Source organism: Doryrhamphus excisus, linkage group LG12, assembly GCF_037039965.1.
Source record: "Doryrhamphus excisus strain RoL-2023G ecotype Guam linkage group LG12, RoL_Dexc_Guam_v1.1, whole genome shotgun sequence".
Taxonomy (NCBI): Eukaryota; Metazoa; Chordata; class Actinopteri; order Syngnathiformes; family Syngnathidae; genus Doryrhamphus; species Doryrhamphus excisus.
Genome location: NC_136368.1, coordinates 6655486 through 6904809, shown reverse-complemented (window position 1 = coordinate 6904809; position 249324 = coordinate 6655486). Strand labels below are relative to the sequence as shown.

At 40.7% G+C, this 249324-nt stretch overlaps 14 protein-coding genes and 1 long non-coding RNA gene across 25 annotated transcripts; 4 read left to right on the top strand and 11 right to left on the bottom strand.

Moving 5' to 3' along the window:
* Nucleotides 1-14243: 14243 nt before the first annotated feature.
* gtf2e1 (general transcription factor IIE, polypeptide 1, alpha) lies at nt 14244-22283 on the bottom strand. The gene is made up of 6 exons (XM_058081471.2): nt 22090-22283; nt 21045-21340; nt 19866-20023; nt 18156-18351; nt 17833-18071; nt 14244-15293 (listed from the first exon to the last, which is right to left on the bottom strand). Exons 2-6 carry the CDS (start codon nt 21329-21331, stop codon nt 14827-14829), a joined length of 1347 nt encoding a protein of 448 aa, XP_057937454.2. The 5' UTR covers nt 21332-21340; nt 22090-22283; the 3' UTR covers nt 14244-14826.
* A 74-nt stretch (nt 22284-22357) lies between these two features.
* rabl3 (RAB, member of RAS oncogene family-like 3) lies at nt 22358-25328 on the top strand. Its single transcript, XM_058081473.2, has 8 exons — nt 22358-22491; nt 22780-22871; nt 22955-23084; nt 23161-23275; nt 23341-23491; nt 23836-23907; nt 24295-24333; nt 24455-25328. The coding sequence occupies exons 1-8, from the start codon at nt 22446-22448 to the stop codon at nt 24509-24511; spliced, it is 702 nt and encodes a 233-aa protein (XP_057937456.1). The 5' UTR covers nt 22358-22445; the 3' UTR covers nt 24512-25328.
* On the bottom strand, nt 25114-25814 carry LOC131135935 (mast cell protease 1-like). Its single transcript, XM_058082357.2, is given in 6 exon segments — nt 25114-25278; nt 25367-25394; nt 25396-25506; nt 25508-25608; nt 25715-25740; nt 25743-25814. Coding segments are annotated over 6 exon segments (501 nt in total). The 5' UTR covers nt 25813-25814.
* Nucleotides 25815-26025: 211 nt separating this feature from the next.
* On the bottom strand, nt 26026-34701 carry LOC131135497 (UDP-glucuronosyltransferase-like). Its single transcript, XM_058081470.2, has 5 exons — nt 33803-34701; nt 30039-30170; nt 28496-28583; nt 28171-28390; nt 26026-26800 (listed from the first exon to the last, which is right to left on the bottom strand). Exons 1-5 carry the CDS (start codon nt 34658-34660, stop codon nt 26518-26520), a joined length of 1581 nt encoding a protein of 526 aa, XP_057937453.2. The 5' UTR covers nt 34661-34701; the 3' UTR covers nt 26026-26517.
* A 2890-nt stretch (nt 34702-37591) lies between these two features.
* Nucleotides 37592-44998, bottom strand: LOC131135496 (UDP-glucuronosyltransferase-like). 2 transcript variants are annotated; one of them, XM_058081468.2, is made up of 5 exons: nt 44011-44982; nt 40602-40733; nt 39505-39592; nt 39180-39399; nt 37592-38062 (listed from the first exon to the last, which is right to left on the bottom strand). In XM_058081468.2, the coding sequence occupies exons 1-5, from the start codon at nt 44866-44868 to the stop codon at nt 37780-37782; spliced, it is 1581 nt and encodes a 526-aa protein (XP_057937451.2). In that variant the 5' UTR covers nt 44869-44982; the 3' UTR covers nt 37592-37779. The 2 variants fall into 2 exon arrangements, with proteins under 2 accessions (XP_057937451.2, XP_078651306.1); XM_078795180.1 differs by lacking the exon at nt 37592-38062 and adding an exon at nt 38070-38459 and having other exon boundaries at nt 44011-44998.
* Nucleotides 44999-48966: 3968 nt separating this feature from the next.
* On the bottom strand, nt 48967-67277 carry LOC144901579 (uncharacterized). Its single transcript, XR_013629636.1, has 4 exons — nt 67117-67277; nt 66617-66758; nt 59956-60029; nt 48967-49268 (listed from the first exon to the last, which is right to left on the bottom strand). It is a non-coding gene; the product is annotated as an uncharacterized LOC144901579 (long non-coding RNA).
* A 968-nt stretch (nt 67278-68245) lies between these two features.
* On the top strand, nt 68246-72459 carry serp2 (stress-associated endoplasmic reticulum protein family member 2). Its single transcript, XM_058082291.2, has 3 exons — nt 68246-68432; nt 71101-71173; nt 72041-72459. The coding sequence occupies exons 1-3, from the start codon at nt 68349-68351 to the stop codon at nt 72079-72081; spliced, it is 198 nt and encodes a 65-aa protein (XP_057938274.1). The 5' UTR covers nt 68246-68348; the 3' UTR covers nt 72082-72459.
* Nucleotides 72460-74789: 2330 nt separating this feature from the next.
* LOC131136014 (TSC22 domain family protein 1-like) lies at nt 74790-103881 on the bottom strand. Of its 3 annotated transcripts, none has more exons than XM_058082471.2 (3): nt 100534-103881; nt 77313-77364; nt 74790-76292 (listed from the first exon to the last, which is right to left on the bottom strand). In XM_058082471.2, the coding sequence occupies exons 1-3, from the start codon at nt 103137-103139 to the stop codon at nt 76029-76031; spliced, it is 2922 nt and encodes a 973-aa protein (XP_057938454.2). In that variant the 5' UTR covers nt 103140-103881; the 3' UTR covers nt 74790-76028. The 3 variants fall into 3 exon arrangements, with proteins under 3 accessions (XP_057938454.2, XP_057938456.1, XP_057938455.1); XM_058082473.2 differs by lacking the exon at nt 100534-103881 and adding an exon at nt 81321-81666; XM_058082472.2 differs by lacking the exon at nt 100534-103881 and adding an exon at nt 77523-78126.
* A 9691-nt stretch (nt 103882-113572) lies between these two features.
* LOC131135888 (general transcription factor IIF subunit 2-like) lies at nt 113573-140252 on the top strand. The gene is made up of 8 exons (XM_058082297.2): nt 113573-113784; nt 113996-114069; nt 114185-114203; nt 114700-114844; nt 135594-135675; nt 139054-139153; nt 139217-139360; nt 140007-140252. Exons 1-8 carry the CDS (start codon nt 113719-113721, stop codon nt 140139-140141), a joined length of 765 nt encoding a protein of 254 aa, XP_057938280.2. The 5' UTR covers nt 113573-113718; the 3' UTR covers nt 140142-140252.
* kctd4 (potassium channel tetramerization domain containing 4) lies at nt 125374-127476 on the bottom strand. The gene has a single exon (XM_058082295.2). It carries the CDS (start codon nt 127267-127269, stop codon nt 126493-126495), a length of 777 nt encoding a protein of 258 aa, XP_057938278.1. The 5' UTR covers nt 127270-127476; the 3' UTR covers nt 125374-126492.
* Nucleotides 140253-141701: 1449 nt separating the features above from the next.
* Nucleotides 141702-146475, bottom strand: tpt1 (tumor protein, translationally-controlled 1). Its single transcript, XM_058082301.2, has 6 exons — nt 146319-146475; nt 145730-145797; nt 143725-143912; nt 143321-143426; nt 142075-142191; nt 141702-141998 (listed from the first exon to the last, which is right to left on the bottom strand). The coding sequence occupies exons 1-6, from the start codon at nt 146344-146346 to the stop codon at nt 141996-141998; spliced, it is 510 nt and encodes a 169-aa protein (XP_057938284.2). The 5' UTR covers nt 146347-146475; the 3' UTR covers nt 141702-141995.
* A 978-nt stretch (nt 146476-147453) lies between these two features.
* Nucleotides 147454-174396, bottom strand: ranbp2 (RAN binding protein 2). 2 transcript variants are annotated; one of them, XM_078795295.1, is made up of 30 exons: nt 174159-174396; nt 173388-173455; nt 172362-172473; nt 170229-170381; nt 169736-169966; nt 168244-168386; nt 165744-165939; nt 165465-165605; nt 164527-164683; nt 164080-164261; nt 163755-163951; nt 163435-163558; nt 163184-163345; nt 162072-162209; nt 161699-161830; nt 161336-161554; nt 161171-161254; nt 160727-160868; nt 160535-160629; nt 156197-160448; nt 155602-155688; nt 154614-154787; nt 152460-152540; nt 152182-152357; nt 151839-152088; nt 150382-150471; nt 149982-150136; nt 148717-148990; nt 148293-148648; nt 147454-148217 (listed from the first exon to the last, which is right to left on the bottom strand). In XM_078795295.1, exons 1-30 carry the CDS (start codon nt 174228-174230, stop codon nt 147912-147914), a joined length of 8949 nt encoding a protein of 2982 aa, XP_078651421.1. In that variant the 5' UTR covers nt 174231-174396; the 3' UTR covers nt 147454-147911. The 2 variants fall into 2 exon arrangements, with proteins under 2 accessions (XP_078651421.1, XP_057937711.2); XM_058081728.2 differs by lacking the exon at nt 155602-155688 and having other exon boundaries at nt 174159-174389.
* A 340-nt stretch (nt 174397-174736) lies between these two features.
* On the bottom strand, nt 174737-198438 carry LOC131136091 (LIM and senescent cell antigen-like-containing domain protein 1). 6 transcript variants are annotated; one of them, XM_058082598.2, is made up of 11 exons: nt 184199-184726; nt 182434-182593; nt 181165-181231; nt 180970-181090; nt 180738-180887; nt 180480-180630; nt 179625-179717; nt 178143-178191; nt 177949-178024; nt 177620-177754; nt 174737-176414 (listed from the first exon to the last, which is right to left on the bottom strand). In XM_058082598.2, exons 1-11 carry the CDS (start codon nt 184396-184398, stop codon nt 176300-176302), a joined length of 1317 nt encoding a protein of 438 aa, XP_057938581.2. In that variant the 5' UTR covers nt 184399-184726; the 3' UTR covers nt 174737-176299. The 6 variants fall into 6 exon arrangements, with proteins under 6 accessions (XP_057938581.2, XP_057938575.2, XP_057938579.1 ...); XM_058082596.2 differs by lacking the exon at nt 184199-184726 and adding an exon at nt 198273-198438 and having other exon boundaries at nt 176285-176414; nt 177568-177754; XM_058082597.2 differs by lacking the exon at nt 184199-184726 and adding an exon at nt 195677-195790 and having other exon boundaries at nt 176285-176414; nt 177568-177754.
* A 1232-nt stretch (nt 198439-199670) lies between these two features.
* Nucleotides 199671-230370, bottom strand: gcc2 (GRIP and coiled-coil domain containing 2). 2 transcript variants are annotated; one of them, XM_058082492.2, is made up of 24 exons: nt 230058-230369; nt 229620-229682; nt 229452-229536; nt 229303-229373; nt 229140-229244; nt 228019-228511; nt 223760-225594; nt 220809-220869; nt 219919-220019; nt 219708-219806; nt 218257-218376; nt 216548-216712; nt 214995-215099; nt 214460-214622; nt 209422-209522; nt 209259-209336; nt 209040-209177; nt 206910-207031; nt 206543-206719; nt 206264-206472; nt 203425-203640; nt 201973-202112; nt 200296-200497; nt 199671-200167 (listed from the first exon to the last, which is right to left on the bottom strand). In XM_058082492.2, exons 1-24 carry the CDS (start codon nt 230061-230063, stop codon nt 200094-200096), a joined length of 4929 nt encoding a protein of 1642 aa, XP_057938475.2. In that variant the 5' UTR covers nt 230064-230369; the 3' UTR covers nt 199671-200093. The 2 variants fall into 2 exon arrangements, with proteins under 2 accessions (XP_057938475.2, XP_057938476.2); XM_058082493.2 differs by lacking the exon at nt 229140-229244 and having other exon boundaries at nt 230058-230370.
* tmem223 (transmembrane protein 223) lies at nt 200971-201894 on the top strand. The gene has a single exon (XM_058082494.2). The coding sequence runs from the start codon at nt 201092-201094 to the stop codon at nt 201818-201820; it is 729 nt and encodes a 242-aa protein (XP_057938477.2). The 5' UTR covers nt 200971-201091; the 3' UTR covers nt 201821-201894.
* Nucleotides 230371-249324: the final 18954 nt, after the last annotated feature.

Sequence of the window (249324 nt, the reverse complement as noted above, 5' to 3'; positions counted from 1 at the left end):
GTAATAAGACCTGTTTACTTGTAGGCATACAGGGACTGCAGATAAGCCCGGATGTCTGTATTATGGTAATGGTTTTATTTCATTTGAACATGCATCAGATTACAATTGAATGCATCACATAATCAGTTCCCAGTTCCACATGTCCAAAAGGAGTAGGAAGAAGCAAAGCTTATTAAATCCTACCCCTCCATCTGGTACTTTTACAATCAGTAACTGTTACATTTGTTCACTTCCTGCTTTCCATAATGCAGTTTAAGGTTTTTTTTGTTTGTTTTTTTTGTTTTTTAATAATGTACCTCGTACTGAAGTACAAGGTGATATGACCATCCAATGACATAATGTGTACCATAGTAAGTGTCAATATAGTGATATATATAGCACATCATGACTGGTTCAAGACTCTTCATCCTTGTATTTAGCAAACATCAACTGCTTGTATTGTTTCTTGAATTGGCTCATCGTTGTGCATTGTTTGATTTCCTTACTCAATCCATTCCATAGTTTGATTCCACATACTGAAATGCTATGGCTTTTTAACATAGTCCTAGCATATATAAGTGTTTCAAATTGAGTTCTTCCCTGAGATCATATTTCTCCTCTCTTGTAGAGAAGTATTGGATGACATTTTTAGGTAATTGGTTATTTTTAGCCTTATGCATTATTTTAGCTGTTTGGAAATTAACTATATCAGCAAGTTTAAGTATTTGTGATTTTAGAAATAAGGAGTTAGTATGTTCTCTGTAGGCGGCATTATGAATTATCCTTACTGACCTTTTTTGCAGTACATTTAGGGCCAACATTAGGTATTGTTGTCAGGAATAAACAATCTGGTTATCATTCTATAATTTGGTTCTTTAAAATTCCCTTATCCTCTATTCGAAACCCACTTAGAGTCCTCAGGGGGAGGATTTCTACAATTATCATCATATTTGCATCACTCCATGTCATGTATCATGCATCATATTTGCACAACACCATAGCATATTTACATACCACGCATCATCATGTTCTCACCACTCCATATTATGTTTATATTATGTCGTGTATCAGATATCACCATATTTGCACCAAGTTATTAATGAAATGAAAATATGGGCACAAATCTATTTTTATGCGGCAAGGATCAAATCACCGCTGAAAGATATAATCAGCAATTTGGTTTGACACTAAAACATGTGAGGCAAACCTTTTCTGTTTGGCGTCCAACTGCAGATGTGGGATGAGAAATGCAAACAGCTGCATAAATTCACTTTTTAAGCTACAATTTTTTTTTCTTTCCCTTTATTTGGGCAAATATATGAAACATTACAGTGCAATATAACTTTCCATTATTTACATTTGTATTCAACTATCTGATCACAAGCCCAAAAGGAGTAGGCTGAAGCAAAAGCTTATAAATGCCTACCCCTTTTTGCAAGATATAATCATGTTCATGTTCACTGTCTTGTTTTCCCCTGTTATTATTATCATTGTAATATTATTATTATCATTATTATTATTATTGTTATAATCTTTATCATTATTACATCATTATAATCATCATTAATATTACCATTTTCATCATTATAGTTAACAATTTTTTTATTTTTAATTTTACAGACTTCATTACTTCTTGTAGAGTGCTGTATCATTTCATCTGTTATTTTCTGAAATCTGCAGTCTTTGTGTGTCAATTTATTAGCCCACTTTTTAATGACATTTACTTATTTTCTGGATTGCATGCGTCTAATCTTGTGCATTAAAAAACAAGAACTTGAGACTGTGTCTGAACAGGTCTCACTTAAAGCATGACCTGCCAAGATGAATGCAGGTGCGGCATAACTCATTGTGCATCTTAATACGCTCATCTGGATGACCGGGCACATGCTTGTCATTTAGCGGTGAGGACTGAAAGCGCCATTAACCCACCACAGTTATTGCTTTTGGTCCTGTGTTGTCCATAATACAGCAGAAAAGTACCACGCTCATTCTTGAAAGACCACAAATACAAAGATACTTAGTAGTGACAGTACACATAATTAGAGGTTATCACATTGTTTGTCTGGTATCAGGCCAGGTATCATGCCCCCAAGTGCCAGTATCAGCCCGAGACCGAAGGTCGATTTTTTTTTTTTTTTATATTTTTGATAAAACAATGTAGCGACCCTGACGTGTTCATGTTGACATGTTGTGCTCTTGAGTGTCTGACTGTTCCGGGTGACTGTGAAAGCACCAGGGGTGGGGGCGTGTCGTGTTGAGGAAGCACTGTTGCGTTGCGTTGTTGCTGGCGGTGGTTGCAACGGCGTGGTTACGGCCGACAGTAGCCAGTATTGTTGTGTAATAAAAGCTTGTTAGCGATCACAGTCGTGTCCTTTCCATAGCGTCGGCAACGACGTTACAATAAACATAGACACGTATTTGTCTAACTCAGGCGGGGGAATACTTTCTACCAGTCTTCGTTCGTTCTTGCAGTTGCAGTCGCCTTTGGTTTTCCGACTTGTATTTGCATTTTTAGTTTTTTCGATCATTTCAAGAGTGTCCTCCTCATTAATGGTGATAAAACATTCCATTTCTAATATTCTGTTTGCTATTTTCCCTAGTTGTCTTTCGCCGGGAGTGTCAACCGCTGACATGTTGACAGAGCACAGACGGCAGCAAAAGAAACGCTTGTGCGCTGTTCTCTGATTGGTTGTTTCACGGGCACGATATCAGAGCAGCGCGCTCTGAGTGGACAGCTACGGGGGCTGATACTGGACATGGTTAAACTCTATATTTTATCAGTATCACTGCCCTGGGCTTTGACACAGTATCATTTCGGCCTTTTCCCGTATCATTCATGGGCGGTTTCTAGGGTACAGTGCCAATTAATACTGTAGTATGTGATAATAATAAATATCAACAATGGAGCAAAGTGTACTGATTCTGTTCATGAACAGAAGGAATCTTCCGCCGCACACAATTTAACATGAGCACAGAACTGGAAATGAATGAGTCAGACATTAATGAATAGTCTCTTTCCCCAGGGGGGGGGGGTCTGAACGTTTATTGATGCCAGGAGACTTTGGCTGGGTGGCATAGATACAAGCGCTGGCATGATAAGCGTGTGACGTCAACACTAAAGACTCATGGGACTTTTGGAGGAGGCAGTGTGAAGCCAGCATGGAAGCAGACAATGAAGGTAAGTGGAGTTAATGAGACAGAAGCTTATCTCTATTGCGTCATTTCTGCATTTGATGGAACTCCGTTGCTCAGATAATGTACTTATCTCAATTATAGAGTAGACGTTTCCATTGCAGTCTTATTGCACTGCTTTGATTTTTATTATACTGAGGCACTCTTCTGCTTGTTTTCGTCATTGAAACGAAAGCGCATTCGCTGATCAATTATTTACACACAGTAGGGGTTTTGTGTGTTTTTTCCTGTCATATGTGGTAGATTGATGGATGTGCTTTGTAATATGTAAGGTTCATAGGACTCAGTACTGAAAAAAAACAGTAGTCTATATCGAATTTAAACTAATTAATGAACTAAAGATGATACCACCTACTAGTGCTTGGTTTAGCTAAAAGGGGCCAATGGTATCGAGGGCAGCTACACATGACAACCCACACAGAAAGCTTTCTAGATCTTCCAGATTCTGCACCTATTTTTCCTGCTTCACACCCAAACAGTCTAAGCCAGGGTTGGGCACACTACGGCCCAGGAGCCACATCCCGCCCACAGACCTCACAGCTAGGAGACCAGGGTTCAATTCCACCCTCGGCCATCTCTGTGTGGAGTTTGCATGTTCTCCCCGTGCATGTGTGGGTTTTCTCCGGGTACTCCGGTTTCCTCCCACATTCCAAAAACATGCTAGGTTAATTGACGACTCCAAATTGTCCATAGGTATGAATGTGAGTGTGAATGGTTGTTTGTCTATATGTGCCCTGTGATTGGCTGGCGACCAGTCCAGGGTGTACCCCGCCTCCCGTCCAAAGACAGCTGGGATAGGCTCCAGCACCCCTGCTACCCTCGTGAGGAAAAGCGGCAGAAAATGAATGAATAATAATAATGATTATTACTACTACTAGTAGTAGTAGGCTAGTATTAGCCTGCTTTTATATTAAATTATTATGTAAAAATTGTCAGAGATTTGTTTTGTAAAAAAAAAATCAATAAAAAATTTTAAAAAATCAATCAAAAATATCAAATTATTTAGGGGGGCTTAAGAATATAGGCCTAATGGGGCCACTGGATTTCATACCATTTCATATTAAACTCTGACAGCCTGGTGGGAAAATATTAAAAAAAAACACTGATTCTTCAATAAAACCATGTAAATACACACCAAGTCCAAGAAGGCGTTGCGGGGGTGCTGGAGCCTATCCCAGCTGACTTCGGGCGAGAGTCAGGGTACACCCTGGACTGGTCGCCAGCCAATCACAGGGCACATATAGACAAACAACCATTCACACTCACATTCATACCTATGGACAATTTGGATTCGCCAATTAACCTAGCATGTTTTTGGAATGTGGGAGGAAACCGGAGTACCCGGAGAAAACCCACACAGAGATGGCCGAGGGTGGAATTGAACTCAGGTCTCCTAGCTGCGGGGCCTGTGCGCTAACCACTCGTCCACCGTGCAGCTCCCATTCCCCAACATTTATTCATTCATTCATTTTCTACCGCTTATCCTCATGAGGGTCACGGGGGTGCTGGAGCCTATCCCAGCTGTCTTGGGGCGAGAGGCGGGGTACACCCTGGACTGGTGGCCAGCCAATCACAGGGCACATATAGACAAACAACCATTCATACCTATGGATTAATTAACCTAGCATGTTTTTCGAAAGTGGGAGGAAACCGGAATACCCGGAGAAAACCCACACAGAGATGGCCGAGGGTGGAATTGAACTCAGGTCTCCTAGCTGCGAGGCCTGTGCGCTAACCACTCGTCCACCGTGCAGCTCCCATTCCCCAACATTTATTCATTCATTCATTTTCTACCGCTTATCCTCATGAGGGTCACGGGGGTGCTGGAGCCTATCCCAGCTGTCTTGGGGCGAGAGGCGGGGTACACCCTGGACTGGTGGCCAGCCAATCACAGGGCACATATAGACAAACAACCATTCATACCTATGGATTAATTAACCTAGCATGTTTTTCGAAAGTGGGAGGAAACCGGAATACCCGGAGAAAACCCACACAGAGATGGCCGAGGGTGGAATTGAACTCAGGTCTCCTAGCTGCGAGGCCTGTGCGCTAACCACTCGTACACCGTACAGCTCCCATTCCCCAACATTCTGTATAAAATTGTTACTTGTCCTATGTTTCATGTATCGTGTTGCGTAACCCCCAGAATTTCTTTTTGCGGTTGAGAGAACTAAAAGATTGGGAGCAAATAGGACGTAGAAACAAAAAACATAACAAAACAAACATAACAAAAAGCTTTTTGTTTAATGAAATTTAATACTAATCACAACCAGAGATTGTTTCCGGTGGGGGCAGAAGTCGAGCCGGACTGGGGAAGAGTCAGTAGCTAATCAGCCATGAAACTAGGTGAGCACTCGTCCATGTTCCCCGTGGAGTGAGGAATGATCAGAGGTCCCACTAGGTCATGCAATAGGTCTTTCTGTCAATAATCCCACTCAAATGAAGTCTCCGGAGTGCGAGTGCTTGGAGGCACGGTGGTTGCACCATGACAAACGAAAAAGCATGTGAGAGATTAGAAAAGCTGTCATCGGAGGTAAATTGATTACGGCTCTTTAACCTTCTTCAGGCAAAGATAGTGGAGATATTGGCAAAAATGTGACGGAAGCGTATCATTGTCGTTATTGATTTTTTCATGTTATTTTTCAGATCATAAATATGGAATTGTACAAAAGTACTTAACCTTTTCAGCAGACAGAAACGAGCTTGGAAACACTACAACTTTTTAATAGATCGGAATCATAAGGACTCATTTGGGGAGGGTTTTTTTGCCATAGTTTATGTTGCCTACTGTTGTAATTATACATTAATTATGGATATATATATAGTATATATAAATATTCATTCATTCATTTTCTACCGCTTTTTCCTCACGAGGGTCACGGGGGTGCTGGAGCCTATCCCAGCTGTCTTTGGGTGAAAGGCGGGGTACTGGTCGCCAGCCAATCACAGGGCACATATAGACAAACAACCATTCACACTCACATTCATACCTATGGACAATTTGGAGTGGCTAATTAACCTAGCATGTTTTCGGAATGTGGGAGGAAACCGGAATACCCGGAGAAAACCCATGCAAAATTTGAACTCAAATTGAACTCCGGTGTCCTCGGCCTGTGCGCTAACCACTTCACCACCGTGCAGCCACATCGGACCTCTCATTATTCTCAAATAATTCATTTTGTCTCCTTGTTTTGGCGCTCGCAGCAGACCTTAGATTTATTTTACCGTGTGACCGATTGAAGTCAAAATTTCAGATGTCGAAAAGATTGAGAAGAGGACATTTTAGCACATCATGACAGCAAACGAACCCTATGGTATGTGTCCCTGGCCGGCATGTTAGATCTCTAACCAAGTCATTAGAATAGTGTTATCTAATCCTCAGGAAAGCAGGCAACCCCCTTTAAAATATCCACTTCTATGCAACACTATACTATCTTATGCTATATGATAGTTGCAGAAACAAGGTTATAAATATTCAACCATTCATTGCATGATTGCTTGCGGAAATATGACTATATAAAAGATGTATCCACTCTATCAAGTATATTATGTAGAAGCATAAAAATAAACATCGTGTGTAAACTGTCTACTAATTTAATCCGGGGGCAATTAAGAATATGATGACAAATATGATGCAGATAAAAGGTTCCGGTTTTGTAGGCTAATATTGCAGAGATCATTGTTGGAGAAGCAGCGACCAGCAAGGTCGCAGGTGTCTGGAATGTGCAATAAAGATAATGGAGTGATGGATTAAGTGTCTGGCCCAGGAAGAGGGTCCAGGTCCAGCCCCCAGGAACCCCAACTCCTCTCTGTCTAAGGCAGGGGTCTCAAACACGTGGTCCGTGGGCCAAATGTGGCCCGCAGGACACTAGTTTGAGGCCCCACCTTGATATGAAAGTTTAATGTTAGTGCGGCCCGCGCAAGTTTGATATGGATGCTGTATGGTATCATGTACCCAGAAAAAATAAATAACGAAAAAAAAGAAATAACTGTTAATAGTTATCCTCCCTATCTGTGTGGAAGTGGTAAGTTTTTGGCTTTTTTAAGTTTAAAGGAAATAACTTGAAGGCTACCGTTTAGGTCGCTAGCTCTCTAGTTTGCGAGTTAGCATGTGTCTCAAGACCCTGCAGTTGCGCAATATGTTGTAAATAAAAAGAGTATAAATGTGACTATAGTCGTGTTTTGTCATGTCTACAGGGCTCTAATAATGCTTTGTTCATTTTAATCTGAAAAAAATAATTTGTCTACCCACCAACTATATGTGGTTTCTTAAGTTTTAATTATTTGCTGTTTTATTATTATTATTATATTTATTTATTACTGTTTGATTGATTTTCTTTATTCCTGATTTGTTTATTTTTCATCTTATTTTGTGCAGAAAAATAAAAATTAAGATAATTGAGAACAGTGGAATGTTTTATCGGAGCTTTTATTGTAGAAAATCGGAACCAAAGCACTGAAAAAGTTTGTATATTTTTCTGTTTTTAATAAATGCGTTTTTGTTTTTTTGGAAAACCTGATGCGGCCCAGTCTCACCCAGACCCTAGCTCCAGTGGCCCCCAACTAAATTGAGTTTGAGACCCCTGGTCTAAGGCAATCTACATAAAGGTGGACATTGGAAAAGAAACTCAGCAGGATCCTGTTTTATAATTCTATTCTGCCTGACATATTGATAATACATTTGGTTAACCTTATATTAGTATGAGAGTCTTATTGTTTATCATAATTGGAGATTAATGAACACGTAAGGGGTAAGAGGTGGTCCTTAAGGCCTTCATTAGGTTGTGGAGGACTTCATCTCAGTCTGCAGTCTGCTTTATAAAGATGATTGGTCCTGCTGGCCTCATCCATCCAAGTGGAGGAGTTGAAGGTACCTTAGGGTTTTAGGGTTCCTCAGAGTGACGAAAGGATGGAAGATGAGATCGACGGGCAAATTCTGCATCACTCAATTTACCGATCTACATTCCTAGCCTCATCTAAAGGACCTAATGGACTAGATCGCAGGTGCAAGCGGCCAAAATGAGTTTTCTCCATACATAGGGTGGCTGGGGGGGGGACTCAGTAGAACCAATGCTGCTTCACATTGAGAAGAGGCTTGGGTATCTTGTCAGGATGGTGTTCAGGGAGCAATCGGACAGTAGAAGGCCTCGGAGAAGACCCAGGACATGTTGGAGAGGCCATGTCTCTCAACTGGCCTGGGAACACCTCAGGGGGAGGGGCTGGACAAAGTGGACTTCCCTGCTTTACGTGTTTCCTGCGACGCAACCTGGATAAGCGCTAGAAGATGAATGGATGGATGATGATAACGTACATTTGTTCAAGTTACACAGTTGCTCAAAAGTGTAATCTTAAGCTCAGTTTCACTTTATTGCACTTAAATATTTTATCTACTATCCACGGATCATTCATCCCGCCATTTTCTATACCGCTTGGCTGGAGCTTGTCCACAGAACAGAACCCTCAAAGATATTTTTTCTTGACTGGTACCTGTGCATCCATACAATACACTCCAGAAGAAGAGGATAATAAATGCAAGTAGATGAATTCCATTTGGAGAGCTCTCAGATTTCAAAGAGGGTCAAAGGAAGCGACTTGTGAGCTGAGTGGCAGACTGACAAACCAGCTCGATCATTAAGCGCTTCATCTTCAGGCTTTATTGGATAAAGAGTGACAGCAACACCCCCCAATCAATCAATCCTTATGTAATTTTCTCAGGCCGACCCTGCAAAGCATCCATTATTTCAACCTGTCGCCACACACACACACACACACACACATATATATAAAACAAACACACCCCACGCTTGGTCGTAATTAAGATATCCAAAAGAAATATGAACCACGACCCCGTCATTTAGCATCTTAACAGACAATTGTCTCATCAGGTTGCAGGTTTCTGCTTTCCTTGCTGAGATGTCGGGCTGCTCTGTAACCTCCACACACATTTCTACTCTCTCGGGCTTGCCTGGAAAGATCAATGGCACAGCGTGGGATTAGGTTTTTAATTGCACTGTCCTGAAGGGTGGGGGCTCTTTTAATGAGAGTCAGTCCCGTTTTCTTCCTGACCTTTGAGGCTTTGCCCTACAGGTGTCCATCCTCTGACTTAAAAGGAATATATGGGCTTGGAGGGCGCCTGCCCCCCCCCAGAGGTGCCAGACCTCAGCAAGCTCCGCTGCAGAGATTGACATTTTCACCTCAATACATTCATTCATTCATTTTCTACCGCTTTTTCCTCACGAGGGTCGCGGGGGTGCTGGAGCCTTTGCCAGCTGTCTTCGGGCGAGAGGCGGGGTACACCCTGGACTGGGCGCCAGCCAATCACAGGGCACATACAGACAAACAACCATTCACACTCACATTCATACCTATGGATAATTTGGAGTCGCCAATTAACCTAGCATGTTTTTGGAATGTGGGAGGAAACCGGAGTACCCGGAGAAAACCCACGCATGCACGGGGAGAACATGCAAACTCCACACAGAGATGGCCGAGGGTGGAATTGAACCCTAGTCTCCTAGCTGTGAGGTCTGTGCGCTAACCACTAGACTGCCGTGCCGCCCCACCTCAATACAACTTTTTTTTTTTCCAAATTCAACATGACATGGCATATCAATAATGATACGCCGAAATATATTCAGCACTTTTGTTTTTGCTGCCATTTTTCATGAGCTAACAAAGATTGAAAAAAAATTCTACTTACAGATTTGTCTCAAATATCATTCCAATTAGACAGCATTATTACTGCACGGGTGTGCCATAGGCTGGCCATAATAAAAGGCCACTCTAAAATGTGCAATATGCAATGCTTTACTTCCAAAAACCAGTCAGTAACTGGTGTGACCACCAGTTCCCTCTTGCAGTGCATTAGGTTGATCATGTTGTTGATTTGGGGCGGCACAGTAGTCGAGTGGTTAGCGCGCAGACCTCACATCTAGGAGACCAGGGTTCAATTCCACCCTTGGCCATCTCTGTGTGGAGTTTGCATGTTCTCCCCGTGCATGCGTGGGTTTTCTCCGGGTACTCCGGTTTCCTCCCACATTCCAAAAACATGCTAGGTTAATTGGTGACTCCAAATTGTCCATAGGTATGAATGTGAGTGTGAATGGTTGTTTGTCTATATGTGCCCTGTGATTGGCTGGCCACCAGTCCAGGATGTACCCCGCCTCTCGCACGAAGACAGCCGGGATAGGCTCCAGCACCCCCCGCGACCCTCGTGAGGAAAAAGCGGTAGAAAATGAATGAATGAATGTTGATTTGGACTGGTTTCAGGTGGTGGTCATCGGGGTGCCCCAATCAGGGTTTTTGGGAGTTTTTTGCTATTTTGTGTTCTCACTGACCAACATTGGATGACCAACATGTCTGCCCCGCCCAAAGACAGTCACAAGCTTTCAGTTTAGTCAGTTTAGCTTACAATTCTTCAAGTAAATGGAAGTCATTGACAAGCTTATTTGTATTGCTATGTTGTCAGTTGCTATTACATATAATCACCAGTAGAGAGTGCTGCTGCTCACAAATCACAATGAGTTATGTTTGTCACGGTTCGGCATGGCGGCGTTACGATGCAAATTATTTTTTAACAATAATTTTGCAGGAAAACTGCGCAAACCAAACAAGAAACGAATGACAATGACCTAACAAAGGAAGGAGCCCACACCTGAACTAAATCGACCTAACTGAAATTGGAAAAAGCAGTAAAACGGAACAGGGCAAAGCAGGAAGTGAACAGGAACAAGAACCAGGATAACTTTCCCACTTTTGGACAGATTTAGTAGAGATACTCAATTGTTTTAGGCCACCATTAAATGTACACAAGTACACACAATCTACACTGCAAAACCGCTGCTCAAGCTCCGCAACCATTCTGTCCAGTGGACAGTGATCAATCATTATATTATTAATTAGCCTAATATTATTACTATCATTATTATTCTTCATCTGATTACTACTAGTAGTAGTAGGCTAGTAGCCTGCTTTTGCCTTATATGAAATTTGTCAGAATTTTTTTTGTAAAAAAATTAATACATTAATACAATACAATTAATTCCACCCTCAGCCACCTCTGTGTGGAGTTTGCATGTTCTCCCCGTGCATGCGTGGGTTTTCTCCGGGTACTCCGGTTTCCTCCCACATTCCAAAAACATGCTAGGTTAATTGGTGACTCCAAATTGTCCATAGGTATGAATGTGAGTGTGAATGGTTGTTTGTATATATGTGCCCTGTGATTGGCTGGCGCCCAGTCCAGGGTGTACCCCGCCTCTCACCCGAAGACAGCTGGGATAGGCTCCAGCACCCCCCACAACCCTCGTGAGTTTAAGCGGTAGAAAATGAATGAATGAAATAAAAAATAAATCTATGAAAATATCAAATTATCTAGGGGGGCCCTATTATATATAATATATATATATAAATTTGTCAAGAGATTTTTTTTACCAAAAAAATCTATAAAAAATAAAACAAAATCTATAAAAAATATCTAATTATTTAGGGGCGCTTAAGAACATTTTAGGGGGGGCTGAAGCCAATTAACCTAGCATGTTTTAGAATGGGACAGGAAACCGGAGTACCTGGAGAAAACCCACGCATGCACGGGGAGAACATGCAAACTCCACACAGAGATGGTTGAGGGTGGAATTGAACTCAGGTCTCCTAGCTGTGTGGCCTGCACGCTAACACTACAATAATACGGATGGTTAAATGTGGAAACTGCACTCGCGAGAGCAGATGTTCAGACGATAACTATCCTTGTATACAGCAAGTTCTTGTAAACAATTATTACATATTTGCTTGCAGCCGCGGTGTCATTGATTTTTGTGGAGTCTTTTTGTTGCCTTTTGACTTCAATGTGTAAGTATAAAAATGTGTCTTTTTTCATGTTTATTATTAAATAGCTTTTACTTTATATTGTTTGTTCTTTGAGGGTACAATGTAAATCCTAATTTTAACTATTATCAATGACTTGTATTGATGTGATGATATGTCAGCCCAAGTGCGACTGCTAGGGCAACCAATAGTGCTGTGCGGTTTAAAAAAAAAATTTAAAAAAGGAAAATTTTGCTTTACACGTATCACGTTTGAAAGTCACCGAGATTAGACACCTTGGATGCGAGAGTAAACCATCCGGAGGAGCTCTGGCAGGGATACATGTGTGTAATACTGTATTTCCTCCCAGGTGACAAGGAGCTGGGCTCCAAATGAGAGAGCAGTCGGCGGAACCCGGTTCCTCCCACCACTGAAAAAGACTGCTGGTTCATGTCCGATGAAGTCAATTATTTGGGAGGTTATTTGATTAGCCTTCTGTCACGTTGGCTGCCATTTCGCTGTTGCTTCTCAGTGGGCCTCACAAAGTCCAGACTTTGTTCTTCAAATGTATTAAATTCGTTGTGTCAAGGATTTTTAAACCTTATTTTTGTGGCATGTTATGCTTGTTATGTTTGTTTAGGTTTGCCGTCACATGCCTGCACGGGGTCGGTATTTGTGATCGACATAAACCAGTAATATAGTTTTCCACGGAATTCAGACTGCCAGGTACTGTGTGACGCCCCTGCACAAACTGAAGCTCCATTGTTCCATTGAAAGAAAAAGTACACATGTTATGATGGCTCCCCTCCACTGTGCCGTTTGAAAACATCTCAGGTGAAAGCTCATCATGCCAGTAATGATGGAAGCTATCACGACCGTCAAGGTTACATTTTTCTCATTGAGAATAAAAAAATTCTTCCTCCTTTCACTGTTCCATAATTGGTGCTCTCATGCAAATTCCAATGTTGAGGCCTTGAAGGTGACGAGAGGCCATGTTTTGTTTTTATCAGTTTGTCTTTGTCTCGGTTATTGGACTGTACTCATCACCAGTAACAACCAGTAACAACCTTGATGGAACCTCATATACCCTTCCACCCTTCCATAACATTTTGAATATTTTAGAAGGTTTCAAATCTTTCCGTGTCCAACCTTAGCAGCAACGGGGCGCTGTGCGAGGCCTTGCTTACAGTGCATCCGGAAAGTATTCACAGCGCTTCACTTTTTCTACATTTTGTCATGTTACAGCCTCATTCCAAATTGTATTAAATTAATCCCTTACCTCAAAATTCTACACAAAATACTCCATTATGACAATGTGAAAAAAGGTTTTTTTTGACATGTTTTGAATTTATTAAAAATAGAAAACAAAAAAATCACGTTTACATAAGTATTCACAGCCTTTGCCATGAAGCTCAAAATTGAGCTCAGGTGCATCTTTTTTCCTCTGATCATCCTTGAGATCTTTCTACAGCTTAATTGGAGTCCACCTGCAGTAAATTCAGTTGATTGGACATGATTTGGAAATATAATAACTGTCTATATAAGGTCCCACAGTTGACTGTGCATGTCAGAGCACAAACACCAAGCATGAAGTCAAAAGAACTGTCTGTAGACCTGCGAGACAGGATTGTCTTGAGGCACAAATCTGGGGAAGGATACAGAAACATTTCTGCTGCTTTGAAGGTCCCAATGAGCACAGTGGCCTCCATTATTCGTAAATGGAAGACGTTTGGAACCACCAGGACTCTTCCTAGAGCTGGCCGGCCTTCTAAACTGAGCCATCGGGGAAGAAGGGCCTTAGTCAGGGAGGTGACCAAGGCCCCGATGGTCACTCTGTCAGAGCTCCAGCGTTCCTCTGTGGAGAGAGGAGAGCCTTCCAGAAGGACAACCATCTCTGCAGCAATCCACCAATCAGGCCTGTATGGTAGAGTGGCCAGACGAAAGCCACTCCTTAGTAAAAGGAACATGGCAGCCCATCTGGAATTTGCCAGAATGACTCTCAGACCATGAGAAACAAAATTCTCTGGTCTGATGGCTTTCGTCTGGCCACTCTATTTTGTGTAGAATTTTGAGGTAAGAGATTAATTTAATACAGTTTGGAATGAGGCTGTAACATGACAAAATGTAGAAAAAGTGAAGCGCTGTGAATACTTTCCGGATGCACTGTATGCAGCTCAGCCATCCGACCACTTTCAAAGAGAGCTTTTTTTTCCCCTCTTTTTGCCATCAAGAGATCATGTCAGTGTAAATACCCGACAGGAAATGACACTCAATCCACATTTTTGGCTTTTAATCCGCTGATAAACAGCCTATTTTCACTTGTTGGCAAAAATTGTTGACTAATTTTTTTTATCTGACTCCTATTTCTTCTTTTGAAGCTCTACTTAAGATCCAACATTGTAAAATGTAAATTCTTGCAATTTCTCAACAGGTCTTTATCTTATGAGTACACATTATATGGAGGGGAAGCATTGCACACAGCACCACCATGTTACTGTCGTGTTCATAACCAAGTTGAACAGATTTTTGTCCGTAGGTAAACAGCGGTAATCATCCCAGTAAAATGTTTTGTGAAACAAGCCAGCTGGCTGCGAGCATCTGTTAAACAGCTGCAGTGAAAATAAAATAAACGAAGAACACATTGGCACAAAACGCAAGTAGCTAGCTTCCAAGATGTGGGGAAATACTTGGGAGAGAATACTATATACGGAGAGAGATCTCCGAGGCAACACTCTTTTGCGCATGCAATGACCGTGTTGCTGAAAAGAAATACTTCATGAAAACTAGTGCTGTCTAAAAGGGTCAGCAAGGGGGAGGTATGTATGAAATGTAAAAAAAAAAAAAAAAAGTATGTAGTCAGAAGTACATGTCCTGAAAGAGGTTTTGTCCCATCTCAATGTAGGCGTCTTTCTCCTGTGCAGACATTTGCTCCACCAGCTCTGGCCTCTGGCTCACTTCCCGATAAGAAAACGGCCGGCCTCCCACCGTCACCATGGGCTCGTCACCCACCTCCTCAAATTCGTCATCATCCTCCTCTTCTTCCTCTGCCACCCGGTGAGGAGCAGCGGCGGCGGCAACGTGGGGGGCGGCGGGAGCCGAGGGCATCTCTTCGTCCGATTCGCTGGTGTCGCTCTCAGAGTCGCTGGCGTTGCCCGAGGCGGACGCGAGCCCCCTGGCGGCGGCATTTGCGCCGCCTCCGCCTGTCCCGGCCACAGCTCGCTTTTCGTGGATGAGCAGAGCCCGCATCACCTCTTCATTTTCATCACCCTGACCAACTCCAGGATGATTTCCTCCATCCTGGATCCCAGTCGGCATGTCGCCCTCTGTGGAACACAAACTAACTGTCATGTGCAGGAATTTCTCCAGGTGCAACTAAAAACACGAGCCATGCGAGCTCAGTCAGACACCAATCAAACCTTTGATTATTTCATGATTGCTGTGTGCCCTTGGCTGTTGCACAATATCAGCATACGGGTACTCAATGAAGGGCATCAACTGGAGGAGATAACCCGTGTCGATTGGAGACTGGTTGTCATGACAACAGAGACAGAACAACAAAGACTCGATGATTCCCACAGGATTGCGATCTATTTGTGGCAACAGTAGGATGACGTAATGGTTGTGTGTAATGTAATGTACATCATTGGCTTATCCAAAAAGTGAGTAAAAAAAAAAAAAACATGAAAACCAATACATACGTTTATAATACATACGTCCTTTTTCTTCAATGTCACATAGAGTGCTTTTGGATGAGGGAATCGGCATGATGTTTTTTGCATGCATAAAACCACAATCAGCATGCATAAAAACCATGAAGCTCGTTGTGTGCTTGGGGTCACAACGTGTGTCTTATATGCTCGCCGTTGCAGAGTTTTGGTACTCTGGGGGAAGGCGTTGACTATAGACGGCCCAACAACTTTTCCGATTGGTCACTTTAGATGTCTACCGTCTCAAGGTCAGAGCCAATGCGAGGCAGAGTACGGCATCATGGTGGGGAATATTGGCACAATACTGACATCATAGAGGGAGGCCCCCAGCGACGCTGCTCGCTGAGAAGAGTGATACTGTATGTGCCTTCATGCCAGAATCTGATACCAATTATTTTTGACATTTTAAAAATGCATTTTTCATAACATATTAGCCACGACTAATTATAATACAGTTTTTCCCGCGCCACATTGCTATTCGAATTTCACGACTTCTTTTTTCAAACACACTAATTCATAAATTGTCTCGCCTATCATTAGTCAAAAAACATGCTTATTAGGGCAAACTGTTTGGATTTTTTTTCTTGCCAAAATTAAGCGCTGAACTGAAAGAAATACAAAGAATCAAGAAGCCTAATTAAAATTGTGAATGTATTTTTCTACATTGGTCACTAGGTGTCAGTAATTGTTGGGTGAGACAAGCACCAGACTTAATTGCCAGAAGAACAGGCTATTGCTGGTTTAAATTATTTCACAACAAGCACGATAATGATAACATGAATCAGAATATTTATAACAATAATACTACAAAAAAAACACGGGCTACTGTTGTGGCTTTAATCCAACTAAAACTCAACTCGCCATTTCCTGCCCGCACATCCAGAAGACATGTATTGCAACACACACAAGCAAGAGTCTTTATGTCTTAAATGGCTTATTTTCTCTGATTCTAACTACTACACTGGGTAACGTAAGTGTAAAGGTGACTATAGGAGTTTTATCACATACTATAGTATTATTTGGCCCGGTACCCTAGAAACCGCCCATGAATGATACGGGAAAAGGCCGTGATACTGTGTCAAAGCCCAGGGCAGTGATACTGATAAAATATAGAGTTTAACCATGTCCAGTATCAGCCCCCGTAGCTGTCCACTCAGAGCGCGCTGCTCTGGTATCGTGCCCGTGAAACAACCAATCAGAGAACAGCGCACGAGTGCTTAGTGCCTAGTGCTTCTCCAGTCACCAAAAAACCCAAACTTGATTAATGGAACTTTAATTGTCAGACATTGATAAGATAAGACTGTTGATAAAATATTATTGTTGAAATATTTTTGCAATTGTTGTGTTTACACTGTTTAGATATAATACATGTAATAAACTGAACATTTTCTGGAAACAAAATAGTCTTGATTAAATAGTACGTGATAATAAGCTCATGATTAAATAGTATGTGATAAGATCATCACATGGTTTGTCTGGTATCAGGCCCAGTATCATGATACCAGACAAACCATGTGATAACCTATAATTATCTCATGTCCAGAGGGCTCTACCAACGTTAAAAACTTTAGTAGATCATAAACGTTTAAAGGTTTTCTATGCCATAACGACAAAAAAATTACGTTTCTAAATAACAAATCCTACTTCATGGAAATTCACTTACCACGGCTAGGTGTAATCCAAATAGTGTCATTGCTATATACACCTAGGTAAAACTATAATTTAAAGATGTGAAAAATCATATCGCTCTGATCAGCGACTTGAATGGATCAGTTCAATTTTAAGATGGGGGTGTTGCAGCACAAAGGCCTGTAATACACATGTTGCATTTATTAATTAGTATCGACACATAACGACAGTAATCGATACTCATGGCGTATCAATATATCAATACCACATAGTCGCCGAGCTGGCAATAGCGATTACTCATATTCGGACTCTTTAAAATGTGGCAAACCAGGTGCATCATAGTGTGTTTATGAGCGAGGGCGAACAGATGGTGTCAATTTTAAAAGGCCAGCGTTGGGCTTGTCCATCAAATGTAATAGAAGGACAAAACACCACTTCCTTGTTGTCGCTCATTGTAATAATAAAATATGCATTTATCCAAGGCTGGCCAACAAGCAGGGGAAAATAAAAAAACAAAAACACTTACGGTTCTTGAGCATATCCGCTTCGCTGTAAGCACCCTGCACTGTACTCTGGGTCAACCAGATGGGCCTCTCTTTGGGTGCTTTGCCCTCACCAGCATGCTTCTGCTGGTCATCCTGCTCATCCATATTGATAACAACATTCTGGGTGTAAAGGTCGGCGTATGCAGAGCCTTTGTTGGACCAGGCCTCTCGGTGTGGGCCACTTGCAGCGTTGGCCCCAGCCGCTGCAGCACGTTCACGGCTAGAAGAGAAATCCACGTTATCGGGTTTTCTACGCTTTAGACTTGAGATCGTTCGTGTCGTGACCGTGTGGGCAGACACTGACCTCTGCTTGAGGGCAGGGATCTCTGTCGGCTCGGGCTCCAGCAGGTCATGAGACAAGTTCACGTCTTCGGTCTCACGTAGCAGCCCGAAGATGGGCTCGATCTGCTCATTGAATCGAGCCACAAGTGTCCTGGCATCGGGACACACCGACTCATCCTCTTCCACCCCCGTTTGACAGAATGTGCAACGGAATGTACCTGAGACACAAGAGTGATCTGAATAAACAGAGACTGTCCATTGCAAGCCATTTACCCTTTACCAAAATCTCAACAAATATTAAACTTATTTACAGTTAGCCAAATATTTTGAGTGTTGTCCATATACAACTAAAAAGACAAGCTCAGTGTCTGACTTATTTTGAGCCTCTTAGCTTTAATGACATTGCAGGCCATCTCCTCCCAAAGGTAACTAGTTTCTTCCTGTGAGTCGCTTTCCCTCATGAGGGAATGGTATGAACATGTTTCTAGGACCTTGGTACCTTGTGTACGCGCACACTTAGCTTCCTGTCATAGGCCATCTGCTTCCCGTGCTGATTTCACCATCAATAATGGGAACTGTTCCAGCATTAGCACAAACCCACACCTACTCTATGCCTACAGTCTGACTGACTGTGTCAACACATTCACAAAACCCGGAAAAAACATTGCAACTATTAACTATAATCTCTTATTTATTGAGTCTGCATAAAAACATACAAAACAGATCTTCCCAGATGACAATTATGAGATCATCCAAAATACAATACATATACATTGCACTATTTTTTTTGCTGTAATTGTAACCAACAATCGGATCAGTCGTTGCAAGCATAAAACTTGACCCATTACTGTCACAGTTCAGCAAACTCCAGCAGCTAGAGGCAGATAACGCTCGTATATAAAGCAGTCTGGCCATTGGCAAAATTCAGAAAAATAAAAATAATTTCTGGACTACAAAGCAAGAGTAATATTAACACGTTAACTTCTTCGTATCCTAAAAACTAAAACCCATCCTGCTTTATCGTTCATATTATTTAAAAATCATGAGTTCACAAAGCGTCAGGCTGAAACTACTACAGCAATTTAGATGAAGAGTCATCCTCTGCTGGTCAAAAAGTAGAATGCACCTTTACAATCAAGTTCCATTTCTGCACATTGGAAATGTGTGCACAGTTGTCCCTCGCTATATGGGGCTTCCAATATTGCTCCATTCTTCGAAGCAGAAATAAATCAGACTATTTTTGGTAATCAATGTATTCGAATGATTCAAGTAACAGTTACAGCCCGAGTTGGCAGTAAACACAAAAGTACTTTTCTCTGGCACAAAAGTAAATTAAGAAAAATATTACTGACTGTGAGTGAAAATATGTGGGCGTTGGTGATTGTCATTTGAATTGATGAGATTAGCCACAAACAAAGAATTACAGCTGTTGTAAACACAACAAAACCAAGATATTAAAAATGCACCTTCAGAATGAAATCCCAATATGAAGTGGGCATCACTGTGATGACACTGAAGTGGTCTGTAGCGCTGGAACTATTATAATATTAAATACATCTATACCATAGCATAATATAGATAAGGAAATGGGCTAAAAGAGCAGTCAGTGGAAAACTAACTATAGATTTAATGATTAGTTTGTGCATACATTATGGAGTAAAAAATTACAAAAAAACCCTGAATAATCTACTTGAAAAGAGGTTGTAATTGTGTTTTGTTTTTTTTTTTTTACCTGACATGGGATCAAACAGCTGGTTGGCTTCCAAATCCGTGAAAGTGGAGAAGCAGCAAGGGCATCGGAATGAGGCACGGTTGGTCGAGTCGCGCTCATCCGTTTCGATACGCCGTCGCATGTGATCCAGTTTGTACTTGACCACGTTCACCAGGACCCTATCATGTCGGATTGGAAATTCATTCATTCATTTTCTACCTCCTTTCTTTTGTTGTAGACACTAAAAAAATAATGCAAAACATATTTTACAAAGAATAATTACTGTTTTACATGTATAAGAAGCAAAATACATATACAACTTTATTGAAGGCTTGTTTCGCACTTTCTTAAAAGGGGAAATGACCCTATTTTTTTTTTTATTTTGTCCATCATTCACATTCGTTGTGTGAAACATGAACACATATTTCTTTCCCTATTCTGTGCATTATAACGCCTCAAAATGAGTTAATATGAGCCAGCTAACAATGCACATCATTGGGGGGACACCTATTTTGACTATGAAGCTCGGAAAAAACCCCTCCAACAGCGTTTTATCGTTTGATATCCATGCTGTGATCATAACATAATGTGTAATACTTACAATATCTTGCCGTATTTTGATGATTTAAAACATTACCGAAATGTTTTTCCTTTGCGTATTGATTTCACATCGAGCTTTTAGCTATCCCAGCGGAACTAAATTTTACCAGCCTGAAAATATTATCATATGCATGTGTTTTGCCTCGTCTCCTGCAGCTAGAGGGTTCAATCTACACATTGGTTTCAGCACCTTGGCGTGTTTGTTCCATAGAACAATAGCACTAACTGAGTGAGCCCTTTTGATAGTCATACAAGCTCTTTTCTCACAGAGGTCGGTAGCATAAACACAGAGTGGGGAAGAGCGGAACCTCATAAGGAGCAATGCAAGGTAATGTCATAGAAATTAAACAAGTAGATTACAATCTACTCGTTTGTACATGCACAAGATTTTTCTTTCTTATATTTTTCCTAAAAGTAATGCTAAAATATCATCTTCTTCTCATGTATTGTCTTGTGTCCTTTGACACCCCTACTTTCTAGTCTTGCTTTGACCTCAACCTTATTGGTAAATGTTTAACAAATGTTAATTATCAATTGCATACAGGTGAGGTTTAATAATGTTCATCCAATTTCATTCGGCCATATATGGCTGTGACTCACCTGTAATTGATGAAATAGTAATTGTGCCGCGTCGTCTTGCCATCGGGGGCCGTCTCCACTCTCATACGACACTTGACAAACTTATCAGCTTTCAGAGTGTTGAGTACCGAGCGCAGCTGTTTGCGGTCAAATTTGAGCAGCTCCTGCATGTCCTCCTCACGTACACAGGGATTGCGAATAAGCACATCCAAGGCCAAGGCATGCTCCACCCCGTAGAAACCCCGCACCACCATCTTGGCCAGCCGCTTCAGCGCAGCAGGTACCTCTGTTAACAGTTCTGGTTCCATCACTTTGTGCTACGGAGAGGGGGAGGTGGTCCGACTGGTTAGGTACCAAAGTGGTCTTTCTTTGTAACAAGGTCTAATTATGTCAAAGCAGAGTAGACCCTTGTTGAAACATTACACCACAGCTTGTGTCCATGTAAGAACTGATGTGATAAAATGCATTTCCAGTTGTGTTGTTTTTTTTCGTTTACACAAAAAATATAGTTTTGTTGTTGTTTATATAGCATTCACTGTATCACCAGTTATTAAATATGTTTGTTACCAAATGAAGACATCTACTAAAACCGTATCAAACTTAACAATTGCACAGTTTTGCAAATGTTACATTTGAAAATGGTATCAGGAAGTGACATAACAGTAATTGCAGTGAAGGTAAGATCTACTTCTTCCTACTGCTTTTCGGGCGTGTTGAATGGTGGAAGTGTAAAAAAAAAGTGTTTTTATATGTTATTTAATGCAACGTCAGTAAGCATATTCGGAGTCAACTAAACCATTACCGTATTTTTTGTTTATCTTACCAAACAAAGCAAAGCTGGTTAAATTTAAAGAATGTCGAAACAATTCCAGATAGGTAATTAAAGTGCATTGAAGTCTGTTAACAGATACGTTAATAATACAGCTGATTCAGTTACTTAAACTGAGCCACTTCAAACTACTGCTACTGCTAGCTCTGAACATACCAGTCGTACATTTGGCTGCTAATTTAACCGAAACAATCTATAGCCCAAGTGAAATAGCTACAAAAGAACGGTTTACCTTACCTGCTTTGATATTAAAACAGAAAAACCACTAAACGGATCCTTTCGTCTCTATCATCTCAAACGGAATACAATGTCTAACAAATTAAAGCAGGGAAACATTATGTCGGATAAAGTTTGTCACCGACTAAGGTTTACTAGCATGCGGCTTGGTTTAGTTCGCGGAGCTGCTCCGGAAACAAAAACTCAAAAACCGGAAACATGAGCTTTTATCAAATTCCAATTGGCTGTGGCGAACATACTTAACCAATAAGAAGAATGCATGTTGAGACTCTATTTCGTAAACACCAGTTGCAGTGGTTTATATTGAATATGGGCGGGGCTTTATATGTTTTTTTCCGGGTCTCTGCTGTCAGATCATGGCTTCTCTTGATAGAGTGAAGGTGTTAGTTTTAGGAGATTCCGGTAAGTTTGTTTTCCTTGAGCAACTCTATGTCTGTATATTATTGTTTTATAACTTTACTCCGAAGTACAGTATGTCGCGTTATCATTTATACATCAATAACATGCTAATGTGACATGTTCAAAGCTCACTCAAGGCGACTCCTACCTTTTGCTTTACGAAATTGCCTGCTAAATATGATATACATCCGAACATGACATAGTGACACGTTAACAGTTGCTGCATTTGCTTTTTCTCCTTACTTGTATGATTGCATTCTGTACTCCAGTCACTCTGCATTCTTATTATAGGTGTAGGAAAGTCTTCCTTAGTGCATCTTTTGTGCCAGAACCAGGTTTTAGGAAATCCATCATGGACTGTTGGCTGCTCTGTAGATGTACGGGTAAGCTTACCTTTAAGTTTTCTTGGTGTTCATGTATGTGGTCCTCTCATAAAATGTGATACATTTTATGTTTATCATAACAGGTCCAAGACTACAAAGAAGGAACCCCAGATGAAAAGACCTTCTACATTGAATTATGGGATGTCGGGGGCTCTGTTGGCAGCGCCAGCAGCATCAAAAGCACCAGAGCTGTCTTTTACAATTCAGTCAATGGTAGAGTAACTTTCAGGCATTATTATTATCATTATTATTATTATTATTATTTTAACCCATTGACCTGGTATTTCAGGAATTATTTTGGTGCACGATCTGACAAATAAGAAGTCCTCTCAGAACCTCTATCGCTGGTCACTTGAAGCTTTAAACAAAGATTCTTCTCCAACGGGAGTCATTGTCTCTAATGGGTAAGTCTTTTTCAATTCTTTTTTTTTTTGTAGCTACTGGAGACAAATATTGGTCCATCCCGCAGTGACTACGACCGTGAACAGTTTGCTGAGAACCCAGTGCCTCTGCTGCTGATCGGCACCAAGTTTGACCAGATTCCTGAGAACAAACGAAGTGAAGTACTCACCCGGACTGCCTTTTTATCTGAAGACTTCAACGCGGAGGAGATCAATCTTGTAGGTCAACAGTATCATTCCTGAAGAAACCACAGCATAATGCTAAACACAACATTTGAGTCAGGCATTTGCCATCATGATTAGTGTTGCAGATAATAATATAAAAGACAGATTGTGTTTCATATTTTGACTTTTGAAAGACTGTGATCTTATACTGTTGATCATCTGATAGCCTGATTAAGTTGAATTGTAACATGCAAGTACTTGTAGTTTTTAAGTTTTTTGGCCATGTGGTGGCAAATCATTGACCAGACGTTCAAAGATTGACTCATCTCATCTATATTTGCATTACAGAAGGAAGAGAGGTGTCATTTTTATTATTTGTGTGTACTTTGCTTCTTCAGGACTGCACCAATCTGAGATACTTGGCTGCAGGAACATCCAATGCCGTGAAGTTGAGCAGATTCTTTGACAAAGTGAGAAAAATTTGCACACAAATTCATCAGTCTGATTTTGATAGAGTACATTTTGTTTCTATTTTTCAACCATAATCATAATTTACAAGGGTAACTCAACAGGAGTTTATCAACCCAAATGCCAATTCACTCACGGTGCAACCAAAATACCACCATAAGTAACACATGTACACATACAATGTAAGTCAAGACCTCACACACTAGTAGATGCAAAACAATACTATTTTATACTTATTTAATAAGCCACAATGCATGATGGAAGGCCCATGTGCACATCTCCCTAACAGAAAGTTACCCAGCATGCCTTGTGGGTTATGAAATAAGTATAAAATAGTATTGTTTCCATGTGTCATGTAGAAATGTACAAATGTTGTCATCTCCAAACAGGTGATAGAGAAAAGATATTTCACAAGAGACCCAAGTCAGGTGAGTTTGGCACCTCAAGTATTTCAGTCAAATAATCTCTGAATATTTTTGTCAACTTTTTCAAAATGAATATGTAATGAATACATACAAATCTAAAATCGTACAAAATGTATCTCTGCAGATGACAGGCTTCACGGACCGAAAGCGCTTCAACTTCAAGAGTTTGCACTACGACTGATACGCTGAACATACGTTCTGTGGTTTTGGCTTCCCAACACCGCAGTTTTCTTTCCATTCTTTGCATGACTAGGAAACATCTTTATGTTGTCAATGAAGTTTCAGATACAGGTAATGTTTTAACAAAAGAAATCAATAGCAGCATAAGCAATATGCTAAAAAAAAAAAATCAAACATGAATGCAACACAAACACCGTACACAATACTACAGTCAGAAAGTCTTCAGACCAGCGTTGTTTTTGTCATTTTGTCAACAGTCTAATGCAATCTAAAGCTGTGATACTTTGTTGTAAAAGTCTGATCACTGTCTGCTGAACTTGGCTGTATAATCCTCCATTGGTTTTTTTTCAGCATTCATACCTAAATGAAAAATATTACATGGGCTGGTGCACTAAGCTCTTTGTGTTTATTATTCAGAATCATACAGAAAATACATTTCCAACAGTTCAATGGACAAACTTATTTTTGTTTTGTGTTATCTGTTTTTGCCTCCACTGACCTCTCGTCACTGATTTAGATGTTTTTGGGCAGTCAGGGTCTGAAAACTTCCTGACTGACTATACCTGCTTCTTGCAAACAAAGTAAAAGAAAGGTGTACTGGCCTCAAACCACATCATTCCCATCTGTCACTTCCTTAATCCAGTTGAAGAAGGGGTGGATTTTAATAAAGACATAAAGACTCTTGGGATTACTGCAGTTGTCTTTTTCGGTGAAAGCTGTTATTCCTTCAGACTTGGTGTTGCAGATTAATGGACCCCTGGAATCCCCCTTGGAAATGGAATATAAAGATTTGTCGCTGGGTTTTGATTTATACTAATAAATAAATGTTTTATAATGCATGTGTGTTTGTGTTTACCTGACAAACCCCTCCCCGCTTTGTCGGGCTTAGTGCATGTCATGTGGTCAAACTGAAAGTACTGTTGCCAGATAGATTTGCACTCAAAGTTAAACTGTATCTTCTCAGTGGTCTCCTTTAGTACAGGTGAGATGCTTGACCCATCCAGCAACAGTGCATCTCGTGTTGGCAGGGATCTTCCCACTCTTCTTGTGGAGACCGATCACTTTCACATACCTGTTCAGTTTAGCCTTGTGTGTCAACTGAAAGGAAGCAGAGCGGACCTTAAACTAGTCATGGGAGTTTTGCTATGAAAGTTGGATAAATACGTACGCTGAATCAGTTTATTCATAATATTTTTTCGTTTACCTTCAGTAGCATAATGTCATAACTGCACTCGCCACTTGGATATGTTGCTGACTTTTCTCCTTCATGGTGATGTCATGTGCTCCTAGTAAGACTGTCATTGCCTGGTGAAAACCGAAACATGGAAAAACACTAGGAAAAAATAAACAGTGGAAGGAATACTTACATAGTTAGAGCAAAGGAAACATGTTTACAACCTTCTAAATCCATTTTCTAACATTATTAGAGCCCTCTAGACATTAAATAACATCCCTATAGTTACCTTTACACGTGTATCAGCCAATATAATAACAACAATAGCATGCTTGTATGTGTAGCTGTAAATGTGTTCCCGTATTTTAAAAACGGCCACAAGGTAGCAGAAGTGCATCTGAAAAGAGCCCAGCATGGATCTTTTGCATTTAAAAACACACTCGACAGGAAGTGGAAGTGGCATGGTTATTTTTTTTGTGATTTTATTCTGTCTGACCAATTTTACAATACATAATGTCAACTTTTACTAGTGTGTGAGTTTTATTCCTTCTTATAAGTGGAGATTAACAAATACGCTCAGGGAGATGAAATTTACTTAAATAAGTGGTCCTGGAGGCCTTAATTAGGTTGCTGAGACCACCAGCGTTTTAAATGCACAAAATGTATTAAAACGGGCCCCCGCTTCTTTACATTTTTCTGTACACCCCTGAACTGCAGCATGATTCTGCACAGCAGCACCCAAGACAGAAAATGACTTAGTTCAACTATTCAGCTTTTCACAGATCACACACATGTTCCCTCATTATTCCAACGTTATAGAACATTTCCTACCATTACTCCGGTTTACTTTTTACTGTTTTTTTCCCACAACACTTGCGAGTGCAGAACAAGCAGCATTTGAGAGCCAACCACAGTGCAAGCACAACCACAGTCAGCAGGAAGCCAATGACGTCCAGGCTATGGTACTGGAACCAGTTCAGGTCATGAGCAGCTACCCGTAGATGTGCGGCTCCATTGTGTCTCATGACAAACTCCGTCCAGAAAGCAGCCAGGTCCACAGGATGGATCGGGCGGTCCAGGTGTAAGGCAGACAACTTCACCATCCTCTCTTTATAACTGCACAGAGACAATAACGTATCAGTTCAAAGGTGATGAATAAGGCAGTGAAATGATTAACGATGGCATAGACCAGGGGTGTCCAAACATTTTCTACTGAGGGCCACATCATGAAAAATGAAATGATGCAAGCGCCATTTGGGTATAATGGATATATTGTATATTATCTTATATTATCAGCTTTGTTTTTTTGCTCTTTTTACCAATTTTTGATTTTTTTATTTTTCTTCTTAAATAATTTTCATGGAATTACGTTTTTTAATATTACAACTTTATTCCCACAATATTTTGACTTTATTCCCATAATATTAAGGGACATCCAATATTGGCTTTTTTTTTTGCCAAACACCGATATTCTCATATTCTCAACTCTCAATTTCCGATACTGATATTAGCCGATACCAATAAGTGTACCATGACATACAGTACCTCCTGTGTTGGAATGAACACATAGATTGTTGCATACACGGTACTCTTTCCGGGCGAGAACATAATACTACATAATATTACTATGTTATTGTCATAAATTACTTTTTCTTGCATTTTTAGAATGTGCCACGGTCTGCACTTTGGACACCCCTGACATGACTCGTTAGGAATATTAATGACAGGAGTAAATAAAAAGTACATTGGTTAATTATTGTCATTAATTGTAAGTAATTAATAAATACATATATTAATTGTTATTATTAGTTAATTAAACTTAAATAGAAAGTGGTTAGATGGCACTAAGTGCAGGGAGAAAAGAGTGGTTATGATAACTGAAACTGAACAGGAAAAAAGGAAGAAAAAAGTCAACATTTTATTGTATTGTATTTATATGTATTTATAATAATAATAATAATCCGCGACCCTCGTAAGGGAAAAGCGGTAGAAAATGAATGAATGAATAATAATAATATTCAGAGAAAAAAGTGGTAATTTTTCCCCCAAAAAGTCTGAATTTTACAAGAGAAAAAAATATGTTTAAGCATACAGCTGAAATATTACAGAACAAGGGCGGGGAGGTTATAATATCAAGTCATAATATGAGAAAAATAGACTGGAAACATTTTTAATTAAAATTAAATCAACAAAATATTTGGGGATAAAGTAATAATATTATGAGGAAAAATATTTTTATTTAGCAGAAAAAAGTGTAAAAAGAAAAATTTGGAAATAGTATGCTTTGTCACCTATGACAAAAAGCCTCAGATGGAAGCTGTATTTTCTTTAAATATGTACAACATGGGTTGCTTTACAAAATGTAAAAGATCAAAGTGGCCCTCGTATGCGGCCCTCAGTGAAAGAGGTCTGGGCACCCGTGCTGTATCATGTATATATGTCTTGTTTGATAACATGTAAAACTGAATGCTCTGCTGTTGTCTTACCCTTCATCATTGATAACATTAGTCAGAGCAGCCAGTAGTTTGTCTGTTGTCACATCAAAGATGCTAAGGCTCTCCGCAACACCGCGTACCACCAAGCGGAGAACGTTGTCTTCCTGGTCCCCGAACAGTGGAAACATCAGCATGGGTACAGCATTGCAGATCCCTTCATAGACACCATGGGATCCTCCGTGGGTGACGAAAGCTTTGACTTTTGGGTGGGCTGAGGAGTACCAAAAATGAGTTTCAGGTGGAGGTGTTATTTGCAACCCAAATAATAGCGTATCTTGGTCAAATGTCACACATGTTTGGACATACAACAGCATACCCAAGAGGTCATTCTGAGGTAGCCACTTCATAAGTTTAACATTCTTTGGCACATTCTGAGGTTCAACTCCAGTGTATCGCCACAAAACCTGAAACACACAGTGTGACACGTACTTAGTGTTTGATCAATGAATTCATTTGGGTTTTATGTGTACAGGAATCAATCGTCACTTTGCGCTTTGAATTTTACCATGTCACTCGACCACGGTTATTATTAGTACATGTATTTTTTGCCCAAAGTAAACATTTTCAAGCATAAAAAGGGCTAACTAGCTGACTTCGAGACAATAGCCAGCACTGTAAATACTACACAGAAAAGGAAGCTAAAAATGAAGAAATCCTGCAATGCTAACATGTGTGAGTATATATATACACTACCGCTCCAAAGTTTGGGATCACTTGCAAATTTCTTTGTTTTCCAAAGAAAAACATTTTCATGCATTTCCATTTCACAAACAATGAAAATGAATCAGATGATTTTCAAAGAAGGATCTACATTTTTGCATAGAGGCCTACTATCATTAACTGTCAGTCCTCTGCATCATTTTCCTGGTATGACTGCTAATCCAAGTTCATCATTTTATAAGGCTAATAGATTATTAGAAAACCCATCTAAAAAAATCTCTACTCCCTTCAGAGAGCAGCACAAACTGGGTCTAACAAGGACAGAAAAATGCTGCACAACTGTGCAAGAACACAAATATCTGAGAGTGTGTACCTCACAGGTCGTCACCTGGCAGCTGCACTAAATAGTAGCCGTCAAACACCAGTGTCAGTATCAACAGTGAAACACGACTTCAGGACTTCAGACTTCATGGCAGGATTGCCAAGAGAAAGCCATATCTCAGACTGGCCCAAGAAAATTCCAAGTGATCCCAAACTTTTGAGCGGTAGCGTATATGACTTATTTTCTCTTATTTGGTCTACTATAGGTGTAAAGATAACTAAAGGGGTGTTATTTCATATCTAAAGTGTCTAATTGTCACGATTGGGCTTCACCCTCTCGTGACAGATCTCTTAGTTTTCCTTTTTTTCTCAGTTCCTGGTTCATGCCCTTATTTTGTATTAACTTCCTGTGTTGCTCTGTTCTGTTTTCAGTTGCTTTCCATTATCTTTGCACCTGTTTCTCATGATGTGTCATGCCTATTTAGTTCAGGTGCACGCTCTTTTAGTTGTTGGGTCATTGTCGTTTTTATGTTGGACATGCTAGTGAGTGGTGGTGCTGCTTAGCATCTGCAATAAATACCTTTTTACCTGCAATTGGGTAATAACACGACCATGCCCGAATGTGACACTAATAATCATAAAACGCATATTTAAAAGACCGTAAACTGGTTTTCTATGCTCCACCCAGAAAAATAGTCCATTTATAAATAAGGAATCATACTTGACGAATCACAGAACCAATTAATGCTAGACGAGGGATTACTGAAGTGTTAAAATGTCAAATAACAGACCAGTACATGGCATCCTCTCGTGTATGTTAAGTTTGTAAGTTAAGTAGATCAGAGTAAATCCACGTATTGTGTAAATGGTCCTCTTACCTTTTGTGGAATCTTCGCAAAGGCTTCAAAAAAGTGTTTCGCTATCTCCTCTGGCATGGTGGACATCATGGAGCCCAAGGTAAAGATGATAAAGCCGTCCTCACCTGAACCTTCCACAAACTCCTCCAAATCCTGCAAGGACCAAACATTGTGGGTAAGTTCACATTCACACTTTGCAGCACCGAAATAGGATTCCTTATTCATGAATGGAAAATGTTCATAGTCAGAATATAGACAACCTGTTTACAACATACTAAATACAATTTGAAAATGTTAACAATATATTATATAACATTATGTAATATTAACACCCATACAGTCATCTTTAAACTCCTGATCAATTAATTATTTTATTTATTATTAATTAGTTCATAAAAAATTGTAATCAGATTAATTACAGCTTTCAAATAATTTAATCGTGATTAATCACCATGTCTCACTGTGTTTGAAATATGCCCATTTTTACTGTATTTTTATTGAAAGAAAGACAACTTATATGGCAGGATTATGTATATTTGTATGTATTAACAGCACCAAATTAAGTTGTGATTTAACTTAAGAGATGGCACACATGTCTGAAAATATATTTACCTAACACTGCTTTATTTAATTTTCTCCTGAAGTCAGCTGGGATAGGCTCCAGCATACCTCCGAGATGATAGTGAGTATATGAACTATGCACAGAAGATGGATGGCTGGATGGTTCCTTTAATAGCAAATTATTTGAATCTGACTTGAACTGTTTTATTATGAGCAATGAGGATTTGCGTTGAAAAACACCACACCATTTAAAATGAATTTACATGTTTTGAGTGAATTTTAAGGGATTTCCCAGCATCATCAAATGCAGTTTTTATTTGTATTTCTGTTTTCGACCAGGGTCACCAACCTTTTTGGAACCGAGTTACCTCTTGTGTCCTGATGAATGTGAAGGGCTACCAGTTTGATACACACTTCTCAAATAGCCATTTTGCCTTGAACTAGATGTTATTGGGAATAATTAATGATATTCATCTACCCTACTGCAATGCTCATAAAGCTAGCAGTTAGCAACATAACATATCAGCTATAAGAAGCACACTAAATAAACTGAAATAGCATGCTAGCAATAGCATGAATTAGCGGCAATGGCTAACTTAGCTCAGAAGTTAGCGACCAACTCGGCGGCTGAATCCGAACACACTCTAATATGACGGTGCAACCAGCGTCTATCATTAAAAGAATGATAAATGACCAGGTTACTCACGTTTATAAGCGCTCATTGTTAGCTGAACGTCAAATGTTACGACAAACTCTGAAACCTGATTGGCTGCCATGGTGCATTCAGGTGCCAATCGAGTGTCGTAAACGGGAGGTGCGTTTAATCATGCTGTGGTGGACACTAGACGCGCTCAAGCAACTTATGCTTTCGCTGCCCGGCTTGGGTGACGGCACGGCCGTCGCGGACTTGATGGACAATATGCTGCCCCCGTTGGGCTCGGATGACGATGAAATCTTTAACATGTTATTTTTGGCAGCTCTGTTTATACGGTTTGAAGAAAAGTGCATAAAGTGTATGATGAGGGGTTTTACAACCTTAAAACATGCATCATAATTGTAAAAAAAATATATATAATTGGCAACTTTCACTGATTCACTTATTGCGGGCTATTTTGGGAATCTATTGCCCCTGATAAACAAGGGAACACTGTGTTGTGTAGTTCTGAGCTGCAGTTCAGAATGTTTTGCATGCTCGGTTACCGCTAGGTTTTAGGAAATAAGGCTATAGAAGAAGAAAACTAGGAAGTCTTGAACTGTTCATGGGCTGTTATGCCCATAAGAAATTGCATCTTGTGTCTATTTTTGTGTTTTATTTCTTTCTAATATGTCTTATTTTCTGTTATTATGTCTACCATATTGGCTAATATTAGTGTAAAGGTAATTACAGGGGTGTTATTTCATATCTGAAGTCCTTTAATAATGTTCAAAATTGTATTTAGAAGGCTGTAAAACAGGTTTTCTATGCTCTAACTTCAAAAATATTTCATTTATGTATAAAAAAAATCAGATTTCATGAAAATTCACTTATCACTTATGTTGTTCCAGCAGTCTCCACCACAGCCATCTTGTTTACATGTGTGTTTCACAGCGTAAGAAGATGCTGGGGTCGTCAATAATGGAGAGTCAACAGTACGTAGGGATACGGCAGGAGACAAATATAACGCAATTTTTGTAACGTAATTTTTTTAGAGGATGCATTTTTATGACGCTAATGTATTACTCTTTTGAACGCATATTGTATTGTATTTCCTCAAATGACCCAGCATCTAAGTGGAACGATGTCCCTCGTCAGGACATCCAACCATGTATTTAGAAGGCTGTAAAACCGGTTTTCTATGCTCTAACATCAAAAATATTTCATTTATGTATAAAAAAAATCAGATTTCATGAAAATTCACTTATCACGGCCAGATGTGAACCTAATTAATTGTGATAAATGAGGGATTACTTTATACCAGACATAAGAGAAAATAAGACTAGTGCTTGTGTGACTCGTTGTAAATGTGTTCTGTTTTGGACAAGAATTGATGTCGGGGGTTCAGAGTTGAGTTTTAGTGAGATCATTTAAATCTGCAATAAAAAGCTGTTGTTCCGGCAGTCTCTTCTGTGATGGAGCACCACAGCCATCTTGTTTACATGTGTGTTTCACAGCGTAAGAAGATGCTGGGTCATCAATAATGGAGAGTCATGTGTGAGTGTGTAGGGATACGGCGGGAGACAAATATAACGCAATTTTTGTAACGTAATTTTTTTAAAGGATGCATTTTTATGATGGTAATGTATTACTCTTTTGAACGCATATTGTATTGTATTTCCTCAAATGACCCAGCAACTAAGTGCAACTAAGTCCCCTCGTCAGGGACATCCAACCACAACTGGACTCGTTAGACCAAGTTGGGTGTGGGTAAGTCACTATTGATGTACTACACTGCTGATGGGGATATTATACAACTGTCAAAAAGTCCGAACTATCCCTTTCCCACTGCATGAAGTCAGCGATGAAAAAACATTCTCTCATTCCGTGAGAAATTAGTTTTTGGCTTCTTAAGTCTAGCTCACTGAGCTAGACACGAGCTAGCTCATGGGTCCCTGCAGCATAAGAGTTACGTAATGTTGTGTAAACAATGAATAATGAATAATATAGAGTATAAAGATGACGACAGGGAGGTTGTTACATGTCTGGAGGGCCCTAATAAAATTATGTTAAAAAACAAGTATTCTTTGCTCTAACTACAATATTCCATTTATTACCATTGAACATAACACATATAACGCGGAAATCTATTTACTGTCGTGTCTGGAACAAATTAAATAAAATTAAATTAGAGATGACTATATTTGAATTTTGGGCAAATAGTATGGAAAAAATGTTTCCTAATAATAGTCCATTAAACAACCACAAAACAACATGATTAATTTATGAACATATATTTGAAAAAGTGAAAAATTTGATGCCAAAAATGGTGAGGGATTACTGAATTTGGAATGAAATAATTTTATTTGCCTTTTTAGTAATTTTATGTAGCTGTAATACATTTTCAGTTATCTTGCCCTATAAATAAACTTGTGTTGCCTATTATCTGATGATTTTCTAATCCTGCACTTTGTGTGTTTTCAGCTGCAGCGATACTTGGTATCACCAACGGTTTGAGGGGCTAAGCATTCATTTGTAAAGAGGAAGTGTTTACACAATGTGCTTTAAGTCAATCTAGATGTGTACTCACTGCGGGCAGGGGTCGTGCCTTTGCGCAGTTAATACCTCCAATGAAAACCATGTTGGGCATCACAGGTTTGGGCCAATCCAGCACAAAGTCATATTTGGGGAGCCAAAGAGCCGCGTGGCTCAAAAGGTCCTTGTAGGTCATATCTTTTTCCACATAGTCATTGACCAGCACATCAAATTGTGCATACGCAGCCCGACACACAAGGTACTCGACCATTCCCATGATGTTGTTTTTGACCCTCTGCAGGAACGTCATGACATCTGTGTTCTTGGAGAAGGCTTTGGGAACGTAGGACAGAGGGACAGGACACTGGTTTGCCTTCACATCCAGGTCACAAGGGAGTAAATTCATAAAATAAACAACTGGGATGTTGAAGATATGAGCCAGGATGGCGCCGCATGGGAGGAAAGGGTCTGTCAGGACCACATTGAAGCCTTCGTTCCTCAGCTGACTCATCAGAGACTGGTTGTTGAGCAGAGCTCTGCAGCCTTTCACATGGAACCCAGTGAAGTTGACTAAAAGGAAAAGGTTGCCAAACAAACTAGGGAATTCTGGCGGCTTGATGAAAGCGCTATCCTTCAGCTCGGTGAATTTGTCGTCCAGTTCAGCTTTGGTGTAGGGAACGTTGTAGTGCTGGGTCCTGTAGCTCTCTGAGCCGTTCATCAGCAGGCTGCTCTCAGGCACCACAACCACCACGTCGTGTCCTCTGTGGGTGAGCTCCTTCACTAGAATCTTCATGCTCAGCCAGTGACTCCCGTCTACGGGAATAACCAGCACCTTCCCCCCTTCAACGGGATCCAGGCTGCAGCACATCCAGGCCAGCAGCCCCAGAGCAGGAAACCACACCCAGCAACGCATCGCCTCCAACTTCCGTCAAGTCCTGTCTTTACGTGTGTGTGTGTGTGTGTGTGCATGTGTGAGTGAGTGAGTGCATGCCTCCCAACTCTGAGAGTTTTATCAGGCGCCGATGGCATGTGATGTAATCACTGGAAGAGTGGTGGTAAGGTCTTACAGCAACACGCCACTTAAACATTCTCATCTTTTCTCTTGTTGAATAAAAACTACTCTACTGATAATTATATTTCAGATATCTTTAGTGATTTAGTTATCATTAAAGTAAAAATGGTAATGGTTTTATTTCATTTGAACATGCAACAGATTACAATTGAATGCATCACATAATCAGTTCCCAGTTCCACATGTCCAAAAGGAGTAGGAAGAAGCAAAGCTTATTAAATCCTACCCCTCCGTCTGGTACTTTTACAATCAGTAACTGTTACATTTGTTCACTTCCTGCTTTCTAATATAATTTTTTTTAAAAAATTAATTTTAATTTTTGTCACATGCCGAAGTACGAGGTGATATGACCATCCAATGACATAATGGGTACCATAGTAAGTGTCAATATAGTGATATATATAGCACATCATGACTGGTTCAAGACTCTTCATTCTTGTATTTAGCAAACATCAACTGCTTGTATTGTTTCTTGAATTGGCTCATCGTTGTGCATTGTTTGATTTCCTTACTCAATCCATTCCATGGATTGGTTTGATTCCACATACTGAAATACTATTGCTTTTTAACGTAGTCCTAGCATATAAGTGTTTCACATTTAGTTCTTCCCTGAGATCATATTTCTCCAAAATAAGTACAGTACAGAAATAACTATTTTTCCAATTACTTTTTCAAGTGTGTGATTACAAGTAGCCTGTAAGAAATAATGCGGTATTAACCAGAAGCAGAACTGTTTAAAATGATCATGCAAGAATAGTGTAAAATCACTGAAAATGCACATATCAGCAAAGATAAGCAGGCACCACCAGCCAGATGTGGTCTCACATTCTTGTGTTTGTCCTTGAGGACGACTTGTACTTGCTGCTTGATAGTTGGTAATTTGCAAAAGATTTGCAAGTCACAATGGCTTTGCTTTCAGGTTAGACAGCTTACTGATTAGTGCAAAGTTTACTTTGAGAGGGACTTCGCTCCCCCCCACCCCAAACAAATGGGCATGGTGAGTTCTTTTGCCTTCATCTTAACTTTTATAAATAATCTTTCTTTAGGACTTTTACTGCCATCGTTTATCTCACTTCAGTTGTTGTGAATGTATAAGTAGGTGGCACGGCGGTCTAGTGGTTAGCGCGCAGACCTCACAGCTAGGAGACCAGGGTTAAATTCCCGCCCTCGGCCATCTCTGTGTGGAGTTTGCATGTTCTCCCCGTGCATGCGTGGGTTTTCTCCGGGTACTCCGGTTTCCTCCCACATTCCAAAAACATGCTAGGTTAATTGGCCACTCCAAATTGTCCATAGGTATGAAGGTGAGTGTGAATGGTTGTTTGTCTATATGTGCCCTGTGATTGGCTGGCGACCAGTCCAGGGTGTACCCCACCTCTCGCCCAAAGACAGGTGGGATAGGCTCCAGCACCCCCGCGACCCTCGTGAGGAAAAAGCGGTAGAAAATGAATGAATGAATGTATAAGTGTCTTTAGTCTTCTTTAAGGAAGGCTAACTTGAAAGCAAAATTTTAAAACACTAAAAAAAAAAAAACACCATCACCCCGGAAGGTTGATCCCGGGTTCTACAATCTTAAATGCGACCCTATTGCTGATTGAATGATGTTTTTGTTTCTTTCTGCTGGATAACATGACCTTGATGAACCTGGCACGTCGTCCACTAACGTGTTTCATTTCTGTGGCATAACTCTTGAGTCAGCCGATTAACTTTGCACCCCAATCGCCATATCACATGTTGAAAATAAGCGTCGTGGCAGAAGATGAACACAAGAGGGCGTCATTTGTTAGGGTTTCACCTAAGTTGAACTTAGGTGAAACCCTTCCCTGCAGGCCCTATCAGTACCACTCTTAACAGAAAATGTGTGAGGTCCACAAAAATTGAAAAATTCTTTTCACAGCTTTCCCATGTTGATTTGTTGCTCATTTTTCATGCTTCTATGTAAACATTGACCACTAGATGGTCAGATTTTTCCAAATAGTCGTCCTTCATTTATCACAATTCATTGGTTCCAGACCCGACTGTGGAAATTTAGATATTAGATTTAATATTAATAAATAGTAAATTTTTATACAAAACCCAAAACCAGTGAAATTGGCACATTGTGTGAATCGTAGATAAAACAGAATACAATGATTTGATGAATGAGATGAATATAAGATATATAATATTTACACAACGTGCCAACTTCACTGGTTTTGTAGTTAGAGCGTAGAAAACCTGCTCATGACTGTCCAAATATGTTCTTTTTTAGCCACTATCAAAGTCATGAAGACATGAAACCATCCCTGGAGTCACATTTTCATTCATTCATTTCATGGCACTCTATTATTGACATTGCTAATGCACAGGCTACTTGATCACTGCAGGGCATAGGAGACGGCCAAGGATACACTGTATGTTAGCTAGCTATAATTAGTTAGCCATAATTTTTCATGTATTCTAAAGTTAAGAAAGGGTTTCAAACAGAGTGGGTAAGAAAGACAATGTAAGAAGACCAAAAATGTACCATTTCCACACTGAATAGGAGTGAGTTTGTCCTTGCCTCGGTTGCCAAGCACTTTCTCATGGGGGTTTCAATTGGTGCTCTATGTGATGCAGCAAGGGGCGGTCCATGGAGGTCATATTAATGGCCCTCTGCATATTAAAAATGAAATTAATTCATTATTAATGAGCTATGGTAGTCGATTTTTCACTAATTTGCTTCGTCACCTATAACATAAACCGAAAGTGATGTTTAGTTGAATAGTTTAGCGTATACCAACCTACTACACTGGATTGGTTTTAGTGTATTTAATGCCCAAAACTGAACTGCAGTATGATTCAGCACAACAGCACCCGAAACGATTGAAATATACAGAATCTAAACAGACTAACTTTCACAGATCACCTTAAAGTTAAGACGTTGTGACACACACACACACGTGTTCACTCATTATTCCAACGTTATAGAACATTTCCTACCATTACTCCGATTTACTTTTTACTGTTTTTTTCCCACAACACTTGCGAGTGCAGAACAAGCAGCATTTGAGAGCCAACCACAGTGCAAGCACAACCACAGTCAGCAGGAAGCCAACGACGTCCAGGCTATGGTACTGGAACCAGTTCAGGTCATGAGCAGCTACCCGTAGATGTGCGGCTCCATTGTGTCTCATGACAAACTCCGTCCAGAAAGCAGCCAGGTCCACAGGCTGCACCGGGCGGTCCAGGTGTAAGGCAGACAACTTCACCATCCTCTCTTTATAACTGCACAGAGACAATAATGTATCAGTTCAAAGGTGATGAATAAGGCAGTGAAATGATTCTTCTGCTTCTGGTTGGCACAGCAGTCCAATAACATGACACTGCACAGGTTCAGTTATACTGGGGTGTTATACTCAGAATGTCTCAACCCCAAGTTCGGGCTCCTTCCCCACCAGAAGATTGGGTCACCCCGGCGCCCGTCCTTGACCGCCACCCAAAACACACTGCACCACTACTGGGTGGAGATCCCGTGTGGCTCCCTTTGGCTGGACCCCACTGGTGAAGGCCCCTCCCCCAGGCCTGGCTTCATGGTGGGGCCCCGGTATCCCACAAGGTGGGGTCCTTCCTTTTGCGTTTCTTAATCAGTGTCTTCTGAATCACTCTTGGTTTGGCCCGTCGCCTATAAAAGTAGTTAGAATGTTGTATTCGTACTTTATTCGTAGTTAGGAAGCACTTTGGGCGTTTGACCAATCAAACAGACTGTTTTGGCGGGAAGCACAAATCTGACAAATCGAAGAAGTTTTCTGTGCTGGTTATTGTGTGCAGCTGCTCTATAGGAGTCCACAACTCAATACAAACGGTTGAAAAATGAGTATGATAGGTGCCCTTCAAAACAACAAAAATTTAAGAGTTGTAATTTGACAAAAATATTGTGGTTAAGTCATAATATGAGAAAAGATCAACTATGAGAATTAAAGCAACAATATATTATAGGATAAAGTCAGAATATTATGAGGAAAATTATTGTAAAAATTGTAGAATTTAGCAAAAATTTGCAGAAAAAAAAGTGCAACATAAGAACAAAAAGTTTGTAATGCTTGGTCACCTATGACACAATGCTTATTTCTTTAAATATGGATGATGCTTTACAAAATGTAAAAGATCACAATGGCCCTCGTTTGTGTCCCTCAGTAGAAGAGGTCTGGGCACCCCTGCTGTATCATGTATATATGACAGTTTGATAATGTGTAAAACTGAATAACAATTGTTTTTGTAGTAACTGTGAGAAGCATATTACAGGGTTTATAATATGAAGAACAGGTATATTGGGTGCATCTGTTTGAATTATATGACTTCAATCCGATATAAACATCTCTAAAAACATCTGCTGTTGTCTTACCCTTCATCATTGATAATATTATTCAGAGCAGCCAGTAGTTTGTCTGTTGTCATATCAAGGATGCTAAGGCTCTCTGCAACACCGTGTGTCACCAAGCGGAGAACGTTGTCTCCTTGATCCCCGAACAGTGGAAACATCAGCATGGGTACAGCATTGCAGACCCCTTCATAGACACCATGGGTTCCTCCGTGGGTGAGGAAAGCTTTGGCTTTTGGGTGGGCTGAGGAGTACCAAAAATTAGTTTCAGGTGGAGGTGTTATTTGCAACCCAAATAATAGCGTATCTTGGTCAAATGTCACACATGTTTGGACATACAACAGCATACCCAAGAGGTCATTCTGAGGTAGCCACTTCATAAGTTTAACATTCTTTGGCACATTCTGAGGTTCAACTCCAGTGTATCGCCACAAAACCTGAAACACACAGTGTGACACGTACTTAGTGTTTGATCAATGAATTCATTTGGGTTTTATGTGTACAGGAATCAATCGTCACTTTGCGCTTTGAATTTTACCGTGTCACACGACCACGGTTATAATTAGTACATGTATTTTTTTGCCCAAAATAAACATTTTCAAGCATAAAAAGGGCTAACTAGCTGACTTCGAGACAATAGCAGCACTGTAAATACTATACAGAAAAGGAAGCTAAAAACGAGGAACTCTTGCAATGCTAACATGTGTGAGTCTATATATATATATATATATTCATTCATTCATTTTCTACCGCTTTTTCCTCCGAGGGTCGCGGGGGTGCTGGAGCCTATCCCAGCTGTCTTCGGGCGAGAGGTGGGGTACACCCTGGACTGGTCGCCAGCCAATCACAGGGCACATATAGACAAACAACCATTCACACTCACATTCATACCTATGAACGATTTGGAGTAGCCAATTAACCTAGCATGTTTTTGGAATGTGGGAGGAAACCGGAGTATCCGGAGAAAACCCACGCATGCACGGGGAGAACATGCAAACTCCACACAGAGATAGCCGAGGGTGGAATCGAACCCTGGTCCTCCTAGCTGTGAGGTCTGCACGCTAACCACTCGACCGCATCTATATATTTATATTTATATATATATGTATATATATATATGACTTATTTATGTCTTATTTCCTTTTATTCTGTCTACTATAAGTGTAAAGATAACTATAGGGGTGTTATTTCATATCTAAAGGGCTCTAATAATCTTAAAAGGCAGTAAACTGGTTTTCTATGCTCCACCTAGAAAAATAGTCAATTTATAAATAAGGAGTCCAACTTTGCACTAATTCACTAATCACAGAACTTAATGCTGGACGAGGGATTACTAAAAGTGCTAAAATATCAAGTAACAGACCAGTACATGGCATCCTCTAGTGTTAAGTTTGTAAGTTAAGTAGATCAGAGTAAATCCACGTATTGTGTAAATGGTCCTCTTACCTTTTGTGGAATCTTCGCAAAGGCTTCAAAAAAGTGTTTCGCTATCTCCTCTGGCATGGTGGACACCATGGAGCCCAAGGTAAAGACGATAAAGCCGTCCTCACCTGAACCTTCCACAAACGCCTCCAAATCCTGCAAGGACCAGACATTGTGGATAAGTTAGCCAGATATGTCACACTGGTCAAAGTACACAAATCTACTTTACTGTACATAGGTCACATTTCACACTTTGCACTACCAAAGTAGGATTCCTTATTCATAAATGGAATAACATAGAAATCCTGTTTACGACCGTCTAAATACAACTAAAACATTTTAAACACTATTAGGAGCCATCTAGACATGGAATTACACCCCTATAGTACACTCGCACTACCCAATACTTTTGCCAAATTTCACAGCTTCACTCTATCACTGTTTTGTGGTTGAATACAACCTATTATTAGCTTACAAACATACATTATATAAGCAAGTGCAACTAGAACTGCACTCGTAGGACCAGTGGAGGCGTAAGTCACTATTGATGTACTACACTGCTGATGAGGACGTCAAAAAAGGACTATCCTTTTACCACTGCATGAAGTCAGTCGTGACATATGCAACATGATAGTTCGAAAATAAAGTTCTCCTTGTAGAAGTGGTATTTTTGGCTTCTTAAATTTAGAAGCACTAAATTCCGGGCTAACTGGTTAGCTCATTAGCTAGTGGTGTCTTGAGTTACTGTGCAAGGTTGTGTAAACAATGGATAATAGGAGCATAAAGATGACTTCAGGCAAGTTATTTCATGTCGAGAGGCATAAAACTGTTTAGAAAGTCATGAACAGGTTTTCTACGCTCAAACTACAAAAATATTCCATATATTGAATCCTACATATAACATGGAAATGTATTTTCTGCAGTCGGGTCTGGAACAAATTAATCGCTATAAACAAGGGGCAACTATATTTTGTATTTGCTTGAATGGGCTTTAAGCCGTATTCAACCACAAAACAACATGATTTCTTAATGAGTATACAGGGTGTTTAAAATTTTTTTGATATCACGCAAGATGCTATCTAAGTCAATTCCTGTTCAAATTTCTTGTCATTTTGACAGCGTGTTTTTAAACAGGTCAAAATTTGATGTTTAATATTTGATATTTATATTTAATATTTGATTCAATCAGGATTTTATGCGCCTATAACATTTTCATAGCCTATTTCAAGCCAAACAAAACCAATATGCTTGTTTTACAAGAACATGAACAAAATGATGATATCCGCAACTAGTGTTTTGTATTTCAAAACACATTTCTTTCTAGTCTTCCCACATTATTAATTGAAAACCTGAAGAAAAAGCAGGTTTACCAGCCTCTGCTGGGCCCCTCTAGCCACATCCGCTACCTTCTGAACCGCAGATGCAGCCAACACCCTCTTCTGTGCCCCTGGCATTCCGGAGAGGAAACAAAATGCCGACACTCGTCTGTCAGGTGGCACCACTGCTGTAATCAGTGCGCAACATCAGCGTTTCAAGTGCGGTCCATGCGAGCTGTGCATCCAGTTTGGATAGCCAAAGTGCAGAGAGTGACGTGCTCCCACCACGTGCATACTCGCAGTACAGAGGGCACACGGGTCACATGTCATCCGCAGCCCTGCACACAACCAAAGTACCTCCTGCACTAAAAGTGCTACATAGTGTCTGCATGCTCCCAAATCTGTACTCAGGTGGTACTCATGCCCAAATTTTGTCCACACTTGCAAGCACAATGGGCTGGGACCCGGGCTATAGTGGCTGCCTGACGGATGATCACATTGTGAGCCTCGAAAACTCACCACAGAATGCCAAGTGCTCACCCCAGCAAATCCAACCCCGGTGAGTGCAAAGCATATATCACTCACAAAGACAGGATGTCGCAGTGGTGGCGGAGCTGATCGGCATTATAAAGCATGTATCGGCCAATATCGATACATTTTTACTGATATTGGTCGATAGTGATCAGTGACCGATTGATCGGACATGGCACAAAATATTCAAAGACGAAAGCTGTTTGTCCAGAGCAAATTGATCTGGATGACCAAAATCATCCGAAGAGACGGTCAAGTGTGTTTGTGAAATCGGCTTTGAAATCCACATATTATTACATTTAGCATTCAAATGGAAACAAATATTATATGTTAAATGTTATATTGTTCAAGATTAAAGGAGAGCTGCACTTTTTGGGGAATTTTGCCAATCATTCACAATCCCTATATGAAACCCGAACACATATTTATTTCCCTTTTCTGTGCATTATAACGCAAGAAAACTAATTTCAGCGGGCTAACAAGGCTGTCATTGGGACACAATTATCCCAAGTGATGTGAGCCCTCTAACAACATTGCATGGTTTGATATCCACGCTGTGATCATGCATTAACACATACACTGATGCTAACATGTAATAGTTGCAGTATGTTGCCATACCAAAACTTCTTTCCCAGGACGCCTCGATGCTAGCTAACCAACACGCCTCGCTAATGGCTAGTCTCAGCATCATTCACAGACAAAAGAGTGGATACCTAGCTCTCAATCTCACAACAAAAACTCAACAAGATCCGTCAGGATTTTTTTTACCTGAGGACTGGAGCACACATCTTGTGCTGGAAGACACAGCCATCCCAAGGAGAGCAAAGATAGTAAGTGTTGTTAACAGTGCTAGCATAGGGATGCATATCAATTCGTACAGAAAAGAAGTTTCGATGGTGTTTAAATAATCAAAATATTACATGTTAGCATCAGTGTACGTGTTCATGCATGATCACTGCATGTATATCAAACCATGCAGCGTTGTTAGAGGTTTTATTTCTCTAGGGCTTCATAGTCTAAATAGGTGTATCCCAAAGACAGCATTGTAAGCTAGCTGAAATTAACTCGTTTTCTCGTGTTATAATGCACAGAAAAGGGAAAGAAATATGTGTTGATGTTTCACGTCAGGATTGTGAATGACGGGCAGAATTCCAAAAAAAAGTCAGTTCCCCCTTAAACAAGTTAAGTTTCATTAACCTTGACCATGTAGTTTGTGTCATATTTACATCTCAAATGATATGACATTTTATGAAACACCCTGTACATTTGAAAAAGTGATGGAATGAAGCCACCATATTTGATGCCAAAAGGATTACTGTATTTGAAATGAAATGATTTTATTTGCCTTTTTGTGATTTTATGTAACTGTAAAACAGTTTGAATTGTCTTGTGTACAAATCTATAAATAAACATGTGTTGCCTATTATCTGATGATTTTCTAATCCTGCACTGTGTGTTTTCAGCTGCAGCGATACTTGGTATCACCAACGGTTTGAGGGGCTAAGCATTCATTTGTAAAGAGGAAGTGTTTACACAATGTGCTTTAAGTCAGTCCAGATGTTTTTTACGGGGGGTGAAATACTCACTGCGGGCAGGGGTCGTGCTTTTGCGCAGTTGATACCTCCAATGAAAACCATGTTGGGCATCAAAGGTTTGGGCCACTGCAGCACAAAGTCGGCTCTATTGAGCCAAAGAGCAGCGTGGCTCAAAAGGTCCTTGTAGGTCATATCTTTTTCCACATAGTCATTGACCAGCACATCAAACTGTGCATAGGCAACCCGGCACAAAAGGTTCTCTGCCATTCCCATGATGTTGTTTTTCACCCTCTGAAGGAAGGTCATGACATCTGTGTTCCCGGAGTAGGCTTTGGGAACGTAGGACATAGGGACGGGACACTGGTTTGCCTTCACATCCAGGTCACAAGGGAGTCCACGCATAAAATAAACAACTGGGATGTTGAGGATATGAGCCAGGACGGAGCCGCATGGGAGGAAAGGGTCTGTCAGGACCACATTGAAGCCTTCCTTTCTCAGCTGACTCATCAGAGGCTGGTTGTTGAGCAGAGCTCTGCAGCCTTTCACCTGGAACCCAGTGAAGTTGATCAAACGCAACACGTCGGCAACCATTCTGGCAATTTCTGGCGACTTGATGAAAGCGCTATCCTTCAGCTCTGTGAATTTGTCGTCCAGTTCAGCTTTGGTGTAGGGAACGTTGTAGTGCTGGGTCCTGTAGCTCTCTGAGCCGTTCATCAGCAGGCTGCTCTCAGGCACCACAACCACCACGTCGTGTCCTCTGTGGGTGAGCTCCTTCACTAGAATCTTCATGCTCAGCCAGTGACTCCCGTCTACGGGAATAACCAGCACCTTCCCCCCTTCAACGGGATCCAGGCTGCAGCACATCCAGGCCAGCAGCCCCAGAGCAGGAAACCACACCCAGCAACGCATCGCCTCCGTTTCTCCCTTGTTCCAAAAGTGCGTCGCAACTTCTGTCTTTACATGTGTGTGTGCATGTGTGAGTGAGTGCGTACCTCCCAACTCTGGGAGTTTTATCAGGCATCAATAGCATGTGATGTAATCACAGGAAGAGCGCGGGTGTAAGGTTTCACAGCAGCATGCCACTTACACATTCTCTTATAATCTTTTCTCTAGTTTGGGTGATCTTGTTGTGCTCTGACTACTCATTGGCTATTGTGTCATGTTGCATGTCAGGAATGGAGTATGACGTGACACCAACATTTCAAAAAGACCAAACTGTCCTCATGCTTCTTATACAAGCAACATTGTGTTACTCCTTGTGGACGACTTGTGCTTGCTGCTTGTTAGGTAGTAGTTGTAAAAAGATTTGCAAGTCACAATGGCTTTGCTTTCAGGTTAGGCAGCTTACTGATGAGTGCAAAGTTTACTCTGAGCGTGACTTCGCTCCCCCACCCCAAACAAATGGGCATGGCGAGCCCATTTGCCTTCACCTTAACTTTTATCCCCCACCCAAGTCCATTCTTTGTTTAGGACTTTTACTGCAGTCCTTTCACTCGCTTCAATCATTATGTCACCCGATGTTTGCCATTTGCCACAGATACTAAAAGGCTGTCCACACAGAAATATTTTCAGGTCAGAACCACAGGGTATTCTACCAATTCAGCCTCTACTTCACACAGAAACTGCGTTCTGGGTGTGCTGATTGTTGGAAAAAAGTTTTGAAAATAAAAACGTAGTCTTTAGCTTATGCCGCTGTCAGCGTTTTTCCGTTCACAACCAAATTCACCCCGGAATTCTGCCTCAGAACATGTTTCTGCATAGTTTACACAGTTTTACGAGGTTTACATAGTTTTTACATAGTGTTTTTTCTATATTTACATACATCAAACAGGTTGGAATGCACATAAATGACTCATAAAAAGTGAAAAGGAAAAACAAACAACACCACCTTCCTGTTTTGCCATGAGTTATTTCTTCAATTGAAAAGGTTTCTCACCTGCTTCATTAAAATGCTGCCATGTGCGACTTTCTTTGCCACCATTATGGTAATCATTTATTCCCAGAAGAAATAACAGTCAATGAATCCATCCCAAAAAGCACAAAATGTTAGCACAAAACACTTTTTATAGTTGCATTTAAATGAGGAATGAAAATAAGAAATGTATCTTTAAGGTTACTTTTACGTCTATTTTGCAGCTTTGATCAAAAGAACATCAGAGACTTGAGGTGAGAAGCACTATTGAATTCAAGAGATGAAAATCATGGTAAAACAGGAAGGTGGGGTCTACACTGTCTCTTTGGCAACAATGGAGTCTTCTGTGAAGATAAAAGTAACCTTAAATATTAATTTAGCCCTGCCATTCATCATTTAAATGCATTTAGAAGTGTTAAACTGTATTTGTAAGACTATAATAACGTGTTTTGTCTCAACATTTTTGGCTTTCTGGAACAGAGTCATGTCACGACACTTACCCACTACCCACAGCACACAAGCAGTAAGAAATGTACTGTAGCATTATGACATAATCTCTGAAATGAATATGTGTTTATGGTTTCTTGTACCATCTAAAGGTCACATGCATGCCGTTACATTGTGTGTGTGTAACCGTCAAATCAAAATCCCAGATTCTCAACCAGGTAAGATTATGGGCAACTCCCCCCTCAACCCTCAGGAGCTGTTCAATCAAGCCGCCATCACCCAAGCAAAAAACATCCTCAATGACAGTTCTCACGTTCTGTTCAATGAATACATATTAATGCACTCAGGGAGAAGGTACAGGGTTCCGCTATGTAAACACAACCGTTACAAACACTCATTTGCCCCTCTCTCAGTCTATATGTGAACTAGCACTTTAAATTAGCATTTTAAATACTGCGCACTTTAACTTACCAGCTTACCAGTCGGTAATGGCACAACTCAGATGATCCCCCTTTTGCACATTGATCCCTCTGGGAACCAGTATGGTTCTGGTGTTTTTATGCTCTGTTTCTTTTATTCTCTCGTTTATGCTTGTTCTATATGGTTTTACTATGTCTGTTTTTTCTATGTCTGTCATGTACTGTATGTCTCTTGTTGGTTGTATGCAACTGTACCCTGCCTCTAAACCATATTTCTCCCAAGGGAGACAAATAAATTGAACTGAACTGAACTGAACTGAACCTCTCAGGTGAGTTTTCTTTGCATTCATGTATTGTTGCGTCCTCAAAGATTTCCTTCTTAAGTGTGAGGATGTTTGCATTTAAACATACACACATCTGTTCAACAGGAGTACTAGTGTGCGTGAGAGAGAGAGCGCGTGTGAATGTGTGTATGTGTGTGTGTGTTCCTTGGTGTCCTGTTTCAACCACATGTACACACACACCCCGCATGCACCGCACGCACACACTCACACAAGCCATTGTGAAGTGGCGTGAGAAGCCTACAAAAAGCGGAAACCAACTTTGGGAGGGTGGATAACATCACACAGCCATGATATTTGCGGAATTCAAGACTTGTGGCGGCTTGTGTGATGACTACCAATTAGCAGAGAAGAAAGACGTGACTCCTTTATTATTCTCAGCACTGATGGACACTGTCTTTTATCAACTCTGTACTTTGACTGTTTTCTTAGTCAACCTTATCAACTGGCAAATCCATGCGTGTTGAAATATACTGTATGAATTTAAGATATAATATATACTATAATAGTGTAGTTTATAATATCATTTTCACATATAATATAATGTTATATAAATTGTAGGGCATGTTTTAGTTGCAAACACTGGGATTAAACTCTTGGACTCACGGATGTAAAAGTATTATATATTGTAAACACAAAAATGTGTGCTGACACTTTTTTCATTGCCTAAAAAAAAGGTCATTTTAACATAATCGCCCCTCTTGCAAACAATTCATGAATGACACCGCCTCCCATAACTAAGCAGAACAACTCGAACAAAGTAATAATCAACAAAGTGAGGGAAATTTCTGTAATACAAGAGTGCAGCAGTGACTGTACATAGTACAGATGTAATTGTGTGACTACGCCTCTACTTAGTTTGATTTAATAAAATATATGTATGTATAAGTGTGTTCAGTCTGCTTTAAAGGAGGTTGTGCTAACTTGAAAGCTGAGGCAAAATTTAAAACAAGTGAAAAAAGGGGAAAGTTCATCCCGGTTCAGCCCATGTTGCCGATTCAGTAATAATAGATTTTTGGCTCCCTCTGCTGGATAAAAGCAACTGCACTTTTTTTGTGAGCTTTTGAACGTAAACGTCATGGCAAAAAATTAACACAAGAGGACACCATTTGTTCAGAATAGGGAGTTGGAACAGTGGAAATATGCCACAAAGAAACAACCAGGTGAATTATTACGAATTAATATTTCTACATACTATAATGGAAATAGTACTATTATGAAAAATTATTCTGAAGCACATGGTTGGAACATTTAAAGTAAATTAAACAGGTTTATTATTTTATATTATATTTATTTTATTTTTATTATTTTTTTTATGTTTTTTTATGATGAACAAAACTTAGGATAAAGTTGAACATTTTACAAAATGAGGTTGTGAAAAAGTTATAATATTACAGGAATAGTCCAAATATTAAGAAAAATATTAAATACTAAGAGAAAATAGTAATTTTCCCATAAAGAAATGTTGAAATAGTAAAAGAAAAAATACATTATAGTTAAGTTGCAATAAATGAGAAAGTAACCAAAAAAGTTGATATTTTTAGAGAAAAATATGATGGGAAAGGCTAGAATATTACAAGAACTGTTTTAAAGTTGAAATATTATTGTTTGTTTGTTAATGTCTTAAATTGTTAAAGTTGCAATATTGTGAGAAACGGATATTTAATAAAATTGTGAAAAACAAAGCACAACATTGCAAAATTAGGTTGGGAAAAACATAAAAGTTAAATGATTATGGGAATAAAGTCAGAATATTAGAAATTGTTGAATATTTTGTAAAATTAAAAAAAACAAAAAAAAGAAAGCATGAGCCCAAAAAAATGTAATTTAAAGTTTAAGTTCATACTAATACAAATGGTAGCATAGCATGGTGAAGCTGTTGTCTTATTGCCTTGTAGTGGTGACAACAGACCGTACCTGCATGATTAGCATCAAACAAACACACTGACTCACACTGACTGTCTCCATCCTCCAGGACATTTCTGTCCCTAAAGACAACATGGAAAATGTGACTTTGTCCAATCTGGGAACTCAATGACAACTGAAAATAATTAAATATTAAAAAAATATTGTATCCCTGTGGTTGTCCTACTTACAGTATGTATGTTATGTTGGCTCAGGATCATCTAGAAGGAAAGCCTTCTCCTCTCCTCCCAGATCTCCTCGTAGTAGCGCATGAAGCCACGACCCCTGGGAGACATATTGAAGTGCAAAAAGTTAACTATTATTTTGATTGTAGCTGAGTAGGCACACAATAAATGATGAAAATCATACAAACAAATCAATCGTGACTCTGATTCCTCTTTCCTCATGTCTTGAGGGGTTAAACGAGGACTCCAGTGCATTAATGACACAGTTAGTCTACCTTTTATGACCAAGTGGCCTGCCTACCTTTCACACAGCTCACCATTCAGACCAATTTTTAACATTTTCCAACATGGGGCAGATTAATGATGTGTTTGACACACAAAGTCAACAACTAATCAACTATAGGTCTTTTTTGGCTTCAAGCCTTGGAAGAACATAAATACTTGATGAAATGGACCAATTAAGTCAATACGGTTAAGGCGGTGCTGCTCAAAAAGTGGGGCGCGCCCAGCCCCTCACCCCCAGGGGCTGTTGAGTTTGAGAAGATACAAACCATCTCTCTGTGACATTAACATAAATGCACATAAACAAATGTGCTAGCCCGATGCAAATATTACACTGGAAATTGCATATGCGTGCTAGTGGTTAGCATTAGCAATTTTACATGCTGATTTTGTGATTGGCTTGCGACCAGTCCAAGGTGTACCCCGCCTCTCACCCAAAGTCAGCTGGGATAGGCTTCAGCATACCCCTGTGACCCCAGTGAGGATGGATGGATGGATGATGATGCAGAATAAGCAGGCAAACATTTTCTCACTACACCTTTCAATGGCAATATCTACTTCCTGACTACACCAATACCCCCGAGGACAAACTAAAAATATACTTGCAGATGAGACTCATACAATATAAGCGATATTCATTATTATTATTAAAAACAATTTTTGCCCATGATGACGTTGTTCCTCTTTGCTTGTGATATTTCTGGCTGCAAATACAAAAAAAGCAGTATTATACGTAGAGTTGCATCTATAGCTATCATTAGAAAGGTTATACTTAGTGTACATATAAATATATTCCATTTGTTTTGGTCACAAAGATGAGAGCACGTCTGCTGTTAATAACATTCTTGTTTTTTTTCCATCAGGGCTCACTGGCCAACCATAAAAGCATCCACGCATGTGTGACTCAGTACCCATTCTTCACAGAGACTGTTTATAATAGGGGTCTCAAACTTGCGGCTCGCGGGCCAAGTGCAGCCCGTGGGATGCTGGTTTGAGGCCCCCGCCTTGAAATGAATGAATGAATGTTAATGGTATTATGTACCCAGAAATGACAGCTTAAAGCTGTGTGCCCACCGGAAGCGGCTTCCAGCGGTACTTCAGGCTCAGTTTGAGGACCTGCTAGCTGGGGTTAGCGCTAGGATTTTTCCAGGCAGGAAACCAACTACAGGCGCTTTATTTCAGTGCCTGTCCACCTGTCTCTGTTGAGTATAGCTGTGTTTGTTGTGTCCAAATCAATAAATAAGGCGCTGTCAATGCGCTGTCTGGTCCAACAACTGCTACAACATTGTATTAGCAGTGAAGCTACAGGCTTATGACGCTGGGTACAAGTAAATGCAGAAAATGATTAAGATAAAGCAGCTCATCAAACACGTGGTTAAAGTTAAGATGCTGCTCCCATATGGAACTGAGTGTGATGCTAACTTGCTAATTGGGTCAAATTATGAAGTTTCATTAATGTTTATGTTAAAGGTTAAATAACTGTTAATATTGTTCATTTGTATCTGAAAAAAAGAATTTCTCTACCCACCAACTATATGTGGTTTCCTATTTTTCTTATTTGCTGTTTCATTATCATTTTATTTATTTACTACTGATTGATTGATTTATTGTCTTTATTCTTGATTTGTTTATTTAGTTTTTCATCTTATTTTGTGGAGAAAATAAAAAATTAAGATATTTAAGAAGAGTGGAATGTTTTATCAGAGCTTTGTGGAAAACCGGAACCAAAGCAGTGAAAAAGTGTCAGGTATAGAAGAAGCAAAAGCATTGAAGACAGTTTTTTTCTGTTTTTAATAAATGCAGGTTTTTTTTGTTGGTTTTTTTTTTAAACCTGATGCGGCTCAGCCTCAACCAGACCCTAGCTCCAGTGGCCCCCAGGTAAATTGGGACATTATAGACAGATTCCAACGTGGAAATCCTTTAATCATATTCATTACGTGTGTGTATTTGTGGTTCATTTGTTCATAGAACACACACCGAACGATTAATAATTCAAAGTCTGTCTCCTTTCTTTGAAGGAATAACAAATGTGCGGCAAGCACTGATGAAGTGGTGAAGTGCTCTGCGTATTTCTGAGTGTTTTGTGTCTTTTTTCCCCCAATTACAGCTACAAAATAAGACTTGTCATCTGGTCAATGTGCCTTAATTACCTGTTCCCACGCCATGTTCCCATCGGTACGAGCTGCACTCATCACTTGTGGTGTCTTGTATCGCTCCCACAGGACTCATGCACACTAGCTCACACGCAGCCCACAGTCATATGATCTACTGTGTGTGTGTATGTGTGTGTGTGAGTGTAGTGTCATCTGCATGACAGTCTGCAGACACAAAAGCTTTTTGTCCGCCTAAGTGAAACCCAAGTTTGTAAACGTTACACGCAACATGGGCGTCGCCTCAAATGGCCCCAGCAGAGCAAAAACATGTTGGAGAGCAAGATTTACATTAGTATGTACAGTTCAATACCATGTTGCAGGAGGTCTAGGACTCCTGTGTGCACATTGATATATTTATATGGCGTCCATAGAGCGTAAGTACCCACCAATGTGACCACATGACTTTTCATTCCCAAAATCCTCCCATAAAATAAACATTTACTCTCAATGGTGTGGGGTGCACCCTGGACTGGTGGCCAGCCAATCACAGGACACATATAGACAAACAACCATTCACACTCACATTCATACCTATGGACAATTTGGAGTCGCCAATTAACCTAGCATGTTTTTGGAATGTGGAAGGAAACCGGAGTACCAGGAGAAAACCCACGCAAAAACAAAGTGGGATGTCACCCTCTGCACACATTGCTACTAAATCTTCAACAAACTGTAATGCTTGTCATGTGCTTGTCATTAAGGAAGATGTAGTAACCCATGCAATTCCAACTGCATAAGTCAATATTTTTATGACTCTTATTTACAGATAGATAAAACATAAAACAGCAAGCATAAAACATTACAACTGGGGAGATGCTCATGCAGCCTGAGTCAACACTAGTAACGCTAAACTAAGCTAACCCTGCTAGCTTCAATTCACGCGCCGAGGTTCCACCACCCTTCGCCGTTGTTTATTGCCATTCAATCTGTTTAGTTTGGGAGGAGGCGGTTGAGTGCTTATCGTGAGAGCGGTCCGCCAACTAAATACTTCCCCCACACAAATGTCCGTTCCCACGGTGACAGAATTTCATTCATTTTATGTGGCAAAGTCCGCTGCGGAGCGCAACAAGATGGTATACCGGGATATAAAAAATATGGCCGAACCCTAGTGACCAACCACTGCGGAGTGGGCGTGCCTGGAGGAGGGCTGTGGGTGGAATACATTAAAACAGACCTTTTCGCAGATCCAAAATCCAAAGAAATACAGCCGAATAGGTGCAGATTCTGGAAGAACTAGACAGCTTTCTGTGCTGGTTATCATGTGTAGCTGCTCTATAAGAGTCCACAACTCAATACAAAGGGTCGAAAAATGAGCAAAAGAGGTCCCTTTTAAAGAAAACGTTAAAACTGCAGTCAAAGCAAAATTGCTGGAGCTCGGTTTAAACAAACTTTGACGCAGCATGCAAAGATTTACAAGTTCCATTCTTGATTTTCCATTGACAGTGTCACTTGAAGAATTAAAACAGTTGTATGATACTTCTTTGAAAGACTGTTTTGAACGTAACACAGCAAGTACATACTTTGTACAGACTCAGAAGACGGATCCTGTTGCGTGACGACTGTGTTAGAAACAAAACATTTCCAAATTGCGGTGCCTGCTGTAGTTTGTCCTTTGGTTTTCAAACTAGCTCATGACCAGAGTGCACATTTCAGTGTAAAAAAAACAAAAAAAACGTCATCAGTCCTCAGGCTACTATGCACACAGTCAGAGGGTGTTGGAACAGTTTCACCAAATTCTCAAGTCTCTCTGTGAAGAATGGGAAGAGGGACTGGGAAGAAGATGATGGCGCAAGAGAGGCTGTCTATGAGAGCACAGGTTTTAGCTCAAATCATCTGATTTTTAGCCACAAGATGTGTGGTCCCTTGTCTTTATTGAAGGACCATTGGGCTGTTAGTGAGCCACCTAAAAACTGATTGATTTTGTCATTGGTTTTAGACATCATTGCTTGTTGCTGGTCAGATCAAGAAGGAGAAATTACGCAAGTCTCGAGAAAAAAAAAAAGTCCTACTATATGACCATCCTCCAGATCAACATTTAATGTGGGTTTAGTCCAGGAGATCAGGTTTGGCGGTCATGTCTGTGGTTGGCTTCCAGCTTCCAGCAAAGTGTACTGGTCGTTTTACTGTGACTGTCAAAGTTTCAGAATAATTTTGTGAACAAATTTTAATCATGTGATTGGAAAATGATCAAATATGGGTCCCGAAGCACTGGTTCCTGACCTTCTGAGTGTGGCTTTTAATGAGGAAAGCAGCCACGACATAGTCCATCATATTATGTAAACGCTAAGAAATTTCTTGATGTAGCAATAGCTGCAGTCTCCGAACAGCATGTGTAAATGTGGGGATGTGGATAAAAAACAAAACAACAATGTCACGAAACACACACTCCTCCTGTCTCTGACCTGCGGTTTACCTCAAACAAGGAACACACAAATCCACACTACACAAACACACACATTTCTGACAGTCTTCCATTTCACCAGCTGACAAAACAAAAGGAAACAAGCTCTCACTCTTCCCCTGAAAATGGTAGTAGACTGAGTTGTTCAAACCTACAGTATCCACTCTTAAGACGATAAAACTCAAAGGTCAGCAACTCTAAACACAACTACACCACCTGCAACAACATGTCAAACTTTTGTTAGGTGTGCTGATGACTCAAAATTCATACAGTGATCTTACTTCTGTCGCCAACCCGTGTATGTTCAACAACTCAAGTCCTGGCCCACTGTGTTATTATTAAATTAATAAAAAGTACTCGCTTAAAGGAAAACTATTTGGGGAATTTTTCCCATCATTCACAATCCTTATGTAAAACATGAACACTTATTTCTTTCCCTTTTCTGTGCATTATAACATATAAGAGATATTATAACATATATTATAATATAAGAGAAAATTTGTTATGAGCTAGCTTACAATGCACGTCATTGTGACGTACTTATTTGGACCACAAAGCCCTCTAAAAAAAACCTCTACATGCGGCATATACAGTACATGCTGTGATCATGCATTAACATGTTCATTGACGATAACATGTAATAGTGACATTATCTGGCTGTATTTTCATTATTTAAAACATTACGGAAATGTCTTTCCTAGTTGCACTTATTTAGCCCAGGAACTTTGCTTTGTAGAGAACTTCCTCTCTGCCAGGCGTGGACCAAAGACTTTCAGGTTTAACCCCCCTAAAAGCAGCATCTTTCCGGGAAAGCCCGTGAGTTCGGGCATGCGTGGTGGTACTTCCGTCAACAACAGCATCATAGAAACAGCGACGGCACTTCCAATGCCCGCTCTCTTTGGGATGGCTGTGTCTTCCAGCACAAGATGTGTGTTCCAGTCCTCAGGTAAAATATGCTGACGGAAAACGAGCACCTTGTCGAGTCTTTGTAGCGACATTGAGTGCTAGGTATCCTCTCTTCTGTTTGTTCCATCTGTGATTGATGCTGAGACAAGCGGCTAGCAAGCAGAACAAACCAGATAAATATAGCTTTTAGCTTTGTTAGCTGTGACCATAACAATATCGCTGTAGCTTAGTGTTTCTTCTGGGAGGCTTCAAAACAAACCATGGCAGTAATATCATACTGTAGATTGGACACTCAATTTTTATATATACTGTATATTAATTAGGAGAAAAATATGCACATGCACAAAAGCTTTGTAGAAAAAAAAACAAAAAACAGCAAAAATGAAAAATTGGAAACGTTGTTACTAATAACTAATATGCGTTTAAATGTTTTTCGTCCAGTGCTGAGATTTTGCACTTTGTTTAGCGGTCCTTCAACGCACCATATGTGTGCTGAAACATAAAATGTAGTTGTGGTACTGAGTTCCTATAAAGTTACGCTTAATAAGGATATGAGACTTAAAACTGGGTGTTTTTTCACCATTCCCAGTGAAGATGTATACTGCATGTGTACCTACACAGGTATACTACAAGTACAAGAGAATGAGTAAGAGTGTTTTATCATCATCATAATGTTGTGTACATGAATGACGAGACATCCAAAAGCTAATCATATGACATCACTTTGCTCCTTTGGTGGTCCGCTTCTTGCCTGGAGTAGCAAACAAACTGGCTTTTGTTGGCGGGAAGCCTGATCTTAGCTGGGAATTCTGCCAGTTTTAGGGTGGAAACAAAACTATCCACACACGGCCCCTTCGTGATGTTTGCATCCTGTGTTTATGTTGTCACACCGGCTTTCCTTGCTCGGGTTTTACACACACAAGGGCTTTTTAACGCACCTGACATATGTTCAGGTGAGCGGAGATGCTTTAATTTGAGAGCATATTAGTATTTTTTATAGGAATCTGACACTTCTTCTGAACTGCTGCTTTCATAGTGTGCTAAATGTTGCTTTGACCCATTTTCCTGTTGTAGGCTGGCATCATCTGTGAGCACACACACACACAGCTGTAGGAACCTGTCAGCATTTTTCTGTCTGTCTGAAAAACAAAATTGTGCCCTTTAAACAATTTTGGGCTTGTGTTAACAGGAAGAGGTTCATTTCCAGCGTGTTTATACAAAGCTATTTCTTGAGCAAAATATGTTTCTGAACCCTTGATGAGGATTCAATTAGCGTACATCGCCTGGCCTGCCTGTACGTATAAAAACATGGGTGGTGCTGAATGAAAGATTTCATTTGCTTTAATTTGTACTGACCAACTACCCAAAATAATACATACACAATTACAATAAATGTAGTAAAGGACAGAGGATTTCATTATGAGCTTAGTCACGTTAGGTAATACATTCATTAAATAATGAAGGAGAAAATATTTCAGAAAAATAGGTTACATGTCACACTGAGTTCATACACGGCAGGTCAGAGGTCTCCAACCAGTAGATAATGAGCTGCCAGTAACTCCTAAACACTTTTCTCCAAGGACTTTATTAATTTATTATCAACTCCTATACCCACTATATTAGAAAGTGGGGTTGGTTCATAGTTAGGAAGCACTTTGACCGGTTGACCAACCACAGCAGAGTGGGCGTGCTCGGGGACAGGCTGTGGGTGGAATAAATTAAAACAGACCGTTTTGGCGGGAAGCACAAACGCAAGGAAATACAGCTGGAATAGGTGCAGATTCTGGAAAATCTCAAGTTTTCTGTGCTGGTTATTGTTTGTAGCTGCTCTATAGGAGTCCACAACTCAATAGAAAGAGTAGAAAAATTTGCATAATAGGTGCCCTTTAAATACAGTCACTTCACTTCTACTTCAGTTGTTTTGTACGATTGAGAACATTTACGCCAAACTTTTTTGTACTCTGTCAATATTACACATTAAAAAAACTGCTCTGTATGTCCTGTACTCTATTGAGCGGCCAAACAAAGCACCCTACGCTTTCCTGACTTAGTAGCCGTGCATTTGACTGCTAAATAACCTGCCATGGGCGTTTATAATTATTGCACATTGTCTTCTGCATTAAAAATAACATTGATGTAATCCACAAATTACATCACGATAGCTTTACCGCAGGGGTGTCTATCAAAGACAGTGGGGGTCCACTTTGATATTTTTCAATATTTTTTTATTTTGTAAAAAGGCTTTAAAAAACAAATATTCAAAAGGTAAAGTTTTCAGTTATTAACAATTATTAGGTTTTTTTTCTCAATAATATTTCTAATTTATATGGGACACCTGTACTTCAGTGTATTAACACTCAGCATTCAAAAAGTCAAGTAAACTTGGCTTTTTTAATCAATGAATCCAACACTCAGACAACTGGTGCCAAATATTTGCTTTGTTGTGTGCATGTGCCAATACACGTGTGAGGTGCACCTTTACATCCCACATGCCCTTACGCATGAGAGTTAAGAGTGCATTTGTGCACGCCCTGCACCTCGTTCATGTGTTCTCTGGGGTGTTCATGCTCATAGACATCCTTTTGTCTGAGGCTGCTTTGTTCCCCTGACGGTTGTTGAGTAAAACGGCCGTGATTAGCTGCTGGTTTTGTGTCTCAACGCAGCCAGACAATATAGCTATGGTGACAGCTATGGTAAGCCACACAAGTGCTAAACAATGAAGTGCTGGGACCTCTAATCAGCGGGACAAAAGGGTGCATAACCATCAGTAAAACTCAAAACTTGCTCTTCAGAAAGCCACAGGTTATGTCACTCTACTACTCTCTACTTTCTTTCAGTGTCAGTGACTTCAAGCATGACATTGTTCATTATTAAGATCGCTATCACATTCTTCAATACATCACTTTTGGCTGTATAATGTGAAAGTGACTCATATCTTCCCACAGGTACAGTACATTCTATTTGCTGAACAACTCTGGGAGCGTAGGTGACCTTGTGTGTGTAATATTCCACATGACAACACAGCCTGAATCCAAATATGACTTCTGTCAAGGTCGCTTCCATGAGACATTTATTAACTGCGAGTCTGGAAACACACACAAACACATTGCTGAGGAGGGTGGCGTTGAGCATGGAAAGCTCCATTTCACCTTTTTCTCTCACGCTTAGCAAGTTTATTATAGTCACCAGTGGCAGGGGCGCCCCAGGCAGTGGGTGTCACCAGTCTCCACATTTCCTGATGCATATGTCTTGCGTCTTGTTGTTGGATATACAGTGAAGAAAATAAGTATTTGAACACCCTGCTATTTTGCTATTTCTCCCACTTAGAAATCATGGAGGGGTCTGAAATTTTCATCGTAGGTGCATGTCCACTGTGAGAGAGATAAACTAAAAAGAAAAATCCAGAAATCACAATGCATGATTTTTTAACAATTTATTTGTGTGATACAGCTGCAAATAAGTATTTGAACACCTGTGTATCATCTAGAATTCTGACCCTGAAAGACCTGTTAGTCTGCCCATTAGAAGTCCACCTGCACTCCATGTATCATCCTGAATCAGATGCACCTGTTTGAGGTCGTTAGCTGCATAAAGACACCTGTCCACCCCATACAATCAGTAAGACTTTAACTTGTAACATGGCGAAGACCAAAGAGCTGTCCAAAGACACCAGAGACAAAATTGTACACCTCCACAAGGCTGGAAAGGGCTACGGAGCAATTACCAAGCAGCTTGGTGAAAAAAGGTCCACTGTTGGAGCTATCATTAGAAAATGGAAGAAGCTAAACATGACGGTCAATCTCAATCGGAGTGGAGCCCCATGCAAGATATCACCTCGTGGGGTCTCAATGATTCTAAGAAAGGTGAGGAATCAGCCCAGAACTACACGACAGGACTTGGTCAATGACCTGAAAAGAGCTGGGACCACCGTTTCCAAGGTTACTGTAGGTAATACACTAAGACGTCATGATGTGAAATCATGCATGGCACGAAAGGTTCCCCTGCTTAAACCAGCACATGTCAAGGCCCGTCTTAAGTTTGCATATGACCATTTGGATGATACAGAGGAGTCATGGGAGAAAGTTTTATGGTCAGATGAGACCAAAATAGAACTTTTTGGTCATAATTCCAATAAGCGTGTTTGGAGGAAGAAGAATGAAGAGTACAATCCGAAGAACACCATCCCTACTGTGAAGCATGGGGGTGGTAGCATCATGCTTTGGGGGTGTTTTTCTGCACATGGGACAGGACGAGTGCACTGCATTAAAGAGAGGATGACTGGGGCCGTGTATTGTGAGATTTTGGGGAACAACCTCCTTCCCTCTGTCAGAGCATTGAAGATGGGTCGTGGCTGGGTCTTCCAACACGACAACGACCCGAAGCACACAGCCAGGAAAACCAAGGAGTGGCTCCGTAAGAAGCATATCAAGGTTCTAGCATGGCCCAGCCAGTCTCCAGACCTGAACCCAATCGAAAATCTTTGGAGGGAGCTCAAACTCCGTGTTTCTCAGCGACAGCCCAGAAACCTGACTGATCTAGAGAAGATCTGTGTGGAGGAGTGGGCCAAGATCCCTCCTGCAGTGTGTGCAAACCTGGTGAAAAACTACAGGAAACGTTTGACCTCTGTAATAGCAAACAAAGGCTACTGTACCAAATATTAACATTCATTTTCTCAGGTGTTCAAATACTTATTAGCAGCTGTATCACACAAATAAATTGTTAAAAAATCATGCATTGTGATTTCTGGATTTTTCTTTTTAGTTTATCTCTCTCACACTGGACATGCACCTACGATGAAAATTTCAGACCCCTCCATGATTTCTAAGTGGGAGAAATAGCAAAATAGCAGGGTGTTCAAATACTTATTTTCTTCACTGTACTATGCTACTGCTGTAATGTTGCCCATGCAACAGTCTGCATATACCGCAGCATGCAATTCACTATTTGATGCAAGAGAATATAACAAATCTGCTAAAGACCATCTTTAATTTAACATTTAGAAAATACTTTTAAAGTGGCATGTGATTGAACACAATTTTACTCACCTTCTTTGTTGGGACAGGAAGTGGTAAAGTTATGGGGAGACAGGGCAGCGGCTGACTCATTTGTTGTTAAATCTGGTAAATGCAATAAAAAAAACTGATTTAATAATACAGTACAGGCTAAATATTTACCTATGCTGATTAAATGTTGGTTAACAAGAGTGAGATATGGGCTAACACGACATGCTAACACTGCTAGCTTATTTCATTGTGGGCATTAAGCAAACAGGTTTATTTCCACGACAAACAGACTCGGCTACAAAAAAAAGGGTCACATATAGACATCATTTTTGTTTGCATTTCTTCTCTCATCTTGCTAGCTTCCCTTTTCACTCATAGACTTTATTTTATTAGGCAACACGCTGCAGCTAGGAAGTGAAGGTAGTACTGGACCAAACCATTTCACGTAGCTACGGGAGGGAGTGCTGAGTCAATATGGAATGCGGATATTTAACTACTAATATTTAACTACCAAATAGAACACATTTTTTAAATAGTTTTCTGACAATATAGAAAACAAAAACACAACCAGATTTTCACAATCCCAATTATGTACCTGTTTGCCTTAGGGGTGCTATAAAAGGGGGGAAAATAAGACATTTCCAAGGGCCCATTACTCACACATACAACCCACCCAAGCTTTTCATTTCATTTTTATTTTTTGTTAGATTTTTATTTAGTTAGTTAGTTACAACTTTTGATTTCAAATACTCAAATAAGGCAAACCATTCAGGCTATCTCAGGTGTGTCCAAAGTGCAGAACGGCCCTATCTGCCTTCAGCGCTGTCTGCGTCAATCAGCGCAAGCCGCGAGGTTTGTTTGTTTATCGCCACCAAGTTCCCCACTTGAGAGAGACACGATGAAGAGGAGTTATCCTTCTTGAAATATACATATAACTTAGCATATCTACACATGATCTACAGTTTGCTTTACAAAATATCACAGTGGCCCGTTCATGCTTTCATTTTTCACTGCGTGGCTCATGCTGGAAACAGTTTTAACACTCCAGGTCGAACTAGCCCGAACTGCCCTTTTATGTAGTACTTCCTCCACTCGTCAGGGGGCAACAGCGAGGCATAGCATGCCTGAGTCACATTTGATAGAAAAAGACCTTTTAGAAAAACATTTCAGAGCATTGAGCTGTGCTCATGATAGATGTCGCCTGTATATGTTATTAACTATACTGGACAAAGTTTCAAGTCAATAATTCTCCAGTTCATAAGCATCTGAGCTCACCAAAGGAACACTGCTATTGAGTCATCGTTTCCTTCACTTTCATAATGAATGACTGACCTCAAGTTAGTTACTCCTCTTCAAGGTTGAATTGATGCTTTCAGTGGTAAAAAAAAATTATTTGAATTTATTAAAATTGCAGCTAAATTTTTTTTCAAAAATATATTAATTAATACATCACAAAATTGGGTATGCTGGAGCCTCTGCCAGCTGACTTCAGGCAAGAAGTGGAGTACACCCTGGACTGATGGCCCATAAAAAAATTAACTAAAATGTAGCATTTTCAATCATAAAAATGGCTAAAATACAGATATAAGGCATTCAGAGCACACATTCAAAGACATTGTGATGATATGTAGTATCCTGCACTGGTCACCGGGTGTCAGTGATTTTACAGTCACGTTCGGAGACAAACAAGCACCAGACCTGGAACAACAGGCTTTTGTTTTATTATCTCATAAACCCAAAGCAACCTAAAATTAAACCCTGAACCACTAGTCCCATTTCCTGTCATCCCCCAACTTAGCTCCCCAAGCACCAAAAAACACTTACAGCAACACACGCAAGCACAAGTTTTATTTATATCTTATTTTGTCCTATTATGACTATTATATTGGGTAATATGAGTGTAAAGGTGACTATAGGGGTGTTGTTTAATGTCTAGAGGCCTCTAATAATAGACTGAAACAGAAACAGAAATACTCAATTTCTTAACAAAATAACTTTTTGTACAACAGTCAGGTCTAGCAATAAACAGGGATTACAGTGCACCATTTTTTTTCAACCATTTTAACATGTCCCATATTGATGTTTAAGAAGTGTGTTGCCCAAGACCAAGACCAATAATATTACACATTTGCATCTTTGGCATTTTGCATGCGGGGTTTCAGACGGCTCTGATGTTTGACACCCTTGTTTGCTGACACAATGTCTGTATATAAACCTGCTGGGCTTGAACATGCATGTAAAATCACAGATGAAGCTTTGTGTGGATGTGCAGTAGTTAGCGCCACATCAAGGCTGAGTGGGAGTCGGCCAGTGAACGAGTGCGGCCAACATATGAAAAGAAGCACGTTTGTTTGGGACCGTAATGACTTTCAACCCATGGAACCCGCCTATATGGTTTCATACAGAGCTTACGTTGTTCATGTCACACATGAAATATTCCGTCCTGCTCTCTCCCAGACTCGTCTCTCTTTACCTGGATTCATCGCTCACATTGCAGGTTTATTTTGCTGGCTTTTAACTGCTGTTTACCCACCTCTTCAGGTGCATGGTTCTGCTCTTTTGGAGAGGATTGGAGAGGCTATACGGTGCGTAAACAAGTCAAAATGTAGGTCAAGGTAAATACTGAACACAGGTTGGGTTCAACTATGAAGACAATTTAGAGTGACAATCTTTCACAAGCACTGGGAAGGCTGGTATTTGTCTTGTAAAGAGCTGCAGCTGCTGCCTGAAACGTGCACGCTAGCATGAATGCCTGCATGCCTGCACGCCGCCACTGTTGATGTTTTACATAATTTTTGCCTGCAAGAGTTGTAAACAGCTTCTGCATTGTTTAGTGGAGACATATATGTCCCACATGAGCGTTCCTATGTGCACAAACACGATTTGAACTTCAGACTACACACCTCGTCTACATATTTCACAGTAAAGGAAACCACTGTTTTTGCTCACATTCCACCCATAACTGTCTTTGCTGAACAGAAATTATTTTTTATTGACATGCCTTAGTTTCCACAGTCTTAAACTAAGAAATGTTTGGAAAATAAAGAGAAGTTTTGATTTTTTTTTTCCGGGACCACCAGTGTATTATGAAAAAATGCTAATAACTGACTAAAATGACTATTTTTGACATACGGCACACTCCTTCCCCTCTGACCCCCCTTGCTAGCTTAACATTGACGTTCTCATCTGACTAGTGTTGTGTGGATCCAGACTGAAATATTAATATTTCCGGCATTTCTCACATAAATTTTTAATCCAACTAAGAATTAACATCCACGCATCCATTCATTTTCTATACAGCTTATGCTCATTAGGGTCCCAGGTGGGCTTCGTACACACACACACACACACACACTCAGACAGTGGAGACCTTGGAGAGAGGGATGAGAGAGGCCTTCATTGAAGGTAACTTTCAAAACACAAGAATATTTGGTAGACAGCCAGTACAAGGACCATAAAAACTATTTAGGATTTACGGGGAGTTGTCTTGTATGCTGAAAGGCGAGGTGACACTACTTGTGTATTCCGATTTCTAAGTGTGGGTTATTTCAGCTCGTTGTTTCTTCTCTGGACTGGACAAATGCAAACTGAATGCAGAATATCTTTTTGTTTAGAAAGAATTCTTTTTTTCACTTCCTGAGGAAGTTAATTGCCATTAAGTGCTATGATGAACTTCCAGTGACCAGTATGAGACCATGGGAGAGTGATAACACCAAATTTGACACTAATGAGTCATATGACACCTGAGAGAAATATGGCTAATTGGGCCAAATAAGTACAGTTTTTGGTTGTGAGAAAGCATAATGTAACTGAGATTAATTGAGATCTATCAGTCTGGAAAAGCCTATAAAGCCATTTCTAAAGCTTTGGGACTCCAGCAAACCACAGTAAGAGCCATTATCTACAAATGGCGAAAACATGGAACAGTGGGGAAGGTTCCCAGGAGTGGCAGTCCAACCAAAATTACCCCAAGAGCGCAGCGACCACTCATCCAAGAAGTCACAAAAGACCCCACAACAACATCCAAAGAAGTGCAGACCTCACTTGCCTCAGTTAAAGTCAGTGTTCACCATAAGAAACACAAAAACGTTCTGCATGGCAGAGTTCCAAGACGAAAACCATTTCTGAACAAAAAGAACAATAAGGCTCGCCTCAATTTTGCCAGAAAACATCTTGATGATCCCCAAGACCTTTGTCTGACGAGACAAAAGTTGAACTTTTTGGAATGGGGTATCCCAGCCTTAAAAGTAATGCCACAATTTCAGAAAAAGAACATCATACCAACAGTAAAATATGGTGGTGGTAGTGTGATGGTCTGGGGCTGTTTTGCTGCTACAGGACCTGGAAGCTTTGCTGTGATAAATGGAACCATGAATTCTGCAGTCGACCAAAAAATCCCGAAAGGAAGGGACAATTTTGTGAAGATGAGTGGGCCAAAATTCCACCACAGCGCTGTAAGAAAGTCAATGCAAGTTATCGCAAACACTTGATTCCACTTGCTTCTAAGGCTGGCGCAACCAGTTCTTAGGGTTTTCACACAGGGCCATGTTTTTTTGGATTTTCCCCCCTCTCTTATCGAATCATTTCATTTAAAAATTGCAAAAAAAAAATCAGGAAGTGGTCAAACACTTTTTCACACCATTTGCGGGGAAGTTGGTTCTGTCACAGGCCTGTATACTTTTACACCATACAAACTCACTAATATAATCCATAAAAAGATGGTTTTATTGTGTGTGTCTTTCCCCTGGACATAACGGCTTTCATTTCATACAGTATGCCATACAAATGTGTACCATCCATTGTGAGATGGCTCTGGCCGCCTCTCCATTGTGTGACCAATGTAAGTAACATTGATGCGGTTGCTAGGCAACAACAGCCACCCTCTCTGAGAGCATCTTGTTGAGCCGAGGGCGTTAGTCTGCTGTAACTGCTGGAAAAACACGTGTGTAAGGACAATGTACAGACAAACACCTTTAACTCTTTCTTTTTTTAAAGGAAGGACATTTTTGCTGATTAAAAGGCAATTTCAGTTTTCATTCATTCATTTTCTACCGCTTATCTTCACGAGGGTCGCGGGGGGTGCTAGACACTATCCCAGCTGACTTCGGGCGAGAGGGGGGCTACACCCTGGACTGGTGGCCAGCCAATCACAGGGCACATATGAAGAGCTTGCAACCAAAAGGCACTAAATCCAATTTTCACTAAGTTGCATGTTTTTCATGAGTTTAATAGACCTCTGTCATGTGTATCCAAATCACATATTTTGGTCTTGAAATCATTTTAATGAAAAAAAGTGATATGAAATTTATGCTTTCAACCAAAAGGCGCTATTTCCATTTCAGATTTCAACCAAAAGGAGCTAAGTCCCTTTCTTTATTCTTTATTCTGATTGGCCCAAGTTTCCCATCTATTGATAATCTGACCAATCAGAGAGAAGAATACAATTGGCACTGCACATACAGAAAGCCAGTATCAGTGCGCATCTTGTTGTGTTTGTGTACATTAAGTACACGTATGATAGTTACAGTATGTTGTGCAATTCAGGAGAACACAAATTGTGTTTTTACAGTATTCTGTAACATGGAAGTGTTTTCAATTACTTACTTTTTCAAAGTACTCCCCCTTTTTACTTTGCTTATTGTAGCTCTACTTAAAACCTCATTAAGATCCAAATGCGCAAAAGGTAACCCTTAGCAAAAAGTAGTATACGTGAAGTTCATTTTATTAAGTATACTTGAGTATAAGTAGAAAAATATATGATGATGTACTTGTAGTATACAAAAAAATATACTAATTTTATACTTCTTCAGACTAAATTGGAACATTTTAAGTTCATAAAAAGTATACTTTAAGTATACTACAGACCATGTAGTTTTAGTGTACTACAAAGTATACTTAAGTATACTACAGACCATGTACTTTTAGTGTACTAGAAAGTATACTAATTTAATACTTCAGACTAAATTGGAACATTTTAAGTTTATAAAAGTATACTTTAAGTATACTCTTACATATTTAAAACTACCACAAGTACACTTATCTATATGCTGTCATTGTACTAGTTATACACCTTGAGTCCATATTATGACTTTATTATAATATACTTTAACTACACTTTTATAAACTTTGGTTAGTTTACTAACTTAAGTCTTGTACTTTAACTTTCCTTGCCATGTTGCTTGTCGCTTACTGTTTATGTGTTTTAATCTACTCCTTAAAGTATTCAAGTTTACTCCTACTGTATGTGCTCAAGAGTGTGATACATTTACAAAATCAGAGGACAGAATTTAGAAAACAAGTTTCATATATTTTTAAATATTAGAAAACAAAAACCTATGAAATAAAATACTTAGTGGAGGAAATGAGAAGGAAAAAGTGCACATTAGGATGTAATACTGTAAACATAACGGTCTCTCCAAGATCAAGTCCTTCAGTGTAAAACATGATAGAGTAAAACTTGTGTAAAACCTTGTGAAAATGTAACCATAATAGTATCTTCAACTGACACCTAAAATCCTAAAGGGTAAAAGAAAATCGCATATTTGGAATCAAAAATCAAAAACCTGTTTGAAACAAAATCTGACTTTATCTCAAAGGCCTCTAACATGTAATGTCCCTCTGATGCACACACGTAATATTTTTTTTAAATGCCACTTCCAATGAAGTGGTGTCATACCAAGGTATCCATCCAGGTACCTACCTTTTTTTTGGTAGAACTCCATGATCCTCTTCTTTCACATCCTGCCACTTGCTGTTGGGCTTCCGCTTCCTCTGGGTTCCTTCTTGCCAGTGGTGGTCACCCTTTATGAACTCTTGTCTCTTCTTACAGAGATTACTGTAGTTGTCTGTGTAAGAAACAATATGAAATTAATGGCTTGTGAGAGCTCTTTTACATATTGAAACAACTATTAAAATATGGAAACACCTGTAGAAAACATGTAGTTTTAAGAATGCAAAAATAAAATTTATCTACATTTACAGTATATGCTGAATTACTTAAGTATATTTATTGTCAAATTCACTACATATTTCATTTTGTATCTTGCCATCTCCTTTTGAAATAAGCAGAGATTAAAACATATATGAAGCACTGCTTTGTGTTAGCTTAGCTTTTTCATATAGGGTATAGATGTAAATGTCCAGGCCCCACTTTGAGAACAATGTGATCAAGCTAACTGAAAGGCAACACAATTGACAACTTACACATTGTTGCTGGTCGTCAGTACTCAGTACTTCCACAGCACTGTCCTTGAAATAATACAAATACAATAATACATGCATGACAAATGCCATTGTGGCATCTTAATGCTGAAAAATATTTGTTAGCTAGGCTATGTCTCCTCCTTCCGTGTTGAGAAGTAGTCAACTGTACCTTTGGGGGGCGGGGTTGAGAAATGGCGCGATGAGCTCTAATTTTAAATTGGGCGACTCCCATTGGCTGCCAGGTAGGGGGCGGGACCATGGCAAAGAAGTGCATGGCATAGCAGCCAGTGAGGACGCGGCATCGCAATTGATGAAAAGCTTAGCTAGCTCATAAGTTTTTCCTTGTGACTTTTAAAGTATAAAAATAATTGAGCACACATACTGTATACTGTAAAGTTTTAAATTCTGGCATAATATTTATATATAAATATTAAGCACAAGTCAATGACTTTACCTTATTATGTACGTGGAGCAAGATACACTAAGTATTCGTACTTTGTGTAGTTAAGAATTATACTAAAGTATAAGTAAGTCCTTAGTCTATATACTTTTTAGTATAAGCCAATTATACTTCACTGTACTATTAAGTTTATAAAATATAGTTTATAAAAAGTAAACTTCAATTATACCTAATTTTTAGTATAAAATAAGTATACTCATAGTATACTTGAATAAAATTCTTTTTGCTAAGGTAAATTCTGGCTATTTTACAACTGGTCTTAAATTTGATCAGGTCTTAAGACCCTTTAGTGTACTCACAAATGTCATATGTACGCACGCCGTCTATTTTTGTCATTTTTATTATTTTAAAAGCCATATCATGCTTCAGGTTTCTTAATAACGTCCATTATGCTACATGTACTTGCCCCTTGCCTGAAGTGAACGGAATTTATATTGACTTCCGCACAACCTTTCATAGTAAACAACCTTGCACCCACACAATGTCCATTCGAAACCCAACTAAAACAAAGCAAAGTGCTGCTAAACTTCATAAACTGGGGTTCTAAAAAGCTGAAAAACGTGAAATACGTTTGATTTAGGTAATGCCATCCATTGCGTCAATTGCGCTTCATACACTTATTCTGAAAGCGTCAAGTGTGGGTTTCCGGTTGCTTACGGGTAGCTGCATCCCGGCTTGATGCAGCTCGTGTTATCGGTCTACATATTCTGGATAATTAACACATTTCATAAAAGACGACGCGGGCTCGTTTTTGTCGCAGACGTGGCAGAAGATGGTGGCTAAGCAGAGAATCCGTATGGCGAACGAGAAACACAGCAAGAACATCACACAGAGAGGAAACGTAGCCAAGACGCTGGTGAGCCTCTTAAGTGTCAGCATGACACGATCAACCGGAATAGGTGATGTTGTGGTCGCTGTCATGTCACCGGGAAGGATAAAGATTATGTTAGCAAAGCATGCATGGTTAACAGGCACGTGGGCGTGTCACAAATAATCACATTTTGTCTTACCCAAATAAAATAAAATATTATTTACTCCTCGGCCCCACTAATCACCCTGACTTTTTCAGTCGGGGGTGATGGATCGATCCAAATACCGATTGTGTCGACACGAAGGATGGTTGCAGCAACTGATCGATATTTTTCAATTGATTTATTTACTCCTGTTTTTCTTGTGTTGTTATTGTTACATTGTTGATACTCAATTGATAAGTGATTGGACATAGGAGCATAATTTTCAACCAGGAAATTATGGTATTTTACGGTAATGGTTTAATTGTATTTGACCATGCATCATGTGAAAATGGAATACATCCCATAAATCAATTCACAGTTCCACATGGCCAAACAGAGCCTTTCTCGGCACCCTCCCATGTTAATATTACCCGGTCTTTTAAACTTTTATTTAAAAAAAAAATACTCTTAATACTTTAAAGTCATGTTTCAAATGTAAAAATAAGTAAACCACTATTAATATAAAAAAAACACACTCAGTCTTAACTTTTAAAGAATGAGGTGTAATGCAAAGGTAAGCCTCAAACGTCTTATTTCTTAAAATTCCTAATTAGGGTTGGGCGATACTGCAAAATTTGGTATGGATACAATACCAAGTCTAAACAGAATTATAAGAAAAACAACAACATAGGACAAATATGTCACTACTGAAGGAATGATAATGTAAGAAGATCCATGAACACATGGAATCGGAATCACAGTGTAGCCAGTCACGGAACACAATATGGTGTGTTCAAGGACTGCCAAACAAAGTGGGCTTAACAACAAAACATTATCGGTGAATCTTAAAAAACACAAACATGTACAAATTATGGGCCTTTTCCAACAGTGATACATGTATGCTGTACATTTTAATCTGTATTATCGTGTCCACATCGTAGTTTGATGAAGTAGCTGTAATAATGGAGCCACAAACAGGAACAAATATTGAGCAAAAATGGACAATAAAGTATTTTGATTGGTAAATTTAGCTTCTCGGCTGATATTTTTGCTTTGAACAGTGAGCTAAAATTTTAGGTAAGAGCTGTGAGTTAACGGCAGGCATAGCTGAGGACAGCTATGGGGGCTTATGTCAACCATGGCTGAAGCACTAGCAATGCTAGCATTAAATGATCATCAGTCAACATACATTTTACAATCTAATTCATTCATTCATTTTCTACCGCTATTTCCTCATGAGGGTCGCGGGGTGCTGGAGCCTATCCCAGCTGTCTTTGGGCGAGAGGCGGGGTACACCCTGGACTGGTGGCCAGCCAATCACAGGGCACATATAGACAAACAACCATTCACACTCACATTCACTCACATTCACAGTCGCCCAGCATGAAAACCCACGCATGCACGGGGAGAACATGCAAACTCCACACAGAGATGGCCGAGGGTGGAATTGAACCCTGGTCTCCTAGCTGTGAGGTCTGCACGCTAACCACTCAACCGCCGTGCCGCCCAGCAATCTAATTGTATTATGTAAAACATACAGGAACAACATGAAATTCCAAGCACAAAATGAATACTGACCCACAATCCACCAGTACCAGCCTGGACTTCCAATGTTATTGTTTTTCAAGGAGGTTGTGTAATAAGGTCATCAAATCTTACCTTCATGCATTCGCACGTGGTATCAGCATTTGGGACCAAATATGAGGTGAAAGATATACAGTCTATCTGCATGCGTGGGTTTTCTCCGGGTACTCCGGTTTCCTCCCACATTCCAAAAACATGCTAGGTTAATTGGTGACTCCAAATTGTCCATAGGTATGAATGTGAGTGTGAATGGTTGTTTGTCTATATGTGCCCTGTGATTGGCTGGTGACCAGTCCAGGGTGTACCCTGCCTCTCGCTCCAGCACCCCGCGACCCTCGTGAGGAAAAAGCGGTAGAAAATGAATGAATGAATTAATGTACATAATGTTGTGTTGTTGGGCTATATAGACAATATATCAACAGAAAGATGAGGCGTTCATTTTTCATAAGGAAAACAAGTTACTCTCTACCATCTTCCGTTCTTTAGTCATGAGCCTTTTCAGCACCTAAAAAAAGGAGAAAAAAATATTTTTGTATTGATACATTTTAAGCACAACTTTCACTTTGAAAGAAATGTAGCCATGTACGTATATTTAGCTATAAGGTCTAAACAAAGATAATGCAACATGATGCACGCCGTGCTTTTATAAAAATGAGCCTGATTTTAAAAAACCCAGATAAATACGTCTTAGTTCGCAAACGAGTTTGGTGTGATTAATTACAAGTTAACTATGGATAAAAAATTCCGTTAATCGAGATTAAATATTTTCATCAATTGCTTATGGTGCAATAGCACTACACATCTAGTATTCGAAATGATCCCAGCTTTTTAAAAAGTTGTTTGTGATTATTAGTGAAACTGCATGTGGTTTTATTTAAAGAAACACCCCAATCATACGTGAGGTTAAAGGAATGAAATGAAAAGCTTAGAGAGAGGTTTTACACTCACTAATGAGTGTGTTTTTTTTTGTGTGTTTGTTTCTCCTAGCGACCACAAGAGGAAAAGTATCCAGTGGGCCCCTGGCTGCTCGCCCTCTTTGTATTTGTTGTGTGTGGATCAGGTACGTAGCTTATACAGATTCTTGTTGTTCTTGTTAACCACAGTATGGGGTGGGGTGGAGGTGGGGCGGGGCGACTCAGCAGTAAGTAGTATAGTAAATCCCTACTGCTATAAAGGTGTACATCAACTCCTCTCGTGTGTATCCCACGTTTCATTTCTGTTGTATTGTGCCTTCAGAAGATAGAAAGCAAACTTCATGTTGTTCATTCATTCATTCATTTTCTACCGCTTTTCCTCACGAGGGTCGCGGGGGTGCTGGAGCCTATCCCAGCTGTCTTCGGGCGAGAGGCGGGGTACACCCTGGACTGGTCGCCAGCCAATCACAGGGCACATATAGACAAACAACCATTCACACTCACATTCATATCTATGGACAATTTGGAGTCGCCAATTAACCTAGCATGTTTTTGGAATGTGGGAGGAAACCGGAGTACCCGGAGAAAACCCATGCATGCACAGGGAGAACATGCAAACTCCACACAGAGATGGCCGAGGGTGGAATTGAACCCTGGTCTCCTAGCTGTGAGGTCTGCACGCTAACCACTAGACCGCCGTGCCGCCTCGCTTCATATTGTTTTTCTTTATTTTTATTCATCTGAGGGATGATTTATAGTTTGGAAACTGGGGTACCCACAATGCATGGAGGGGGTTGCACAAAGGGGGCGCATTCTAGGAAAATGCGCAAAGGATGCATCGCTGACATTGAGGCATCAAGGACCACGTGAAAATAAGAGAATAAAATGACAAATGTCACCTAGTCACTGTCACTTCCTGGTGGTGTAATGGTACAGCTGCTGCAGCAATATGTCATTTTACACATTTACAAATATGCTGAAATTTTAGGACTAAATCCTAGTTGTCCTTTCAGCCATATTTCAGATCATCCAGAGCATCCGTATGGGAATGTAATCCAGAAGCAACATCTGCACTCACTGAGCCTGGTCGTCCACCACCCTCTCTGAAAGAGCCCAGAGACTGCCAGCGGACCTCAGACACGGGCGACCCACCCCCCGTCCCCTCTCCCCACAGCACCGCCACACACACACAACACACATTGGCAGTAGCAACATGTTGCAGTCTGTGGTGCCGACAGCTTTTCTATGGACAGTTTAAAAGCACGCCGGCTGTGTCTTGATACTCACTTGGCTCTTATCTCTGGGAACGTGCGAGACTGTTTATGTACACGAGTGTGTGGCCAGAGATTCCTGCTGACAACGTGCCATTCTTGCTTCTTGGAATATTCATCAAGACTCTTTTTATTCAAATAAATATCGAACATTTAGCAAATGCCGCCTTGTTTGATGTTCTTCCCTCATATGCGCTGTATATAATTGACTTTTCATTAATGAAGGGGCGGGTGGCACGGCGGTCGAGTGGTTAGCACGCAGACCTCACAGCTAGGAGACCAGGGTTCAATTCCACCTTCGGCCATCTGTGTGGAGTTTGCATGTTCTCCCCGTGCATGCGTGGGTTTTCTTCGGGTACTCCGGTTTCCTCCCACACTCCAAAAACATGCTAGGTTAATTGGCCACTCCAAATTGTCCATAGGTATGAATGTGAGTGTGAATGGTTGTTTGTCTATATGTGCCCTGGGATTGGTGTACCCCGCCTCTCGCCCAAAGACAGCTGGGATAGGCTCCAGCAACCCCCGCAACCCTCGTGAGGAAAAGCGGTAGAAAATGAATGAATGAATGAATGAATAATGAAGGGGCCAGCTTGGGGGTAGGATCAGGTTTGGTTTTCGTTATTAATGTAATCTCGAATGTACCAACGAAAAAAAAAAAGATATGAAAACCAAAACAATTTTTCCCACAGATGACATAAATCCAATGATTATAGTTCGCATGCAGATAAATGAATGAAATGAATACCTCTACTGAAGATTCTTGTTGCCGAATACCGTAGGAAGCGCAGCACCATCTTCGCACTTTGTGTTCTTTTTTCTTAAACTAAATAATATATAATAAACTAAATAATACAATTACAAAAGAAATACATGGACAGCTTGTTTGGGTGCTCGATTCTGTGGAATGATACAGTACAAGGAAAAACTACTTTGTTACAACTTAGCAATATAGTACGATAACCAAGACAGTGTACAAAAGCCAGGGCAATGTTTTGGGAAAAATATTTGTCCAAAATAAATTAAAAATGCATTGACAAGTCAGCAATATGTGGGATTCTATGTTTGGGCACTCACTTTCATGGAATGATGCAGTATAGGGTAAACGCACAAGTCTGTCACTTGCAATTTTGTACGATAACTGAGACAGTGTACATAAACCAGAGCAACATTTTGGCGAAAACCAAATAAAATGTACAAGGACAGTGAATCATCAACGATAGGGTACTTTGTTTGGGCATTCGACTCTACGGAATGATGCAGTACTGGGCAAACGGACTAGTCTGTTACCTGCTAAAATATTGTATGATAACCGAGACAGTATACAAAAACCAACAGTATGGTACATTTTTTGATTTGAATAAAAAGTGCAAGGGCTGCAAGTCTCCGAAGTGTAGGGCACTTTGTTAGGCTACTCAAATCCCTGAAACCAACAGAAAAACTTTGGGCCATTTTTCATTCATTCATTCATCCACTACCGCTTTTTCCTCACAAGGGTCGCTGGAGCCTATCCCAGCTGTCTTCGGGCGAGAGGCGGGGTACACCCTGGACTGGTCGCCAGCCAATCACAGGGCAGCTATAGACAAACAACCATTCACACTCACATTCATACCTATGGACAATTTGGAGTCACCAATTAACCTGTTAGCATTAGCATGTTTTTGGAATGTGGGAGGAAACCGGAGTATCCGGAGAACATGCAATCTCCACACGGAGATGGCCGACGGTGGAATTGAACCCTGGTCTCCAAGGTGTGAGGTCTATGCGCTAACCACTCGACCGCCATGCCGCCCATTTTTCATTGAAAACCACATTTTTTAAGTACAGACAGCAAGCCAGCAATGCATACGATGCTTTGTTTGGGCACTCTATTCTTCAAAATTACAGTATATACAGTACAGGGCAAACTGACAGGCTTATTACGTGCAATTTTGTACAATAAGCGAGACAGTGTTCTAAAACTGGGAAAAATTATAGCAAAAGCCGAACACCAACAAGTAAGGTGTGGAAAGATACAGTACAGGGCATACAAACCACGGTGGTTTGTTATGCACAATACTGTACAATAATGAAGACGTGTCAGAGAAACAGGAAAATTTTGGCAAACATTTTCATCCAAAACTAAAAAAAAAAAAAGTTCCAACACAACAAGGTGCTGTGCTTTGTTTGAGCAACCAATTCCACAGAATGATAACAGTACAAGGACAAACAAACTACTTTCCATCCATTTTCTTTGCCGTTTGTCCTCATTAGGTCATGGAGTTACGCTTGAGACTATCCCAGCTCATGATTCAACCGTACGGACATTTTAGAGTTACCAATTAATCTAACATACAGTATGAAACAGTATGTTACAGACTTGTGTGTTACAACTCACTTCAAATCTGTAGCATCTGGGTGTTACTCTGAAGAGAATCTCACATTTCACGCTCAGCGTACATCGAGTTGAGCCACCCCCAGCCGCCCACCACACAGAAGCAAAAAGACCAGGCGGTTCTTCTTACCTTTAGCATTTTAATGAAAGTTGTGAAGTGCAGCTTTCAAGTGCAATTGTGGTATGTTGTTACAACTTCTCATCCAGTCTTGCAGAAACATGCACAGAACATGAGCATACAACTGATACACAGAATGTAAATGGGGGGGAAAAACATCTCCAGAAGCTTGTTTCTTCTAATGTTGAGAAATTCATATATTGTTCATCCAGAAAGAATTCACTGTCAAAAAAAACTCTAAATAATAAAAAAAAGTGCAATACCTCAGAAAGAAGAGAGAGAAAATGCTTTTACAGTAAGTTGATGTCGCAGTGGAGGTTCTAGCCAACCTTGTCAGTTTAAATAGCCCATCCTGAAAATACAGCATTAAAAATAGACAACAGTCTGGGCAAGGCGAGAATGTTGCTGCTCAGGCTGCGTGAGCAAGACACAGATCTGTTGTTTCTCTTCCCGCATTACTATCTTACACATTACTTACACTATACAAAAATGTACATCATCTTCTGCCCAATTTCTGAGTCGAGAAAATGCCGCCTCCTGCATCACCACGTTTCAACTCCAAGCAACAGCAATGATGAGCTTTGAAAAGAAATACTGAAAATATAGTAACATCCTCTTAGTAAGAAAACCCATTTGTCGTCTGTTCCACCAAAACCCAGTTGAAGTAACATCATCCATGCTGCTGTTATTTAGAATAGCTTGCCTGCACCCCCCCCACCCCCACCCCATTCCAGATGGGGACTTGGTCACGATATTTGCTCACATTCTTTGTCACTCTGGGAAGGCCTTTTTCTTTCAACCCTCTCCGCTTGTAACATTAGCTGCTAGGCGTGAGAGACACTTATTTACAGAAAACAAAACAAAAAAAAGAACAAAAAGTCTTCCCATCATTCTTCCTCCTACCTCTTCAGTAAAATTGACATCGCCTAAAATCCAGACACAGGCACTGTGATCTTTTAAGCATCTGTGTGGTTTTTGTTTTTTTTTTTTTGCGCTGTTTTGCTTCATGATAAGACATTCTAGCTGATATGTCCAAGTGTTGTTTTTTTTTGGCAAATGTTCAATGAATTCCACCTAACTCCCCTCCCTCAATAGCATCACTGGATTGTCGCCTTGTGCACATGTCCCGCTGGATGCATCCTTCTGAGGGATAAATATGTGCAAATTCTTGGATGAACAGCAAAAACTCCTGCTTGTATGCTTTTGCAGAAGCAGCGTTCAGTCAGTCTGTACGCACCAGGCTATGCAGAGGGGCCCGAGGTGTGCGAGCCGGGCTGAGCGATGGTGCATGCCGGGCCCGGGGTGGCGGCTGTTGGGGCGGCCGGCGGGGATGTGGTCTGAACCTGAGCCTGGAACTGTGCCATCTGCTCCGGGCTGGCCAGCGTCTTGAGCAGTGTGTTCTCCTGCTCCAGCTGGGAGTTGCGCTCAATCAGCTCCTTGATCTGCTCCTTCAGAACTTCCACCTCCTCGCGCACGGCGTACATCAGGTGGCTCTTCACCAGGTCCTGATGCAGACAAAGTATGGCCTACCGTCACAACTTCAGCTGGGTCTGACCCACATTTTAGACAGCGGAACTCATCATCACATTCCTCAAAACCTGTGTTTACCCTACATAGGTCATATAAGGACACATTCCATATGAAAACAAATGTATATACACAGCCCTTTAATTAAAGCAAATATCTTTTAGTTACCCTGTTTACACAATAGCATGTCATTGCTGTCTTTACGTTGTGGAAGGAAACACCAATCGCATTAATTCAATTAGGTGTCTTTACTTTGACTTTGTGGGTTATTTAAGGCTTTAGTATTCATTATGTAAGTCAAGACGCCACCCCAAAGTTGTAAACCCACAAAAACCTCACACTAATGGTAATTGTAAACTACATCTAAATTACTATGAAACAGCCTTTAAGATGTTCATTTTACACATTCAAGTTAAAGGCAAAATGAGAGGTTATTCTAAATAGTCCAACTCTGCGCAAAATTCCCGTAACAATATATTGTGCAGGGTAAAGTATACATAAAACCAGGAAAGAATAAATCACTTTAAACTTACATTCAAAAGAAACGAACTTGTATAAAATGGTCAAAAGCAAGAGCGTAACTGAACGAGAATATTCCAAACTGAGGGCCTACGTCATCGCCCTGCCCATAGTCAAAATTCAACCAATCAGAGCGCTGGGTATTTTTAGCCACCGTGTGTGTATTTTAGCTTGCCTAGCAACAGATCTGAGAGCAATGGAAATACAACTCTGCTGGCGTTTGGGGCAAGAATGTCTAATACAAACATGTACACTTTAATATTGCGTAATATCTAACTGTATGTACCTCTATGTTGCTTCGATTCACATGGACAAGCTTTGAGGAGTTCATAGCAAGGACAAATCCTTTTTACACGTACCTTTAGCTTCCTTTTTTTTAGTTGACGCTATCTTAGTGTAAGAAAGTAGTGAAAAACAACACCTACAAATAAGCTACATCTGTGTGAGTGTGCTGGAATATGAAAAAGACTGAAACTCACCATTGCCTGCTCAATCTTGTTGTCGATGGCCACAACACTGGCTCCCGACGAGCTGTAAAAAGAAAACAAAAGGACGTGAATATAACACACTCAGGTCCAACCACATATTATTAGCATGTCTGTCCCATGAAGGGCCATTTTCCCCTCCGCTGTTAGCATCCACGTCGGCGGCAGGTGACTGGACTGCCGCTAAAAGCTAACAATGTTCACCTGCTATCGAGCTTGACGTGCGAGCTGTCCGCGCTCAACAAGGACGACAAGAAGGAGATGGAGACATTTCGGAGCTGGCAGACGCCTAAATCCATCGCCACGGTGTAGCAAGGCGTATTCATATTGTTCACAAGCGGCGGACAAAAGAGGCCCGACGCGGCCGCCGCGCGACCAGCTCCCCGAGACACATCCGCAAAAAGTCCTCGGGTCTTAGGCCCACGACGCTGGTGTATCTACCGCAGCGACACACCAACAACTCAAGGTCAGCTCATCTCCGCTCAGCAGCAATGTCCGCAGCTCAGAATATGCCCGCATGATGTCTACTGTGACGTAGCAAGCGGCTATGGCTCCTGATTGGCCGAGACTGTGTTAATTTACATAATTTATTCAGAAACGCCCCCACCTGCCGCTCAGCTGATATGTTTTGCATAGAATATTCCAGCAGCACTAGAGGAGGTGGATGAAACCGGGAAGAACCGGATGACAAAGAAAGAAAAAATCAGAGGAGAGGCGTTTTCTTGTCCCAGTAATAATAATTGACGACACGAATGTGTACACCATAACATACTGTTAATGTAAAGAGTTAACAGCATGTTATGGTGTACACATTTACTATTTTTATGTATACACGGTATGCCAGTTTACTGGTTCCTGGGGATGGCCTACAATTAAGTCAAATGTCGTTTTAGAAGACAGCGAACATATTAAGGGAAAAATAATTAGCGCATTAGGACAACAAATTCAATCGTACAGTGCAAAGCTCTGAGGATGGTAGTTAGACACCTAATAATGGGCATTGGCTGCCCCCAAGTGGCCTTGCACGGTAGTGCATTATTATAGTGAGGAGATTAGGGAAGATTTAAATTAGGGGCTATATAAAATAAAAATAAAGTTGTAGCAAGTGGCTTAAGCCTACATTTGTCAACCAAAAAATATAGCACACTGCCACCAGCTTGCACCATTACACTAGTGGTTTAAAATAAATTGTACAAAATTGTCTATATGTCACACTTGGGAATTAATATGCATGCAAATTATCGTACATTTCTGTTCAGCCCAAATAAAACAACTCCCTTAATGGCGTGTACCATGTCCATAGAGCATATGTACTGTACAAAAGCAGTCTCAAGACAGGTGACCAACAATTTACATTCATGTTCAATTATACCCAACGCTCCAAGCCAAACTTTGTCAAATCACTATCATTCATTCATAGATACAAAATTGGTTGTCAGATTATTTATTATGAAGTGAATATGGTGAGTATGAAGCTACTACTTCCTCAGGAACTTTGTACAGTAGAGCCTTATTTTTCAGTTTACGTCCAAAACTTTATTTGGCTAATACATTCTGGTATGAGTAAGACACTTCGGATGATTAATGACACTGACTGAGGTTCTGACTGTAATTCTTAATGTTGGGTCACTAAAGCAGTGATTAACAACAGTAACAATGACAAACGTTCAAATGTCTGAAGGAAAAGCAAATACACCAAAGAGCAAATGGAAAAACGCCACCACAAGGAGAGACTCCTTTGTTCTGGAAACACAAGTAATTGACTTTTCTCTGACAATGTTCTCCACATCGTGTCCACAAAAGTCACATGCAGCCATTCCTTTATCTGTTAATACCCTCATGTTAATTCCACATGCAAGAAAACCCAGCTAGAAGTATTGTTATTATATATACACAGTACATGTGCACTACAGGAAAGGACATTTATTTCTGTCCAGAGTTGCATTCATTTCATGGCAGGCTCCTGGATTGCGACTTGACAGGATGCGGATCACTGTGCAAAGTTTCCTCACTGTCCTGACAGTTCCTAACCAGATTTAAGTACATTCAGCAATCGCATTAGATGTTTTCTCATCCTTGATGCGTGCCAATAACTTCAGCCTTCTGAAACAGATTAACATCCACGACCATCGGATTTGTGTGTGGATATGGCTGGTTGACAAATGATTAAAAGTTACTTCGCTGAATCGGTTGCTCAAACACAGTTTGAGTAATTACAGTAATTATAGTTATACAGTAACAACAATAAAACAGAACCCCGTAATTGTCAGGGATGATATGTTACCAGTACAGCTGACTGGTATGATCGACAGCACAGGTTTCATTTACAGGTGAGCAACTAATTTCTAATTAAGATTTGGCACTCAAGCCAACAAACCTATTGTTGCCGGGCGGTACTGCTGGTATGGTCAATTGAGGACAAAATACCGGTATGCCGTGCCATTGACAGATACTTAAATTTAGTTCCCGGTTGTTCATTTTGATGTACACTTCCCCCAAGCTCCGATTCCAAGAAAACACTGAAGATAAACAGCTTACAGCAGTCTCTAAGACACTGATCTCTTCCGCTCTGTTTTGTTTTTTTTCTCTTTTGAATGGTCGCGAGATGTAGTAAGCCAATTATAGTGTATAAACCTAAATAGACTGCGCAAGTTGAGCTCACGAGGACGAAAAAAAAAAACATATCACTGCCAGACAGTAGGTATTCTGCCTCTTAACCAGAAACAGAAGATTTGAACTGATAGAGCAAATAAGTGCACCAACACCAGGTCGCTGCTTGGATATTCTGTTAAAATAATGTTAAATAATAAAAACAAATCGTAATGTTTGTCAAATAGTTAAAATCCTAATTTTAATAATTTTCGTAGACGATTAATCTGAAGGTTGTTGTTTTAATTAATGGAAAAATAGGTTGGACCAAATGAATATCAAGCAGTTATTGGTTGGATCTGCAGCATATCAGAAAAGAGGCAAAAATACCCATCACTGTTTTCCAAAGTCAAAGCTAATCAGTGAATATCTTGTTTTGGCTAAAACACAAAGATAATAGGTCTCCTTTTATGGTTGACTCAAGAAATTAAAAACTATTTCACAATATTTACATATTTATTTAAAAAAATGATTAATCAATGACCAAAATAGTTGTCCATTAATTGGGTAATTGATTAACCATCAATAAGTCGTTGCAACTCTATTAAGAACTAATATTGACACAAATCCTTCAGTGTGGACAGTGTCAACTTGAGACATTGAGTTTTTACTGAGATAAAAGTGGAATTTATTCTAAATATGGCAATCTACAATTGCTTTGCAGTAGCCCAATGACCTATGGTGCAATGTACTGTATGTTAAGAAATGTTGTTATATACAATAAATGGAGCATTGTGGTGCTACAAGACATAGTATCTAATGATAAAATATGCTTTCCAGACACATGTGCATAGATGCTGATATTACAGAAGATGTATCCACCACAAATTTACTGTATTCAAACAGTGTTGCCTAAAAATAAGTTATAGCCTTCCCAAAATTGTTAGTAAATGTGTGTAGTATGCAAATCCAGCACAAACTGATCATGTTTGTTTCCATTGCAAGAGTCAGATGACCATCATGAAGGGGAGATATGACTAACTGAATTCCCTGTGTTTCATGTGAGACCAGATGGACTAACATGACGGCAGCACCAAAAAAAGCTAAATATAGCCAGCCTCACGGTGACAAGGAAACAAGGATGCTGCGATGTTGAATTATTCACAGCGTTAAAGATGTTCAGATACAGATATTGAACCTAGGTCCACTCGCACCAATTTACAGCAGCATGTATGTGACAGCATGCTTCCTTGTCCGTACAACCGTTCAAACCATGAATGAGTGAATAGAAAGTTCAGAGAGAGCCGCACACAATGCTGCCTAGAAGGCTTTTGTGTGCGGCTCTGGTGGCGATTGGTCCACGCAGCGCTACAGTGAACCAATTCCCTAGGGATTTGCCGTCTTTATTTTTACCTTTTGAGATGCTGCTCCAGCTCCCAGAACAAAAGCTTCATTGCCATCTCGTCATGGCCCTGCACGCGGACCCCGCGCACTCTCATGGGGTCTTCGGTCTGAAGGAACATTTAGAACCCCCGCCCCCAAAAAAGCAGAAAAGAGCGTCCCGACCCTCTTTGTTTACCGTTGCCTAAAAATCCTTCTAAAATTTGGTGGAAGGATCCAAGCAAGCTCCCTATAGATCTACTGGTGGTAACAACTGCATAGTGGCTAGAAAGTCCAAAACCAGGTTGATATGAATGCCTATATGTGTCCTCCCCATTTCCCTCCGTCATCTATTTGTGTTTGAATGGCTACGGGTGAATTACCAGACAGAAGCTGGGTGGCTAGTGACGTGTGATCATGTGACACGGCAGGTTACATAAACTATCAACAAAGATTAGCATGTGGCCCAATGATTTCCCTGCTCCTACACGGCAAGCCTCCTCCCCCGACCTGAGTGTACAGTAAAAACTTGCCATCATCAATTAAGAATTGGAGAATCTATGCAACAAAATAGACATATAGATTTATAGTTCCTTGTTGCTGTAGGAAAATGGTCAACCCCGCAGGGAGCGTATGCATCAGGGAATTATCTTGTCATTTCTCATTGAAAAGCTGCCTTAAGATGGTTCGAACCTTTCCCGGAGAGAAAACCAAACATGCACTCACAAATCCACAGAAGGCTTAGAGACAGGCGGCCAAGAAACAACAAGAATGGGAAGAGCACAATGTTGGGGATTTTTCTTATCCTAACAGACTTCATGTGTCAGGGTGAATCAGCATCACATGACTATGGCGGGGGCCAGACAGTAACTTTAACTTAGCAAGCTCTTCGAATACCTTCTCGCCTTTGTACTTCCAACTTGAATATTGATGCAAAAAATCCATATGCCCCAAGCGCAGGCTGTCAATTAAACTGTTTTTTCTGGTTGCTGCACTTTGGATTAGTATCCAGATGGAAAAGGAATCATGATAGAAAAAATACTCTTCTACGACTTACAGTTAAGGTGAGAGGGTTAGGTTAAGTTTTGAAGTTCTGCATCGGGCCTGAGCGCATAAGTATTTCTCTGGCAAAACACTAGGGGACTCCAGGGTTGGGCATTCATTGAATACTTTGAACGATTCTGGTTCCGATGACTGTCTAGTCTCAATTCTTATGCTTTTGAAAAGGCAGAGTAAATTTCTATTACAGGAGTACACTTTCACAAAAGGTGTTTGATCTTTTGAAAAGTAGTATGCCAGTCTATCTTAAGAGTGCTAAACTCATCACAATTGAACTTGACACACCTAGATAGGAAATATACAAATACAGGTACAAGTTTAAAATTAAAAAAATTAACTGTTAAAGTTTTCCCATAATGCGTTTCGTCCAGGCAAAGCTTTTCAAGCAGCATATAAAATGGATAGATGACCGAGGTGCTGCAAAGCTGCTTCTGTCCACCAGAGGAGCCCAGAGGGAGGCTAACATAATTGTAACGCCCTGGCAGGCACCAATAAAAAGCTTTGCTTGAATTAAATGCATTACTGCAAAATGTTAAAATAGTTTGTTTGTTTTAGTGTATTTCCTAGCCACCTTTTGGGTGTTAAATTGCTGTGTGATGATATTAGCATTCTTTGTAAGATGACACCCTGAATCATGGATTGGGTTGACAAGCTCGTTCAGAGTTCTGATTTCTTGTGATTGCTACCGTTTCCTAGCTGACTCACAATCGGCAATTAGTAGTAGTGAGGTGAATGACATGTCACAACATTAGAACCTGGTCATAAATTAGCCGCACAGCTGTAATCTTAAGTTTAACAAAAAGTTAGTGGCTTGTACAATGGGGTGGGTGCTGAGGCTCCACTGTAATCGTAAAAATACATCTTACATATACAGTGAAGAAAATAAGTATTTGAACACCCTGCTATTTTGCTATTTCTCCCACTTAGAAATCATGGAGGGGTCTGAAATTTTCATCGTAGGTGCATGTCCACTGTGAGAGAGATAAACTAAAAAGAAAAATCCAGAAATCACAATGCATGATTTTTTAACAATTTATTTGTGTGATACAGCTGCAAATAAGTATTTGAACACCTGTGTATCATCTAGAATTCTGACCCTGAAAGACCTGTTAGTCTGCCCATTAGAAGTCCACCTGCACTCCATGTATCATCCTGAATCAGATGCACCTGTTTGAGGTCGTTAGCTGCATAAAGACACCTGTCCACCCCATACAATCAGTAAGACTTTAACTTGTAACATGGCGAAGACCAAAGAGCTGTCCAAAGACACCAGAGACAAAATTGTACACCTCCACAAGGCTGGAAAGGGCTACGGAGCAATTACCAAGCAGCTTGGTGAAAAAAGGTCCACTGTTGGAGCTATCATTAGAAAATGGAAGAAGCTAAACATGACGGTCAATCTCAATCGGAGTGGAGCCCCATGCAAGATATCACCTCGTGGGGTCTCAATGATTCTAAGAAAGGTGAGGAATCAGCCCAGAACTACACGACAGGACTTGGTCAATGACCTGAAAAGAGCTGGGACCACCGTTTCCAAGGTTACTGTAGGTAATACACTAAGACGTCATGATGTGAAATCATGCATGGCACGAAAGGTTCCCCTGCTTAAACCAGCACATGTCAAGGCCCGTCTTAAGTTTGCATATGACCATTTGGATGATACAGAGGAGTCATGGGAGAAAGTTTTATGGTCAGATGAGACCAAAATAGAACTTTTTGGTCATAATTCCAATAAGCGTGTTTGGAGGAAGAAGAATGAAGAGTACAATCCGAAGAACACCATCCCTACTGTGAAGCATGGGGGTGGTAGCATCATGCTTTGGGGGTGTTTTTCTGCACATGGGACAGGACGAGTGCACTGCATTAAAGAGAGGATGACTGGGGCCGTGTATTGTGAGATTTTGGGGAACAACCTCCTTCCCTCTGTCAGAGCATTGAAGATGGGTCGTGGCTGGGTCTTCCAACACGACAACGACCCGAAGCACACAGCCAGGAAAACCAAGGAGTGGCTCCGTAAGAAGCATATCAAGGTTCTAGCATGGCCCAGCCAGTCTCCAGACCTGAACCCAATCGAAAATCTTTGGAGGGAGCTCAAACTCCGTGTTTCTCAGCGACAGCCCAGAAACCTGACTGATCTAGAGAAGATCTGTGTGGAGGAGTGGGCCAAGATCCCTCCTGCAGTGTGTGCAAACCTGGTGAAAAACTACAGGAAACGTTTGACCTCTGTAATAGCAAACAAAGGCTACTGTACCAAATATTAACATTCATTTTCTCAGGTGTTCAAATACTTATTAGCAGCTGTATCACACAAATAAATTGTTAAAAAATCATGCATTGTGATTTCTGGATTTTTCTTTTTAGTTTATCTCTCTCACACTGGACATGCACCTACGATGAAAATTTCAGACCCCTCCATGATTTCTAAGTGGGAGAAATAGCAAAATAGCAGGGTGTTCAAATACTTATTTTCTTCACTGTAAATAGTGTGTGGTTCATCTATTTTGATTTAAAAACATAATGGGTAAAGTTGTGTACTACTGACTATTTAGCTTAAGTAACAATGCAAATAAATAAAGATAAAGAGTGTTACTGGAACCGGAACAAATTTATTGCTAAGGGTCCATGAAGGTGGGCTGCATGCCCTCTGAATGAGTTGGATGCACAGACAAAATCACAGCCATTACAGTCTGGGTCTTTGAAAGAGGTCAAGTTATGCAGCATCATTTGGAGGGGGAAGAGGAACAAGCCTGCGTAGCGTACGCTGTCACCTCAACGCAGAGGCACGAACCAGGCAGTTAGACACTTTAAATTCTAAGTGACCCAACTGAAGTTTGAAGTGGGCCGGGCCTGAAGTTTTGTAGGGCTTAGAGGTTGGAAGTTCCACAACAGCCTTACGAACATGATCAGATTTGTGTCATGTCAGAAATTGTGATGCCAATGGTCATCTCCCACACGAGCTAGCTATACTAATGTTATGAAAGGTTAAATCATACACAAGTATATTGCTTTGTTGTTAGCATTTTTTTTTGCATTAGCATCTGTTTCTATGAAAATGCAATCTCCGAAAATTGGGAAAAAAAGAGGCCTGGCATGTCCCAGCAATGAAAAAAAGAGGCCTATTGAATTGTTGAATTGTAAAGGCTTTTGGCTGGAGTGTAGTTTTATAGTTTAGAGTGTGCACAGACTTTACCAGTAAGCCCTGGCAGTGGTTTTCCATAGTCCCGGCCTGAATATGGAGAATGACAGAGCAACTGAGTGAGCCAGTCATAGAGGTGGATCAGAATGATGAGTGGCCACTTTAGCCACTAAGAGAGATGGCTTCTATGGTAGCGTTTGGGCTGACGACAGCAAGGCATTAGTTTGCATTACGTACTAGGCGACGGGTGATAGAGAAGGAAGGGACTTTCAGCTAGAGAGAACTAGAGCTGAAAATGCCTTGAGCTATCACCGCATCATTCACATTATCTCAGTTTCAAACAAGCAACTCAACAATGACGACCATGAATTTAGGTAATTACAAATTAATTAAAAGTGGGGAAATTAAACTGCGGAGGCACAAGTTGAGAGATTAGTGCAGGTTGGCCACTTGTATTTGCTCGCAGCTATCTGTGTTGAGAATCCTGGCATCAAGACACTTGAACACGCACACGCACAAAATCCACATTACGTAATAGCGTGTGAGCACTACTTTTGAGTAATGTGGAGTGAAAACTGGCATTAGAGGGATTAGCAGCCAAAGAACACACAGCACTCCATGTGCCGACTGGACAGAATAATGTAAAAGTGCAGGAACCAGAAGATGATTTCTCAGCATCACATAGGTCAGCTCAACAGCATTTGATCTATTCAGGCCTAATTCTGTACAATGAGAGAGATGGTTTTTAATTTGTATGACAGACACAGCAGTAGGTACACACACATGTCATGTCCATGTAGTTTTGCAACCACAGCAAGAATATTAGCTTAGCAAGAAAATTACACAGTGGACCGCCCTTACTTAAATCCATTGTGTATAGGACATTTCATACTGTGTGCAAGCATTTGGTGAAGTATGTGATTGCTAATCAAGGTAACAATCCCCTTTGCTGCAGGGTGAGCAGAAACAATGCAATACTTAAGAATAAAGCAGGTAAACTTCTCCCTTTTGTCAGGTTTCAGGTTTGATTTGGCTGCATGTGTGCGCCTCGAAACCTGCAGCTAGCAGTGGATTAACTAAATAGGACTCGTCCGCCAGGGCCCAAATCTGTGACGGCAGCAGAGCTATCATAAGCACGGATTAGTAGCAAATAAGCAACAAGGCTTGGCAGTCAGGTCAATACAAAAATACATCACCACAAAGCCAGTCCTCACTATGTCCACTCACAGCAGCTTGCCCATTCATCTCAACTTTGCAAAAAAATTAAATTACAGCACTGCAAAGACACAACAAACCAAAAATCAGTCATATATTTAAACAGCATTTGAAAAAAATGCTGTTATACTTCAAATCACCTAATAAATATAAATATTTGAATTAACTAACAATAAGCAAACCCAAAGTCAAAAAGTCTATTGAGCAGACGGGAGGTTTTTTTTTGTGAAGTTAAGGTGTTCCCTTTGCTGTTTGCACTGGATGCTAGTGTGTAGTGCCATCTGGTGGTCAAAATAAAAACAGATTCATGATTCATTCAATACCAATGTGAAACGAAAGGAAGGAGGTAAATACATAAAATAAAAGGAATAATAAATAAAAAAATAATAAGGAAATTGTGGAGATGATAATGTTAGTCCAGTTCCTTGCTTTCTCCCACACTTTGACCTCATCCGATAAACGTGGCTACCAAAACAGCGTCTGCACAAACCAATAAAGATTTCATTTTAGTACATCATGACTTTTTAAGAATGCTAGTGCTGTTTGGACAGGTGGAGTCAAACATAGCAAAAAATCCACAACCACCACTGGATTGGATTCAACTTTTGTTAAATCCTGGTTAGTGCTTTGTTCACAGGCGAGCCTGAAAGTCCAAGGCAGGCAGAGGTCATCAAGACAATTTAGAGAAAAGCAGTATGTCACATAGATATACTGGGGATGCTTAAATCAGGGTTTTATGCTGCCGATTCTGATACAGATGATCCATGAGTAAGGTCAGCTGATACTGATCACTTGGATTAACTGTAGTTTTTTTCCATTCATTTATGAGGTACTGGCCAGGGTCACTGTTTTCACAATTTCAAGGGCCCCTGGTTTTGTTTGTCTCTTTCGGCTTTTTTCCTGATTATGGAGTCGCCACAGCGGATCTTTTATTAAAACTTTTGGATGGCTTGCCCTTTTTTTGCCAGATTTTTGTACTATTTCACAAAAACCTGAATTTCATTTGCTACATGTTTTGAAGTGGTCTTATACAAATGCATGACAAATTTTTACTTCAAGGTAACAGAATAAAATAATACAAATATTGTATTTATTATTTGATACACAATGATCTTTGAATAATAAACTCATGCTTAAATTATCAAATATCAGTCGATTATTATTAGCACAATTATCAACAAGCAAAATGTGTTATCGTGACACACCAAAGAAGAAGAAAGAGAGAGGTATTGGAGTTAATAGTATTTATCAGTAATTCAGTAAAAATGAGAGGAAATGTGAATGTTTACTGTTCAAGTCGATTTTGCTGAACACCCTAAATTTTCTTTTGTACTTCATATCATTTTATATGAATATATTTATATTTAATTTTAAATAAAAAGTTAGGGCGACCACTGTGCCCCTAGTCAAATAAAATTTTAAAAAGCCCTGTATGATTCTATGAAAACCATCCTGTGCCAGTTCTGAAACCATCCAAACCACCATGATCCTAGCACCAAGGCTGGTTTGGCAGATCAATGTCAGGACTGATATGTTCCAACAGCCCCGGCAGGGGGCAGCGGTGTATTGTTTACAAGTGCATGAGGCCCATGGGTGAAACAGTTTTGGTGGTTACTGCAAGTGTGCTTCTAGGAGGCTGACATTAAGGGTCGTGACGTGTGTTTTTGTAAAAACATGAGAAATACCTACTCAACCATAATATTTCCTTGGAGAGAGACAAGCAAATTCAAACCAGTCTGAGAGACCCACTTAAATGTAATAAAGAGAAGCAGCTTGCTAGACTACTGAAGACTTGAACTCCAACCAACCCTCTGCTGTTGATTTCCTTATTCAGCAAGGCAGTGCATTGTGAAGGGGATTAGCTCACACAAAGCTGAAAGACTAAGAAAAGCTACAGGGAAAGACGCTTTCCAGAATGTCTGCAACAGACACCATTAACCTGAGTCAACCCAGGCAAGTGGGAACCATTAACTTCTGAGACAGTTTTCAAAATCTGAAAGACTAAATTTTAAAACTTCATTTTGAATATAACACCAACACCTACAATTCTTCACCATGTATGAGCACAATGTTATTCCATGTCTGCAATGTCTGCAACAGACACCATTAACCTGAGTCAACCCAGGCAAGTGGGAACCATTAACTTCTGAGACAGTTTTCAAAATCTGAAAGACTAAATTTTAAAACTTCATTTTGAATATAACACCAACACCTACAATTCTTCACCATGTATGAGCACAATGTTATTCCAGGTGACACCTGAACCAAATAAAAAAAAAACAGAGGAAGATGTGGAATGAGAGTGGTGGTTACTAACACGTATCTGTTGTGTGTGTCATTTCTGATATGACCGGACAATGTTGTGGCCACAGGAATTCCCGGCATGATTCAGCACATTGCCAGCGTGTTTAGAACAGCCTGATGCTGCCAGCCCACAACAAACCAAATTTACACCAGTGTGATTTCATAGTGGTTGGAAGTAGTTTTGGGCAATGTTTTTTTATGTACCGATATAGATTCTTGCAATTATAAGAAAATGACTTGCAGTGGTATGAAAAAGTTTGGGCACCCCTGATTATTTTCAAGATTTTCCTTCCTTCCAAATTTCTGGGATCAGAAATGTCAGTGAAATATATATCATATAGCAGACGAACACACTGATGTACGAGAAGTGAAATGACGTTCATAGGATTTACAGAAAGTGTTTATTGAAACAAAAGTAGGCAGGTGCCTAAATTTGGACACCCTGATTGAATACCTTTTAGCACTAAAAATACCTTCAACTAGAATCTAGACCAGAGGTAGGGAACCTATGGCTCGGGAACCAGGTAGGGCTCTTTTGATGACTGTATCTGGCTCTCAAGCATTTCTTACCACAATAAAAATGTATTTTTGCTAACATTTTAAAGTAAACATCACAGAAATGACTGTTAAAAATAATATTCAAAATCAACAACTTTTTTATGCATTTTAATTCGTCCATCTATTTTCTACTGCAATACGGCCGACCATATCCATCTTTCCTGATATTTTCCAGGTCAAACACCAAAACTCAATTATTACTGGGTAATGCGGTAGTCTACCTCGGTCATTGAGATGTCAACATGCAAATATAAACTTTCCTCCTTTAGTCAAATAGTCACCTAGCTAAAGCTGCAGAACCAAGCCTTCTGGCAAAGATGGCCAAAAGAATGAAATATACTGAGTATGGTGCAAAATTATGCAGCAGCAGAAGTTGTATTAATGGCAACAAGTATTTGATTTATTGTTGGACACTGCGCTGCTCACGAAAGTGTGCTGGCCACACCCCATTGGCGTGCGGTAGTGTGCCTGGTCTACACAATTAGAGCCCATTATATCTAAAACTGTTGGTCTTACATAAAAATGCACACATTTTATTGCATTCAATGTTTAAAAAAATTTATATGGCTCTCACAGATACACATTTTAAAATATCTGGCCTTCATGGCTCTCTTAGCCAAAAAGGTTCCCGACCCCTGAACTAGACCCTCAATGGAAGCTAGAGGAATTTCTTTCTGCAAAAGGAGAATTTACAGTGATGTCATTTTTCTGTTGGGGTGCCCAAATTTAGGCACCTGCCTTAAATAATTACTGCACACTGTGTAAATCCTATAAACTTCATTTCACTTCTCATCTATCACTGTGTTTGTCTGCTATGTGATATATTTAACGGAAATGGCTGATCCCAACAACCAGTCATTTCTAAAAGGAAAATTCTTTTTTTCCTAAAATTGAAAATTATCAGGGGTACCCAAACCTTTTCATACCACTGTATACCTGTATAAATGATAAATGTAAGATTTTAAACAAATATTCAATCATACAAAAAACAGCATGGAGAAAAAACGAGGTTTGACTGTATTATCCATGTAAAAAACAAAATTACAAAAAAAAAAAGATAAAATCACATGTACCTGACCCCAGTAGAGTAAAAAACGGAAAGCTGCAACAGCTTGTACAGTTTAGTATACAAGACTGGATTGATAAAATGATTCCTTTTTAATGACAAAAAATAAAAAAAGAAGTATTTCGACAATTAATGTTTGTAAAATCAGCTACAAGAAACATTTGTAGCTCATGAATGATGAACATTTGTTCAATCTAATGGTCCAATCGCCACCGGCGGTCATGGTACAAATTGGTTGTATGCTAAAACTGTCCCAAGCATTAAAACTAACTGTCCAGCAGTCAACCCCAATAGGCAGCGCAAAAAAACATGTCTGATCCGTGTCAACCGTAATGAACTAGAAAGGTTAAATACAGTTGGTGCGAATCTTGACCTCATCTCACAACAAACACTTGACATGTAACCTTTCAAATGTGAACACAAGCTGATGACACAGCCCATTTGAAACGTTTGAACAACCACTATTACAGATCCTTCCTTGTTGATGCTGTCACACACTACAACAAACACTGCTCTCCAATGTCTATAAATTACCATTTTATGTTACTCATTCTTGTATAGTCGTCGCTCCACTGTTAAATATCAGGTTCATTGAAAATTATATTTAATCATATTTAAGTATTTTTTGATTCATGTGTAATTGCTAGGTACAATTCTTTGTTCACATTTAATATCTACATATATAATATGCATTTTGCCATGTACAGTTGCCATTTACATCTGCACAAGAGGAGTACCTGTTGATCTCGACACCCTCCAAGTAGCTAATACGCAATTGTCACCATAGTCTAAAACCGAAACTAGCATGTGGCACGTTTACTTATGAGTTTCGCCAGCGACAAAAGGAGTATGACCAAGTATTTGTGAACCTACTGCAGTTTTTTTACACAGTTCCTCAGTTTGTCTATGATATTTTGTATTACCGAACAGAGCTGCTGCAGCAATTTTGCTGTATGTCTTGACGACAATGGCAATAAATGCTTTTAGCATTCACAAAAATATGTTGGACCAGGACTTGAATGGGTGGTCGACATCGACGGGCGGTTGACATAAACAATACAGAGTGGGTTCCATTTTAGTTACAATTCATGTTATTCTTGTACAGTTTTACAGTCAAATTGATATTGGATAATTTTCATACTGAAGATTTAAAATTTAAACCAAAAGTATGCCATTTGCAAAGGAGTACAAGCTTGAAACAGGCACTTGGGCATTTGACAGTTTATGTAATACTTTGTTTTGATTGACGCTGTCAGGGAAACAAGAGAGATTATGTTTACCTTTGTGAGTCTAATAAGGTTTGGATGAATGAGAGAAACCGCTCTCCTATTACTGACTGTGTCAATCAAAAGCCTAATCTTTTTAAAGCTAAAATGTATAATACAGCTATTGCACTGTAACCACCTAGATTGGCAACAACATTATACCAGTCATATGTCCATGTAGGGTGGGAGTGGTCAGCGTTTTTCTCTTAAATGAAAGGGTTAAAATACTATCCATTATCCTCCATTAGAAGTCATTAGTATTCCCATTGCACTTTAAGTGAAACGATACTATAGATTTCCGTGTTCATCCTACCAGCAATGATACTGGGTGGCTTTACCAGACATCACAAACACATCCACTAACACAACACGTCACCGCTTGTTTGTTGATTTCTGGTGTTCTCTAGTTCACCCTGTGCGGTGAGAACGGTGTGCGTATGTGTGTGTGTGGGGTGGGGTGGGGGTGTTCTCCGTCAAAACAAATAAATGCTGTTTGCTTTTGGAGAATCCCTACGGTCATGTGCAACTCTGGACCACAGCTCTAAAAACAAATTCAAAACAATCAACACTCTTTTGGAAGATAACATAAAATACTATATTTACTTCTCAAAAACTACACAATGAAGGGATAGTACAAACTTAAACCCACAATAAAAACATTTACTAAGCAAGAGAATGGGAGGATTTAACAAGAGCTGGACCAGCGATGCGCAGCACTGCTCAGTCTGGTTCCATCTGGTCCCGTGTGCTGTGTCCGCATGGTCTCAATCGGCTTCAGTAGACCTGACTAAGTTGTGTTGGGTCAGAATGGGTCACTTCCTCTGTGTGTGAATTGTGGGGATCACACTGATCTCCACACAATGAGCAAAAGGTCCAGTATGCACTGGCTCCCTGCAATGCCAGGGGCAAGATTATACCGCTTTTCAACTGCCTGATACAACATCACCAAAACCTGGTGCACTTTTTCTAACAGTACAGCCCGTATTGAATATATACTGAGCTTTTCCTACGCCGAATGCGTTTCGTCGTAGGCCTTTGTTGATGAAACTACAACAGTCAGCGTATGCTTGACTCACCTGTTGCAAAGCAAATCCGTTTTGGCACAATAAAGCCAACAGATGGGAAATCACTCGTACGGCATGGCAATGCAAGCTGCCCAACAGGTCAAGTTTCAAAAGAAAAGTTCATAACTTCTTTAAATCCCGCAGGAATGACAAGGAAAATCTTTTTCCAGCATATCTCCAAAACTTCAAGCCTGCATTATCACACCCTCGTTTGTTACTACAGTAACTGTAACAACATTACAGTTGGTCTAAATGTTGGTCTAAGATGCCGTTCAGAGAATAAGCCTTTCCCAGTATTATTTTTTTGCAGTGGAACCCTGTAAAATCCAAAAGCAAAATGACAAGCAGAGATCCTTCAGCTTGGAGGCTAGCTCCTGCTCCATTTTCGAGATTTGGGGAAAGCATACTAGGCTACGTTGTTATTATGATTTTTATTATTACTACAGTATTATGCCCCATTCACATTTTTGTTAAAATACAAATGTGTTTTTCCTATTACCAAAAAAAACTTGTGACTTGATAGTGTGAGAGACTTGCATGAGCAAAAACGCACGCATCGTTGTATGCACACGGAAATAAAGATTGCTGCAGTGTCTGCTGTCATAGGCGCGCCTTTGTGGCAATTTCAAGGATATTGTGGAGCGAGAGTTAATATTTCCTTCAGAAAGAAGAAAGTAATTAATGTAGTAAGTAAAGAACTTTGGCTATGGTGGTTTGTGGAGACCTTGCTGCTCCTCCTCTGTTCCGGGCGTGGGTGGTTGTCACGTCGGTGGTGGGACATTTCTTCACTGACACTTTTAAATATTTTTCAGATGACAAGAAGTGCTTTTGCCTACATCGGTGAGTACTTTTATCCAGGTCTCAGTAAGCATGACCATTCAGACTAAATTAGCGTTGCATATCGACATACAAATGAAGAATGATGTGAATTGTGCTGTTCAGTATGAACATAGCCAAAGTCGCTTCAAGTCACATTTCTTCCAAATCAGTACAGTTGAATTAGCTTTACTTTTAAAAAGTTTAAACAAATTGGCAACATCCTACCAGCATGACACCTCTTCTGCATTCCGCAAACAACAGCACAAAAGGCATCGTTGCTGGTTGCCTCTAAACAACAATGACAAACAGCTACGAATTCTCACTCATTTTTTAAAAAGGCGACTTCTGCATTCCATTCACTTTATTGCACAGAGGTGATGAGTCTCTGTTGCCAAGTAAACACGCTGTGTCTAGCACCTCTGCTGCACTATACAGAAGTCTGCCAGTTTTGAAGAGAATGAAAAATACAGACATCTAAAAGAAAAACTAGCCAAAAACACCACATTCAACCTGTGCAACAAATATTCTGCTCCCATAAATAAATATGAATGAACACTGTGTTGATGAGTCCCTCTCCAGCTGTCCACACTTGTGGAGAAATTTAGTTTGGGACAGCAGTCTAGGTTGGTTGCTCTTTCAAAACAGCAGTGTATTAAATGACTGTTGTCACTAGGGATCGACCGATATGTTTTTTTTTTTTTGGACTGATGCAGATACTGTTTTTTTTCCCCATCACCCTTAGCCGATGGCCGATTTTGCTTGGGCCGATATTTGTGGCTGATGCTGCTTTTGCTGCCTCAAGTGACATGAAAAAATTACAATGATAACAAATATTACAGGTCTCAAGTTTAAACAAATATTTATAGAAATGTAAACACTGAACACAGTAGGATTCAGCTTTCTTAAACACACATTTAAACGGTTTTAAAGTTTAAGTTTTATCTAACATCGATGTGATGACTGCTCGGTGGATGCCTGTCTGTAAATCATGCAGCAGAAAAATACATCGGCGAACCCACGCACATATCGGCCGATACAGATTGAAGTAAAGAAGACAAATATCGGCCCGATATATCGGCCAGCCAATGTATCGGTCGATCCTTCGTTGTCACGGCTGTTTTCTTCTTAGCACCAGCTGACCGTAAAAACAGTGCTTCTTTCGCAAATGGTTTATGAAATGTGGTGTCGCAACGATGGCCGCTGCCCTGTGGGACACTTGCCACGCACAAATTGCACTCCGCTACCTCTGTGCAACCGCACTAGGCTAACTTCCGCAGCCATGTTAGCTAGCTACTGTGGTACCGTGCATTGTAGGGCTACAACAATTATTTGGATAATTCAAATACCTCGATTACAAAATGTAGTCTAGGGTTTTTTTCCATGTTGCGAATAATCGCTTACGTCACCAACATGCCTATGTGACCCACGCGGAGGACGAAGAAGGAAGTGGGTGTTTGAAGACGTGGGAAGATTGAAGCGGCTAGAAAAAGTGGCAAGACAACGGAAAATTAAATGTGTCTAAACAGCAATTGGAAGACTGTGACGTATCAGTTTAACGATGTGCTTAGTGGCTGAATATTACTAAAATATCCAATAGCTGCAGCCCTAGTGCATTGTAGCTGCTGCATCTGTTTTGTTTTGTCGCGCAATATAAAATTGAGTGTTTGATACTCGTACCACCCCTTTCTACACATTTAGACTTGACCGTCTCTTGGTTAACATTGCACCATTCATCTCAAAAAAGAACATAAGCCATTACTGGAGCAAATTCACAATTAACACTCCCCCCCCCCCACCCACCCACCCAAACGTGGCCTGTCACAAACACACACAGAATGTGGAGACCCTCATGTTTTTAAAGTCATGCCATACTTAAGGGTGTGATTAAGGATTGCAGGGTCATCTACTCCTTAAAAAGCATATTTAAACAGCATATTGTGAAACCACTAATGGCCCACAGACCTCCCCACCAGGAAGCTGCTCTAAATACATTCCTGCCAGATGAAGATCTTCATGTTTATGAGCGGGACTGCTTTCTCTACAATGAGCAAACAGAAGGCCTTCAATATTGTGTGCTAGGTTAGGCTTGATTCATACAACAGGTTTGGAGTTACGTTTACTTTTCTTCAATTTGTTGCTTCTTTCATAGATAATGCAGTGTTTCCCCCATGTTTACTGTATACAGCACCAGATCACAACATAAGCACACAAGCATACTGTAACGATGTGAATGCATCCTGACATGATATAAGAAGTGTTTGTTGTTGCAGTTGACAGCAGTAAAAACAGGCGGTTCAAAAGAGCATCAGTGTCTGTCAAGATGCTACAATACCGTAATGACCAATAGGACCCTGACTGTTCCTAAATGTGTATATTTTATTCTAACATTGTTTTATCTTTAAAATTTCAAAACGCAAAAGATAAATGAGCATTACCACCTAGAATGACCAAAGCAGTCAAACTGACAGCTTGTTACAAATTTTTGTTGCCTTTATTAGTCCCACATGGGGAAAATTCCATTTTGAGAAACAAAAGCACACAAGAGAAAGTGCAAAATCAAGGTAATACAAATCAAAGTATTTACAACTGTTTTACATGTGTACAGGGGTGTCATAGTTCACCATTTGCTACATTTTCATCTCTGTTTCTACTGCTCTATAGTATGTCAATTTTTTAATGCTTGGTGAAGCTCAAACCTAGTTTTAACAACAACAACAACAGATTAGGTTTTATAGCACTTTTCAAGCTCTATGTGTGAAGCCATTATTCATTCTCTCATTCTCCCTATTCATTCACTTAGTCACACACTGGTAGTCAGTGGTAAAGTACATCTGTAGTCACAGGTGCCCTGGGGTAGTCTGATGGAAATGTGGCTGCCAATTTGTGCCTACAGCCTCTCCAACCGACACCAAACATTCATTAATTCACATTCATACACCAGTATGGGCTGCACTAAAGGCATGATGGGTGAAGTGTCTTTCCCAAGGACACAACAGTGACTGGGTGGAAAGAGCGAGGATCAAACTGCCAACCTTCCAGTTTCTGGACAACCTGCTCTACCTCCTGAGCAAAGTTATAGCTTCACTCAACCCGAGAGAGACAAAAAGGCAGAATAGTAAGCCATGCCTCAGAGCTTTGATGAGGAAGAAGCAGGTTCAGAGAGTAATGTGTTTGGAAGAAGTGAGCAAAAAAAAGTGACTGGAAACATCATATTCCTCACTAACCCTTGTTGTATACACTTTTGATGGCTTTGACATGGAAACAACTTTGCATCATCTTGACGGCATCCCTGACAAGGCCAACCCTTTTCCTAATCACAAGCGCACTCTGCCTGCCACTGGATGAAGAGGCTGTTCTCCAACCTTCAGCACAGAGGCATGAAACAGCAAAAGATGTCACAGTGTGGACAGTCTTTACAGAAGCTGCAGGACCCACAGTAGATGTGCTGTTCAAAAAATGCACCAATGAGATGATGTCACTGAGGAATGTCATAATGCGACTCAAGAATGAACTTCGCTCCGGACACATGACAGCAAAAGGCAGACAAATGATGGAGCAGCAGCCCCGGTTGGAGCAGCAGAAGATAGAGAGAAGGCAGTGCCAAGCGTGAAAATAAAATACCCAATAATTATAGTTTTCATTTAGTGTCCTGCTGTGTTTATTACTTATTCCAACAATTTATTCTTATATCTTGTTTAACGATAATCCAAATTGTATACAAATATTGACCATAGCGTAATTCTAGTAGTTTCAGAATTGTGGTACATTGTGTGGTTAAAGGGATAGTACGGACATGAAGTTGTATGACATCCCCATTAGCAATCCAGTGCCTCAACAGTGACAACAAAAGAGTACATTTGAATGACAAAAATGGCACTTGAAAAAAATTAGACTTCTGAATCGCTCTGTGCTATTTTCTCTCCGGTGGTATCACCGCATGCTGCCGCCAGCTGTCAACTGTTGGCTACATTACATCACCTGCTTCACAGTATTTATTGCTGGGATAGTGAAAGTAAACATGTCTGACTATGAAACAAGAGATGGAGACATTCCTTTTAACCCAGAGCCAAATGAATACCTAAATTAACAGGAATACACAGATGTCAAACTTCATCGGATGGAGTTAAAACAGGCAGAGAGAGAGAGAGAGAGGAGGGACAGCTGTAGATGCAAGTAGACTATACCTATAGTTACTTTTTTCCATCTAATTTTGACTTGCTTTCCAAATGAGTATAGCTTGTTCTTACCTAGGACAGCAGGTCTCTTCAAAACACGATTCTGTACTCTGTCTTGGTCGTGTTGGAACGTAACCCTTCTAGCTCAAGTGTGCATCCTGGCCAGTTACTCACATCCAGTATATGGCAAGAAGCCAAAGTTGTCTAATGTCCGTGACAGGAAAACAATGGAATATATAGGGCGATTCAGACACATTCTTGTTTCCAGCCAAGATAATTCAAGTCTGCACATTTTTTTTTTAGATATTTTCTTATTTGATTATCACTCTAGCGTAGGTTTCCCTATCACTCTCCTGCATTGCAGTGGTCTTCAGCCACACATGTAAACATTGTGGAACACATACACAACATTGTATAAGCACTAGCACACAGTGATACCATCGGAGAGAAAATAGCGCCAAGAGTTTGAATGAAATTCTCCTCGATAGCATGTTGACACATCCCGATGTTAATCACTGCCCCTCTCCCGCTGTCTTGGCACTGACAAAAAAAGAAAACAGACATACTGACTGGATGTTAACAGATACATTAAATGAGGCAGATTCTGTGGGAAATTTTGGTGTCTTGCTGAAAATTACATCAGGGTCACATTAGTTGAATACTTTGAATAGGGAAACATTTTACTCAACACACTCACTGCAAGCCATTAGACTAAAGTCTGAGTGCAAGGTTATGGCTAACCTGCACATGCTGATTTAAGAATACAGTTTGATACTCATTATGCAAGTCTTTTTGCATGTAATTTTACATGCACCTGTATAATGACCAGTTATGCAAACTAGACAATGACACCATTCGGTTTGCCGGATTTTCGTGCAAAGGTTGCTTCTGTCTAACTGTTTTACATGACAACAAAACTTCTGTTGCTACAGTAGAGCATTTCTTGGTTCAAAGTCATCACAAGACCAAAATTAGCTTTGCCATCAATACCTTACAAAAGTTGACCAAGCAAAGCACAAGCTATATACAGGCCTCTCCACAATGTTCCCTATGCATATTTCTCCTCAAGCAATTCACAACAGAACAGCATGGAACTCGTCTGTAGCCACAATACATTACGGACAGCCACTAGAATAAATAACACGGATTTGGACATTGTATGGAGCAAAATTTCCACCAATTATACCTGAAAATGACACAACTCTTGAACTTTTTACATTTATGGTAGTCTGTCTAAATCAAACAACCTGTTAAGACAAGTAATGAATGACAACTATGACAATGCAAGCTCAGGGCAAATAAATGGTATATTACTTAACCACGGAAACAAAAAAAATGGTCTTGCTACTATGACGGCCTACTCTCAATGAGTCAGACGTCTGTCATACAAAAGTCAATGGCAATAATATCTATCAGAGACTGGAGAAACCAATCCAGAAACTCCTGTTGTGTTAACAGGGGACATTTTTTCGATTTGTTAATGCCGTGCATTAATTCACTTGGTCAGTAGCCCCATAAAAACATATGCAAATGAGCCAAACAAAGGCACAAAACAAGCCTCGCCAATTCAAACAAACACACTTTGTTATATAGCCCTTTGTTCATCTCATTTTTTCCACTGATGGAAACAACTGAACATCTACATTGTGTGCATTGTTGTTTTGTGTGTTAAACTGCAATAACTCTGTTAGTCACAACCAAACAAAAAACACAACTAAACAGACTAACAGAAGTGAGCCATTAAAACAATTCTTAAAGACAATCTACTCAATTGTAACAAGGGCATTAGTTTGGCCCGAATTCTGCTTATCATCAAAGACAATAATCCACCTGATCCCCAAAGATTTCACATTCCTTAGGGCTAAACATCATGTGATAACAGTAGCCTACCCTCAGTATCCATGACCCTCACAGACAGGCATAACTGAGGAAAAAACACTACCAGCCTTTATTCCAGTAAACTGGAACACCCTAAATACAGATTCTTCAAAATGTCTTACTCAGTGTGCATATTTTATTCAATACACAACAAAACACAGTGATAGGCAAAGAGGGACAATAGGTAAGGAGAGCAGTGGTTGTGACAAGACTGAGCTCTTAATGAAATCAATAAGCTTTTAGTGAAGGTTGAATGCACCACACTTCCCATGTCAACAAGTAAATCAGTATTTCTCCTTTCAAAAGCTCACCTACAGACAGACTTACCAAACGCTATTGAGGGAAAAAAAAACTGAATGCAATTTCATGTTTTATTATCTCCATTATATTTGTTGACATAATGTAGTTGACTCGACCTCAAATTAAATATTTTGAGTGAACGGTGCTCTGTAATGCAGGCTGTCAGGATCCAAGTAGGCAGGCTAGGAACAATGTCCAATCACTGAAGTCTTGATAAGACGACATATGTCACAGGCAGATGAGCCGTGCATTATGTGCCATTGACAGAAGCCAGACTCATAGTAGCAGCCTGCATGGACAGTGTCTGTTCACTAATAAAGGCTCCCTCCCTCCCCAAACAACAGCAACCACTAAAAACCATGCAGTTTTGCACAGATGCTCAAAGAAAAGAAAAGAAAAACTCTTACCCATCCTCCTCTCCATCCACAGTCTTGAGACCAGCTGATGCAGTTAAGGCACTGGCGATGGCAGTGTGGCCTTCGGCTTCTTGACTCTGGCCAATGCTCGATCCAGATGCTGGGTCCCCCCCAGAAAGCTTCGGCAAGCCCAGTAGAGCCGACTGGTGCTGGAGGAGGAGCCGCTGCGCATCCTGCAGCTGAGTGGTTGTGAAGGTGGGCAGACTAGCGTACAGCGCACTAGCTTGAGCAGCATGGGCCAGGGCCTGGGCACTGCTGAGGTCATGGGACACACTCTGGGGAACACCTTGTGGAGGCAATCTATTATTACCAACATGGAGAATTTGTGGTTGGGCCTGGTGCTCAATCAGAGGTTTAGATGGAGGCACACTCGGGGCAGACACTTGGCTCTGCATTGTAGTGGGCAACTGGGTGCACAGCCCAAGATTCTGGATTTGTGTTGGGAGGGACTGTGGTTTCTGTTGCTGGCAATCCATGTGGCTCTGAGGCGGTTGACCTGCGACTCCAACATGAAAAGATGTATTGGAGGTGGTAGCCTGAAGAGATGAGGGCTGCTGGGGCTGACTGTGGAGGACTGCCTGTGCCTGCTGTAGGCCCCCCATCATCTGACATGCTCCATTAGCTTGCCCAGAAGAACTTGGTACACCTTGGTTTAAAAGATGTTGAGAGGAAGCAGCTTGGGGGATACCTTGATGTGCCTGGCTATACTCGGGGGGTCTCATCTGCACTGGGGCAGCAGATGGATGCTGAGGGAGTGGGGTATAGCCAAGCTGGTGCTGCTGAACACCGACTAAGCCCTGTGTGGATCCTGTAGGTTGATTAGCAACTGCCTGGGCATAGGTGAGCTGCTGCTGGGGTAAATTGGACATAGGCAATCCACTGGTGATGGAGTGGCCTGGCATGGGTACAGGCTGATTGCTGTTTGAGGGAGTAGAGGAAGCCATGCCGGCTTTGATATGGGAATGGGTGATGTCTTGGGGGTTGACGTGAGTTTGAGTGTGAGACACACCCATACTTAAGCCACTGGGGATGATTGCTTGGAAACCCTGAGGAGGGGATGCGTATTCCTGGCCATGTTGGGAAACCGAAGGTCCCCCAACCTCTGCGCTGCAAACACTGTCCATATAATGACTCACTGTACTCAAAGTACTACTCACAGAGCTACCACTTGTGCTTTCCCTCTCTGCGCACCCAACAAAGTTCTCAGGGACAAACTGGCGCGTGCTGCTAGAGCCAGCATCGGATGTAGATGAGCACGAGGCAGAGCTGGGTGTGTCCTTGTCGTAGAATTCAGTGCATGTCCATCTGCCCTTCTTGAAGGGCTCCGAACTTGAATCCAACTTCACCACCCGGAAGCGAGAACTGGTGGTAGCAACAGCCGGCGCAGCAGTTGGGGCAGGTTGGGCAGGGGTAGCCGAGATAGTAACAGGGGCACCCGGGGAACTGTGTCTTGCCTGAATCCCACTTGAGAGACCAGGCCCTCCAGAGGCACTGCCAACAGTAACAGCAGAAGTGGTTGTAGTCGTCGACGCAATATTAGAGTTGAGACTTTGTTGTTGCTGATTCATGCCGTTATTGGTGTTAGTCATGAGGTTGCCCCCGGATGCAGCAGAACCACCTGCACCTCTGCCACCCCCGGCAGCGCTTTTCGCGTTGAGAGGAAAGCCTCCAGAGCTGCTGTTAGCACTCGTGCTTATTCCCCCCCTCACAGGCACATTGGCAGAGCTCAACATATTCACATTACTAACACTGCTGGTCTGGGGATTAACTATACTAACTGCAGTGCCTGTAGCAGAGCTGAGCATTCCAGGAGCAGATCCCAGGCCCACTACCCCCGCAGGCTGAGAAACAACATGTGCAAGGGTCTCTTGGGAGACCCCAACATTAGAAGGCATTTTCTGAGTGACAGAGGCATGGGTAGATGAGGCGCTCACAGGCCCAGAAGAGAGTGGGTAGGCCTGGCCGTGGTTCTGATGATGAGGATGACGATGCACAGTCCCATTCACCATACCTCCCCCATGCTGTGGAGCTTGGTTCAGGGAATGGAGGTGTGAAGGCTGGTTTGGAGACAGCAGTCCTGGGGTTTCGGCCTCATGGAAATTATTCAGGGTCTCCTCAGAGGAGCTTCTCTCTGCCCCTACTACATCATTAGCTCGGGAGAGAGATACATCCATGATTTCTGAGGATGACAGATCCTCCGTGTGGGACTCATCCAGGTCATCATAGCTCTCTGTGTCTTCTGCAATACTGTTGTTGGTACTCACAGATATTTGTGCAGGGGTCACACTTGTAATCTGGAAGCCACTCTTCTTTTTCATCTGAGCCCCAGCAGACTGTGCAGCCTGGGGATGTAGATTCAGGCTGTGGGAGGGAGGATGGTGAGGTCCTGGGGAGGACGAAGCAGCAGGAGTTTGGCACTGAATCAACAGGGAGGTCTGATATTCTTCTGCAGCCGAGCCGTGACTGTTAGTGACCACCGGTGTTGACAGCGAGGGGCTGCTCCCACTGCTTGTGTTGCTACCCTTTCTGTGAAAGACAGCCGGGTGCGCCATCTTTCTAACACTGCCAGAGTCTCCAGTGGGGTCCGGATGATGCATTTCAAGAAAATCCGGGGGGTAGTTGGTCTCTGACAGTATGTAACAAAGTTGAAGCTCGTTAACGCCGCCGTTTTGACAAAACTACGGTGAGCGGACCACACGGCCAAAAATGAGATAGTCCGGTTTAAATATCAAGAAAAGTTGTACTTATTAACTACAGCCACTCATACACGACAAATTGTATGAGTAGCAAAGAAAGCTGGTGGCTGCTTTACGTGTAGCTAGCGAGCTAACGTCAGCTGATAGCAGTTCCAATACGCCGGTGTGCTCACTTTGTCTTTTTCTTTCTAACAAACTAACATGTTGTATACTAGAATGAACACAAACGTTAAAGCGGAGTAACAGCCGAGGAAACTAGCTAATATGGGGCTATTGCTACTAGCCTGACAGAAGTACAGTCGGCTAGCTAGCTTCAAGTATCCATCACCGTTGAGCTAAACACAAGCTACATACACAGACGTTTTAGCTGTTCAATTCTCTAAAAAGAAACTACAAAGACTCAAAACGACCTTTTATCCGTGGCGCCGTGACGTAAGTCCCAATTCGGTCAGTAAACAGTGGCGTAAAGAGGTTTAATCCATTCAATTGAATTCCACGGGGTTGCTCTTGGTTTTGCTGTATCACCGGTCCACTCCAACGGTAGCCTTGTTCAGTCTGTCGCCTCCTGCGCCGCAGCTGTGGCTGTGTGTGCTCGGACCCGGCTGGAGGGAGGGGAGGAGTGCTCGGCAATATGGCGCCCGCGCATGGTCTCTGCTACCAGACATAAAGCAGTCTGGGAGCGTCCCGACGTAAAAACTGGCGGAAGTTGCCGAAACATGCCGAACAGAAGGCGCCCAGCTCGTGGGCCCCATTCGTCACAATGGTTTACAACAGCTCTTGGGTACGTTGTGAAAATTACTTTGTTGCTCTAACTGAACATTTAGATTAAAGTGACGAGATAATATACTCGTACATTCTCTGTCTGATGTAAAACACAACTTCATGTAAGACAATTTATGTCAAGGAAATCTATTCATATTAATGTACTTAATTAACATAATTATAGAAATGACACCTCAGGTAACATTTTAAATTTAAAACAAAAAGTAAACTAAAAATGAACACTAAAACAGAAAAACAGTCAAGAGCATGAAACCCAAACAATATACATCACTAATAATTGTGTTTACATTGTGCATGGGAGAAGAATGCTGAGAGTCTTATATCATTTATTCCTGCATTTTTTCATTTCTTACCATTTAATGACTACCAGTGATATAATGTATTAATTTTATTAATAATTATTTTAATAATTATCAATTTTTAAATAATAATTCATTTTATTTTAATATTAATTTATTAATTTTTTAAATTTATTTTAAGTAAGTGCATGCCAACGTTCATTTAATGAATACCAGGATCTGATATTATTTATTACTCATTCATTCATTCATTCATTTTCTACCGCTTATCCTCACGAGGGTTGCAGGGGTCTTTGGGCAAGAGGTGGGGTACACCCTGGATGGGTGGCCAGCCAATCACAGGGCACATATAGACAAACAACCATTCACACTCACATTCATATATGAATGTGAGTGTGAATGGTTGTACCCGGAGAAAACCCACAGAGAGTGGAATCAAACTTGGGTCTTCGAGCTGTGAGGCCTGCACGCTAACCAGTCGTCCACCGGGCAGCCATTATTTATCACAATTGATTCTTTTTTACTATGAAATACCAGCAGTGTCTGATATGTATTCATAAATTCATTTATTATAATTTAATTGTTTATTCCTGAAATAATGCATTATTATTGAATGAATACCACCTGTGTCTTATATAATTTATTCCCGAATTAATTAATGAATTTTCATTTAATGAATACCACAGTGTTTGATGCCATTTAAACTACATGCAGAGGACTGATTTTTGCAAAAGCTATGAAATAGTAGTTCCCTTTTGGTCGGTTCCAAATAGGAGGAAAAAAACAGTGAAGCAGATATCCTGCATGGCTGCCTGGTTTGCTGTGGGTTGTGTCGTCAAAACACTGTTTCTGAAACAAACACTTTGCTAGATCCTTCTGCAGACGCCCATGTCAGCCTCGCTGGAGGATTATTCCAAACACAGGTACTGTTTGGGACCTTCCACCCTCATGTTTGTGTGTAAAAGAGAGCGGTAGAGAGGTGGAGAGAAATATACACATTCCAAACTGAAAAGTTCCCACTCAAGGTCAGTGAACTCTGTATTCACTTTATTCTAATCCAATGAAAATGTACCACAAAAAGTGTAATAGAAACTAAACCAAAAATCTCAAAACAACAGTGTCTGTCATTCGGCATGGCGTCTACTGAGCCTTGTGTATTTTGGATGGAGTTCAGAACAGATGCTGTCTTGATTTTTATTGGACCGCTCACACAGCAGAAGATACCAGAGTGTGATGCTAAATATTTATATCCTTCCTCAGGACCCTTTTATTCATTCTTTGTGGTTTTCTTCCAACTCAGCACAGCCCTGCAAAACCAGTAACCCTCTATTTCACACTGTAATAAGGAATAATATCCATCGTTTAGAACAGGGGTCTCAAACACGCGGCCCCCGGGCCAAATGTGGCCCGCAGGACACTAGTTTGAGGCCCCTGCCTTGATATGAAAGTTTAATGTTAGTTTGATATGGATGCTGTATGGTATCATGTACCCAGAAAAAATTATTACGTTTGATTAATGTTCATGTTAAAGGTTAAATAACTCTTAATAGTTGAACAACTAGTTGAATAGTTGAATAACTTGAAGGCTACCGTTTAGGTCGCTAGTTCTCTAGTTTGCGAGTTAGCAGCGTCTCAAGACGCTGCAATTGCGCAATATGTTGTAAATAAAAAAAGTATATTAAAGTAAAGTACTATAGTCGTGTTTTGTCATGTCTACAGGGCTCTAATAATGCTTTGTTAATTTTAATCTGAAAAAAATAATTTGTCTACCCACCATCTACATGCGGTTTCTTGATTTGTTTATTTATTTTTCATCTTATTTTGGGCAGAAAAATAAAAATCAAGATATTTGAGAACAGTGGAATGTTTTATCAGAGCTTTTATTGTAGAAAATCGGAACCAAAGCACTGAAAAAGTTTGTATATTTTTCTGTTTTTAATAAATGCGTTTTTTTGTTTTTTTTTGGAAAACCTGATGTGGCCCAGCCTTGCCCAGACCCTAGCTCCAGTGGCCCCCAGGTAAACTGAGTTTGAGACCCCTGATTTAGAATAAGGAGGTTAGCGCGCAGACCTCACAGCTCGGAGACAGGGGTTCAATTCCACCCTCGGCCATCTCTCTGTGGAGTTTGCATGTTTGCTAGGTTAATTGGCGACTCCAAATTATCCATAGGTATGAATGTGAGTGTGAATGGTTGTTTGTCTATATGTGCCCTGTGATTGGCTGGCGACCAGTCCAGGGTGTACCCCGTCTCTTGCCCGAAGACAGCTGGGATAGGCTCCAGCACCCCCACGACCCTCGTGAGAATAAGCGGTAGAAAATGAATGCATGAATGAATGAATAGATTTAGTATAAGGCAGCAACTGTACCATTACACTTGCAACTACTGAGAGGTGAGTCGTTGAATTCTACCATTTCATTCTCATAGTCTCTTATCCCTTGCGCATTTGCAGAGAATGCGGCCTCTTGTGCAAAATAGGGCCCCGCATGGATTGTTAGGCCCTACCTTTGAAAAGCACGTGTTCTGCATGTAGGGACGAGCGACTTTCAGCATGACAAAAGTATAGCTGATAAATAAGTCAGGTTCATAGCTTCCTAGCTGCATTGCTACTTAATGTACATGAGACATGTCAGACATGAGTGTTAAAAACAGTAACATGGTTATTATATGACAAGAAAATGTCCAGTGGAAATGTACTTGGGAATGTATAATCCTACACATAACATTTACATGTTTGTTTTAGGCTTTTTTTTTTTCAAGTTCGTCTGAGAATGAGCATGTTTATAGGAGTCAAAATAAAACTCATTGAGGATAAATTGCATTGAATTCATTGCTGTAATTGGACAGTATTTTCCTTATAATGTCATTGGAATATCCTTCTACAAGATTTGTGCATTCTTCACTGCATTAAAAGGGCTATTGTAGTCAGTAAAGTTCATTCATCCTCAATATCAGACAGTCATTGGTGAAGTGAAAGGGAAACTTGAGAGCAGCCGGTGGATAGTGTGTTGTTTAATAATGAAGGAGAAAATCTATGATGAGTTAAGCTCTGACCTTCACGTTTATCCGATAACCTTGGTTAAGGAAGTCTTGTTGCCATTGTTTGTATGTGAATCATATTTGTCATAAATCATGAAATAGGAAATATATATATATACGTATATATATATATATACACACAGTACCTCAATGTTGACATGTGTCAGTGTGTCAGATACAGTGTGTGTAGCCAACATAAATTATTTCATCTATATTTACTGTACAAATTGTGTCACCGCTGATGTGATTTTATGAATTTATGAGTCCGTGTGGTGCCTTTGCATGTAGTGTAAATTGTTCAATAACGTATACAGTGCTGCCACTAGAGAGAGCAATTCAGCAGCGTCTATTGGGCCTGAAGGAATAGAGGGCTTGTTGCTGATCCATCCATCCATCCATCCATTTTCTATACTGCTTGTCCTGATGAGGGTCGCTGGGGGTATGCTGGAGCCTATGTTGCTGATCCCTCAAACACAAACAAGGGTCTCACACTCCAATTACCTGCATGGGACCTGCTGGAGGTACAGTTTGGGTGAATGGTCACGTGAGGATTCCAATATATATATACTGTATAACATGAATATAAAAAAATAATATATGGTAATGGTAATGGTTTAATTTAATTTGAACATGTATCAGATTACAATTGAGTGCATCACATAATCAGTTCCCACTTCCACATGTCCAAAAGGAGTAGTAGGAGTTTTTTTTATTGTTTTGTATTTTTTATTTTTTATTTTTTTTTTTCATCACATACCGAAGTATGAGGCGATATGACCATACAATGACATAATGGGTACCATAGTAAGTGTCAATATAGTGATATATATAGCACATCATGACTGGTTCAAGACTCCTTGTACAGAAAAAGGGGCATGAGAACATACAGCTAGTATGTCAGTATAACAATTTTACAGATAAAATTACACAAATAATTCAAGGATAATTATAAGCATAAAATAGTGTGCGTGTGGTAATGGTTTTATTTCATTTGAACATGCATCAGATTACAATTGAGTGCATCCCATAATCAGTTCACAGTTCCACATGTTCAAAAGGAGTAGGAAGAAGCAAAGCTTATTAAATCCTACCCCTCCATCTGGTACTTTTACAATCAGTAACGGTTACATTTGTTCACTTCCTGCTTTCCATAATACAGTTTAAGGTTTTTTTGTTGTTTTTTTTTTTTATAATACACCTCGTACCGAAGTACGAGGCGATATGACAATCCAATGACATAATGGGTACCATAGTAAGTGTCAATATAGTGATATATATAGCACATCATGACTGGTTCAAGACTCTTCATCCTTGTATTTAGCAAACATCACCTGCTTGTATTGTTTCTTGAATTGGCTCATCGTTGTGCATTGTTTGATTTCCTTACTCAATCCATTCCATAGTTTGATTCCACATACTGAAATGCTATGGCTTTTTAACGTAGTGCCAGCATATAAGTGTTTCAAATGTAGTTCTTCCCTGAGATCATATTTCTCCTCTCTTGTAGAGAAGTATTGGATGACATTTTTGAGTAATTGGTTGTTTTTAGCCTTATGCATTATTTTAGCTGTTTGAAGATGAACTATATCAGCAAGTTTAAGTATTTGTGATTTTAGAAATAAGGAGTTAGTATGTTCTCTGTAGGCGGCATTATGAATTATCCTTACTGACCTTTTTTTGCAGTACATCTAGCCAGTGAAGATCGCTTTTATAGTTATTACCCCATATTTCCACACAATAAGTTAGCTATGGTAGAACCAGAGAGAAATAAAGAGTGTGGAGTATTTTCTGATTGAAAATAAATTTTGTTTTGTTCAATATTGAAATGTTTCTTCCCACCTTATGTTGTATATTTGTAATATGAGGCTTCCAGAAATTCCCCAGAAAATTATTTTCCTTCACACTTTCAATGTCTACACCATCTATTTGTATTTGCTGGTACGTGTCCTTTCTGCTGTTACCAAACGGCATTATTTTAGTTTTACTTAGGTTCAAGGACAATCTATTATTATCAAACCATCTTTTTAATATGACCATTTATTTTCTGACCTTTTAATGATTTCTTCTCTGCTCCCTCCGGAACAAAAAGCAGTGCTTTCATCCACAAACAATACCAGCCGTAAGTCTTTCGTGACTTTGGAGATTTCACTGAGGTACAATAGAGTAATATCGTAATAATGTAATATAGTGTTAAGCCTGGCCGATATGGACCAAAACTCATATCCCGATATATTTAGGTAGAATATCCATATAAGATATATATCCCAATATTTTTTACTAAACTGAATTTAGACAAAAGTCAAAGCCAAATGTGTGTGCAAAATTTGTATTAAAATGTACACAATCTTATAGAAAAACAGCCAGTGAAAAAAATTGTATATTTTCTTTTTAAAATAAATATTTAAAAAGTTAAATATAATCCAATCTTCAGTGCAATCATGCTGCACTCATAGTCGTCTCTGCAGCCGGGTTAGCGCCGTCAGACGACATGACGTTAAACATAGTTGATACTGTCTTCATACCGCAACCTTTATACTGTCTTTTTTGCTGTTCACTCCCGCTATGCAGCCTTTCCTCCTCTGTATCTCCACTGAGATATCCGATTTTTCGCCGTAGCGAAGGGGTGCTCAAAGCTAACAGCTACTCTCGAGTGGAGCGCAACAATGGAGCAAGCGTAACTAGCCCACAAAAGTAACAAAATGAACATCTATCGCTGCACATTTGCTTAAGTGGTCGGTATGGTACAAAGAACAATAAGAAAGTAATAAATAAAGCACTATTACACACTGAAAACGCTGCAGGAGACCCAGCTGAATGCAATCATTATCAGGCCCTCTTATAAGCCATGCTTGTAGACTCACCCTTTGCCAGATTGTTGCATTGTCTGTGCTCATTCCCTGCTCAACCATCGCCTTGTGTCGTGCTTCCTTGCGTGTTGTTGGGAGTATACAGAGAAAGTGGCTTAACCAGGACAGGTGGTTATGAACTTACTTTGTCAAGTTCGGTTTTCGACTTTATGCTCAGTCCACGTTCACACGATTGTAATTTACACAAGATGAGCACAGCAACACAGCAACACAATCGCCGTCAACAGAGAGTAGGAGGATTGCTGGAGAATGAACACACACTGATTTATTTATTTATCTACTAGTCTTTTTATTGACCAACTCTCATCATTGTGCAACTTTGACGTATTCACACTTATCCATTAAAAAAAAACCCATTATATTTTCATAAAATATTTTCCAAACACCACCCTCGGCCATCTCTGTGTGGAGTTTGCATGTTCTCCCCGTGGATGTGTGGCTTTTCTCCAGGTACTCCGTAACATGCATGCTAGGTTAATTGGCCACTCCAAATTGTCCATAGGTATGAATGTGAGTGTGAATGGTTGTTTGTCTATATATGGCCTGTGATTGGCCGGCAACCAGTCCAGGGTGTACCCCGCCTCTCGCCCGAAGACAGCTGGGATGGGCTCCAGCACCCTCTGCGACCCTCGTGAGGAAAAAGCGGTGGAAAATGAATGAATTAATGAATTTTCCAAACGCTGTATATTTTTGAAACCACTAGATGGCAGTGTTTTGTGGCAACATTTTAAATGTTTCATTATGATAAAACAAGTATTTTATTACAGTCAATTAATGCCTCAGAAAATGTATTCTCCCAGCAAATATTGTAATGGTATAAGAAGCCTAACAATACTTTTTTTGGAACCCTGTAGATTCTCAATAAATAGTGACGCCATCTCCAAATTAGTTTATGGTGATACATTTACTTGTTACTTGTTGCTGCATGGCATATTCTTGCAGTTCTTTTTTTGTAGTTCTGTGTGGCTTTAGCCGTTTTTTTTTTTGGTTGTACTTTGTTTTCAAGTTTTGTATGTTTTTTCCCCGCTCTGTTGGAGTGCACCTTTTGTCTTAAAACTTTTTTTCCACTTTCACATTTTTTGTCATCTCTGCTTTGGGGTCCAAACATCGGCTTGACGCCATTCTAACAGCTTCTGGCTTTCCAGCATGCCTTGTGGCAATTGTTTGTACAAAGTTGCAAGTTTATGTGAATCAGGAGGCCACAAAATGTGGTCCTGAAATAAACAACAAACAATATTCAATGTTTTGAAGATAGCTGCATGGTGGGACGAGTGGTTAGGGTGCAGGCCTCACAGCTAGGGGACTGGAGTTCAGTTACACCCTTTGCCGTCTCTGTGTGGAGTTTGCATGTTCTCCGGCATCCTCCCACATTCCAAAAACATGCTACATTAATTGGCGACTCCAAATTGTCCATAGGTATGAATGTGAGTGTGAATGGTTGTTTGTCTATATGTGCCCTGTGATTGGTTGGCCACCAGTCCAGGGTGTACCCCGCCTCTCGCCCGAAGACAGCCTGGATAGGCTCCAGCACCCCCCACAACCCTTGTGAGGATAAGCGGTAGGAATGAATGAATGTTTTGAAGATTGGGCCGAATGATGGCTTCACAGTCAGGAGAATTAGGGTTTGATTATCAGCCTGGGCGACACATCCCAAAACATGCATGTTAGACTAATTGGAGACTCTACATCACTGGTCTCAAACTCACCGCCCCATTGCGGCTCCCTACTTGATATCAAAGTTTAGACACTCGACAGAACACTACCTTAAATCCCGATGCAAACACAAAAATGACAACATGTAACAATCAAATAAACACACATAGGGCAACTACTATGGGAAATATAAGCGTTTTACAAAACAAGTGTTCCAATGCATGCTGGGAAGCTCTACAACCGAGGCTGCCACATGACACATAAATGGTGATACGTGAATATTGACAAATGGACGAATGTTAAATTGTACTCAGTAAAAGGAAGCAACAGGTCTTAAACGTCTTTTTTCTGAATCGTCACACAATTTGTTGGCAGACATGCTTTTACTCCTACTTTAAAGACGGTCTGCCAGATGGTTGCTGCTATGGCAACAGACCCTCAATTCACAAGATAAGAGAGCAGTTAGAATCCTGGTTCAAACTGTATTACATGGATGCAAAACAATGTCAGGTTCAGGTTATGAAAAGAATACAGGAGGGATTGAGCAAGAAATGAAGCAAGAAATACTCCATTGGTATTTCATACAGTTTTGTGAAGCCTTTACCTTCGTGGAAAAAAGAAAAATCCTGCCTCAAATAGTCGACAACCTTGAAAGGAAACCAATACCCTTGGTCAGTTGGTGCCAAGTTAATTTTAATCCCGATGAAAGAGGATTTATGAAACCTTCAGCCAACCTGATAACAGTCTGAAGGGGGGCTTTTTATTTGGTGAAATGGACCTCTTATTTTCTAATAACCTTGTAACTTCAATTATCTTTCCAATGATCAAATATCTATGAAAGTCACCTAAGAACTTTATCCTTTATCCTTTGGCAAACTGTATACGGTAGACTTGAATACTTATTGTGGTAAATTGAATCCATTGATAGCGCTGTAAAAAACGTGTACATCAATACTGATTGTCTTGCAATACATTTCCTACATAATTTGGTGGTCCTTATACAAAAAAAATACTGAAATATACAGTACAAAAGTTCAGCAACATATAGTCCTAATCTTCCTATCACAATGAAGTGTGTTGTGCATTATCCCTGTTCATCCACAGGGTGGTGCTAATGCTCTGTTAAAGAAATCCCTGTTGTCTACAAGCATTCTGTGTAATACTGTATAATATTCATAAGAATAAGAACTACAAGCAGCTGCTGCTTTCTCTGTCTAAACGTTGTGGATAATCGTTTTGTCATGATTACACAAACACCAAAGCAAATTAACATTTCGAATGATCGAATGATGCATGAGTCACCAAGATTTTTATATGTATTTTAATTTTTCTTATATATATATAAAAAAATGGCATTACTGTTAACATTTCAACATTTTTTTTGACATTGTGCCTTTTTTCTCTATTTTTCAGATTGTACAAATTGTATGTCTACAAACGTGTGTCAATAAAAACATGCCGTCCGGTTTGGACACCCCTGTTGTAATACTTGTAATACTGTATATTTACTCCTTCATCATCGTCACAAAGCAACTACTGCCTTTAAGACATGTTATTTATGTATTTTTCCTATTCTTTCATCTTGCTCAATGATGCAGTAAATCAATGACCATAGTAACATCATTACAATGCTGTACTTTGATTCATTTTTTTTGTCAGCAGCACTGAAGGAGCATGGTTTGTACAGCAGAGTATATAGCTTTTTATTTTGAAATACGTAACCGGATAAGGAAAGGTTAAACTTCCGGTGAGAGTATGTCTACCTTAATCGGAGATGTTAAAATTCACCTGTGCCCGTTAATGTGTCCCCGGTCGTATTGTGACCAAACGTTGCAGTTAATATGTCCGAAAGGGGGGAGGTTAATCTTGCTGGCGCTAAGCAAAGTAAAGGAGTATGGCTCGTCAAGGTTTGTTCACCTGAAGTCAAAATAACTTACTAGCCAACAACTAACAAGATGTCAAATGGTGGCTAACCTAATTTGGCTAATTTGGGCTAACCATTAGCCCAAATAATCATTCAATGAATGCGGATGGTGTGCATATTATGTATGGATTTTTGCTGTTTTCGTAATAGGCATAAACTTTAGGTTAAAACGCTGACTCGTTTACTTTCTCCAGGTTCCCAAATATTTAGCTCAACAATGGGACAAAGCAACAGAGAAAGGAGAAGTGGGAAAGATAAGCATTGGAACGTATGTATGTATGTTTGTATGTATGTATGTATGTATGTATGTCATTGCTGAATCATTAAGGAGAGAAACCTTACTGAGCACTTACTTCTGTTTTGTTTCCTTTTCCACCTCCTAGGAAGCAAGGCAAAAGTCAGGTGAGTCATTTAATATACCAAAATGCATTTTTATAATATAATTTACACATTATTCATTAATGCTCAATGCTGTTTTTACTTTTGTGTGTATAGGGTCAATTCAAGCATTGTTTCCTGTAGTTTTAGTCCAAACTGTACTGTACATTGTTGTTATAGAATAGAATATCTTTATTGGCATTATGATAATGAAATTAAAGTGCATACCAGTCAGTGCATTGTTGTAAGACCACACATAAGAGCCTAAAAACACATAAAAGACTAAAAAAAACATACGTAAATAGGTCAAAATAGGTCACACTGATACGCACTACCTACAGTCAAACCTCTGTTTTTGTACGCTAAAGTTTTCATGAGATTTCCTTAACAACTTTAACCAAAAATGTTATTACATTTTCATGCAATATTGCACATAACTAACTCATTCTTTAAAATCAAGTAAACCACGGTTTGTGCATTTTTTTAATCACATGCAACTGCTTTGTTCATTTTTTTTCAGGTTTGTTTCAGCCTGAATGAGGAGCTGACAGCGCTGGGTGCAGTTGGGGAGAAGGATGGTCCTCTGCAGGTCCCCCGGGATCATCCCTTCACCATGAACTCAGTGGGTGGACAAACCTTGGCTGTCTTCAGCCTGGGTGTCAGAGGTCAGTACTTTGAGGCCAGCGGAATTTTGCAGTAAGTGGGGAAAAAATAACCTGTGTCCATTTGTTTTAATGTTTCTGGCATTTTCAGATAAAACTGGACTTTTTAAAAATTTTACCCATCATTCACAATCCTTATGTGAAACATGAACACATTTGTTACTCTTTTTTATACACTATAATGATAGAAAACGAGTTACTATGAGCTAGATAACGATACACGTCATGAGACCTACTTATTTTGAGGCTAAAATGCTAGCAAAAATGGAAAACTGCACTTAAAAAAATGGCTGATCGTCCACAATCCTTATGTGAGACATGAGCACACGTCTTTCTTCTTTCTGTGCATTTTGAAGACACTGCATGAAAACAGATAAAAAGAGACAGCTCAATACTGCACACATGGCAATCACTTATTCCGCCAGTCACGAGATCGGGAAAATAATAAAAAAAAAATGTTTTTGCAAAACGTTTTTACAAGTGAAAGTGTCATCATGTAAAAGTGATGGTGTAAAGGACTTATCAGTAATAGTTATGGTGAAGGGTTAGAATTAAACAAACGAATTTTTTGGACACCTTTGAGGGGACCTATTATGCTAATTTTTGTATTAAGTTGTCGTCGTCTCTTACATAGCTTTTTAGATGTAGTAGAATCTGCACCTATTCCATTTCTTGGATTTGTGCTTCCTGCCAAAACGGTCTGCTGTGATGGGTCACACGCCGAAAGTGCTTCTTAACTATGAACCATATAAGGACGTCTGCCCCTCTGTGACATCACAAAGGAGCAGTTTTACCACGCCTTTTGAAACAGAGTGTTTTGAGCCATCCCAAACTTCTTTCGGGGCTCACTTCCAAATACGCAAACCTCATTATCTGAAATTGTCATTTAACACGAGAATACAACATTCTAAACTACATTTATAGGTCAGAAAAGTGGGAAAAGCATAATAGGTCCCCTTTAAATTGTGCAAATGTAACTGTGATGTTCCTTTTATAAACTGGTAAAGCATGTACCAAAAATACCATAAAAGTGGCATACAGCATGTGACATCTTGACACTGAATGAGTTTGCATTATTTATAACACAACTGAAATTATATGCGACTTCTAGGCAAATAAACCGGGGGCATAATGTAAATTTCTGTGCATAAAATTGAAATAAAGCTTTCATCAGGGAGCACCCTTCATCCACCACAAGATTTATGCTTTCACCGCCCTCAAGCACTTTAAATGCACCCACTCTGGCACATTAATACTGTACCACCTACATGTGATAATGGCTTTCTGTTCGTTTTTGGCTTAACTTTAATCTTGTATATACTGGACTACATGTGGAAGTTGAGGTTGAAAAGCTGTCTTTTTTAAGGGTCTACATTATTGATTTGTGAGTTGTACATTCAAAGCTTCAAAGGGAAAAAATAGACATCCTTTCCTTGGGGAGTTGATTTTTTTTTTAATTATAATGTTTGTATGGTCACTTCTTCACTGTGACACCACTCGCCCACAGGAAGGTGTACAGTATGTCACTTGTCCGCCACTCCGCCACAGTCACTTTCTCTTACACCGTACGTCTGCTCATGTTTAAAGTTTTTGGAGGCATATCCAAATAGTACAACCATTTGGGCTTCCAGATTTTGAGGTTTGCACATTTCTTGCACGGTGCACTGCATTCAATCTCCTGTATCATTTTTTTCAGTAAGAAAATGTTGATGAGAGGTTGCTAATGGCAACCATCAGTAACTGATAAATACATGAATGGTGTCTGACTTGGCTTTGTGTGCTGTCGCGCTGCCAGCGAAATTGTACTTCATTGTTTCCCCTCTAGCTGTTCTGCTTTGTTCCAGCAAGAAGCATGTATTGATCAAGAAGTTGCTAAGCAACAGGCTTGGTTGCCAGAGAAGTGTGGAGAGAACAGAAAGCCAGATGTAAGACATTGCTCTGTTACTTCAGGGTATGATAATGTGTTACAACAGATAAAAAAAAAACAAAAAACTTGAATCTGTTCAAGTTCAAGATGTGTCCCTGTTGCATCGTCGTTCAAATGATGCATGAATATCAACAATATAATGTAAACTTTGGATGGCTTACTTTGTGGTTCTGCTGATGAGTAAGCGTATGCTGCCGATGCCAAAACAATGAATATGCAATTACTGTGCAGATGATAGCATTAAAGCTTGTCTTTACACATGCACATTACGTCCATTGCCAATATGATAATGTGTGAGTAGGAGGACGACCAGCACAATGACGAGATACCAAGCTATATTTGCTTCAGTGACGATGACTTGTTCTTTGACATTTTCCTACTTTGCAGTCACACCGGCAACCGCTCGACATCCGTCTGTGCAGTGCGGTGTAGTGTTTCTCACAGGACTGCGATCTGTTTGTGGCGTGGGGTAGATGATGTCATTGTCTCATTTGCATAATTGGCCATGACACGAGTAACAAGCGTGAAAAGCAAAACACGTTTGGAAATACAACTAAATTAATGTTACTCAAGACAGAGTGAGTGCTTTTAAATGGGAGAGGGTCCGCATGATTCTTTACCGGCATAATAGACTCTAGATAGATACTCTATACTCTATACTCATCTGTGCAATACTTGCTTTTATGGTCAGTATAGTTACTCCAGACCCCATTCACTGTGCAATATCTGATCAACCTCCATGTGCAATATTAAGGGCTCTAAATGCAATATACTAAGTTCTATGTGAAGTATTTCCATAATGCCTCATATTAACTCTCTAACAAGATCTCAGTGTATGGACTGGTCATAGATCTCATCTCGTTTCATATTATCTACATACTGTATTGTATATAACTCTGGGAAAAACTGTTGATTTTGTTAATACTTGGGTTGTTTATATTGTTTATTTTTCTATATTGTGTATTTTGTACTGCTTAACTGACTCTACTCTTGCTGCTGTGCAATACAAATTTCCCCACTGAGGGACGAATAAAGGCATATCTTAATCTTAATCTTAATCTTAATCTTATGTCCATCTATGTAATAATAGCGATATATAATAGTAGTTGAGTCGTTGAGCAGTGGTGTTCAAGATACATCTGTAAATGGGTTTTGCTTGAGGGATGAGAACAACCTGAAGCGCTAAGAGGCAACGTTGCGATGCCACTATGCGGAGTTGCAGTGACAAGCTACATTCACAGATTCCCATTGTAGCGTGTTTTATGTGAGTTGGCAAACAGGTAGTGTCAAATGTCGCTGTGGCGCTCCAAATATATTTGTGGTGAGCTGCCACAAATAAATAATTGTATGGGAAACAAAGGGTGTCATGCACAGTTACATGGTGGCACTATTGGCATGGCATGCATACATTCTACTTTACGTGATATTCTGATGTATTTAATCAGTTTATTTGTTGTTTTGCTCTTGTTTTCCACAGCAGTGACTGTAGCATAATTTTAAAAGAGTGAGTAAAAGTTAAGTATAATTTTGTTTTAGTTGAATTCTCTTGACCTTTGTTTTCCTTCCAAGTGCGTTTGTACAGATGGTGGGGCCACATAATTTTATTTTCACATGATTGCCTTCAACGGCGGTCTAGTGGTTAGCGCACAGACCTCACAGCTAGGAGACCAGGGTTCAACTCCATCCTCAGCCATCTCTGTGTGGAGTTTGCATGTGTTCCCCGTGCATACATGGGTTTTCTCCGGGTACTCCGGTTTCCTCCCACATTCCAAAAACATGCTAGGTTAATTGGCGACTCCAAATTGTCCATAGGTATGAATGTGAGTGTGAATGGTTGTTTGTCTCTATATGTGCCCTGTGATTGGCTGGCCACCAGTTCAGGGTGTACCCCGCCTCTCGCCCAAAGACAGTTGGGACCCTTGTGAGGAAAAAGCGGTAGAGAATGAATGAATGAATGATAGCCTTCAAACCTCATGGCTTATTAATAAATAACACCATCAATAGGACAATCATTTAGGACACAACACACTTTATTCACATTGATGATAGGCTCATGATATATCGTATTTTCCGGACTATAAGTCACACTTTTTTTCATAGGTTGGCTGTTCCTACGACTTATAGTCCAGAGTGACTTATAAATGAAAAAACTGTTTATGTTACATAAACACTGGACACCTTTACTGTTCATGTTTATTTTTCGTGTAGCTGAATAACCATTGTGTTAGCATATCTTATACCTATTCAGCCTGTTCTCTATTCTTTTATTGTTCGAACTTGCCTTCCAAGAGGACGTGATGTCTGTTTGGGTCAAGTAGTTTGTAAAATAAATTACCTGCAAAAAATGCGACTACCTAATTATGCAGTTTTGGCCTTGTGCGACTTATAGTCCAGAAAATACGGTACGTTGTTGCCATTCCTCATAACGTTACAGTTTGTTTGTTTGTTTTTTACAGGCTTTTACTGCCTTAGACAGCAAGTAGCCTGTGACTGGCCTCTGGAAGTAGTGTTACAATACACGCCGTTCAGGCTGATAAATTCAAGAATACATTGACAGAGGAAATGATTATCATGGTAAGGTCTTCTAAACTGCCACTTAGATTAATTTCAACATTTAAAATGACCTGCCGAGAGGATACATAACCTTAGAGTCATTATCATACATTTGCCACTGACATTTTGTGTGCATGTAGGACTTGAGTCTCAATTTTATCTGGGTTATATAATCATAACATGGTCACTTTCTTTCACAGTTACTTGCAAACTACACCTACGATACACCTACAGTTATTATTCAACCCTCATTGCAGGAAAGGGTTTTAGGGAAAAAAACATTTAAATTATATTTACGTATAATTAAATCTTACAAGGACTTGTATATTAACTAAATGCAACAAAAATGACAATACCTTTTCTAATACACTAACATGTGTCCTTTTTGTAGTTTCCTCAGTGACAAAATGATTCAACCCCTTAAAGATGACCATGAATAGAGGTTTCGATCAGGTGTTTTCAGCCAGATGAAAAAATACCTGCAGATGACAGACAGACAGACCCACAATGAGCAACAATCCAGCAGTTTTAAAACAACTGCAATACTCCTAGATAGTCAGGTTAAGTCCAGGGAACGGTCTAAGAAGTCAAGAGAGGAGGTAATTTCTCTTCATAAGGAAGGATACGGATATGATAAGATAACAAAGAAACATTTCAAGACAAGATTTGAAGCATTTTTCACAAATGTCAAGCTAAAGGCACTAGCTTCCTGGGTGTGGCAGAAAGAGTCCCTGCTGTCCATTACCTGAAGCGTAAGGTGGGGGGGAAATCCCTGGGTGACAGATGAAGAAATGGATAGGACTTATCATAGAGAGGTACTCGGGTTTCAGCCCAGACTATAAGGCGAAATGAAGGTCTCCGCGCTAGAACTCACATAGACAATCCACAATGGTTTTGGGATACTGTTCTTTTTGGAATAGGAAGAATGAGGCCTATAAAGAAAAGAACACATTGCCTACTGTGAAGCATGGCGGGGAGGTCACTCATGCTCTGTGACTGTTTTGCTTCTTCAGGCACAGGGAAACTTGGTAGTGTGCAAGGTACCATGAATTCCATTAACTACCAGGAGATCTTGGGTGTAAATGTCATGCAGGCAGTGACAAAACTGAAGCTTGGGAGACGTTGGACCTTCCAACAGGACAACGATCTCAAGAATAACTCAAAATTTACCAAAACTAGGTTGCAGATAAAGGGCTTAAAGATTCAGGATTGGCCATCGCAATCGCCTGACTAAATCCAACAGAACATCTCTGATGGGACTTGAAGAAGGCAGTCGCAAGCCCCAGAATGTCAATGAAGTGGAGGCCTTTGACCATGAAGAATGGGCTAAGATTCCTGTATATCACTGCAAGAAACTTGTGTGAGATCTGTTTCATTTCTGAAGGACGTTATTATTGCTAAAGGGTGTACTAAGTACGACTATTTGACCAAGGGTTGAATAATTCTTAGTAGTAATAGAAGGAAGTCGTAATCATAGAAAGGACATTTGTTGCTATACTGTATTACAAAAATTATTATTGTGATTTAAGTTGCATTTGTTTAATTTAGTCCTCTGATCTGATAACAAGAAAAAAATGGCAAACTTGCTAAAACTCATTATTGCAGTGGGGGTCCAATAATTTTTAACACAACTGTATATTAGCGCAGTTTAACACCGTTACAGTGGTGTCTGGGTTTTCGGTATTAATTCCTTCCAAGAGGTTCGAAAAAACCAAAACATGCAATCTTTCAGACATGAAAACGCATTTTATAGAAAATAATTATAGCTTTACATACAGAAGATAATGCAAAGTAATCATAGTTGAAGTTATTGTTGATGCAGACTGAATTAAATAATGTTTCTCACTTTGTTCATCAAATTTCTGGCACTTTCTAAACTTGGCCCCCCCGGCAGCTTATTTAGCAGTCCCACTTAACAAAAAAATGACAGTGAGGGAGCATTGCGTAGGAAGCTTTGGCACTTGATTTCATGTAATACAGTACAGGTCAAACTGACAAGTTTGTTAGGTGGAAAACTGTGGCAATTTTTTTGGCGAAAACCATATCATACAAAAATTGGAGTGTACAAAAACCAAGTTTTGAATGTACACATAAAATTGACTGATGGTAGTAGACTGAATGGCAAACTGTGAGCTAGAGCATTTGCATATCCCCCAAAATACTCCCACCAGAACAAAATATAGCTCATTATAAACATGCACAAGTTGGCTGGAAACACGAAGTGTTTTTTTTTGGGCTTATGTTTTTTTTGCTAGTGTGAGAGGAGAATTATTGTGTGTTGCGTAGGAGTCATTGACTTAACAGTCACAGCAATTCTTGCTTCACTCAACCTTAAAAGCTGCTCACCCATCATCCGCAGTTTGTCAGCGTTTCAGTGGAGAGTTACTATCCTCCATTGTTTATGGTGGTCTGAACCAGGCCTCATTGGAGTCATTGGAACTGCAACAGGGTTTTTTAATCATTCTGATAACTGTACTTTCTTTATAGATTCAGTCATAGTAAAACTGAGGTTTGACATGGCAAGACATGACAAGAATGATGGGAAAAATAGCAAGTAAACAAAATCTGGGTTAAGCAGCGTGCCGCTAAATGTTCTCAGAAAATATTTTTAGGGGAGTAAGGACGTCATCCCATCCTAGGCCGACACGACTCACAAAAATCTGCTACACTGTTTTAATATTATTATTAGGTTCGTCATTGGTCTTGTTCTGCTTTAAAGAACCTTACAAAGGTCCTTTAGAGAGGTCCCGGAAGAACAGTTGATGAGGAAATGGCAGTCAGATTATATTCTCTGATGGGAGGCTCAATGTCCCACACATTGGAAACTCCCTCTTGTAGACCAACTGCTTTTTTTTTTTTTTAAACTAACTACAAAATGGGTTCTTTTGTGTTTTTCATCTGAAAGTGGAGTGTACTTGGTGTCTCCCACCAACTGCTCACCTTTTTTTTTCTCCCCCTTGGCTCTGACCTTTCTTCCGGGCTTGAAGATAAGAATCTCTGGTATGTTTTTTGTTGCTTCATTTTGTAGTTACTGTCGTGCAGATGACTAAGGCTCGACGCGAACAATGGGGTGTCTGAGCGAGAATGATGATTTGAGATGTAGGAATTGAACTTTATCAGCTTGTCTTGACCTTTTCATACTTCTTGGGTTATGTCATGTTTCTTCTCACACACTCATCATCCTAAGCTGCTTTTGGATGATGCATGAATCATTTGATCATAAGTACAGCACTCATATGTAAATACATGAAGCCCAACCTGCAATTAGAATCACAATGTTTAATTGTGCAGCCATCTTTTTTTGTTGTTTGAGTAGCTCACCTTTTGAGTTGGGAATTAATTATATGTCTCATGCTGGAGCTTGATGTGGGTGTATGCGTCATGATGGGCTTCAGGGTGTCACCTCCAGAAGTAGGAGCTTTTAGTTACTGTGGATGGGGTGGTGGCGCAGGGTGGAATGTAGGAAGGGCAGCGTTTACACATTTGAATCATACACATACACTTCTGCAGAAAAACTGGTCTTCCATGTCTGGCCGTCCCCGGTAAACAGTTTGGTCGTCATTACATCATGTACAAAAGATGCTTTTTTGGAAATCTGATACTTGATAAGTGTAAGACAAATATCCATCTATGCATCCATCTTCTTTCCCTTATCTGAGGTGGGATTTCAGTGGCAGCAGCCTAAGCAGAAGCCCAGACTTTCCTATCCTTGTCTAGCTCAACCCGTTGTCTAATTGAAAGACAGTCTCTCCAACGTGTCCTGGGTCTTCCCTGAGGCATCCTCCCGAGGGAGGCGTTTGGGAGTCAGCCTGATCAGATACCTAAGCCACCTCATCTGGCTCCTCTCAATGCAGATGAACAGCGGTTCTACTTTGAGTGTCTCCCGGATGACAGTACTTCTTACCTTTTTAAGGGAGAGCCCAGCCACCTTATTGGCCGCTTGTACCCATGATCTAGTTATTTTGGTCACTACCCAAAGCTCATGACTATAGATGAGGGTAGCAACGTACAGTAGATTCTGTGATAAATTCAGTACTTTGTCTTTCCGCTCAGCTCAGCCTTCTCTACAATGGATACAGAGTTTGTATCAATTCAGACGCCACACCAATCCACCTGTCGATCTTGCGTTCTATCCTGCCCTCACTCGTGACCAAGACCCCGAGGTACATAACCTTATCCACTTGGGTTAGGTTTTCATCCCCAACTCAGAGATGGCACTCCAACCGAACCATGGTCTCGGACTCTCACACCAGCTGCTTCACACGCGATCCAGTGAAAGCTGACCCAATGAAACCAGCAGGACCACAACATCTGCAAAAAACAGAGACTGAATCATAATGTTGATCGTTTAAACACAAAAAAAGTTATTTGTGGGAGCAAAATGAATGTTGATATGATGTCATTTCCAGTTTACATATTTCGACTGACAAGCCAACTGGAAAGCTGCAGTGTTTAACACTGTTTTTACTGTGTTACCTGTAACTGACACACATCCATTAGCTGTTCCTAATGTGAACTAATATAAGGGGTTGGGACGAATCTTGAAAATAACTAATTATCCATAATGTTTGCCTGAGTTTCTCAACTCATGGGACAAGAAGGTACTAAAATGACAGCAAAGGGGGTAATTTGACATGTTTTTGAATTGCAGTGCACTACTTAGGGTAATTGTACTACTTCGGGTAATTGTACTACTAACATGAAAATGGCACACATTGTAGTGAAATGCAGTCAGATAAAGTGTTTCTCCTTGAGGCAAGAGGATGATTGGCCTACTTTCAGGATGCTCTCCCAAAGGACTTCTACAGGTTGAGTTGCACACAATGTTCGCAATGAGCCAGTGTGACTTACTACTGTATTTCTGCGCTTTTACAGCAAGTAGTGTGTCCTGTCACTAATGTGATTGCCAGTTTAAGTAATAATATCCTGTGTTAAAAGTTTGATAACTTCATAGACTAGTGGAACCTTGCTTAGTGTCAGACTCTAACCAAATCATTTTGTCCAATAACAAATTATGCACATCTACTATCACTCTACTATCAATCAGTTCCAGAAAGGCAAAAATGTTCTTTAGTTTTACAAATACAGTGTTACGTGCTGAAAACAATTCAAAAAGCAAAAGGAATACTTGAACATTTCGGCTTACTTTTACCTTCACTGAAGACATGATTGTTGTCAAAGACACGATGTGGCACCAAAATCAACACAGACTCTAACTATGTTTCCCAGTAGGTTATTTCATGTTTCTCACCAAGTTTCTGCTTTTCTTTGGATTACGACTGCAAAATACCCCAAAACGGAGCCGAAGAAAGTTGCAAAACACAAAGCTTGTGTCTGTGTTGATGTCACCACATTGCATCTTTGGCAATGTCTTCAATGATGGTAAATGTTTGTTTCTTATGTGCAGTGTACGCATGTAAAATGCATTTTTGTTTTCAGCACATAAAACTATAGAAACGTGTTTTGCATTTATATTTTTGAAACGTGTGCCTGTGAAACTGTTAGTTGGCAAAGAACTACAGAGTCAACAGTTGAGCGAGCGAGCTGACTGTTTGACTTTAACTGAAGAACACGCTAACCAGGGCAGATGCTAAAATATGTGCGCTGTAAGATAGTCGATTGATTTAATTAGGTCTTGATAGATAGATAGACTTCCTTTATTGTCATTGCACAATAACACAGCAGTGAAATTGCCAATGAAATGTCATTGCCTGGCCCCTGTATAATAATAATATTACTAATAATGTGGAGAATAAATAGATGACATCAAATATGATCAACAATGTACAGCGAAAACAGTAAATTGCACAAATAATTTAAATAATTTTGGATAAATAATAATAATTTAAAGTTTTGCGTGTGCGTGTGGCAGGTAGAGGGGCTTATTTGGCATTGAGCAGTCTGATGGCCAGGGGGGAAGTAGCTGTCTCTAAACCTGGTTGTTCTACAGCGGATGCTGCAGAGCCTTCTCCCCGACGCCAGGCGAGAAAACATGCTGATGATAAACCACATAACTTTGCCTTTGAGTATCTTACCTGAAAACAATGGTTCCTAATCTTTTATGCAAATTTCTCTTTTTTTCAACTTAGTATTTTTTGTTGACTGTGCAACTGTTCTACAAGAAAGACACATCATACTCTTAGTTTAGCTCATGTCCTCGCTTTCTGTTGGTGTAGATTCATGCTGCTTTTCCAGCAGACCTGGCGTGTCCCAATGTTAGCTGGGGTAGGTCCCATCTCTTCTGTGACTCTGAACAGGAGGAGGAGCAGTAGAGAATGAATGAATGGATGAATCAATCCAAGATAGTGAAAAATGTTACAAAGCACACCATCCACAAAGATCCATTTTGGACAAAAAACCTGCACTTGCACAGAAGGTGCCAGCTTCATTTTATTCATAAAATGTTCACATTGAAAAGTCGCAGTCACTGCTGATACACTGACTTCACAAAGGCACACCGCACCAACACAAAATTAATTTAGTGCGCGCATATCATGCTCAATTCAAAGCCCTTACAACAGTCACTGCTGTTTGCACTAAAACTCAGCTTGATGCAGTGAAACATGAAACAGTTTGCCATTCTGATTAGGGTGGCCCAACCTGTTTAAGGACAATGCACGAGCAATTAAACCAAGTACACACATTTTGCAACACAAACATTGTAGTAAAAGCTCAATGGCACAGTGGTGCATACCATGGCTGGTTTTGAGGGTTCTGCACCAATTGAAAAAGCAGCAGAAGCAGAAATTGTGCAGATAAAGCGGTCCATGGTTTTTTCACCAGCCATGTATTTTGAAGTGGTCACTGTGACAGGGTCGCACTTTGGGTGTAAACATAGCCAACTGGCCTGGATCAATTCATTGTTGTCAAAGTCAAAAAGGTTGGTAACAAAATAGCATCCCTGTAGCTAATGGAACCAGAATCACCCCAGGCTAATTAAATGCTTTGATTGTGAGCCAGCATTATACAATGATTATATAAACACAACAAGAAAGCACAGTCTGCCTGTTGTTTTCTTTTCCCACCAATGACAAATCACAGCTCAGCACACATTACAAGACCCTCAAGCCAATATCAAATGTTGGAGTGGTGGATATGGAATCAGGCACTACTTCTTTTCCCCCTCGCTTGCCGTCACACCTCTCTTCTTTTCTTCCATCTGCCAGCCAGCCTACTTGACAAAATGCAGGGCCTCAGCTGCCACAATGGAGCCTTTGCTGCTGTCGAGGCTGGTGGCCAGCCTGAAGCCCGATCTCAGGGCGAGCATCACTGTCTCGAGTTTCAGGCAGTCAAGTGTGCACAAGAATGTGCTGTCCTCCTTCAGCACGAGCCGTGAGCCAGGCTCCGACTTGATGAAATGTCTGAACTGGATCACGTTGGATGACACCTCAAATTCTTCTGGAAAGCCATCTAAGCGGCTTTTGGAGATCTGCACCAGACGGCTTTTCACCTTGTCGATGAATGTGGCATCACTGCAGTACACTTTGAGCCCTTGTGACCTCTCATGGCTATCCGTCACCTCCAAAAATGCAGGCTCCCGCTGGGCCGCCCTTTGACTTTCCCACTCAGCCACGGCTTCAACAAGTTCGACCAGACGATAAAAATCTGCCTCCTTTCGAAGGAGACCCGCTTCCCGGAAATCGTCTGGAAGTTGGAGCTCTCCAGTTCGGAGGTAGTTGAGCACGTGTCGAAAAACTGGACCATCTCTGTCGATAAATGGGTTTCCCATTGAATCCATGTGCTGGACGGGTTTCTTACCGTTGGCCAATTCTTCCAGAAAGGAACCCTGGTGCTTAGCAAGAGTGGTCCTATGAGCAGTATACAGGAAGCCCCCTACGTTTAGGGTGATAGTGCCTGACGAGGGCTTCTTGAAGCTCTTGCTGGGCTGGAGCAGGTCTGGGTTGATGTGTCTCAGTTCACTTTCCATTCTTCTGAGGTTCCATTCCATTCTTCAGTTGCCCTCTCCAGCCTCGACCCAGCCTCCCCAGAGCTGCCGTGGTATTTTTTTTTCTCTTCGTTTTTGTTTTTTAGGTTTGAGAGGACGATGCTATGACGTGTTTTGGGCTCTTGTATGGTGAGAGCAAGTATGTGTGAGGGTGTGTAGTGGTAGATGGCTGAGTGGTGTCTGGCAGTGGAGCTCTGCTTAAAAACAGTGGCTCTCTGTACTGTCTCTCCCTCTTGCTCTCTTTTCGCTCTCTCTCTCTTTCTCTCTCTCTCGCTCGCTCGCTGTTCGTGAGTGGGTGGGCAGACAGCATCACATTTAGTGGGGAGAAAAAAGGGAGTAAAATAGCAGAGAAATAAGAAATCCTCACCCTCACTGTGTATCATTAAAAAAAATTATTTAAATATCTGGCCATTATAAACTTGCGCTATAAACTGCTGGTAAGTGCACTCAAATCCGCTGACTTGACAGATGGACCTTCAGGGCCACAAAGTCTTACATGATAATCACTGTACACTTTATAAACGATCACTGGGAATTAACTTGTACTGAAAAAACGGGCACTGTCTCCTGGGAGATGGCTTTTTTTTTTTGTATCCCGTCACATTACTCGTTGATCGCTTAGTGCGGACATGTGAAATACAAGGACAAGCATATTAAAGCTACAAAATGAATACTGACTCACCATCAATACGACCCTGGAGTTTGTTTCGCAGAGAGATGATAATGGTGTGGTTTGATCCATGTGCATGACAGATGCAGTGTGTTTTGACCATCCATTGTTTGGTGGTGGTTTGTACCGAAAATATAGGTCTTCATATATCATTTATCAAATAAATGCCCTTATTTCCATATTGATTTCCATTAAATTTTATAATTTCTGTTTTACAAAGTAGTTATACCTCAATGGTTCTACTGCAAATGGAAGTGTACTGTAGCAAGGGACTCTTGAAAAAATTATGCCTTTGTCTCGTGTTCATGCATTGTCAGGTTTTCCAATCATAAGCCATTAGTGGAATCGTTATTAACCACATTCAATTAGAATTGCAAACAAGGCCAAACGAGGCAGAGCGGATTGTGGCTAGAGTGGCTCCCTACCTTTCTTTTCATTAAAAATAGACAACATGCTTGTTATCTTCAAAGACAGCCTGGATCGGTTTTATACAGCTGGTAGAGCAAGGTCTGTTGAATTCAATTTCCCCAAATGCTGCAAACAAGGATGCTCCTTCCCTCTTAAAGGTGGTGAATTATTCATTAGGGAGCTGTAAGAGCTTGTGGTGAAACATGGAGTTACTGACTGCTGTGAAGCTGGCATGGCAACCACTTAAAATAGGGTCCTCCATGAGCGCAGAGCTGTCAATCTCATCCTCATTCGTTACGGACGCTTTTCTGCTACTGAGAGTCCTCATTTGTGCAAACGGTTTTATTGTTGCTGATCAGATGTATCAAACTCGCCAGATGTCAGAAATATACATTTAAATTTTAAAACAACAACAAAACCTTGCCCATCTTCATTATGTGGAATGTTACATGCAATTAAACAGTGATTAACTTCCCTCCTTGTCACTTGCTCCCAGCTACAAGCCCAATGGAATCATACAAGATGATTTGCCTCTGTAACTGTGGTCAGCCAGGCACACAGATCCCTGGGGAATGACAGTTAAGTTGAGCAGTGCTCACCAATGAGCCAAAAGCCCTGGGCTTTCAACTCATTGTCTTGCACAGCTCTTTAGGCATCAGGGAGTGGAGTTTACTTAATGTTGTTCACAAAGCCACACTAGTTATTACACATTCATACTTGCATAAGCCTACCCCTAAATGAAAGCCTATCTTGATTAGTTTAGTTTTTTTCCAGAAAGTAAAAGAACTGATTGCGATCCTTCTGTTATTCAACAGTAAATATGAATTCCATGTTTACCCTCTAAAACGCATTGAGGAACATGGAGTTTGGGGTTAATGATGTATTTTTTTTTTCTTCTGCATGTTGGCAAAAATAATTGCTGTTCTACTTTTTGTGAAAATGCATTTCTTGTTCAAATCTGAGCTAAACTGAGCACAGTCTGTTGGAAAATCACATCTACGGTAATGAAAGGAATTGTCGCATTTCCTTAATGAAGCAGCCTCTGGGCTGCAGAAATGAGCTGGAATAGAAAATTATATTTGGAGATCCAATCAGTGAGACACACACATCACACACGCTGTTGTCATCATTAGCATGTGACACTTTATCAGTAGCCAATCACTGTGTGTGTTTCAAGGTAGAAACACTCTAGTACTGTATAGTATAGTGTTGCTATAGAGGGGAACATGTACAAAAACCCCAACAGCAATCCCTTTTGTACTGTATTGCCGAGATGGTGAAATAATAGTGTAGTCCATTCATTCATTCATTTTCTACTATCTATTCATTCATATGCTTATCCCCACAAGAGTCGCGGGCGTGCCGGAGCCTATCCCAGCTGTCTTCGGGCGAGAGATGGGGTACACCCTGGACTTCGTCGCCAGCCAATCACAGGGCACATATAAACAAACATCCATTCACATCACACTCACATTCATGGACAATCTGTGGACAATATGGAGTCGCCAATTAACCTAGCATGTTTTTGGAATGTGGGAGAAAGCCGGAGTACCCGAAGAAAATCCACGCACGCAAAGGGAGAACATGCAAACTCCACACAGAGATGCCTGAGGGTGCAATCGAACTCAGGTCTCCTAGCTGTGTGACCTGCACGCTAACCACACGGGCACCGTGCAGCCTAATGTAGTCCTGTGGTTCTCGGTTTCCCCCCTGAATTGAAGTACTATTAAAGCTTGCATTCATTTATTCATCTGTGCAAATGACTGTGCGAGTTGCTGGCACCGACATTATTCAAGCTTGACTAAAGACACTTTTAAGCTCTTTTTTTTGCAGTATACCTTTTATTAATTTTTCCCAATTCTGTTATAGTTTAATTTTATTTGTGCAATGTCCCATGGGCCACAAATGGTCTTAGGGTACTACACTTTGAACACCATTACTTTAATATCTCTTAGTCAGGGTTGAGTGCATTATTTGGCGTCACCTCTGTAAGCAAATACAACTTTCCTTCATCGCTAGCGAAGAAGAAGGGTGTGTTATTTTAGCTGGAACTAACCGATGTGTTAACAATCATTTTCATTCCAAATGTTGAGAGTTGGGCTGTATGCCATCTGAACGAGTAGTGTACTCATTTTCCTATAGCAATCTACTAGCAAAGTGTGTGAAATGTAACTGTGAAGTAGCGGTTGCTGCATGTGTGCACGTGTTTGTATCAGTGTATTGATTATCAGCGAAGCTGTAAACCTCGGGTAAACACTGATAATGTACTGCACAATATAAGGCAGTTTTCAAAATAATGTTTAAAATACAATATATTGTACATTTTTGTACGCAATATTGGCCACATAATAATATTGCAAACATTTTGCTTGCCCTGTAGCTGTATCTGGCAAAAAGACCACTATCACTGTGTTATATTTCACTGTGCTCCTCTGCCTGGTGGTACAAGTACGCATGTTCTGCCAGTTCTGTCAGTAACACAGCAAAGCAATGATGCACTCATCAATTTGCATCACAACGGCAAAGCAGGCGCCCCTTCCATCACGCATGGCTGTGGCTATTTAAAGCAACCATATCATTACCTCTTTATGTGCTTGGAAACGATCATCTGCCCTGGTTGGTCACTAAGATCATGTTTAGATGTATAGAAAAAAAGGAAAGGAAAGCTCCCATTGTAACGGTGTAATGCTGTTATGTGCGTCTTTGTATAAACGTGCAGGAAAGGAATTGCCACCCCAATTTCTTGGCACTAGCTTAATGTTAACTTTTTGACATGCATCCATGTCGAATGTTGTGTGTTTATGTAATCAGCTTGCATCCGGCGGATGACAAAAGGCTAGGGACTGGTGGTGGATGGATGCTCGGTGGGCGGCCTGCTGTTTGTTGTGTGAAACATTAGGAAGGTCAAAGCTGCGAGCAGAGGGCCTTCAAGCAGATGGAGGTATGCGTTGAGTGAGAGGGGGTGGATGGGTAACCTTCTCGCCTTCGCACCTGTCTCTATTCTGCTATTGTCCTTACTCCTCTCATCATCTATTCCTCTGTTTTCTTGAAGAATGCCTTAATGCTCTCCTTTTTTACACAGCTGATCGGCAGTCTTTGAATATCTTATATCCTGCTCTCAAGGACTGTAAAAGTCGGGGTAAAAGAAACGACTTATGTGTCAGGGGAATTTATGCAATGGAACCTCTAAAATCAAAATGCTTCTCAGGCTCGGCAGTTTGGAGTTTAGCCAAAACCGACAAACTCATTTCTCTACAGTCCCACAAAACCTCTTAATCTTTTGTAGCCATAAACAGCAATAATTGTGGCCGGGTATTTGACCACTCCTCCTTCCTGGCACAGACCCGGCTTTAAAGCATAGTCCACAAATATCCATTAGAGTTGAGGTGATGGCTTTGCAAAAGCCATTCCAGAAGCTTAATGTTTGCCTGATTCATCAGAGTTGGTGTATATTGATGCATGCTAAATGTTTAAAAATATATATTATTTGAATATATTGCCACTGGAGAGTGCACTCAAATCTGAGGGCCAAGAAGTCTTACATTATGCCCTTTATAAACAGTGACTGGGTAATTAACTTTATGTACTGCAAAACAGGGTAATGCATGAAACTCACACTAGTGCACACATAGTGAGCAGTGTTACAGATAATGCTGCAAACATCATCGTAGCCTGTATGGTGTTTTAGATTTGATCTGCCTAAGGAACATGAGGTGGTGCATTATCAGAATGAGTTCATCAGATGCCTAAAAAAAGGTTCTGTTTACACTTATGTTGCACTAAAACAGTGTCATTGCTTTTGCTCCATTGCTGTGTACGCTGCATAAATTATGTGCATCATGTTAACTGAAAAGCGGACGGCACGGTGATCGAGTGGTTAGCGCGCAGACCGTTCAATTCCACCCTCGGCCATCTCTGTGTGGCGTTTGCATGCTCTCCCCGTGCATACGTGGGTTTTCTCCGGGTACTCCGGTTTCCTCCCACATTCCAAAAACATGCTAGGGGCGACTCCAAATTGTCCATAGGTATGAATGTGAGTGTGAATGGTTGTTTGTCTATATGTGCCCTGTGATTGGCTGGCCACCAGTCCAGGGTGTACCCCGCCTCTCGCCCGAAGACAGCTGGGATAGGCTCCAGCACCCCCTGCGACCCTTGTGAGGAAAAGCGGTAGAAAATGAATGAATGAATGTTAACTGAAAAGTTTTTTTATTCTTTCACCTCTTTAAACATATGCATATATTGAAAGTTATATATTATTGCAAAATGCAATTTGAGCATTGGACATTTGTTTAAAAAACTTTGGGTCATACTGATATATGCCTTTATCTTTACTGTTTTCAATCGCCTTTTGAAATAGTAACAAAAACATACATACAAAAATATATTATGATATTGTCATTTTCGTGAACAATGTATCGTGATGTACCTGGACATACACAGACCTGTTTGTGATAATTGGCCTGTTGGAACTCCCAGTTTCAGCCACAAAGCTTTTCATTTGGGGTTGTTATTATTTTTGGGTGCCTGGAACACATTATTTGGATTTACATTATTTCTTATGGGAAAAATAATTATTTTTCTTTTTTATGTTTATTTTATTGTGTGTTTCGGTTTTTGTCTGATATTTTGGAACCGATCGACAACCCAAGGTTTCATTGTATTTTTATATTCACTATTTCCAATTGGATGAATGAGCAGTGTTCCATAACATACTGTGTTTTGGAGATTCCTCTGCACTGAGTGTCTGCAGATTGTGTTGACTGAAGCAGAGATTTATCACTGAATATTTTTTTTATAGTGAAGCCTACATGCTGGAGTCTTGTGTAAATCTCCAGAGTTCCTCCCCCACACAGAAGAGCCTCACTTTGTGGCCCTTCCACCTCCCCTGTAGGCTCACTAGCCAGGCCGGAGAGGCGTTTGTTTCCCAAATTTATCGTGTCTCCGTATAAGCAGACAAAATATCTTCATTTTTATGTGGTCTTGCCCCCACTTGGCTGCAGCGTTCATCTGTAGATCATCAGTAGCCCACATGGTCCTTGTATGGCGGTCCGCTTTTAGACACTTTACCCAATCATTTCCCATCATTGCCTTCATTTGAGGAAACAAAGTGGATGGAAAACATTCATTGCAATCCAAATGATGAATGCATTCACATTCAAAATACATTGACTGTAATTTAATTGAACTTTATGTGACACGTGATGTTGGACAGCATGTGGGGGTTGCCATGGTGACCATAGCTGTTACACCTGCACTAAATGATTCAAGGCTTTTATAAATCAAACAGCATGGCTGGCAAGCTACTAAAATCTTTCAGTCATCTCAACAAGACTAAAACGTCCCTGTGTATGTAGTTGTACATGCTTGTGTTTATATGCGTGTACAAATCCTTTGGCTGTTTGAATATCAACAAATATCATCAATGCACATTCAGAGTGGGTCGGTATTAGATTTCTGTCCGGTAATTCCGCATGAGATGGGAATGGTTGTTTATTGTAGAAGAAAAAATATCAGACCCTGGTATCAACCAATCTGAGCATAGCACGGTCAAACCATGAACTCAAAAAGAGCAAAATCAGTTGCAATGTTCCGATGGGAGACCCGCTGTGCCACCATTGTCAAGAGGTTGGCGGTGGGACACTCGTGACAACCGAACTGCCATGATCTTCTAAAACAGCGTAACATGATCAATCGTGAACACAAATAGAGCAATATCAGGGAGCGGTAACAGTTGTAATATTCCAACGGGAGATCCCGCTGTGCCGCCATCGTCACAGACTGTCGTCACTCCTGGAAGACGCATCATATTTCACACTTCTGTTCTTTGTCTCACTTGCCCACACATTTTGAAACAGGGAGACAAGGTGAGGTTGGCATGTGTCTCTGCAGAGTCAACTCATTCGCACATTTGAGGATTTCTTCTCCTCCGCAGGTCATCTGGACCTCCTGCAGCCCTTTTGAGCATCTCACTCAACTGTGGTGTGTAAAATGTAGCAGGTTCTTCCAAAGAGTGCATGTCCTGATACAAACAATGACTAATAGCACAAGAAAGCACAAATCACCAAGCAGTTGTCATTACAGCAACAACGCTTAGGTTAGTGCCAAGAGTGTATCATAAGAAAATGTGATATATTTTACCCAAATATTTAATTTAATAATATTTAATATTGTTTTATCTTTCAGTTTTTGATGTGTATCTACGTACTTCCCTTGGAAGGGAAACGCTATTTATACGTACATATGCAAGCAAGTGCGGCCGCCAGTGAAGCCTATTTTACACATGTGACCCCGTAGTGTATTCTTCTGTGCTGTAACTAGTTCTAATTATGCTTTTCAATCATTTGTGGGAGCGTGTTTAGAACCACAAAATGTCATAACATGGGAAAATATGACTATTGTCTCTTAAGTTGCATTGGGGTGACAGTAGAGGACGTGGTGGGTTGTCAAAACACTGCTAATTGTGGGAATGTAAAAAATAAAACAAGGCAATAGCGGCATACCCGGTAGTTCTCCGACAAAAAAAGCACTTCTAATAGATAAGACCCTGGATGAATGATAATAATAGATCATTTTCCCACCTTCAACTCAAAACCCACCTCTTTAAATCTGTTTTTAATGTTTAACTTTTTATACCTGACTGCTGTGCCCCGCCCCGCTTTTACTCATGTTTTAACTGTGTATTAACCAATGAATGTTGTATTTTGGTGTGCCTTTTATTCTGTTTACTTGCTTTATTCAACTTCATTCTTTTGTAAAGTGTCTTTGATTATCTTGAAAAGCGCTATACAAATAAAATGTATTATTATTTTTTATTCATAATTTATCAATGTACATAATAAGAGCGTTTGAGGCAGCAGTGGTGTTCAAGACACCACTGATGATGGCTGGGTTTGCTTGAGAGACATTTTGATGAGCTGGCATTGTGGAGACAAAGATCCCACCTGGCATGTACCATCATGATCTGGGGTGCAATGGAACAATAGAGGTTCGGGTTGTGCAGAGGCGTCAAATGGCACCTGGCAATGTGGAGATGTAGCATTAGATGCAGTGGAAACATATGTAACTGGAAATATGGGATGATAGTGTTCTGCTCTTCTTTTCATAAGCCTCCCCCTTTCCAATGTTAAAGGTTATGAAAGGGAACAAAATGTTTACAATGACACAAAAGTGGACAATAACACATGCGTGTGTCTGTCTGCGTGTGTGTGTGGATCGTGATGGGTAAGCTGAGTCACTGTCTTTGTTGTAGATGAGATCAGCCTGGAGGGAATGGTGGTGCACAAAGCTGAATGCAGACCCGTCGTCACTGACAACTACATGAAGCTAAAGAAGTAAGTGGAGTGAAAATGATTTCATGCTGAAATGCTGCCGAGGGATAGAAGTGATGCGAGCAAGCAAATATGGTGAATGAAAAATGACATTGCACTTTTCTAACAAGTCCATCACAGTGATATGCGATGTGTGATGTTTGGGCCAAAACATACAACTGTGTGTCCAACACAGCTATCAGCAGTCCAACTGTGTGTATATATGTGTGTGTGTTTGTGTGTGTGTGTCCACCTCTTTTAACCACCTTCTGATATTTGTCTGCTTTTTACTAGATTTTTTTTTTGTATGGTACAGACAAGTGGATGTTATCGCTATAGCAACTGTATCGCTGGCAAACGAAAGCACTACAATGCAGTCCAATGCAAACAAAGCACATGTTCACATTTTTTTTTGTTTTTGTTCTTTTACTTGTTTTGAGGTCGCTTCTGTGTCCTCCAGCAGCCTGCAAAATGCACCCAGGAATGGTACTTTGTCAAATTAGATTTTTCTGTACTGATCATTTGGTTTGGATCTCGGTCAGACGTTGCAGATGGCCACGTTTGAGTACACACAGAACTTGGGTTTGGAGAACTGGGCGTCATTTTCAGACCTGACATCTGAGGTCTCTTCCCTTGCCAGTTCCAACAAATGTCCAGTTATTAAGGTTTATTTCACATTCTGGTTTGACTTGTTTTCACTATGGATAGACACTTCATGGAACGCTAAATTATTTGAAAAATGGTGTATTGGAATGGTAGAACAAACAACTGAATCGGGTAGAATTTTGTCAAGCTCACATGGGTGTGGAAGTGGTTAGGTCGAGTGTTGGTGACATAACAGCAAGCAGAGGAATAGTCATCAAACCCTGCAACAGTGCAAAGCACAATGTTTTTTTCACTTTTTAAAATGTTGTTAAATAATCATAGCATATATAATTATGTGTCCATTGCTCCAAAGTTAATTATAAATCTGACACACCCATTTCGGACCTCCCAATTGTATTGATTTGACAAAGTTTATCTACTAAAGGTAGCAATATGGGGAATTACATCCCAGTTTACGTGGTGGCGACGTGCAAAAATGCAAAATATTGTCTGCGTGCCCGCAGGAAAACCTGTGTGTGACCCTTTGCATGTGCCGCAAGTTTAAAAAAATACATTGTGTACATTGCTTGGTACGGTAGCGTATCCACAAAGACCCGGGTGTCTCTTCCCACTGTAAACTATAGTTCTCCCAGGCACGATAGCCGTCAGTGCTAAATGGAAGTGAAGTGGGCTGCATGAGCCCCGTACGATGCCCACACAGGTACAACATACGACAGCCTTACATGAAGCCCGCCTTACACACACACACACAAGTAGCACACCTCCCTCACAATCTAAAAGCTACCAATTTTCGATAGGAGGGCGAGTGGTCAGAACGTAGGTGTCACAAATCACTCGTTCCATACGTACCACACAATTGGAACCCATAGGACTTACCCTACTTCCTTTGGCTGTTGGTAATATTGGCCTGTGGCATATTCTAAAAATGCAACAACCAAAATGAAAAAATTAGCAATATTGTTACAATTATAAAGTAATGGTAATGGTTTAATTTCATTTGAATATGCATCAGATTACAATTGAATGCATCACATAATCAGTTCCCAGTTCCACATGTCCAAAAGGAGTAGGAAGAAGCAAAGCTTATTAAATCCTACCCCTCCATCTGGTACTTTTACAATCAGTAACTGTTACATTTGTTCACTTCCTGCCTTTCTAATATAATTTATTTTTTAATGTATTATTTTTGTATTTTATTTTTGTATTCTTTTTGTATTATTATTTATTATTATTACTTAATCCATTCCATAGTTTGATTGAGTAAGGACCTCAAACAATGAACAATAAAGTCAAATGATGAAGGGAAAAAGATGGTCATTAAGTTGTAATTTTATGAGAATAATGTAATATTATGAGGAAAAATCACTTAATTTTAGTAACATAAGGTTGAAATATTAAAGTCATAGTATTTTGAGAAATAATTATTCAGAAAATTTTTGATGACTGCATCTGGCTAAACAAGATAAAAAAAATTTAAATGTAAATCAATTAAATAATCAATTAAATAATGCTGTCTTAAAACTTTCTAATGCATTTTAATTAGAGATGCAATGTATATTATTATTTTTTTAAACCTATATCGATAACTTTCTGCTTCTCAAGACCGATATGGAACTGATAACCAATTTTAATATCTACTTTTTAACTGTATTTGGTACACACCTCTGTGATTGGCTGGCGACCAGTCCAGAGTGTACCCTGCCCGCGACCCTAGTGACGATAACTGGCATAGAAAATGGATGGATTTACGGATTGATTTATTGATTGTGCAGACCTGAGGCAAAGAACTACTTGAACAAACCTGGATTTGACCAACTAATCAAAAATATCACGACATTACATCACTACCATCAGGAGAACCAGGGAGCACAGAGCGGAGGGAGGCAAAGCTACCTGATGTGGCCCAGAAAAGTGCACTATATTCGGACACGCTCCAAGCAGCCGCAGGTCAGGAGAACCAGAGTATAGAGCGGGAGGAGACACCTGGCGTGACCCAGTGAGGTGCACTGCATTCCCAGCTGTCTTCGGGCGAGAGGCTGGGTACACCCTGGACTGGTCGCCAGCCAATCACAGGGCACATATAGACAAACAACCATTCACACTCACATTCATACCTATGGACAATTTGGAGTGGCCAATTAACCTAGCATGTTTTTGGAATGTGGGAGGAAACCAGGGTACTCGGAGAAAACCCACGCATGCACGGGGAGAACATGCAAACTCCACACAGAGATGGCCGAGGGTGGAATTGAACCCTGGTCTCCTAGCTGTATATTAGTAACTGTTACATTTGTTCCTAGCGCTATTTGACACTGACACAGATCCTGAGACTTGTTCCTAGCGCTAACCACTAGACCGCCGTGCTGCCAAAAATGAGAATTTTCAAGCATAACATGAAACAAGTAATGTTACTGTAATGTTTGGTGAGATGCACAAGCACCAGACCTTATCGCCGGAATAGGCTTCTCACAATAATCCTTAACATGAGCTACTGTGGTGCCCGTAACCCACACCAAGTTCAAACCGAGCTTGAATCTTTATTTTGTGGATGTAAAAGTGACTGTAGGGGTGTTATGTATTTTTAGAGGGCTCTCATGATGTGGAAATTCACTCAACCATGATAAAGGAGGGATTCATTGGTGGTTTTCTTTTCCGCAGTGTCGTCATTGTACAGCTCGTATAGCGAGTGGCGCCCTTCCACTGTGCTTTCTTATCACAGTCGTCCAATCCTTTGCCCGAGTGGAATGGCATCAAAAAGCCAACAGATTGTGAATGTGATTGTTGTATCCGTGTCAGAGTGCAGATGAAAGAGTCCTTGAAGCCTCAGCGTTTGTCCCAGCAGCTGGAGAGAGCCATCACCACCGCCTTCAAGCCGGTGGCCAACCACAACTTTAACGTGAGATTCTAGTAGTAGTAGTAGTAGTAGTAGTAGTAGTAGTAAACTGAGGCTCTCTTCCAGGTGGAATATGAGAAGAAGAAGAAGTCAGAGGGGAAGATGGTGAGGGCTGAGCGACAGGTTGTGTTGGACATGCTCTTCGCCGCTTTTGAGAAGCATCAGTATTATAACATTAAGGACCTGGTGGACATCACCAAGCAACCTGTGGTGAGCAACACACACACACACACACACACACACACACATACATATACAATGAGTGTGGCGCAACAAACAATACACCTGCCCACTGGCCACCTTGCTTTGTTAAATTTGAACAAATCGCCCACGGCGTGACGTTTGTGCTTGTTCACACTTTCAGCTGTGGCCACAATTTGGGCCAATTCGCTCGCTCGCTCTTTCCCTCTCGCGCGCACGCACACATATGGGTTGCATCGATACCGTGGATTTGTTCCAGCAACGGGAGAACGGCGATGTGTAGGTGCTGATGAGACCTCGAGGTCCTCCTCTCTCTCTCTCTCTGATTGCATGTGATTACATAAGCATCAGCCGAGTGGGAGACAAACGCACGCCGAGCACTTGGCTCGCTCTCCAACGAACCCAACCCAAGTCACTGAAATTGTTGTCCGTTGTCAAATAAGTCTTGCCGGCGCGGCGCTGTTATTCATCGGGTGGAGCGCCTTTCTAAACACCACAGCGGCACCCGGTGGACAGCGATAGGATGGTTAACGGGGAATTAAAAAGTTTTATTTTTATTTACCGTGTAAATAGAATCAAACAGAAGACACGTAAGGAGGACACAGGTCTCGGTCGTGTCATCACGTGATTTTTGGTTTCTCGCCATGTGACCCAGACCTACCTGAAAGAGATCATGCGGGACATTGGTACGTACAACAGCAAGGGTGCTCACAAAAGCACCTGGGAGCTGAAACCAGAGTACAGACACTACCAATCAGCTGACGAGGGGGAGGACATGCAGACGGCCTAATTCAAGTGGACATACACTTTTTTTTGGGGGGGGTTTGTTTTTGCTTCAAGTCCATTTTTTTCCACTTCAAATTAGGGAATTCAGTAAAGTTCATTTCCAGGCTCGTCGTGTCTTTTTTTTTCTCCCTCTCCTACGTTTGAGATAACAATGCATCTCCTTTAGCCATGTTTACATCACAGAAGGACAGCAAATATCCGTCTTGTTACATGTCACACATAAGTAACATGAAAAACTTTAAATACATATAGCACACTGAATATATTTTAGATTTGCTAATTACTCTGAATTAATGGTAATCCCACAATCCCAGAATGCAGTGTTTCTAATATTTTGACGCGGGAGGGTGTAATTCAGGGGTGTCCAAAGTGTGGCCCAGGAGTCAGTATTTTACAAGAATAAAGCCAAAATATTGAGGGGGAAAAAAAGTTGTAATTCAACAAAAAAAAAACAATTTTACAAGAATGTCAGGAAAAATGTTTTAGTAGCATAAAGTTAAAATATTGCGTTAAACAGCTGAAATACAAAAAACAAAATTGCAAAAAAGTTGTTACAAAAAGTCAAGAATGAGTGAAATCATTCTTAGGAGGAAAAAAATTTGCAATTTTACAATAAACTCTTAATTTTAGTAGCACAGAGTTAAAAATATTAAAATGTTTTAATATAAGTAATTTTTGGAAAATTAAATTGGGGATTAGTAACATTACAAAAAAGCCCAACTATGACAGCAAAATATAATACAAGACAACATTTGTAGAAATGAGGGGAAAAAATACAGAAGAATACAGAAGACCTGGCAACCGACTCAAGTTTCCTCCCACATTCCAAAAACATGCTAGGTTAATTGACCACTCGAAATTGTCCATAGGTATGAATGTGAGTGTGAATGGTTGTTTGTCTATATGTGCCCTGTGATTGGCTGGCCACCAGTCCAGGGTGTACCCCGCCTCTCGCCCAAAGACAGCTGGGATAGGCTCCAGCACCCTGGTGAGGATAAGTGATATAGAAAATGAACGAATGAATATATAACTTGGCATATCTTTGTGTTGCATCTTCTCATCTTTCCTAACATGGTGCTTTGTGGGAAAAGTTTGGATGCTCCCCCCCATCGGTTGTAGTCAGTGTACTTACTGCATACAGCCACTAGAGGGTACTAGCACCCTTTCATGGTATGACGTTTTATGTGGAATTAGACGGTTAAATTAGCAGTTATATCAAAGCTTTGCTACATTTATAATGGCAGTCACCCGCTTGTCACAAGAAGCCTTTTATTTTCATTCAACAGGTGATTACCTGAGTGAAGTGCAAACTTATCCAGTTCCACTCACGTCTGGTGGTGTCAAACTCATGCGTATATGGAGGGTGGAGACATTGCAGGTTTTCTTTCCAACCGGTCACTAAGGCAGCTGACTTTAATGATTAACCCTCCTTTGGTTTGAGGGAATGAGTTTGTCAATTAAATTATAAAGAAAACCTGCATTGTTTGGGCCCCCTGTCGACATGTGATGTAACTAGTTTGTAGCAGTGCTACACTAACTAATAACTAATACCAGTACAAGTAGGTGGTGGTAGTCGCCTTTATTCTCAAATGAAACCAGAAGGAAATGGAATTTTGAATGCAACCATAAATCCAACCAGCATGGCAAACGTTGAGCCTTTCAAATCTTTGCCAAAAACATCCAGAAAGTCCAAATCCTGAAGCTTTGAGCATATTCCGTTAATCCTGAGGCAGAAAAATACTGAAAGTAGCAAAGGGAAAAAGTTTTTAAAAACTATTGTGTGACCAATCATATTTGACTTGTGGGCCATGATGCTCTTGGAGGGGGGGGGCATTGGCAAGCACGTTAGTCCATGTAGTTACTGCAAAAACAAATGGTACGTCCATTAGGTAAGCGCTAAGCGGTAAAATAGCTGGGCTTGTACACACAATACTTACGCATTTCTCTACGATCAGGCCGTCTTTGAAGAAGCGCAGGTAAGGAGTTGATTCATCCTCACGGTAGTCCAGGATGGCAACCATGCCGTCTGGGTTCATGGACTCTCCTGTGAAAAACTTCACAGGAAGACATCTAGCGTTTATAAATGAACACTTGGGTGACTTGTTGCCTCCATTTGGGGTTATTTTAAAGCCGTGATGAAGAAAAGCAGACTTATGGTGCAACCGTGTTAGCTAGCAAAGTACTACTGTCAACCGCTGATGATGCAGTTTCCAGGGACATCTCGTGGTAAAGAAAGTACGATGAGTCATGCAATTGTAGGCAAAATGTGGGTGTAAATTTGACGTAAACTGAAAAATAGGATAACTAGAGCATGTAAACAGACTTCACATACAACAAACAGATTTGGATAATCTGACTCATTTAATTGACCATTCACAGCATGTAAACGTAGTGGTTGTATCAAACAGATATTTTAAGGCCCTGCCCACACTAAAAATGTGCATCCACACTGTTGTGGATTAGTAAATAGTAGAAGGGAATGGGAAGATGGGAAGGATCACAGGGTGCAAACGTGGGACACTAAACGGACATGGATGGAAGTGCGTGAGACACCAAACTCGAGAAGATACGAATGTTCCCTCCAATGCTTATCAAGACTCCCAATGAAGTGGAATTACTTCTGCGCGTCATGTGGGTGTAGAAGATCACAAAATATCAGGAGTGCCAACTGGGGTCGGTTGAAATATTCCCAAAGCTCACTTCTGGTCATAGTTTTCATAAAAACAGATGTTTCGCTCGTCTCCACGGAAACACCAAGCTGGTGTGTTCAGATTTCAACATGAAAATGGCGCCAAATGAAATAAGTGTGGCGGCATAGCGGTCGAGTGGTTAGCGCGCAGAACTCAGCTAGGAGGACCAGGGTTCAATTCCACCCTCTGCCATCTCTGTGTGGAGTTTGCATGTTCTCCCGTGCATGTGTGGGTTTTCTCCGGGTACTCCGGTTTCCTCCCACATTCCAAAAACATGCTAGGTTAATTGGCCACTCCAAATTGTCCATAGGTATGAATGTGAGTGTGAATGGTTGTTTGTCTATATGTGCCCTGTGATTGGCTGGCGACCAGTCCAGTGTGTACCCCGCCTCTCGCCCGAAGACAGCTGGGATAGGCTCCAGCACCCCCGCGACCCTCGTGAGGAAAAGCGGTAGAAAATGAATGAATGAAATAAGTGTGTAGGCCGGCTTACCTGGAGGTTTTTGAGCGCAGGGAGGAGCTTCTTGACTTCGGCGTTGGCGTCCGTCATGAATTGGTCCACCCGCTCGGGGTTTTCAGTGTCCAGCTTTTCTCTGATCCTAAATCATGGAAGGACACATGGAATGGAATGAAACCTGCAAACGCTCAAGCAGTTTTGTGATTTATGGAGGATCTAAATCAAGTTGAGGAACTTGATTTGTTGTTGACTTCCACCCATCCAGAATCATTCAAACGCTGGCATGCCGAGTGAAGTAGGAACCAAGTATCCTATTAAAAACATCCTGCTGGAAGTCTGTAGTCCACCGAGTGAGGGTAGCATGGACAGGACCGATGTAGCCCGCAGGATCTACGCTAACGACTCTACATGGAACGGGAATAGGAAACAATGAGACTTACTTCTTCAAGTAATCCTTGATGTGGACGATGTAGCTCTTCTTATCATACGATGTCTCCACCAGCTTGTTGTGGAGGACCACGTTAACACCGGAGACAGAGTTGCAGTCTGTACCTTCCTCCGGCTCTTCAGCTGATGCGTTAGCGCCAATTAAAGCTCCGTCAATGTTGCCATCAACCACGGTGATGTGCTAGCAAAACACAAGCAGAATTGTCAATGCCGTCCAGCAGGAACGAGTATTTTGTGCTATGATAACCTTAGCACAGAATAAATTAAAGCTGAATCCAAAGTATAACCCCTTTCCCCTTAAATTGAAAAGTGAGGGGTTAGTGCCAAGGGGTGTACAGCCATAGAAACCAACTGTGGTTGAGGACCAGACCTGAAATGAAGGCATAGGAGGAGCTACAACACTCGCTGACAGGACGGTCGAGACCGAAAGAAGAAGATGGGGGTGTGAAAAAGTGTTTGCCCGCTCCTGATTTTTGTTTTTTCACCACGTTTGTTACACTTAATGTTTCTCAAACAAAAATATTAGTCACCGACAGCACAATTCAACATAAATGCTGTTTTTAAATGAAACGTTTTGTTATTACGGGAGAAAAAAATCTAACCCTACATCGCCCCGTGTGAAAAATGGATCACAAAAGACCCCACAAAAACATCCAAAGAACTGCAGGCCTCTCTTGCCCGAGTTAAGGTGAGTATTCAGGACTCCACCATAAGAGACAACAAAGTGGCCTGCATGGCACAGTTCCAAGACCAACACCACAACGGGAACAATAAGGCTCATCGCAATTTCGCCATAAAATATCTTGATCCCCAAGACCATTTGGGAAATAAGTTGCGGTCTGATGCCGTAAAAGTTAACGCTGCATTACAGAAAAAGAACACCATACCAACGGTAAAATATGGTGGTGGTGGTGTGATGGTCTGGGGCTGTTTTGCTGCTTCAGGACCTGGAAGACTTAAGGAAGTCATAAACAGAAACATTAATTTTGCAGTCTACCAAAAAATGACCTCAACCTGAAACCAATTTGGGTTCCGCAGCAGGACAATGATCCTAAACACACCAGCTAGTCCATTTCTGAATGGCTGAAGAAAAACAATATGGCTTTGGCGTGTACATGTAATTACACACAAGTACTGATTTCACAGTAACGTCACTCAGGTGTTCAATCATCACACATTATCAAACTTAAACAACTTTAGGAATCTAACGTCACACCCATTTTTTAACCATGACTACATTTGTTTCCAACTCACTATAATTACTGTATCTGCAGCGAGCTAATAATTGTCGCCTGTCAATCATGCACGTGTGTCATTCCTGCAGGAGAAGCTGAGCCAAGAGAAGCCAAGTCAGGTCAGCCTTCCCTTCTGCTACACCACCCAGCAATCCAGGACCGCTCAAAAACTGGAATCTCAGTATGGAAAAAGGCCATCCTGGACTTTCTTACAAAATAATCCGGAGGGAGAACCTACGTTTAAAACTTAAATAATATCTTAATGTTCATAAAGTGATTTCATATGTATATTTTATACTATTTTTGTTGTTACAATGCTGGATGTAAGCTTTGTTTGTTTTTTTTTGCAATAAACGACAAAGTTTGTAAAAATGTATGCCCTTTTATTTACAATAGGAATTCCGAGGTAGGCTACATGACATTGAAAAGGTGATTATGTAATCAAGTGTCCCATTTTTTTGGCTTCTTCCCCTTGGCCCTAGGTGTGAATGGGAAGAGCTAAGGGGGAATTAGCATTCAACCCCTGCTTTTCCAGGTACCCAGGCACCTTTTGGCTGGAATTTTAAGGCCTTAAAGTCAAGTTAACAGATATTAGACTCGGCAAAAAGACAAATAGCTCAGCAGTAAATCTCATTGAAAAAAATCCACATGCCAACTAACCTTAGTGGCTTTTAATTAGAAATGTTCCAACACCCAACTTTTCTTAGTTTATGGATTATTAACGACTCTTGTAAAAATAATTCATGTGTGAGTGTCGACTCACCTTTCCTTCAACTTCATAGAAGATTGGAGTCTCTTTAATTGGGTAGACATCTGTAAACATCTCATCGTCTGCACAGTGGAGAGGAGCGATGGTTATTGGAAGGAACAAAATAAAAATATAAAAATAAAAAAAAGACTTTCGCCACTAAGCAAAGTAAGCGACTGTATCAGGCAACTTTCTCATGAGGCTGATGCTAATGCTAACTTTAGCAGTGAACATTTCCTCCTGCCTCAAGCTGCCACATGACGCCTGAACGCCATAAGCGAGCCTGCTAGCCCGTTACAAAGCGGCCCGAAAATATAAAATATAAAAAGGGCCTATGATTAACCGTTGACGACATTAATCTGTTCAACTTTTTACGTTACAGATGTACGTTAACATGTCAATTACCTAAAGTACGCAAAAATCTCGAACAATAGTCATGTTATGGCGTCATCCAGTTAGCATTAGCATGGCCGGCGTCCGTACACGAGTTAGCTCACGCGCATAAGTAAACTATTTGAACATTTAAAAAAAAACAATAAAACAAACGCCTCGATAACTTGTCTAAGTAACACACGCGAAAATGTGAATAAACGAGATTCCTTACTCGAGATGGCATCCCTGTAGATGATCATTTTGCCGCGTTGGTGTTAAAGTCTTCGAGAGACAAACCTGCCGCCCTACACTAAAAGGGAGAGGAAAAAGACCAAGCAGGCCTCGATGCGGACTATTTACATCCTGGTGACGTCATAGTGGGTTGGCTCGAAATGGGGAGCTGTGCTGACACACGGTAATGGTGGCCAAAAGCGGTACTACACTTTGTCTGGACATCGAAATAAAAATAAGGCATACCTGTCCATTATATCCTTAACATTACTGTTTTAATAGTTTACTAAACCATTAAATCTTTAAATAGTTTACTAAACCATTAAAACTACTATCTAAGTCGGGCCCTTCATCAGTAGTAAATTAAGGGCTGTCTTACACAGCCTCAGTTCCCAAAGTGGGATATACGGGAATAAAAATGTAAAATAATTCATTCATTTTCTACCGCTTTTGCCTCACAAGGGTCGCTGGAGCCTATCCCAGCTGTCTTGGGGCGAGAGGCGGGGTACACCCCGGACTGGTCGCCACCCAATCACAGGGCACATATAGACAAACAACCATTCACACTCACATTCATACCTATGGACAATTTGGACTGGCCAATTAACCTAGCATGTTTTTGGAATGTGGGAGGAAACTGGAGTACCCGGAGAAAACCCACACATGCACGAGGAGAACATGCAAACTCAGAGGGTAGAATTGAACCTTGGTCTCCTAGCTGTGAGGTCTGTGCGCTAACCACTAGACCGCCGTGCCGCCCCTGTAAAATAATTTGCTAACACAATTACAAGTGCACATGAATGTCTCACTGCGCAAGGATCCCGATCTGAGACCATAAACTACCCCGCCCACCGAGTCATCGCTCAGCCACCCACCTGCCATCCACCCCACTCTTGGGTAAGAGCAGGAAGGAAGGGGGTGGGTTATAAATTTAATTTGGGGTTGTCAGGTGGGCACCCCTTCATTGGTGTTTCAATGATACACCATTAATAGGCCTCCAGGTGTAGCGGTCTCGTGTGAGGCTGGTCCTACAATTGGTCAAGATATGTTTTGAGAGTCGCTGTATTTGGGCAAATGACTCAGGTTAGGTCATCGCCATACCATAAAATAATAAATAGGCTGATCACAAAACAGTATTACATGTAAAGCGTCTTTATTTGTTCAATGGATCGTGTACATCACCAACCTCCATCACCACAGTGAGCTATGTGGGCAACACAACATATGCAGGGCACAGAATCATACCGTCTAGCGACATCTAGAGGAACTACATGGAGAAAGGGCAGTTAGCACAGTTGTCAAGCAAATGTACTTTCAAATACCTTTTTTGTCCGAATTAAAAATTGGTCAAAATTGTGTATAGACTACCATAACATGCAGGACAAAAAGAAACACTTTAAAAAGTTCCTGTACAATTATATAAACAAAATAAGAGATTTTACTGTCAGATAGCTAACAAAGTGCCTGTTCCCATGTTCCAAATTTGACAGCAAAATCATTCATGGTCAGTCGGCTGTTTTGTTATCGTTTGATACCCAATGACCACAAATTACTGCACAGAAACCAAATGAAGCTTCCAGTCTTCATGAGAAGCCTACAACTGTCCACAGTCCGTGATGACCAGCTTCTTAGAGGGGACACCTCCCTTGGTGCCCAGCTCCCCCATGCGTTGGACGACATCCATGCCCTGCCGCACCCAGCCAAAAGCCACGTGCTTGAAGTCCAAGTGTTCAGCCTTTTTCAGTGTGATGAAGAACTGGGAGTTGTTGGTGTCGCGGCCACGGTTGGCCATGGATAAAATTCCCGGACCCGTGTGCCGGATGTCGAAGTTCTCGTCTTCGAACTTGGTGCCATAGATGGACTTTCCGCCTGTGCCGTCGCTGTTGGTGATGTCACCGCCCTACAAAACCGATGGAGAACATGTCAGACACTGGAGATACGGTGGCTACCTGTATGGCTGGAGGGTTCTCCTCACCTGACACATGAAGTCGGGTATGACTCGATGGAAGATGGAGCCTCGGAGCCCGAAGCCTTTTTCGCCAGTGCAGAGAACCCTGAAGTTCTCAGCCGTCTTGGGAACTATTTGAGAGAAGAGCTCCATAGTGATGGTGCCGAGGGGTTGGCTGTCGGCCTCCACGGTGAAGAACACCTGTGGGTTTGAGTCTCTAGAGTGCTCCTGAATTCTTGACATCATGGTCGAGGTGCTACAGGAGGCGTCGTCGCTTGATTGGCTGATGTGGCTCTGACACTCGCAGAAGGTCTTTCTGAAGGACTCCGTGATCTCCGGGGTTTTGAACTTGGCCGCCAGCTGCTCGATGGAACCTTCTCCGTCTGGGAGTAGGATACAGGAAAACTGTCAGAGCTGCGGAGAAGCTGTGTGGATAAATATGCTAGCGTACCCGAGTAGTCTGTGGCGGTCCAGATGAGCGCATTAGCCGAGGTGTTCATGGGTTTCAGCTCCATGCTGGGGCAGATGTTGTGGTTGGCACAAACTCGGAACACCTGCTCTCTTCTCATCAGGATTCGGTAGAAATGCTTAGTTGGGTGGAAGAGGATCTTCAGGTCGCCGACGCCGCGCTCCTTCCACTGGCCCAGGTCCCGGTCCCATCGATAGAGCTTGGCACGCTCCTTGAACAGGATTTCTTCATCCTCCTCCCCAGACTTTGTCTGCACCTGAGACAAAGATGAAACATGTTTAGGAGTACTACATGAGTATGTGTTAGGAAGCCATTAGACCAGGGGTCTCAAACACGCGGCCCGCGGGCCAAATGCGGCCTGCAGGACACTAGTTTGAGGCCCCCGCCTTGATATGAAAGTTTAATGTTAGTGCAGCCCGTGCAAGTTTGATATGGATGCTGTATGGTATCATGTACCCAGAAAAAATATTATGTTTGATTAATGTTCATGTTAAAGGTTAAATAACTTAATAGTTATCCTCCCTATCCATGTGGAAGTGGTAAGTTTTTGGCTATTTAAGTTTAAAGGAAATAACTTGAAGGCTACCGTTTAGGTCGCTAGCTCTCTAGTTCCCGAGTTAGCATGTGTCTCAAGACACTGCAGTTGCGCAATATGTTGTAAATAAAAAGAGTATAAATGTGACTATAGTCGTGTTTTGTCATGTCTACAGGGCTCTAATAATGCTTTGTTCATTTTAATCTGAAAAAAATAATTTGTCTACCCACCAACTATATGTGGTTTCTTAAGTTTTAATTATTTGCCGTTTTATTATTATATTTATTACTGATTGATTGCTTTTCTTTATTCTTGATCTTATTTTGTGTAGAAAAATAAAAAGGAAGATATTTGAGAACAGTGGAATGTTTTATCAGAGCTTTTCTTGTAGAAAATCGGAACCAAAGCAAAGTTTATTCATTTTTCTGTTTTTAATAAATGCGTTTTTTTTTTTTTTTGGAAAACCTGATGCGGCCCAGCCTCGCCCAAACCCTAGCTCCAGTGGCCCCCAGGTAAATTGAGTTTGAGACCCCTGCATTAGACTGATGATACCGATATGGTGGCTGAAGATGGGTAGACTGGGGTGAGGTCTTGTCAGAGTCGGTTATGGCCTACAGTAGTAGCCTGTTATGGTCTCCAAATTCAAATCCAGAAAAAAAGGCATCTTAACACTTCAGCATGGCAGTGTGTGTGTGTGAGAGTTCCAAAGTACCTCTGGCAGTGATACGATGGGTTCAAAGTGGATGTCAACATTTTTAGGTGCGTCCTCTTCATCGCTTCCGCCTTCATTGTTCTTGCTTTGTGATGCTGGAGCCATAGACGAGCCAAATACTGTCGCACCGGCGTTCGCCCAGGAGAAGTTGGAATCTGCACACACAAAAACAAGGCAAGATTAAAGATGCTCGATACTGACACCAATAGTGGTCATCTAGCTTGGCCAACAAGAATCTTCCAATAACAATAAGAATACATTCTATTTGCAACGCCCTTATCCACAGAAAATAAAATAGTAAAAGGTAGTAATACAAGTTAAATGCTCATTTGTCCATTTTGAAAACTGACTTACAAAAGTGATAAAGTAATACGTGGCAGAAAAAAACAAACAAACAAACCTTGTGCTCCAAATGCAAAACCTTCTGTGTTTTTGGCCAGGTCGGCAAATGAGAAGGCCCCTGATGAGGTGAAACCAAAGCTGGGGGGGTCTGGAATGTAAGAAAAGTCACTATAAAGGTATTGCTTTTCCACCACATTACTATGTAGTAGGGCTGTTGAATGGAAGTTCCTTTTATCTGCACTCATTTTTAAAAAAATGCGCGATTAATGTGAGCACACCCTGTTTGACCTTTGGCACACACCACAACTGGAGTTACAAGCAGGAGTAAATATTGAGCAAAAATGGACAAAGAAAAGAGAATTTAATCAGTAGAATTAGCTTCAAAACCCTGACAGATAGCGCTCACAACTACTGTCGCTGTGATTGAGTAAAACATATGTACCATTTAGTGATGTAGTTGATGTTACTTATCATATAATGTGCAAAAGTATGACAGGAAACTTCAAATTTAAAGCCCAAAATGAATACAGAGCCACTATCCACTAGCCTGGACTTTGTTTTTCCAGAGGTGTGCACCAAAAAAATATATACATAATAGCACTGGAAGTCATCAAAACCTTACCTTTATGCATTCCCACATAGTGTCAGCGTTTGGGACTAAATATGAGGTCAAAAATACGGATAAAAATACAGTAGACTATCAGTGCAACATGGGAGAAAGTTAGAAGGTGCATTCAAGGCCTGACAAATCAAGTGGGACAAAAACGCTGCTCGCATTAAACATGCAAAAACTGTGGAATTGAACGATATTATTTTTTGAATAAAATAATAAAAATGACATCACTTGACATAAAATTTGATGTCATTATCTTAGTAGTTGCGTATTGAATCATTTACCATAGAGATTTACACCCCTACTTATTTTAGATAACTTATTTCTATCTGGCGGCACGGCGGTCTAGTGGTTAGCGCGCAGACCTCACAGCTAGTAGACTACACTAGGGTTCAATGCCACCCTCGGCCATCTCTGTGTGGAGTTTGTATGTTCTCCCCATGCATGCGTGGGTTTTCTCCGGGTACTCCGGAGAAAAAATATGCTAGGTTAATTAGCGACTCCAAATTGTCCATAGGTATGAATGTGAGTGTGAATGGTTGTTTGTCTATATGTGCCCTGTGATTGGCTGGCCACCAGTCCAGGGTGTACCCCGCCTCTTGCCCAAAGACAGCTGGGATAGGCTCCAGCACCCCCCGCGACCCTCGTGAGGAAAAAGCGGTAGAAAATGAATGAATGAATATTTCTGTCTGTGATTAATTATGAGTTAACTATGGACACAAAGTGATTAATCACAGTTAAATATTTAAGCGACTGACAACGCCACTATGTACAATGCCAGCAGATGTGAAGCATTAGATAACTCAGGCAGCTACAGAGAGATCTTCACCTGCTCAGAAACAGCAGGGCCATTTTCTCAGTACCACAGAGTTTGATCGACTATAAATATCACGTTAACATGCCTGTACTTGTGACTGCTGCAGCAGGAGTGGTAACGGTGACGGTCTTGGGCTCGGCGCATGGTTTAGTTGATAGGTCAATGGGAGAGCTGCTGCTGGGAGCTTCTGTTTGCACGTCTGGTGGCTGCTCTGAGGTTTCATCCTGCCTGCTGGACGTGCTGCCAACAACCTCTGCGGTGCCCGGCGACGCAGTCAACGTCAGCTCTTCAGCAGGACTGCTGGAGACGTTTTTGGTTTTGCTTGACTGGGAATCCTGCAGGAGGAATTCAGGAATGAAAAACATGCAGACACCGTCACAAAATCTGGATTTTTAGCTCAAGTGTACGCGCACGCAGACAGCTCATACCAGTTCTCGTTGGGCTTTCCGCACTTCTGTCTCAAAGTCCTCAGTCTTGTCAGGGTCCAGGTCGCTGTCAGTGGTGCTCAGGCCACAGAAGAACGTGGGCGGAAGCTGGAGGCTCTTGGCCTTCTCCTCCTCCTCTGGTGTTGGCTTTTTCTCCCAGATGACCTGGCAGTCTGGCTCTAAATGGATCACAAAAGGCCCAAAATGTCAGGACAATTAATCAACGAGTGATGCATATCTGTTTAGAGGGACAATTTAAACTATGGAGTCCATGACATTACCAGAAGTGGTCACTTTTCTTTCAGGAGGCTCAGTGTAGAGCTTCCCATTCAAGGCTTTCACTGCTGACTCATAGTCCTCATCTATGGAAAAGGTCCAGAAATAAAGTTGATTTAGGCTAATACTAATTATACATTGTATATACAGTGAAGAAAATAAGTATTTGAACACCCTGCTATTTTGCTATTTCTCCCACTTAGAAATCATGGAGGGGTCTGAAATTTTCATCGTAGGTGCATGTCCACTGTGAGAGAGATAAACTAAAAAGAAAAATCCAGAAATCACAATGCATGATTTTTTAACAATTTATTTGTGTGATACAGCTGCTAATAAGTATTTGAACACCTGAGAAAATGAATGTTAATATTTGGTACAGTAGCCTTTGTTTGCTATTACAGAGGTCAAACGTTTCCTGTAGTTTTTCACCAGGTTTGCACACACTGCAGGAGGGATCTTGGCCCACTCCTCCACACAGATCTTCTCTAGATCAGTCAGGTTTCTGGGCTGTCGCTGAGAAACACGGAGTTTGAGCTCCCTCCAAAGATTTTCGATTGGGTTCAGGTCTGGAGACTGGCTGGGCCATGCTAGAACCTTGATATGCTTCTTACGGAGCCACTCCTTGGTTTTCCTGGCTGTGTGCTTCGGGTCGTTGTCGTGTTGGAAGACCCAGCCACGACCCATCTTCAATGCTCTGACAGAGGGAAGGAGGTTGTTCCCCAAAATCTCACAATACACGGCCCCAGTCATCCTCTCTTTAATGCAGTGCACTCGTCCTGTCCCATGTGCAGAAAAACACCCCCAAAGCATGATGCTACCACCCCCATGCTTCACAGTAGGGATGGTGTTCTTCGGATTGTACTCCTCATTCTTCTTCCTCCAAACACGCTTATTGGAATTATGACCAAAAAGTTCTATTTTGGTCTCATCTGACCATAAAACTTTCTCCCATGACTCCTCTGTATCATCCAAATGGTCATATGCAAACTTAAGACGGGCCTTGACATGTGCTGGTTTAAGCAGGGGAACCTTTCGTGCCATGCATGATTTCACATCATGACGTCTTAGTGTATTACCTACAGTAACCTTGGAAACGGTGGTCCCAGCTCTTTTCAGGTCATTGACCAAGTCCTGTCGTGTAGTTCTGGGCTGATTCCTCACCTTTCTTAGAATCATTGAGACCCCACGAGGTGATATCTTGCATGGGGCTCCACTCCGATTGAGATTGACCGTCATGTTTAGCTTCTTCCATTTTCTAATGATAGCTCCAACAGTGGACCTTTTTTCACCAAGCTGCTTGGTAATTGCTCCGTAGCCCTTTCCAGCCTTGTGGAGGTGTACAATTTTGTCTCTGGTGTCTTTGGACAGCTCTTTGGTCTTCGCCATGTTACAAGTTAAAGTCTTACTGATTGTATGGGGTGGACAGGTGTCTTTATGCAGCTAACGACCTCAAACAGGTGCATCTGATTCAGGATGATACATGGAGTGCAGGTGGACTTCTAATGGGCAGACTAACAGGTCTTTCAGGGTCAGAATTCTAGATGATACACAGGTGTTCAAATACTTATTTGCAGCTGTATCACACAAATAAATTGTTAAAAAATCATGCATTGTGATTTCTGGATTTTTCTTTTTAGTTTATCTCTCTCACAGTGGACATGCACCTACGATGAAAATTTCAGACCCCTCCATGATTTCTAAGTGGGAGAAATAGCAAAATAGCAGGGTGTTCAAATACTTATTTTCTTCACTGTAACATGTACAGCAAAAAATAAAATAGGTCCATAGGTCTTTCTGTGTACATAAGGACCACACGTATATGCATAATAAAGGCGTTGTTAACATTTTAAGTCTCCCAGAGTGGTAGACTGTGTGACTCTGTGGGCAACTCTAGCTACACTGTGTCGTTGTCGGTCATCCTAACAGAAAGGCATGGCTTGTCATGATGCATATGCATTAATACATTTTAAAAAATTAAATGCAATTAATGAAATAAATGAGTTGAAGTCTATTTTTCACAGCCCTAATTGTAGACTACAAACATACACATTGTTTTTATACGTCTCCTGCTTGTGGAATAACAACTCATTCATCAGTATTCAAATACTGCTGGACAAACTAATTTAGAAAAACTAGTTTTTGTTGTACTTTGGCCTCACCATCAGGTTGATCGTCACTAGTGTAGCCTGGTTCATTCTGGTAGCAGAAAAAGGTGAGCGGCAGCAGTAATTTCCGGGCTAAAGCAGCCTGCTCAGCAGTTGGCTCCCTGACATACACAACCTCTAGTTCAGAGTCCTCGTCTGACCCGGCATTGACTCCTGATTGCTGGGGCCCTATGACAAACACATTTGGAAGAAAGATTTAATCAGTCATTGCTATTTAAAATAAATCATTGTAACAGTGACTGACTAACGAAGGTGTTAGCTTTGCACACAGGAACATACCAGGCCACACATGCACGGGGAGAACATGCAAACTCCACACAGAAATGAGAGGGTGGAATTGAACTCGGGTCTCCTAGCTGTGGGGCCTGCATGCTAACCACTCTCTGCCGTGCAACCCACAGGGGAGCATGTTTTGACAAATTTTAATCTGAGGGGTTGCACCACTGAATGTGACTGTATGCATCCATGTACACTCAGTATGAAATACCATACAACACTGGACAATGTAAATACCTCCAACGCTAATTAGCGATTGCTGGTGTGCTCCACTGCAAAAGCTACACTAGACTACACACTAGACTGGGAATTGCATTTCACACTCCACTTCCTGCACTAAATTTGGAGTGTGAGATGTTTACACAGTACATTCAATCCTTTGAGGGACGATGCAATCCTCCCTGCTCTACGTTAAGGCAGTGCTGGCTTTTTATATTAATATTAATATTTTAGATACACAACTATGCAATTCCAAATATTAACTACATATTATCATGAAATGTTTGCATATATTTTCAACTTTCAATGAGCAAAATAATGTTTTACTTGAATAATTACCTACATATTGTATATACACACTACTATTGGTAGCACTTTTTGCACAAACACATGCAGCACGTTAGTTTTGACTACTTTCCACTCTGTGCATCCAGGTTATTCATTTCTAATTGTATCAACCCGCCGAGTGACAGCTGAGTGTTAACACACAAAGTACCTGGGCTTTCAAATTGGGTGCTTGATGTGCTCGTCCAAAAGGCCATTGGGTTATCTTTGAAAAGCCTAAAATCCAGCCCTAAAGGATGATGGGTTGTTGGGTTAAAAAGAGACTAACTGGGAAGGCCAATATCCCCAAAAAGGCCAAAACAGTTCAATAGTGTGAATTGTGAATTTTAACAGTGAGGTATACATAAATATTAATCATTAAAGCTGCAAGCGGCACTGAAATGGCCATCACAATGACCTGCAACTTGTCTTGTCCAAATGTTCACCTTTCTTGATGAAGCTAACCTGCAGTCAAATGCAGTTTTCTTTGGCACGTATCACTGTATTCACATTCAGGCATGATTAGTTCTAGACTTGGAAGATCCTTGATCAGATTTGGCCGCTGACAACATCAATCATAATGACGTTTGAAGGAGCAACCCTAAACATGATGCCGATGCATCAGAGTACAGAGTACCTGTACAGAGTACCTACTACTAAAAATGGAGCAATAAGACGCAAAGAAGAATTTGTATATTTAAAAGCTTTTAACATGTTTTAACAAAAAAAAATATATAAATATTGTGTAAAATACTTACCTTTTTGTGGAATTTTGAATGCAGGCGATGGTGACGACCCCTTAGGAGGATGTCCAGAATCTTTCACTTTCAGACTGGATTCGCAGTCACCACTCTCAGAGGGAGACTTTGGACTTCCAAAGATCTTCTGAAGGCTATCAGAACCAAACACAAACTTGGGGGGCAACATCACTGACTTGGTGGGGTTGGCTGGACTTTGAGAACCAGACGGTTTGTCGTCGCAGGAGAGCTCACTTCGATCCTTTGTTGTCTGTTCCAAAATAGCAATTGCGGCCTTCCCACACACTGCAGTGGGAGTTTTTAAAGAGTCTCCACTGTCCTGAGATGTGATGGACGCTACAGGGGTCATAAGTTCCACTTTCTCCTGAGCAATCTTGGCCGCATCGAAAACCTGCTTAAATGTGTTTGCCGTTTCCTGCAATTTGAATCTCAAGGCCAACTGTTCAACTTTGCCCTCTCCTTCAGCAAAGTCCAATGCACTCCACACCCAGGCCTTCTCTGCACCTTTCATTGGTTCTAGCTTCATAGTTGCTGTGATCCATTGGTTAGCACAAATCTTAAGAACCTGGTCTCGCCTCATAATCAACCTCACCCGTTTTGTGTTATAATTTTGTAAGATTTTGACATCTCCAATACCCCTCTCTTTCCATTGACTTGCTTCTTTATCATACCGATACAGTTTGGCTCTGTGACTGAACACTACTTGCTCGTTTTCTTCACCTGTTGAAAGCTCAACCAAATCTGGAAGGGGAACTACAGGTTCAAAGTAAAGGCCATCTCTCTCCTCGTCCTGGGTCACATCCTGCTCATCATCGGTGCCCACTGAGGTTCTGCTCTGGTCAAGCTTGGCAGGAGACTTGGAGGGGCTTATGCCAGGTTGGAAGCTGAAGTTGAAGCCACCCATGGACTCCCCAAAGCGGAAAAGGTTCTTTCTTAGTGGGCTGCTAGCAAGCGGAGAAGCATAGACCGAGGAGTCTGCTGTGTCATCTAGAGCCTCTTCTCTTAGATCATAGTTATCCCACTCTAAGGTAGGCCCAGTGGTTTCACTGTGAGGCTTGATTAAAAGACTTGACATAGTCGAAGATGCTGGAATATCTACCTGATTGTCATGGTCTTTGATCTTTGCCTTGCCATCTGTCAAAACAGATTTCAGGTCCTTCAAGCCAGTCTTCATTTCCTCGGCTTTCTGAATTAGGTGTGCAGTTCTACCTGTGTCAACCAATTTGTGGGGAGTTTGTAAGGGAATGTCCAAGAGGAGTCTCTGACATTCTTCAAACTTTTCCTTAAATTCCTCAGCAAGTTCGGGGCTTTTGAACTTGGCCGCCAACTGTTCAAGTCTGGCATCCCCATCTGAGAAATCATTAGCCAACCACATCCATGCCTTATCTGAGCCTGCTAGCGGCTTAAGATTCATGGTGGTCGTGATCCAGTGGTTGGCACACACCTTCAAAACTTGCTCTCGTCGCATCAAAACTCTAAGCCTGCCATTACAGGTGTTTTTCAGGAATTTCAGGATGCCAACCCCACGCTCTTTCCACTGGCTCGTGCTTGTATCAAATCTGAAGAGTTTAACACGCTGTGAATAAAGAACCTGTTCATCTTCCTCTCCCGTTACCAGGTCAACCCTCTCAGGCATTTGAACCACTGGTTCAAACTGAATATCATCATTTTCTTCAGTTTTATACATGTCGTCTTCTACCTGGTCATTGGAGGCATTCGTCTTGGTGGGTGTGGCCTGAAATGATGAGAAGAGCGGCTGACCAGCGCCACAAAAACCTTTGAAATTGGGGTCTTTCTCTCCAAACTGGAAGTTTCCTCCAGTTGACTGTGCCAGGTCTGCAAAACTGAAAGAATCATTTTTACCAGATATTAATGGATTTGTCTCAGGTTCCTGTTGGTCCGCTTGCTGTGGGCTACAAGCATTTTCTTTCTCCTTGTGTTTATCAGCAATGCTTTTAAGGAAGCTGGAGGCAGAACCCGATGAAGCTACTGGGTCAGCTGAGCTTGAGTTATTCGATGAACTATCGTTTGCAGTGCCCTGGATTCCAAATTTAAAGCCGCCTGATGAAACAGGCATGGAGAAAGAGAAGCCAGAAGAACTGGTGGTACTTGAATCAGTCTGAGGAACCTCAAATTTGAAAGAAGCCGCTGAAGTTTCAACTTTGCTTTGACCAAACTGAAAAGAATGGCCTGTTCCAAAAGGTGCGGTGAAGCCAGTTCCGGTTGGCTGGCCCGATGATGTCTTCACTCCAAAGTTAAAGCTAAAGCCTGACGCTGAAGTAGCGCCGGTTGCACTTTTAGCAGTGGGTGCGCCCTCCTTTGACTTTGTGCTAGGGTTGGGGTTTTTACAGGCCACACAATTGTTTACATCAGCTTCATTTCTTATATAGCATTCCTGACACTCCCACTGATCTGGTTTCTTTTTAAATTGGTCACCAAACACAGAACTCTCAACTGATTCTGAAAGTTTGCTTACAGGTTTAACTGCGTTGGGCGCACTTTGTGCTGTGGAGGTTGCTTTAAGTGAGGCTTTGCAAGAGACACAACTGTCTGCAGACGCCTCGTTCGTTGTAGAACATGCATCACAAAGCCACTGCTCTGCCTTCTTCCCAAACTGAATGCCAAAGCCAGAAGCTAAGGCACTGTTTTTTGTGTCAATGGGTTTTGCAGAATTTGTACCAAATGTAAAAGACGTAGGGAAAGAATTTCCAAAAGCACCAAATCCAGAAAATGGGGAGCTAGAACTACTGGTTTTCGTCTTGTCATCTGTCCCAAATTTGAAAGCAAAGGGACTATCTTTGGTCTCATTTTCAGCCTGAATGTCTGGCTTTGAGGAATTGGGATTGGCACTTTGACAAGAACCGCAACGAACAGCCTCCGGTTTATTTCTGACAAAGCACTCGGTGCAATCCCACTCTCCTTCTTTTATACCAAACAGTTCAGTAAGAGTTTCCACAGGTTTAGAGGCTTTTGGAACGTCCTCTTTCTTCTCCTGTGGAACCTGCTTTTCTTGTGATTTCACCACAATGTTCTGGGCTTCTTCGAACCTAGACTTAAAAAGTGATGCCTCATCCGTTGTTTTGAAACGGATGGCTAGTTGCTCTGGCTTTGGCTCTTCATCTGCGTAATCAATGGCATTCCAGACCCATGATTTATCTGAAAGAGCATTTGGTTTTAGTAACATGTCTGTGGTGATGTAGTGATTTGCACAGATCTTCAGGACCTGCTCCCGTCTCATTAGGAGTCGAACCTTCCCTGTAATGCTATGTTTCAAGATTTTAACATTACCGATGCCTCGTTCTTTCCATTCTTTTGTCTCTGTGTCAAATCGGTACAGCTTTGCTCTATTGCAAAATATCTCCTCCTCGTCTTCCTCACCCGTTTTAACATCAACTTTATCAGGAAGGGGTACGATAGGTTCAAAGTGAGGACCATCATCATCATCGTCCTCCTCGTCGTCGTCATCCTCCTCCTCAGCATGAGTGCTGTCATTGTCACTATCTGCTGCACTTTTTTCTTCAGGTGCGGACTTAACTTTACCAAATACTGGTTTGGTAACATCTCCAAATTTAAATGGCTGCTCTACTTTCCCGAACAAACTTCCAGGACCTGAGCCCTGTACTGCATCGGCAAAAGAGAAGCCTGACAAGTTTTTATTGCCGAAAGTGAAGATGCCCGCTTGATTTGATGTCTGCTCTTGAACACGCGGCTTCTCTGGCAAAGTATCGGCCTTAACGGAGATGTCAGACGTAAGAAGACCGAGCAAACTTTCACTGTGCTTCGCTTGGGATGTTGAGAAAGTGAAATCGCCATCGTTGGACTTAAAGTTGGAATTAAATTTAAAGGCAGCTGTTGGTGTTGGCTGGGAAACTGTGCTTGCTCCAAAACTAGGTACTTTAGGGACTTCAGTGGGTGCCTGCTGGCTAAAGGAGAGTTTTCCAAGCTCCAAAGGTTTCCGATCAATAGTCTTTGGTGGATGAGCGGGGACTACTGACGGTTTGGTGAAATAACCAGGTTCGGGCAGAGGTGGGTTTGTGGTTTGTTGAGGTACATTCTGCCCGTAATATTCTTCACTATATGGTGACAGAAGGCTTGTTGCTGGCGATTCAAATCGAAGAGGTGCAGTGAAGGCCTGTTCTTGAGGAGGGTACATGCAGGCTGGAGCTGTTGGCATGGGAGGAGTATGGGGTGGCGGCTGATAGGCATACATATGCTGTTGAGGTGGCATACGGTTCATACCATAAATTGGGCCCTGCGTTAAAATCAACCCCCCCAAAAAAAACAAAGAAAATGTTTATCACAATGACCTTTGTTATGATTTCACAATGATTAGTTTACCTTTGTGGGGGTTACACTTGCTGCTGTGCGCAGAAGATACTGTGAGTTGTATGCTGGAGACTGATTGTAGTACCCGGATGGACCTGTAGTGGCAACTTAAACACCAATGCACATACATGAAGAATGTTTCATCAACTATCTTTTCTGTTGTCATTATATGAATACACAGTATATTGTTCTGTATCTACTAACCTGTCAAGGGGGCCCCATGGTAGGACTGCGCAGGAGTGAAAGACTCCTGTATTCCTTCAGCACCGTAACTCTCACCATACATTTTGTGATGAGGTGAGCTTACATTTCCCGAAGCGTTGTGCTTCAAGTCATGAACTTCATTCTGTAACAAGAGGAACCAGGCGACAAAAGACTCAATCTGATTACTAACTTTCACCACCGCAAATAGAAGCCATAGGAAAAGGAAACTCCATTCTTGAATGAAAGCAGTACGAGCGCAATTCCAAACAGGGAGACACAACATCGTCAGACTTGTCGAAGCCATCCAAGTGTAAGTGATGGCTAGCCAAGTTGAATATTAAAACAATAACAAATTAGTCCGCTCCTTGCTTAATCTGCATTAAATGTAACTTGAAGTTGAATGAAGTTCAAGTTGATTAATGATCTAAATCTTGTTGAGCTGACCTTAAGAGCTTCAACTTGCTGACACAGCATTTGGAGGAGACTTTTCTGATCCTCCACCCAGTGAGGCGGTGTTTTTGGAGAAATCTGTGAAACAAGCAGCAAAACAAATCCAACTGAATTTATGTATTACTTTTAATTCTGGAAGAATGTCAGATGATACCCTACCAGGTGTCTTTTGGAAGGAGAAACGATGCTTTTGTTAGGGGAAGGAGTGGAAAACATAACGTGGGATATGGTGGCTATGGTGTCTGTGGGACGAGCAGGGCTTGAATGGATTGGTCCCCGATGATCGTCATTTTTTTCATCTTCATCCCCTTCACTCTCTCCGAGCTGCTGATTGACATCATTTAGAAGGTCCACAACTTCCTCCATGGACACTGGAAGCTGGGATACAACATACAGGCAACGTTTAATTTTGAGCCTTAGAAGTACAAAAAAAAGTTCAACAATATCAAGCAGCTCACCACCCATAATAATAAACACAAAAATCGGCCATAATAAATTCAAAAATGACTTAAGAAAAATTACTTTTTCAACTTCATCCGCATTGGCATTGTAGATCTTGGAGAGGTAGATCCTAAATTTTTTCAGAAAAGTGATGCACCTGTCCTGGGTCTCCTCAACTCCATTGCTGGCCTCCTCAGACAACCGCTGGTATATCTTTCAAGAAGAAACAACATCATTAGACAGTTATTTCAAAGGACGAGTAATTAGCATCGATAACATGCAAACTTGAGTATCATGAAGCAAACAGAAGAAAATGGAAACGACCACAATAACATTGGCAGACCGACAAGTGGGTAGCTTTGTTGCTGGGGTACAATACAATAGTTCCTTGAGAAAAATCAAAATTTTCCACATATTTCAAACCCCTCCAGGTTTATAAAAACAGCTGACCAACCTGAGCCAAATGCCAGACAGATGCCATGCTATTGACCGATTCCAACGTTGCAATGGCCTCCTCTGTCTTGCCTTCGATGTCAAGGAGGGTTGCATATGCGACTTTGGCTTCCTCTTGAAAACCCTTCACAGAGGAGCCCTGGAAGTGAGCATAGTTGCATTCATTTTAAGTCAACGTGACATCACTTATTTTACTTGTATCTAGGGCTGCAATGATTATTCGGATAATTCGAAAGACTCGATTACATAAAATAGTTGAGGATTTCTTTTCAGGTTTCTAAGAATCGCTTACGTTACCAACGTGTCTAGTGTCACCCATGCAGAAACAGCAATTGGAACACCGCGACGAGTATCAGTTTTAACGCCGCTCTTCGAAATCGCCTCTGTGCGTCAACAATGAAATTTGCGATAATGTACAATATTTTTCTCATTGATTTGTTTGTTAATTTATTATTGCATGACTGCGTGACTTGTCGTATCATTGGCTTAAGTTCTTGTTGTGTTACCTTCATTTCGGCTGTTTTTTGTTGTTGTTTTGTTTTAGTCTCTGTTTGTTGTATCTTTATTGGTTGCTAATCCCTGAACTGAACTAATGAATGATCTTTTACCAACGAGACTCAGGGAACTCTCAACCTCCATCAAAGTATTGTTTTGGTTCCTTATCAACCTCATTTTGGTTTGCCTGCTTCATTCACAGCAGTTAAACTCCACTCCCTCAAGAAGTCTTTCTTCTGTGTGCAGTCAGACTGCATATGGTATACATAGCCCTAAAAATAGCCACCACTTACTCTATGTACAAAGTCCATTTAAGAAATAAAAAGCTTATGTAAATTATTAAACCAATTGGTCCTTTGTTACTTCGTGAGATGTTTTATTTTTCTTGTAAATGTATTATTTCTCTTTAAACAAGCAATAAAAAAAAATTCCCCTGACTAATCAACAAAAATGTCAGTATATTCAGTATACTCGATTACTAAAATATTCAGTAGCCGCATTTTTCTTTCTACATTTTCCATCTTGAAATAGTAAACAAATTATATCTAAATCATTCCTAACAGGTTTGAAGGTTTGAGCTGGTATGCCAAGATTTAGACGGCAACTAGGAGTACTAACCTGAAGATCTTTGGATGGGAAATGTATGAAGAGGGGCTCGAGGGGTTCTGGTATACTTCGCCTTTTTTTAATCTTTTCAAGCAGTGGAAGGACAACTGTCCAGTAGTGGACACTGCGGTTGATGTACTCCTTCTGGTCATAGTACGAGTTGATGCCATCACCCTGTTTCGTTAAACAAAAAAGTTGCAGCCTAAATGAGCCACTGAGTCTGCCACAAGAGCCGAATCAACGCATTCCATTTCAAAACTCACCGTCTGGCTAAGACACTGAGCCCAGTAGATGGCCAGTGCTGGGTGCAGCCCATGTTTCTCTCTGGCTCTCAGAGTATTCAGCCCATGCTGCACTATCATTCGCAATTTGGCCGACATGCCAGGACTGCAAAGACACAGACATATTTTAAAATATTTGGACAAACAGAAATAACGATAAAACAAAATTAAGCTCATTTAATTTTACACTGCGCTGATTTATGATGACATCAAAACGCGGAACAGCGTCAACAATGGAGCATCAAGGAGGGCTCAGGAATTATTCCCAGGAAAGTTGTTGTACATATTATTCTGACACTCACGCAGCTCGTTTGTGAATGAGGCTGTAGATAGCATCCCACCACTCCCTCTGTCTTTCTGTGGTCAAGAGGCGAAGAAGGGGAAGTGGGAGGCAGCGAGGTTCATAAAGATGCTGCTGCTGCTGGTTTATTCCACTGCTTATCTTTGCCGTCTCCTGCAGCTGACAGTGGCTACAGAACACCACACCATATACAAACACCTGCAAGAAACACAACTTTTAGCGCTGACTATCTTTATTGCGTATGACATTTTCCATATTGCCATTGTGTTATAATTATGTCATTATTTACAGACTTAATGTACAAAATACAGCCCAGTGTCACATACCTCCAAATCCAGAAGGCAGATGGACTCTGGTGCATTTGTGTCAAGTTTGGAAGTTTCCAGGGTAAGTCTTGGGAAAAGCTGCTGCAGCCACACCCGCAAGGCTGGTCTTTGGGCCAAAAGAGTCCACTGAAGCCCTAACCAGCTTAGATGTTGCAAGTCGCCACAATGCAACATGATAGAACCTGCAGATGAAGCATCAATTTAATACATATGCACCTTTTTGGGATTATTAAATTGGGATATGTCATACTTGAGTTACTGTATTGCATGTAATGGCTTCATGTCATATTGAATCTTTAACATATTGAGCTTTACTCCTCTTCAGCACCTTGCCATAAGCAAAGTGTCTTTTTTCCCCACTTAAATATGAGAATACCGTTGCATCAAAACCCTTGACGACAACATTAAGATATTTTTCAGTTAGTGTTTGACTCTGTAGCTCTGCACCTGCATCCCACTTGGCCAGTTGAGAGAGTTCTGGAGGTTGTGCACTAATGTAATGGATGTCATCATTTGCAATGAAAGATTCAGTGGGTGACTGCCGTCCAAACAGAAGTTCAACCAGAGAGTCCTGACCGCTACGGTTGCCAAATGCTTCCACCACCTATGCATGTGCAGAAATAAGAAAGTGTTGTTGAAATGTTTACGGCACAAGTATCAGATCACTTAGTGTAGGGCTGGGCGATATGGACCAAAACTCATATCTCGATATATGTCGGTAGAATATCCGTATACAGCCAGATATTTTTTCCATAAACTGAATTTAGACAAAAACAAAGCCAAATATGTGTGCAAAGTTTTATTAAAATGTAAACATTCATATAGAAAAATAGCCACTGAAATAAAATTGTATATTGTCTTTTTTTTAAATAAATATAGAAAAAAGTTAATGTTTAATCTTCATTGCAATCATGCTGCACTCATGGTAGTCTGTGAGGCCGGGTTAGCGCCGTTAGCGCTTCCATCTCACGTTCCCCGTGACGACAGACAGTAAACATAGTTGATGCAGTCTTTGTCACACTTGCTTAAGGGGTCGGTCTGACACATAAACAGTAATAAATAAATAAAACACTATTAAATACTAAAAATGCCGCAGGAGATATGGCGCTGCCGTAACTAGCTTGCACTCGGGCGGCGCCATAAAATCCAGTCTATATCGATATGAAACGTTGTGCTCCTTTTTGATATCGTGCTTAAAATAAATATAGCTATATAAAACATATATAGACATATTGCTCAGCCCTAACTTAGAGTGGTTCTCAAATTGATTATCCGACACCACCCCACTCCTATGTTGGCGTGTCACACAGTTGCGTGACAATCACTGACTTGGAGCAACAATACATATCAAGCAGTTAAAACCATATGAGAATGGAGAGATTTACCTCTCTGATGAGGCTGGATGAATCAGTACTGAGATTTAGCAGCATGTGACCAGCCTGACTCTGTCTATCGTTTGCAAGAAGTTCCAAATGCTGCGGGGCTGGCTGATCTCTTTTAGTCACCTTAGGCTTTGGTCTGGGAACCTGACAATGGAAAAAATGAACAAAAACACAATCTCAATAAAGATGAGTGCTATCTGTATAAAAAGCCATTCTGTAAGACTCTTAAAATCTCTCATATCGTACACTGTGTGCAAAAGTATGTGTGTCAGTAGTCGGTACCTGCAGGGCCAATAAGTAGCATAGCGCCGACAAGTCAATGACAGCCCTCCATGTCTGTTGACGATCCTGAGCGAGCTTCAAGAGCAGAGTGGCAGCGTGCAAGTACAAATGACCTCGCATCTCCACAAACACCTCATAAAGATCATCTGCGTGGAGGCCTGCAACGCTACTCAGCTTCTGCATAGTCTGGTCAAAACTGCATTCATGCAGACAAACACAACAAGAGCTTGCATTAAAGATGCCCAGTATTGGTTCTCAGTGAATTCAGATATCGTCTAGTACACGTCAATCGCGTGCTCCCGGTTGATCACGTAAACGTCACTTTGTAGATGTCATATCAGTCAGCTGACATTAGGCTCCACTACCGATTCGCTCTTGCTACCCCGCAGCAATGGTGAACAGATGTAACTTTCATCTTTATTATTCTGATTATGGATGAACTAACTCAGTAGTAGGCAGAAAGCTGCCTATATCTATAACAAAAGTTATGTAGGCGAGTTATGTAGAAAAAAAAAAGTAGTTTGCTTTGCTTCCTGTCATGAACATCACTATAGAAATGCGTGTTTCTACACTTCTGTTTCTTAAACTATTATATTATGATGAATGGGAAAGTGTGTCCATTGCTGAAACCTTTTTAATATGTTGCAATAAGCTGTTTTGTCTTTTGCATAATCATTTTCATTTCTTGTGTAATCAGACATTATACATGAAGTGTGTGTCTAATCAAAGTTACTTAGCTATTTTGAATGACAAATTACCAGTACTCGGGTTATGTACCCAACTATTGAGGAATTATGTGTACCTCCTTTTCCGCACTATAAGGGACACTTAAAAGCCTTTAATTTTCTGAAAACTTCTGAAAGTTCCAAAATCGCTCCACTTGATTGACTGTTGGACCATTCCCCGCTGACACAAGGACATAATACGCATGTTACAATACGTAATACGTACATCCGCCACACCTCTGGCGAACACAGCTTAACTAAGACTGGGGGGCAGCGCCGGGTGAGCTACACAGCCATATGTGAATGAATTGTGAATGGTTGGGTGAAGGCAGTGCTTCTCAATTGTTTTCTGTCATGCCCCCCTAAGGGACAGAATTTTTTTGCGCCCCCGCCCCGATTTGAAATACTACAGAAACTGATAATATTATTCATTTATCTACAGACTGAACTTAAAAATGAAACCGGGAAAATGCAACAAAATGGAGAGCATACAAGCATATTCTAAAGTGAAATTGCAGGTTGAGTACTATAAATTTGTACATGTTGGTAGGACTGCATTGAAATAAAAGTCTCTCGCGCCTCCCGGAAGTGGAGACAGTGCAGTCCAAAGTTTCTCAAGAAAACAAGTTACTTCGCTCTCTCAATGCAAGTAGTTTTAGCATTTTAGGTCAGCAGGTTCTACAGCATTGGTAACGTGTAATGTGTTTTGCAGGACTACCAGTGAGTAAAAAAAACTTGGGTAGATGGGTAGAGCTATTAGCAACCCCACTTCCTCGATGCTATAATGCTACACAGACAAGTGGTTTTGCTCCATGACTTAGACAAAACACAGTTAGGACACTCTTCTACACGACCAAGTAACGTTGGAAAGGCATAAGGCTTCAGCAATTTTGGCGGCTAGTCCAACTGCCTACTGGGCCCATGTTCACAAAACAGTCCAGTGTGAAATGCCGTTGACAGATTAGTGAAGATCAATTAAAAAAAAATATGGTGAGCGTATTGTTAAATAGTAGAATGAAGTTAAACTACTGTTTACACACTGTTTTATTGTAGACTAATAATTGAGACTGCGCCTTATAATCTGTTGCGCCTTATGGTGCACAAAATACGGTATTTGTCTTTCATGCCATATTGAATTTAATTATTTGCAAATGATACCAACTACCTAAACTGTGAATGTGACAATCATTAGTATATTAAATTGAAAGTTTACTGATTAGATTTTAATATATATAAATAATATAACAAAAATATATTAAAAAAAAACTAAAAACTTTACAAAAAAAATGGGACTTGCACCTGCCAAACACAAACACCGGTCAACACCGGGTTGATGCACAGTGGAATGGGGTTGCTGATCCGAGTCTTGTTTCTGCCGGTTGTTTCCCGTGCTGTATGACTGTATGACACGTGCATGTGATAGATGTTGGATGATGCTGTTCACTGGACTAAGGCCTCCAAAACCCCCACTGTTTACTGAGCAATGTGTATTTGGTCCACTTTTGCACAGAGCCTAACCCACATGCAATGAACTGTGACAACATAACAACTCATCATTATCCAACGAATTAATTACCTCAGTACTAAGTCCACAATAAAGCCACAAAGTATAATTACAACCTCCCTACAAGTAGCGTCTATTGACTGTCAGTGTATTACATATTGTATCCCTCAAGCTAATGTTGTATAATGAACACATTATGCTGCTTTTACTGTGATGCCACTGGATGGATTTTTTCAAATAAAGACTTAAAATATGACACACAAACACTTACCATCCGAGAGTGTCGATGCAAGTCTGCACACCACTTCCAGAGAGTGTGAGTCTCGTCAGGCTGCAGTGGGCCAAAAGCAGCTCTCTCTGAAGACGACGACACATCTTCTCGTTGTTGGAGATGCTGGGCTGAGCCAGGTAGTCCTGAAATAATTACGGTTATTATTTAGTTGTTAAAATGGGCGCTTTTTCAAAAGTTCATCTTGACGAGGGGTGTCCAAATTTTCCCAACAAGGGGCATATAATGAAAAAGGAAAGGATGCAAGGACCCCTTTGATAGTTTGTAAAGCAACGCAAAGACGTTAATACACTGCTCAAAATAATGAGGGGAACAATAAAGTAGCACGTTGAATGAATTAAATATTTTCATTAAATAAAGTGGAAAAACACACTACAGGCTGAACCAACTTTGATCCTTTAAACAAGCAAAACGAGCTGTGGCAAACTGCATGCTATCCTGGATGGCACACAGCAGATGCTCTAGCTCAGGTCTGGGAGGAGATCCCTCAGGAGAACATCCGCCGCCTCAGCAGCATGCCCAGGCATTGTAGTGAGGTCATAGAGGCACGCGGAGGCCACACACACTACTGAACCTCATTTTGACTTGTTTAAAGGATCAAAGTTGAATCAGTCTGTAGTGTTTTTCCACTTTCATTTTGAGTATAACTCCAAATCCAGACCTCCATGAGTTGATACATTTGATTTTCATTGATAATTGACAGTATTTTGTTGTCATCACAGTCAACAATGGAAAAACAAGAAAACTTTTTCATTCATTCCGGTCTACAACATGTTACTTTAGTGTTCCCTTGATTTTTCATTTGATTCATTTTCGGCAATTATCTTCAAATGTTCCCCTGACTTTTCTGAATTTTCAAAACATTTTACCAACTTATTTTGATTTGTTCCTCATAAAAACCTACCTTTTTAAAAAATGTTTCAATTATATGGTATTTTTTCTATTTTTCTTAAAATTAGAGTTTTTTTTCTCATGAAATTGCAAGTTTTTTCTCATTAGTATATTACTTTTTTCTATATATATATTTTAACTTTATTGTAAATTATAGCTGTTTTGTTTATTTCTGGCATTTTACATTTCTATTACTATTTCAAATTCCTTGTTTTGCTTCTCATAATATCAGAACTTAAAGGTAAACATCTTTAATATTTAAATGTTATGTTACTGAAATGATATTTTTCCTCATATTACAACATTCTTTTCAAATACCTATTTTGACTTCTGCTGATTTTTCAATTTGTGCTGTTGATTTTTTTTGGTTGTTTTCTTGTTAAATTACATTTTCAGGCTGTGGGCCGGAATTTGGACACCCTGATTTAGACGGTCAGCCAGTCGTCACACCTCATTTTCTTTTAGTTACAGTATCATAACAATTTCCTTTTAAAACCAGCTCAAATGCATCACCCAAATTGGTTCACTTTGTTTTGTTGACATGATGTAGTTCACTGAATTCTGGAACGGAGACCACGCTGACCTGAAGTGTGCGCACAACCACAGTGTACCAGTCCAGACTGTGGCGCAGCAAGCCCCTTTTCTCAGTGGCCAGGCAGTGCTTAACGGCCTCCTCCAGCTGACCGTCCTGACAAAACAGCTGGACCAGCTTGACATTGACATGTGCTTCTCCCGGTCGTGCTGCCAGCTCAGCTTGGAGGAGGTCGAACAGCTGGTTCCAACCCTGCTGGCCTTGGCGACTCAACAGGCGCTCCTTGACATAGGGGAGAAGAAACAATAAGGACCTTGTCAACAGCTCATATTCACATGTTGAATATGCAGAATTGATGACATATTCGAAAAAAATATTTCCCAACTTTCCAAAGAGTTGTAACAATCTGATGTGTATTTATGAGCTTATAGTCCTGTAAGTACAGTATTGCTGTGTTTTATATGATTTTTTCCCCCAGAAATCTTGAATCGCACATCTGTTAACCAGTGTCCTGTTAAGCCCCGATGAAGAAAGGGAGCCTCACCTTCAGGTTGAAGATTGTCGGGTTCCCTGGCAGCAACTTAGCAGCTTTATCCACCCAAAACTCTGCTTTGCTGTCATTTTCCCCTTTGCTGACCAGTAACTCAGCCACCTTGAGCACCAGGTCTCTCTGGGCTGGGTTCAAGTCCACAGAACGCTGTGTACATAACACACACACGACAACTAGTTGATACAAGCACAAAGGCTAGCGATTTCATTGTGTTTGCGAAGGGTGACAATGTATTAGAGCAATGTGGCTGTCTCATACACGTGATAAATAAAAAAGTAAACTTAATAAACAATTTGGTGATAAATTAGAAAAAAGCATTTCAGAACATTTAAATAGTGATCATGAGCTTGGAATACGCTCAATAAGATTTAACAGCAGCGTCAACCTGGAAGAAATGGATAACTGAACATGGTGATTCACAATTATACAATACACACAATAGGAAAACATGTTTCATGCACTATAAGGCAGTAATTATTTATAAATATGTGGTAAATACAGGTAAAATGTACAGTATACATGTAGCACTATTTGTACACGTTTATGTAGGATTTACTGATCGTTTATTCGTCAAATGTTGAGACGTCACATTTGTATAGCAGTCCTTGAACACACCATTGGCCAATCTGTGTGCTGTAAGATGCAAGCCATGTAGGCACTGGCTTGGTCAATTAATCTGGCCTCAAAACTTGCAACAAGTTTAGGTCTGCATGTTTGTGCGTACGTGGGTTTCCTCCTCCCACATTCCAAAAACATGCTAGGTGAAATGACGCCTCCAAATTGTCCATGAGTGTATGAATGTGAGTGTAAATGGTTGTTTGTCTATATGTGCCCTGTGATTGGCTGGCAACCAGGCCAGGGTGTACCCCGCCTCCCGCCCAAAGTCAGCCAGGATATGCTCCACAGAAAATGGATGGCTGGGATGGCATATTTAGGTCTTAATCCTGGATGTGAACAATGGCAATTGCAGAGTGAAGGGTAGGGTTACAGAGCTGAATCTAATCAATGTATTATAAGTCACTTTTATTGCAAATGTTGATCTGAAATGGGAGAACGCCAACTTAAGGATTTGGAAGGGAGTGAGTGTGCCGCGTGTCAAAAACGTTTTTTCGCTACTCCCTGCTGGGACCGAAACGTAAGCCCATCAAAAGCAGGCATCTACTGTAATACTGTACTTCATACAGTAATTCCCACACAGGGGGACGAATCGGAAATCTATGCGATTCACGTACTAGTTACAATAAATCTGTCCCGTGTGTTGTTTGAGGAATGCATTTCAGAGATTACTTGAATTTAGGAAAATAATCAAACCCAAGATATTGTAAGGCTAAGTTTAGATAAGTGCTACAGCTCAGACTGTCAATGTCGGTAAACTCTGCTACTCAGCTGAATGGGCAAATTATACATCCATAAGCGAAATACACTTTAAGCCGAGTGTATACACTTTTCTTACTTTTTGAGCCAAGCACAGGGAATAATATGCAATATGAAATATTAATTCGGCCAACGTTAGCAGATGTACGTAGATGTCACATCCATCCTTGTGGGAGTACTCGAGCCTACGTCTTTTTATATTACAGTATTTGCTGGCAATAAAGATTTTTTAATTCACAAAGAAAAGTCAGTGCCGAGTGTCGAGTACGTCTCGAGCACACTGATGCAATTCATCAGTGGGACCAAGAACTTATATCGCAGATAATCAGTAGAATTAATTTATTTCATTTTGATATGGCAATGGCTGAATGGTGGAAAAGTGGTTAGCATGTAGGCCACAGTCAGGAAATAGGGAAGACCTGGGTTCAATTCTCCATTTGGGCATCACCGAGCTCAAACCCGAGAACTGGACTTGACAGAGTAAATTGATAACCACTGTTACAGTACTGTTTGGGTCATTTAGGTTGTGTTGCGCTGCATCTGGGTTGGTTTAGCCACTTTCACAGAATACATCCTCACTTTACATCCCAAGCGTTTCAGCTGGGAGCAATATGCATTTGCATGCAACAATGTTGCCAATGTTTGAATACAAACAAAACATTTGGAAAAAAAACACTTTCACTTAGTTGTATTAGTGTTCAATTAACAGCCTAATACCAATTTTGCTACTAACAACCGACAAGGACCTCTTACCTTGTAACATCCTACTGCCTTGTTGATGTCTCCTTCCCTCTCATAGAGCTGTCCTAGGAATTTGTGTGCTTTGGGATCTCTCTCCTGGACTTGGAGATACTCGGATACATGTCTAAAAAGATGGTAACAGTAATGGTGATGGTTTTATTTCATTTGAACATGCATCAGATTACAATTGAATGCATCGCATAATCAGTTCACATTTCCACATGTCCAAAAGGAGTAGGAAGAAGCAAAGCTTATTAAATCCTACCCCTCCATCTGGTACTTTTACAATCAGTAACTGTTACATTTGTTCACTTCCTGCTTTACATTATACAGTTTAAGTTTTTTTTTTTTTTTTTTAAATAATGCACCTTGTACCGAAGTATGAAGTGATATGACCATCCAATGACATAATGGGTACCATAGTAACTGTCAATATAGTGATATATATAGCACATCATGACTGGTTCAAGACTCTTCATCCTTGTATTTAGCAAACATCAACTGCTTGTATTGTTTCTTGAATTGGCTCATCGTTGTGCATTGTTTGATTTCCTTACTCAATCCATTCCATAGTTTGATTCCACATACTGAAAAGCTATGGCTTTTTAACGTAGTCCTAGCATATAAGTGTTTCAAATGTAGTTCTCCCCTGAGATCATATTTCTCCTCTCTTGTAGAGAAGTATTGGATGACATTTTTAGGTAATTGGTTGTTTTTAGCCTTATGCATTATTTTAGCTGTTTGGAAATTAACTATATCAGCAAGTTTAAGTATTTGTGATTTTAGAAATAAGGAGTTAGTATGTTCTCTGTAGTATCATTATCCTTACTGACTTTTTTTGCAGTACATTTAGCGAGTGAAGATTGCTTTTATAGTTATAGTGGAAATATGGGGTATATTTCCACACAATAAGTAAGATATGGTAAGATGACAACAAGATTACATTTTAGAGCAGACTGCAGAGATGTTGATAATATATTTCAACTCTCATTTGGCTAAACGGGTAAAAAGAAAGTAACTTAAAGTACACATCCTTACCTTTTTGCAAGTTCATACTCCTTTGCTTCAAAATATAGTTTCGCAAATAAAAATCCTTTGACTGGCTTCTGTAAATGACAAATAATGAGACATAATTTGTAAAAGTTGAAAAAAAAAATCAAATTAATAAGTACAATTACACAACTCCGGCATTGTAAACAAATACTGTACATCCATTACTGTTCGTATTGATTTTGTTCCAGATGTGAATACTCTGAATCCCAGATAGGTAACATTAAATGTACAGAACTACAAGTAGTAGTGTCCCGTTTTCAAAACAATCACAAAAACTCCTGACCTTTACTGGTGACTGCAGTGAAAACATATTGCATCTCTTCGACTTGTACCGACATGTTTAGCGTACCCAAGCAACATAGGTTTCATACCATTAAAAGTACGAATATGCTTACAACGGACAGATTGGGGGCATATTTTGCAGGGTTTTGGGCAGTCTGCTAGGCGGTCGAAGTATCTGTTATAAGACCGTTAGCTATCCAGCTAGTGGCTCTGACCAGCCCATGCCGCGCGCTTTCTCAAGATCCGAGACACGGCTAGGCGTCATCGTGCCGGTTAGCTAAAGCTGCTAGCTTGTTCTGGCTAACTGGTTACAGCCAACCTGGAAGTGCTTACGTGTTCGTGAAGTCAACGTTAATTTAACAACAACGTATTCTAAACGATTTATTCCGACTGTCGCTTCGTGCCAGGTGACTTAACATTCAGGTGTAGAATGACGGCGGTAGCATGCTAACATTAGCCGCCGGCTCCACTTACCTCTTTGAGTGAGGGAGAGGAAGTCTGGACAGAGGCAACATACCGGTCCACTTCAGTCTTACTTCGCCGCATGTCTACTGAATTAAAGCGGTGGGTGATGTTGCATAGAATACGAGTCTTCACTGACTTCTAAGGCGGACATTAATAGAAGAGTCACGCCGTCAAGTTAAACGCTCATGATAATATTGCGCAGTCTCGCTAACGTCAAATGGCAGAGGTGTCACGTGGGCCGAGGCCTGACTTGAATCCACTTCCTCGTCCAATGGGAGGGAAGAATTCAGGATGACGCATGTGACGCACTTTCATTAAAAGAGGGGCGGGGCTCCGAACTCAGCTCGGCGGGATAAGGGGTTTCTTCAGATTATGGTAACGTCATCTTTGATTACATATGTCGGATAATATTTAGACTACTACTTTGGTCTTGAAACGTAAAGTATAATTATATTATTTTTAATTTCTCAATCAAGTTGCATAAATACTGGTGCTATTTTTCAGCAATCCATTTTATGGCCTGCTTCACCTGAGGTTCAGATCATGTGTCACAAAAACAAACAAAAAAAAAATGACATGACATATAATTTAAATAAACGTTTATTATGATGAACAGACAAAGTATTTATAAAAACACCAACTTTCCATTCAAGTTTCCAACATGCATTTTGTTTACGTGATTGCCAAGCAACATGAAAAAAAAATGTGGCATCAAATCAGGTCATTGAAGTTAAATCTATTTTTTCACCTATCTTCAGGGCTGCTGAATTATTTATTATTGAGTTATTTTTAAATCAGCACAGTAGATCCCTGCGTTTCTCACAGCAACTATGGTGTGTTCAAGGACAGCCAAAGAAAGTGAAAAAACATGATAAGCATAAACACATAAATAGGCCACAATTGTGGGCAAAACAATGGTATATGTTTGCTGTACATTTTATGCTTTATTATCAAACATTTATATATTATTGCCGACTTGGGGTGAATGAGATGTGTTTTCTACGGAATGAACTATTTTAAAATAACTTGTTGGCTGCACATTTGCAGGGATCCACTGTACAGTATAGAAATGTACTCGTAATAAATGAAATGATTTGGAATAAATTGTGAAATTCAGAACAAAAACACATTTCTAAAAAGCCAAGGAATGTGTAATTATAACCAATCAAAGGTATGCAGGTTTTATGACAAAATACAGTTGAGGTTAAATAATTTGGGATAATCAGATTGAACAGTCGGCTTCATTTCCGAATCTGGAGGAAGTTGGGGTAAGAGGATAACTTTCCCTGCATCGCAAGCGGCAGCGACACATGTTTTTAATGCCGCAAGCACATCCGGTGCTTACAAATGCTACAGTCCATCAGGCTGTAATGCAACAGTTGCCATGAAATACAGCCGACCGCTGTCAAGCTTATTATGCATGTGTTGGCACTGTGATATAATTGTACTTCACAATTGTAGTTTTCCATGCAGACTGAACCAAATAAATATGTGTGGATTGGTTTTACAGAAGTTTAAATCTGACATCAACTAACAGGGAACACTGATTTCATGGATAAACTGATAAACCGAAAATGATAGCCAAAGCTAATACAGAAACAAGAAGGCCACGTAGTTATTAAAGAAAATACACATTTACAATATATAAAATAGCCATAATAATAAACAGTAAATAATAGATATAAGCTTTCAACAAAAATGGTTTACTTCAATTTTCTTTGGACTTACTCTTTTAATATGCAAGAGACTCAGTAACACAGTAAAACATCTTAATGTGTTGGAACTAAATAGCCAGTGCCGCCCCCCCTTACATATGGAACACGTGCTATACATAAGGCCCCCGCAACCCATGGAGGGGTCCCGCTTTTGTGCATATGGCGAATAGCGTGCAGCAGAATGAGAGACTAAAACTGCAGAATTCACCCGTTCCGTGGTGGTGTAATGGTACAGCTGCTGCCTATCAAGGCACTTGTTAATTTGTTAAATAAAATTCTGCTCAGGGTCCCAATTTAGCCCGAGGCGGCACTGTAAATAGCAGTGTAAAAAGGAAGCTGCAGAGTGAAAATGTATGTGTAATATTTGCAAACGCTTGTGAATTGGCAGTTCTACATAAAAAAAAAAAAAAAAGACTAAAAGTGGATGTGAGGTGTTCACTTTCTTGCAACAGTTTCGGACAACTTCTTCAGTCTCTTCTTCAGCTCCAGTGGAAATTTCTCATAACACTTCTTGCAAACCGGCTTCATGTCAAACTCCACAAACTTGTTCCTGCGAGGGAAAACATGCCAACGCCGCTGGTTAATTACCCCACAGAACAGAAACATAACAGAAACAGCAATTTAACCATGACAATGCCGGTTTATAGACTTTTCCCCAAACTAATATACTGCTTCTTTTCTCTATCAAATGCCTTTCATTCAAAGAACTCTGCCATTGCCACTCAGGGCACATACCGTAAATTCCGGACTATAAGCTTCTACTTTTTCCCAAACTTTCAACCCTGCGGCTTATTCAGTGATGCGGCCAATTTATGTAACGGCCGCCAGGGGCTCTTGAGTAGAAAAGGTAAGATTAAGACCGGTGGAATATATGCCTCGAGGAAGACTGCAACTTCTTGTCTTGTGCATAAATTAAATTAGCGTGAACATACCCTCATCATGGAAAATGCAAAAAAAAAAAAAGGCATATGACGCAGCTTTCAAGCTAAAAGCAATCGAGCTGTCCGATAAAGAAGGAAAACAGAGCTGCTGCACGTAAACTTGGCATAAACGAATCAACGGTGAGACGCTACCGTTTTACTGCCGCGTTACAGACACCGTTTGTGAAGAAAGTTATATTATTATTATTGTTAAGTTATATTATTAAAACTTTGAAAACTCTCTCAGTGTACCGTCTTTCTTTGTAAATATGTTTACATGTTTTAATGTGGGCACATGCGGCTTATATACAGGTGCGGCTTGTGTATGTAAAAAAATCGATTTTCCTCTAAATCAGTCCAGGGTGTACCCCGCCTCTCACCCGAAGACAGCTGGGATAGGCTCCAGCACCCCCGCGACCCTCGTGAGGAAAAAGCGGTAGAAAATGAATGAATGAATGAATGAAATGTAGTGGGTGAGGCTTATAATCAGGTGCGCTCAAGGGTCCGGAAATTACGGTAATCACTGGCTGAATCACATGGCACGTGTCATACCCGGTGGCACTCCCATTATTTCCACAGCTGAGGCAAGAAAGCTGCCGGAAGTGATTACGGCTTTACCACTCTGGCGCCCAGACAGAACAAAGCTGTCCCTTCGACATGTGACTGATCTGATGATTTCCCTGTTTGCATTGCACAGGTTTCCCAACAGCTATACAAGCTAATACTCAAACCAGCTTTTTTTAGTCACAAAATAACAGGAGGAAAGTGAGGAGGAAAACTGACCAAGAACAGTTGAAGTGCGCAGAAGGAAACAAGAGAGCATGATCACAGACACATAGGTATCAAGGGTTTCTTCTTTTTCTCTTTTGAGTCACGCTCTCTCTTGGCCAGACGGCGTTTCATGTCATCTGGGAGGCGTTCGTAGCAGTGCTTACACACCGGCTTTAGATCCACCTCCACAAACTTATCCCTGATAGATCACAGGGGAAGTACAGGAAAAGGACAGCAGATAGGACAGAATTATAGAGAAAATATCAAAGGACACAATGATTGGCAGGGTGGAGAGAAAAGGCCCCATAAAAAGGCTGAAAACATGCAAGTAGTCACAATAATAATAATAATGTAATAATATGTGGTACACTTGACAGGCTTCGTGTTACTTACTTGAGGGTGAGCTTGGTGTTGCAAGTTGAGCAAGCAAAACAGTTGACGCACCAGGCCTTGTTGAGGGCTGACACCACTGAAAATAGAAGCGAGAAAACATGTCAAAGAAAATCACAAAGCGAGGGGTGACGCGAGGCACAATATATAAGAACCGACTTCATTCATGAACAAACACAGCTGCAAAAAAATCTCACCATCTCCTTCTATTACGCGATTGCAGTGGTAGCAAACATCTCCAAACAGCTGAACAGCAACAGGAAGGAAGAGAAAGAACATTAGCACTCAATTGATGCAGTTCCAAAAACACAATGCTAATAAATGCAGTCAGATCCCATGCAAACAAGCACAAGCTGAAGAGGTGGTGAAAATGTTTGTATAAAAAAGTCAACATGAGGACTAATGGTGGCTTTATAAATATTTATTATATTATTAATCTCTCTGAAAGAAAATATGGAGTTTTAGATATGTGTATATGTGGGAATTTTTGTTCATTCATCCAGAAGAATATTTTGAAGAATTTGTGAGGTCAGAAGTCACTCATCTTGGACGACAGAGCATTATAAAACAATACATTGAAAAATGTAAATGTAATAACAATGCGAAGACCATACTGTATTTCCTTACATCAGGGGTCTCAAACATGCGGCCCGCGGGCCAAATGTGGCCTGCAGGACACTAGTTAGTTTGAGGCCCCCGCCTTGATATGAAAGTTTAATGTTAGTGCGGCCCGTGCAAGTTTGATATGGATGCTGTATGGTATCATGTACCCAGAAAAAATTATTACGTTTGATTAATGTTCATGTTAAAGGTTAAATAACTTAATAGTTATCCTCCCTATCCGTGTGGAAGTGGTAAGTTTTTGGCTATTTAAGTTTAAAGGAAATAACTTGAAGGCTACCGTTTAGGTCGCTAGCTCTCTAGTTTGCGAGTTAGCATGTGTCTCAAGACCCTGCAGTTGCGCAATATGTTGTAAATAAAAGAAGTATAAATGTGACTATAGTCGTGTTTTGTCATGTCTACAGGGCTCTAATAATGCTTTGTTAATTTTAATCTGAAAAAAATAATTTGTCTACCCACCAACTATATGTGGTTTCTTAAGTTTGTATTATTTGCCGTTTTATTATTATTAATATATTTATTTATTTATTACTGATTGATTGATTTTCTTTATTCCTGATTTGTTTATTTATTTTTCATCTTATTTTGTGTAGAAAAATAAAAAGTACGATATTTGAGAACAGTGGAATGTTTTATCAGAGTTTTTATTGTAGAAAATCGGAACAAAAGCACTGAAAAAGTTTGTATATTTTTCTGTTTTTAATAAATGTGTTTTTTGTTTTTTTTTGAAAAATATAATTATCATTATGTTTTATTCTGAACATGCAATATACTATGTATATGATATTCTTGTTTTAGCATTACAGCCTTTGTCACTTACTGAAATGTTGCTTTTTAAAATATTTTTTTGGACACTAATGGGTTTTTTGGTTGTTTTAGCATGCCGCAGCAATTTCCCTGTAAAATCTGCTGTCACCATTACAGGCTGTCTATTGTGGGAAGACCTTTTATATGACACACCGGGGTAGAGAATGCTGACCCCTAGTGGCAACACCTAGTGGCAAACAAGTGTTTCCATTTTCATGACATATGCTGTATAGTACTCAAGTTAGTATTACCTGGTTGTAGTGGGTTTCACAGTAGGCCAGGCCCTTGCGCTCGTAGTGACGGTGTCCCAGGAAGGGTTTCTCACACTTAGCACACACAAAATGCTGCAACAAAGCAACAGCCAAGCACACACCGTCAAGCTCAAGGCTTTCTTTCACATTGTGCCACAGCCAGCATCACGGTCTCACGTACAGTACACCTCTTCATTTCAGTCCATGTGTCCTGGAATTGCATGGGCTTGGCAATGTTTCCAATTTAATAGGACACCATGGACGAGTAGTAGCCAAAAGCAGCCAATAAAGCAGCCGTTAAAAACATGATTTTCTATGTCACACTGATGATAAAATACTGGATTAGTGACGACTACCACTACAACAGATGCCAGGCGGGGGATCCACAGGGCACTGTATCAATGGTTCTGGCATATTCCTCACCATGTCAAAGTGGGTCTCGCAATAAGCATGACCATCTCGCTCATAAAATCGGTGGCCATGAAATGAACGCTCGCACAAAGTGCATACGTGGTGCTGCATGTGGAGGAGGGAAGACAACAAAATGGCCAAAAAAAAGTGAAAAGACAGCGGATGAATGGATTTTTTACAGTAGAAAAAAAATAACGGAGACAAAAGAGGTAGGAGGTATGGGAGAGGTGGACAGATCAGACTGAGATACTGTGAAAATATCAGTGTTGATTATTCATGTTGAGAGAACAATGGGCCTGCATTGAATCTAACTGCAGACTTGGAAAAAGCAGGAAGCATATTGGTGGATCAAATCCATTCTAATGGTGATGGTATAATCCCACACAGTAACAATGGAGGCTGAGAAGAGTAAAAAAAAAAAATGTGTATATTTAAAGGTCAGACCTCCACATGCCACTGCTTGCCCATGGCATTGACCACACGGCCCTCAATGGGTCTCCTGCAGGCCCCGCAGATTGGAACACCCATCTTGTCATGACAGGGCAAGCAGTAAAGCTCCCCCTTCAGCTCCCTGGCATCTGCAGTCAGCTCCTTACTGTAGACAGGGAGGACAATGTCACCGCATGAGCTTCATGGTCATGTGACACACACTGATTACAGCCTGGCCAATCTTGAAGACATTTTCTGAGTCCTGATTCTTACCCGCAGTTGTTACAGTTGAAGTGATCAGGGTGGTAGGGGTCATTCTTGAACAGAAGGGGCTGCTCCTCAATGATGGCGTGACACTTCTGACAGATGTACTTGCCAAGGCCACGCGCTTTCTCTCTGTTGTGGCATGGCCGACACAAGTGCCTGATGGCAAAAAAGACAGAAATAAGAGGTTAAACATTTACTGTGAAATGACAGCTACATTATCAACAGTGTATTAAGTGACCTTCCAGCATTCTTAACAAATCCGACGTCAGCGAGCACGGCCTGGCAGATGTCACAGCAGAAGCATTCGGGATGCCAGCTGTTGTTCATGGCCTTGATGACGCGGCCAATGATGAATTCTCCTGGGAAAGAAACACACCACTATTATAGGGCTTTGCTCGCCCCATTGACACAATTGTGCTTTGCCTCAACTTACCACACTGGTGACAGCATGGAGCAAAGAGCATCTGGAAGTCATGTTCGCAGTATTTTCTGTCTTCAAACTACAAAGCATATTTTTCAACATTTCAAAAACAGAAATGACAAGGTAGTAACATTCATTTATTCATTCATTTTCTACCGCTTTTTCCTCACGAGGGTCGCGGGGGTCTTTGGGCGAGAGAGGTGGGGTACACCCTGGACTGGTCGCCAGCCAATCACAGGGCACATATAGACAAACAACCATTCACACTCACATTCATACCTATGGACAATTTGGAGTTACCAATTAACCTAGCATGTTTTTGGAATGTGGGAGGAAACCGGAGTACCCGGAGAAATCCCACGCATGCACGGAAAGAACATGCAAACTCCACACAGAGATGGCCGAGGGTGGAATTGAACCCTGGTCTCCTAGTTGTGAGGTCTGCGCGCTAACCACTAGAACGCCGTGCCGCCCAAGGTAGTAACAGTAACAGAAAAACATTTTTTATATAAATAACAATAATGATAATGATAATAACAATAATAATATTACAATGATAATAATAACAGGTTCAATTCCACCCTCGGCCATCTCTGTGTGGAGTTTGCATGTTCTCCCCGTGCATGCGTGGGTTTTCTTCGGGTACTCCGGTTTCCTCCCACATTCCAAAAACATGCTAGGTTAATTGGCGACTCCAAATTGTCCATAGGTATGAATGTGAGTGTGAATGGTTGTTTGTCTATATGTGCCCTGTGATTGGCTGGCCACCAGTCCAGGGTGTACCCCGCCTCTCGCCCGAAGACAGCTGGGATAGGCTCTAGCACCCCCGCGACCCTCGTGACTAAAAGCGGTAGAAAATGAATGAATGAATGAATAATAACAGGGGAAAACAAGACAGTGAACATGAACATGATTATATCTTGCAAAAAGGGGTAGGCATTTATAAGCTTTTGCGTCAGCCTACTCCTTTTGGGCTTGTGATCAGATAGTTGAATACAAATGTAAATAATGGAGAGTTATTGATGTAAGAAATGCACTGTAATGTTTCATATATTTGCCCCCCACAAAAAAAAACAAAAAAACATCTACAATCTTCCCATATGAACATGGAGGGGGGGTGCCTAGGGGTGCCTGAAAAATTTACTGTAAGGAGGCTGCAAACACTCAATACTGCATTAGTAGTGTACTCACATCAATACACAGTAGTTATATTTGGACTGGAGTGAGCGTCAATGACTTGATCCATGCAGTACAATGCGATGTGCAACACAACAGCTTTACCTCATAGAAGAGTCCCTCGGGGAACTGCTGGAAACACTGGGCACACACAAAGCACTGCTCGTGGTAAAGTTCCCCGTTGCTGTTGACGATCTTCTCAGCCGGGGCGAACCCGCTCTTGCAGCGCTCACACATGGCGTTGGCCAACGCGTTGGCCATGTTGCTGAGGGATAAAGAAACAGGTGATCTTTAGTGATCATGACACTTTAACGTTCGAGACGCTGGATCGTGTTTATCAAAGCTAACTAGACGAATAATTAATAACAGCAATGAAAACGTGACTTCCTTGACAGCGGTGAGAAAATGAAATGTTAAAAAAGTACGTGAGGCACGGATGGGATACTGAAACAAAAACACACCCACTTTCTTGGTGTCACATTTATTTAGGTTGTGGAAACGTGTGTAATGAGTTTACATAATCAGATATGCAGATACTATGCTGCAATGCAACACCCTGCTGAAAACATGGCTGATGTAATCCAATTACTTTATTTTACCTATGTTATAAGACAAAGTGTATATCAACACAGTAAGACCATGGTGTAATTATTTGGTTGTCAGATCATTCCTTAATCACACATACTAATACCATAGTCAGACTTATTTGTTTTCCCTGGAATATTTATTTTTCTATGTGGTAATGTTGCTCATAGTCTATCCTTTTACTGGTCATATTTATACTGTTTATTTGGTATATTTTGTATTCTCATTCTCATTCTTTTTTAATAGATGTGTCTGCACCTACCATACCAAAACAAATTCCTAGTATGTGTTTGATCATACCTGGCTATAAACCCTTTCTGATTCTGATTCTGATAAGCGTAACCTCTTTCAAATACCCCTACCAGACCCAGAAGACAAGTGGGAATAAGCACAAGTTCTGGCTTTAACGGTTCATACACTCAGATGGACTTGATGTAACACATAGTTAGCTGCGCCTTACAGGATTAGCGGTAGGAAGTGATACGTCCTTCTGGCATTTCCACCCTCTATTCTGCCACTGCCACAGGGAAGAGTAGACGTTCTTCAATAAACACCGGTGAGTATGTCGGCCATGCAGGAATTGCGATGTTTTCAGCTCCCAGGAATTGTGTACAGATCCTTTGCAACATGGGGCCGTGCATGACCATGGTGCAACATGAGGCGATGGCACAACAACGGGCCTCTGGATCTTGTCACAGTATCTCAATTAAATCGTCAATTAAATGCACCTTTGTTAATCTATATCCAAGAGGAAGAATATTTTGCCTTAATCCAGTGTTTTCCCACCATTTAAGAATACCGTTACTACAAAACAACTTTTATCCTTTAATGAAACACACCGAATCCATCCAACATACTGACGACGTCAAGTCTAGGTCCTCCATTAGTAAATATAGCATTTATATTTAGCCTTCATGTCATGCATGGACACATACTCGGGATACCAGTTGGTGTTTTCTACTTTGCATAACCACTCCTCTCCTTGGCACAAAAATAGGCCTGGGTCTATGTCCCACTCTGGCAAAGTTTGGATCTATTCCTACATAAACAGGGTAAAACCCAGCATCTTCAGAATATCAGAATTCTTCACATTCTGTGACGACTCAAGGTCGGACCTTACAGACAGACACTGTATCAGTTTATGTGAAGACAGAATGTACCAACCGAGTCATACAATTTCAGCACAGTCATCCGGGTCAGTGGCATGTCAGTCAACAAAATGTAATATTTGGGGCTTGACATTGCCATTGGATAGTCATTAAATAAACGTCATCCGTGTACTTACAAGCGAGCATAGAAATCACAAAACTCCTTGTAGACTTTGACATCGCTTTTACGCCTCTGGGACTTTGACACCGCGACTTCTGCCTCCCCCGGATCACCATCCCGAAACCTCTGATTGTAGCCGTTCATCTCCCTGTGCGGTATGTGGTCCAAGACTTCTCCGTCTTCAGGTATGACTGGCGGAAGAGTGCACCCGTTCATTTCAGCACTATTCTGCCGCCACGTCAAAGTTTTCCAGTTACGCTAATCCGGTTATCAGTCGGAGCCGTAATCCAAAAGGCGAGAGGGAAAGTAAAACAGTCGTCAGACTGTGCTGGGTGTAGTCGCTCTCCCTCTCTCGGGTACGAGTGCACACACCCACTAACCTAGACACACTCCTTCTTTCCAACATCAACCCAATCACACACACAAACACGGATCCCCCCTGCCTGTCTAACTCAATGTCTATTCTTGGACAAGCTACTGAAAATAAAGAGCCAGCCTTCATGCTTGTCTGCAGAGGCCACATATTGACTATCACCTACAACAACACAACTCATTATTCCCTAACATATTCAGCTTTGGCTTTATACAATTTATACCCATACCATGCAAAAAAGTAAGGTTGGGCGATGTGGACCTTAGCATGTACCACCATATTTTTAGTCGGGTGGTTAGCATGTAGGCCACACAGTCAGGAGATCGGGAAGACCTGGGTTTGCATGTCCTCCCCGTGCGTGTGTGGATTTTCTCCGAGTACCCCAGTTACCCCCCTACATGTTAGGTTAAGTGGTGCTTCCAAATTGTCCACAGGTATGAATGTGGGCTTGAATGGTTGTCTATATGTGCCCTGTACATCATGTCATTCATTCATTCATTTTCTACCGCTTTTCCTCATGAGGGTCGCGGGGGTGCTGGAGCCTATCCCAGCTGTCTTTGGGCGAGAGGCGGGGTACACCCTGGACTGGTGGCCAGCCAATCACAGGGCACATACAAACAACCATTCACACTCACATTCATACCTATGGATAATTTGGAGTGGCCAATTAACCTAGCATGTTTTTGGAATGTGGGAGGAAACCGGAGTACCCGGAAAAAACCCACGCATGCACGGGGAGAACATGCAAACTCCACACAGAGATGGCCGAGGGTGGAATTCTCCTAGCTGTGAGGTCTGCGCCCTAACCACTCGACCGCCATGCCGCCCCTGTACATCATGTATGCAAATCAAATCAACTTTATTTGTAGAGCACTTTTCCTGCAAAGACATGCAACACAAAGTGCTTTACAGAATTAAAAACAATTACCACAATTAAAAGGAAAAACAATTACTAAGAAAGCCCCTCCCTCCCACTCTCCATACTAGACACACACACACACACCCACACACACACACACACAATCACACACAGTAGGAAGACATGGCATGGCACTGAGGATCAAGGAAACGCCACCTTTGGGGCCGTCCACACTGGGAGGAGCCGCAGGCCGTGCCATCAGGGGACCAGCACCCGGGCCCCCCGACTCCGACAGACGGGCAGACCCCCACATTTAAGGGAGGAACCCCCAGCTGGCCGGGTCAAAGGAACCCCCTCAGCAGACGCGACACAGCCCCAAGTGTGGAGCACCCCTCCTGAGGAAACACTGGAGTTAAAAGCTAAAGACTAAAAGCATAAAATAGGACTAAAAAGATAAAAACATAAGAAAAGTTTGAAAATATTAGCTAAAAGCTTAAAGTGTGTCTTTAATATATATATTTTTTAAATATCAACAGTCTCCGCAGTCCTGAGGCTCTCCGGCAGGCTGTTCCACAGGTGGGGGCCATAGTGGCTAAATGCTGCCTCACCGTGGGTTTTTGTTCTGGGTTTTGGTATTGTTAAAAGGCCAGTGCCGGAGGACCGCAGGGTCCCTGGGGGTTGATAAGGTAAAAGCAGATCAGATAAATAAGAAGGTGCAAGGCCGTTAAGACATTTAAAAACCAGTAAAAAAAATCTTAAAAATGCAGCGAGAAGATGAGAGAACATGCTGATATTCTTGCTATATTTTCTGATATTATTTTAGGTAAATTTACTGGTCCTCTAGCTATGTTTGCTAATATTGTTCTTGTTATATTTGCGGATATTTTTTAGCTACATTTTCTGATATTTTTATCTGCTGACAACAACCAACTGACAAAACAGTGGTGGCGCTATATTTGCGGATATGATTTTAGTTACGTTTGCTGATATTCTTCTTGCTATATTTTCCAATATTCTTTGAGGTACATTTGCTGGTCCTCTATCTATGTTTGCAAATATTGTTCTTGTTATATTTGCGGATATTTTTTAGCTACATTTTAAGATTAAGATTAAGATATGCCTTTATTCGTCCCTCAGTGGGGAAATTTGTATTGCACAGCAGCAAGAGTACAGAGTCAGTTAGCAGTACAAAAATACACAATATAGAAAAATAAACAAAATAAACAATCCAAGTATTAACAAAAATCAACAGTTTTTCCCAGAAATATATACAATACAGTATGTAGTAGGTAATATGAAACGAGATGAGATACATAACCAGTCTATACACTGATATTTCTGATATTTTTATCTGCTGACAACCACAAACCGGGGGTGCCTCCCGGACGCCTCCCTGGTGAGGTGTTCCAGGCATGCCCAGCCGGGAAAAGGCCCCGGGGCAGACCTAGGACACGCTGGAGGGACTATGTCTCACAGCTGGCCTGGGAATGCTTTGGTGTTCTCCCGGTGGAGCTGGAGGAGGTGGCCGGGGACCGGGAAGTCTGGGCTTCCCTACTAAGACTGCTGCCCCCGCGACCCGGACCCGGATAAGCGGAGGAAAATGGATGGATGGATGGAACAACAAACTGACAAAACAGTGGTGGCGCTATATTTGCGGATATGATTTTAGTTACGTTTGCTGATATTCTTCTTGCTATATTTCCCAATATTCTTTGAGATACGTTTGCTAGTCTTCTTCTAGCCATGTATGCTAATATTCTTCATGCTACATTTGCTGATATTTTTAATCTTTCTGCAACAAATTGTAATAAACTTTGTGCACTCAAAGAGAGTGGATGTGGATGACAACAACATAGATACGTACATACATGCATGCCAAGCCCAACACCACAATCTCAGGAAGGCATACGACTTAAGGAACCTGGGGAAAATTCAAGAAGGATGGAAGCCTAAATAATTGTTGTTAAAGACACCAAAGAACTGGACAAATGCTGCTTCTTACTACTTTTCAGACATGAAAAAAAACATACTTCATTTCTACTAGAGAGGCACCTACTAACTACAGTCAATTTGTTTATGTAATACTGTATATGTAGTGTATGTTTGAGGATATCATGGGTATAAATAGCTGTATGCGTGTGTTGGTTCCCTTAAAATGTGTCCCCTCGTCCTCCTGTCTCTGACATGACTCAATCCGTCTACAAATAGACACCCGGTCAAGACTCAATGCCAAACTAGGTGCTGGCAGCTGTGCATGTGTGTGCAAAAGAGAGAGATAGAGAGAGAGAGAGAAAGAGAGAGAGAGAAGGTGCACTGTATACATATATACTGCACATACAGTATACAATATAGACTCAATGTAGTCTCTTCAGAGGAAAATGTTACCATTCATATTGATGAATGACAGCTCCTACTGTACAGCAGATATTCATATTCTTGTATTGTTTGGAACGCTGGTTTTTCTAGAACCAATACTGGAAGACAACACAAGACATCTCTGCTGATGTGGAACTATGATGATTTGTCTATGGCAGGGGCGGGCAAATATTTTGACTTGTGGGCTGCATTGAGTTAACAAAATTGTCCGGAACATATATATAACACACACACACACACTATTTTATGCTTATAGTTTTCCTTGAATTATTTGTCTAATTTTATCTGTGAAAGTGTTATACTATCAGCTGTATGTTCTCATGTCCCTTTTTTCAGGAGAACTTTAAACATCAGACCACATCAAACTCATTCATTCATTCATTTCCTACCGCTTTTCCTCACGAGGGTCGCGAGGGGTGCTGGAGCCTATCCCAGCTGTCTTCGGGCGAGAGGCAGGGTACACCCTGGACTGGTCGCCAACCAATCACAGGGCACATATAGACAAACAACCATTCACACTCACATTCATACCTATGGACAATTTGGAGTCACCAATTAACCTAGCATGTTTTTGGAATGTGGGAGGAAACCGGAGTACCCGGAGAAAACCCACGCATGCACGGGGAGAACATGTAAACTCCACACAGAGATGGCCGAGGGTGGAATTGAACCCTGGTCTCTTAGCTGTGAGGTCTGCGCGCTAACCACTCGACCGCCATGCCGCCCCACATCAAACTCATACATTCATTCATTCATTCATTTTCTACCGCTTTTTCCTCACGAGGGTCGCGGGGGGTGCTGGAGCCTATCCCAGCTGTCTTCGGGCGAGAGGCGGGGTACACCCTGGACTGGTCGCCAGCCAATCACAGGGCACATATAGACAAACAACCATTCACACTCACATTCATACCTATGGACAATTTGGAGTCACCAATTAACCTAGCATGTTTTTGGAATGTGGGAGGAAACCGGAGTACCCGGAGAAAACCCACGCATGCACGGGGAGAACATGCAAACTCCACACAGAGATGGCCGAGGGTGGAATTGAACCCTGGTCTCCTAGCTGTGAGGTCTGCGCGTTAACCACTCGACCGCCATGCCGCCCCACATCAAACTATGTAATTTAATTTTACAGTTTTGTTGTTTGTTTTTTTTTTAGTAAATAAATCATCCGACTTGCAAGTCATGTTGCCAGTTTGTATGTTAAAAGTTGAAATACTTGGATAGCAACTGGCGGGCCGTAGTCAAACGCTTGGTGAGCCGCATGTGGCCCCCGGGCCGTAGTTTGCCCACCCCTGGTCTATGACCTCAATGTGCAGCCATACTTACATACCGCAAATTATTAGAACAGATGTGTCTTACATAATAGTGTAAAAATACATGTACATAAGTGTACATAATAGGGAAAAAAAGACCACACCCATTCATCTGAGTTGCATCTGATTGAGTTGCTTGAGTTGATTGAGTTAAGGGGTCCCTGCCCCTAACAATGCCTTCAGATAAGCATGCACAGACAGGCAAGATGAATGTTCGACTAGCGATGTCACGGTCACTTTCCCCATTGTGCATTAAGTTATGACTGCTTACTACCGTCAGTGGTTCATTTCCTTTTTTACTTTTAAATTAATGATATTAAAATAGTTTCATTAGGTCACAATCAAGCTATTTACAATGCTCAAAAAGGAGAAGTGAATTTAAAAACTGTTACAGCAACTGTCCTTGCTATACAGGGCGGGAGTTTGACACTTTCCTCACAGGGTTCTGACAGGTCATAGGTCAGATCACACACACAGAAGACATGATTGGGCTTAAGCCATTCCTTCCCAAACAAGAGGGGTATGGATGCATATACAGTAATGTACTGTCGTTATTATGTCAGACCGGTCAATGCAGTCACAGCCTACAGTTTATCTTAGAGTCTGCATTGTGAAATGTTACAAAAAGGTGTGCGGAAATAGTTTCCCCACTAAAACCAGCTGTCCAAGTTCCATGCTAACTATGGTACTAACTCTGTAGCCGCCTTTCTTTCTATTGCAGTTAAAACAAGTCAGCAAGACGTAAGTATAGTAGTAAGTATGACATCACTAACCGACCTTTTTCCATACTTGGGTTTGCACGCACAATGCATTACATTTTTCCTCAAAGCATAATCTATTCAACGCTACAAGACTCACTTCCTGGTTGCTGTGCAGCATGTATATCTATGGGAAAGTTGCAGGCTAAGTTCTTATAAAATCCACTATTATAATATGCTATCTTCCATTGTGGCATTGTGTCATAACCTCCTTTTGCCTCTAGTACAAAAAACGTACAAGAGGTATAAATACGACTGCGGGGTAGAGCGGTCAGGTTGACAAAAAAAATAAAATGTATAAATACTTCTTTGGTAGCAAATGAGTTAATAAATTATTGCTGTTTAGTGGTTGAATTATTAAAAAATTATGCATATTTAAGCAAACTTTTTGTATTTTTTTATGGTTATATAAACTGAAACAGAAACTTCAAGGCATTCAAAGATGTTGTGATGTGTTGTATTCTCTATAGGTCACTAGGTGTCAGTAACGTGACATTGATGAGTGTAAAAGTGACTATAGGGGTGTTATTTCTTGCTTAGAGGGCTCTAATAATGTTACGAACCACATGTAGAAGGTTTTAAACAGGCATTGAACTACAAAAATATTCAATTAATCACACTTATTTTATACTTTTTCTCTCTGTTTAGTGGTTGAATTATTAAAAATTATGCATATTTAAGCAAACTTTTTGTATTTTTTATGGTTACATAAACTGAAACAGAAACTTCAAGGCATTCAAAGATGTTGTGATGTGTTGTATTCTCTATAGGTCACTAGGTGTCAGTAACGTGACATTGATGAGTGTAAAAGTGACTATAGGGGTGTTATTTCTTGCTTAGAGGGCTCTAATAATGTTACGAACCACATGTAGAAGGTTTTAAACAGGCATTAAAGTACAAAAATATTCAATTAATCACACTTATTTTATACTTTTTCTCTCTGTCATGCGCATTTTAGTTAATATGTTTGAGGTTCTACAACAGATTACTTGGATTAACATGATTTCTTCTGGGAAAAACTGCTTCACAGCTAACATCTGACCTTTTGGAACAAACTAATAACAATACCGATATATAGCACTATAAGGATTACACAGAGCTGGTAGTGTCAAACACAAAATATTGAACATTTTAGATGAATTTGTTTAATGCACTGCATATTGCCTTATTTGAGCGTCAGATCATCTTTTATTTTGTGATTACTAGCTGTAGTTAGTTTAATACAAACCTGCACCGCCAAGTAGTAGATATGACGCACATTTTTGAACTTGTGCCATACAAGCAGAAACAGGCCGAAAAACGTATCACACGCCCTGCTAACACAAACATGTACAGTGTCAACATCAGCCATGGCAACAGAGACTTTCGCTTAGGAAGCCGACAAGAATATTATGGAGACACCCACCCATGCAAACACACACACAAAGTGACGGCCACTTTGACCTGACCCTATCTCTGAGACCACTATAGAGTCCACAGGGTAACCCCCCCCCACAATGCAGACACTAAGATACAGTCTTAAGCAAAACTTAATACCCACATGAGTAAAAGGTTATGTTGTTTTTTTTGGGCCAGAAGTTGCAAAATTCTAGTGAAATAGTCTCATAGGTTGGTGCTTGTCGGTGTCATTACATTTGTGCTGTTTTGATTTTTGAGTTGTTGCAGATTGACCTATACACCAATCAAATTTCACCAAGCCCCCCCCCCCAACAGCTGCCACCATTTGTGTTGTCATACTAAACCGCTTCTGAGCCTTTATATTATCAGCAATTTGTAGCAATAAATAAACATAAATGCACCGATGTAGCATTAGCAATCAATCACATCACACTCATTCATTCATTTTGAACCGCTTATCCTCACAAGGGCCACGGGGGCGGGGGGGGGGGGGGGGGGTCTGATGGAGCCTATCCCAGCTGTCTTTGGGCGAGAGCCGTGTACAGCCTGGACTGGTGGCCAGCCAATCACAGGGCACATATAGACAAACAACCATTCACACTCACATTCATACCTATGGATAATTTGGAGTCGCCAATTAACCTTATGTTTTTGGAATGTGGGAAGAAACCGGAGTCCCCGGAGAAAAGCCGGGCAGAACATGCAAACTCCACACAGAGATGGCCGAGGGTGGGATTGAACTCGGGTCTCCTAGCTATGAGGTCTGCGCGCTAACCACTCGTCCGCCGTGCAGCCCTGGATAGTTTTCACTAGTATATAAAAACTATAAAATATTGGATGCCATTAAATGGTCTACCGAATATTCCAAGGGGTGAGCGTTTTACATGATAATTAGATATTACCAGGTCTGTATGTTTAACCTCTAAAGACAGACCCCCCCCCCTCCTTTGTGTCTACATTCTTCACATTGCAACATTCCTGCAACCACTTGAGGAGGGAAGAGCTGATTTAGACGTATGACCACGCTGCAAAGGCAAAACTCATTGGAGAGAAATGATTTCAACTACTTTGTATTGTAATTTTCTTCATGGCGTCACGAAGACCTTGTTTGATTGGTTACAACGCTGAAGTCAAAGTCCCACACCACTCAGAAAGTATATTAAAAACTGGGGCAGTGTGTTGGGGGGGGAGATAATCCTCCACTGGTGATTTAGGATTAATTCTTTTGGGCCCATGAAAAGAATGGACGGTTACTGTTCTGTAACTCGTCCCGTCATTCATAGTGATTTTCCTGATTGCACAACAAAGTTAGAGACTATAGCCACCTGAGTCAACTTCAGCAGCAAGTGAAAAATCTTCACAAAAAAAAAAAAAAAAAAGGCAAGACACACCTGAAGCCATCACCGAGCACACCATAGCTGTCTGGTCTCTCTTGTCTTCGCCTGTACAAGTCTGAGTTTGCCAACGCCTTCAGTCTCAAAGAGTTCATCTCCCAGCCACCTCCGTTTGTTCCTTCCTCGTCGTCTTGCCGAGAGCACACAACTCCACCGGGCCACAAACGTTCCACAGAAACCGTGTGTGTGTGTGTGTGTGTGTGTGTTCAGGGTTGTTCCAAATACAAAGATTAGGCTTGTGTCACTTGCCCCTTGGTTTGACACACCTCCTTGACAAAGGGCACACAGAGGTGTGGTTTCACTTTGTGACCGCCTTCTGCAGGTAGAAGGGAAATGCTTGAGAGGAGAGAGAAGCATTCCGGCCTTCGCCTCCGCTGTGTATTTGCCTCCTACTACTCACTGGCCCAGAAACAAAGCATCCAATGAAAGAACCACAACAGCGAGACCCATAAACACATTCAATCCAAGCATTCAGAATTCAGATGTTGAGACTTTTCAGCAAACATGCCAGGGTAGGATAATTAAGGATTTGGTAGCTTGGTAGAAAAGGCGCCTTCCCAAAACTGTTCCTTTCAAGTCAAAAGCATAGGATAGTACCATGGATAATTACTATACTATACACTACTAGTATACTATATTCCCTCTGCTTTGAACAAGGCCTGTTGAAAGCTTGCTGATAGCACAGGGGAAAATATTCCATTCCTAACAGTACGATTTCCGAAAACGGAAACGGAAAAGGTCAGCTTTTCAATACGACCAATACGAGGCAGTTGGTGCGTGTGCACTTGGTATGGGCATGATATCAGGGCAGCCGCTCCCTACACGCTGTGTGTAGCCCCACGCCACGATTTGGGAGGTGGCCCAAGGCCCAGGTTTGTGTACGGGCGCAAATTGGCAATGCATGTGCCTCGAGAGAAAAAAAATGAGTAATGTGACTGACAGTTCACCCATCATCACATTTTGGTCCCTACTGGTGTCATGATACAGCCGCTGCCTTTAAGGCAGAGGGTGCAGGTTCCATCCCAATTAAATTCTTGATAGCTGTTTGTCATAATTATTTCGTAAAGTCCTGCTTAGGGCCCCATTTTTTACCCCCAAGGGTGTGCCTGCATGGCATCCGGGTGTATTTGAAGCACAGTTGAATGTGTGTCATTATAAACAGGTCACCTGCACACAAAACCTCAAGAGGAAAAGTGTTTTACATTTTTATGACATTCTCCTCATGGAAATGGGCCTGATATTTACGTGTCAAGCACCACAGAAACCTTTTTTTGGGGGGGGGGGAAATCGCTGCACAGAGCAAATCTTTATAGTTGAAGAAACACCATTAGGGGCTCTGCTCATCCACAAATAAAGATGAGTAGTTGTAGTAAAATTGTAAAAAACAACAACAAAAGGAGATTTTAAAAAAATTCACCCATTCACTTTTAGTCCACTAGAGGGCACCAGATTTGCAGGAGATACTGCAGTTGAGGCGCAGACTTCACAGCTAGGAGACAGAGTTCAATCCCACCCTTGGCCATCTCTGTGTAGAGTTTGCATGTTCTCCCCATGCATGCGTGGGTTATCTCCACATTCCAAAAACATGCTAGGTTAATTGGCCACTCCAAATTGTCCATAGCTATGAATGTGAGTGTGAATGGTTGTTTGTCTATATGTACCCTGTGATTGGCTGGCCACAAGCCCAGGGTGTACCCGCTTCTCGCCCGAAGACAGCTGAGATAGGCTCCAGCACCCCCCGCGACCCTTGTGAGGATAAGCGACAGAAAATGAACGAATGAATGAACTGTAATTGAGAAATTGTTCAAAGCCACAAACAACTACAGACAGGAAGGTAAAAAAGTAGAGATGCATCACATATGCTCAAATCAAGATAGCTTTTGAAAATATTTTTGCCCAATGACACAACCCAAACTGTCAACAGTAATTGCCCAGCAGCCACAATAAGACAAGAGAATGTCAACTCGTGAATAAATCATGACAGTGTTGTGTGGGAACAAAAGACTTTCATCACCGAAGACGACGAATAGTGCTTCTCAGGCTAAACAACTCAGGATAGAATGAATGCAAAAACCAAACAAATGGTAGAAAGAGGGAAAGATGCTGGGGGGGGGTGCTGGAGCCTATCCCAGCTGTCTTCGGGCGAGAGGTGGGGTACACCCTGGACTGGTGGCCAGCCAATCACAGGGCCCATATAGACAAACAACCATTCACACTCACATTCATACCTATGGACAATTTGGAGTGGCCAATTAACCTAGCATGTTTTTGGAATGTGGGAGGAAACCGGAGTACCCAGAGAAAACCCACGCATGCGTGGGGAGAACATGCAAACTCCACACAGAGATGGCCCAGGGCGAAATTGAACCCTGGTCTCCTAGCTGTGAGGTCTGTGCGCAAACCACTCGACCGCTGTGCAGCCATGTAGCTAATAATCCAACAATATTTAATGAAGTGCAACGGTATTAGTAACATACAGTATTTATCACTTTGTGAAATTGGGGGCCGAATGGTTAACATGTTGGCCCCACAGGAGATCTTAGAAGATCTGGCATGTTGTCCCCGTACTGTATATTTTGTATTTTTCATTCTTTTTTAATAGATGTGTCTGCACCTACTTCACCAAAACAAATTCCTAGTATGTGTTTGATCATACCTGCCAATAAACCCTTTTCTGATTCTGATGGCCTTTGTGACACATTTGAGGTGACTACGCTGCCACTGTGTGGACAACAGAGGTATGGCAGTTTTTCTGTAGAAATTTCCCCCTTGGAAAGCATTGTTTCTGTCTCAAAACGTACCACTTTTGACTGCAAAAACTACGAATGGACACCTCCTACAATGTGCAAGAAGCTCTTGCAATGGCTCACTCATACAAGAGGAAGTACACCAAAAGACAAGCCACACACAGGAACATAACTATTGATATGAAGTCATTGAGTTTTTTTTTTGTAGACCAAATTGCAACAATAACTAATGCAGAGCAGCAATTTATCATCATACTGACGTGCGTGTCTTACCACAGCGACGTGTCAGACAGGAGCGCCGATCATTTTAGTTGTCGCTGAAGTTCCTTTTTGCTGTCACTGCAAACAATCCCAACTGCTGCTATCTCATGGCCACATCACTTCCTGCGCGCGTGCGTGTGAGATGGGGGGGTGGGTGTAAATGACTGTGTCCGCTTGTGGTTCTGTGCCAACGTGCCTTTTTGAGAAACGGGTGAGAAAGCAGTAAAAAAAAAAAAAAAAGCCCACAAGATGGTGTTGTTTTAAAGGGTGGTTAAGGATGCAGAGAAGGTGTGATGAGGAGGAGGGTAATAAAAGACTGTTTGTGGGGTTGTGGGAGTGCAAGGGGGGGCTTCGGGGATCAGAATGTAAAAGCCAAGCCGTCTGTGCGGACCTAAAAGCATACTGGCTAAAAAAAAAGGGAGCATCAACAATAACAACTCCAAGCATGGCTTCATTTCACTCACACGGTGTTCTTCCAAACAAGGTCATGTTCAGGCTGCAGACGAGCCGAGCTGGAGCGTGGAATCAAAGGAGGCAACATGTAATATGCAGGGAATGCAGAAACATTTGTGTATAGCTTGCAGCATGCTGGAGAAAGAATGATTTATGTCAAATTGACATTAAAGAGGAGGCAGCACTCACACAGCAGAAAGCCTCAAAAGAATCCTGAGGGAGTGGACATACTGTACAGGAAGTGGTGTAGAAAGCAAAAAGTACTCTCAGGGTGTCTGTGGACATTTTTAGTAAAGGAACAGCCTGCTCTGCACAACACAATTGATTTGATGCAGTTCACTTTTGACAATTTGATTCACTCGTATGTGTGTGTATGCTAGGGATGATATGGTGACATGGAAGCAGAAATGGGATTAAAAAATAAAAAGTGTTGCAATTTTTCATAGTCTAATTTATTCATCTGAAGCTTGTTTAATTAATGCAGTGATGAGAAATCACTATGAATCATACCTGCAACATTCCAAAAGAAGGCAAACATGCTGATGACTGATGTCACAAAATGATACGTGTGCATATGTCATTTTGTCTAAAACATCAACGGAACAGCTTTCATGGATGACGGAAGCAATTATAAAATATTCACATTGGAGAGGCTGAAATTCAGGTTTTTGGATCTAGTCAAATTCCCGATTTCAGAGTATGAATATTAAAAAACAACAACAATCAAATACCAATATACTATAATATACTATAACACTTATAACAGCTATTATCAATTTTGTGATAAAAAAAAATACATCGCAGTCGTGGCTGGGTCTGACATCAAAGGTGTCAGATGTATTTTCATGTCGCTTTCACCTCTAAATCAGCCTCTACCTATCTTAAAACCTATCCTGCCCAGTCTCAAACGGAGTATGAAAAGTATGAATATTAAAAAAAACAACAACAATCAAAAATAGTTGTCAATTGAATCATCAACTAATTATTGATTAAACTGTTCTAACTATAAAAGTAAGAACTATTGTTATATTGCCAGAGTTATAGCTCTAGTAACATAACTTTAATACTATAACTTTATTATTATTGGGATTTTTTAAAAATACATCACATTCGTGATTGGGTCTGACATCAAAAGATGTCAGATGTATTTTCATGTCGCTTTCACCTCTAAATCAGCCTCTCCCGATAAAACCTATCCCGCCCAGTCCTAAACTGAGAATAGACATTGAATGGTATTTATTGCATTGAATAAGCATGTACTAGTACACATCCGGGCAACCAAACACTTGTCATTCAGGTTCCAATGGTTGGGTTTAAATAAGTCCAAGTTGTGCATCCAATCCATGACCAGTCCAGGGTATACCCAGTCTCCTTGATATGAAAGTCCTCCCTATCCGTGTGGAAGTGGTAAGTTTTTGGCTATTTAAGTTAAGGAAATAACTTGAAGGCTACCGTTTAGGTCGCTAGCTCTCTAGTTTGCGAGTTAGCATGTGTCTCAAGACCATGCAGTTGCGCAATATGTTGTAAATAAAAAGAGTATAAATGTGACTATAGTCGTGTTTTGTCATGTCTACAGGGCTCTAATAATGCTTTGTTCATTTTAATCTGAAAAAAATAATTTGTCTACCCACCAACTATATGTGGTTTCTTAAGTTTTTATTATTTACAGTTTTATTATTATTATATTTATTTATTACTGATTAATTTTCTTTATTCTTGATTTATTTATTTTTCATCTTATTTTGTGCAGAAAAATAAAAATTTAGATATTTGAGAACAATGGAATGTTTTATCAGAGCTTTTATTGTAGAAAATCGGAACCAAAGCACTGAAGAGTATAAAAACTGGATGTGTAGCAGCTGACGTACTTCCTCAAGAGCACAACGGGGGGCGCTAGCGAGCAGCCTGAGTAACCAGGTTCAGATTGCTAAGACAAACTGACTATATAAAAAGATGGACCGTGTTCAGCTTCATTAATCAGTACATTTCTCAAAGCATTTCAACGAAACTCGAGAAATGACCTGAGCTAAATGTCAGGCGACGAAGGAATGCAACCAGGAATGCGTTTTTTTTTCTTTCCCTTTTCCAGCTGTAAAGAAATCTGTCAACTTCCCAACTTTTCAAGTAAAAGCTACAATGTGAACTTTTGACTCACCCGTTTGTCATTTCGGTAATGGCGAGCATAGCTGGGCTGTCTCCCGGACCGAGCTGTAGCTTTCCGTCGTCGGGGTTCCAGATGTGGAGGGTCTCGGAAGAAACGCTAGTAGTGAGCGCGGGTCTCCGTGGAGCGATGGCGAGACCAGGCCTCCTCCAAGCCGGACAGCAAGCTTACGCTAAGCATAACTGGGCATACTACTTCCGTTTGTTACTTTCAGAGTAAGATGTATATGCATTAAAAAAAACAGTAATACAGTAACAACCCGTTACAAACAAATGCACCATAAATTACTTTTATTAATCTATTTCTATATTTCAAGAGTGAATCAGTATTTTATTTTAATGCACAATATTTATATGTTGTTTTATTTTGAATACCGGAAGCCTTCATGACTGTTTTATAACGACACTTGACAACATACACCGTTGTACAATACTACTGCATTTTTCTACTGAATTAGACCCGCCCTTCCAACTTTTGTTTGTGTTCTTGTATCTACACAATGAATATAGTTGTTGGTCATCTTATATAATCCAAGACTGCTTTATTTTTCCATAGCAATTAAGACATACTTCTCTTGTTAAACTTTCTGCAATGAAAAAGGTATGATGGATGGATGTACATTTGGGGAAACAAAAGCAAAATGTCCACCAGGAGGCAAAAGCAACGTAGCATGTCTTTCCTCCATCAGATTCATAAGACATTTGTTGTTTCCTCCTGTGACTGCATCATTTAAGCACAGGCACATTTCTTCCCTTAAAAGGCCATCCTTATGACCCCTCCCTCTTCCTATGGGAGGGAATGGATATTCTGACAGCAACAGAGAGTCATTCATGGAAAGAAAATGACTCTGCCGTGAAATCAAACGAGAAGCATGAAGCTGACTGATTGTTTTATTTACAGGAAATGTGTTAAGCTACATAAACATTTTCATCCTAAACCATGCTGATAGTATTCCACAAATGCCTGCTGTATGACTGTAATGATGGATGAAAAGGGTTAGGTCAGTGTAGGCGGATACTGCTTTATAGCTGCTCTAATACATGTAAAAATACATTCATTAATGCTGAAAGAATCACAAATATCTATAATGAGAAAAAAAGTGACCATTAAATATCTCAAAGACCTAATAATTATATTAATGTGGTTGCCATGAAGCCCAAGAGCCACATAAATAGAAGGTAGACGTATTTAACAACAAAAAAACAATAGGATGTATTAGGGGCGTTAATGACACGTTAACAGAAGTTTCTTTTAACACCGGCAATTTTTTGAATGCACAATTAATGTGACACTTGACCCTCGGTCCACACCGTTTGTATTGCAAATGTTCCTTAACTCCACGTTATTGTAGGACTTGATATGCAAAACCATTATAAGCATTCTTTGATTTAACGACTACATAATGCCTCTATGCTTTGGGTCATCTTCCCATATTGTGCCCATATTGGGGGTGAAGAGTAAAATTGAATAGTGGATGAACTAAATGGACTGTTACGTGTTGCTTCACAAAGATACTGAGCAATAAAACCTCAAGTGAGGGATGACCAATTTTATTTTTCTTATGTCTCATAAGCTCTAGTATTACTAGTATTGATGAAATGCAATTTAACTGTGCCACTCTAAATTCAAATAATGCAACAAAATGCCATATTTTGGTTTTCCCTATTTATAATCACATTTACCATTATACATTCCTTGGTCCCTTCTATTTTGTCGTACAAAATATTATGACTTGGAAGTCATTTGTCCCTGTTTCCGAGTGACTGTTCAATGCAGTACACAATACAGTGTTGTGTTGACTGGCCTTGAAGTGATCTATCTGATCCCAGACCAGCTGTGGAGATAAGATGACCAGCCTGAGCCCCGCGTACCTGATGCTTCCTCCTCACCTGCACATCACACAAATCCCAGGTTAAGACATTTGAATCCAGTATTACAACTTAGACATTTCATTCTAAACACACCAGGTCATGTGCAATATGATGCTTCCATATGAGTATTTGAGTGACGACTATACCTTGTGCAATAGCAGCCAGTTTGCTTTTCTCATCCGGACTGAGCTGCAACATGGTGTGGATGACAGGAAGCAGCGCCTGCCTCTCGCTGCCTGATTGCAGGAAGATAAACTGTAGCAGAACGTTCTTTAGATACTCCAGATTGGCCACGCTCTTCTCCCGCTCCTGGTTTCGCTCCAAACGACGCACTTCGCTCTTCAACAGCTACAAAATACAAAATTCACACATCATAGCAATATAGAATTTTGCACTTCTATGGTCAAAATATGGTAAAAACAACATGTAGTACGAACAAACATTACTACACACATTTCAGTACTTTTATTTACCTATTTCCTCCTTGTTTTAAATGCACATATTTTAACCCTCTAATATATTCTATGGTCACTGGCGACCAAATACATACAGTTGTGGAAATAATTATTAGACCGCCCTAGTTTCTTCACTTGTAATGCCTGTTTGTTTGGGCAGATGTAATGCTGATAACATAAATAACTCATAAGAGTTTAATCTAGAAACTTCCATGGTTTTATTTTTTCTCCAAAATCATTAAAGTGGTCTAATAATATTTTCCATGACTGTACATTCAGACCAAATTGGGTGTCACAGCATCTAAAAGTCACGCCTACACACTTTTGGTCAACGGCGCTTTCCGTCGTTTTACTCGGTGACGTCACAAATCAAAATGGCTGCGCCCGCAGTGTCACAGACGTTACATTTTCTGAAATTGATTTAATTGCTCCTCTTCCTGGGCGTGTATTAACGTTTTTGTTATTATTTCCACTCATATTCTACGACATGAGCTTAGCACGAATGTGCGGAGCACTATGGCCGTCCAGGCTGATTACTCTTCAGCTAGAAGACGCCTTGTCGCAAGGTTGGTCAAAGATTCCAACCAGCGGTTTGGCGAGGAGGTGTTTTGTGGAGACACCCAAACAGCTGACGTCACGCCACGGCTCCACGCAACCCTCTAGAGACGTCATCCTGTTTGAACACGACAGGACAGGCTTCTTCCGCCTCTTGTCTCTTTTCTGCGGCGGCCAGTGCATCTTCTGGACGTATCTGGCCCACTTCGCATACACCGGGCTGAGAGACACAGGGGCTACTCGAGAACAGGGGGGAAGAAAACCCCCCACCAGCACCGCCTTGGCTGGGGTGTGGAGTTTTGAAATGAACCTGGGTTCCCGCACCTGGAAGTACGGCTTCACGCTGGGATGTATGACTATTGGAGCAGGTATTTTAGGATTGGGGATTCTGTTTTGTCGGCGCTCTGTCAGCCAGGTGGTTTTACACCAAGGTGGGAGGATGGTGACTGTTTCCACGCAATCGCCTCTGGGAATGGGCCGTGGCCGAAAAATAACAGTGCCCTTGTCCCAGGTCGCCTGCCATGCTCACAGACAGGAGTCTCCCTCATTCATCCCCCTTAAAATCAAAGGACACAAGTTCTACTTTCTTTTGGACAAAGATGGCACTTTGAACAATGCTAAACTGTTTGACATAACTGTTGGGGCATATCGGCCTGTTTAACTTCACTTTGTTTCCCAATGTGGGGAAAAAACTCATATGTGTGACAATTTACTAATAAACACAATTTACTACAATTCCTCAAGTAGTGTCTGGAGCATTTGTTTACTCAACTGCAGAGACTACCAAGCACACATAAGCGTTTGTTGACTTACATTGATCTGCTCCATGAGAACAGCATTGGTGGCCTCTGTTTCACGCAGGAGGCTGTTCATGTGCTCCAGGCTGCGTGTGGTTGTATTCAGCTTGTGGCTCAGTTCTTCCCTGGTGGGCTCCACAGTCCACACAAACGGCTCTGAGGGCCCACATTGATAGATTATAAAGAAAACAATCTCTCAAGTAGTTAGAAGAGGCTGCTACAATACATAAACAATGGAAAATCTAAAGCTTTGTGGGTAGTGCATAATACGACAGAAGTATACAATATATTAAGTACAGTGCGTGAAAAAGTGTTTGCCCCCTTCCTGTTTTCTTATTTGTTTGCATATTTGTCATCAAATCAAACAAATGCAAGTATTAGTCAATGACAACACAACTGAACACAAAATGCAGGTTTTTAAATGAAACCTTTTATGAAAATCTACACGGCCATGTATGAAAAAAGTGATTACCCCCTAAACCTAATGACTGGTTGGGTCTTCCTCAGCAGCACCGACTGCAACGAAATGTTTGCGATAGCTTGCAATGAGTCATGTACAACCGCTGTGGAAGAATTTTGGCCCACTCATTTTTGCAGAATTGTTGTAATTCTGGCACATTGGAGGCCTTTTTGAGCATGAACTGCTTTTTTAAGGTCATAATCTGAATAGGTGCTTTGTTTAGTTTTTCTTCAGCCATTCAGAGGTGGACAGCTTGATGTCACAAACAGATGCTAGCCCAAGACCATTACACTACCACCACCATATTTTACTGTTGGTATGATGTTCTTTTTCTGAAATACGGCGTTACTTTTACTCCAGATGTTACTTTTACTCTAAATGTTGTTGTGGGGTCTATTGCGGCGCTCTTTGGGTAGGCTGGTCACTCCAGGGAAGGTTCACCACTCTTGTATGTTTTTGCCATTTGTGGATATGGCTCGCTGTGGGTTGCTTTAGTTCCAAAGCTTTAGAAATGTCTATAATCTTTTCCAGACGTGAGTTTTATTGGTATGTGTGACTTTTTTAAGGTCATAACACAGCATCTGAATAGGTGCTTTGACTAGGCCACTCAAGTCTTTGTTTTGTTTTTCTTCAGCCATTCAGAGGTGGACAGCTTGATGTCACAAACAGATGCCAGCCCAAGACCATTACACTACCACCACCATATTTTACTGTTGGTATGATGTTCTTTTTCTGAAATACGGTGTTACTTTTACTCTGGATGTTGTTGGGGGGTCTATTAAGGCGCTCTTTGGGTAGGCTGGTCACTCCAGGGAAGGTTCACCACTCTTCTATGTTTTTGCCATTTGTGGATATGGCTCGCTGTGGGTTGCTTTAGTTCCAAAGCTTTACAAATGTCTATAATCTTTTCCAAACTTGAGTTTTATCTCCCTTAATAATAATAAGTTTCAAACACTTTTTCTCACCACTGTACAAAGTAAATACATGCAGTAGCTGAAACCTTTGTACCTTGTTTGGGGTCCGGCGATGTGAGAAGATGCTCGAGAGAGGGTAAAAGTGCAGGGGAGGAGCTTTCGTTCTCTGTGGTCTCCATGCCCTCGCATTCCTCCCTGGCCATAGACTGCAGGTCGCTCATGACCACTGCTACCGGCCCCGTATTATTCTGGTCGGCACTTTTGCGCTGAGCATCAACAGATTTTCTGGTGGACTGGACCACCATAGAACCTGGGAGGGCATTAAATGGACAAATTTATGTAAATGTTATACTACAAGTGATACGTTGTATCAGTGTTAACCACAATTTGATTCCATGCGAAACAATTTTTTTTTTTTTTAACCAAATTTGCCATTTAGACAGTATGTTAAAACACTGAAATATGACAAACATCATCAATATTTCTCTTCTGGAGTGAAATCAGTCCTCCACCAGGTAAAAAAAACTGTATATATTTCCTTTGCTATACCTAATACATAACATAAGGGGGCAGCAGACACAAATTCAGCTGCTCAACACTATGGTGAACATACCAGGAGATCTTATCAATTGGTGGACAACAGCTAAGATTGTTATTAATGAACCCGAGTCAAGAGCTCTGTCAACACGCCGAGTGCTTCACCGTCAGTATCAATCTCTGCCTCGTCTTCTTAGAGCCCCACGTCAAAGCACAGGAGTGTGAAGTAAGGTTTTTTTTTTTGCACATAGGGCGCACTTCATTGCATATATCATCAATTTAGACTCACATCAGGTATGCCTGTGCATTGAATGCACTCCACTGCAATCACTGTAGCAAAAATTATCAGTATCGTTCATCACTGTAAAATACACAATCATGATTAATTAGTTAAGTGAATACTTTAACAATGCAAAAAGTTGGGATTTTGAGCTTTAAACAAAACTGGAGCAAGTGAGCTATATAAAGACCAACAATGTGACAGTTTACGTAGATTATGAGACATTATCCACCACTTCATTACCAACACAGGCACTGGCAGCAGCTCTTTCTTCAAACTAATGTCATGTGATTATGATTCAACTGTGATGCCTCGGTGTATTTAACAAATCAACACTTTGTGCAAGATAAGACAAATAATGCAAAATCTATTAACTTATAGAAAACTGCCATAGTTGTTTGTAATATTTTGTCTCAACGGCCACACAGCTAGGAAAACCGGGTTTGATTCCCCGCTCGGGCATCTCTGTGTGGAGTTTGCATGTTGTCCTGTATGTGAGTTTTCTCCCGGTACTGTGATATCCTCCCACATTCCAAAAAAATGCTAGGTTATGTGAGTGTGAATGGTTGTTTGTCTATATGTGCCCTGTGATTGGCTGGAGACCAGTCCAGGGTGTACCCCGCCTCTCGGCTCCAGCATGCCTGCGACCCTCATGAGGAAAAGCGGTACAGAAAATGGATGGAGGGATTTCATCTCAACAAAATAGTCATTAAGAAATCTTGACCATTTGTCAACTATTATAACAAAGATGCAATTTCGGAAGCCGCACATCTCTATGTACATCTGTATTAGATCAAAACAAGATGCAAATGATGAAACTCTAGATTATACAGTGTTTTGCTGCAGGTACGCTAGGTTTGCTGAAGTATGCTATTAGATAAGAAGTAGTATAAAGGAAGACGTCTTACTCTCCCCCCACATAATAAGCACTTTACAATCATTGCAAATGGCATATTTACAATCTGAAGGTCAAATTCCAGGACATGGACATAATAAGCTAGCAAGCTTTACTGCTCAGTGGAGGCCTGATCAGGTCTCATTTGCGTGCCAATATCATATATATTTCACTTTTATATTATTTCATACAACATTATTATTGCTCAGTAGAACCAGTACAACATAGAAACGATCAAGTCTTCACCATAAAACACAAACATGGTGGCAGACAGACTTGATGAATATTGAAGAATCTAACTTTATTGAGTAAAAACCACCACTTGACCACCATTGCAAAGCTTCAGAAGTGTGAGCGACTAATGACGCGCTTCTCCAGATGCCACCATGAGCTGCTCGCCACACTGAGAGGCGGGTACAGAGAGAGCAAGGTCGCCAGCACATGATGTTATCCAAGCCCTTGCGGTGTGTGTGTGTGTGTGTATGTGTGTTTGCTGTTTCACTCCGCGCAACAGCTGTGTGGGAAGTGATGAATGAGCTTCCAACTGATAAACACACAGACGACCTGCCATCCGCAGTTCTCTCCTGCATCACTCCTCTCATAGAATGAACAAACTCTTGACAATTTATATGGGACCAGTCTCAGGCTCAAGTGTTGTTTAGTGCAATAGACTACTACTACTACTACTACTACTGTTTGGGACGTTCTGTTGTCATCATTAACGCGTTATCTTTGACAGACCTGGTTTTTCCAATTACTCAACAAATATTTTGGAAGAATACTCGATCACCAAAATATCGGATAGCTGCAGCCCTATTGAGTACCATAAATTTGTACATGTTGGTAGGTCTGCATTACAATGGATGCAACAGTTCCCTGCGCCCTCCCCAAGGGGTGCCCGCCCTACTATTTAAGAAGCACTGCTCGAAGTTGATATTTTATATAAACATACTCCCAGGTCAGACCAATGTAAGTGCCATATGAGAATTAAAAAAAGATCACTGGCCTCTTGCTTAAATTACATTTAAAGTGCCTTCATTATGAATGAACTGATGTGTGCGATGATAGATTTATTTTTTCCTTTTATTTACTCTGTGACCAATTGAGAATGACTGGTGTAGACTAGGATTATCTATCTATCTATCTATCTATCTATCTAAGGTATTTCCCATTTCAAAAATACACTCAGCATCCACATGGATAAGGTTGAAAAATACTCACTGCTCTGATTTTGCAGGATGAAGAGTTGGTCCTCACACCGACTCAGTTGCCGCTGAAGCGTCTCAACGGTGGCACGGTGGTCTTCCTGCATCTTCCTCAGCTGCTCCCGGTGGGTCTGTCGCTGGGCCTCGATATTTGATGATGAGTCCGTTTGAGTCTGAGCCAGCTCTGACCGCAATTCCACATTCTCCGACTGCACCGACAGGAGCCTGGAGGAGGAAAATCGGAGGTACTGTATGTTTAATTACAGACTGGGACAAACTAACTAAAATACCTAACCTCTCACGGAGGTCGGCCTCCTTGATAATATTTTCCTGCAGGATTTGGTTATGTCGTTCCAGCAGTGTGTCATGTTCATTCTGGAGCTGCTGCAGATCCGCTGTGCTGCTCTGGAGAGACTTCTGGTTCTCGGCCAGTTTGGACCTCAGCTGGTCCACCTGAGACGACAACTGCTCTCTGGTAGAAAACACAGTACATTCATTTTAGTCACAGAATTCCCCGGCTTACGGTAATTTAATTTCTATAGCACCTGCTATAACAAAAGCATTGGATGAAAACAACAAGATAGCAGCATTAGATAGCAAAGATAAAAACAATAAATAAAACATTAGTCATGGTCTCTTCTCTGAAGCCCCTCCCCCTTTACCTTTCTAGTCTGCTCGCGTTGCTTTCATTCTGCCCATCGAGTTTGCTCTTCTGTTGCTTCAGTACATTGTGCACTCTCACTTTATAACCCTCAAACTCCTCAGCTGTTGTCGCAAGTTCGACCTGGAAATTAAATAATAATCAACAGCTATGCAGTATAGTGCAATATAGTAACACCTTTAAGTGTTTGTGGCAATTTCAAGGATTTTGTGCAATAGGAGCCAATACTTTCTCAAGCAAATGATTCTATGTCAGCGATTAAGAAGAAAGAGAGCAAGATGTGACGTTTGGAGCATGTGGGTGGTAGGATAGGAGTCGCTTCACTGACATTTTAAATATAATTTTCCACTACCGACAAGAAATTTTTACATACATCGGTGAGTGACTTTATCCAAGTCTCGAACAGCAAACCATGCCTTTCGATGACATACAGGTCTGATAGTTGCGACCTGACTGTTCAGACTGAAGTAGATAGATGAAATATTTGTGTAACTGCCTCTCAGTCAGTGTATGCTGTTAGTTTTAAGTTCCTACTATTTTTGTTTTTGGTTCCTACCTAGATGCATATACGCAAGTTAATGAGGCGGAACTAAATTTCTTTAAATTCATCGTTTCCATGTGCACGTTTAGTCGTTACACCCACAGAAAATAAGCTCAGTTGTTGCCACACTGTTTAGAGCTCAAAGGCTAATAGGTACTAAAGGTTCAAGATCATCTCTAATGTGTGCAGCCATTAAGGTACAGTATATGTGTTTTGTATTGTTTTCGTTTCAGTCTTAGTGTCTTAGTTTAGTTATTAGTCTTATTAGTTATTAGTCTTAGTTATTGTATATTTGTATTATATGACCAGTAATTTATTGTATTTTGTATCTTTTGAACCCCTTTAGTTCTCACGTTGGTTTTGGAATAAATCCATCGGTAAAACACAAGAACTAGTTGCTGTCTGATCATTGCACATCCGAGGGAGTTACAATTTATTTCTTATTCTAAACTTGTATTAATACTTGTCTTGTATATTTCTTACCAACCTTTTAAATGCTAAGTTAATGATGACACAGTGAGTCAGACTGTTCAAATATTGAGTAATGACTTGACTACTTGATTTAATGGGAGTCGATAGAGATGTCCGCAAATTTGCTCCACTTGTTTCTGTCCATTTCAATGGTCTTTGTTTGTCATATGCTCTTATGGGAATATTTTTATGTCATTCAGCTATTCTCTCTTGGGTCTGCCATGTTTGTTCTTGCCTTCAGCGATGCCAAAGACCGCTGTTTTGACTAGTGTGTAGTCTGGCAGTCTGAAGATGTGGCCAAAAAAACCCTCAGCTTTCTCTGCTTCCTCTTCTTTTAAGTAATGAGCACTTGCAATTTCCAATTGGTTGACAAGCTTGTTTTGAGTTCCCTTATAGCTTGTGATTGAAATTACGGTAATTCTGATATATACCTGATATATTGCAGTCTGAACAGTCAAGTTGCATATATCAAGGTAAACCATCCTTGCAATCCTTGCCCATGATTTTTTATTTTTTTTTAACGGTCAATGAAGCGGCTCCTGCCACCCACATGCTCCACAAACCTCTTTCTTCAATGGACTCTTTTTCCACTTTTTTTTACCTATAAATGTGGTTAGAATGTTGTATTCTCCTGTTAAACGAAGCCAAAGTTTCAGATAATAAAAAGGTTTCAGATGGCTCAAATGCTTGGTTTGAAAAGCCATGGTAATACTGCTCCTTTGTGATGTCACAGAGGGGTGGACTTCCTTATATGGGCATGGCTGTAAGCCAGAAAAGCCCTGTGCCCTTCCCCTAGCTCTGTTTCCCGCCCTCCCCCAAGCGCTGCTCCACTGTTTACTTGCTAGAAATGCCTCAAAAGGGAACACCACATTTGTTTTCAATTCCAAAAGGCACCACCATGAGGCACAAGTGGTTGGAGTTCCTGATTACCTGTAAAATGAATGCATTTTAATCTGTCAACGGCATTTCAAACTGGACTTTTATGTGAACATGGGCGACTGTGCAGCTAGACTAGCCGACAAATTTGCTCAAGCCTGGTTGTTTGCATCACAGCAAGAGCAAAAAAAAAAAAAAAAAAGAGTTATGATACAGTATGTAGAAAATTCAGTTGCACAGTACCTTAGCCATGTCTCTCTCTTGCTGCAGAATGTGGATTTGCTGCTGGAGAGAGCTGCTGATTCGTTGGTGTTGCTCTGTTGCAGACCGGAGCTGCTCCTTCATATGATAGCACTCAGCTGTCAGGTCACACACCTCAATCTTACATGAAGATAAATATTATGTTAACTTTGAAGCTAAGCATTATATGTTGAAAATAGTGGGAAACAATGGCTGTCTTACTTTGGCATTTTCTAATTGCTGCTGGCTACCTTCTAGTTCTCCTCTTAATGAAGCCTGCAGCATAGTTAGAGAGCTCTCCTGTATATAGGAAACATTAGTTAACATTAACAGCAATACATTTTTTTAATGCATGCAAAATAAACTAGAAGACAGAAAAACAGACCTCATTCTTGGCATCAGAAAGATCTTTCTTGGTCTTCACTAGCAACTGTTTAATCTTGGAAGTCTTCTCCACCGCCTGGATCAACTGAGATTTCAAAGTGTCTGGACACATACATGCACACAAACATAAAAGGAAGCATCGATGAACGATAAAGCAACACCGTTGAATAGGGTTGACAACTTCCTGAGAAATAAGAAAAGAAAAAAATGACCAAAATAAACTGAAAAAATAATTGTGATTTTTTTTTTTAATAAACAGTTAACTGGGACGGTTTGCATCTGAGTGTGAAGTGTCTGGTATGAGACTCAGTACCTCCATAACAGAGGCCATGGTTCTCAGTCGGAGAGGAATTTAAGTATCTTGGGGTCTTGTTCACGAGTGAGGGAAAGTGGGAGCGTGAGATCGACAGACGGATCAGTGCAGACTCGGCAGTAATGCGGTTGCTGTACCGGACCGTCGTGGTGAAGAGAGAGTTGAGCCAGAGGGCAAAGCTCTCAATTTACCGGTCGATCTATGTTCCAACCCTCACCTATGGTCATGAGCTTTGGGTCATAACCGAAAGAATGAGATCACGGATACAGGCGGCTGAAATGAGTTTCCTCCGTAGGGTAGCTGGACTCACCCTAAGAGATAGGGTGAGGAGCTCAGCCATCCGGGAGGGGCTCAGAGTAGAGCCGCTTCTCCTTCACATCGAGAGGAGTCAGTTGAGGTGGCTCGGGCATCTAGTCCGGATGCCTCCCAGACGTCTCCCTGGTGAGGTGTTCCGGGAATGCCCAGCCGGGAAAAGGCCCAGGGCAGACCTAGGACACACTGCAGGGACTACGTCTCACAGCTAGCCTGGGAACGCCTTGGTGTCCTCCCAGTGGAGCTGGAGGAGGTGGCCGGGGACCGGGAAGTCTGGGCTTCCCTACTAAGACAGCTGCCCCCGCGACCCGGACCCGGATAAGCGGAGGAAAATGGATGGATGGAAAAACAGTTAACTTAACAGCGGACACACTATGTGTTTATATTGATTAAACAACTTAGACACACAGCTATGCTTTGAGGACAACATGAGAGCAGAGGTGTTAAAGGACACTAGAGGACAATAGGACACTAGAACAAAAAATTCTTATTCCAATTTGGATATTTTCAAACCGCTGATACAAATATGATGTTTGATGTGCCATACCTACGACTGGCATTGTATGATGCTAGGTGGTTGAGCAGAGGATGGAAAATCTTATGGACAAAAGACACGACTCAATTGATTGTAGACCACTGCTATGTAATAACTATGGTTGCTTCCAAGATACAACCGTGTTTAGTCTGAGTAACTATGCCTCTTGATTCACACGCTATTAACAGTTGTCAAGGTTTGGACTTAAGCAAGCCTGCATTTGAAAAGGCTGAGGGATCGCCGAGGACGTTTTATCAACTCAACTTCAGTTTAATTCCAACTATTTTCAGGAGCTGGTCAGGCATCGAAGTAGTCATCAGATTAAACAGCTGTATCTCGCAAGCAACGATACAGTGGGTTGCAAATTATTCATACCCATGAGCAACACAGAACAAAGGAAAAGTCTTTCTCCTGTTTCCATGAAAGGAAATAGCACAAACATGACAATGTGTTGCACTCTTTACTATAGATTGCATTAATCTGTATTTCATTGTTGCAAATGTCATCAAGTCATAGTACACTAGGTTCCAATCGCTTTGGGTAGACATGATGAGTTTTGCGCAATGGTGTTTGAACAGTTTTGCCCACTCCTCTTCGAAATACCACTCCAACTGAGTCAGGTTCCTTGGTGATCTTCGGTGGACGGCAATCTTCATATCCTGACGCAGATTTTTTTATTGGGTTGAGATCCAGGCTCTGACTTGGCCAGTCTGGAAGCTTCACTTTCTTCTTCCTGAGCCATTCTTGAATGTTTTGGATCAGTACCCTGCTGAATGATAAACCTCCTTTCAAGGTTCACGAAGAGGTTCTTCACACACAGCATTATGTTTCCACATCCATGTTTTAAGGTAGGGCTGGTATGAGCCAGATCATCAGCTGTGTTGGCTTTGCACCAAACATACTTCCTGGTGTATGTTTGCGAAAAAGTTCATTTTTGTTTGTTTGCAAACGAGTCTTGAGATATTGTTTCTTCAGGTATGGCTTTTTCTTTTCAAAACACCCATGGAGATCTTCCTTGTGTACATTAGTCCCAGCAACCTGGAGAGACTGCTTCAGACCTTCAAGTCTGAAGCAGTTTCTCCTGCCTTTTGCCGTGATCTTGGAGGGATGCACTATTCTTCGGAGGTTCTCAGTGGCACCATGACGCTTCCACTTCTGGACCAGTGATGCAACAGTACTTTTTGGCACATTGACGGCACCTGCGATGACTTTCTTTCTGAGGTCTTCTGACAGGTCCTTTGACTTTATGACTGTTGTCTCCTGACAAGCAAGAGGTGACTGTGGACAGGTGACTATTGGGCACAATTTATAGGGAGTAATGAAGCCTATAAGAGTCACAGATGTGTAAATACAGGCTTGTGACACTATGATGCAAGAGTTTTTGGTGTACAATCATTTCCAACTAAAAATAAAGAGTACTTATGAACAAAAATGTAATGGATTGTCATTTTTGTGCCATTTCCTTTCATGCAAAAAAGGAGAAACACATCTTTCCTTTGCTCTGTGCCAAGAAATTGAGTGTTGCTCAAGGGTATGAATACTTTTGCCACTGTAGTTGTTGCTACGGTTGCCAAGTCACGAGATGAGACAATAAGATTAGGTCCGCAAGAACAAGACGAGACAAGATTTTAATATTAATTTTAAGAAAAGTACCATTAAAAATACAATGCAAGTAAAAATTTTTTGAGACCAAATAAATCATTGTTATGATAATATAGAGAAATAATCAATAATAGTATATCATAATAATGCAATACTTCCCTTAATATGCTATCTTTCATTCTGTTACGTTGCAGAATTGGCATCTGCGACATGCAGTCTAAAGGCAATGCTAGCTTTTCGATAGGGGTGTCAGCATTAATAGTTTCCGATTGTTGTTAAACAATTCCAGGTCATTGTTTTGGTTTTTTATGTACTGCAATCTGTTAACATGTCTTTACTAGGGATGCCCTGATTGGTCAGCTACCAATCAACCTAGTCTTTTCTTGCATCTTTGTTTACACGGTTTGCCTAGCTGTCATTGGCGGCAGCTATAGCTCGCTAGCTAGTTAAGAGTTATACGCCTAGCTTTTGCATTTTCGGACTACAAATGTGACTTTTTACCACGGTGACATTTTTTTTTTTTTAAACAAGTAAGCTATGCCGTTAGTTCAGATCAGGGTTTTTTTCCACAGGAAATAGCACTCACATCCATGTAAACGTATCATCTGATCTCACTGATGTGTAAAAACTATCAATATAAATGATTACTACCATCAACAAATGCCAGTTATTTTAAAAACTAAATGTCAAAATAAACGATTCGTAGTAACATCAACTGTCATCATTATGTTATATATGTATATATAATTTGGTTTCTTTTACCCCGTCTCACACCCATATTTTAGTTTTTGTTTCAATTTATGCAACAAAGTTGAACATTTAAAATCACGAGAAGTTATACAACATTTCAAAATCTACCTGCTTTGTTCTGTTACATTGTTGTTTAATGTTAAAATACTGCATCGTCTCGTTCTTGTGAAACCAATATTGCATATTGTGATACCCCTACTTTTTTACTTGTTATTAGTCGTCTCTCTCTTTCAGTCAATTGAGTAGTATCTTTGTCCGCTACATTTTCTAACTACTTTACTCTCTGCACCCCCACATAATTATATGTAACATAAATGTGACATCAAAGAAGTCAGTTTTGCATCATAGTCATTTTAAGAGTTGAAAGCATGACATAATCAGCATGACAACTGCATTACTCTTTGTAATTACTCTTTTACAGCACGGCCCAGTCATGTGATGTTCAGTTTGTAAGTTGACATAGAGTGACAGACAAGGCAAAGGGAATCAATAGCATTTAGCAGGGCTCGACAATAACGATGTATCGATGGCCCGGGGCAAGTTAAAACAAAATTCGGGCAAGTAAATCCAATCAGGGATATTCTTGTCGGGCAAGTGCACTTTGGCATGCCGTACTACTTTAAAAAGAGTTTTTTTAAAGCGGTTCTTGTGGGGTGTTGGTAAAACACGGACTGTGTAATTCCGGTGGTAATTTGCAAACCAATCCTTGCAAATCTTGAAATGGACCAATCAGAATCGTTTATTTAGACCGCGGTCCGCAGTCCCGTTCTTGTTCGCAATCAACCAATCAGCGATACGAAAACTGCCAACATGATCTAATTCTTCAACAACTTCTGAAGGAAAACACCAAAAAGTGATGAAACAGTGCCTCCTAAACTAGTATTTTATTAGCGGCAGCAAATGAGTGAATCACATTGCTGTGACAATTTTACATGGTCACAATGAAACACCACCGATTAGATCCAATACCAAGTGCTGATTTTGCACAAGCTACAAAATCTAGCAGTTCCATTTCTTTGTGTATTTTTCTCACTTTTGCTTCACAAATTATTCTTTGACCATTGAGCATTTTTTTCTGGATTAAAAACACTTTACTAGTACACAAATGTGTCTATTCAATAATGTTTCATTGTGGTGCACAACTTATAAATATCACTGCTTACTACGACTACCATGTGTAAGGTAGTATGGTAGTACGCTCATTTATTCTTTATTTGAGATTCTCATGTGATGCCACAAAAATGAAATGATATCATTATGGCAGTCTTTTCATTTTACATGGGGCACGTTCGGGCAAGTAGTTCTCACCTTAAGGATTCCCCATGGGCAAGTCATTTTTGTTTTTAATGTAGAGCCCTGATTTAGTTTGATAGGTCACTGATCATCTTCGCTCTTGGCAAGCTGTTGTGAAAGTTGCTGTCTATGAAATCCATTGACATTTTCAGAACCATTTTTGATTGTCACACTAATAAGAGATGTTTTTTGTTTCTAAATACAGGACAGTGAAACGACAAAGCAAGAACATACCGATTTCTTGTTTGAGACTCTCCTTGTTTTCTTTGAGTCTACTTATTTGAGCCTTTAACTCCTCGGAACATTCATCTTTCTCTGAGATTTTGGCATTGAGCTCTTTGACCAGACGTTCATAATCGGCCATCTCCATGTCTAGCAGAGAGTTCTGCTGCGCCTCCTAGATGGAGCAAACAATCAGATATGGTAAATTAGAAGGTCGGTGCTTTTTATTTCTTATCATCTGCTAAGAAACCCGTGGTTTATATTCCACTGATGATGTGTCCACACGGCACTAACAACATGTCCACATTGAAAAGTCAGACCTCCCGGCAGGCTTCGTGTAAACTCCCGTGTCCTGTCAACGTCTCAGCTAATGGAAACCTAGTGGCGGTTCCTTTGCTTTGGGCTGCAATTGCTCTCTTTCTTTCTCTAAGAGCTCCAGCTGATGGCTGCAGGGCGGCCATCACCAGTCTCAGTGCTTGACTGGAGAACTCCTGAGAGACACGAGTGTCTAAAAAGCTACAGAATTTCAGTAAAAAAAAGAGTGCACCTTGCGTAGATGCTCCAGCTCCTGGGCGGTCTGCTGTGACTGCTGCTGTTGCTTGCTGAGCTGGGCTGTCAGCTCCTCCACCTCCTTCATGGCCGATGAAAGATCCTGAAACACATGAAGCTTGTACTATACACAACGTATGTAGTAGTACACTGTCATATTGTCGGTGGTGCCATGCTGCGCATGCTGGTTAGCAACTGCAAACGAAAACCTAAATCATACCAGTAGACAATGGTTTATTGACTTTCTATATTGTGCTAACGTGGCAGGAGAATATTAATTCTCCAGATTTGCTTTCATACTGATCTTATCCAGCACTTCATTACCAATACCAATACCAATACCAATACCAATACCAATACCCTCATTATGTACACGAAACCCCCTACTGGCCAATTGTATAATCACAGGCAGCTGTATTTTAACCACATACAGTCGCCATGGCGGTTAATTTGTTCCAGACCCAACCACGATAGGTGAATTTCCGTGAAGTAGAATTCCATATTAATAAATGGAATATTTTCATAGTTAGAGCATTAAAAACTGGTTTATGAGCTTCTAAATTTGTTTAACATGAAATAACACCCCTACAGTCACATATATTGATATTACCTATATAAGAGACATGACAAGCACTAATAAGACATAACTCACATTATGCACTACTGTGGGCTTTGTTTACACCATATTGTGCAACTTTTAAGTGCAGACTATGAAATCTCTGCAAGGACATAAGAGACTGCCAAGACTTAAAGCATAGCCTCATTTATTTATTCTAAACTTAAGACAGGGTTTGCAACTGAGGGGGGAGGACGAACAAAAATGTATGTTTTTTTCATGATATCATGTCAGTCTGCGCTCACAGCTAGGAGACCAGGGTTCAATTCCACCCTCGGCCATCTTTGTGTGGAGTTTGCATGTTCTCCCCATGCATGCGTGGGATTTCTCCGGGTACTCCGGTTTCCTCCCACATTCCAAAAACATGCTAGGTTAATTGGTGACTCCAAATTGTCCATAGGTATGAATGTGAGTGTGAATGGTTGTTTGTCTATATGTGCCCTGTGATTGGCTGGCGACCAGTCCAGGGTGTACCCCGCCTCTCGCCCGAAGACAGCTGGGATAGGCTCCAGCACCCCCGCGACCCTCGTGAGGAAAAAGCGGTAGAAAATGAATGAATGAATGAATGTCAGTCTGCATGCATGGCTGACTCCAGGTGCAACGCAAGTTAATGTAATGTAAGGTAATGTCTCATCAATGTAACATTACTGACACCTAGTGACCACAATACTACAAATGACTTGTCTTTCATTATTGACAAATAATAGACTGGAGTTAACCACAAAATATTTATATGTTTTGGAAAAAAACATAATAGAATGAGGGAGCAATGTTTGAACTGCTGCATATGTATACAATAACATATATGTATGTATTCTGTGTATATGAATTTGAAATTGTAGTGTCTCATGATATGGCATATCATATCCTTGTGATTTTTTTGGAATAAAATGTCATGTTATCAGTGTTTTCAGAAACGTAGGATGAGTTCCCACCTTGATCTTCTGATCTTTCACTGCTCTCTCAGCCATCAGATCTCTGTCCAGACTCGCCAACCGTTTTTGCAGCTCCTGGTTCTGAGCTTCTATCTGCCTCATTGTGCTCCTGGAGGTCTCCATGGCAGCCAGCAAGTCCTCCTTCTCACTGCTGAGCAACTCCACCTGAAAATAAGCAATATTACAGATTATAGTCATGCATGGTAAATTTCTTTATAAATGAGCTTGTGAGGGATTATTACAATATATTGTTACCTATATTAGGCTTGCAAACTAAATCATATTACATACAGTGGTATGAAAAAGTTTGGGCACCCCTGGTAATTCATTCATTCATTTTTCTACCGCTTATTCTCACGAGGGTCGCAAGGTGCTGGAGCCTATAGACAAACAACCATTCACACTCACATTCATACCTATGGACAATTTGGAGTCGCCAATTGACTTAGCATTTTTTGGCATTTACAAACTCCACACAGAGATGGCTGAGGGTGGACTTGAACTCGGGTCTACTAGCTGTGTGGCCTGTGTGCTAACCACTCGTCCGCCGTGCATTTTCCTTTGTAAATTAATGGTTGTTTGGATCAGCAATTTCAGTTAAATATGTCATATAGCAGACAAACATACTTATGTATGAGAAGTGACATTAAATTTAAAGGATTTACAGAAAGTGTGCAATAATTATTTAAATAAAAGTAAGCAGGAAGCAAGCTTGTACAGGGAAAAGAAGACAGAACACTTACTGCAATCACAATGCCAACACAAAAATGGCAGCACAACATGCAACAAGTACAAGTACTATTACTATGGATATAATAAAGAACAACTACATTAACTCCATAAACCTTTGCAACATTTAAGCTGCATGACATGTTAGAAAGCCGGAAGTACTCCTTGCAACGCTACATTATATTTTAATATTTGTAGGTATTTTAAATACTTGGAACACATTTTTTGTGGATACTTGATACGGGACAGCCTCACCCATGAATTTGAGCCCCCTGATATGAAGCGTATGTTTTTTGTAATATCCTGATATAATCTAAATGCTGGAAAAAAAACAAACAACAAATTGAATGCTTGCCCTGGGAAATGCAAATGAGAGCAAATATTCTAAATGTTCATGACAAGAGTTGAAAATCTTTCATGCAAATCTGACAGCCGAAGGCTCTGTGGGCTCCCTCTGCAAGGACCACTGAACCTGCAACAGCCGTCTTCTCATCATCTGTCAGCCAAACATTGAAACCGAGGCTTGGTAAACAGAGATGTCCAGATGTACTCTAAATTCCCTGACTGGCTTCCAGTCTGCCTCCCCCCCCTGTGAGACCAATAAAGCGTGTGCAAAAAGAAACCTCTTCCTTCAGAGAAGGCGTTCACATTGCAGCGAGGCAGATGGAAGCTTTGCTCCATTTAACTGCCTGTGCTTCTCGTGTAGGAAAAAGACAGTTATGAGTTTGGGGAGCGGAGCATTCAGTCTATATCAACCAAATTTCTCCTGAACTCACCCACTCAGATCTGATGGGCCATTTGTGGGTGCCGCGCTGTCAAGCTTAACCTGGCAAAATGTCGCCGGCTGAAATGATACACTGTAAATCAAATGGAAAGTGACGTATGTGAGAGCTACTGTGTAGATTTACTAGCCAGTGTGAGAAGTGTGTGTGTGTCCACGGTCACATGTGTTTTAGTGATGAAACATGTACTTGTGTTACCTGTGTGAGAGTGCTGTTGAGGTGCTTGCTCAGGTCAGACGCCTGTTTCTCTGCTGCCTCTGCCTTCTCCCGCGCTTTATCCAGTTGCTCTGTCTGCTTGTCGTAATCTATCTGGAGGTTCTACACAAACATGCACACAAGAGACACACATACCAAAGACCTCAGTGAAGGAAAACTACGCACCTGAGATATTGCCTGTGTATACGTTTGAATCAGGGACACAAGTGTCATTAGATGCAACCGAGTGATTTTGCTTATACTTGGAGGGAGGGTGAAAGAGAGTCCAGTGCTTTCAGGTTATGGAAGTTACTGGGAGAGACGTCACTCAGAGTCTCTTTCAGATGGAGGATGCCTTATCTTGCAAATAAGCAATGTAATTGATTGCTGATATTTTATAATATTACAGCAAACAGCCATTTTATATTCTAATAAATGCTAAAATTTAATAAGAGGTTTTTTTTTGGTCTTTATTAGTATCAACAGACTTTTTAATGATTTCTTAAATTTGTCTTTTGTGTCATTATAACAAATATCTTTTTTTTTTATTCTATTAAATTCCCAAATGTATTTTTTGAAATAATTTTTTGGTCAGGGCGGCACGGCGGTCAAGTGGTTAGCGTGCAGACCTCACAGCTAGGAAACCAGGGTTCAATTCCACCCTCGGCCATCTCTGTGTGGAGTTTGCATGTTCTCCCCGTGCATGCGTGGGTTTTCTCCGGGTACTCCGGTTTCCTCCCACATTCCAAAAACATGCTAGGTTAATTGGCGACTTCAAATTGTCCATAGGTATGAATGTGAGTGTGAATGGTTGTTTGTCTATATGTGCCCTGTGATTGGCTGGCGACCAGTCCAGGGTGTATCCCGCCTCTCGCCCGAAGACAGCTGGGATAGGCTCCAGCACCCCCGCCGACCCTCGTGAGGAAAAAGCGGTTGAAAATGAATGAATGAATAAAAGTACAATGCATGGGCACATCTCTTAATATTATTCATTAAGTTAGTTTTTAGTGTTATTATAACAAATAGCTCTTTTTTTAATTCTAATAAATTAGCAAATTTGGTCATTAGAACAAAAAACACTTTTTATTGAATCCCACTTTAACTGTGATGAGCAATGAGGGCTTGTGGTCATAGTGTTCATAGAAAATTGTACTTTCACATTAAGAGTTACACGGTACCCATGAACGCATCATCATGAGAACAGCTTCTGGCCTGTGCAGAGATAACGATGCTTGTTAGGACTTCCTTTGTTTTTATTTTTAAAATCAAACACTATGATTGACTTTGTTGTAGATTTAAATGGGACATTATGACAAAAGAAGATTGATTTTAGACCGCAACCGTGATCATAAAACGTGTCCAAAGGCCATTTGTCACCGTTTTAATGAAGGATTTAATTATTCACAACTTCACTGGTAGTTTGGTTGAGCCCCAGATTCCCTCACAAGACAAACCTTGTAGCCTTCAGCGCCATGGATGATGTCCTTCATGGAACTGTTCACTTTATCACGCTCTGCTTTGAGAGATACTATTTCCTCCTTGAGGGTGAGAACCTGAAATGAGAAAAATGCATATTCTAGGCTTATTATATTTATGTAGCAGTTCTAAATTATAATGTGTTCAACCTAGGTTTTGAGGGATTGTTTTTCAATTCCTTCGATGTACCGTTTTTTTATTGCTGTCCAGCTCTTTCTTCGCTTTGACGGCCACTGCTTTGATTTTCTTGACCTTCTCATCCTTTTCTTTATTGTCTTTTTCCAGTTCGGCTGAAAAAAAGAATTCAGAACAATAATTCTCTGGAAATTGGCGGTAAATGAGAGCATAAATCTACTGTATGTTAAAGGGGAACTGCACTTTTTTGGACTTCTATATTAACCAAGCTACAGTGATATTGTTATTGGAGCAGCTAACAGGAAAAACAATATTTATCTGTAGATAAGATACTGTAAGTATTAATGTTATCATCCATGTATGTGTTCTTGCATGATCACAGCATGTATATGAAATGATTAGAGGTTTCTTTTAGAGGGTTTCATAGTCAAAATAGGTGTGTCCCAATGATGTGCATTGTTAGCTAGCTTATATTAAGGGAAGAAATATGTGCAAAATTGCCAAACTATGCGGTTCCCCTATAAGAAAATTAAACCATGACATACAGTCATGGAAAAAAAAAAATAATGAACCACCCTTGTTTCTTTAGTTTTGGTTCATTTTAGAGTTTCATTTAAGAGCTGATATATAACAACTTCCATGGTTTTCTCGATAATAGCCAAGATCATAAATAACATCAATAACTATCGCATTGTGCTGCCAAAAAATTTTAACTCTTGTGTCACCGTTATATTTGTCCAAATAAAGGTACCTTTAGTTGTACCAGATATTAAAATGAACAGGGAACTGAAGATCTAGTCATATTTTCCATGACTCCAACTGGAACTGGAAAAGATGGATACAGGTGGAAATTCCCTAAAATAAAAATATACTAAATCGTAAGAGCACCCCACAAAATACTAGGGAAAAAAAAACATTTTTTTGCACTCTTCTCGCATCGATACCTAGCTTCTGTGACATCTCCACAACTTTATTTTCCTCAGAGAATGCTGATTTGGCAGAATCCTGTCAAAATAACAAGGACAAAAAAGAGAAAGAAAATAGATATAATGGAACAGGAGACAATAAAAAGGGTTGCAGATTGAACACATCCTCCCAACTGCGAAGCAAGCATATTATAAAACACAGAAATACAGTGGAACCTCAGGTTTTGTCATTAATCCATTCCGCGACAACCTAATACTGGGGTGGGCAAACATTTTGACTTGTGGGCCGCATTGAGTTAACAAAATTGTCCGAGGGGCCAGAACACATAGTATTTAACACACACACAACTCCTTATTTCTAAAATCACAAATACTTAAACTTGCTGATATAGTTCATCTTAAACAGCTAAAATAATGCATAAGGCTAAAAATAACCAATTACCTAAAAATGTCATCCAATACTTCTCTACAAGAGAGGAGAAATATGATCTCAGGGAAGAACTACATTTGAAACACTTATATGCTAGGACTACGTTAAAAAGCCATAGCATTTCAGTATGTGGAATCAAACTATGGAATGAATTGAGTAAGGAAATCAAACAATGCACAACGATGAGCCAATTCAAGAAACAATACAAGCAGTTGATGTTTGCTAAATACAAGGATGAAGAGTCTTGAACCAGAAAAAAACCAACAACAAAAAAAAACCTTAAACTGTATTATGGAAAGCAGGAAGTGAACAAATGTAACAGTTACTGATTGTAAAAGTACCAGATGGAGGGGTAGGATTAATTAAGCTTTGCTTCTTCCTACTCCTTTTGGACATGTGGAACTGTGTACTGATTATGGGATGCGCTCAATTGTAATCTGATGCATGTTCAAATGAAATAAAACCATTACCACACGCACACTATTATATGCTCATTATTTTCCTTGAATTATTTGTCTAATTTTATCTGTAAAAGTGTTAAACTGACATACTAGCTGTATGTTCTCTTGTCCCTTTTTCTGTAAACATCAGACCACATCGAACTATGTAATAAAATTTTACAGTTTTGTTGTTTTTTTTACTAAATAAGACATCCGACTTGTAAGTCATGTTGCCAGTTTGTATGTTAAAAATGTAAATACCTAGAAAGCAACTGGCGGGCCAGATTCAAACGCTTGGTGGCCCGCATGTGGCCTCATGTGCTCACCCCTGACCTAACACCTAAATACATTTTTCAAATAAGAAAAACTGAAAATCCAATTAATCTGTTTGAGACACCCCAAATATCAACCCAAATTAAGATTTACATTTACAAAAACAAATTGCCATTGAAATGAATACATAACTGCTACCTTTATTGAAGATACACAGATTAGTGGCGGGTGTATTGGGAGGCGACGGAAGAGCCACACGGATGCTGTTTCATTACTGTCTCTCACAAACGTAACTTTAAAGAATTGACAGGTAAAGCTGTAAACCTGCTGACTTTAGTGTCAACTTCAGCAGCCGGTACAATAATTACTAGACACACTGCTCCATTATTTGTCTCCCTTAAGCCATTAAGGAACCTTTACAGTCCAATCCTATTGTGACCTTCATATCACAAGTTCTATCATGTATTAAATTGTGTGGTATTTGCAACTTTTCATTAAAAAAAAAAATGCAGATATTCGCTCAGGAATATGCAGTGCGCATGAAGGTTCTACAGTATTTGCATACAATGAACAAATAATAACGATGATTAAAGGATTCCCCAGCTAGAATCTGTCTATAGCAGGGATCTCAAACACGCGGCCCGCGGGGCGGGTCAAATGTGGCCCGCAGGACACTAGTTTGAGGCCCCCGCCTTGATATGAAAGTTTAATGTTAGTGCGGCCCGCGCAAGTTTGATATGGATGCTGTATGGTATCATGTACCCAGAAAAAAATATTACGTTTGATTAATGTTCATGTTAAAGGTTAAATAACTGTTAATAGTTATCATCCCTATCCGTGTGGAAGTGGTAAGTTTTTGGCTATTTAAGTTTAAAGGAAATAACTTGAAGGCTACCGTTTAGGTCGCTAGCTCTCTAGTTTGCGAGTTAGCATGCGTCTCAGAACCCTGCAGTTGCGCAATATGTTGTAAATAAAAAGAGTATAAATGTGACTATAGTCGTGTTTTGTCATGTCTACAGGGCTCTAATAATGCTTTGTTCATTTTAATCTGAAAAAAATAATTTGTCTACCCAGCAACTATATGTGGTTTCTTAAGTTTTTATTATTTGCCGTTTTATTATTATTATTATATTTATTTATTTATTTATTACTGATTGGTTGACTTTCTTTATTCTTGATTTGTTTATTTATTTTTCATCTTATTTTGTGTAGAAAAATAAAAAGTAAGATATTTGAGAACAGTGGAATGTTTTATCAGAGCTTTTCTTGTAGAAAATTGGAACCAAAGCGAAGTTTTTTAATTTTTTTTGTTTTTAATAAATGCGTTTTGTTTTTTTTTGAAAACCGGATGCGGCCCAGTCTCACCCAGACCCGAGTTCCAGTGGCCCCTAAGTAAATTGAGTTTGAGACCCCTGTTCTACAGTAATTGCATTTAATGAACAAATAATAAAGATGATTAAAGGATTCCCCAGCCAGAATCTGTCTATAGTGTCCCAACTCTAATAATCCTACAAAAAACGAGGTTCCACTGTACTTAATTCACTTCAAAAGAGCACATTTCTTATGAATAATGGGCTTTTTCATCTACAGTATATCACAAAGCTGAGATGTAGTTTTTTTCTTAAATATATACAATGTCTTAGCAAAATCCAAAACATCAAAGTGGCCATGCATCCTTCCATTTTTCACTATTTGGTGGAATATCGGTGGAAAATGTTTGGACACTGGATTACGTAGTTACTAACGCACACTTGCAGAGCCACACCGGCTGGCATCTGTTGCATCAAACCACATTCAGAGGGAACATGAACATGAACTTCACTGACCTGCAGGGCAGTCATTTCGGCCTTTAACTGAGATATGAGCGAGTCCTTCTCCATCAATTGCCTTTTAAATTCTCTACTTTCTTGGTCTGTTTTCTCAATGTTACCCTTTTCATCTCCTTCATTCTCTCTGGACATCAAATGGATTTGGGCCTGCAGCGCTTGATTCTCGGCACACATCTTCTCACTGAGCATCCTCATATCATGCAGATCTTTCTGTAGCCCTTTGGTATCCCACTGCGCTTCCTGCAGGTTCGTTCTCAGCACGTTCCTATCTTCCTCCAGACTCCGGAGCTCGTTTGGAATCACCTCGTCCAACCTTCTTTCCCTTTGAGCCTCTTCAAGACTACTCCTCAAAAGGTTTCTCTCTTTTTCCAGCTCCACTAAGCGGATTTGGAGGTCCTGCATTTCTTCTTTGGCGTTTTTAAGTTCTTCTGACCGGATCTTCAGTTCTGTCATTGTATTGTGAGCAAACTCAGCTTCTTCTCTCAGAGAATTCACCTCGGTTTCAAGATCAGATTTCTGAGATGACTGCTGCTCCAGTTGAGCCTCTGCAGTTGCCAACTTGGAGCCCACAAGTTCCCGCTCTTCCTGGCTTTGGGAAAGTACAATTAACGTGTCCTCCAATTTTTGCCGGAGCAAAGTATTGTCTGCAGAGACGTCGTGTAAAGTCACTTTTAACGAGGACACAACCTCCTCCATTCTGATCACTTCCTCTTTCAGGCTCGCCTCCATCTTGTCCCTCCCCTCCTTCAGAACTTGCATTTCAGTGTCCGTCTCCATTTTCAAGACTTTCAACTGCCTTTCGGTCTCTTCTCTCAGCAGTTGCGCTGCCTCCTTCTCCTCCAGCAGCCGCTCAATGTGTTTGGCTTTTTCATTTTGAAGCTCCTGCAGTTCCTCCTCTCGGCAATGAAGCAAGGACTGCGCTCTGTCTTGCTTTTCGGTCAGTGCATTCACAATCTCACTCAGTTCTTCAACCATGTTCTCTTTGATTTGTAGCTGGGAGAGGATCTCCTCATTCTGCTTGGTTAGCTTCTCCAGAGACTCAAGTGCTAAAGCGGATTGTTGCTTCGCAGAAGCCTGGAGTTCCTGCTGGTCAGCAGAGTCAGCCTCATTCTTGATTGTTAGGTCTTGCACAGTCCCCAGAAGAATATCTCGCTCTTCTGTAACCTCTCTGACTTTGGCTGACAATTCTTCCTTCTCTTGGCTGAGCTGCTCTATCTTGTCTTGGAGGTTCTGTAAGGCGTTTGCTCCCTGCTCCTTCATGGCTTTGTACTGGACAACAAAGTCGTTGGTCTTCTGACTCAGTTCTGTCTCAAATTTTTGCAGTACGTCCCTTGTGTGGTGGAAGTCAGCCAGGGCGGAGTCCCTCTCTCTGGTCAAGGTTTCACACTGGGACCGAAGCCTCTCTTGGTCGTCTGGATTCAGTGCGGTTTGGTCTTGGACTGGCATGGATTCAAGTGATCCAGTGATCTCTGGGTCAACCTTCATGAGATTTAGGCTGGTTGCTGTGGGGTCACTCTCCCGATTCATCTGCAACTCGTTGATTTTGAAATCCATCTCCTCTCTCTCCATCTGGAACTCCTCTTTGACTTTATCCAGCTCTGACTCAAGTTCGCTCTTCACATTACTCAGCAGGGTAAGCTCATCTTGTAGCATTGTGTTCTGTGCTTGAAGGTCTTCCAAGGCCGCTCTCAGCCGTCTGCCCCCCGTCACCTCACCATCAAACTCACTGGAGCCGGCCTGGCTGCACGCAGACAGCGTTAGCATCTTGGCGATCCCTGACCTACGGCCAGGCTCCTCATCTTCTTCTTCTTGGACGTCCTGGAGGTAACTGTCTGGAGAAAAGAAGGTGATGTTCATTTGAAACATTCATTGTGTGAATGCTGAGAGTCCTGGTGGATGCAAACTGGCAGCAATGGAAAGGATTCATAAACAAAAATGCACAAACACCATAAAACGGAAGCTAGCCAGGCGACCAGGGATGTAGGACGTAATATTTTGGAATTCACTGGTCTACATGCAAAACACTTCCAGAACAAAAGTAGACACATTTGTCTTAGTTTAGGTCACTAATAAAGAAAAAGTAAGTCAGAAATGCAGATTTGCAATATTTTCCAAGATAAAGTATTGGGTCACAATGGGAAATGTACGCAAAATAAGGCAAAAACAGTAGTTTACCAAAACGTGCACTGTATCTATAAGCAACCAGTTATGTCCAAAAGCCTGTCTGCACATTCCAATACATTCATTTCATACATACTGCGGAGTAGCCAACGTTTTTTACAATTATTATATATATTTTCAGGCTGTAAAAGCAATCACCATAAACTTAATACATCTATTTCACCGAATGGCGCCTCAACCTGGCGCCATTTGGCTGTAGCGTTTTTGTATCCTTGTTAAAACATATTGCTATTACAGTATTCTGTAATGGTGCCCTCCAGTCTCGTAACTTCCAGGGTATAGAATCGGCGGGTAGCTAGTAATGCGCTAGCTAGTAAAGGGGGGTCATGGGAAATACCCAGGGGTGTCACTAGGTTCTGAGGAAGGGTGGGGCTTAGCCCTCTGGAGATGCACAGGATATGAATGAATGCAGTATTCAGAATGAATTAAGAAATCCAAAAAACAAATAACGAACAAGAACCAGGATATAACTTTCCCACTTTTGGACAGATTCAGAGATTAGAAATTTAGATACTCAATTGTTTTAGGCGACCATTAAATTTGAATGAAAACACATGGCGAATTCTGACAGACTTCCTGAGTCTGTCTTCATGCCCCCAAAGGCTGAAGAGAGCGCAGGGCACATTTGACACTACAACCACGACCATGATATTAGCTACTGGCTAGCTAATTAGCATATACAGTGTTCCTTTATGGCTGGAATCTACCTCTTGGCTGCAAAACAACTGAGGTAAAAGACATGAGCCGAGATCGCCTATACTTTTTTTTTCCCCCATTTCATTTATTTTTTTTTTCTTTTTTTTCTTTTTTTGTAAAATGGGAAAGTGTGGTTCATGGTTCAATCTGCTGTTAACTGTGGACTGGAGCTAACTAATTGCTACCAGCAGAGATGAATACTTGCTTTTTTGAAAAACCTTTTTATATCCAATCTTCTCCTACTGCTGCTCTAGTCAATAGTTGGCTCTGTGTGCTGCAAAGGTAGACTGGTCTGCATAGACTGGATTCTCAGTGATGTGGGCGTACTCGAAATGGTCAAGTGAAATGGACTGGGTAAATGCAGTGAAGGGGCTCTCTATCTTACACCATGAAATAAAGGGAAATGGACGGATTTATGATTATAAATTAATGAGAGGTAATGTGAATATTTATTTTAACTCCTATTCTTGCACTACTATATAAAATTTGTCAAAGATTGTAAAAAAATCTATGAAAAAAAAATCAAATTATTTTGAATTGGGTCTTCAGCACCCCTAAAATAGGCTTAATGATGCCACTGGAAATACCTATTTTTACTATAGCCCTCACAAAAAACGCCAACAGTGTTCCATTTACATACCTAACCAAGCTACAGCAATACTATTATTGTAGCAGCTAACATGAAAAAATATTTATATCTCACGGACTAACACAATGCGTCACTAATGGCTAGTCTCAGCGTCATTCACAGACAGAAGAGTGGATACCTAGCTCTCAATTTCACTACCAAGACTGAACAACATGCTTGTTTGTTGTCAGCATTTTTTTTTGCTGAGGACTGGAACACATGTCTTTTGCTGGAAGACACAGCCATCACAAGGAAAGCACACATGATAAGGGTTGTCGCTGCTGTTGACAGAACTAGCATAAGCATGTGTATGAATGCGCCTCGAAAAGACATTTCGGTAGTGTTTAAAATCATGAAAATACAGCAAGATACTGCAAATATTACATGTTAGCATCAGTGTATGTGTTAATGCATGATCACAGGTGTATCACAATTACAACACTGTAAGCTAGCTCAAATTAACTTGTTTTCTCATGTTATAATGCACAGAAAAAAGAAAAAAATGTGTGTTCATGTTTCACATAAGGATTGTGAATGATGGGAAAAAGTGGAGTTCCGCTTTAAAACAATTTCCAAGTTTGGTTTACTCACTGTCCCTATGAGACATCACTGTGCTCCCACCAAGGGATCCAGCTCCATTATCCCTTTATTATCTGCCCTCACTGAAAAACAGATTCTAAATAACACCATGCTCCTCTTTTAGTGGAAAAGACCAATAATGACGAATATGGGACATGGGTGTTTGCCAAACCTTTGAGAGCCAGCTGCTCTGTCAGTTCCTCCTGGAGCAGAAGAAGACGCTCCCTCTCCACCTCACAGTCCTCCTCAAGAGCCCTCAGCTCCTCCTCATGCTGACTGCTCCTCTGAGCCAGCTCTTCTTTTAGGTTCTCCACCTCCTGCTGGGCTTCAGTCAGCTCACTTTGGTGACTCTCCTGGAGGTCTGCAATCTCCCTTGAGTTTCGATCTTGGATTGCTTCAAGTTCAGCTCGAAGTGCCTGAAGTTGAACATTTAGGGAGCATTTATCATGTTCCTGGTCATCATTCACGCTAGCTTCCTCAGATAGGCATGGTTTCTCTCTTTCGTTTGCTCTCTCCTTATCACAGCCTTCTCGCTCTTTCAGCAATTTCTGGAAATATGCTACTTCTTCTTGATGTTTATTGTCCGATTCCTCGATGTTGAGCTTTAGCGTGCCAATGGTCCGTTTGTGGTCTTCTATCACATGACCAAGCTCTGCGATCTCATCCTGCACAGAAGTAGAGTTACAGTGGCGTGAAAAAGTGTTTGCTCCTTTCCTGATTTCATATTTTTTGCATGTCTGTTGCACTTAAATGTTTCAAATCATGAAACAAATTCCTCGCTATCAAGTATGATGTAATGCTGTTTCCACGTCCCGTGTCCCATGTATACAAGGTGGTGTATACAACAAGGTGTAATGAGGAATGTGATGTTTCCAGTCACCTTTTTTTGCGAGGAGGCATCTTTTAAATGATTTCTGAATCACTCAGAGTCACCACTGCACCATGTTTTCACCATTTGTGGATAATGGCTCTCACTGTGGTTTGCTGGAGTCCCAAAGCTTTAGAAATGGTTATAACCTTATCCAGACTGATAGATTAATTATTGATCGATCAATTACTTTCTTTTGCCTTTGTTCCTGATTTATTTCTCGCTTAACATTAAACATTTGGTTTAAAAACAACATTATGTGTTCAGTTGTATTGTCATTGTCGAATTTCAATTTTTTGATGATCTGTAACATTTAAGTGCGACAAATATGCAAAATCAGGAAGGGGGAATTTATGAACATGTTGCTCTAATCATATTACCCATCGATGAGTAAATATTTTTAAATATACACAACATCAATTTACCTTGGCTAACTGTTTCGCCTTCTCAAATTCTTTACGAGACAAAGCAAGGCTATGCTGCGTTTCCGCCTTCTCCAGTGATAATGCAGTCATCTTCTCTGTTAGCTCCTGTCACACAAATGTTATGTACAGTACAAAATACACTGTGAATTGACAATTGTCAAACCTGTATCAACAAGGAGTCATCTGAACTGCTTTTGGGATGCTCTTTGAGGGTTTCAACTTCTTTCTCCAAATCTGAAAGGGCATATCAGGATATACACTGCAGAAACAGAAACCTCAATTATCTCAGTCCAAAGATAATCATCGAGTTACCTGCACATCTGCTTTTCATTTTTTGGAAAGCAGCCATCTGCTTCTTGGCAAACTTGATGAGATCCTCTTTGGACAGTCCATTCAGCTAAAAGATCCACATGAATGGAGCGTGTCATTCAAATTGTCTACATAGAGTGTAATACATTGGGTTAAAACTTCAAATAATACCTTAGATTTGGGTGCATCAGCTGGTGGTGAAACCACAGATTCAGCTCCTATGCCGACAGGGTCCTGTGAAAGCAAAGCAAAAATAAAATAAGTTACAATTATAGAAAGGCATTTTTTCATATTCACATGCTTTTAACTGAATTTATATTGTAACTTTTCTGACATCCAGCAACATTTCACGTCGTTTTAGTTTCAATCCAATGCAAAATTAAGTCATATTGTCGTTCTCAAACACAATTGTCACGTTTAACCAAAAAGACTTTCCTTTTATATTACAAAAAAAACAACAAAACGAAGATAGCTGCTGAATACATCACCAAGTTTATTGCCAAACTATTCATTGCAGTACGTCAATACAATTTAAAAAACGGTATGTTTATGTTACTAATGTTACAGCTTGAGTGCTGCTAAAGCTAATAATTCATTGAATGAACTTACTTCCATTTCGGGTGCCTTTAACTCCTCTTGCGGGCAATAAGTGATCGCCGGAGAGCCAGTGGGACACCGTGAAAAAGTAATAATCTAACAAAGTTCGATTCCTTGCAGATTTTATGCGACAGAACTGTCACTGTTTTGCTCGAGTGTAAAGCTACATTGTTGGAGTGGAACACTTCCGCATACGTCAATTGAGTGACGTCAGCGCGTCTACGTCAATTTAAAGGAGGGTCTACATCCTACTCTAACCGGGCTACGAAGGCCAGACGTTCGGAGGCTCCTGCTCCAGCCGCGAATCAGCCTGGTGAATTCAGATGGTCTAGCCTTCCTCACACTTCCTGGTTGTGTCACGTGGTCTCATGTTTAAACTGACGTCATTACAGAATGATTTACTAACATACTGTAACTAAAGTGAAGGTAAACAAACAAAAGAAATGTTCTGTCTGCCGATTTATCTCCAGCTCACAGCTAAACCTGATATATTAAACAGTTGTAATCTTAATAGCTCCTTTATTTAGTTATTACTTTATGGCTATTTTGTTCATTTGTACAACACTCTAATCAGCAAAAACACGAGTTTGAATATATTTACAATTTGATGCCATCTCTTGTCATAGTTCCAGAAAAAAAACATCACAACCAAGTAATAGTGGTGTGTATGGATTTTATGGATACTGAAAATGTTAAGCTTTAATAAATGTCTAATGTCGTAAGGGCATCACTTGTCTGAGCCATTTCTGTGGCAGCTATTTTCATTTATTATTATTATTATTATTATTATTATTATTATTATTATTATTTCTAGGGTTTTTTAAATGCCAAACATTTAGGTCACTATAAAGATCACATTCTGCAGTATTTAACATAACTTTATAGTAATAAGTTGTTAACTGAGAATAATGTAGGAACTGTAACATAACAGTATTATAGTGACCAAAGAGCACAGGACTATAATACTTTTACAGTAATAAACTGTAGATCAATGTAGCACACTGTAGAATAACAGTGTAAGTTGCCAATTTAACAGGAAAATTGTTACAGTGTAATTTAACAGTAGTAAGTTGTTAATCGAGAATAATGTAGGAACTGTAAAATAACAGTATAATACTGTAATGTTCTATACAGCACAGTACTGTAATACTTTTACAGTAATAAACTGTTGTTGTAGATCACAGTAGCACGCTTTAGAATAACAGTGTAAGTTGCCAATTTAACAGGAAAATTGTTACAGTGTAATTTAACAGTAGTAAGTTGTTAATCGAGAATAATGTAGGAACTGTAAAATAACAGTATAATATTGTAATGTTCTATACAGCACAGTACTGTAATACTTTTACAGTAATAAACTGTTGTTGTAGATCACAGTAGCACGCTGTAGAATAACAGTTTGAAGCTGGCAACTCTAATGTTCAGTTAATTCATATATAAATTACATACATACACACTAATAATAATAATACATAAAAATATGATTCAAATTCAATTTAATACATATTTATTATATTGACAATGCATCAGCAATCTATTGTATGCAGGCAAATTAGGATCCATGAACATGCCTACTCTAGTATACCATCATGCTGATATAAGGCTTCTTGCTAGGAAAAAAAAAACGTAGCTCTAGCTGTGCCTTCTCTGTATTCCTTTCACGTAGGGTCCAATTTCATCTATTGAATATGGAGGCTGTTTTGACACGAATGATAGAAGAACTGACAGGGAGAGCTTAGCGAGATGCCTCTCATCCTGACAAGGGTGGGATACAGTGGGCAGAGGGGCAGATGCTCTGCTGACTCCCTGTCTCTTCTAGAAGACACCAGCTCTGTCTCCATGCTGTTCCACCCCCCACGCCCCACCATCGGGTCAGAGCCATCAATCACAGCCCCGCCCTTGATTTCTCCCTCGGTATCTTGCAGTATTTTGCTGTCGTGTTTCTCCCCCAACTCAAAGTTGTCAGTCTGGGATGGCTTTGTGGTAAGAACTGACAATGGCTGCTGTTTCTGGAGCGATGAATGGCCTCCTCGTTGACTTCGAGATCGTCCAAGCTTCTCTATTTTCTTTTGTCAGTTATACTTCATACCAAACCAGACTAGTTTTTTTTCCACCAAATTGAAGGATGTGGGTCTTAGTTTGATACTTATGTTTATTACGTATAGGTCAATATACACCAGGGGTCTCAAACTCAATTTACTTGGGGGCCACTGGAGCTCGGGTCTGGGTGAGACTGGGCCGCATCAGGTTTTCCAAAAAAAAAGAAAAAAAACGCATTTATTAAAAACAAAAAAATTAAAAAACTTCGCTTTGGTTCCAATTTTCTAGAAGAAAAGCTCTGATAAAACATTCCACTGTTCTCAAATATCTTAATTTTTATTTTTCTACACAAAATAAGCTAAAAAATAAATAAACAAATCAAGAATAAAGAAAATCAATCAATCAATAATAAATAAATAAATATAATAATAATAATAAAACGGCAAATAATAAAAACTTAAGAAACCACATATAGTTGGTGTATAGACAAATTATTTTTTTTCATATTAAAATGAACAAAGCATTATTAGAGCCCTGTAGACATGACAAAACACGACTATAGTCACATTTATACTTTTTTTATTTACAACATATTGCGCAACTGCAGGGTCTTGAGACACATGCTAACTCGCAAACTAGAGAGCTAGCGACGGTAGCCTTCAAGTTATTTCCTTTAAACTTAAATAGCCAAAAACTTACCACTTCCACACGGATAGGGAAGATAACTATTAACAGTTATTTAACCTTTAACTTGAACATTAATCAAACATAATAATTTTTTCTGGGTACATGATACCATACAGCATCCATATCAAACTTGCGTGGGCCGCACTAACATTAAACTTTCATATCAAGGCCGGGGCCTCAAACGAGTGTCCTGCGGGCCACACATCCACATATTTAAGTTATAGGTGACAAAGCAAATTTGTGTAATATCTAATGATACATGTCATTAACAAGGAATATATTTTCTGAATATTTATATTTATAGTTATCTTTTCAAAATAGTTGCCAATTAAAAGCGAACTGCGGGCCAAAGATGGCCAGTTTGGACACCCCACGCGCATAAAATCTAGCATAACATGGATGGACTTGATGATTGTGAAACAGTGAGTTTGTCATCCCCTCTTGACCCATTTTACTTCCCCTGTTGGCCCTCCACTCTAGTATACTTCACTTCCTACCAATCAGTGGAAGGTGACTTTCAGGTAGGTGGGTGATGATGATGATGACGTGCGCTAGTGATGGGAAACTTGAATCCTTTTACAGACTTTTATGAGTCAGTCTCTGAAGTGAATCAGGTACTCAATTCAGTCATAACAAAGCGCTTGCTCAGTACTCGTGTCAGTGAAACACAAGTCTTTGTTAAGTACCAGTGTATTTTCCGAGTACCCGAGAGTCTGTGATACTCAAATTTCCATTCCGCACCCTGGGCCTGTAAAACCCGAGACTCAAACTCTGTAAGTCTTCATTGAATACCTGTGTGTCAGTGAAACTCGAGTCATCGTTGAGCACTCGTGAGTCGCTCAGAGTTGAATCTTTGTCGAGCCCATGAATCATGTCAATGAAATGTCGGGTTTTTATCAAGCGCCTGTGAGTCAAGTGCAACTCGAGTTTTCATCGAGCATGCGTGAGTCAGTGGAACTGGTGTCTTTGTTGAGCACTGTGAATCACGGAAACTTCTATCTTCATCAAGTGAGTCACAAGTGTTCATCGAGTCCCAGTGAGTCAGTGAAACTCGAGTCTTGTCAAGTTCCTGTGAGTCAGTGAAACTCGAGTCTTCGTTGAGCACTCGTGAGTCACTAAAAGTTGAGTCTTTGTCGAGCCCATGAATTATGTCAATGAAATGTCGGGTTTTTATTAAGCGCCTGTGAGTCAAGTGCAACTCGAGTTTTCATCGAGCATGCATGAGTCAGTGGAACTGGTGTCTTTGTTGAGCACTGTGAATCATGGAAACTTCTATCTTCATCAAGTGAGTCACAAGTGTTCATCGAGTCCCAGTGAGTCAGTGAAACTCGAGTCTTGTCAAGTTCCTGTGAGTCAGTGAAACTCGAGTCTTCGTTGAGCACTCGTGAGTCACTAAAAGTTGAGTCTTTGTCGAGCCCATGAATTATGTCAATGAAATGTCGGGTTTTTATCAAGCGCCTGTGAGTCAAGTGCAACTTGAGTTTTCATCGAGCATGCGTGAGTCAGTGGAACTGGAGTCTTTGTTGAGCACTGTGAATCACTGAAACGTCCATCTTCATCAAAAAGTCAGTCACAAGTGTTCATCGAGTCCCTGTAAGTCAGTGAAACTCGAGTCTTTGTCAAGTTCCTGTGAGTCAGTGAAACTTCAGTCTTTGTTGGGCACATTCAGTCACTGAAACTCAAGTCTTGGTCGAATACCCGAGAGTCAGTGAAACTGGAGTCTTCATCAAGTAAACGTGAACCATTGAAACGCAACATTATGTTGAGTATTCATAATCAGAGAAACTGAAGTCTTAGTTGAGTAATCGTGAGTCAATGAAACTTGAGTCTTCATCAAGTAAACGTGAACCATTGAAACGCAACATTATGTTGAGTATTCATAATCAGAGAAACTGAAGTCTTAGTTGAGTAATCGTGAGTCAGTAAAAGTTGATTCTTCACCAAGTACCCGTGAGTCATTGAAAGGCGAAGCTTTGTTGAGTACCCATAATCAGTCAAGACTAGAGCTGTTGCTTTTTCTGAGGGGCCACCCTGGACTGGTCGCCATCCAATCACAGGGCACATATAGACAAACAACCATTCACACTCACATTCATACCTATGGACAATTTGGAGTCGCCAATTAACCTAGCATGTTTTTGGAATGTGGAAGGAAACCGGAGTACCCGGAGAAAACCCATGCATGCACAGGGAGAACATGTAAACTCCACACAGAGATGGCAAAGGGTGGAATTGAACCCTGGTCTCCTAGCTGCAAGGTCTGTGCGCTAACCACTCGCCCACCGTGCCGCCCCAAATATAAATTAATGTTGCATAAATTTATCTAGCTGTAGCAGGGATGAGTAAGTGAACAAATCAACAAAGACGAGTACCCAGAGTCCCAATTCAGTAAAAAAAACAACACAAACGAATCGTTCATGGCATGCGCATCTCTAATGTTAATTCACACACCCTCTTGACTGTGATTGAAGCCTAACAGGAGGACTCTTCAGCCCAACTCAGATGGACTCATTAATTAATGCCTCATTTAAAAACAACATCAGTGTAGTTTATGTGCAATTACAAGTAGTGATCACATGGAAAGTACCTTCATGACAACAACTGTGTTCCATCTTTGCATGTCAAAGACTTCAGATGCGATGATCAGCTTCTATTTTGTCCTTCCGGTCCTGCTATGTTTTCCCTCCATTGCCACTTGCGTTTTGTTTTTCTTCCTGACATTTTTCTCCCACAGAATGGCAGCACCATTAATGGAGCTGACATTTTAACATATAGCTTTGACATTTCACTGTGTTATTGTGGGAACTGAAGCCCTGATTGTTCTTTTCAGTTTAGACCTCGAGAGAGAGTGTGTTTTCTAAATAATGACCAACGCTTAAACTCTCCAAAGATGAAAGATATGACACTATATTCTGAGCTGCTGTTAATTATGTTGGGTTATTACAGGCGCTGTCAAATGAATAATTGGGGGGGGAAATGACATTCATCACAGTTTTCAAATTAATTTCATCTACTAAACTCTGTTTTATAAATGCCAATTTTTGCTGTATTTTATTTAAAGAAAGTGAGTGTCCTTGAATGCATCACACGGTAGTCTAGTGTCTATGAGACGAGAAAGGTATTACAGACATGTCACAATAAGGCCTAAGTAACAAAATTAATTAGCTACCACAGTTAAAACACTGTTTTTCACAGCTCTACTTATTACATAATAGGTTAATAGTTATAATATTTTTAATGTCTAACTTTTTATACCTGACTGCTGTGCCCCGCCCCGCTTTTACTCATGTTTTAACTGTGTATAAACGAATGAATGTTGTATTTTAATGTATATTTTACTCTGTTTACTTGCTTTTATTCAACTCCATTCTTCTGTATTTTGAAAAGCGCTATACAAATAAAATGTATTATTCATTCATTCATTCATTCATTCATTCTCTACCGGTTTTTCCTCACGAGGGTCGCGGGCGTGCTGGAGCCTATCCCAGCTGTCTTTGACTGGTCGCCAGCCAATCACAGGGCACATATAGACAAACAACCATTCACACTCACATTCATACTTATGGACAATTTGGAGTCACCAATTAACCTAGCATGTTTTTGGAATGTGGGAGGAAACCGGAGTACCCGGAGAAAACCCACGCATGCATGGGGAGAACATGCAAACTCCACACAAAGATGGCCGAGGGTGGAATTGAACCAAGGTCTCCTAGCTGTGAGCGCAGACTGACATGATATCATGAAAAAAAAAAGTTATCCTCCTATTCCGTGTGGAAGTGGTACATTTTTGTTCGTCCTCCCCCCTCAGTTGCAAACCCTGTCTTAAGTTTAGAATAAATAAATGAGAGGCTATGCTTTAAGTCTTGGCAGTCTCTTATGTCCTTGCAGAGATTTCATAGTGGCCAATTAACCTAGCATGTTTTTGGAATGTGGGAGGAAACCGGAGTACCCGGAGGAAACCCACGCATGCACGGGGAGAACATGCAAACTCCACACAGAGATGGCCGAGGGTGGAATTGAACCCTGGTCTACTGGCTGTGAGGTCTGCGCGCTAACCACTCGATCACCATGCCGCCCAAAATGTATTATTATTATTATTATTATTATAAAAGCCTAGATATATAATAACCTATTCAATTAATGTGTTAATTTGGAATCTTAAGTTATCCAAGTACGGTACGGAATGGGCCTAGTCACTTATATAGAGGTATGAGCAAAATTGAGCATTCACCCGTCACCCGGAACTGATGACATATCATACATTATAATGGCGATATCTCAAAAATATCCTGCTCCCATCGGAATTCCAATTCCCACACTAGCTGCAACAGTGGGGGCTCCCTCTCTATTATTTATGAGTCCAGCATGGACTGAGCATCTGATGCAATGATTCCAAAGCATTTAACTGACCTTTGGTTCCTTGGTCGCCGCCTAAAGAGAAGGTTTGTAAAGGTTTTCTATTCTCAGGCTTTGTCTGAGATCCATTTCAACGTTCTTTGCTTTGAGGCGCTGTAAAACTGAGCATACAGAGAAAAAGCATAGTAATTATAATTTACAGAAACGCTTTTAAAGCAGTGCGCTAGCTCCATGCTAATTTCATTGAAAATCCTCAAAACGTGCGAGTAATTAGCATTAGCGATTTTACACGGCTATTTTGAACATGATAATGAAACACACACTTTCTTAGGCTCAATAGGAGACAGGACTGCCGCATTCAGCATCTTAATGGCAGTAGACTGCTAACAAATGTTAATGGTCTTCTTCATTGATTTCACCCATAGAAGTTATGACCACACATAAAGCATAAAGAATATTAAAGGGGATCTATTTTTCAGCCCTTGGTATTGAGTTGTGGACTCCTATAGAACAGCTTTCTAGATATTACAGAATCTGCACCTATTCCAGCTGTATTTCTTTGGCTTTCCTGCTTCCGGTCTGTATTAATTATATCCACCCACGGCCTGCCTCCAGGCACGCCCACTCTGCTGTGGTTGGTCACACTCCCAAGTGCTTCGAAGGATGTTCGGTTTGTGCTGCTAGCTGCTAGCTGTAAACTTTATAGGAGTTAATAATAAACGGCAATTATTTTTTTTAAATGCCTGCTTTTAACTTGCTTTTAACACAGCGGACGAGTGGTTAGCGCGCAGACCTCATAGCTAGGAAACAAGGGTTCGATTCCACCCTCAGCCATCTCTGTGCAGAGTTTGCATGTTCTCCCCGTGCATGCGTGGATTTTCTCCGGGTACTCTGGGTTCCTCCCCCATTCCAAAAACATGCTAGGTTAATTGGCGACTCCAAATTGTCCATAGGTATGAATGTGAGTGTGAATGGTTGTTTGTCTATATGTGCCCTGGGATTGGCTGGCCACCAGTCCAGGGTCTGACTCTTCCACATGACCAAGTAACATTGTAAAGTCGTCAGGCTTCAGTTTGTTTAAAGCAGGGGTCTCAAACACGCGGCCCGTGGGCCAAATGTGGCCCGCAGGACACTCGTTTGAGGCCCCCGCCTTGATATGAAAGTTTAATGTTAGTGCGGCCCGCGCAAGTTTGATATGGATGCTGTATGGTATCATGTACCCAGAAAAAATTAATACGTTTGACTAATGTTCATGTTAAAGGTTAAATAACTGTTAATAGTTATCCTCCCTATCCGTGTGGAAGTGGTAAGTTTTTGGCTATTTAAGTTTAAAGGAAATAACTTGAAGGCTACCGTTTAGGTCGCTAGCTCTCTCGTTTGCGAGTTAGCATGTGTCTCAAGACCCTGCAGTTGCGCAATATGTTGTAAATAAAAAGAGTATAAATGTGACTATAGTCGTGTTTTGTCATGTCTACAGGGCTCTAATAATGCTTTGTTCATTTTAATCTGAAAAAAATAATTTGTCTACCCACCAACTATATGTGGTTTATTAAGTTTTTATTATTTGCCGTTTTATTATTATATTTATTTATTTATTACTGATTGATTGATTTTCTTTATTCTTGATTTGTCTATTTATTTTTCACTTTATTTTGTGTAGAAAAATGAGAACAGTGGAATGTTTTATCAGAGCTTTTCTTGTAGAAAATTGGAACCAAAGCGAAGTTTTTTAAATTTTTTTGTTTTTAATAAATCCGTTTTTTTTTTTTTTTTGAAAACCTGATGCGGCCCAGTCTCACCCAGACCCGAGCTCCAGTGTCCCCCAAGCATAATGGGTCCAATTTAAGACCTGTGACCCACTGGAAAGCCAACAATTGAGAATCCATGTTTAAAATGTGAAATCACATATCAATTGTTGCTTTCCTTATCCATGCGTCCAACAATAAAAAAGGAAAAAAAAGAACAGCACAAGCAGCAGTTTTCTCTTCCCTGCCTTGAGGCTGCCAGGGTGTTGATTATAAATAGTTTGGTGGCTCAGCAGGAGAGCAACACTTTATCAAGACCAACCTGCATCCGTCTGTAAGCAAACGCCTCAGCCTTGATTACTGCTGTTCTTTCTCCTCCCCATGCACTCCATATGTCGCCATGTTTGCACAACATTTTGCACATCCTGTACAAATGTTTGACGAAGTTAAACCTCCACATTTTTGCTGGGCGTGTTAAACAAAAAACTAGTACAGCGGAACCGTTTTATGTCAACTTTCCTCGGACTGGCCGACTGATGTACTCTATATTGTCGACATAACCAAAATCGAAACCAAAACTAGTCAGTGTTGGCACATTTACTTGGGACTTTGGTCAGAGCCAAAAGGGGAATGGGTTTCTAGTAAAGTCTGCTTGAAAGTCAAAGATTGTAAAGAATGCTTCATCGGCACAATTCCAGTAAGATTTTCTTGCGTTTATTTCGCACCTCCGGTTACGTTGATAACCTTAAGTCGAAGAGGAATATCATATTTTGCGGACTATATTTGTTCCATGACTTACACAAAATAAACACAGTTAGGACACTGATAAATTGTTACTCTTCTGACTCTTCCACATGACCAAGTAGCGTTGTAAAGTCGTCAGGCTTTAGTTTGTTTGAAGCAGGCGTCTCAAACACGCGGCCCGCTGGCCAAATGTGGCCCGCAGGACACTAGTTTGAGGTCCCCACCTTGATATGAAAGTTTAATGTTAGTGCGGCCCGTGCAAGTTTGATATGGATGCTGTATGGTATCATGTACCCAGAAAAAATGATTACGTTTGATTAATGTTCATGTTAAAGGTTAAATAACTGTTAATAGTTATCCTCCCTATCCGTGTGGAAGTGGTAAGTTTTTGGCTATTTAAGTTTTAAGGAAATAACTTGAAGGCTATGAGAATGACATGTAATGTCCCTCTGATGTACTCCTTTCTGATCCTATCCATCCTGGTCACTCCCAATGAGAAGCTCAGCATTCTCATCTCTGCTACCTCCAGTTCTGCTTCCCGTCTTTTCCTCAGTGGCACTGTCTCTAGACCAAACAACATGGCTGGTCTCACCACAGTTTTGTATACCTTTCCTTTCATTTTAGCTGAAACTCTTCTATCACACATCAAACCTGACACTTTTCTCCACTTGTTCCATCCTGCCTGCACACGCTTCTTCACCTCCTTTTCACAATCTCCATTGTTCTGAATTGTTGAGCCCATGTACTTAAAATTCTCCACCTGCTGTATCTCTTCTCCCTGTAACCTCACTCTTCCACTTGGGTCCCTCTCATTCACACACATACTGTATACTCCGTCTTTATACTCTATTGTATATAACTCTGGGAAAAACTGTTGATTTTTGTTAATACTTGGGTTGTTTATATTATTTATATTGTTTATTTTTCTATATTGTGTATTTTGTACTGCTTAACTGACTCTGTACTCTTGCTGCTATGCAATACAAATTTCCCCACTGAGGGACGAATAAAGGCATATCTTAATCTTAATCTTAATCTTGCTTTCCTGTATCTTAAATGTATAATCCTAACATTTTAGGTGTAAAAAGCAAAACAGGTCACTCGTGAGTGTGTTATATTTCAGTCCCGCATACAAGCTGACGTACGTGGGTATTATTCACTTAGTGCAGCCTTGAAGTGACACCCCGATTGAACGCATGGGCCTCTTAAAACACATTTCCTAGCACACAGACAGACCAGTCCAGGTTTTTATTAACACACTGGACACAATACAGTCACTTATAGATGACAGTGATGAGGCATCTGGGTTCACCAAGCACAACCGTTCACTAAGTGTGACTGAAATAACGCTCCCTTTACTACGTCATCTCTCCATTGTCATTTATCTTCAGCCTGGTGGAGCCTACAACTATTGGCCTTACTCTGTGTGTGTGTGTGTGTGCTCAGAGAAGAAGAATTTTAAACTTAAATGCTTTCCGTGTGCGCTGCCTCGCTTTCAATCAGAGCTAATGGAAGTGCTGGCTTACGATCAGCCCGACCCTTTTGACAAATATTGTATTAAAACACCACACAGGCTTTCTCAGTTGCTATTGCATAGTGACTACACTAGACGGGTTTGAATTTGTTGAGACGGTATTAAACGGTTACTTGATTTTCAAACGCCGTAGTTTTTTCACATGATTTGGTTTTCTAAGAACATATCTGTCATAATTTTGTCTCTGTTTTTGAAAAACACTCACTTGGTTTTTGTACAATACTAATCGATTTACCCAATACTTTGCCGTTCCGAGGAATCAAGTGCCCAAAAAAAGCACCTTAAGTGTTTAACTGACTCATCGTCAGTGCATTTTTTAATTGAGTTTGACTGCTAAATAACCCGCCATGGGGCCAAAAAGAGTACCAGTAATTTGGTAATGGTAATGGTTTTATTTCATTTGAACATGCATCAGATTACAATTGAATGCATCATATAATCAGTTCCCAGTTCCACATGTCCAAAAGGAGTAGGAAGAAGCAAAGCTTATTAAATCCTACCCCTCCATCTGGTACTTTTACAATCAGTAACTGTTACATTTGTTCACTTCCTGCTTTCCTAATATAATTTACTTTTTTTTCAATTTATTGTATTAATTTTTATAAATTATTTTTATTTTTTTCATAATTTGATTAAGAATGTTAAAAACACTATTGTATTCAATCTTGCCAGGATGTGCAGAAAGTCAGCATAAACAAGAGGTTGCTTCCTTTGATTATCTGTAATTATTTCACATGTAAAACTATAATTATTCTCTATAAAATTGATTTTTTGTTAATATTTGGGGTGTCTGGAATGGATTACTTGGATTTATTGGATTTATTTAATTTTTCATACATGTCATATTTTGTCTGATGTTTTGTAACAATTTACCAAAAATGAACAAGGTACCACTGTAATTATGTTGGTCTGTGATTTAACAATTAATTTAATCGAAATCTGTTCAGATTGTGTTAACCAAAACAAAAATATTTATTAATTATTGATTATTTAGTTATTAATTATTTAGTTATTAATAATTTAATTAATAATTTAATTAATAATTTAATTAATTATTTATTTAAACATGTTTTTTCACAGTTAATTGGTTCCGGACCCGACCCTAAGTAAGTGAATTAAGTAGGATTTTTATTTATAAATGGAATATTTTCATAGTGAGAGGATAGTAAACCTGTTTGGGACCTTCTAAATATGTTTTTAATATTATTAGAGCCCTCTGGATATGTAATAACATCAAACACGAAATAACACACTCCTATTACCCGATATAATAAGATAAGACATAAATAAGGCTTGTTCTTGTGTGTGCTAGTAGAAAAGTGCCGACTTAAGACAAATTTTTACACTTTAGCATTTAGTTAATAGTATTTCTGAACTGTTTAAGTGCCCCTCCTATATATGTTAATTTTTATATGATGATTTTTGATGACTAATATGCTGTAGCTAACAACAAAACAGCATGCTTTATTCATTTATACATTTCCGCAAGTGTAAAGTGGCGAAAGTATACAGTATATGATGAGGGGGGGGGGGGGCAAGAGTCACAACAATTCCCATGACATCTACAGTACTTCATATAGTGATGCAATGAAATGGTGCCTCCTTTTTCCTGATTCAGCACAATTGCGCAAACTAATCATCACGACCCCTTCATGACACCGAACAGGATGTACTTAAATGTAACACAGCTGATTATTATTATGATAGCTCCAGCACCGCGAGCTACATTTATGCTGTATAAAGCAAAAGCTAAGGAACCATCGGCCGTTTTATGCCGCAATTAAGCCGCATCAGTCACTGTCAGAATGTTGGGGCTGAACGGCGTAAGCGTTCCATTAGTGGAATTACAGCACTCTCATAGCGCTCTGAAGAGAAACGGGGGAACCAGGCAAGTTAATGATTTCCAAACGCTAATTTAGCAGTCATGTCATTTTCTCAAATAAGTGAGAATTTTCCATTTCTGCTGTGGATAACCATCCACATCACCCTCCATCATCGACATGTCCAATTAAACCCTTTGAATTGGTCCAGTGCAGGGGTCTCAAAGTCAATTTACTTGGGGGCCACTGGAGCTCAGGTCTGGGTGAGACTGGGCCGCATCAGGTTTTCAAAAAAAAAATAAAACAAAAAAAACGCATTTATGAAAAACAAAAAAAATTTAAAAAACTTTGCTTTGGTTCCAATTTTCTACAAGAAAAGCTCTGATAAAACATTCCACTGTTCTCAAATATCTTACTTTTTATTTTTCTACACAAAATAAGATGAAAAATAAATAAACAAATCAAGAATAAAGAAAATCAATCAATCAGTAATAAATAAATATAACAATAATAAAACGGAAAATAATTAACAATTAAGAAACCACATATAGTTGGTGGGTAGACAAATTATTTTTTTTCAGATTAAAATTAACAAAGCATTATTAGAGCCCTGTAGACATGACAAAACACGACTATAGTCACATTTATACTCTTTTTATTAACAACAAATTGCGCAACTGCAGAGTCTTGAGACACATGCTAACTCGCAAACTAGAGAGCTAGCGACCTAAACGGTAGCTTTCAAGTTATTTCCTTTAAACTTAAATAGCCAAAAACTTACCACTTCCACACAGATAGGAAGGATAACTATTAACAGTTATTTAACCTTTAACATGAACATTAATCAAACGTAATAATTTTTTCTGGGTACATGATACCATACAGCAACCATATCAAACTTGCGCGGGCCGCACTAACATTAAACTTTCATATCAAGGCGGGGACCTCAAACTAGTGTCCTGCGGGCCACATTTGGCCCGCGGGCCGCATGTTTGAGACCTCTGGTCTAGTGGCTGTGGTCCGGTCACAGTCTACACCAGGGGTCTCAAACTCAATTTACCTGGGGGCCACTGGAGCTAGGGTCTGGGCAAGGCTGGTCCGCATCAGGTTTTCCCAAAAAAAAAAAACGCAATTATTAAAAACAAAAATATACAAACTTTTTTGTACTTTGGTTCCGATTTTGTACAAGAAAAGCTCTGTTAAAACATTCCACTGTTCTCAAATATCTTAATTGTTATTTTTCTACACAAAATAAGATGAAAAATAAAAAAACAAATCAAGAATAAAGAAAATCAATCAATCAGTAATAAATAAATATAATAATAATAATAAAACAGCAAATTATTCGACAAATTATTGAGGCAGGGGCCTCAAACTAGTGTCCTGCGGGCCACATTTGGCCCGGGGGCCGCATGTTTGAGACCCCGGGTGTAGTGGCTGCAGTCCGGTCACAGTCTACACCTTCTATCATTACTCATCTTGAATGTTCCTTGGACTTTTAATACCTTTTTTTCTTTTCCCGACTGGATGTGCTCCATGTACGGTGCATATTTTATGTGTCATTCTTTCATATCTACAGTATGAGGCAGCTTCTCGAGATGAACAACTACTCACTGTCCAAATTCAATCCGCTGAAACCCAGACATCGATAATATATTAGTGGAGCAGTTAGAAGCCTAAAGATATCAGTATTGATCTTCTACTTAGATTTGGCTTGTTTGGGGGTTGGAGACAAATAGCCACTCCGCCTCTCTCAAGGAACCCATTTCATTTGAGTCACTGTTGCTTCTCGTAATTCACATCCGCTACTCGACTTAAGGCGATACAAGATAGGACAAGGTACTTTTTTCCTACATGCTATTATTTTGTATCCATGCTTTTCCCCCTATCACATTGATGGAAAACGGTCCTATTTACTTTTATACTTGGCTCTTTCTCATCTGGATCAATGGAAGGGATCATTTCAGTATATATATATATATATATATATTATATATATATATACTATATATACTATATATTATATACGTGTATTCTGTTGGTGAGTCATGTATCGAGGTTTGAGTGAGCAATTTTTTAATTGCTGCATGACAAACAGAGCAAGAGTAAATTTGATGTGGTGTGATGTTACCTTGGTTAGCATATGCCCCGGTTAGTGTATTTTTTGGTTGATTTTGGACAGTTACCTTACATTTCCCAGTTAGCATACAACATGGTGCACACCTTGTTGTGTTGTTAATACACTTTGTGAGTCCAACTGTGTTAAAAACATATTTTTATCACAAAACATCCCTGTTGGTAAACCTGCTGTTGGTAATGGTAATGGTAATGGTTTTATTTCATTTGAACATGCATCAGATTACAATTGAATGCATCACATAATCAGTTCACAGTTCCACATGTCCAAAAGGAGTAGGAAGAAGCAAAGCTTATTAAATCCTACCCCTCCATCTGGTACTTTTACAATCAGTAACTGTTACATTTGTTCACTTCCTGCTTTCCATAATACAGTTTATGGTTGTTTTTTGTTTGTTTGTTTTTTTTAATAATGCACCAAGTTTTGACAGAGTGAAAGATGTTATCGCAGCAAAGAAGGGTACCAACTCCATGTTTTCTCCCAATTTCATGCCACGTAGACCCCTTGTTCTAATACCCTTTTCTATATAATGTACTATGAAGGTCATAAACCAGGTACGGTGGTTTGACACGAGAAACCATCATTACTTCATCATCTAATGTGGGTCAGCCTTTGTATTTAGACCAGGCTGTCCTTTAGAATTAGGCCTGTCTCAGTCATTGGGGCGCTTATGTGTGTTGTTTTTCAAGATACAAAGCTCTGTCTTCAGGGCTGTATGCATTTAGTTGTACACGCTCTGTGCACCCGACCAAAACACATTTTTATACTGACATGCCGCATGCACTTCACATGGAACTTGTGCTATAAACAATTTACAGCAGGGGTCTCAAACTCAATTTACCTGGGGGCCACTGAAGTTAGGGTCTGGGCAAGGCTGGGCTGGCAGGTTTTCAAAAAAAAAAAAAAAAACACATTTATTAAAAACAGAAAAATATACAAACTTTTTCAGTGTTTTGGTTCCGATTTTCTACAATAAAAGCTCTGATAAAACATTCCACTATTCTTAAATATCTTAATTTTATTTTTCTGCACAAAATGAGATGAAAAATAAAAACGGCAAATAATAAAAACTTAAGATCAACTTATAGTTGATGGGTAGACAAATTATTTTTTTCAGATTAAAATGAACAAAGCATTATTAGAGCCCTGTAGACATGACAAAACACGACTATAGTCACATTTATACTCTTTTTATTTACAACATATTGCGCAACTGCAGGGTCTTGAGACACATGCTAACTCGCAAACTAGAGAGCTAGCGACCTAAACGGTAGCCTTCAAGTTATTTCCTTTAAACTTAAATAGCCAAAAACTTACCACTTCCACATGGATAGGGAGGATAACTATTAACAGTTATTTAACCTTTAACATGAACATTAATCAAACGTAATAATTTTTTCTGGGTACATGATACCATACAGCATCCATATCAAACTTGCGTGAGCCGCACTAATATTAAACTTTCATATCAAGGCGGGGGCCTCAAGGCGGGGGCCAAATCTGGCCCGCGGGCTGCGTGTTTGAGACCCCTGATTAACAGCATAACATAGAGGTCCAGCGGAAACAGTAAAACACTATCAAAAACAACCAATAAAATCATGGATAATAACATTCAGTAGCCAAGATGTTCTCTTTTATATTTGCCAGTTTGTTGAAAAATCCCAGTGGTCTGCTGCCTTGTTTTGCATTTATTATAAGTTGAAGTTCCCAAATATTTCTTGAGCCATAAATGGCTACAAACCAATAAGAAAACATGTGATTGTTCCCAATGTAAAGGTCATTCCTCTGCATTTCAACGGGGTGCCCCAACCCAACCAACTGGCCCTATAAATTGGTAAATGGGTTAGCTCATGCTAAGATTTAATTATCATTCTGCATTCAGAGGAAGGTAATGTGATTAGTGTCTGCTATTTCCTCTAAGGAGCAGAGGGAGAACTGTAACTACAGCAACACCACCAGCCGCCATACATTTCTATCTCTAAATGTACATTATAATGGTAGTGGATTTTACTAAAACACTTAATAATAGGGGTGTCACAAGATACGGGATGACTAGACACAAGATTGAGTCTATGAAACAAGACGAGGTTTTAACATTACAAATTTACATTTAAGTAAAGTACAATGGAGGGCGGCACGGTGGTCGAGTGGTTAGCACACAGACCTCACAGCTATCTATCTATCCATCTATCCATCTATCCATCTATCCATCTATCCATCTATCCATCTATCCATCTATCCATCTATCCATCTATCCATCTATCCATCATCCCTCCCTCCCTCCCTACCTCCCTCCCTCCATCCCATCCCTCCCTCCCTCCCTCCCTCCCGCTCTCTCTCTCTCTCTCTATCTCTCCATCCATCCATCCATCCCATCCCTCCATCCATCCATCCCTCCCTCCATCCACCCATCATCCATCCATCCATCCCTCCCTCCCGCTCTCTCTCTCTCTCCATCCATCCATCCCATCCCTCCATCCATACCTCCCTCCCTCCATCCATCATCCATCCATCCATCCATCCATCCACCCATCCATCCATCCATCCCTCCCTCCCGCTCTCTCTCTCTCTACATCCATCCATCCATCCCATCCATACCATCCATCCCATCCCTCCATCCCTCCATCCCTCCCTCCCTTCCTTCCTTCCTTCCTTCTTTCCTTCCTTCCTTCCTTCCTTCCTTCCTCCCTCCATCCATCATCCATCCATCCATCGCTTCCACCCTCCCTCCCTCCTCCCTCCATCCATCCATCCATCCATCCATCCATCCCTCCCGCTCTCTCTCTCTCCATCCATCTATCCCATCCCTCCATCCATCCATCCATACCTCCTTCCCGCTCTCTCTCTCTCTCTCTCTATATATCCATTTATCCCATCCCATCCCATCCCTCCCTCCCTCCCTCCCTCCCTCCCTCCCTTCCTTCCTTCCTTCCTTCCTTCCTTCCTTCCTTCCTTCCTTCCTTCCTTCCTTCCTTCCTTCCTTCCTTCCTTCCTTCCTTCCTTCCTCCCTCCATCCATCATCCATCCACCCATCATCCATCCATTGCTTCCTCCCTCCCTCCATCCATCCATCCATCATCCATCCATCCATCCATCCAACCATCCCTCTCTCCGGCTCTCTCTCTCCCCCTCTCCCTCCCTCCCCTCTCCCTCCCCCCCTCCATCCATCCATCCATGAGCCATCCATCCATCCATCCATCCCTCCTGCTCTCTCTCTTTCTCTCTATCCATCCATCTGTCCATCCATCCCATCTATCCCTCCCTCCCTCTCTCCCTCCCTCCATCCATCCATCCATCCATCCATCCATCATCCATCCATCCATCCATCCATCCCACTCTCTCTCTCTCTCTCTCTCTTTCTCTATCTATCTATCTTCGGTCTCGAAATCGGCAACATCGAAGCATCTCTAATTGCAATATAGTTTTTTTTGTATATTATTAAGACGAGTAATGTATCAGGTCCTCCACGAAAAGTGATGCACAAATGAAAACTATCCTACTCTACTGCCTAAACCAAGATAATGTGGTAAAATAGGTTTTGGGTTCAGGTACTGTATATGCCGATGTTCATCCAAGTGTGTATCTATGGAAACTGTATGCTGTATCTCTGCTGCCAACTATGCTTCCTTCTCTTGTTAATTAATCAATTATTAATGTGTTTGTGAATAAGTAATGCTTGTGTCCAATTAGTGCTGCGTGATGGGACCTTGGGTTTCGTTACGCCATATCGTATTTTGTTCATTTGTCATCACGCTGCTGTAAAACACTCCGATGCGCACACACATGACATGAAGAGACAATAAAATAGATGAGTTATTTGGGTGAGATGTAAAAGTGACAGCATCTGTACTATGTATGCTGGCCAATGTTATTAATTCAACTACTTTTGTGTGTGTCAGGGTGATGAAGGGGGATATCCATCCATCCATCCATCCATTTAGAGTAGTTACTGAGGAACTAATGAAAAATTAAAGAGGAACTAAGATTAAGATTAAGATATGCCTTTATTCGTCCCTCAGTGGGGAAATTTGTAAGGCATGTTAATTTAGAGTAGTTAGGAACTAATGAAAAACTAACAAGGAACTAAGGCACATTAATTTAGAGTAGTTACTGAGGAACTAATGAAGAATTAACAACGAACTAAGGCATGTTAATTTAGAGTAGTTAGGAACTAATAAAGAACTAACGAGGAACTAAGGCATGTTAATTTAGAGTAGTT

What these genes read in the sequence shown, in the direction of transcription:
- gtf2e1 (XM_058081471.2), bottom strand. Translation starts at nt 21,331, where the DNA reads ATGGAACCAGAACTGTTAACAGAGGTACCTGCTGCGCTGAAGCGGCTG. An exon ending in GCTGTTTGATCCCATGTCAG is followed by an intron (nt 18,352 to 19,865) that starts GTAAAAAAAAAA and finishes CTTGTGTCTCAG; the next exon opens with GTACATTCCGTTGCACATTC. An exon ending in AGCGGATATGCTCAAGAACC is followed by an intron (nt 15,294 to 17,832) that starts GTAAGTGTTTTT and finishes TGTGTTCCACAG; the next exon opens with AGGGCGACATGCCGACTGGG.
- rabl3 (XM_058081473.2), top strand. Translation starts at nt 22,446, where the DNA reads ATGGCTTCTCTTGATAGAGTGAAGGTGTTAGTTTTAGGAGATTCCG. An exon ending in GCTGCTCTGTAGATGTACGG is followed by an intron (nt 22,872 to 22,954) that starts GTAAGCTTACCT and finishes TTATCATAACAG; the next exon opens with GTCCAAGACTACAAAGAAGG. An exon ending in ACGCGGAGGAGATCAATCTT is followed by an intron (nt 23,492 to 23,835) that starts GTAGGTCAACAG and finishes TTGCTTCTTCAG; the next exon opens with GACTGCACCAATCTGAGATA.
- LOC131135497 (XM_058081470.2), bottom strand. Translation starts at nt 34,660, where the DNA reads ATGCGTTGCTGGGTGTGGTTTCCTGCTCTGGGGCTGCTGGCCTGGATG. An exon ending in ACCTCAGAATGACCTCTTGG is followed by an intron (nt 28,391 to 28,495) that starts GTATGCTGTTGT and finishes GGTACTCCTCAG; the next exon opens with CCCACCCAAAAGTCAAAGCT. An exon ending in AATGTTATCAATGATGAAGG is followed by an intron (nt 26,801 to 28,170) that starts GTAAGACAACAG and finishes GTCTCTGTGCAG; the next exon opens with TTATAAAGAGAGGATGGTGA.
- LOC131135496 (XM_058081468.2), bottom strand. Translation starts at nt 44,868, where the DNA reads ATGCGTTGCTGGGTGTGGTTTCCTGCTCTGGGGCTGCTGGCCTGGATG. An exon ending in AAGCACGACCCCTGCCCGCA is followed by an intron (nt 40,734 to 44,010) that starts GTGAGTATTTCA and finishes TGGTCCTTGCAG; the next exon opens with GATTTGGAGGCGTTTGTGGA. An exon ending in ACCTCAGAATGACCTCTTGG is followed by an intron (nt 39,400 to 39,504) that starts GTATGCTGTTGT and finishes GGTACTCCTCAG; the next exon opens with CCCACCCAAAAGCCAAAGCT.
- serp2 (XM_058082291.2), top strand. Translation starts at nt 68,349, where the DNA reads ATGGTGGCTAAGCAGAGAATCCGTATGGCGAACGAGAAACACAGCAAG. An exon ending in GAAACGTAGCCAAGACGCTG is followed by an intron (nt 68,433 to 71,100) that starts GTGAGCCTCTTA and finishes TGTTTCTCCTAG; the next exon opens with CGACCACAAGAGGAAAAGTA. An exon ending in ATTTGTTGTGTGTGGATCAG is followed by an intron (nt 71,174 to 72,040) that starts GTACGTAGCTTA and finishes TTGTCCTTTCAG; the next exon opens with CCATATTTCAGATCATCCAG.
- LOC131136014 (XM_058082471.2), bottom strand. Translation starts at nt 103,139, where the DNA reads ATGCATCATCCGGACCCCACTGGAGACTCTGGCAGTGTTAGAAAGATG. An exon ending in GTGGATGGAGAGGAGGATGG is followed by an intron (nt 77,365 to 100,533) that starts GTAAGAGTTTTT and finishes TTCTTTTTACAG; the next exon opens with CTCGTCGGGAGCCAGTGTTG. An exon ending in ACAAGATTGAGCAGGCAATG is followed by an intron (nt 76,293 to 77,312) that starts GTGAGTTTCAGT and finishes TGTCTGCATCAG; the next exon opens with GACCTGGTGAAGAGCCACCT.
- LOC131135888 (XM_058082297.2), top strand. Translation starts at nt 113,719, where the DNA reads ATGTCCGAAAGGGGGGAGGTTAATCTTGCTGGCGCTAAGCAAAGTAAA. An exon ending in CTTCAGCCTGGGTGTCAGAG is followed by an intron (nt 114,845 to 135,593) that starts GTCAGTACTTTG and finishes TCTTTGTTGTAG; the next exon opens with ATGAGATCAGCCTGGAGGGA. An exon ending in ACATCACCAAGCAACCTGTG is followed by an intron (nt 139,361 to 140,006) that starts GTGAGCAACACA and finishes CATGTGACCCAG; the next exon opens with ACCTACCTGAAAGAGATCAT.
- kctd4 (XM_058082295.2), bottom strand. Translation starts at nt 127,269, where the DNA reads ATGGAATGGAACCTCAGAAGAATGGAAAGTGAACTGAGACACATCAAC.
- tpt1 (XM_058082301.2), bottom strand. Translation starts at nt 146,346, where the DNA reads ATGATCATCTACAGGGATGCCATCTCGA. An exon ending in TCTATGAAGTTGAAGGAAAG is followed by an intron (nt 143,913 to 145,729) that starts GTGAGTCGACAC and finishes GTGTTTTGCTAG; the next exon opens with CACATCACCGTGGTTGATGG. An exon ending in CTGCGCTCAAAAACCTCCAG is followed by an intron (nt 142,192 to 143,320) that starts GTAAGCCGGCCT and finishes CTTCCTGTGAAG; the next exon opens with TTTTTCACAGGAGAGTCCAT.
- ranbp2 (XM_078795295.1), bottom strand. Translation starts at nt 174,230, where the DNA reads ATGCGGCGAAGTAAGACTGAAGTGGACCGGTATGTTGCCTCTGTCCAG. An exon ending in CTCATTCACAAACGAGCTGC is followed by an intron (nt 163,559 to 163,754) that starts GTGAGTGTCAGA and finishes GTGTCTTTGCAG; the next exon opens with TCCTGGCATGTCGGCCAAAT. An exon ending in TTTTGCATTTGGAGCACAAG is followed by an intron (nt 150,137 to 150,381) that starts GTTTGTTTGTTT and finishes TTGTGTGTGCAG; the next exon opens with ATTCCAACTTCTCCTGGGCG.
- LOC131136091 (XM_058082598.2), bottom strand. Translation starts at nt 184,398, where the DNA reads ATGAACGGGTGCACTCTTCCGCCAGTCATACCTGAAGACGGAGAAGTC. An exon ending in CCGAGGGACTCTTCTATGAG is followed by an intron (nt 181,232 to 182,433) that starts GTAAAGCTGTTG and finishes TATGCTTTGTAG; the next exon opens with TTTGAAGACAGAAAATACTG. An exon ending in TTCAACTGTAACAACTGCGG is followed by an intron (nt 180,631 to 180,737) that starts GTAAGAATCAGG and finishes CCCTGTCTACAG; the next exon opens with TAAGGAGCTGACTGCAGATG.
- tmem223 (XM_058082494.2), top strand. Translation starts at nt 201,092, where the DNA reads ATGAGCTTAGCACGAATGTGCGGAGCACTATGGCCGTCCAGGCTGATT.
- gcc2 (XM_058082492.2), bottom strand. An exon ending in AGAGCAGCTGGCTCTCAAAG is followed by an intron (nt 225,595 to 228,018) that starts GTTTGGCAAACA and finishes TCTTTTCTCCAG; the next exon opens with ACAGTTACCTCCAGGACGTC. An exon ending in TTCTCATGGAGCAGATCAAT is followed by an intron (nt 200,498 to 201,972) that starts GTAAGTCAACAA and finishes TGTATTTTGTAG; the next exon opens with CTGTTGAAGAGCGAAGTGCG.